The following is a 248,428-nucleotide window of genomic DNA, read 5'->3' on the forward strand; positions in this document are numbered from 1 at the left end:
TTCAGCATTCTTTCAGAAGGGACAAAAGGGGGGGGGGGAACTTCCTGTCATTTCCATTGCTTTCTGCATGTGGGACCAACATGCAGAAAGCATGGGCAATGCAGAGTTTAAACAGTTGCAAATGGAGGGAGGGAACATCGTGCCTTGTTTTACATATTTCTCCCTGACTGGGTCGAATTTAACGTGAAGCTGCTCCATTGTTCAGGGCTCCCTGCACCATATATATTGACAGAAGCTACTGTTTACATGGACTTTTCATCCCTTCATTGTTTGCTTATGGAAAATAAGGGGGAGTGACAAAAAAGAGAAGGGAAAGGGAGAGAGAAAAGAGGGAGGCACTGACCACAGTGCAGAACCACCCAATAACCTTGTCTTATGTGATCATTAACCTTGTTGGAAAATGCAACTGGCAGTTCATTCTGGAGCTTGTCATTAGGATGTGAGCAGAGACACAGATACTGCAGAGGCATTTTAAGGATTTTTTTATTTGCTGCAAGTATTATAAATATTTCACCTATTTTGTGTGACTGCAAAATGAGATTCCAACAGCTCCTTTACATCTTATTTTTTCTCATGATGAGTCTACTCCTTATCAATGGACAGAGGCCAGGTAGGAACTGTGTCCTCACATTACATGTTAATATGTATATTTTATAGGAGTACCGACTATACAGTTTAAGTTTATTGCTTTGACTTTGTTCCAAACACTTATTCTTAGTTATTGTACTTCCATTGCTATTTGTTTTGCAGAATTTTTAATGTCCTGGGTCTAGAGACATATTAATAGTAATAAAGATATACATGTATATAGTGTAACTACTAAAAGGTCTAAAGAAATTAAGATTTAAACCAGATCTAAAGATGTTGCATTTCCATGCCTGCTCCTGAGAAAACACGATCAGACGAATGTTACATCAGCTACATCAAACGTACCTTGGTTTGTAGCATCCACAGCACTTAGCTTTGATGATTGACTGGACTAGGCTGAGTTTACGCCCTGATAAAAATCACGATGAAACAAAATGAAGCTGTTAAGACACGTCAACAGCTATAATCACTTTACGGAGCAATACGTGTGTTTAAAAGGTCTGGAGTAGCATCTTTGCGAATATTGGATGCGGGGGAGGGGGAGAGGGGAAGGGAAAGAGTTCTACACTCGCTGCGAGGCAATTTTGTTTACTCCTTACCATTGACGGTAACCTATCATTCAGATCTGGGATCTACGTTGATCGCAATTTTAATGTTTCCTATGACGACTTTAAAGTACTGCTTTGATCATATTTATCATAAAAAGCGGTAGTAAAAAAGAAGCGGTGTGCTGTACAATTATTGTTAGACGGCTCTCAAACAACCAGCCATTCAAAACTTCCACACACCTATTAAAGAAAACGTAACCGAGGTTTTTGAATGAACAAGATATGGAAGCAAAATTCCAAGCAGTATAGTTATAGTCTTTAAGTTAGGCAATTGTGATAACCACACCAACATAAACTCATTTCACTCTATTTCCTGATTAAGGCTAAAGAAAGGGGTCAGCAGGAGCAGAGAAGGTAACAACGCGCCCCACTGCTGATTGCATTTCTGACTCTTCTTTTTGGTTCAGGGGAAGTTTTATCAACTGGGGAGGGAGCACATCTCAAATGTGACCCTATGGCTGTCTTCGTCGGTGCAGAAATCAACGCAAACTGACTGCTAGTCGCCCGCTGTAGAGCCAGATTGCGTCCTAACTTGAAATCAGAGCATGTAGACAAGGGGCTTGGTATACAAAGTATATAAGGAAAGGATTCATCCTGTAAGGTAGAGGGCACTGTGGCCCCGATTCAGAAAGGCATTTATTTTACGAAACTGCTCAAAATGTTTGGGGTGCTATACCTTCTGCTCCTGGAACGGTGACTGCTATTTTTGAATATGCTTTGTCAACAAGTTTATGGCACGTGGGGGAACACGCTATTTCTGAAATGGGAAGAAATCTAGAATTTTAAGGGATATTTTTTAACCAACAAAAAAAAAGGGGGGGGGGGAGGCTGTGAGGACAACTAGCATGAATCGTATGGAAGAAGCAGCATGATTCAGTGCAAAGATGTTTGTCTTTCTTTCCGTTCGCTTTGTTGCTTAATATCCAATAGCATTTGCCAGAAATGCTTAGAAATCCGGGAGGAGGGGAATGCAAAAACAAATAGGTCGGTGTAGGACATCAATGCCCGAGGTGACGCCTGGATAGCAGGTTCTTTTGCATGCTGTGTGCTCAGTATTATAGACAAGTGTAATTGTCTGATTGTTGAAGTTTTCGATTTAAACTGAGTGGTTTCAATTCCCGCTTCTGCCTTTCAGCTAACCTGGCCCTGCGCAGAAAGCTGCACAGACACAACTGCTCCCACAGGAGATGTATGCCTCTCCACTCCAGAGTGCCCTTCCCCTGAGGTATCTGAAATCCAACCTTGCTTTGCTAAAGTTAGGAGAGTTCGGTAATAAATCCAGGCGCCAAGGAGGATGTAATTATCAAAACTTCCCTATACATTTCTTTGGAAACACTGCTGAACAGGCTGTCCAGAATAAGCACATTTCCAAATTCTGCTTACATTTCAAAACCGTTTGCGCTGCATTTTACTAACCAAACCACAAACATGATTTCATTTGGTCTCGAGTCCTTGCGATTTCTTTGTTCTGAAAACAGGGCTTTGAAAAAGCAGGAGGGAAAAAAATATGCTTTATTTAAACTCCATGGCAGGATCCCAGATGTGCTAGGGTTATTGGACTTGATTACAGTGTTTTCAGTATGGCAGATTCTGCACAAGAAATCAGCTCCTTTGGATAAGGGGCTGTCCCATATTAGCGTTCCCTTATACTTCTCCCCCTAAGCAAATTCAAACTCCCTCCTCTCCTTATACAGACTGAAAATTCTTGAATCTGTTATATCTGCAACAGTTGCTGGGTTAGAAACACTTCCCACTGTACTATTGTAGTTCTGAATACATTTCTCTTTGCATGAAAAACTAACCCCAAATGTTTAAAAAGGAAGCGCTGGCCAGTGATGAGAACTTTAGGCTAGGCAGGAAGAGTACTCAGTTAATACCTGTAACTGATTTGCTGTGTGAGGTGGGGCAAGTCACTTGATCTCTCTTACTCTTTGCCCTATGTTCCATCAGTAAAATGGAGATACCACTTACCTACTTCAAAGGGCATTCTGAAGCTTAATTAATGTCAGCAAGGGGCTTTGAGATCCTTGGATGAAAGGCTATGCAGGTGCAAAACATTAATGCTCTATAGCGGATTACAGAATACGCATTCAAATATGTGCATATTCAAATACATTCCAGTGACTCCAGAAGCATACAGGTAGCATATGTAAATATAGTAGGTAGGCATTAAAAGGATACCAAGACTCCCTTTCAGGGAAGCATGCAATTTAAGAATTAATAAAACATGCCGTCAATAGTTTTGCATCTTTTAAACTCTTTGTTATAGTCCAGATAATGTGCTAGTCCCAGGCATGTCAGCATAATTAATAAATAATGACAAAATCTATACTAGGAGGATCCAAGAGCTTTCAATTTGTTAACTGGCTGCACTGATCTATAAATACAATGGTATGTGTATATGACATACCTACAAAAAGCACAGGAAGCTGGAAAACTGAACACCTAAGGAATGATTAAGATATCTTTAGCATAACCCCAGATTTACTCCAACATTGCATTGAGGCAGTAACTAGAATATTTTCAGGGTGCAGGTTTAAAAGCATGCTCATATTGAAGTGTGTAAAGATGTTTAAAGATAGATCTGCCTAACTGCTGCTTCAATATTGAGCACAGAGGCCCACCTGCCTGCTCATTTCAACAAGAGACAGTCAAGACAAGATCCCTCATCAGTATCAGCATAAACATAACCAGCTAAGCAATCAGATCAGCTCACTCAGCAGGCAGGCAGGAGCTAAGTGAGCTGAATGATAGAGAGGGATAGTGGAATTTAGTTTAGGAGCAGAGGGCTTATTGAGTCGCTCCTGAATGACTTGCTTCAGTTCTCATTAAGACAGTGGACTCAACACTCCTTCCCCACAATCCTGCATCTATAGACTAGAGATAGTCTGTGCACAGACTATCTACATTTTCTCTAATGTGCCCCTGAAATAGTGTATTTGGCTTCAAATTGCACTGTCTGGGTGATAAATATGCACTTACTCTGTTTTTTTTTCCCCCTTCTTCCCTGTACAGTATATCAATTTGCCAGACTAAAAGGTATTTTCAACGTTATCTGCTTTCATTCAGGGAGCTGATTTCTAGTAAGAAAAAAGTCAGTGACATAGCAAAAAAGGGTACTCATTAATTCATAACCAATTGTATCGACATTTAGCTAAAGACTGTTGTAATACTGTTCTGTCAAGCTGTTTAGAAGTCCACAGGGCTTGATTTTGGGGGGGGAGGAGGGGTTTAGCATCTTCAGCTCTTACTGATGTCAGCAGGAGCTGTGGGTGCTCAGTGCTTCTGAAAAAAAGCACGCCTTATATCCTAAGTGGGCCATTTCCTTTCCAGTTTTAAACTGGACATATATTTTTGTGTATTTACTAAAATTGTAATTTAGCATCTTTATTTAGTTACAGTGGCATCTAGAGACCCCAACCACAATCAGGACCACATTGTAGCAGGACACATCTATAGTAAGAGACAGTTCCAATCCCAAAGAGTTTACAGTCTAAACAGACAAGAGAGACAAAGAAAGTATTATTATTCTCATTTTACAGACAGAGAATTGAGGCCTGGATCCACAGAGAGACTTAAGTGATACAGTGTGGTGTGTTGCAAAACCTAACTTTTAGGTGTCTTGAAAATCACTGGGATATACAAAAAGAAAAGGAGTACTAGTGGCACCTTAGAGACTAACCAATTTATTTGAGCATAAGCTTTCGTGAGCTACCGCTCACTTCATCGGATGCAACAAGTTGCAGTGAGGCACCTAAGGTCCCTATACAAGGAAGGGGGAGAGATAGTTGCTTTAGAAAGGGATCCATAAAAGCCAGCATGCTGGGCAGGGGTCACCAAAGATAGCCAATGGGAGGTGCTGACAAGAGGGGTGTATCCTAAGCCCTGCCCTGATAGTGTTCAGCACCTAAGTCCCGCTGCAGGGAGGAATCCAGCTAGTGATTCACAGCTGGAAACCTCCTTCCTGGAATCAGGCAAGTTAGACCTTGAAACAGCCAGTCTTTGCAACACCCAGCTTAGGCACCTGACTGCCTCTACACAAGCCAGTGACTCAACCAGGATGTGGAAGACCCCATTTTCAATTCTCACCTGTGCCTGATGAGGAGGTGAATACTGTAACCACTGGTCTGCAGAATACTTTCACTCTCTCGCCCAGTTAATATTTAATTTCAATGGCCAGGCTTTAACAAGAGAGACCCACATCAGAATATCCCATAGTTTAGTGGTTAGGGCACTCTCCTGAGAGATCCTTGTTCAAATCCCTTTTCCTTATCAGGCAGAAGGGGGAATTGAACCATGGTCCCCCACAGCCCAGGTGAGAGCCCTAACCACTGGACTAACAGTTTTAAGGAAAGCCACTGCTGTTGCCTCCTCCCCGCACCCTTTTACACAGAGTTAGGCTATCATTAGGGCCCTACCAAATTCATGGCCCATTTTGGTCAATTTCACAGTCATAGGATTTTAAAAATCATAAATTTCATGATTTCAGTTATTGAAATCTGAAGTTTCAGTGTGTTGTAATTATAGGGCCCGAACCCAAAAAGGAGTTGTTGGGGGTCACAAGGTTATTGTAGGGGGGCTGCGGTGCTGCTATCCTTACTTCTCTGCCGCTACTGGCGGCAGCACTGCCTTCAGAGCTGGGTAGCTGGACAGCGGCGGCTGCTGGTTGGGAGCCCAGCTCTGAAGGCAAAGCCGTCGCCAGCAGCAGTGCAGAGGTAAGGATGGCATGGTATGGTATTGCCACCCTTACTTCTGCACTGTTGCCTGCAGAACTGGGCCCTCAGTCAGCAGCCATCACTCTCCAGCTGCCCAGCTCTGAAGACAGCAATGCAGAAGTAAGGGTGGCATGGTCTGGTATTGCCACCCTTACTTCTGTGCTGCTGTTGGCAGGGTGCTGCCTTCAGAGCTGGGCACCCAGCCAAAAGCTGCCACTCTCCAACCACCCAGCTCTGAAGGCAGGGCAGAAGTAAGAGTGGTAATACCGTGACCCCCTAAAATAACCTTGTAACCCAGCTACAACTCCCTTTTGGGTCAGGACCCACAAATTGAGAAATGCTGGTCTCCCCTGTGAAATCTGTATAGTACAGGGTAGAAGTACACAGAAGACCAGATTTCACGGTTCGTGACATGTTTTTCATAGCTGTGAATTTGGTAGGGCCATAGCTGTCATCTACACTTAAAATGCTGCAGTTACACCATTGGAGCACTTCAATGTAGATACTCATTACTATGACAGAAGGGGTTCTTCAATTGCTATAGCTGATTCACCTCCCCAAGAGGCAGAAATGAGGTTGACAAAATAATTCTTCTGTTGACCTAGCACGGTCTATACCAGGGGTTAGGTCAGCATAGCTACATCTCTCAGAGGTGTGGATTTTTTATACCCCTGAGACACGTAGCTATGCCAATGTAAGTTTCCAGTGTAGACCAGCCCTTAGGTGTGCTCTAAGTAAACCACCATATCAGGCCCTGCAGGTGAGCTAGAAGGATGGGCACATATCTTCCCTAATTTGAGAATTGCATTGGGGCTTAGATGGGAGATAGACAGGCACCAGGATGCCTGAGGCAGCAGCGTGCATGCCCAGAGGCAGAAACTTAGGCACCCAGGAAACTTTTTTACAGCAAAAGTTAGGCCTGTATGAGTTTAGGCTCCTACAGAGTTAGGTGGCGGCCAAGTGGGGATTTTGTGGCTCACAGTGGTGCCTAAAAGTGTAAGTTAGGTACCTGAATCTCTCTGTAGATCTGGCTCTAAGTGAGTTGTCCATTGGGGCACAAAAATCTGGGGCAGAATTCAACCCAGATCTTCCAAGTCCCACTCCAGTGCCTTAAGCACAAGACCATATTTCCTTCTATCTAATGAGCTGTTATTACAAAGCTTACCATTTGCTTTCTGGAAATTGAACTGACACAGGAGACAGTTGTAATGTATCTGGGAATTCAGTAGTTTGGATCTATTAGCCTTCCTAGCAGACCTCTTGAAACATAATTATGAGACTCACAGGCTCCTTCAAACCTACACAAACAGCAATGGCTGTTGAATGATTTACTTATTTAACAGATTTAAACAAAATGAGGCCCCCTGGGTGATATCTACTGTTTACCTGATTCAAATGAAGCAGAATAAGCAAACTATGACCACTGCATTTAAGGATATTGGCTTCCACTACAAACACCCTGTTCAACCAGTACAAATAAAAAACAAACCACCGAAGAAAACCATTGTTTGATTAACCTTGATTTTCTGTAGTAATCAGGTCCTCTAATTAAAAGGAAAACACTATTGGGAATGTGGCACCATAGTGAAAGAGAAACTTAAATAAAAAGAAAGCCATTCCTTCCTGGGCCAGAGGTCAAGAATGCATTTGATTTTTTTAAACCCACGCACTTCACAGCTCCTTGCAACGACACATCAGAAGTGAGGTGCCTAATTCATGCAATCAAATAATGAGATGAAATTCTGGTAACTAACTATTACAAATAAAAACAAAAACTATGGTGGCCTTGTAAAGTCAATACACTTTTTCCGTGTCAAAATGTAGGGAGCTACTGAACATCCATGACCCTCTTTAAAGATTAATGGAATGGACAGTGCAATGATTTTAAATCAAATGTGATTTTTGCCTTCCCAAACCATTCTTTCTAACAGAAAGAAGAATGAAAGAGGAAACCAGTCAAGAAAATGCGATGTGATAGTGCAGCATTCTAATCAGCGCAGGTGTCCATGTATAAGCCGTCACCACATTCAGAACCTTATCAGACTCCTACTGGAACAACTTCACAGGAGTTTCAGATTTCTCTAAGTTGGGAAAAACAATGGAATCACAAATGACCCCTTCAGGAACTTTGGAAAATCACCAGTGCCATAAAAAGATAGTCATTCTTTTCTACATACCAACAAATAGTCATGTGGGAAACAGCAAAGCATTGTAGCTTTGAACATTTTCAAAAATTAGACCAACATTATACCGCTGAAAGAGCTATTATTTTAATAGTTATTATTTACCATTCACATATGTCTGTGTATTTCTATTTAGATATAATACCTAGTAAAGAACATGAAAAAGAATGGTAGAAGATAAATATTTAATAGTTACACTTTATGGACAAATATGTAGGTTTTAATGTTTATGGTAGTATTGGATGTTTATATGTAGCCATAATTATGCAATTAACTTTACTATAACCTTAAGAAAAGCATAATGTATCTATCAGACAGTTGTAAGTGCATATTCATTTATGGATAGAAAAAGTGTTAACCGCTAACCTCTCTTAGGAAGCAAAAATGTTCAATCTAGACTTTAGAAAAGAATCCTGAATGTCTTAGCTCTGTTTTTAAGTCATGTTGCATACCGTAAAAACATAGATCATAATCTTTGATGGTTATTTATGTTTATAAAATACCTATGTGGCTGTACATTTTGTAAAAAAATAATTATGCTCTTCAATAACATTAATGTCTCATTTTAAATAAACTTTGTACAATTTTTGTTTTTAATTTTAATTCTTTATGTGTAAAGGGTCCTGCACCCAAAGAAAATTTAAGAATTTATCTAATTTCTTTTCTAAATTTCATAAGGGATCAATGTAAAACTTTTCCTACTCAATTTCTAACATACAGTTAAATAAAAATCAGTTGTTCACTTGACATTACATTTTCAGCAGATTTTTCCCAAAATTTTTCTTTGCATTCTGAAAGTATTAAAATAATTCTAGTAATGTTGATACACAGAAACAACTTATTATGACAGGTTTCAGAGTAAAAGCCGTGTTAGTCTGTATTTGCAAAAAGAAAAGGAGTACTTGTGGCACCTTAGAGACTAACCAATTTATTTGAGCATAAGCTTTCGTGAGCTACAGCTCACTTCATCGGATGCATCAACTTCATCAACTTATTATGAGCTTCTTGTATTTAACCTATAGGACAATATAGTCAAAGCATTACACTGCATCATGTCACTTGATAATGATAACACAATGTGATTTTAGAAATTAACCAATTTATTTGAGCATGAGCTTTCGTGAGCTACAGCTCACTTCATCGGATGCATACCGTGGAAACTGCAGAAGACATTAGATACACACAGAAACCATGAAACAATACCCCCTCCAACCCCACTGTCCTGCTGGTAATAGCTTATCTAAAGTGACCATCAAGTTGGGCCATTTCCAGCACCAAAAGTGATCATCAAGTTGATGATCACTTTAGATAAGCTATTACCAGCAGGACAGTGGGGTGGGAGGGGGTATTGTTTCATGGTCTCTGTGTGTATATAATGTCTTCTGCAGTTTCCACGGTATGCATCCGATGAAGTGAGCTGTAGCTCACGAAAGCTCATGCTCAAATAAATTGGTTAGTCTCTAAGGTGCCACAAGTACGCCTTTTCTTTTTGCAAAGACAGACTAACACGGCTGTTACTCTGAAACCTGACAATGTGATCTGCATTGGGATGCAGACATGATTCCACATCTCTAAGTCTAAAATAAATGTGAGTCTTTAACTATCCTATAAACAGCACTGGACCTTGAAAACTGAAATTTTCCTGCAAATAAAATGAAATGTCATTGCCCTATTTTAGGGCAAGCAGCAACTCCAGCAGTAAAAGAAGTGGTCCTATTTCCAGATTGAGAGCAAAAGCCAAAATCAGCATTAACTCATTCCTGGAAAGGACGAATACTACGAGTAAATAACAATATGGTGCTCAATTGAGTTTAAAATGGAAAAAAAAATTAGCAGTAGCCACTGTGACTCATGCACGAGAATTAAGGGTCCAGTGCTGCTTCCATTGAAGTCAACAGGAATTTTGCCATCAATTTTAGTGACAGCAGAATTGGGACTAACGGGCCCAATATTCAATTGAGCCTCAAATCGCCTTGATTTACATACAGTTTGGGTTTTTTGTGGTTTTGTTTGTTTTGTTTAAGGTGCACTTTCACTCAGAGTGTAGAATATACACATGCAAGCCCATTTAGACAAATGGGCTTTTGCATGTGAGAATCTGATATCACCTACAAGCATAGGAGACATTTGGGCCCCAATCCTGCCACAACAAACCCACATGAGTAATCCGACTAAACTGAACCAAATTAGTCATCTGCCTGGGTGTTAACAGGATTAGAGCCATTGTGTGTATGTGTGTGTATACCTGCAGGGTTGCACACATACAAATGGAAACTGCTGAAAAGTCAGAACTCAGTTACATAAGGAACTAACCTAACTTGATTTTTAAAAAACCTTAACTAAGAAGTATTTAGTTCTCAAGCTGCCACAGTCAAAATGTGGGTTTTTGAAACCTAAATAAATATCCCAGAATAGAGAAGGAATCTGAGATTATGTGGGACCATTTATTTAACAAATTTTATCTCCAACTCAGTTTCATCAACTCTTTAAATTACATTAGCTATTTAGAGTAAAATACAAAATGATATAAAACCAGGTCAGCAGGAAATAGCAGGGGGCTGTGGTGAGAAACAGCAGAGCAGTATGTTCAAAAATGATAAACAATTCACATCCTCCCTTTCCAGTATAGAAAAAGGAAATTACAGAAGAATAAAGTCTGGTAATACTTCTCTTTTACACACACACACACACACAATATACAATTGTCCTAAATCTATACACAGACAAATTCTGCTCTGGGTTTACCCCAATATAACCTACAGCAGAATTTGACCCACAAATGCTAGGTTTTAATAAGCAAAACTCAAATGCACAAGTGAAACACAAACTAATACAGACCAGTACTTTGTATACTGATCTGCTGTTATTGATGCTGCTAATATTTATCTTATTTCTTTCTAGTAACAGCAATCAACTAATATATTTGTCAACCATAGCACAATTCATTGTAACATATCTTTTTATTCAGGAGCAATGCCAAGTCCAGCAGTGATGGTGCTTTTTTGCCTAACTCTCAGGGTTAGGCTGTTGATAGACGTGTCAGCTGAATGACTTTATTCCTTGATTACTGTTCATTAAATTGGATTAGTCCTAAGAAGATTACTTAGTCTTGAAACAGTAGAGATTTGGTGAAAGAGATCATTTATTGCAAGAGATAGTTCAAGATATATTAACTGTATTTAGGTAGAAAAATGTATGCGCTATTCAGAAAGACATAACTGTACACCAATGTCTACTGGGGGAAAATTTGTTTTGCTTTACCTAGCATGCATACATGACAGCTCTTTTGGGCAGTGAATATCCCTTGTTGAATGTTTAGAAAGTGCTTAACGTATCTGAGCAGTACCTCAAACAAACTATAATAAAATAACAAACAATAATATTAATAGAGTATGTGCATTTTGGTGCAACTAGCGTTTGTATGTACTTTTAGCATGGTTTTTATAGCATTATTTTTTGGAGAAATATAGACATCTCAAAAAACTGTAAAAAATCGTTAAAGACACAAAGCCTTTATTGACTGAAAACCAAAATACAAACTATGTAATTTACTTCATAGCCACCACTTCAGTGTTAATGATTAATTCTTAATGTTTATGCTCATACTGCTCTGGCTGTGATCCTACAGATCACACAATCTAAGGCCACAGAACTGCAAACATTTATGCATGTGAGTAGCTAGATACACAAAACTAGTGCCAGCGAGTTCTGGAGCTACTCATGTGCATAAAGTTACTTGTGTGTAAGTGCTGGCAGGATCTTGCCAAGTTGAGTTGGGCTAAATAGTTAGGAGATTTCTGTAGCAAGTAGAGTACAACAGAAAGTGATATTTGTAATTCATTAAATGACACCCTTGCCCATGTGTAAGCATGGAAACTATGCCCCCATACTTGTTGGATTTTTTTCTGTCTCGGCTAAAATATTAAAACCAGAGCATGACCATTGCAGTCATTAATTATCCGAGTGCATGTTTCACAAAAGCACAGGTGTTCACCTGGCTGTTATGAATAAACTCTAATGACATTCTGCCTAACCAAATACTTCCTGTGTTTTCAATTGTGCACTGTTAAACAGCTGGCATGTCTGGTTCCAAAACTGCCTGCACTTCAACTGCAGATGAAATGAGCAGCGTATAGTTGAAATGAGCAGAGCATTCTAGAATGAAAAGTTCTATTTAAATGTAAAATGCATCAGAAAGAAGAAGAAATGGACCAGCTGATTCAGCATCAAAGCCAGCAGCTGTGGGGTTTATAAAGCAGTGATTCAGTATAATTAGTATTTCTCCACTACAGTATTTTAGACAGTTTTCTTTTTAGTCCCTCATTTGTGGTCATATTTGTATTTTTAGCAAGGGATAAGAGGATTTGGTGGCCAAACTAAAGATGACCAAACATCTTGTTTTATGGTTTCAGAAAATCATCTGGGTTTGTACTGGTGGATGGGGAAAGGTGGAGTTTCCCCTTTCCCTGAAGAACACCAGACAAAAGAATACTTTTACAATCATTATTCTATCATGTGGCTCATAGGGGTAGTAAATTGCACTTAAAACTAGTTCCCCTGATCAACTGACTGGGGGGGGAATCACGTTACTGGATACCCAAAATGATATTAACTATTGTAGGAAAGTACAACTGTTCTAAGTATACAAATTCTTTGGGAGAGGTAACAGAAGTATGAAGCTGATGTACCCTGAAGACTCAGAAACAAAAAGGCAAATTAAAAGAAACCAAAAATGTATTAATTTTTTTAATTTCATGACTTTCATGTGTATAACTCGTGATTTTTTCATTCTTATGGTTGCCAATTTATCTTGCGGTTTTAGATCTATATTTAATAAAAATTACAGTATAAAATTGCCTTTGAGAAGGATTTTTATACAAGACAGAGCCAAATCTTTAAAGGTATTTAGGCAACTAGAGGGATTTTCAAAAGCATCTAGATGTTTTTAACCTTTAAAAATCTGCTCATTAGTGAATATTTTTCTACACACAAATTGCAACATGTGAAAAAAACACTAAGATGCTAGACAGAGGCAAGATAACAGTTGACAAAAACAATATCCACTGGTGAATCAAAAAAAAAGTTTTGAGACTAACCCAGGAAATCAGTCAGCCTTAAAGTCACACCACCCCAAAGAATAAACTTGTGCATGCATCCGATGAAATGAGCTATAGCTCACGAAAGCTTATGCTCAAATAAATTTGTTAGTCTCTAAGGTGCCACTAGTACTCCTTTTCTTTTTGTGAATAAAGACTAACATGGCTGCTACTCTGAAACCCGTCCTTGTGCATGGTGTGACCCTATACCCCATATTCTTCACAGACATATGCTTATAATATGGCGTAACTAAGATATGTTTCATGCAATATGGGTCACGTAAGGTATCACTGGAAAGGTTATGATTTACTGAGTATGATTATCTCATTTGTATGCAAGTATCATTTCTGTATCTGAAGTTAGGAATATTGACTATGTAACAATTTACAACCATGTTTATACTTGGGGAATGCCTACCAGACAGTATGCAATCAGCCTGGATGGGCCGTTAGGAAGGACAATAGGACTCTAAAGATGCTAATCTCCCTTCCTGAGAAATTTCAGGGATGCTGCTTTAACAGTGCAGGGTCAGGTGATCATGTCGTCTGGTACTGGACACAATCTTGGACTTCTAGTGTTTTTCCATTAAGAGGGGTGGGGGTCAAACTGGGAAACAAAGGATTTCCACCATATGCAAATCCTATTTAAGGCTGGAGACTGAGTTAATCTTGGTTCTTCTCCACTGCCTCCCTCCCCAAGAAAGAAGACTGCTGAAAACACCTGAAAAAACAAGAGAACTTAGCAGGATGCAGGGGCTGAGCTCAAGTGAAAAAGGTCTAGCCTGTGAAAGGAATACCTGGAGATTTAAGCTGCATTCAAGCCGTGCAGTTTACCTTTGAGAAACTCTGCAACCTGTATAGAATAACACGTAGGGTGAGAACTTGCTACTATTAACCATTTAATTTAGTGTAATAAGCTTAGTTTGCGTGTTTTGTTTTATTGGCTCAGTAATCAACTTTATCCTGTTTGCTATCCCTTATAATAACTTAAAATCCACCTTTTGTAGTTAATAAACTTTTTTGTTTATACTGTAACTAGTTTGTGTAATTCATAACTGGAGGGGGGGCGGGAAGCTTTGCATATCTTCCTCCAAATTGAGGGAAGGAGCGAATTTCATGAGTTTATGCTGGATAGATCTCTATACAGAGCAAGACAATATAATTTGGGGTTTACACTCCAGAGGGTGTTGAGTGCTGGGCAATCCCTGAGCTGTCTTCCCACACAGACTCTATGATGCTATAGCTGGGAGTGTCCCTACCTGTGTGTGTGCGCAGCAGGACAGGGTGAGGGAGCCCAGGCTGGTGGAAAGGGTGGGCTCAGTGGAACCCCAGTACATCAGGTGGCACCCCAGAAGAGGGGACAACTCTTTTTATAATGGGGAAAAAACCCACACATTTAGAATTAAAAACAAATATAGTAATATAAACAGGAAGTGTTATACCAGATGTGATTGCTGAAGCTCCCAGTAACTTCAACGATTCTTACTAAATCTATGCACAATTATATCCATCCAATAGTAACAAATGTAAATAAATGTAAATGATGAAGTGCTAAGAGTAAGAAATACATTTTAAAAAGTAAACAAGTTAAAGGAGCGAAACCACACAGTGCATCACAAGAAAAAGGCACTCCAATTCAAGCCATCAGAACACCAGCTCAAATGCATTTGGGCAGGGGTTCTCAAATTGGGGGTCGGGACCCCCCAGGGGTTGTGAGGTTATTGGGGGTGGGGGGGAGGTTGCAAGCTGTCAACTTTGCTCCAGCATTTATAATGGTGTTAAATCTATTAAAAAGTGTTTTTAATTTATAAGGGGGGGGGGTCCCACTCCTAGGCTTGTTATGTGAAAGGGGTCACCAGTAAAAAATTTTGAGAGCCCCTGCATTTGGGACTTGCTGTGAGGTTTTATGCAGTCTTAGAAACTGATAAAGGATACTTGTAAACACCAACACCGTGTATAAATGTGATAATGTTTGGCCGGGGAGGGAGAATGTATGTAAACTATTTCACTGGTCTCCTTGAACAGCTCCGACATCACCTCCGACAGGGCAGAGCTGCCTTGCCTGGGCACGGGGGTGCTGAGCTCCACCATCCTGCGAGGGGGAGAACAGCCCCTGGTCCTCATCATCTCATGTTTGCAACCACTGCAGCTGGCTCGCCCCGCCAGCCGGGGTAACTTATCCCCCCTGCCATCCCCAGTGCCTAGTTCACAGTCCCGACTCCTGCCCCCGCCCCCGCCCCTCCTCCCGGTGCTCGCCCTTCTCCTGTGCAGTCAGCCCCCCCCCGCCCCGGCTTTGCCCCTCTGCCCGCCTTCTAGCCCCGCGCCCAGCACCCCCGAGGCCGCCCGCTCCGCCGAGGTTACTGCGCCCGCCCAATTCGCGGCCAGAACCCGCTCAGTGACGGCCAAGCAGCGACCGGCGGCGGGCAGAGAACGTAACGTTACTCCGGCAGCCCTCGCTGAGACTACAGCTCCCAGCGTGCCACAGCTCCCCACCGCCCGGAGAGCACAACTCCCGGCAGGCAATGCTCGGCCACGGGCCCGGCGGCTTGTGCCCGTTGCATGCCGGGAGCTGTAGTCTCCGGCGCACGGAAGTGTCACCGTTGTAATCTCCTCCCCGTGGAAAGGCGCGCGGCTCCGTCCCAGTCCCGAGCGGAGAGGACGTTATTCGGAGTGCCGCGAAGGCTCAGCTATGCTCGCCTGTGCCTTTGACAACTTCCGCTGCGTTCGGGAGGCATGGAGGAGGGAAGACCGTATCTCTAGTCTGATTGGCTGAAAGGAAAGCGAGGGGCGGGAAGAAAGGCCCTTAACCCCGGCCTCTCTCCATTTTGATTGGGTACAGGGCCCGATGCCGACGTGGATGCAGGGGTGGAAAGTTCTTCCCTTTTTGACAGCGGGCCACGACGTCTCCCCAGGGGAAGGGAAAGGTGTTGGGCCCAGGCAGACGTGAGCGGCGCCGCGAGCTAAAGCCTGGAGCCTCCGCGACGCGGCCCCAGGCTGTCAGCGTCACGTGGCAGGGCCTGTCGCAGGAACTGTTGCTCTGGGGGCCGTTGGTGAGCACGCGGGCGCTGGGCGGGGCCGAGCATGGCGACGGCCCAGGCCCTGGAGAGCCTGCAGGTGGAGGCCAGCTGCTCCATCTGCCTGGACTACCTGAGTGACCCCGTCACCATTGACTGTGGCCACAACTTCTGCCGGGGCTGCATTTCCCGCTGCTGGGAGGAGCTGGAAAGCCACTTCCCCTGCCCTGTCTGCCGCCGGCGCTTCCACCTCCGCTGCTTCCGTACCAACCGCCAGCTGGGCAACGTGGCCGAGATTGCCCGGCAGCTCCGTGCCAAGCGCAGCCAGCGACACCGGCGTCCCCGCCCTGATGCCGCCAGGGTTCTGTGCCACAAGCACCAACAGGTCCTCAGTCTCTTCTGCGAGAAAGACCAGGAGGCTGTGTGTCTAGCCTGCCGCATCTCCTGCCACCACCGTGACCATGCCGTGGGTCCCCTCGACAGGGCCGCCCTGGCCCATAAAAAGAAGCTGCGTGCCTACCTGGGTCCCCTGAAGAGGCAGGTAGAAGATGCTCGTAAATTCCTCTCCAGCGAGCAGAAGAAGCCAGCTGAACTGAGAGAGAAAGTTGAGAGCAGGCGGCAGAAAATTGCATCCGAGTTTGAGAGGCTGCACCAATTCCTGCAGGAGGAGCAGCAGGCCGTGCTTCGGCGGCTGGAGGATGAGGAGAAGGAGGTTCTGCAGAGGCTGAGTGAGAACGCTGCCAAGCTTGCTGACCACAGCACCAGCCTCAGTAAACTCATCACAGAGATTGAGGAGAGGTGCCAGCAGCCAGCCATTGACCTACTGAAGGGCATAAAGAGCACCCTGAACAGGTGTGAAAACATCAAGATCCCCAAGGCCATCTCCATTGAGCTGAAGAAGGACAGTTGCAGTTTTCCACTGCAGCACTTTGCCCTGAAGAAAATGATAAAGAAATTCAAAGCAGATGTGACTCTGGATCCCAAAACAGCTCATCCTAACCTTATACTATCCGAAGACCGCAAAAGTGTGAGGTTCGGAGAGACCAAGCAGGATCTGCCTGACAATCCTGAGCGATTTACTTATTACCCATTTGTTCTGGGCTCGGAGGGATTTGTCTCAGGAAGACATTACTGGGAGGTGGAGGTGGGAGACAAGACTCAATGGACTTTGGGAGTTTGTAGGGACTCTGTGACTAGGAAAGGGAAAATTACACCATCACCTGAGGATGGATATTGGAGACTCAGGCTGTGGAATAAAGATGTTTACACAGCTCTGACTTCCAGTCCCACACCCCTACTGTTGAGAGTGAAGCCTAAACGGATTGGGATTTTCCTGGATTATGAACTGGGTGAGATTTCATTTTACAATCTGAATGACCATTCTCACATCTACACTTTCACTGAAACTTTTACAGAGAAACTCCGGCCTTTTTTCTATCCCGGAGTCCATACAACTCCTCTGATAATCCGACCAGTTACAGATTGGGAATAATGAAATCAAGACATTAAAAAAATCCTGGTTTTCTAAATTTATTTATTTTATTTTAAAGTGGTCCTCTTCACTTCTAGTAATGGAGTGAAGACCTGTTGGTTTAATCCTAGAGTTTAAGGACAGAAGGGACTATCAGATCATCCAGTCTGAGTTCCTGTATATCCTAGGCCACCAACTCCACCCAGTACCCACACATTGAACTCAACAACCAAGAGTTCAAAACCATTAGAACAGTTGTGCACCTTCTCACAGTAATTTCTTTCTACAAACCGAAGGCATATTTTCTTTTACGGAATGGAAGAATTGGCTTGTTATCTGCTAGTAGATATCCCATTCTTCTCCAGAGTGGAGGAGAGAGCCCAGGTTATCAAGGAGTAAACTGATCTAAGAGGATATTGTTTGAAAGTTTTATACACAAGTTATGTATAGAAAGTTACATGAGTTTATGCTACTATATTTCTATTATGGCTTTTTTGTTAGAGGAATGGTATGTGTTAACTTTTGCTGGGAGTGCAAACTGCAGTTAAAGTTGTATTTAGACTTCCAGTATAACTTGTTTTCAAATTTTCATGATTTTCATAAAAAAATTTCCTTTGTGACTAAATGATTTTTTTGTGTAAAGTTGGGGAAAATCTGTCAACTTGTTAAGATATGATGAGAGTTTGGGGATAAAATGACTGTTTTCTACCCTAAAACATGGTTTTAGTTTCAGGTGACTGTAAAATGGTATCGTGGGTTTCATGTGTTTTACTAATTCTAGACTAAATTTGCTCAGTTTAGAAGTTAATAAAATGGCCTTTTTTTTTTTTTTTTTTTTAAATGATCAGTCCTGCAAACTCAATCTGGGCACTGACCATCAATCTGGGTTCTCTCTTCTTTAGGCATAATAAAGATTCTGCAGATTAAATTATAATCCTATTACAATCCAGTTATCTGTAGGAGGTTTGTATACATATGTAACTGAAGGCAGACTTTGTTCCTGCAACTGAAATTTTAACAAAACTGTTTCACCATAATCAGACTGACATTCACAGCATCAACTATTCCTCTTCCCTCCTCAAAAAACCCAAATCTTACAGAAGGTTCTGTGTTTAGGGTAAACTGAAAAAGGAAGAAAGCAAGAGAATCCAAGTGGTCTACTAGGGCTCGTCTACACTTGGAAGCTTATCAAAATGCCCACTCTGAAATAATTATTACAGAGTAGTAACTTTGGTATAAACTGCTATGTGGATACTCTTATTTGAGGATTTATCCCTCCTCATTCCATTATTTTTGATGCGGCTTGGAGCTACAGGAATGCTACGACATTCATGGATTCCCCCTGCCCCGCCCTTAACAAAGGAAAAAGCCCTAAATCAAAGCAACAGTAAGGTCACAATTTAAATATGCACAAAAATGAGGGGGAGATGGAGTCATGCTAAACTTTTGTAAAAAACAGTTCCCTATGTTTCCTTAACTGTTGTTCTTAGAGATGTTGCACATGTCCATTGCACTGTGGGTGTACTCATGTACAGTTGTCAGAAATTTTTTCCCTTGGCAGTACCCATGGGGGATGTGTAAGTGCCCTCTGATGCCTCACAGCACTGCATCCAGGTATAAAGGGCTATGCTACCCCCCTCCGTTCTTTCCTACCAGAAAGACTGGAATGGACATGTGCAACACATCTCAAAGAACACATAAGGAAAGGTAGATAACTATTTCTTTCTTGGAGTTATTTTACATATGCATTCCCCTGTAGGTGACTCACAAGCAGTTTGAACTGGATGTTGGCTTGGAGTCTACTTGAACAGGGATTGTAGGACGATGCATCAAAATAGTTTATTGTGTCTAGATTGATAAGAGATGGCATAAGAGGAGGCAAATGTATGGACTGATGACCAGATTGCCATCCTACAACTGTTCAGTATAGGTACAGGAAGGATGCAGAAGCTGCCTGCAACCTGATTGAGTGAGCCACATAAGCCAATCAGTAGCATAAACAAATACAGGTGGAAATCCAGGAAGAGGTCCTCTGGATGGTTTAGGGTGGTCCCTTACTCTGTCTGAAATGGCGATGAAGACCTGAATGGCTTAGTCTGATCCAAGTAAAAAGCCAAAGCTCTTCTAACAGCTAGAGTATGGAATTTTTCATCTCTTTTACTTGAATGTGGCTTTGGAAAGAGTTGGTAAATTAAGCAAGCAATTTATGTGAAAAATCAGAAACCATCTCAGATAGGAATTTAGGGTCAAAGGTAAAATCTTGTCCATGAAGAAAATTGTATAGAGAGGCTCTGATACTAAAGCTTCTGGCTGAAGTCATAGCAACCAAGAAAGCCACCTTCATAGACAGGGGGAACAGAACAAGTCACTAAAGGCACAAAAGGGACCCACCAGCTTTGCTAGACCCTAACTTTAAACTCCTCTGTGGAACCAGGCTATGAACCTGTGAGTATAATCTGAGAAAACCCTGTTAGAAATCTGATGGATATAGGTTTTGAAAAAATTGATAGGTTATCCACAGGAGGGTGGATAGCTGCCGGATGGACTCTGATGGAACTAAAAGCTAATCCTTGCTGTTCTAGAAACAAAAGGTAGTCCAAGATATGGCACATCGGAGCCTGAGCTGGAAGGGGCACTTTTTTGTATGAGACAGAGAATCTCCTCCATTTAGTAAGTTTAAGTAAACTTTGTTGAAGGTTTTCTACCATTTAGCAGTGCTTTGTGCATTCTTTAAAGCAAATATGTTGAGATTAGCCATGAAGCATCCACACTGCCAGGTGGAGGGTCTGACTGAAAGTTGGGATAAAGGAGGTGGCTGGGGTCCTGAGAGATCACATCCACATCTCTTGGGAACAACAGCAGACGTCTGAGCAATAGAGGTAGTAGAGACGAAAACCAATGCTGATAGGGCCATGCTGGGGCTATTAGAATAAGGAGAGCAGACCCTTGCTTGACTTTGGACAGAAGCAAAACTGGAGGGAAGGCACAGAGCAGGCCTTTTGACTAGGATATGAGGAAAGCATCTATCAGTGAACTTGGGCTGCGACCTCCTCAGGAACAAAAAAGACATTTTTTTTGTTTGCTCTTGTTACAAATAGATCCACTTGGGGAATTCCTCCCTGCTGGAAAATGGCCCTGGATACATCTGGGTCAAGAGACCACTCAGTAACCTGCACATGACTCAAGCAGAAGTGACACATGGCGTGGGCAGCCCCCATATTTCTGCCACGGTTTATACCTTTTTTCCCTCTTTTTCCTTTTTTAGTGGGAAGTTGGTTCAAAATATATGTTCCCACCGACCCCCATCAACAGTTATGCTTCACCTCTGTGCTCAAACAGTCTGCCAGAGTGTTTTGAATTCCCAGAATGTAAGCAGCTTTCAGGTTGATGGAACTGGAGAGGCAGAAAATCAAGAGGAGGATTGCCTCTTAGCATAACAGGTCCAAGCACTTAAGAAGTGGGAAAGGCAGTTGGAAAAATTGGGGTGGGGAAAGATGGTACTCATTGATAAGGGGTAGACTGTTCTCAACCAACAGGTCAAAATGACTGAGGACACGGTTTGCCTAGGAGAACTGGCAGCTGCACAAGAGGGGGAAGAAGGAAGATGCCTCTTGTAACTTCTGCTCCTCTTTTTGGGTATGTGACAAGAAGGGCTGAAACTGTTGGGATTGTTGTAGTTTTCTTTTTGGCGACAGTGTATATATTTCCAGAGACTTACGGGTCACCCATGAATCCTTAAAACGATAAAGCCTTCTTGGAAAACAACCAGGTGGTTTCAAATGGGAGGTCTTAAATGGTTTGTTGCACATCAGGGGAAGACTTGACTGCAGCCAAGATGAACACTGCATCTCAATGACAGAAGCAATAGCTCAATCCACAGAGTCCGTTGCATCCAGGCTTACTTGCAATGCTGTTCTGGCTAGTAATTTTCCCTCTTACACCATAGCAGGGAACTTGTGTTTTGCCTTGTCCAGAAGCTTGTCTTTGAACTTCAGGATATTATCCCACAGGCTGCAATTGTATCAATCCAGCACAGCCTCTTGGTTTGCAAATCCTGATCCTAAACTGTAAACCTGTGGAATAAAGTTACCAGCTGACTAGATCTAGCTTTTTAGCTTCTTTCCTTTTGGAAGCAGAAGGCTGTTGTTCCTGTCTCTCTCTTTCATTAGCAGCAGTGACTAGCAAAGAGCCTGGAGAAGGGTGGCTAGAGAAGTGCTCAAATCCCTGTGAAGAGACATCTCTTTTCTCCACCCTTTTAGCAGAGGGAGGCAGGGAAGATGAGGTCAGCCATAAAATCTTCTCAGGTTCCAGGGTACCCTAATAGGGAGAGCTACCCAAGAGGGTTCTGCAAAGGCTAAAATGTCCGTGAGTCTGAGAGTCTTTTCCTACACCTCTTCTGGTTGGATATCCAGAGCAGCAGCCAGCCTCCTTAATGTGTTTTGATGAGCTCTGAACTAATGAGGAGGGGAAGAAATAGACCATCACTACCACCTCATCAGGTGCCAAAGAGGCTATGGGTTGTTGAGGAGGTCTCTTCCCCCAGTTCTTCCCAGGAGTGTCCTGAGCATGCGGTTCCCCCTGCATGGCATTGGTCACGGTGTGGGGGAAGGGAAGATGGTGACCCTACTGCAGATGCTCCCAGCACCTAGCAGATGTAGAAGAGTGTACCCAATTGGGAGCCAGGAACTGTACTTTAGAAAATAATATTCTAAATTTATTCTTGTAGCTAACTCTGTACAAATATACTATCGTAGAAGGTATGGTATACACTAAAAGAAGGGAGACTTACAGGTACAAAGATCACAGCTACAACAACTTTTGCTGGTGGTAAGAGGGAACTGAAGGACATTGGGGGCAGCATGGCCCTTTCTAGCCACATGCGCTGTTGTGAGGCACCAGAAGGGCACTCACACTGTCCCAGCATGTACTCCTGAGAGAAAAATCTCCAAAATCTGTTCACGAAGTACATGCATACTTACAGGGGAATGGACATATGCAGTCACTTGAAAAAGAACATTAACTTACCAGCATTGCACAATTCTCAAATTTGAATCCCAGCTGGCTGACACTTAAAATACTGAGCACTCACAGCTTCAATTTAAGGTCCTGGTTTTATATACATGTTCTAAAATCTTTACTGTAAGGGAGTCCTAAGCAGGTGTAGTAGCCACTCTATGTGAAAATTAGGTCACTTCTATTTAAGTGCTTGCTTTCAAACACACAAAAGTTTTAAAATATACCTTACTGCATGTATTTGTCTAGTAATTGTGAATGGCATATTTGTGCTGCATGGATGAGTGAATGACTTGCGCATTTTGAATTTGTAATTTTAAAGTTACAGAAAAAAATTTCAAAAATGTATTCATGTTTCCTTGATTGGGTAATTTAGAAGTCTAAATGTGCCAAAGTAACCCACTGCCATAACTAAGGTCTGATTTTTAGAGCCTTTCTTCCCACTGAAGTACCTGTCTCTGCCTGGATGGTCTTCATCCAATTAGGGATTTAAATTTCTAGTTGGAGGCTTGGGAAGATAATTTTAGATTTTTCTCCACCAACCCCTGACCTCATTAAGAGTTGATGTTGCCTAGGATCAGGGCCTTTTTCACAGAGGTAAGGTCTGACTAACATTCTTTTTCCCTGGCAGATTAGCACTTGGATAGGAATGTGGTGGTAGGTGATTTTGAACAATATATCTGTTGGTCACCAAAGATGGCAGTTATTTCAAGTAGGAAAGAGATCTGAAAAAAACCAAAGAGAACTAACTCATCTGTTACTCGAGCTAGATTAGTTTGGGTGAACATTTCACAGCCTGAGTTGGACAGCTCTGTTCTGCAGTTATATGAGCATTTTTCTTCTGTGTTACTGTCACATGTACCCTTTTTTAGTTAGATTGCTTTCCCCTTCCTGCAGTTTTAAATGTATCCTGTCTTAAAGAAATAGACTTCTCTGTGAAAAGTAAGAGAAGTACGAAGCTGAAGAAAAAGCATCACAATACCTGCCACAAAATCAGAAATGGACAGGAATACAAAAAAATACTCAAACTTTTCTTGGACATAAATGTCTTTATTCAGTGATATTCACTACATTTGTGTATCTGGTCACTATAATAAACTGCTTGAAAGGGAAAACAGCTACTTTAACTCTTGTATTAATTTAGACAACTTGTTTCAATCCTTAGATATGTTTTGAGTAACTCTAGATTTGAGAAAAGTAATGGTTAGTGGAACAAATTTTGTAAAACAAGTCTAATAATTACGTTAGTTACTTATAGAAAGAGATGGGACCTGTTCATTCAGTGCACATTGTGTTTGAATGCGTGTGACATTGAGTGCTGGTGTAAATTGCAAAGTCCACGCTAGCCTTAGCTTTGTCCCCATAGACTGTGGTACTAGGTTATGTGGGTATTCTAACCACTTCCACTAGTGTGCTTCATATTAGCATCCATGTATATATATGCAGAGCCCTCTTCATTCTGGAAAAATAAACATCAAGCTGCTGTGATGAGCAGTTAAAAGGTTTTACAGTTAAAAGATTAAGTAATCTGTTTACACTAATCTGTAAAACAGTGTTATAAATTCATAGATTCCAAGGCTGGAAGGGACCATTGTGATCATTTAGTCTGACCTCCTTGATAATACAGGCCATAGAACTTCCCTAGAATAATTCCTAGAGCATATTTTTAAAAAGCATCCAGTCTTGTTTTAAAAATGTCAGTGATACTGAATCCACCATGACCCTTTGTAAGTTGTTCCCATGGTTTATTACTCTCCGTTAAAAATGTACACCTTATTTCCAGTCTGAATATCTAGCTTCAGCTTTTAGCCACTGAATCGTGTTTACCTTTTTCTGCTAGATTGAAGAGCCTATTGTTCAATATTTGTTCCCCAAGTAGTACTTAGATTGCAATCAAGCCACCCCTTAACCTCTTTGGCCTGGTCTACAGTATGCGGTTATTTCGGAATTAGCCGAGTTACTTCGAAATAAAATTGATTCTGTCCACACGACCAAACCAGTTTTTTCGATTTAAAGGGTTCTTTAATCTGATTTCTGTACTCCACCTCGGCAAGTGGAGTAGCACTAAAATCGAGATCGCAGTACAGGTACTGTGGACGCAATTTGACGATATTGGCCTCTGGGAGCTATCCCAGAATGCTCCCTTGTGACCGCTCTGGACAACACTCTGAACCCTGATACATTAGCCAGGTAGGCAGTAAAAGCTCCGGGAACTTTTGAATTTCCTGTTTGGTTGCAATCAGCACAGGCGACCATCAGCACAGTCCACCATCACAGGCGACCACGCAGTCCCAGATTCGGAGATGAGCTCCAGCATCGTCTGAACGGGAGGTACTGGATCTCATTGCATATTGGAGAGATGAATCTGTTACGGCAGAACTACGTTCCAAAAAAAAAAAAAAAAAAAGCAAATACGTACGCTAAAGTCTCCAGGGCCACGATGGAAAGAGGCTACTCCAGGGATGCAGAGCAGTGTCGTACAAAAAAAAGTCAAGGAGCTCAGGCAAGTGTACCAAAACGCCAGGGAGGCGAATGGGTGCTCTGGGTCACAGCCCCATACATGCTGCTTCTACCATGAGCTCCATGCAATTATGGGGGGGACACACATCACCACTACTGCACCACTGTCCTTGGACACCTGCAAGGGGGGAGTAGAATGGAGTGAGGAGGATGAGTTTTTGGAGGACGAAGAGGATGACGACAGTGCACAGGCGGCAAGTAGGGAATCTGTTTTCCCCCTAGCCAGGAACTAATCTTAATGCTGGAGCCAGTAGCCTCCCCCCACTCCCGAGGCATGCTCCTGGACCATGACCCTGGAGAAGGCACTGCTGGTGAGTGAGAGCTTGAGTGGAGCCATGCGGTGGGGAGAAACCCAGCCATGCTGGGCTTTTCGTGTTTAGTTTAAAGGGCTCATCCCTGCTCAGAGCCTCATCGGAGCCACACGGTTGGTGGGAGGGTGGAGGAGGAGGAAGGGTGTTGTGTGAAGTGATCGTCCCAGAGAGCCCGCAGGCCCTCCTTTTATATGGCAAACCCACCAGGCATTGCTTGCTATAGGAAAAGGGGCCTGGCAGCTTGAAAGCATTGAAATGAATGCGGAAGAAGCAGACAACAGGGCAATTAGAAGAGTGCAGCAGGGCCCGCTGCACATCAGAGAAGCTTTGAAAGCCAGTTTCATGACTGGCCGGGGTACGGTGTGACAGTTTTTTTTTTCTCAAAGTTACCCACTCCCTAAAAATATAAAAATTTTAAAGGAAATGAAGTCACAATTGTTTAAAAACCATTCTTTATTATTTGTTGCACAAAACACAGAGAAATCAGAAGCTGGGGGGGGGGAGGGGAAGGGGGTTGGGTTAAGGGAGTGGAGGAGGAGGGAAGGACAAGTCCAGAAACCAAATCAAAATTTAGGATGTGCCATTTTTCTGCTGCTTGTGCAATCCTCTGGGGTTGACTAGGGTTTACCATGGCTGCCTGCAAACTGAATTCTGTTGCCTGGCCACGTGTGATGGCTTACTCACACCAAAGCGGCAGGCACTTCAGTATAAGAGGCAAAATGAGACCTTGTACAGAAAGAATATGTGCTGTGTACTAGGACTTGCCTGTTTCACTTAGAAAGAGTGTCATACTTTGGAGAACAAAGGGATCTTTTAAAATACTACCCTCCCTTTTTCCTCCTCCCACAGCAGGTGCAAATGTTTCAATGCAGCCCCTTCAGGGTCTAGACCAGATTAGAAGGCGGAAAAAACGAACTCGGGCCGCCATGTTTGCTGAGCTCATGCAGTCCTCTAGCACTGATAGGGCCCAGTTGAATGTGTGGAGGCAAACAATTGCGGAGTCATAGAATAGAATACCAGGGTTGGAAGGGACCTCAGGAGGTCATCTAGTCCAAGCCCCTGCTCAAAGCAGGACCAATCCCCAGTTTTTGCTCCAGATCCCAAAGGGCCTCTCAAGGATTGAACTCACAACCCTGAGTTTAGCAGGCCAATGCTCAAACCACTAAGCTATCCCTCCCCAAATTTACAGCGTTACATGAATACAAAGAGAGAAGGGACGTGCGTGATGAGAGCAGGCAGGATGCTATGGTCAGGCTCATAGGGGAGAAAAATGACATGCTCCACTGTATGGTGGATCTAATGTGGGAAAGGCAGCAAGACCACAGACTGCCGCTGCAGCCCTTGTATCACTGCCCTCCCTCCTCCCCAAGTTCCATAGCCTCCTCACCCAGATGCTCCAGAACACGGAAGGGGGAGGCTACGGGGACTCACCCAGTCAACCCCAGAGGATTGCACAAGCAGCAGAAAAATGGCACATCCTAAATTTTGATTTGGTTTTTGGACTTGTCCTTCCCTCCTCCTCCTCCTCCTCCACTCCCTTAACCCAACCCCCTTCCCCCACCCCCCAGCTTCTGATTTCTCTGTGTTTTGTGCAACAAATAATAAAGAACGGTTTTTAAACAATTGTGACTTCATTTCCTTTAAAATTTTTATATTTTTAGGGAGTGGGTAACTTTGAGAAAAAAAAACTGTCACACCGTACCCCGGCCAGTCATGAAACTGGCTTTCAAAGCTTCTCTGATGTGCAGCGGGCCCTGCTGCACTCTTCTAATCACCCTGTTGTCTGGCTGTGTGAAAGTGGCCGCCAGGTGAGTTGCCTCCACCTCCCACCCTACCATAAATGTCTCCCCCTTACTCTCACAGATATTGTGGAGCACACAACAAGCAGCAATTACAATTGGAATATTGGTTATGCTGAGATCTAACTGAGTCAGTAAACTGCGCCAGCGTGCTTTCAAACATCCAAACGCACATTCTACCACCATTCTGCACTTACTCAGCCTATAGTTGAAATGCTCCTTACTACGGGCCAGGGTGCCTGTGTATGGCTTCATAAGCCATGACATTAACAGGTAGGCTGGGTCCCTGAGGATAACTACAGGCATTTCAACATCCTCAACAGTAATTTTCTGGTCTGGGAAGTAAGTTCCTTCCTGCAGCTGTTCAAACAGACCAGAGTTCTTGAAGATTCGAGCATCATACACCTTTACCGGCCATCTCATGTTGATGGTGGTGAAATGTCCCTTGTGATACACCAGTGCTTGCAGCACTATGGAAAAGTACCCCTAGCGGTTTATGTACTGGCCGCCCCCGTGTTCCAGGGCCAAGATAGGGATATGCGTTCCGTCTGTCGCCCTACTGCAGTTAGAGAACCCCAGCGCATTAAAGCCATCCAGTATGACCTGCACATTTCCCAAAGTCACTACCCTTGATAGCAGCTGGTCAAGGATTGCGTTGGTTACTTGCAGCATAGCAGCCCTGTTATAAATATAAAGGGAAGGGTAAACCCCTTTAAAATCCCTCCTGGCCAGAGGAAAAATCCTCTCACCTGTAAAGGGTTAAGAAGCTAAAGGTAACCTCGCTGGCACCTGACCAAAATGACCAATGAGGAGATAAGATACTTTCAAAAGCTGGGAGGAGGGAGAAAAACAAAGGGTCTGTGGCTGTCTGTGTGATGCTTTTGCCAGAGACAGAACAGGAATGGAGTCTTAGAACTTAGTAAATAATCTAGCTAGGTATGTGTTAGATTATGATTTCTTTAAATGGCTGAGAAAATAGCTGTGCTGAATAGAATGAATATTCCTGTCTGTCTTTTTTGTAACTTAAGGTTTTGCCTAGAGGGATTCTCTATGTTTTGAATCTAATTACCCTGTAAGGTATTTACCGTCCTGATTTTACAGAGGTGATTCTTTCTTCTTCTTCTTCTATTAAAAGTCTTCTTGTAAGGAAACTGAATGCTTTTTCATTGTTCTAAGATCCAAGGGTTTGGGTCTGTGGTCACCTATGCAAATTAGTGAGGATTTTTACTAAACCTTCCCCATGAAGTGGGGTGCAAGGGTTGGGGTTAATTTTTGGGGAAAGACATGTCCAAACTATGTTTTCTCAGGAACCCAGATAAAGTTTGGTGGCGGCAGTGGAAGTCCAGGGGCAAAGGGTAAAATAGTTTGTACCTTTGGGAAGTTTTAACCTAAGCTGGTAAAAGTAAGCTTAGGAGGTTTTCATGCAGGTCCCCACGTCTGTACCCTAGAGTTGAGAGTGGGGAAGGAATCTTGACAAGCCCCCACAGTAGATTTGCCTACTCCAAACTGATTCCTGACTGACCAGTAGCTGTCGGGCGTTGCAAGCTTCCAGACGGCTATGGCCACTTGCTTCTCAACTGTGAGGGCTGCTCTCATTTTGGTGTCTTTGCGCTTCAGGGCAGGGGACAGCAAGTCACAAAAGTTCCATGAAAGTGGCCCTACGCATACGAAAGTTTCTCAGCCACTGGGAATCGTCCCATACCTGCAACACTATGCGGTCCCACCAGTCTGTGCTTGTTTGCATGGTCCCGAATCAGCATTCCATGGCATGAACCTGGCCCAGCACAACCATGATCTCCCAATCGCCACATACTGTGCTTCTAGGAACGTCTGTGTCCATGTCCTCATCACTATCGTAATCGCGCTGTCATTGCTTCCTTGCCTGGTTTTGCAGGTATTGCACATACAGCTGGATAATGCGCGAGGTATTTACAATGGTCAAAACTGCAGTGGAGATCTGATCGGGCTCCATGGCTATGGCGCCTGCATGGTAATCCTGGAAAAAGGGCGTGAAACATAGGAGAGCAGAGTTGCAGTGGAAGAGGTGCTGTGTGGTTCACAGCAGCTGAAAAAAAGGCGGAAAATGGTTGTCTTCTGTTGCTTTCACGGAGGTAGGAGCCTAGGACAGACAACATGGAGAAGCTCGGAAGCGTGGCAATAGCGGGAGAGCAGAGCAGGTGGCGGAAGTTGTGCTGTTCGGTTCACGATGGCCAAGCAGAATTGACAGCGGAAGTGTTCGATGAAAAAGAGAGACTAGATAGTAGAGATTACATAGGAAGAGGAGAGGAAATGAGAGGTGGATTCATAGCAGCAGGAGAGCGGTGGTGCACAGTCTGCTGAAAGCAGTATGGCGTCTGCACGCCAAAGAGGCATGAAACAATTGTCTGCCATAGCTTTCACAAAGGGAGGAGCGACTAACAACACACCCAGAAACACCCACGAGAATGTTTTTGCCCCATCATGCACTGGGAGCTTAACCCAGAATTTCAGTGGGTGGCGGGGACTGTGGGATAGCTACCCACAGTGCACTGCTCCAACATTCGATGCTAGCCTTGGTTTTATATGAAGCTCAATTTGTTGGTGGGATTTTAGAGGTGCTCAGCATTAGCTTAATGTTCCTATTGATGTTAAAAAAATGTGACTTAGAAGTGGGCATAAATGGCTATGAAAATTAAGTTTGGGCTAGCTTCACAAAAGCCTTAAGTGCTTAACTACTGCTTTAGGCATCACATCAACTTAACAGTAGTGAGATCCAATATGTCTAAAGCGGTCATCTCTTCTGCCAGCAGCTGCACAGAGGAATCTGCATTGACTGTGATGGAACCACTGCTCACAAAGTACTTAGTCACTGTGCTGTCCTCGGCAAAGACCGTCACAACTCTGGGTTTCAGGACCTGCAGGGTGGGATCGTGAGCCGCCAAAATGCCAAAGGAGCCGCTCAGTGTGGGAATGTCCACCTGCTTCACAGTGGCTCCATTGTAAAACACCTGCGTGGGTGAGGCGAAGGTGAAGGACATCTGGGCTGGGCCGGCAGCCGCCTTGGCATAGGAGTGAGCCGGGGCCCGGAGGTGGCGAACGGGCAGCATGGTGGGGCCGGGGTGGGTGTGGAGTGGGCTTGAGTCTAGGTACCCAGCTGCTAGTCTCAGGCCTAAAACCCAGTGGGATTCTCAAACTAGATGTTCCCCCGCCTATTTTGCCTGCAGGGCCTGATTAGGTAGCATGTGTACCCACACGAAGGAGAAGGTAGCACAGCCCCCTCCCTCTTCCCCAGGGGTTAGAACACTCACAAAAGGATGTGGGAGACTCACACTGCCTGACAGAGCAGGGATTTGAACATGAGCCTCCCACCTCCCAGTAGAGAGTGCTCTAACCACTAGGCTATAGTCACTGTCTTTGGTCCCATGCATATTTAGTTTATGCCCAGCAGGCCAGCTCCAAACAGATACTGAAAAATCTGCCCAAGAATATCCCATCGCCAGAAAGCTCTTGATAGGGTGCATGCATGTGCACTACGTAAGAGTTCAGGCAGCCCATTAGCAAGATTATCCACGAACCACCAACAATACCATCCCCATGCCAGGAAACATCCACCGCCAGTCCAACATCCCAGTGAGCTTTCAAGTCAGTTTGAGACTGGATTAGGTTCTCAGATCATTATGGGGAGAACAATGATGGCCAACATGTGGTCTCAGGGTGCCAGCCCATGTAAGAGAGACATGAGCTATTCCCAGCACATGCCCCAGCTGCTGTGCCAAGACAAAAATCACATCCCAGGCAAGGCCCAGCTACAAGCTTATCACTGAATTACACACTCTTGTAAACTGACTGTACTGGTGCATTATATACACAACAGACATAGGAATGTAGTAGACCCTATTAAAGCCAGTGGCACTTACAGCCCCGCTGCCTGCATCCACCTCCCCTCAGGCAGGCACATGAAAAATTTATAGGCCTGGATTACCAGCGTCCTATAACCTGGACATCTGGCTACCCAGTTGGGTTTGGGTGCATCATAGTTGCAGACCCTATATGAAATGAGTAAGCCTGCTGGCATCCTGCACTCCTAACTGTCCTGTCCAAAATTGTACTGAATTTTTTTTTGAAGACTGCACACAAAATAGCACAGCTCATGGGCATTGCTTTGTCCACATAAACTGTCCATTGAAGGAAAGGCCCAAGAGATCAGAGTCTGCCAGGTAGACTGAGAGGAGGCAGAATGCCAATTTTGTCAGTCTTTGCAAGCAAGGCTACAGCGGTGCACAAGCTGACTACATGCACGATTGCATCAAATGATACATAAGGCACAGTGCACAGCTTGGGGTTAATCACATCTGTCAATAATTCTCCTATTGGGTACAAGAGATCATGAATAAGGAGACACTCACTGGTCACTTACGTGATAAGGCCCAAGGGGAAGATATGGAGACTAGGCTGTGGCAATAGCCAAAAGGGACCCACAACCCTGCTCAAAAAAACCCTTTCTGGATCTTATCCCTGGCAGTGCCCTCCATGACTTTAATCAGATCTGAAGTTATTTGCCATTACATGCACCCTCTCCCCTTCATACAGGATCCTGAAACCCTGAACAAAACCCCACAATATGGAATCCTCCTTCTTGGGGTAATTCCTGAAAGGGGGGCTAAAACACCCAAGTTAATTGGCTATGTTGCTCTTTTCAACTGTGTGGCCCCAGCCACCCTCTGAGTGGAGTTGAGCTGCAGTCCATATACTCAGCCTGCCGTATCTTCTCACATATTGTCTGGAGAAGATGAGCCCCCAACTGATCAGAAACAGCTGTGTAAGATGACATTGGATTCAGACCAATATTAGTAGACCCTAAACCTCCAACTGCCAAAAGCTGGGCTTGGATCACTCAATAATTGCCCTGTTCTGTTCATGCCCTTTGAAACATATGGCACTGGCCACTGTTGGAAGACAGGATGATGAGCTAGATTGACCACTGGGTCTGACCCAGTATGGCCACTCTTGTGGCCCAACAGGAGGGGGCTGGGGGGTGGGGGGAAGAGGAGAAGCGAGGGGACACCGACCCAGACACACAGAGAGGACCCAAGGCTGTAGAGTTGGGAATGAGGGAGACCGAGGCGGAGATGCTGGAAGGCCCAGGCCTTGGGTTCCCCCTCCTCCATCCCCAATACCTGAAGACAGCCAGTATGTTCTATGACCTGCTGTTCACATTCCTCTTATGGTTCCCTGCAGGCCAGACCCTGAAGGCACTTGGCGCCCCTCCCATTACTTCCACCAGAAGCACCCACCTGAGACCATAAGGCCACACTGAAGGAATATGCTGAACTGCAAAACACACCTGTCAGAGTTCCCTCCCCACTCTGAACTCTAGGGTACTGATGTGGGGACCTGCATGAAAGCCCCCTAAGCTTATTTCTACCAGCTTAGGTTAAAAACTTCCCCAAGGACAAAGGATTTGTGCCTTGGATGGTACACTGCCACCACCAAGTGATTTAGACAAAGAATCAGGGAAAGGACCCCTTGGAATTCCTATTCCTCCAAAATATCTCGCCCCCCCCCCAACCCAAGCCTTACACCCCCTTCCTGGGAAGACTTGAGAATAATATACCAACCAAATAGGTAAACCAGATTCTTAAAAAAACAGAACTTTATTATAAAGAGAAAAAAAGTAAAAGAAGCACCTCTAAAATCAGGATGGAAGGTAACTTTACAGGGCAATCGGATTCAAAACAGAGGATTCCCCTCTAGGCAAAACTTTACAGTTACAAAAAACAGAGATAAACCTCCCTCTTAGCATAGGAAAAATTCACAAGTTGAAAACGAAAGGTAATCGAACGCACCCTGCCTTATTTACTTACTCTTTTTGCAATAGTGAGACTCACTTTAGGATCGTTTATAGGAGGAGGAGTTTTCTGACCTGGTGCTTCTCTGCTTCCCAAGAGAACACAAAAATAAAGAGCACAAACAAAGCCTTCCCAGCCCCAGATTTGAAAGTATCTTCTTTCCCCATTGGTCCTTTTGGTCAGGTGCCAACCAGGTTATTTGAGCTTCTTAACCCCTTACAGATAAGGAGGGATTCTAGGCTACCCTTAGCTGTATGGTTATGACAATACCTACTGAGGAGGCTAGAACTCTGGGGCCTGCCCCCCTGCCCTCACAGTGGGCCCCAATTGTTTGCGAAATCACTCTGCTGCAAGGCAGAGGTGTCATATTGCCCTGCACATTTTTTCCAGCTGCACATCATCTCCAGGATGCTTAGGATGTAGTTCCCTTCCTGGCCTTTTGCTGTTTCCTCTTGCCTTCCTGAATTTTCCCCATTGCTTCCCCACCTGGGATAGGCAACACAGGCCCCTGCATCAAGTAGCTGCCCCAGGTCTGTTAGCCCATCCTGCTGCCCCACAGGTTCTTGGTCCCAATACTGCAGTTGGCCAGCCACATGCCCTGCATAATTGAGTTGGTTTGGTCATTGCCAAACTGCTGCCTGTAATCCATGTGATTATCTGTTACCCTGGTCTTCCTTGACTACTAGAAACCAACAAAATAGGAAGTGGCCCTAAATACAGAGCTCCTATCATGGTTCTAAGACCTCCAGCCCACTCTGGAAATCCTCTGGGGGCTGGAAATCTCGTGGTACCTGGCCCTGGCCCTTTTTTGCCCCCGCCATTGAGCCACCAGACTCACCCCTGCAAGGCTCAGAGACCTCTTATGATTTGTTTTCCGGGGAATCCTCCAAAGGAATCTTCTTGCAGATTGAGCAATTAAGTCTCAGAATGGGACAGAAAAGAAACTGAGGTCACAGAAGGCAGCTATAGCTGAACCAAATCTGAATTTAAGGTTGTGCTCTATTATTAGACAGCAATAGCAAAACCAAGGGCTCGTCTACACTTGCAGTGGTGCAGCTTCACCACTGTAGCACTTAATGAAGACGCTACCTATGCCAATGGGAGAGCTACTTTCGTTGGCGTAGAAACTCCATGTTCCCAAGAGGTGGTAGCAGCACTCCCATTGACATAGCACTCTACATCGGGAGTTAGATCGCTGTAACTACGTTGACCAGGAGTGGATTTTCCACACCCCTGAGCAATGTAGTTATACCAACATAAATTCCATGTTTAGACCAAGCCCTAGTTCCAGTGAGATTGTGAAGAAGCGCTAGATTCTAGTCTGCAGGCATTGCATTCAGATCTTAGTTTCTCCATTGGTGTGGAGCTAGAGGATTCACTGTAAGAGAAGCCATGAGATGCTCTGCTTGGGCTATCCTCTGACTTAGGCAGGTTTCCCACATGGCTTAGTACCAAGTATTACTCTTGCACACGGCCCATTAGCTTTTTCCACTGATGCAGTGGAGAAGTTTGCTTTAAGAACAGCCAAGTGAGTGAAGATGCTATTACCTACTACTTTGCTACAAGCTAGCTTCAGCGGGATGCTCCAGTAGGAACCAGCTGCATCAAGCTAACCCAAACTTACTCTTTTCTGGGCAGCAGGAATTTAGAGGAACTTATCCAGGATAGATAAGGCTGCCACCACCTTTGTAGGAACTTGCTGGAGAGAGGCGCCCTTAAGAAGTTTTTACTAGCCCTCCTCATGTTACCTTTAGAACATAGGCACCTGGAGTATTCATAAACGAATAGATCCTGTTCTTCCTCTTTGCAGGGTTTTACTGTGATCAGCAGTTTAGGAAAGTGCCTTCTCCATCTAAATGCTGCTATCTGGCAGTACAGATTAAATGCCATATCCAAAAGTCTTGCTTTTCCAGACTGGTCCAAAATCCTTAAATTAAGAGATTCCCATTTTAAATATTTGAACAGTAGATATGATCATTGTAATGAAAGGCTTTAAACTTTTCCTTAGTTGCATTTATTGTGCATGAACTTCAGTCACATTCTCAGCTTTTCAGACAGATATATGTACAAATGGTTACATGCAGTTACATCAAAACCCGAGTGTTCTAAAAACAAAGATTCATATATCCCTCAAATATCCAGTATAAAATCAGCTGTATTTTAAAAAATACAGCTAGGGAGAAAAGAATAATGTTAGATAGCAGCAAGTCTCCAATTTTCCTTTTGTCCCTCAACTACAAGAACTGTATGTTATTCATTACTCCGAGTGATTACAATAGAATTGGACACCAAGTTGTGTTCCAGAACCAAGACAAAATGGGGTAATTTTCCTTTGGTGTTCTGAGATGACCACCACTCCCAGCATTAAACTGAGATTCTTTCTACTTTGCTCAGAGGCTAGCCTGTCTCCCCATGAAATACAGAGTAGGATACACAATGGGTAGGGTAAGGTTTGGAAAACAAGGTGGCAGAAACTCAGAAGAGAATGGTTCTCTGGCTTTTAACGCAAGTTTCAGGGAGTGGTCTGGGTATGCTCCACTGTCACCTGAGCAGGCAGGTGTTCAGGCTTAAGGACCAGCTTCTCTAGAGAATCCACTCCAAGTACATAGAGGTGGATGTTTACAGACATTTTGAGTAACGAAAATTCTAATCCAATTCCCATTCATGGTATGACCCCCATTGGCTTCAGAGTCAAAATGACAACACTTTAGAGAAAGGTCGTCAAATTGTATAAGCCGCTATCATTGTAACTGCAACAGTAGCACCTTTTACAGACTCTAACTTAACAGTGCACCATCCTAAGGGGAAGAAAAAACACACCACTGTAAATTCTCATGTATTGAACTAAAGTGTCAACACAACAAGTTTAAAGAGTAGTTTACAAAAAAGCTCTCTCCGAATATAAATATTTAATGCTGATGCTTTTTGGTATGCAGAACAGTTCCTATTTATAGTTTTTGGAAAAAGTTCAGCAAAAAAGCCACAAATACTTAGGACAGCTCTAAAAATCAGATTTAGACATTTTACACTGAAATTTTGTTTAGATGCTTGATCAGCCATCAATTTGATCAAATGTCTGCAAGCCTAGTTTTTCATACTATGCTTAGAGAAGTGAAATCCTGCTTTTCCTGCATACAAAGGAGAGACTTGGATGTGTTTTAGACCAGACACCTGATTCTTCATCTTTGCTTCATTTCCCCATTTGTGTAGTTACCCCTTTTAGGTCAAAGGGAAAAAACTAAACAAAAAAACCCACCACAACAGCAAAAGACACTGATCCAGAAACGGAGTCTCTTCAATTTACTCTATAGACTCTTCCACTCCAACTGTGGACGTGTGTTTAGGGAATATTGAAACAAATAGCCTTTAAAAACTCAACATGGTAGACACGGAGCACAGTTATAGCATGTTACAATATTTGATTTCATCTTATCCTCTACAATAAGGAACCCAGAAAGTCAGAAGGGTCCATACCTTACAATGTTTCATTCTGGAAAACAAATGTTTGGGTTCTAGAAGCACAGAAGACTTTGGTAGTTTGGAGTTTGTTACAGCTGTGCAAAAAAAAATCTCAATTGAACAACGTAAACACAAAGTTTAGTCAGGGAGCTCAGGTCCAACTTCAGCCCAGCAAAAGTTAATGTCCTCAAAGAAAGTGTCTGTTCAGACTAGTCAGTATCTCCAGCTGCAGATTTTACATTTCTAATATGAATGCATACTTCCAACTTGAGAGCTGTACTACTTCCATTAGAGACAGTAATCAAGTTGTGTTGTATGTCCTCCAAATCAAATTACATTGCTTTGGATTCCTCTTGAAATGCAGCAGCAGCTTCCTGGATATTTCTAACCTCTGATTTGCTGTGATGTTAGTGCTAGTAGTTTCTTGCTGAGCAGGGCATTGTGTCGCTGGAGATAGTCTATCACATCTCCTTGCTTTTCAACTATTTCTTCCAAACCTGAGCTTTCCCTTGAAGACATAAGAAAAGGAGGAAAGTCATTCACAATTCATGTTAAAGGAGTATATTACAAACTTTTTATCACTACACATAGAAGAGATTGGCACTAACTGATGGTAGTTCTACAAACCTCTTCTCATGACTTTGGTTTAGTTCCTCTTGATTACTTTCCTACCGTGAGACAATAGTTTGGGCCATAAGAGGAATATCTGAACATTTAGCAAAACTATGTGGGTGATAGGAGATTGGAGAGGCCCCATATAGGCAGCACCCTTAGATCTTTTTGTCAAGGCACTTTTACCTTCTAGTTATGATGTTCATCCCATCGCTGTTTTACCATGTGTTTTGTTTAATGTTGTAGTACGTCTGAATTCCATATTTTTCGGTAGTGGGGAAGCCGTGGTTGGACCTGTCTGGGAAGGCTATGCATAGGACAATTACAAGGCACAAACATAACCCCACTCTATATCTCTCAAGTTAAAAGCTTCTCTGTGTGGAGAGGAGACAGACTCTGAACAGAGAGGAAGGTTCATCTGCCCAGGCCACCCAGAAGGGAGTGAAATTGATCCCAGGATGCCGTACAGAAAGTAAAGTAAGCATTCCTTTGGATTCTATTGTGGTTTTCAATAAAGTGGTTAAAAATCCACCTGGTCTCTCAAATTTAACTGAATTACCCTAAGGGGAAAGGGTCAGAGGGGAAGGGTAGGGAGTTAGCCATTAAACACAGGTCCTCTTCCAGGCAAATAAATAGTTTAACTTTAGTGTTAAACATCTTCTGCTAAAACTTAACATGGTAACGAGACAACGTCACAATCATATTCAGAAGTTATTTGAACAGAAGAGTTTTGGTAAAAGCTAGAAACTTAAAGTTATGCTAGTGCTGTACTCCTCATTCAAAGATTTGGTGCCTCAATAGTGTACATAAACAAGTTCATTTCATTTTGTTGTAGCTGGCTTACTGTTTGCTCTGGTTTGCATACAGCTTTTTAAGCTTCAAGCCATGTAGTGTACTTGCACTGAGATACTCTATTCTGGATATAAGCAATATATTTGGAGGCATTTCAAAGACTATCAAACCATAACTAAAATAGAACACGTATCTAAATACACTACATGGCTTGATGTTAAGAAAAGGTTCTATAAAAAGGCAAAAGTATCAAATGCAAAGTGCTTGGCTGTTGGCTAGAATTTAGCCAGTTTTCTTGTACTAAAGAATGCTGTAATGGCTTCTTCTTATACCCTGAATTGAGAAGTTACTTACCATAAAGAGTCAAGAAGAATAGATAGGAAGGTTTATAATTTAGTAGTCATTGCCAGAGCCCATTAGCCTCACTTAGGCCCCAGGAAAATGCATTCCAATTTACAGTTAAACTAATAACAAAGAGCACTTGTTTGTATGATGCAGCTGAAAATAGTTCACAGGAGACTTCAAGAAGCAGTATCCTCCATACTAAGTGATTACTTGGATCAGTTTTTCCTTTGCAACTCAGCACTTACACCATTATGCTAATAATTAAAAGAACTATATTTAAACTTTAAAGTTACAAAGTCAAGCACTCTAGAATTAGCCAGTGCCAGATGTAAGGTTACCTGGTTCAACTTTAACCCAGCTCCTTGTGCGTATGCATTATTATCCCCACCAACAAAACCCCAGTAAAATGCCAAGTTTTGAGTCCCTCCAGAGCATGGAGATGCTACAGCTTGTCAGCCATGCAATTCCTACAAATAAGCCATGGATAAGATGACTTTCCCACATTCTCTCTTTAAGATTACTGAACCATGTTTGCTGAAAATGTTCCAAAAGTTCAGAAGCAGGTGGCTGAATTGGAATTTCAGCCCAAACAGCAAAAGTCTGGCAGTTATACAACTGAAAACAGGGTCTTTAATGGAGAAAGTTGTACAACCTTAACTATAATTAGTTCTAGTAGTGCCACCCAATGACCTTTTTTCAGACAAGTAAACAGTCATACATGCTGGCTGAAGTTACATTCTTGTTGGCCTAGAGAGGATTTCTAAATAAAAAAATCCTTTGGATTTCCAAAGAACACATTAGGAGGAACATGTCATACTTAAATCCTAGAATTTATGCTCTAATAAATTTAAGGCTTTTATAAAGCTTGAAACAGGTGTTTGAACATGCATACAGTCTTGTCCACATAGACCCAAATACAATCTTCAGTGGACTTCCGAGTACAATACAATGTGTCCTAGAGTGCAGTTCTACTCTGAAGAATAACTTGGCACAGAAGTTGCCATGTTTAAGAAGCTTCCCTAGTCTGTATTCTTGTTAACCCTACAGAACCAGAGTTGCATTCTCTTCTTGTACATCAATAGAGTTGTTTAATAGTTACAGTTCCAGGGCCTGTCAGATACACCAGTACAAACCCACTTAAGCCAACAGGGCTGCACAAGTTATTGAGGGCAAAATATGGCCTGTAGGACTTTTACTACTGGGCAAGTATGAGAAGGAAGGAAACAGCTCTTCTCAGATCCCAGCTTGGATTATCAGCCCTGCAAAGTTATTCTTAAGGAGACATCTGATCTAGAGAACAAGCAAGCATGGAATTCTAATCTCTGTCTTCCTTTTACAGAACTTTTCACAGTAGACCTGCTCTTTAAACAATTTATTCAAGGGGTTAATAAGTCTCTTGCTCAGCACAGGTGGTCTTACTATGAAGTGGTGCAGAAATGTTCTCAGAATGTTTGAGAATGAGTCAAGAGGGGAGCTGAATCAATAAGGGTTGTGATCCCTTATACAGATTGTACTATACACCCCCCTCACACACACCCTCCAATGTGATAAGAGGACAACACAACTGAAGACCTTCCCTACATCCTGGGTTTCTGTGCTGCTCAGGTATATTTGGGGGGAGGGTCACACATCAGTTTCTCCAGAAAGTGCATGGAAGTTTGAAATTGTGAACATTAAAGGTTCAGAAGAGACTGACTAGCAGAACTGTTAGATCTTTCTGCTGTGTTCTCAGCACCACACCAACAGACTACTTCCATGCTAGTGTTTCACACACTATGGGGTATTTAGTCACAGATTTGATATACATAGAATCATAGAATATCAGGGTTGGAAGGGACCTCAGGAGGTCATCTAGTCCAACCCCCTGCTCAAAAGCAGGACCCATCCCCAACTAAATCATCCCAGCCAGGGCTTTGTCAAGCCTGACCTTAAAAACCTCTAAGGAAGGAGATTCCACCACCTCCCTAGGCAACGCATTCCAGTGTTTCACCACCCTCCTAGTGAAAAAGTTTTTCCTAATATCCAACCTAAACCTCCCCCACTGCAACTTGAGACCATTACTCCTTGTCCTGTCCTCTTCCACCACTGAGAATAGTCTAGAACCATCCTCTCTGGAACCACCTCTCAGGTAGTTGAAAGCAGCTATCAAATCCCCCCTCATTCTTCTCTTCCGCAGACTAAACAATCCCAGTACCCTCAGCCTCTCCTCATAAGTCATGTGTTCCAGACCCCTAATCATTTTTGTTGCCCTTCGCTGGACTCTCTCCAATTTATCCACATCCTTCTTGTAGTGTGGGGCCCAAAACTGGACACAGTACTCCAGATGAGGCCTCACCAATGTCGGATAGAGGGGGACGATCACGTCCCTCGATCTGCTCGCTATGCCCCTACTTATACATCCCAAAATGCCATTGGCCTTCTTGGCAACAAGGGCACACTGCTGACTCATATCCAGCTTCTCGTCCACTGTCACCCCTAGGTCCTTTTCCGCAGAACTGCTGCCTAGCCATTCGGTCCCTAGTCTGTAGCTGTGCATTGGGTTCTTCCGTCCTAAGTGCAGGACCCTGCACTTATCTTTATTGAACCTCAGATTTCTTTTGGCCCAATCCTCCAATTTGTCTAGGTCCCTCTGTATCCTATCCCTGCCCTCCAGCGTATCTACCACTCCTCCCAGTTTAGTATCATCCGCAAATTTGCTGAGAGTGCAATCCACACCATCCTCCAGATCATTTATGAAGATATTGAACAAAACCGGCCCCAGGACCGACCCTTGGGGCACTTCACTTGAGACCGGCTGCCAACTAGACATGGAGCCATTGATCACTACCCGTTGAGCCCGACAATCTAGCCAACTTTCTACCCACCTTATAGTGCATTCATCCAGCCCATACTTCTTTAACTTGCTGACAAGAATAATGTGGGAGACTGTGTCAAAAGCTTTGCTAAAGTCAAGAAACAATACATCCACTGCTTTCCCTTCATCCACAGAACCAGTAATCTCATCATAGTAGGTGATTAGATTAGTCAGGCATGACTTGCCCTTGGTGAATCCATGCTGACTGTTCCTGATCACTTTCCTCTCATGTAAGTGCTTCAGGATTGATTCTTTGAGGACCTGCTCCATGATTTTTCCAGGGACTGAGGTGAGGCTGACTGGCCTGTAGTTCCCAGGATCCTCCTTCTTCCCTTTTTTAAAGATTGGTACTACATTAGCCTTTTTCCAGTCATCCAGGACTTCCCCCGTTCGCCACAAGTTTTCAAAGATAATGGCCAATGGCTCTGCAATCACAGCCGCCAGTTCCTTTAGCACTCTTGGATACAACTTGTCCGGCCCCATGGACTTGTGCACGTCCAGCTTTTCTAAATAGTCCCTAACCACCTCTTTCTCCACAGAGGGCTGGCCATCTATTCCCCATGTTGTGATGCCCAGCGCAGCAGTCTGGGAGCTGACCTTGTTTGTGAAGACAGAGGCAAAAAAAGCATTGAGTACATTAGCTTTTTCCACATCCTCTGTCACTAGGTTGCCTCCCTCATTCATTAAGGGGCCCACACTTTCCTTGGCTTTCTTCTTGTTGCCAACATACCTAAAGAAACCCTTCTTGTTACTCTTAACATCTCTCACTAGCTGCAGCTCCAGGTGCGATTTGGCCCTCCTAATTTCATTCCTACATGCCCGAGCAATATTTTTATACTCTTCCCTGGTCATATGTCCAACCTTCCACTTCTTGTAAGCTTCGTTTTTATGCTTAAGATCCGCTAGGATTTCACCGTTAAGCCAAGCTGGTCACCTGCCATATTTACTATTCTTTCGACACATCGGGATGGTTTGTCCCTGTAACCTCAACAGGGATTCCTTGAAATACAGCCAGCTCTCCTAGACTCCTTTCCTCTTCATGTTAGTCCCCCAGGGGATCCTACCCATCCGTTCCCTGAGGGAGTCGAAGTCTGCTTTCCTGAAGTCCAGGGTCCGTATCCTGCTGCTTACCTTTCTTCCCTGTGTCAGGATCCCGAACTCAACCAACTCATGGTCACTGCCTCCCAGATTCCCATCCACTTTTGCTTCCCCTACTAATTCTTCCCGGTTTGTGAGCAGCAGGTCAAGAAAAGCTCCCCCCTAGTTGGCTCCTCTAGCACTTGCACCAGGAAATTGTCCCCTATGCTTTCCAAAAACTTCCTGGATTGTCTATGCACTGCTGTATCGCTCTCCCAGCAGATATCAGGAAAATTAAAGTCACCCATGAGAACCAGGGCATGTAATCTAGTATATCTAGTACACATGCAGTCTAGCTTAGATGCAAGGAGCAGTAGTTCCCCCCACTCCCCCAAAACAGTACCCTAATCTTTGAATAGATCAAACGTTTAAACACATTCCAGTTGCTGAAATATGTAGTAGTCAAAAAAAGTACATGGATCAGGGTGTTTGTCAGGTTAACATGAGCAGGCTGAATGATGGTCTCTCCAAATAGGCTTATTCATGGTCTCTCTACCCTCTGCCAACACAAAAAAAAATGCAATATATCTGTATATTTCCACATTTGGAGAGGAATTCTACTTCTAACCCCATACTAGCTGCTAGATACTCCTGACCCCAGCCTAAGAGAGAAATCCCTGACCTCAAGCTGCAGAAGTCCTTCTTACTGTCTAGCAAGGAGCACCCAATTTACTTCCCTCCCAGCTATCAACCCAATATTTTCTGGGCAAGAGTTCCTTGGTTTATACAAACACACATTTGAAATGACATCCAAGACATCAGTATTTCTCCACAGACTGCTTAAAACCAATTATGTTAGGAGACTAAGCACAGCTAGTTATGTTTAGAACATCATAGGAGAGATTCATATAAAATTTCACCAATAACTGCCACATGGCCCCTATGTACCTATTAAGGCAATGACATACCCTTTTCATGATTAAGTATTTTTGTATTCTACCAAGTTACCATTGCTGAGGGGGACTCTTTACAGTTTCTGATTTTTGTGAATATAATATAGCAGCCGTAATGCCACAGAAGTCCATTAAGGCATTTTTATATCACCTTTCTATTTTTCCTTATGGCTTTAAGGTCCCACATGCCATTCTGTACAGAAATTGATGCTAAGTGTTTACAGAGTTACCCAAATAAACTAACTGAAGCGGTTACCTGAATCCAATCTCTGAAGTAATGTGACTGGGGTAAGCATACATCTTTTCTTCTTCAATTATATCAGGCCTTGGCCTTACCTTGTTGAAATTGCTTATTTTCACTGAAATAAAAAGAGGTAGTTAATGGAGAGTTTTTAATAGCGTGGTCTATCTCCTCAACTCAGAGTCCTACACAGGGTTCAAACCTGCCTCAAAAGTATCAGTGGGGAGATACCCAGGGAGCCCAACAAGAGGGTCAGGTTACACATTAGGAATTGGCATTTTTTCCTTTGATCCTGCTGCTCAAAATTGCATAAGGGCATGCCTGAAAATTGTGGAGCTTGCACTAGCTTTGAGAGCCCCAAGCAGTGGGGAATGTTACATTTCCTGAAGTGATAAGAGGCTCTTTGAAAAAGAAAACTTCCTGTGTCTTTCCCCCATCCCCCACAAAAGATGACAAAACTCACTTGCTTGCTCTCTGCTGCCTGTATTGTCTTGTGCTTAATTGTGTACAAATCTGCCAAGTTTACAAAACACCTCTTTAGAGAGCAGGCTAGGAACCACATTGTCTGTATCTTTAGTGGTCATTTCCCTTTTCTATTTGCAGCATTCCAATCTCATATACAACAGTTCTTGTGTGGGAGTGCTGTATAGTTATGATCAACCAGTCCTAATAACTATATTAAAATCTCAGAAAATCCCCATGAAAGTCCTGATATTTGTGTGGCAGTTCACTCTGTATTGTTAACGCACATTATTTAAGGACTTACTACCTGCTCAGACTGTGTCAATTCCTGAAGAGTTATGATTGTGCACCCCATGTGTGCATTTATAGGACACCACTCAAATGAGTCTCCATTACCATAGTCCATGCTGAATATGCTTTAAACTAAAAGCAGGTTTTAGTCAGTTCTTGATGCACTTTATCCTATTCACACTGGCTGCAACAACTGTTAGAAGCTGCTATCACTTTTAAACACAAGGAAGGGTAGTGTAGTTGGGGTCAGTATGCCTCAATCTGACCTTAGAGGACCAGTTACAGGGATAACATGGTAGCTCAGTCTTCATGCCTAAAAATCAATACACACTCGGTTTGCTAACAAGACTGCCATTAATGGTGCCAGTTGGAAACTGAAAACATGTCCATAATCTATACTTCCTAATAGATCCAGAAATAGTTAGGTTACAAATGCCAATTTGGTTCAAGTGCAAGAATAGTCCCCCATGATGATTAAGCATGTATAACTTATACTAATTTTTCGATGACAGTTTAAAGACATTTTTAATACTATTCCACAGCAGTTCTGCAACTCAAATACTGCAGTATCATGCAAATGCATGTGAAAGTGTAATCTCTACTAAGATACAGTTTCAAGTATAGAGACATCAAAATGACTTTAAAAATTCAGTTTTAAAAACTAAGCTAATAATTGTAACAGACCTTTTTGAAAACACTACCCCTTGAAAGTGAACTGAGTCCCAGTCTCGGATCCTTTTTGGGCTATCCAGGTTAGTGTGGACCTAGACCCTGGTTAAGCTAGAGATGTATCACAGTGTATTTCTGGTTAGAGAAGGGACATTAAAATAAGAGTTTGGGTGACATCCTCTAGGATATACCTAAAACCTTACTTTATGTAATGGTCCATTCTCTTCTATTCCAGCCTCTCTAGCGAGGAAAGGATGTTTCTCTCTCACCCCTCAGAGTTTTACTAAGCCACCTGCTATGTAGAAGCAGGTTGCCTGACTGATCATAGGAGTAATTAAGGCAGAAGTGTTTCAGCAAGTTGTAAAGTCAAACCAGACTGTCCCTGGGTGGTCTGCTTCTACCTCAAACTTTATCTGAGACAGGTCATTCAAGTGTGTGAATGAAGTTTAAAACCTATTCTAAGTTCAAGGCACTGAGGAAGGAAAAATAAGTCCTTCAAATGGTCATCTTCATTATATTTAATTGGGGGATAGAATAATATGGAATTGAGAGGAAGAGTGTAAAATTTGTCATGCCTAGTAAGCTTTGTTCTGATCCCTCACATATGGCCCAATCTTGCAAGTGCCAAGCACCCTCAATCCTCTTTGAAATCAATGGGAGCTGGGGATGTGTAGATCTTAGAACGATTACACTCTGAACAGAGGTAGACCATTAGGAAAATATACTGATTACAGGCCAGACAGATACTTTAGTAGGGCTGCTTGGGGAGTAATGTTAGGGTAACTGGGACTATCTGGAGCAAGGCATTACCTAACATGAGGAAGGGTATCACAATCTGGATCTATGAAAAAGAGTCAAGCTACTTTGGCACTTAACTCTATATGGAAGAAATTGTCCTTTACCAGTCAAGAATGCAGTAGGGTTTATTAAAAGGTCACTTTGCTAGAATAAAACAAGACCCTCAAGAGATTAGCCATGTCAGGCTAGGAAATTATCACATCTATCACAGTATTACACAGGCAAAAACAGCTTAAGGAGATACCAGGAATTTCCAACATGACTTGTCTGTGAGAATATTAGTCTTTTATTTGGCAGTATTATACGTGCAGAGTTTAAAGAATTATATATCTCTGCTGACAATATACACAAATCATAAGATGCCTCCCATTGCTGCCAGGAGCAGAGAAAATAGCCAAGAAGAGTTCATTTTAGTTAAATATAGATTTGAAATTTCCTCTAACGCCCTGGCCTCCCCATGCTACAAGGCTAAACTCAGGAGCATCAGATATCAAGTCTCAGTTATGTGTCACTATGTTTTATATCAGCCCTGCATTGACAGTAAGTTGTCACCATTTCATTCAGTGACCTAATTAAGGACTGAAAATTACCATAAAACTGCAGACAAGTAAGTAGCTATTTTGGTTAGGGGGAAGTGATTTTTCTGCCAGCGTAGTTAAAGTGGTACAGCTTGTGTGTTTAGACAAGGCCTTGGTGGACAGGTTCCCCCACTGCAACTCCACAGCACAAAAAGATGTAAACTAGAGACATTTATGGACTAGCTAGTCTAGTTACTGTATGCCCCATTAGAGCTAAATTAAGTTGAGCACTTAATGAAACGTGTGAACTCTTCAGGGCAGGGAATGTTTGGAATTGGTATAGTCCCCAATATATTTTGAGGACAATTGCAAGAGAATCCATAGTCAGTGTTGTGGGACTATTTCAAGTGACAGTGCAAGTGGTTTGGTAGCAATACAAAATCTACCCACCCATTCTTTAACATGTGTGAGCCAGAACAAGACAGTTTACTTTCTGGTGCCAGAAGAGGAAATATGGCACAACCCTGTTTGAGATTGTTTATGATCTTTCAGCTGAGTTAGTGAAAACACTTTAGTTTAAAAACAAATAAGCAGAATACATCAGAACAGATTAAACTATAACACTTCTGGAGGGGAGAAGAAAAGCTTACCAAAAGTGGTTTATCATAAGAGAATTACCTAACCTGAGAGACTTCAGAGTTCCTTAGGCCAGGTCTACACTTGAAACTATAGTGACTGGTACAGTTTTGCCACCAAATCCTCCTAGTGTAGATGCAGTTTATACTAGCTTATGCTCGTTTGAGGGAAAAGCTGTACTGGCAAAACACATTTGTATGCTGGTATAAACTGCAACTCCACTAGGAGGATTTGCTGGTATACACCTGTTGTAAGAAAATTATGCCTCCAGCCTATGTTACTATACTGGCAAAAGTTTCTAATATAGACCTGTCCTCAAACTCACTTAAAAATGTTAATCAACACTGCTTTCATCTTAGAGCTACATACTTTAAACAGACATCTGTGTACTAGAAAGAATTCCAGGCAAGTGTTTGTTTTGGAGGGGGACTTCAAACATTTGAGAGAAAAATGCTCCAAGTTCTGCGATAAGAAACCAAACATCCTGCCACAGAGACTTAATGCTCGCACTCAGGTAGTGCTCTGTCAGAAATACCAAGATCTAAATGGTGGGATGGACCCTCCATTTCGGTTATGCCTTTTCAGTGCTGTAACCCATCCCAAATTCGTTTTACTTCAGGAGTTTGGCCTTTAACAGAATTTGTGCATGAAGTCACTATGTGTGGTTCTGTATCAATTTAAGTCTCTCCTGCCCCCCCCACCCAAAAAGCCCTCACTTCCTTTACCAATTTGCAGTATATCTTGAACCGACATCAATTAGATGGGATTACAGAGCCTCCTCATCTTTTAAAGGGGTGTGAAGCTCCGTTTCAATGAATATTTGTTTAAAGGCGCATGCAGGTTTAGAGAATGAAGCTCAGCTTCAAACACTAGTATGGAGACCAACATTTTCTTGGTTGTTTATCCAGTTAAAATAGGACAAGAGATCAAGGCTGAGAAAGAAATACCTAATTCTTTGCTCTTTGAATATCAGTGTGAGCAAGGGAAGCAATGGAGTACTTTGTTTAGATTGTAACATTTGCAGTAAGAAACTATTCGGTCTATCGAGCAGTTTGAAGAAGTTTGAGGAATGTGACCATTCGGAAGACAGTTAGGAAAAACAAGTGCTATTGTGGAAAGCCCAAATCAAAACAGAGTGGAGGCAACCACCACGAGAACAGAACCTGTAAGGTGTTTTCATTACCTTCCCTTCCCCCATACCCAGGATGAAAGGTGCAAGTTGGGTAATGGAGGGGGAGCAATGGCATCCCACTGGGTTATTCTGCTTATGGTAGAAATCTTATTGCTAGTGCACTATCTGTGCTTTAGTTTTCAAGGCAGTGGATGATGGCTGTTTCTGTGATGCAGGTCTTTGTAACTATGTTCCAGCCTTTTGGGGGCGGGGAGGGGGGGGTGTTTAGCTAAAAGCACACCACTAAATCAACTCTCACTATTTTTCATTAGGATATTTTATTTACTTTACTATGCTGAAAATGGAGAAAACTATTTCAACAATATCCACTTATTAAAAGTAGATATCCACAATGAAAGAGATACCGACTGCAGCAAATAAAAGTGCTATAAAAGTGATTTTTATTTGGAGTAATTACTCTACTTCCAAAGTCACATTTACTCCAGACTATAGTGTCCACCTGAGGAAATTATACCAACATAGCTATACAGGAATACTTTGCTGCAGCTATGTTGGTCAAATTCCCCATGTAGACAGTTCTAGTGTCAGAGCCTCTATTATATCCAAGGGAGGTAGACTGGTACATTTGAGGCTTCATTTCTTGAGATAGTCTCAATACTATTACAAGCACAAGTTAAAAAGAAAATAGATAAGTCAGATCTTGAAACTGTTGTATTCAAAGCTTTTATAGATTTTGGTAGAGTACCATTACACTGGGAATAAAACTACACTCTGCAACTTTATAGCAAGTCACTAACTAGGCTTTTCTCTAGTCATGAAGTTTCTCCTAGAGTTTTAAGCTGAGACACCTTATGGGTCAGTTACTGACAAACACTGGCTATCTAGAAGTTGCTTTGGCTTTCAGCATTGTCCCATGAGAATCAGCAGCATAATGTTACAACAGCTGTTTCTTCTCCCCTCCCCGAAACTACTTTGTTCCTCTTTTCAACTCAACCTCTTTTCATCCCTTCCCTTCTTTTGTCAACACTTCACTTTAAGTTTTGTAATTGGTCTCCTTTCTAACTAGAGGACCCCAGAACTTGAATTCCAGTACCGCAGTAATTTTGCTGAGCTACTAGCAGCCACCTGATACTTCAGTCAGCATTCATTTTGTGGTGTAGGAGACACCAGCAGGAACTGAGCTGCCCTGAAGTCTACTGGTCGTCTCACTTCACACTAAGCTGTCAACATCAGCTCATTAAGAAGTAAGTACAGTTGATGAAAGCTTACTATGTTTTTAAATAAAACCAATCAGTACCCCTCTGATTACACTTCATTTTCTTTAAAAAAACAAAAAAAAAACAAAAAAAAAGAAGATTCCCAGGAGTTAAAGGACAATGACATTTACATGGTGTTTAAAAGCAAGATATAAAAATAGATATCACTTTGTAGTATTAGTCTGTGTATTTCACTGTAGCAATAAAGACTCCATGTGCAACAGCTCAAGAGGGGAAGTTAAATAAGATTATCTTCTCAGCTTAAAGAGCAGGAGACCTAATTTCTGGTTTCAAAAATCAAAACACTAGTTTACCTGGGTTTGCGGTATTTAACACCTTTTGTTTTCCTTACTAGTGGCAGCCAGGAGTAGACGTTTATTTCATGTTGTCTAGGTCACTCCTATGATCTTTCAGCCTGGCATACAAGCAATCTCGTCATCTAAATTTGAGTTTTATTGTGATGGTTTAATAGAACAAACAAAACATAGTCCTGGAGGATTAGGCCAAACCCATCAGGTCAGTAATGCTATATAGTATTCTACATTAAATTAATTATTTTGTACTAGCCGTTAGTGTTCTAGTGAACGTGGGCTAGAGATACATATTGCTTCATATAACTAAGTAGGGATTCCAAAAGTCTGAGTGTCACTTTATAACCTTCAACAAATACTAGATGTGATAAGATTGGGGAAAGAGGGAGAGAAGAGGAACTGGAAGGAAATTGCAAGTTTGAAGATTGAGACATGCCATATACCAGCTGAAACATTTAAGTTCCACATGCCAAAGGAAAGTAGTTTTGACTAGGCAAGAAGAATATTAGTTCTTTGAGTCACAGTTAAAAACAAAAAACAAAAACATTGAGCATATCTGTCTGACGAAACTGTCATGAAAGCACACTAGCAATCTGTGCTAGACATTTACTTCTATTTTAATTACTGCAGTTTCACTACATCACTAACTTCATGGGACAGTGCCTTAAACTCCAACAACTAGCCTAGTTTTTATCTGGCAATATTTAGCGTTTAAGCCAAATGTTGCCAAATGACTTCCCAGTTTGTTTTAAACAAGAACATCTGATTGTCTGCAATGTGTACAGATACTGAGAAGCCAGTTTGCAGCTATGATTGTAAAACAAGTCTTCTGGTGCCAAAAATTATTGTACTATGCTGAGAAAAGAGAGTTTAGTAGCTATTGTAAGGAGGCCATGCAACAAGGCAATAATTACAATTTTTACCTGTGTAAATGACTATGCATGTCAAAGAAGAAATCAGCTCCAGACACAAGACTCCAAGGATAAGGTAGAGATACTTTTTACTGTAGTTAGGAAAGGAATGCTGAGCTGACAGTATCAGAAGCAGGGCTGCATTTCCTTAAAAGAAAAAACAGACATGACATTTACGTATTTTAGTCTAGCTAATAACCAAAAATGGCTCAAACATTCCCTCCTCCAATACCTACATCCCAGTGGACTCTTGTTTGTTAGGCTAGATGGATTATAGCTATGGAATGGAAAAACATGACTGGTGTGTGATTTAAATTGCATAAGAGTAAGAAAGAGACAAGTGTTCATAATTACAGTTATTTGTGAAACTTAAGTCCTACAGGACTAGAATGCTTCATTCTATAGTTCTTGAAGCCTTCAAGCAAATGCACAAAATTCAGTGACAGCTAAGATATACAATGAATCAGTAATGTCATCATTGATTGACAAGAATGTTATACCTATTGTCTAATATTTGACCTTTCAGTACATCAGTGTAGTAGTCCACCAAGGCACTAGCGTCATTTAATTCAGAGCAGGCAGAAGAGATATTTGAATTCCCATTCTCCTCCCATTTGTCATCATTCCCCTCCCCATGCACTTCTTGCATCAGATATAAAATAATAAATTAAGTTCTTCAGAGTAGGTACCATGTCCTTCTTTTGTGCTGTAGAGTTTTTACAATATTCTAGGGAACATAAGACATGTCAGCTGTGAGGTAGGTTTAGAACTCATATACTGCTTGAAAGCAGAGCAGGAACAGGATACTGTGTTGGATGACTGAACTGTCAAGGCCAAATTTGCCACTTTATGAAATGTGGCATCCCATTTAATTTCCACCTTCACTTCTCAGTAGTGTTTGAGGGAAGTTGACCCTCACCCCCAACAAGGAAGTTTCGCTTGGGTGTTTACACACTTGGAATTTTAACCATTACATATACTAGAAGCCCTAAGCTTGCAAAAGGGACATAGTTTAATGAACATAAGGAAATCAGTACATCAAACTGCAAGACCACACACACACACTCAAAATAATTGAGAGAAGTTTCCATTTCAGCGATCTGAAGCACACTCTGTACTCAGCTTATTGTACTCTCCACAATCACTGCCTTCCAATAAAAAGGCCCCCTATTAAAAAAGGGCCATGACCATGATATGATTTTAGACAAGAATTAAGTTCAGTTTCTGGAAAAAGCTGGACAGCTGCTGCTCGTTAAACACCTCCTATGCTTGCTGCCACTAGGAAGAAAAAGTAAAACTAAAGAATGTACAGAGTTAAAATGCTGCCAAGAATCCTCTTCTCCCCAGGAAAAGTAGGGATGAAGTAGCATTCGTAACATGAATCCTGCTGCAAATTAAGGAGTTTTATTTTGCTTGAAACTTCAGCAACATGCAGCCTAGACCTGGGCTACACTCAAAAATCAGGAACCAACCTAACTAGGGCTGTGAAAAACCATCATGCCTTGTGTGTCACAGTTAGGTCAACCTAACCCCGGTGTATACATGGCTAGACTGACGGAAGAGTTCTTCCATCAACCTAGCTACCACCTTGGTGGAAGGGGTTTCCTTCATTATCTCTAATATAGGAAGCATCTATGCTACAGCAGAGCACAAGCAGTGCTGTAGCTGTGCTGCTATAGTGTACATATGGTCTAAGTCGTATTAGAAGTTGGAGTATGTGGAAATGGTGAAGGGGATGAGACCTCTTCAGACTTTCTTTTCTTCCATTTTGCAGTTATGGAATGCACCCCTGAAACACTTTCCACAAATGCACATGATCTCTCCATACAAGCAAATGAGAAAGTCTGTGCTGTTTCATGAGGACCTAGAGTAGACCACATAACTGTTCCCCACCCCAGCCTTTTTTTAATGGGGCATGTTACATGACTGCTTTTCTCCAACCTGAACACCCTTTGCTCTTAAATTCTGGAGTTTGACTGCAGACTCAAGCTCAGAAGTGGGCACGCTGACTAAGTAGTGCAGGTTCTTATTACTATATGAAGCCTACAATGGCTTCAGAAAGTAAAGTCAGCCAAGAGCATTCCTGGGGCCCTGTGGATGCATGCAAGTCAGCATTTTATCAGCCAACAGTCAGAAACAGGGCAAAATGACTAGCAGCCAAATGCAGCACATGTTTGCTCCAAGGACATTATGACTACCGGATTTAGTTGATGGGACAAGACAAGACATCTAGTCAGTGGCTACTATTTCTGAATCTATTTCAACTCAGCTGAATTCTGGCCTGCTGCTACAGTAATAAAAGCAAGAGCAGGGAAGTTTGTATTTAACTATTAAGCATAGCACTCTCAAACAAACTAGTGTGCCACAATCTTAAAAATTATGAGTTCATAAAGCGTAGATGAAGTAGTTCAGTTCACGGTATTTTTTGATACAGAATCCGTAAAAGAGAAAAATGCAAATCGGTTTCTCTCACCTGTAGAATGTATAAGGAGTGGCAGTCTTTTAAGATGTCTTGTTGATCGGTAGATCATGAGGTATCCTCTGCATCTGACTTTACTGTGATGATGCTGAAGATATCGTTCAAAGACAACATGCAGAATCCACAGAATTACCTTTGCAATGATTATGACACTTTGCACCTTAAGCGGGTTGGTGTAGTTTCCGGGGCATTCGTCCTCATTTGGGTTTACATAAGAACAATATATACCTGCTAAAAATACTAAGACAACAAAAGCAACCTGTGAAAGAAGGGAAAGAGAGGAGACAGACCTTAAGGTTAATAGTTAAAATATAAGCAATATTACCAAAATTTAACTACTGTGTCTTATTTTCTGGATTGGTTCAAATGGAAGGGAAAAAAAAAAAAAAAAAGAAGATCATCCCTAGAATCCCTAATGCAGTTTTCTAGAACAGTGGTCTCCACAGTGTGGTGCACACACCCCAGGGGGTGTGCAGAAGGAGGAGCGCCACCAGACGGCACTCTGCCGTTGTTTTTCTTCAGCAGCGGCTCTGCATGCCTGCAGCAGGTCTTCTCTCCCCCAGCCCTGCCCCCCTCACGGCACGCCTGCGGCAGATCTTCCCTCCTTCTTTCTTTGGCAGCACCGTGGGGTTGCACATTCCAAAAATCTTTGGAGACCACTGTTCTAGAAGATACTTCATCTTTGTACAATAAGTATATCATGCATCTTCTTCCTGAATACAGAACTGAAATATTTGTTCTGCCTTTTTTGCATCATTAATAATTTTACCACCTCCATCTACTCATGGACCAACAACATTACTAGATTTTTTTGTTCCTAGCACACAGTACTAAGATTACTTATTGTCCTCAGCCTTACCAGTGATGGATTTTTCCCAGATGCCTTTAGCTTTCCTTATTTTATACATTTCATGATTTCTAGTTTATGTCAATTGCTATTTCTCTTTACATGTGCTACATTGATTTTGTCATTTATAATTGCTGCCTTCACTGCACCAGGATGCGCTTCTAGCCAAAGCTGTGGCTTTTTGGCCACCTAATAAACTCTTAAAGGACTCTCCCATTTTTCAAAATTTTTCCTCCAGATCAGTGTTGCTCATAATTTTCCTCAGCTTTGGGAAACTAGCCCTTTTGAAACACCAGGTATACATTTGGGACTGTCCTCTGGTTGCCCATATTGAATGTAATCAGGTCATGACAGTTGATCTATAGGTAACCACTAACTTCCAGTCCTGTTATTAGTCCTATTTTTAAAAAAGCAAAAAGCCACCAGAAAGCAGCTTAGCGGCCCAAGGCCTTGAGCGGCTGAAGAATCAGACAAGAGGACACGGCTTTTTAGTCAAGGGTATTAAGGAAAGTCAAACATCCTTCCTTGTACTGTCTACAAGATTTTTTTTGCAGACTAAGTTGGTGACTCAGGCATTTATTTTCACAAAGCGGAAGAGGATAGGTATAGTGGCTTTTTAAAAAAAACAGATTAGTTAAAAGAAGTCATTTAAGCCTTGTTTAAGTTATTATTCTACTGCCTTATCCTCTTATGGGATTGTCAACACAGTCAACAGTAAACTTGCTGTAGGAGAACGGACCACAATCCCGCAAGAGTCCTCAAATATAATTATCCTGTGAGATAACATGGTTAGTTTTAGTTTATACCTAGGCACTTACAAAACTAAACGCCCCTCCCCAAAAGAAAAAAAAAAAAAAAAAAAAAAAAAGACAGGTTTTGATTCTAAGCCTCCCTGATCTTCTAAAATCGTAAACAAGAGTGTTTTGAATTCTGAGGAAACCAAACACACACCATTGGACTCCAAGCTCTCCAAACATTTATCCACAAGTACTTCTAATACTAAGCTGCCATTTAATAATAGGTCCATTTCAGAGTGATCTTAAGTTTGTAGAGAAGAAAGTAAATACCTCTTACATGTTTTTTCCCCCCTCCCATGATTTATATCTTCCATATATCAAACTAACAGTAGTGTATATCCTGTTACAATAATACTCCACAGTATAAGCCCATGCATTTTATACAGAGAACTAACAGGACATACTTCTGCAAATTTTTGATATTTAAAAGCATGCAGATAGTTTCTAGTCTTCCTTCTCATCAAAAACCTCACCATTAAGGATTCCCCATTTTTTTAAGGGATGGTGCCATGAGTTAATTTAAGTTTATAATCCAACTGATTTCAGTTTAGAAATCATGGAGGTAGATATAGCAGCTAGCTATTTTTGTCTGGGATATTTAATTAAAAAAAAAAAGTGTCCAATAACTACATCTGTACTACCCTAATCCAGGTAATTAATTCTGGACAAGTACAATACTTTGTTTTATGCAACACTTGAACTGGATCCACTCATTCAAATGGAGATCAGCCAGAAATTGTTTTTATGTCTGGAGAGTGGATATCACTTCTCACCCTGCATCTGTTTGAGAAAGATATGCCCTAAACTAAACTACCTAAACATAGCTCTTCATCCTTCCATTTCCAAATTCATCCTTACACTTCAGGAGTACTAAAAAAGTTTCATTGCCATTTTACAGATTTTAAAAAAGCACATAGAAATATTAACTGATTTACTCAAGGTCACACAGCCTGTCAGTGACAAAGCTGTGAAAAAAATTCAGATTTTCCATCTCCCAACCCAAGTGTCTTGTCCACTAGTCATGTAATTTAGAATGCCACTGTCATTTTTATTCTGTCCAGTTACTTAAATTGTGTTTTTAATACCTTTGCTGTTTCTCAGGTATTCCAACATGGAACTATAGGTATGTATATTTTAAATGACCATGATTAAGATGGAAACTGAGCAAATATTATGCAGTGCGTACATCCTCAGAATTGACTGGAGAGGGAAGGATAGCCTAATGTTTAAGGTGATGAGGATCTGGGTTTGATTCCCTGCTGTGCCACAGACTTCCTGTGTGACATTTAGAAAGTCACTTTGTGGCTCAGTTCCCCATCTGTGAGAAGGGGAGAATAGCACTTCCCTATTTCACAGGAATGCTGCAAGGACAAATGCATTAAAAATTGTCAAGTGCTTGGATAATATGGTAATGGAGTAAAATAGATCAATATTCCAGAAGGTCATCCGATCAATTTGACATACCCCAAAACTGAGTAAGGGAAAGTTAAGATGAAAATGGAGCTGGAGTCTCTGGAAAACAAAAAGAAGTTTGCAAAGAGAGTAAGTCTGAGGTTTTCAGCATGCACATTTGTGAACACTGATTTCAAGAGGACTTTGACAGGAGGGAACGCATTCTGGACATCTGGTTTTGAGTAGCAGGACTCCCTCAGACCACCAGTTGATTGAGTGTTCCTTCCTTTTCCCCTCCCTACACGCCCCCGGCCTTTTCTGCACCCCAAACTGCTCTTTAGCAGCTTAAGAGCTACATGTACAAGTTACTGGGGAATGAATGTTCCCTATTCCCTCCTGCCCTGAAGATATGATCTTTAAGACACTCATTTGCTTGCCACCATTTTCCCCAAAACCCTTGCCATCCATGGTAGGCTCCTGCCATTCTCCCCACAGCTTGAGAAGACCTCTGTCCCAAGTGATGAATATCTGGGCGGTGTGAGAAAGGGATGGTGAGAAAAATTCAGATGGAGCTGTGCTTGAGAACACTAGCTAAAGCTTGACAGACAGAAGCCATATTTTAAATGTTTCTAATTACCAACATGCAGTGAGTTTAGGGTTTGTCTACATACAGAAGTTACACCAACTACATTGATTTCTAAATTGATATTACGCACTCTTACATTGGTTTAAGAGTCTCCACACAAGGGGGTTGCTCAAATCTAGTGAAGTCTATTTTAGGAAACTGGTTTAGTTGATACAGTTTGTATGTAGACTGAGCCTTTAAAACAAAAAAAGGAAGGAGCGCTACAGATGTGACATTAATGCACTGTCCACATTAGAGCTACCCAAATTCTGTTAAACACACTGATGCAGTTACATCAGTCCAAGTTTCCTTACATAGGAGGCCTAAGACTTTTTTCCTAACCTGAGCAGATGGAAGGTGGGCTAGGACAACTCAGGAATCTTTACCAGGCACCAGCTGAGTACAGACAAGGCTAAATTTACTAGAAGTAGTGAAGAAGCAAGTCAAAAATGTAGATTGGATTAGTGTTTAATATGAATTACTAAATCTTTTAAATCAACTCTACACAAGTTTAAGTACAGGAATGTTTTCTTGGTCCTGAGGCAACATCCTAATTTAAATGTCATTTTGTAGCACTGACATTATCCAATTCACTAAAACCAAGTGACTTCTTATTGGACTAGATTAAAGATTACCTGCCATATCCATGTGAGTGGAAAGTTTGCAGTGTTGGGATGGAATGTTTAAAATACAAGGCAAGAGGAGTATGCAACACAAGTTACTTCTCTCTGTCCCCACAATCCCGGCTTTAGATCCAATACATCACAGCTGGAGAACCAGAATTTCCCATTATTTGCTCATACCCAAGCTAATAAATAAAAAAAAAAAAAATGATGATTCTTCCCAAAACTTACATGTATAAGCAACAGAAAGTTGGCAATCAAGACTGTAGGAATAGCATGGAATCTCGGTCTCAGTTGGGAATGTAATGCATGAGGTGGAAGAAGTGGTGCATCAAGTAGAGGATCATCTTCTGTGCTCTGCGTTATCTCCAAGGAACCCTGAAATTTAATCATGAGTTTCAGATTAATTTTCCCACATTACTCTTACAATGGGTGTTTCCAAGGCAGGCCATCTTCTCGTACCACAAAATTTCAAGCAGCTATTACTTAATTCAGTGTTCTCCCAGAAAGTTATTTAACAAATTAATCATTAAGGTCATTAAGAACAGAGATCATACCATTTGGCCATTTCTAGAATGGCTGTACTCCTATTGATGGGCTTTAGTCTTCAAAATACTTTTCAAATATTTGAGTATCACTGAGATTTCTGACACCTCCACATTTAAAGGAAGTGGAACACCTCTTCAACCACACTGAAATCTCAACCACGAAAAAGAACTACAAACACAAGAGGTAACGCTACTGCTTTCAGCTCAGGGAATAGTGAAAAGCGAAGCAGCCTGCTGCCATATACTAAGCATGTCTACTTTGGATGAGGTTAGAATTTGTATTTTAGCATGATTATCCTATGACAAGTTAATAGAATGTCATGCCTTGTCCACGCTAGAAGTCTGTTATGTTAAATATTATCTATTCCCTCTAGATTAGAACTGTAAAACATTGTGGCCACATGTAATACTTCAGATGTGGCATGCTTGAAAAGGTCACAGATCTGGTCCCTATGACTTATCAACCAGACAGCTGTGAGGGGAATCCCACTTCTCGATCCCTGCATCTTTTAAGCTTCCCTAGATTTCAGTGGGCTGCAGCACTGCTTCCTCCCCAGCTCTCTCTGGCACATTTCCTAGACACCACTCTCAATCTGTTACCCTTGATGGAAGTGAGGCCCTAAGCACTGGGCCCCAGGTCCAGCGCTGAACTCCCTCAAGGTACCTCAGTAACTTAAATAACCATTATCCCAGACTCCTACCAAAGGTGAGAGCCTTCTAAGTTACAGTTTAAGTTTCACAGTAGATGTAGATGTAGAAGTTACACAGTAGATGTAGCATATACAGACTTGAACACAGCATTGCTCTTTAACAGCATGAGAAAGATACAGGTCTCTACAAAATAAACCCTACATACATTTCCTCTGACTAGCTCATCCTTCCCTTTGGGAGACGGTTCAGGCAGGGTCCCCCTCTCCCTGCCACTGTTTCCCTCATCTCAAACTGGTAAAAAATGGCTTTTGACTAAATAGAGTAGCTTCTGCCCCTTACAAACAAGTCCCTGGTCAGCCTCCACAGGTGATCCCAGACAGACCAGGTGACCTTACTGCTTACCAGGTGACTGTTGCTAAGCAAGTTGGCTCTGAACCAGGAGAACTGGTTTATTGGGGGAGAGAAATTTTGGTCAACAAATTATATTTCAGTTGCAATACATTTAAATCAACTCCTCTCTCGTTATCCCTTTTCCACTAGCCTTTGGAAATCTAGTTCAACAGGACAAAAGTAAAGAAACCAATAGTGATGCTGCCAGACCAGACATCAGCTCATGCCAAGGCCCCTAGGCTTCAAATGAACACTGACAAATGCCTAGCTGGAGGCCTGTCTGGCTCCCCTGTGTGTTAGTATTGGTAAAATAGATATTAGAGTTAAGAATGTGTTTAGTCTTTATCAGGGTGACCAGATGTCCCATTTTTAAAGGGGGGAGTCCTGTATTAAAGCCCTCCTGCAGGGGTTCCGACTTTCTTAAACTGGCAAATTGTCCTGTATTTTCTGTCCATCCCCCCCATCAGTACCAGCAAGTCCTACTGCAGGCCAGATCCTTGCTCACCAGCTGCCCCACCCACCAGTAGTGAGTGGGTGGCAGACGATGGGGGGGTGCAAGGTTGGTGATGGGGTTGGCTGCTCCCCCCCGCTAGTCCAATCAGTGCAGCTCCCACTGTATGCTGGCTCTCATCCAGCAGGGCCCTGCTCCCCATCCCGTTTTTGGCCAGCACTGGCTGCACACTGAGCCACGATAGCTACTGAGTGCCAGCAGGCACCAGGCAGTGGCCTGTTACATGTCACCTATACTCGACCCACTGGTTCTTTATGTGCTCCCCCTCCTGCTATCCTCTCTCTCTCTGCTTTGCCCCTTCACCCCTCCTCCCGAATGCTGCTGCTCCTCCATATCACCCCCAGCAGTGCACGTCTCATTCCCAGTGCTGTGCAGAGAACCAGCCCCTGCTCGGAGTGCTTGGCTCACCAGCAGGCTCCTTCCTTCCCCCTCTGCATCTGGCTGGGCTGGCCCCCAGGGAAAGCCCAAGACCCTCTGGCCCAGGGGACTGGCCAGGAGGAGCAGAGCCCCATGTGTGTCAAAGCCTCACACAGTGCTGGCATGGGGTAGGCTCTCTGCCCGTCAGCTAAACTCTGGAGTGTGTATGTGTCAAGGGGGGCGGGGGGGGAGGGGCGCTGTTGGGGCAAAGTAATTTCCAGCCTGTTCCTGCCCTGAACCTGCAGGCTCCACAGCAACCAGCCCCGGGGCAGGGGCTTAGCACCCTCTTCACCCACTCCCCCCTGGGAGCATGGGGCTGCTCCCCCTCTTCTGAGCTACCTCTCTGGCCTGGTTCACTGAAGCCCCTGCAATCATAGGCACCAACTTCTCCTGGCGCTGGTGGATGCTGGCACCTCCCCGCCCCAACTCCACCCCTTCCAGCCCTGTCCTGCCCCGAAGTCCCAACCCCAACTCTGCCCCCTTCCTGCCCCATTGGACTCCTTCCCCAAATCCCCGCCCCTTCCCCACCTCTCCCCTGAACCCACCGCATTTCCGCTCCTCCCCCCACCTCCCTCAGCTTGTTACGCCGCAAAACAGCTGTTTTGTGGCAGCAAACCTGGGAGGAGAAGCAGGGACATGGCGCGCTCAGGGGAGGAGGAGGAGAGCTGGGGCAGGGAGCTTGGCTATCAGTGGGTGCAGCGGCTTGTCTCTTCCTGCCCGCACAGCTGGAGGGGTGGCGGGGGAGGAGAAGAGAAGAGCTCTGCAAAGACACAGGCCAGGTCATCCCTTGCCCCTCTGCAGCTGGAAGCAGGGGTACCTTCCCTCCTGCAATGTTGAAAGGCTGCTGCTGCTGGCCATATTCTGGTGTAAACCCTGTCAGAAATTGGGGTGGGGGGAGCAGGCATACCTGCATACCCCCACACGTGTTGCCTCAGGAAGGCACGGCATCCAGGGGGCCCAGGCATGGAGGGTGGAGTGCTCGGCAGGGAGGGTCAGTCACCTCCCCCTGTGTAAGCGAGGTAGGTAGGTAGGGAGAGAGAGAGAGAGAGTCCCTGTCCGTGTCCTCCCCCTGTGAGCCTAAAGCCTTAAAGATAAGAAGGTAAATAAAAAGAAATACTGTGTAGTTGGATCCTTTTTAACTGGGGCTCAGTCACCTTGATGTTAATTTGAAAGTTTGTACTGCATAGTTCTGATTGATTGCCACTGAAGTTGCCCAAATACAAGTAATTTTACTAGGTGCCATGTATTCAGCATAGGGAAATATGGTCGCCCTAGTTTTTAGGGAATGCTTGTAGGATGCTGCATGTATTAAGCTTGCTTATAAACCTCTGTACCACATGTTAAATATTTACCTTTATAAGTGTTTGCTCTAAAACTATATATTCACAGTGAGGAAAGAATTACCAAGTGGGAAATACTAGTTTACCACAAGAGGTGTCATCTCCTGCCCAACAAAAGAAAGCCTGTAAATATCAGACAAGCCATTGTGGCACATCAATGGACAAAAGACATCATTGATTTCTCCCTCAATACCAATGAGGATGAGATAAACATTCATCCCATCATCTTGAGCTCTGCGGGAAGGGAATAAAAATCCCTGTCCTGCTTGGAATTCAGGGCATGGACAAGATTTTTAAGCATAAACAAGGGATCCCCAGTTGTTTAGCTAGGGTTAGACCTGAAGGACATACAGCAGCTTCTATTACTTTTTGAAACCTAAGACCAACTCATCTGTATGTGCATGTATGTTCACCTGCTTTAAACCTTATAAATAACTCATTTCTTTTTCCCAGTTAAAAGATCTTTAATTATAGGATTGGCTACAAGCATTGTCTTTGGTGAGAGATAAAAGGTGCACTTGACCTGGGGTAAGCGAATAGTCCTTTGGGACTAGGAGTAACCTGAATATTGTTGTGATTTAGGGACCATCTATCAAAGACAGGCTTCCCTGGGTGGCAAAATAGATCAGAATACCCAAAGGGATTGTCTGTGATTCCATGTTAAGGCTGTTATAATGCTTTCAGAAGTCACACTTGATACATGATTAGTGAAATCTCAGCTTGGTGTCTGTGCCTTGCTTCTTAGCAGTATACCATGAGGTTGGTACTCACACTCATGAGCCACTCCAGACTGCTTGAGACCCATATCCAAAATGGAGTCTAGTATGGCCAAAATCTGAGTTCAAAACAGTTCAAAATCTCATGCAGAATTCCTACATTTTACAGGTAGATTCCCCAAAAATCTCACCATCTCCAGTATACTATGCTTCAATAGGGCCAATAGTGACAGTCTGAACCATTTCAGCCACAACTATTCTAGTTCCAGTGTGGACACAGATTAGCTGGAACTATTCAGCTTGTCTCCCCCGCCCCCCCCCACTGTCCCTTCAGGGCACCAGCACCCCTTCAGAGTTCCATACTAGTTCCACCCTGTGCATTTTAGGGATGTGGAGCAAACAAGATTCAGCACAGTTAATATGGATGTGCTGAATCAGTTTTCAGATTACCATTACACAAAACAGGAAGTCAATCAGATTTGCCACTGTCAGAGACAAGATACTGGGCTAGCTGGACCCATTGGTCTGACCCAGTATGGCCATTCTTGTGTTCTACATTTTTAAAGTTTTAAAATGCTGTTTGTGCGTGTTTCATTGGATTCTGATTGCCATTTAAATGTAGCTTGACAAATTCAAAGTAAAAAAAAAAAAAAAATCTAGTAAATAAGAAATGTCATTTACCATTTAACATTAAAAAGTAAAAAAGTAGTCTAAGTGTGTTACACTATATATAAATGCACTGTAAGTTAAACAGTTATATAGTTTATCCTTCTACTTAGCAAGAAGTATCAAATTTAGAGTAAAGGCTACTCTTAGTTGCAAGTTGATGAGTTTTAATGATTATACCAAACGAGAATTAATCTGTTTAGGCTCTAATAAATTTGTTAGTCTCCAAGGTGCCACAAGTACTCCTGTTCTTTTTGCAGATACAAACTAACTCAGAGTAGCAGCTGTAACAAGATTTAAGTCACTTATTTAAATCAATGTTCCCTGCTTTACAGATTGTAAACTGATTAAAATCAGCAACTGAAATGTAACATTGAACAATTATAAATTCAGATTAGATGTATGGAGCCTCAACCAGATTGAAGATAAATTACCTGGTTTTTTAAATCTAAGTCAGTGAGATCAATCCCTCCAGCCACTTTACAACTCAAAGCGATGGCAAGCAACAGTGATACAGACAGCCACATCAGGGAAAATAAGCAGATTTCTCTCTCAAATTTAGTTCTTCTTCCACTTGAGGAAGCTGGATACACCATAATATTTCATATTCAAGAGATTCTTTGCAGCTATAAAGAACTAGCAATGTATTTTAAGGAGAAACTGTAAAGATTCTTCATAGAAACCAACATGGTTAGGAACATGCCTTTTTAGTACTTTATAAGTATCTGTGGCCTTTTTTTTTTTTTTTTTTTTGGTTAAGATGACAGTTTTCCAGCTTTTTTTTACCTTTGAAGAACCAGGAAGTCTGGTCTTCTAGGGATAAGGTCACCTGTAAAGAGACTCAAGGTCTTGTCTATATTAGTTTTACTGATTCACTTTGTTGTAAGCCATGCTAAATGCAAAAGAATAAAAGCAGAGATTCTAGGCTGCACCTGCAGGTTCACAGAAAGGAGGAGTCTTAGGGAAGGAGGGTGCAGAGATGCAAGCCCCTTTCCAATTCTAGGATGCTCCTAACACGAAGAATCTTGACTGCCCTACTGGCTGCAGTCCCAGGCTCCTGGGGGCTGCTCTACAGGCCATAGCAACAGAGAAATCCTATTACCTAGGCTTGGCAGAATTTGTTTTTGTAAATCTGATGGTTAATATCAGTTATTTTTAGCCTTCCCCCACCCCTGATTTGTATCTATTTTAATACCTTTTTGCAGCAGCGCTATGCTCTACACACAGCTGGAGACACTAGATCCCTGCAGGCATAAGAAATGCTGCAGTCTTGATGGGACAGAGCAGATCCCTAGCCAGAGCCATGAGGATGACAGACTCCTACCTGTGAGGGAGACGACCCCACTGCTGAAAAGCTCCTGCCCAGGAATGGCCCCTGCTCACCCAGCCAGCAGGTGGAGCTGTGATAACAGGCCTGCAGAGGGTTCCCTGGGTGGCTAGTAACACCAGATATCTACAGATACAAGGTGTGGGGGAGGCAGTGCTTGGTCAGCTGTTACCAAGGCATCCCCTTTCTCCCCCTCCCCTCAGTTTCAGCATGCCAGGTGAAATTAACCTGTGATGACTATTTAAAATTGAATCTGGCCAAGCCTACAGTAACAGAAAACTTCCCTCCTGACCCCTGCTCCAGGGTTGCAAGGGGAATTCTGCCCCAACGAGCAAAAGGGTTTTATGGCTCATGTATGTTGCTGTAAGAGCCTACAGCTGGGTTCCAATTCCACACAAAATTGGGTCATTAAAAGGAGGTAAAAAGTGTTGGGGCTGGTTGGGCTCCAGGTCCCCGCTATAGGCACTGCAACCTGGTGCACAGGTTTGCATCACTGCTCAAGTATGGGCCAGCTGCCTCTCCATCATGAGGATGGAGGGGCCAACCTTGCATGAGTAGCATTGTTATCCAATGCACCAAGTTGTAACACCACTCTCACAAATTTGGCCTGGCCAGCCCCCTGTTGTCATGATGGGGCAGTTGGGCCAAACATGAGTTGTGCTGCAACTCAAGAGGTCCCAGAGCCCACAGTGGGAAGCCCCAGGACAGGAGCCAAGGGGGAAGTGGTAGATCTGTTTGCATTAGATGTGGCAGCTTTGGATGGTGGGGTGTGGGTCAGGATTTTGGTGGCCCTGGCTACTCCCCCTAACCTGCCCCTTCTTTCCACAGGTATGGGGAAGAGTAGTCTCCTGCTTTCATTTGCAGGTAACATTTCTGGTAATAACTGTCCCCCGATGTACCAACACCACAACACCCCCATCTTCCATATAACTTGCCCTACCCCCCACTCCAGCTTGGTGACTCCCAGCCTCTAGATCTTCCCCCACTGCACCCCAGCCCCTTCTGTCCCAACCCTTACTTTCTCCCCCAAAATACACAGCTCCCTGCATCCCATGGGGGAGGTCTCAACTCACCACCCAGACCCATTTGTTAGTGGAGGGGGTTCCCCCACCTGTTAACATCTGGCTGGAATCTTAGCTCTGCACCCCCTCCCACCCCAGTTCTCCTGTGGGAGGGCTCTGGGTGGCCACCAAGGTTTTCAAAATGGGTCCTCAGCCCAAAAAGGCCTACTGCAGGAGAATCCTTCTCTTGGGCCTTGTCTTCAGAAGGTACCGATGCATTTAAGTATGTGCAAGTCAACATATACCAAGAGAAAAATCGTAGGCCAGGTCTATACTGGAAAACCCTATTCATGTAGAAGCAGTTTATACTGGCAAAAGTCTTTTGCCAATATACCTTATACCAGTTGCCCAAGCAAAGTTAGATGTAGCTATACTACCAACAAAAGCACTTTTCCGCTACAGCTACATTTACATTAGGGCTTGTGCAGATATGGAAGCGTCAGACCCTGCTAACCAACATTATTACACTAGGGCTTCCGCCGGTACAGACATGGCCGTAGTGTCTGTAGATGCTACGATTGATTCAGTTCTCTCCTTGCCAGGGAAAGTTTCCTACTCCACTTGCCACCCCCCAATTTCTGCTCAATACTGCTTTTAGAATTTCAAATACAAATGTTTTCAATTAAGTACTTCTATGCATGGGCTAGCTAGCAGTTAGAGGTTCTCATGTAGTGCTTTTAAGTTTAACCCCTTGAGATAGGGTAGATAAAAAGCCATTTTTAAAAATTTAAATTATAGCTTTATTTTAAATACTAAAGCTTATTTTTGAAATTATGACAACCTATAGTAAGCTGTTCACTATAAGATGTTAGAATGGTTTAAATTAAAATGTTTGCTGCCAAGTTTTCAAGAAAGCCAAAACTGAACTGGTGGAAGTTACTAGCCATGCACTTGCAGCCATGTATTTTTTCACTTTTAGAGAAAATTTAATAGCCCCTTTCCTCCTAATCTTGATTAGGAGGAGTTACCCAAGACATTAAAAAAGTTGAATTTACTCAATTAATTGTACTCCAGACTACCTGAAATTAATCTTCTTATGCTGTACACACATTTAGGAGAATTTACAGAATATTTGTTTTCAGGAACCTATACAACCCATTGAGGTTTGTCCATTAATCAGGTTTGAGATATTAGGAGTCAGATTAACTTTGAGTTTTACAACAATTTGGGGCTTGTTTACCCAGAGTTGCACTATTTCAAGTTTTATTTTTATACAAAAACTAGTACAAGAGGCAGTGTGCACGCTTATTTTGATTTATACCAGGTTTATTTTGTTTCATCTTGACCCTGTTACAAACATGTTTAATCCAACCTAAAATAAGCCATTTAAATTGAAGTTAAGAGTGCTCATGCACCAGTTTGGTTAAACCACTGGTGTTGCCTATAGAAGGGTTCCTAACACATTGGATACAAAGAATTAGATTATCAGTAAACATAGATGTTGGTAGATGTATACACAAAAGATGTTGGTAGATGTTTCATTGTACACACAAAAGCCAAGAAAGTGTTTCCATTGATAATTAAAATTTACAGATAAGCAACATTTTTATTTTTGCCTGAGGACAGTTTGATTTAAAGATATTTACTTTGTATATTTTGACATGTTAATTTAACCATTACAAAGGTTTAATTTTTCAACTCTCAACATCTGTTAAATAATTGTCTGAACCCCATAATTCCCAAGATTTCATGCAACTGAATAAATTGAGAAAAATAAAAAAAAAGTGCTTATATTTTTAAACATTAAAAACAAATAAACCCAGTTCTGCCAGGCCTACTAGTAAGTAAATTCACAGGTAGAAGATAACCGTTCCTTAAATTTGGTTATAGTTGTGAGGGGTTTGACCCCTTTCCGGGATGCCACCTGATGTACTGGGATTTCACTGAGCCTCTCCTGCACAACCAGCCTGGGTTCCCTCTCCCTGTTTTGCTGAATTAGGCTGTCCAGCCTCTTGCAGCACACACACAGGTAGGGCTACACCCCACTGCAGACACAGACTGAAGTCATCTCTGTGTAAGAGGACTCCCTCCTGCACCCCCCAGCACTCATGTGCACACCCCTTTTGGGAGATAAACCCAAAATAATACTGTCTTGTGCTGTGCAGGTTTTTCTATACAGCACAAGCTCATAAAAAAAAAATCTGTCCTCTTCCTCAATGTGGAGAGAGATGTGTACAACTTCTTGCCCTGTCAGTTAGAAATTACATAAACTGGGTTATATTATAAACAAGAAATAAGTTTATTAACTACAAAAGGTAGATTAAGTAGTTAAAAAGACTACAAACAGAACAAAGCAGATTACTAAGCAAATAAAACCAAACATGCAAACTAAGCTTGTTTCCCTAAAGAAATTGGTTACAAATAGTAATTTGTCATCCTAGATATTGTTGCAGGCAGATTAAAGAAAGTCTTGAAAAGGCAGCTGCATTGGTCTCCAGCTGGAGACCTCAGGTATTATTATTCACAAGCTAGACACCCTTCCATCTTGGGCTCAACCCTTCTCCCTCCAGTTCAGTTCTTGCTTCCAGGTGTTTTTCAGCGTCTCTTTGGGTGGGAAGACAGAGGAGATAACCTGGATGATGTCACTCCCCTGCATTATACAGCTCGTGTATGGCAGGAACCCTTTGTCTCCCAGTGGAAGAACATGGCACTCCGAGGGGTGGGTCCAGTACCAGGTGACTCAGACCCATGTCTCTGTAGGGCTGTGGCAGCCATTACTCGTAGGTTTCAGAGTGGTAGCTGTGTTAATCTGTACCAGCAAAAAGAACAAGATGCCACAAGTATTCCTTGTTCTTATTATTCGTAGACTATCTGGAGTGTCCAAAGGAAGACTAGGTAAACTCTTTTACAGTCCATTGTCTCTGCTAATGGCCTATTAGCCCTGTCTGGCTTTTCCATTGTTGTACCTGAAGGGCTGGTGGGGGGCGGGGGGGTACTCAAACTAACATTTGAAATACAGATACAATCATTAATATTCCTATCTTCAGATACAGAAATGATACAGGCATACAAATTTGATAATCACATTCAGTAAATCATAACCTTTCCAACGAAATCTCACATGAGCCATCTTGTGTACCTCAGTCATGTCACATCCATATTATAAGCATATTTTCATAAAGAATATGAAGTGAAATATCACATTAGTCCTATGATTATATACAACTCTAGCATCTAGACTATTTCAAGGGCTAATCCCACCTTGCTGGCTACCCACTCCTACTGCCACCTGGCCCCCTCAGCCTCCTTTCAACAGCAGCCCACACAGGAATGGGAATTAGAAGTGCCAGTTGATGAAGACTAAGAAGGTAAAAAGAGAAGAAATTTCTACCACAACCCTACATCAGTTGTGCTGTTTAAGAGCCATTATGCAGGTCTTCTGGACCATAAACACAACACTGCCAGAACTTCAGGATCTACAGAACTAGGACACCAGCACCATTAAAAGAATCTAGAATCCTATTACGTTACTCCTTCCAAAATTCTTCCCTCCCCACCAGTAGATTCTGATGTTATTCCCCTTAGAACACCACAGTAGGATAAATCTTAAAGCTAGGCATCTGTAGCCAATTGCTCAATCAGCAACATCCTTAAATAGATAAGAAGAAAGTGACCACCTGGGTCTTACTACTGACTGTAAGGTCAGCAGTCAACAAAACCAGCACAACCAAGGCTATGATTTTGGATGAAGCACCTGGACTCTCTCACAATACTGAGACATGTCTCCAACCCTATCCTAATACAGCTAGTCCCCCCAGCACACTTCTGAATGCATCACAAAAAAATATGGAGAAGTCCTCGTCCACTTCCTCATTTCTCCTACAGAAGACACTTGAGTGCATGCATATGCTATGCAATAATGGATAACAGGAAACTAGCCCTTTTAGGGGTGGACAGGCCTTCAGATGGAAGCCATATCACCTTCCAGGAAGGACTAGGAGCTGCAGCCCAACATGGTACCAGAATACCACAGATTTCTTGGGCCCAGTAACCTCATCCATCACATACAGTTTTAATGGTTCAATAGTTGATCTCCTGGCCTACATGGAAGCCATAAGATTCTCCCAGGCAGCCTCAGGAGCTACACATGCAGCCACACATATACTGGCTTTTATCTTCATCCTAAAAATATTGGTGAGGTCACTGACATACCACTCTCCTGATCTGATCATCTCATCCAGGCCGTGTTGAAATCCTTCCTACCAGGACAGTAAGCAACCAAAGCTGGTCTGTCCCTAAAGACTCCAGAACTCCCTAGGTTTTCAACTCATCTAAATATAAGGCCAAGGTTCGATAAGCTAATCCAGATACCTTCACCCCAAACCCTCCACATCAACCAAGAAAATCACCAAGGTTCACAGATGAACTGTGGGAGATGAAGTGCAGAGGAAGAGGTTTAGAAAGCCATTGGTGCAAAGGAAAGAAAAACCCCACACAAAACTCTGAACTCCTCTGCCAATAGTGCAGACACTTACATGACTGCATCATTGCCTTAAAGGAGGCAAAACTAGTCTCTGCAATCAACATGGCAGAATCACAAGAAGCAGAGCTATAATTGCTTGGTCAACTTGCTAAGTCAACCCATACCCATGCATCAGCCACAAAGAAAGAGGTTAACATACCTCATTGATATGGTCAGAAGAGTACATATGGAGTGAACTGGGATAGAAAATGCCATCCTAACCAGATTGTATTATCTGCCCCAGCATTCCTAACTGAGTTTGGCCCCATAACACATGCTGAAGCTAAAGAATCCGGGGCAGAGGGAGGGGGAAGGGAAGGGAAGGGAAGGGGAGAATTAGAGCCTCAACCTGTTGAACTGATTTATGCATTTCCTGGCTGGTGAAAACCAGTGAAGAACAAACAGTCATTGCTCCTTCAGAGAAGCATATCTATCAAACGCAATGAAAAATGATGACTGACCACACTATATTACAAGTTTCAGAGTAGCAGCTGTGTTAGTCTGTTTTCGCAAAAAGAAAAGGAGTACTAGTGGCACCTAGAGGTTTTAGTTGGGGGCTGAAGGTGATGGCTAGTGACGTTCTGTTATTATCTTTGTTAGGCCTGTCCTATAACAGAACGTCACTAGCCATCACCTTCAGCCCCCAACTAAAACCTCTCCAACGCATCATCAAGGATCTACAACCTATCCTGAAGGACGACCCATCACTCTCACAGATCTTGGGAGACAGGCCAGTCCTTGCTTACAGACAGCCCCCCACCCTGAAGCAAATACTCACCAGCAACCACACAACAGAAACACTAACCCAGGAACCTATCCTTGCAACAAAGCCTGTTGCCAACTGTGTCCACACATCTATTCAGGGGACACCATCATAGGGCCTAATCACATCAGCCACACTATCAGAGGCTCGTTCACCTGCACATCCACCAATGTGATATATGCCATCATGTGCCAGCAATGCCCCTCTGCCATGTACACTGGCCAAACTGGACAGTCTCTACGTAAAAGAATAAATGGACACAAATCAGACGTCAAGAATTATAACATTGAAAAACCAGTTGGAGAACACTTCAATCTCTCTGGTCACTCGATTACAGACCTGAGAGTGGCAATACTTCAACAAAAGAACTTCAAAAACGGACTCCAACGAGAGACTGCTGAATTGGAATTAATTTGCAAACTGGATACAATTAACTTAGGCTTGAATAGAGACTGGGAGTGGATGGGTCATTACACAAAGTAAAAACTATTTCCCCAGTTTATTCCCCCTCCCCCCAACTGTTCCTCAGACGTTCTTGTCAACTGCTGGAAATGGCCCACCTTGATTATCAATACAAAAAGGTCCCTCCCCAGCTGGTAATAGCTCACCTTAAGTGATCACTCTGGTTACAGTGTATATGGTAACACCCATTGTTTCATGTTCTCTATGTATATAAATCTCCCCACTGTATTTTCCGCTGAATGCATCCGATGAAGTGAGCTGTAGCTCACGAAAGCTTATGCTCAAATAAATTTGTTAGTCTCTAAGGTGCCACTAGTACTCCTTTTCTTTTTACTATATTGCAAGACACCAATACTCAACTTTGAAGATCTTTCCAGGTACGATTTTGTCTCCAAGCCTCCCATTCCTGGTCAAAATAAGAGCACTAACACAATGCTCCCATGTTACTATAATACAAATGAAATCAGAAGTGTGAATATTCACCTTCAACTGACTTGAGTACAAGATGTGGGTGTAATTTCTCAAGTTTCATGTGAACAACAAAAATACCTACAAGTATGTATCACTTCCCCATCTTATCAGCACTAACCCGTGACCAGTCTATGTTTTCAGACATTAATCTTTGCTACTGTAGTCAGCATAGTACCCTTAGTTTTTACATGAATGGCTATATCCGATAGCTTCTAAGATACCGGCTTGCATGAGAATTAATTGACTAGTGATTGGTCAGAAGAGGTATCACTACAGTGCAGTTCACTTATTGAGGCCAGGGTTACCTTTTAGGTCAAAGCAAGGGGGGCACCCACAGGAGGAGAAAGATGCAGGGAAGTCACATTTGTGGCTTGCTACTGCAGTTATGTTTTCAAGAGTACAAAAGCATCTCTTTATACTAATTCTACTTACTCGAACATCATAGATCCCCAGCTTCCAAAACCCTCCAGCCACATTTCCATGCCAGAATCAGAAGTTAACTACATTTGTAGAGACTGTGCATCTGGATAGCCAAATGCACAGATTGTAAAATATTACAGCTAATGTTAAAAAAATTATATAATACATAGGTTAGGAAAAGAGTATCTGTACATCTGGTATAGTGCAGGCTTTCTCAAACTGGGGGACAGGACCCCTCAGGGGGTCACAAGGTTATTATATGTGGGGGTCGCTAGCTGTCAGCCTGCACCCTAAACCCTGTTGTGCACCCAGCATTTATAATGGTGTTAAATATCTTTTTAAAAGTGTTTTTAATTTATAAGGGGGGTGTGTGTCACACTCAGAGGTTTGCTATGTGAAAGGGGTCACCAGTACAAAAAAGTTTGAGAACCACTGGTATAGTGCTTATATTATCCACAAATATAAAAGTTAGTTTTTAAAAGTCATATGAAATACAGAGTACATGATCAGCAATAACCCAAATTTAGGTGAATAGATTGAACAATACAGCTTAGATATTAGAATCCAAATACTCAGGTACATCACTCATGAAAAGCTGTACAGGGATTTGGTTGTGGAAAGCAATATATATCAATGAGTGGAGACTGTATTTTCTAAATAGACAACCAATCTAATCCTCAGTTACTGAGGAAAAATCCATGAGGAAAGTATGTTACCTTCCTGACTGCGCTTTTCATCGGCACTTCAGCTCATCCCTCCTGGCATTGCCTATGTGATCTATGTAGATGTCCCTCGACCACCTGATTGCGTCTAACACCATGAGTTGCCGCATCAGCTGACCTTAGTGCTAACCAATTCTGCATTCTCTCAGCACTCGCTCGTTACTGGGGTCCCATTCACCTAAGGCTCCAAGGCATGCGTGTCTCTGGACCCGATAACCCTTAGCTCTCAAGGTTTCAGCCAGAGGGGTGTATTTCTCTATCTTTCGAGCTCTGGCATCGTGGAAGGCCAGGGTCCTGTTCTCAAAGGGCATGGTACTACATCAACAGTTTATATATTTTAAGGTCAGAGTCATCTGTGTATTAAATAGAGAACTTAAGTTTCATGGCCAGGCCATTTCCTCCACATTCTTCTTAAGGAAGCAGCATAACCAAGTTTGGTACTATAGATAACATATAATTTGGGTGGATGGGGGTTGGGCTGCTAGTTAAATTGCTTCTGTGATGTATCTTTGTCTTACTCTGTGCGTGTGTGTGTGATACACACAGTATCTACAAGTGCTATTGTTTGAAAATCAATCATACATCAAAATAGCAGTCAGTGTTTTACATGCTTACAAAAAAAAGCGAATAGCGTTCCTTATCAGAGCCCAAACAAGACAACAGGAAGAGATTATGCAGGAACATAAATAAAAAGCCTCTGTCCTAAAAGCCTTTTCAGAAGGAGTTTTAAATTGATCAGTTTTGGAGTTTAACATAACTACCACTCCTTCATACAAAAAACCATCTGATCCACCTACAGTTATCTTTTAGCTGCTCCCAGTCCTGTTGGCCCACCCCACCACACGTATTTCAATTCACTATCAGACTTCCCCTCTCCCATCCATCCCCACAGGCCTCTTGAGCCCATAGCTGTTCTGAAAACTGAGGAGCTACACAAAACCACAAACAGATAACTCCCCTGTTGAATAAACTTTGGTAATATTTGTATATATAATAGAGCTGTTTTGTTTTCTAATAAGCAAACAGATTCAGGCTGCTGCCTTTTGTTCTCCATCACATCTGTTTAAAAGACAGGTATAAATTACTTGTACTCTCTTGGACCGCGTTGTAAGGGAGATTTCTCAAGTCATTTAAAAATAACTAATAAATAAAAAGGGGGGGGGGGGTGAAGCAAACAAGCAACAGTAAGGTTACCTGCTGGATGCTAGTTTGTTATTATAAGCACTTCTCGCCTGCTTTTTTAAAAAAACCTCCAGAGCACTTTTACAAGAGTAGAATCATTAGTCGGTCTGTGCAGCTGGGGAAACTGAGGGACACTCTCTAAATGTCACGTGATGAGAAGCCTGTGCAGGGCTGGCAAGAGAGGACCCCGCTCCATGACTTCCCGGGCAGAGTCCCGACCCACGGGCCCACGTCCCTAAGGGGCAGGCGCAGCCAGAAAATTAAAACGTGGGTCCGCGCTGCGAGCCTCCCTCCTGAGGGCCCAGGGAATCGTAACGAATACCCCACGCCTGCAGCTGCGGAACGGCTTTCCTAGGGCTCCACAGCACGCCGGAGCGGGCTGCCCCCCGAGCCCGGGGACCCCCCACAGCCCACCGCACAGCCACGCCCCCCCCCGCTCTGCAACGTGCCGCGAGACGCCTCCGGGACCCCCGCTGCTCACGTTATCCAGCTGCCGCTGCGACCCCGCAGCTGCGCCCGCCACCGCCATCTCCGCCTGCTGCCGGGCTGGGCTCCCCCGGCGGCAGCGCCCCCGCTGCCGTCCCCAGCCCTATTAATGGGCGACTCCCCTCCCGCAGCGGGCACGGCCTCCCCGGCGCGGCCCAGGCCTACGCCCACCCCGCCTGCCGCGACCGGCCTTAAGCCCGCCCCCACGCCAGCCTCGCCCCACCCGCCGGCGCTCGGCGCCGCCTGTCGGTGATTGCTGGGCAGCTGGGCTCGCGCTTGCTGCTCTCCCCAGCGCTGCGCCTGCCTTTTCCGAGCCGGCTCCCGCCTGCTTCAGCCGAGACAGCAGCAACTCTGCCATCGCCAGCGCACGGGGAGGTCGGGGCCAGGCCGGGTACGCACCCCTGGGCTGCAGTGTCTTGTCTGGCTGGGAAGCTGCGTCAAACACCCGGCAACTGGCTGTGAGCTTTGCCGGTGGTTTGACCCAGCTGATGATTATTATGTATTATAGCGTTAGAATCATAGAATCTCAGGGTCGGAAGGGACCTCAGGAGGTGATCCAGTCCAACCCCCTGCTCAAAGCAGGACCAATCCCCAACTAAATCATCCCAGCCGGGGCTTTGTCAAGCCTGACCTTAAAAACTTCTAAGCTTTGTATTGAAAAAGTACTGGGTCACAGCGCAGGCCTTGGTGCTACTTGCTTTATAAACGGGGGAGACGGTCCCTGACCCCCCAAAACCAAAGCAAACTCCAGAGTGCTAAGGTCCCATTAGGGGAAACTGCTCAAGGTTGCTCTGCAGGGCTAGCTTTAGTGTGGGTCCATGGAAATCATGAAAGCAAGGGTGCCAAACCCAAGTGGTGCTCTGCTCTGACCGTGTGTGCCTGGTAGCGGGAGCCAAGCTAGGGTGATCAGACAGCAAATGTGAAAAATCAGGAGAGAGGGTGGGCGGTAATAGGAGCCTATATAAGAAAAAGACCCCAAAATCAGGACTGTCCCTGTAAAATTGGGACATCTGGTCACCCTAAGCCAAGCCCAGCTCTGCCCTTGAGTAGAGAGCTTGTTGCCCAACCCCGACCCCCCTCCTCTGCATACCAGGCTGGGATTAGTGGCGCAGGGGGTACTTCTGTGTGTTTTCTCTGTCCCCCTTTACTACAAGATAGAGCACACATTAAATCAGGAGGCTACATCCACCCCAGCTCAGTCACCCACAGGAGGGATGTGCTTTCTCACTCCTGGCTAGAGGGCAAATACCACTGATCACCATCTGCTATGTGTAGCATGGCTAATGGGTCTGCGATGATGCAGATTCACTCGCCAAATATTCTCTTTTGCGGAAGGGGAAGGGGCTGGGGGAAAGAGGGCTGTCTCAGCAGACTCCTTGACAACCCCAATCATGCAGCTCTTGCATAGATGATCTGTCACTGGAGGATTCCTCCATCCTTCCTGACCATGACACAATTCCACTGCATGATGCTTGCATGGGTTGATAGGCATGGAAGTGAAAGGTATTGATAATTACAACACAGGCAACTCTAGTGCACGTTTCCCTGCCAACACGCCTGTTCTGGAGCAACCAGAACTACAGGCTTGAGATGTCATTACATTTCCACACCCATTCATTCAGATGAGGCAGCTAATAAGAAGCCCTATAAGGATTCCAACTAGTGCCAATTATTATGGTGTTCTTGGGAATGTGGATACTCCTAAATTGGTTTAAGAGTGCATTATTTCAGTTTAGCTTAAGTCAGTTCATTACTGACTTGTCAGATCAATATGGGGCACTCTGAAACCAATTTAAGAGTTTCTATACAAGGGGATTGTGTCAATTTAATGAAGAACATTTCTAAACTAATTTAGTGAAAATGGTACAACTTTTTTTTGCAGATAAGACCCAAGGCCTCCTAACATTGCTCTGGGAGCAATAAGTGTAAATGTAATTTATATCTACTTTAAGGCCTCTTTTTGCTGCCAGAGCAGTGGCCTTAGTGAAAATGAGAGTCAGATTCAAACATGTGAAGGAGGTATGAAATGTATTTACATTAGTTGGTAGCTGGAACTGTTCTTTTTAATTAATGAAGTCTGGCTTTTTAATATTTCAATCTTGTACTGATAAATTCAGAATAAGCCCAGATCCTCCTTGGTATTTAGGCACCTAAGTCCTATTGAAATCAATGGGAATTAGGCACCTACATACCTTCGAGGATCTGGGCCTGAGAGTCTGCAGATGTAGTGTGTCTAGTGGTTAGACTAGGGAACCCAGAGTCAGGACTCTTCGATAGTACTTCTAGATCTGCCCCTAATATTTTGTGCCACGTGGGCTGTCACTTAAACTCTCTCTGCCTCAGTTTATCCATCCATAAAATGGTGATAATACGTACCTCCTAAAACCATTGTGAGGTTTAATTATACTTGATCATAGCCAAAAGGTGAGAACCAAAGTTTGGCTTAATAAATATTTGTGAAGTGCTTTGCGGATTTACATGTGCAGATAGATAATACTGTATATAAGTATAAAAACTATTATTACATTAAGCAAATGATCTGTCGCCATTTCAGATTCACTTGTTCAGCAGCCAGGGGCGGCAAGTTATATACACTCGTGGTGTCCGGGCTCAGTAATATTCAGGGCCCGGGGGCCCGGCTCCATGAATGTTTGGGGCTGGGTCTCTCCCCTGGCCCCACTTGCCGCCCCCCCACGCCTCCCCCAAGTGTCCTTGGGCCCCCACTAGCTGTCTCCACTCACCTCCCCCGGCCCTGGAGCCTGCAGCTCAAGCTGACTCTGCTCTGCTGACTCCCCGCATCAACTGCTGCCGCAGGGTCCTAGTGCTCCCCATTGACAAATGGCAGGGCAGGCTGCCCTGGCCCTGACCCTGCCCCTCCGCCCTAGCCCTGAGCCTCTCCAATGCCCTTAACCCCTCAATCCCAGCCCCAGACAGAGCCCTCATCCCCCCATACCCTAATCCTCTGTCCCAGACCTGAGCCCCTCCCACACCCCAAGCCCCTCATCCCCAGCCCGAGCCCCGCCCCCTCCAACACCGCAAACCTCTCATCCTCAGTCCCACACCCCTCACCCCCTCCTATCCCCAAACTCCTTCCCAGAGCCTGCACCCCTCACCCCCTCCTGCACCCCCACCCCCTGCCCCAGCCCGGAGCCTGCACCCAAACTTCCTCCCAAGGCCCGCACCCCTCACCCCCTCCTGTACCCCCACCCCTTGCCCCAGCCAAGAGCCTACACCCAAACTCCATCCCAGAGCCTGCACCCTTCCTCCCCTCCTGCACCCCTCCCCCTGCCCCAGCCCGGAGCCTGCACCCAAACTTCCTCCCAAGGCCCGCACCCCTCACCCCCTCCTGTACCCCCACCCCTTGCCCCAGCCAAGAGCCTACACCCAAACTCCATCCCAGAGCCTGCACCCTTCCTTCCCTCCTGCACCCCCTCCCCCTGCCCCAGCCCGGAGCCTGCACCCAAACTTCCTCCCAAGGCCCGCACCCCTCACCCCCTCCTGTACCCCCACCCCTTGCCCCAGCCAAGAGCCTACACCCAAACTCCATCCCAGAGCCTGCACCCTTCCTCCCCTCCTGCACCCCCTCCCCCTGCCCCAGCCCAGAGTCTGCACCCAGCACCCAAACTCCATCCCAGAGCCTGCACCCAGACCCCTCCCCCCACCCAAACTCCCTCCCAGAGCCTGCACCCCAGACCCCTCCCCCCACCCAAACTCCCTCCCAGAGCCTGCACCCCAGACCCCTCCCCCCACCCAAACTCCCTCCCAGAGCCTTAGGCAGGTGGGGTGCGGAGTTTGGGGGGCAGGGGCAGGTTCTGGGCACCACCAAAATTTCTACAAACCTGCCACCCCTGGTAGCAGCAGCGTTTGTAGGTGCCTGTATCAAGCTTTTTTTCCCCAAAAATCCCACTATTGCTACCACTGGTTCAGGTTAAACAGAAACAGCAATAGTCATTGTGAACCACTATGGGTAGGAAACTGGTGCCACTTTAGGTGACTTTTATGTTTTCTATGCCTACAAAAAATTTTAGGACTTGTTTTGTAAAAGCACAGAGCTCACAGTTGAACAGCCTTGGATTTGGAGTCTGAATTTAGCATAGATGTCATTTGAGCTGATGCCAATGAAGAAAGATGAGAGATAATCAAAGAGATTAAATGGTTTAGCACAGTTGTTCTAAAACAGGGGTAGGCAAACTTTTTGGCCTGAGGGCCACATCGGGGTTCTAAAAGTGTATGGAGGGTTGTATTTAAGTTGCTCCCCGTTGGAATGTGCTACTTATGGTGTACTACTTATGGCTGCCAATCCTGGTACTCAGTAGTAGCACATTCCTACTTGATGCAATTTAATACACTACACCCAGCGGCTCTCACAGCCATCCTGCCTGGTAGCACGGCGAGCTGAGGCTGCAGGGGAGGGGCTGGGGGCTAGCCTCCCTGGCCGGGAGCTCAAGGGCCAGGCAGGACGGTCCCGCGGACCGGATGTGGCCCGCAGGCCGTACTTTGCCCACCTCTGTTCTAAAAGCTATGAACAAAGAGGCTGAAAACCTGGGGCCTGATTCACCACTAGGTGACACAAGCTTTATCCCTCTGTAAATCCAATTTTATTAGAATTACAATAATATTTATAGAAGCGTTTCTTTTCATCCTTGCCTCCTTCAATAAAAAATGCTTTTTACTTGGTATATTCTGATCCCAAAATGTAAGTATTTACATGTATCTTTTACAAAATGTTTTAAGATGAGAATACACCTATAATTCTTTTATGGTGATTCATGTCAGCAGCAAATCAAAATATACTAATACAGTAGCTAAGTAGCTGTCTGTTTTCCTATGTCATTTCAATGGAAATTGTGTGATACTAGCCCCAGATGGCCAAATAGTTAGAATTTGAGTCTATTCTCTAATCTACTAATGCACACTGCTGCATAATTTGAAGAATCTACGCGGGAGGTTGCACAGAGATATGCAATAGAGAATTTACATGGTGTAGCTTATTATGCAATTGTCTATCTGAGACCTGGTCTACAGTTAAAATTTAGATTGACCGAGTTATATCATTCAGGGCTGTGAAAAAATCACATTCTGGAGTACTGTAGTTAAGGTGACCTAACCCCGGTGTAGAAGTGGCCAGGTTGAGGGAAGAATTATTCTGTTCATTTAGCTACCATCGCTCAGGGAAGTGGATTACCTACATTGACAGAAATATCCTTTCCATTGTTGCAGAAAGCATCTACACTATGGATTACAGCAGAATTGCTGCAATGCCATAGTGTAGACATGCCCTTAGGTTGCATGGGTTATAAAAAAAGATGTCCTAAAGCCTAGTGAATATGCATCTATCAATATTGGCTTGAGTATGCAAAATTCCATGGTATAAGAAGTAATGTTTCCACTGAATGTAAACTGAAATAGTTCTTTCAATTAGTTATTGAAGGGTATATTTTTGGAGATAGAATTAAAAGTTTATTGTAAACATTGCACACAAAAGTAAACATTTCTTGTACATGACAGGTTATCTAGTGTTTCCAAAAACTGCAACTGTTGTTAAGAGCAGTTCAGGGTTGGTTGGTTTGTTTCAATCAGTTTATCTAAAGTATATAGCACCAATCTTTGTAGTATCTATCCTATTCTATTCTGGTTCTTATATCACACCCATCACCATTGTATCTAGGTGTCATTACTGATTTACCAGCCTTGTAGATAATTAAATTGGGACAGCCTACAGTGATAGAAATGAGGCAGATTCTCTCTTCTGCTCCATCCCTGTTGTACCACTCTAGCAAATGTTGCCTGCAAATGTTGTCACCTGAATGCTAGTAGCCTATCTTCCATAATAGGGATTGCCCCAGTGTTAGGGAGTCAACTATTAGTTGTACAATCAGTGTAACCAACTCCTATAGGCAGCTCCCTTGTAGTCTTTACTGCAGGGGGCGCATTGATAATAGTGAAGTGTCTGTTGAGGGCAAGGAAGAATAAAGAGGTGGCCTGAGTGTTATACTATGACTATCCTCACTCGGCAGACAGTTCTTTAGGGACTGCTGTTAACTGACAAAGGTTAGAAAATCCCCCAGGGTCTTTCCTGGCCAGGGCCTCTTCTAAATAACCAACAATTGCAATATTTGGGGACCAAATTTCATAATTGCCACTTGACAAAGAGTTCTTACCAGCACAGGGCTTGCTCTTACTCCCAATGAAGTTCCCTTTGATTTCAGTGGAGCAGAACTGGGCCCACAGGCTCTTTTTTATCAGGCTGTAATAGACTCATAGACTTTAAGGCCAGAAGGGACAATCATGATCATCTAGTAGTCTGACCTCCTGTACATTGCAGGCCACAGAACCTTGTCCAACCATTCCTAACCCATAACCTCTGGCTGAGTTACTAAAGTCTTCAAATCATGATTTAAAGACTTCAAGTGTGTAGTTATTACTATTACTACAGTACTAGTTATTGTTCAGAATGCAGTTGCAGTCTGGACCCAGTTGTTCTCGGCTCTGTATAATAAAGATATTCCCTGCCCCAAATTCACAATATGGGATTATGACAAAACACAACATGTGGATAAAAAGGCAAATGGGAGGTGAGGGGGTCAAGGTAGTAATAAAGACAATCATAAATATGTGGTTATAATGGTCAGAGTAGGCACAGTGCAGTAAATGATGCCTGTAATCTAGCCTCAAATTAGAGACCGTTTATAATTTTGGGGTTTAAATTTCTGTATAGTTTTAAACTTCTACTGAAATTAAGTACTGATTTACTGGTAAGTATTTATTTAAAACAAAGGAAAACTCCTATTTTTAATATAGCTCCTAATGTCTTAATAGATTCAAATTCATTTCTTGTCAGTTTCTCTCTGGTAAGCAGCAAAGGCCTGATAACCAGGAGTACTCAAATTAATGTTGAAACAAAAGATTGACCAAAATATCTAGAAACCTTACTTTCATAACATAACTTTACTAAGAATTCTGCTGCCCAAAATTTGTATCTGTTTAAACAAAAAATATTGAAAAGAAGAAAAAGCTTGTAAATATTATCATAACACACAGTGTTACCTACTTAGAAGAAGAGAATGTAATGCTGTTTAAAAAAATCTTCCCAAAGTCTTTCAAGATTTTCAGGGTAAAATTCTAATGTCAGACATTCAGCATGGTGTTTTACATATTTTTATTACTCTGCTACTTTACTAGTGCAAATAATTAGCAAAGTACATTGTGCAGGTTTAAAGGAGTTCACAGATGGGTGACAAAAATTATTACACATGAAAAGACTTCAATATCAAGAGAATTTGAAAAGATTTGGACTGTTTAATTTGGAGAGGACATAAATAAGAGTCAACATAGTGGAGGTATGTTAAATAAATAATGAATGATAAAGATAATGTGAATTAGGCATGCCTATTTACTTTTTCTCATGGTACAAAAAGAGGCCATTCAATTAAATTCAAAGTCAAAAAAACTGAAACTGAAGAAAGGAAATAATTTTCTAATGTATAATTAATTTGTGGAACTCAATGCCACAATATATCGCGGCCAAAGCTTAGTGTGATTCAAAACAAAGATCTAATATTTATATTCACAGTTATTTTAGATAGTTTAAAAAGAATTAGGGATATAAATCTTCAAGCTTCAGGCAATACGACAACCACTAACTATCTGGGGTTAACAAGAAACTTCCCCTTTTGTAGATTATTCCAAAATTGTCCATTACATAGTTTCATAGAATCATAGATATGCAGGGCTGGAGGGGTCAAAGTTGGAAATTGGGTTGGTTTGTTTTTGATAAATCCATGCTGGCTATCTCTTTTAACCCTATTATCCTCTAAGATCTTAGAAACTGATTGTTAAATAATTTATTCCAGTATCTTTCCAGGTATCAAAGTTAGGCTGACTGGTCTACAGTTCCTTTGGTTCTCTTTGTTCCCCTTTTAAAAAATAGGTACTATGTTTGCCCTTCTCCAGTCCTCTGTACTTTGTTACCTTCTTCTGAAGCATCTGGTCCTGCCACACCTAGAGAAAGAATAGATGGATGCAGTATGGCAGCTCCTACTTTCCTATTAAAATTTGCTTATAGTAGTTGAGGTGTTATTATTTGTATGACAGTAGCTCTTAAAGGCACCAACAAAGATTAGGGCCCTGACAGTTCCTGCCCAACAGACTGTCCCTGTCCCAAAGAGCTCACAGGCTAAACAGATAACTTGTTTTACTGTTTTATTTAATCCAGTGTGTTCAAATTGAAGTGACTGGGTAAATCCATTTGGGGTAACAAATTGTGTGCATATTATTCCCTTAAAGGAATAATGGATTCAGTATATTTGTACTGTCCAGGAGAGGGGCGGGCAGTACAGCACATACATTTATGAGGGGAAATCTGGAACTGGGAATGTGTTTGGGATCATCCTGTGATAGTCTTTAAGGCTGGTAAGAGCCCAGGTGTGGCTGACTGGCTGCAGCACACACAGACTAAGTGGGAGTGATTTATGTGCTGGAGACTGTTTGTGAGCATTCCAGGTTGGTGGCGACAGTAGCAAGGCATTGTAAAGGGCACCCCAGGTTACAGGGCAGGGATGACATGGCTACTTATTAGTCTGGATTGTACCCTGGTATGTCACACTCACATTGCTACCTATAGCCCAGCAGTTAACTAATTTTACAAATTCACTTGATGATACAAAGCTATTACTATTATTATACCTTGTGACATGCAAGGTTAAATACTCTATATAATTGATAGTGAGGCACAAGAGAGATAAGAAAAGGAGTACTTGTGGCACCTGCACATCCACCAATGTGATATAGGCCATCATGTGCCAGCAATGCCCCTCTGCCATGTACATTGGCCAAACTGGACAGTCTCTACGTAAAAGAATAAATGGACACAAATCAGATGTCAAGAATTATAACATTCATAAACCCAGTCGGAGAACACTTCAATCTCTCTGGTCACGCGATTACAGACATGAAAGTTGCGATATTACAACAGAAAAACTTCAAAACCAGACTCCAGCGAGAGACTGTTGAATTGGAATTCATTTGCAAATTGGATACAATTAACTTAGGCTTGAATAGAGACTGGGAGTGGCTAAGTCATTACGCAAGGTAACCTATTTCCCCTTGTTTTTTCCTACCCCCCCGCCCCCCGGCCCCTCAGACGTTCTTGTTAAACCCTGGATTTGTGCTGGAAACGGCCCAGCTTGATTATCGTACACATTGTAAGGAGAGTGATCACTTTAGATAAGCTATTACCAGCAGGAGAGTGCAGTAGGGGGAGAGAAAACCTTTTGTAGTGGTAAACACCCATTTTTTCATGGTTTGTATGTATAAGAACATCTTCTGTATTTTCCACAGTATGCATCCAATGAAGTGAGCTGTAGCTCACGAAAGCTTATGCTCAAATAAATTGGTTAGTCTCTAAGGTGCCACAAGTACTCCTTTTCTTTTTGCGAATACAAACTAACACGGCTGTTACTCTGAAAAGAGAGATAAGGTGTGTGAGGTAATATCTCATATTGGACCAACTTCACTTGTTCAGTTACCTTTATACTTTCCCTACAACTTTGTGCACTGAAGTTTACACAGGTTTAACGGTGTACAATTTAGGTTGAAAAGGAATGTAGCTTCTTAAAGAACTACCTCACTGTAATCATGTAATTACATGGAGGACCTTACCTATGACGAAAAGTATATATGCCTATACAGTTGATAAAGAGAAAGCTAGATGGAGGGGATCTTTTCTGCATTTTATAAATATTTTAAAGTGACATTCTATTAACAACTGACTAAAATTGGGGTGTTGAGGGGTCCCATATCTTTCAGTGACTACTAAATCAGCTTTACTCAATTTACAAATAAAAGGAGTTTTCTCATTGCATACCTTATAAAGGCAGCCTGAGATGTGATAATCAAGTTGAGTTCTTTTTGGCTATGGCATCATCAAAAATAAACTTTAGCAACTGGAACTCTAGTTAATAATTCTACTGATGCTGTATGAGCCAGTACAAATACAGCTCACTCACTCACATAAGTGGGGGAGATTCTCAGCTGGTATAAATTCTCTGAAAAGTGTGCAGATATGACTTGCTAACACAAAGAGAGCTGATGTGTGGAGTCGGAATGTGCCATTTTTCATAATTGGTTTTCTGTGCACAATGCATTTAAAAGAGAATCACAGTTAGCTAACAACTATATGATGTCATGAAAACACATGGGCACTCTTGGAAATAATTAAATATAATAATATTATGTACACACCAGAAGATAAGTATTTGGAATACTTTGCCTCAGAAATAACTAGCAGAAATTAGAGAATGGGGATCTAGCAGCAAATTGGATCCTGTTTCATATTTCTAAATGTTTTGTCTGAAAGCCATCAAATGAACATGGTATGGACTAATTTGCATAAACCAGTTTGAGGAATTTTACAATACACACTATACTAATATTGACTTCAATGGAGTTATGTCAGAAGAAAACTTGGCCTATAGGGTTATATATATTAGCATTCCTATATGTAGTAGACTCTGAGGATCCCAGACTTCCTCTCAACTATATCAGGTCTGATCACAATGTTCTTCTTTTGCACAAGAGAATTGGCAAGAAACTGTCTCTGTGGCTGGTGAAAGTGTTACTCCAGGAATGCTACAGAATTTTCATATTATTAGCATATGCTGTACCACTGTTGTACTGCTAATATTCTGTTCAGAATTTTATGTATCTCCTCTATTTTCCATTTTCTAATAATAACCAATCTAGTTTTTCTGGACATTCTGCATAATTAAGCTTCCTGATCCCATGAGTCACCTTGTTAACCTTCACTATGATCTCTCTATAATCCTTCAGTAAATCCTTCTTATATGATTAAAAATCTAACAGGTTATTCCAAACACGCATTTACCCAATTTTTTCTATGTATCTACTGTTCCTTTTGTGTTCAGTACCTCTGTTTATAGACTCCAAAATTATATTCACTAAGCTTAAAGCTGAATGTTCACCCTCAAGATCATTTGTCTATATTCTCTTTTTCTATTTTCGTCCCTTACTTCATTGCCTGTTGTTGCTCTTTGTACACTGAATTGTATATGCCGCATGCCAGCAATTGCTCCTGACCCACAAAAGCTTTCTAAATTTGGCTGCCTCTCTTCTCTACTGACTGATCCCCAAATATCATATCATCGGCAAATAGTGTTTCCTGAATCCAAGTTATATGTAAATAGAACAAAATTAGCCCCAGTACTGATCGTTTCAGCACTCCACATTACTTTTCATAATTTTTCTCAGTTTCCACTTATTTTTTGTTTTTAGATAAGTTCACTACACATTTCAGTCCATATTGCTGATGACTTTGTACCCCCTTTATTGTCACATGCCACATTCTGCTATCAAGAACACTATCATAATTAAACAAAATTTCCCTTCAAACATTTATTCACTGACCACTGGATGGCACTATAATGATTTGTGAAAAGTAGTAATTTTAATTGACTTCACTTATTTATTACTGAGTTTATATATATATTCTTTACCTTCAGTATAGTAGAGAAAGTTATTTTTATTTTGTGCATTGCTAACAAAGATGGTTAAAACAATGTTAACAAAATGCTATCTTAATGAAACTCCAGAGGAGCTAGAGAACAGGGCAGTTTTGCAAGGGAGTTTTAGAGAGGCAATGTGAGAGCCAGATACACGTGATTAACATTCTCTGAATTTAGGCCAATTAATTCCCCCCCAAAAAGCTGCAGTAGAAAAAAGAATGTAGGCAGTCCAGCAGCAGAGTGGGGGCTATCCAGTTTATTGCACCCAATTCAGCATGTCTGATTACTTGCCATGTGGCCAGTTGGTGTATGAGTGCATTCGGTGTAAGGAGCTCATGGCCCTCAGAGACCAAGTATGGGCTCGGGAGACCAGAGTGGATGAACTGGAGAAGCTACAGGAGGCAGAGAGGTACATATATCAGACTTTCTGAGATACAGTTGCGTGGTCCCACCCCCAGTCTGACATCCTCTGTGCTCTTGAGGAGGATGAAATTCTCAGGGACCTGGAGCAGAGGAAAACAATCTCATAGTTGGACCCCTCCTTCCAGATGATTTAATGATATCCTCTTGCACTGAGGATACCTCTCCAAGGGAGGGAATCCAAGTTATTAGGAAGAGACAGGTAATAGTGACAGGGGATTGGATCGTTAGAAATATAGATAGCTGGAGGACTTTTGTGAGCTCAAATAAATTTGTTAGTCTCTAAGGTGCCACAAGTCCTCCTTTTCTTTTTGCAAATACAGACTAACACGGCTGCTACTCTGAAACCTGTCATAGATAGCTGGGTTTGTGATGAGTGGGAGAACTGCATGGTGAACTGTCTGCAGGGTGCCAAGGTTGCGGATCTCTCAAGACATCTAGACAAGCTTATGTGCAGTGCTGGGGAAGAGCTGCTGGTTGTGGTACACACAGATAATAATGACATAGGGAAAGGTCCTATGAGAGATCCTGGAGGCTAAATTTAGGCTGCTAGGTAAGAGATTAAAGTCCAGGACCTCCATAGTAGCATTCTCTGAAATGCTTCCAGTTCCACGGGCAGGGCCAGTTAGACAGGCAGGGTTTCAATGTGTAGATGAGACAATGGTCTTGAGTGGAGAGTTTTCAGTTTATTAGGCACTGGGGGAAAGAAGGCACGTATCCAGGAAGGATGGGCTCCACCTAAACCAAAACAGAACCCAACTGCTGGCATGTAAGCATAAAAAGGTTGTAGAGGACTTTTTAAACTAAGAGCTGGGGGAAAGCTAACAGGTGACAAGGGAGCACATGGTTCGGACAGAGACATCCTGTAGGGGTGGCTCTATTAATGGAGATTCTCTATATCCTAGTAAAGAGGACAGGATAGAAGGTGATAAAGTACAGGTAGTAACTGAAGAGAAAAAGGCAAATGTAGAAGAGTCCCATTCAATTACATCACATAATGGCAGACAACTAAAAAGTGACAAATTTTGTAAGTGTACACAAATGCTAGAAGTCTAAATACTGAGATAGGTGAACTGGAGTGCCTGGTGTTAAATGAATATATTGATATAAAAGGCATCACAGAAACTTGGTGGAACAATGATAAATCAATGGGACACGGTAATACCACAAAAAGAAAAGGAGTCCTTGTGGCACCTTAGAGACTAACCAATTTATTTGAGCATGAGCTTTCGTGAGCTACAGCTCACTTCATCAGATGCATCTGATGAAGTGAGCTGTAGCTCACGAAAGCTCATGCTCAAATAAATTGGTTAGTCTCTAAAGTGCCACAAGGACTCCTTTTCTTTTTGCGAATACAGACTAACACGGCTGTTACTCTGAAACCTGTCATTATGCAAGGTAATACCACAGTACAAAATATATAGAAAAGAGACAGAGTAGATCACACTGGTGGGGGAGTGGCACTATATGTGAAAGAGAGCATAGTCAAATACAGTAAAAACTTTAAATGAATCAAACTATATCACAGAATCTCTGTCTATAGAAATTCCATGCTTGAATACATGGAGTACATGCTTGAGTACAGCAGTAGGGGTATACTATTGGCCACATGACCAAGATGGTGATAGTGATTGCAAAATGCTCCAGGAGATTAGAGAGGCTGTAAAAATAGAAAACTCAATAAAAAGAGGGGATTTCAGCTATCCTCATATTGACTGCATACATGTCACCTCAGGATGGAATGCTAAGATAAAGTTTCTTGACACTTTAAGTGACTGCTTCTTGGAGCAGCTAGTCCTGGAACTCACAAGAGGAGAGGCAATTCTTGATTTAGTCCTAAATGGAACACAGGATTTGGTCCAAGAGGTGAATGTAGCTACACTGCTCAGTAACGCTAACCATAATATAAGTAAATTTAACATCCTTGGGGGAGGGAGAAAAGGAAATACTAAAGAAGCCCACCACCATAGTATTTATCTTTAGAAAAGTGAACTACACAAAAATAAGGAAGCTAGTTCAATGAAAATTAAAAGGTACAGTCACAAGAGTGAAACAGCCTGCAAGCTGCATGGAAACTTTTTAAAAACACCATAATGGAGACTCAAAATCAATGTATAACCCAAATTAAAAAACATAGTAAGAGGACCAAAAAAGTGCCAGCATAGCTAAGCCACAAAGTAAAAGAATCAGTTAGAGGCAAAAAGGCATCCTTTAAAAATTGAAAGTCAAATCCTACTGAGGAAAATAGAAAGGAGCATAAACTCTGGCAAGTCAAAGTGTAAAAGTACAATTAGGTGGGCCAAAAAAGAGCAACTACCAAAAGATACAAAAGCTAAGAGCATTTTTTTAAAGTACATCAGAAGCAGGAAGGCTGCCAAACAATCAGTGGTGCCACTGGATGATCAAGGTGCTAAAAGGGCACTCAAGGAAGACCAGGCCATTGTGGAGAAGTTAAATGAATTCTTTGTATTGGTCTTCACTGCAGAGGATCTGAAGGAGATTCCCATACCTGAGCTATTTTGTTTAGGTGACAAATCTGAGGAATTGTCTCAGACTGAGGTGTCAATAGAGGAGGTTTTGGGAATAAACTGATATAAAGTAATAAGTCACCAGGACCAGATGGCAATCACCCAGGAGTTCTGAGGGAACTCAAGTATGAGATTGCAGAATTTCTAACTGTCGTACGTAACCTATCACTTAAATCAAATTCTGTACCAAATGACTGGAGGATAGCTAATGAGACACCAATTTATAAAAAAAGGCTCCAGAGGTGATCCTAGCAACGACAGGCCAGTAAGTGTAACTTCAGTACCAGGCAAATTGGTTGAAACTATAGTAAAGAACAGAATTACCAGACACATAGATGAACATGCTTTGCTGGGGAAGAGTCAACATGGCTTTTGTAAACAGAAATCATGCCTCAACAATCTATTAGAATTCTTCAAGGGGGTCCACAAACATGTGGACAAGGGTGATCCAATGGATATAGTGACTTGGACTTTCAGAAAGTCTTTGACAAGGTCCCTCACCAAAAGCTCTTAAGCAAAGTAAGCAATCGGGATAAGAGGGAAGGTCCTCTTATGGATCAGTAACTGGTTAAAAGACAGGAAACAAAGGGTTGGAAAAAATGGTCAGTTTTCAGAATGGAGAGAAGTAAATAGCTATGTCCCCCAGGGGTCTGTACTGAAACCACTGCTGTTCAACATATTCATAAATGGTCTGCAGAAAGAGGTAAACAGTGAGGAGGCAAAATTTGCAGATGATAAAACTTACTCAATATAGTTAAGTCCAAAGCAGACTGTGAAGAGTTACAAAGGGATCTCACAAAACTAGGTGACTGGGCAACAAAATGGCAGATGAAATTCAAAGTTGATAAATACAAAGTGATGCACGTTGGAAAACATAATCCCAGCTATATATACAAAATGATGGGGGTCTAAATTATCTGTTACCACTTGAAAGACATCTTAAGAGTCATTGTGAATAGTTCTTTGAAAATATCCACTCAATGTGCAGTAGCAATCAAAAAAACTAACAGAACGTTAGGAACCACTAGGAAAGAGATAGATAAGAAGACACTAAATATCATATTGCCACTATATAAATCCATGGAACACCCGCACCTTGAATACTGTGTGTATTTCTGGTCACTCCATCTCAAAAAAGATATATTAGAATTGGAAAAAGTACAGAGAAGGGTAACAAAAATGATTAGGGGATGGAACAACTTCCATATGAGGAGAAATTAAAAAGACAAGGACTTTTGAGCTTGGAAAAGAGACGACTAAGGTGGGATATTATAGAGGTCTACAAAATCATGACTGGCATGGAGAAAAAATGTTATTTACCCATTCACATAAAACAAGAACCAGGGGTCACCCAATGAAATTAACAGGCAGCAGGTTTAAAACAAACAAATGGAAGTACTACTTCACACAATGCACAGCCAACATGTTGCCAGGAGATATTGTGCAGGACAAGACTATAATTGGGTTAAAAAAAGAATTAGGTAACTTCATGGAAGATAGGTCCATCAATAGGTATTAGCCAAGATGATCAGGGATAAAACCCCATGCTCTAGTTGTCCTAAGCCTCTATATACCAGAAGCTGGGAGTGGATGACAGGAGTTGGATCACTCAATAATTGCCCTGTTCTGGTCATTCCCTCTGAACCATCTGGCACTGGCCACCGTCAGAAGACAGGATATTGGGCTATATGGACCATTGGTCTGATCCAATATAGTTATTCTTATGTTCCACTGCTAGAGAGTGGAGTTTAGTTATGATAGGCTAAATTTAGCCTGGGTGTAAGCAGGGCCAATTCCCCAGACTCCAGTGGAGCTGCACTCACTTTCAACAGGGTTTAATTGGGCCCTAAAACTATAGTCATTAACTTTGAAGACAATTTGATTTATTTTGCTTTCCAGTAACATTTTTTAATACAAGCAAAACAAACATAATTAGATACATGAGATGCCTCCATAAAACTGAGTTAAACCCTTTAACAGCTAAATGAACAGAAAAACCCACAGAAGTTTGAGAGTAGTTATGGGAATCAGAATGATACCATTGCAATCCTGCTAAGCTATTATATAATTCACTAAGGGCTGGAGCCTGTAAATCCTTACTTGAGTAGTCTGTAGTCTGTGAGACTCCTTCCATGAGCATATTTATGTGAATAAAGCTGTGAAGGATCGAGCCCTAAATCTGTTCAGAGGGGCCCCCGTTTTGCTCTCATTAATTTCTTGGTACACATTAAATTACAAATATGGTCCTCAACTGCCCCTGTTAACATTGTGTTTACTTGAACTGTGATATCTTTTTCTTTCACAGAGGCAATGAACTTGGGAGGGACCAATCATGAACACGATAGTGTATTTAAACAGCACGGCTCAGTATACAGTTCTTGACTATTATTACTTGTCACCTCTTGTAACATACTTTATCTTGCTTGTTGCAAGTCCACTGTATGGTCCCCACTTGCCTCATGCCATTTGCTTTTTAAAACCCCCTCACCTTACCATCACCATGATCACAGAGTGGTGAGAACCTGTTTGTCAGGTTCAGTATGTGTCATGTCAACTTTTTTGGTGATTATGCTAGCTCTGCTGGCAACCCAGCTCATGCCTATTCATCTTATGTCCTTAGTAAGGGGTCTTTGAACTTTTTCAAAGAATAAATCGCATCTTAATTGAGACATTGTTTTGTAGACTGCCTCCCCTCCTATTTTCAATCATATAGACTACACCTTTACAGTACAACATCCTTATGGTGCTACAGCAATTGCTTGTGTGGCAAAATAATAAGACAGAAATGTAATATTTAACAGTGCGTCAATGGATTTAAATTGTATTTTTACCAAAATAAGTGTTTTACTGTTTTAGGGGGGGAAATGTAGTCATACTTTCTCCCATTCCTCTTTGTTTCATAACTCTTTCTTACCTGTACTGTCCCTCTCTCCTTGCCTGCTCCTCTGCGTGAGTCTCACTAGTCCAGTGGTTTCCAAACTGCGGGTTGTGACCCAGTAAGGCACTGTCGTAGAACAGAATATCAGGGTTGGAAGGGACCTCAGGAGGTTATCTAGTCCAACCCCCTGCTCAAAGCAGGACCAATCCCCAACTAAATCATCCCAGCCAGGCCTTTGTCAAGCCTGACCTTAAACGCATCTAAGGAAGGAGATTCCACCACCTCCCTAGGTAATGCATTCCAGTGCTTCACCACCCTCCTAGTGAAAAAGTTTTTCCTAATATCCAACCTAAACCTCCTGCACTGCAACTTGAGACCATTACTCCTTGTTCTGTCATCAGCTACCACTGAGAACAGTCTAGCTCCATCGTCTTTGGAACCCCCTTTCAGGTAGTTGAAAGCAGCTATCAAATCCCCCCTCATTCTTCTCTTCTGCAGACTAAATAATCCCAGCTCCCTCAGACTCTCCTCATAAGTCATGTGTTCCAGACCCCTAATCATTTTCATTGCCCTCCTGGACTCTTTCCAATTTTTCCACATCCTTCTTGTAGCGTGGGACCCAAAACTGGACACAGTACTCCAGATGAGGCCTCACCAATGTCGAATAGAGGGGAACGATCACGTCCCTCGATCTGCTGGCAGTGCCCCTACTTATACATCCCAAAATGCCACTGGCCTTCTTAGCAAGAAGGGCACACTGTTGACTCATATCCAGCTTCTCATCCATTGTAACCCCTAGGTCCTTTTCTGCAGAACTGCTGCCGAGCCATTCGGTCCCTAGTCTGTAGCGGTGCATGGGATTCTTCTGTCCTAGGTGCAGCACCGCCGACCAGGCCATTAAAAGTTCTGTCGGTGGTGCTGCCAGGCTGAGGCAGGCTAGTCCCTACCTGTTGCACCCCGGAAGCGGCCAGCAACAGGTCCGACTCCTAGGCGGGGCGGGGGCCACGGGGCTTTGAGTGCTTCCCCTACTCTGAGCACTGGCTCTGCACTCCAATTGGCCGGGAATCAGCCAATGGGAGCTGGGGGGGGGGAGGGGCGGTGCCTGCGTGCGAGAGCCAGACCTGCTGCTGGCTGCTTCCAGGGCGCAGCACAGTCCACAGTGCCAGGACAGGCTGTGAGCAGCCTGAGGCAACCCCACACCCCACTCCCCTGCCCTGAGCCCCCACAAACCCAGAGCCCCTTCTTGCACCCCAAACCCCTTATTCTCAGCTCCACCCCAGAGCCTGCATCCCCAGCCCAGAGCCCTGACCCCCTCCTACACCCCAAACCCCTGCCCCAGCCCAGAGCCCCCTACCACATCCAAACTCCTAACTCCCGGCTCCACCCTGTAGCCCTCACCCCCACATCCCAACCCTCTGCCCCAGCCCTGAGCCCGTCCCACACCCCAAACCCCTCATCCCCAGCTCCGTTGGATCGTGGGCTTCAACAATTTTCTTCAACTGAGTCGCCAGAAAAAAAGTTTGAAAACCACTGTCCTAGTCTATTCCCCTTCTCCTTTGTCTGCTACACATTTTCCTGCTCTCCCCTTGCGCATTTTCCTACTGGAAGATCCTTCTCAGCCCTGTCCCTGTTGTTGGCTGACTGGTTCTCTGCTCTCTGGGAGATTTCCATCATCTGCAAAGAATCCATTTCAGATTTTACACTGGGTCCAGTGTATTCTGGAACAAGAGGTTGGGAGTTTAGTTAGTGCTGGACAGATATCCATAGGATGACAAAATGATAAATAAAGGAGGCAATAGTTAGAAATGTCAGTGTTGAACCTGCTATTAATTCTGTGTGCAGCTCCCTGTAGCTCAGCTTTCATGCAGGAGTTTGCCCTTGCAGAACCTATTGAAGGACTGGTTCAGGCGTGCTTTAATGACATGCAGTGAGAAAAAGTGATCTTGTCCCCTTTTTGCTAATTTTATGATGGACAAAGAAGCCTTGAAAAGTTTGTCAAAAGGCAGAAAAATTTTCATTAGGAAGAATCTTCCAAACAAAACTATAACAAATACATAGAGTTACATAAAATATCCAGAGCAAAATCCAGGAAAATTAAGCAATAATCAGGAAAGAAATCACAAATAGTTTAACAGTTAGCAAGGTATGGTGAGGCTATTTTTTTCATCATCAGCTGTGCAGCCTCTCTCACTCACAGAGTTTTCCACCAGGATGTTACTTGCAGTAGCATCTTATGTTGTTTCCTCTTGCAAGGGCCCTGCAGAATGATATAAATAGCTGGGACTTTTCATAGCTCAACTGACAACAATAAAACATTAAATATAACTTCCACGTTGGTCTCTTCTTTCCATGTGAAGATGTATCAGTAACCTATTTGTCTATATTAGATATACTGCTAAGGCTTCTAACCCTATGGTAGCTAAGTACTGTGCAACAATTAAGAGGCATTGCAAGTTCAGAGTGCCAGTATTCCTTTGGAACTACCTACCCTATTTATGGGTGGATAAAGGGGTGTTATAGGGCAGACCTAAGCAGATTACTGAGTCTCATCAATACATTCAGGTCATTTGAGCCGATTCCTTCTCTCCAAAATGAAGGCACTTTCTAGAAAGCATTCTGTTAAATATTTCTTCAGATAAGTAAATTGTTCAATTTGCTTTATAATAAACATCTTCAAGAATCAAGTTGTTCCCTAAAAGGTTTTATAAAGGGTCCAAATATGAGCCTGTATGTGAACCCTCTGATAAGACCGAATCCCCCCCAAAATTCAAACACTTTATTTAAGGGAATTATCTTGTGATGGTTAGAGACGCCTTAAAAGGAGTTGCTCTCTCATGACTATTTTACATGGTTGGGTTTATAGTACAATTATTTTTACTTTTACAGCTCTGAGCAGAGTCCTAGAAGGTGTGTGTGCGGGAACAAAATGGGCAGTTTGCCTTAAGCCTCCCGTTTGAGCAGGCCTCCTCTGAACCAGAGTGGTGCTATGACCCCCACGCATAGCGTTGCAATGCCACTCACTGAAATTAGGCCCTGTGGCCCCTCGTCATGATTGAGGGGCCACCAGGCCAAATCTGAGTGGCACTTCAACCCCGAGGAGCAGGTTGCAACACCTGGAGCAGGGAGCTAGCGCCAACCCTGTGGGACAGGATCTGCTACTGCAGAGTGAGTGCGGTGCAGACTTGCTCTCCAACCCACCCTGGCCCCTCTACAGTGGTAATATTTTTGGAAGGGTGGGGGAGGCCTCAATTTCACATTTTGCCCTGGGCCCCTGTAAACCTAGATTCATAGATACTAAGGTCAGAAGGGACCATTATGATCATCTAGTCCAACCTCCTGCACAACGCAGGCCACAGAATCTCACCCACTCACTCCTGCGAAAAACCTCTCACCTATGTCTGAGCAATTGAAGTCCTCAAATCATGGTTTAAAGACTTCAAGGAGCAGAGAATCCTCCAGCAAGTGACCCATGCTACAGAGGAAGGTGAAAAACCTCCAGGGCCTCTTCCAATCTGCCCTGGAGGAAAATTCCTTCCCAACCCCAAATATGGCGATCAGCTAAACCTCTGCAAGGCTCTGGTTCTGCATGCTGCCCTTCAAAATGTGCTCATATTCAAAGAAAACAATATAGAAAGAATCAAGGTTTTTAAAAGTTGAACTAACATTAAAAATTTAAAATGGAGCCTGAAGAGGGTCAAAAGGAAATGAACACTGCAAAAGAATGAAACATGTGGCTGCACGGGAAATGTGAAGTGGTTCATATAATGCTTCAATTCTGTCTGGTTAATAAGGGGTAGAATCAGACTACTCTGCTACACCCTAACAAAGTGGCAAAGTTTTAGTGTGTACATTTAGGAGTTATGAAAGTGAGGGGATCACCACTGTCTCAACACAACATAGAAGACAGCATCTTAAGCTTCCACACATCACTCAATGGTTAGGTAGCCTGATGTAGCCCCTTGAACTAAGGATTGACTGGATGCAATTAGGTCATGTGACCCAGTGAGAGTAAAAGAATGCTCCGCCCTGGCAGAGCTGAGTTCTATACCAGTTCACTTCTGTATGTGGAAACCTGAAGGTCTGATGTGACAAGGAATTGTACTAATCTAATGTACTGAAGCAAGAATGGCTTATGTAACACCTATATATATATTCTGTACTGAACAGAATGGAAGGAACACGTAAATCTGCACTTCAGAAAGCATTATTGCTAGCTAGTCCACTTGCTACAGATTGCCTAGCAAGCAGATTTTGCAACAGCTCTTTCAAAGCTGTAGCAAGCAGCCTGTCTTCCGCGAATATGCAAACATTTCTGGGTACCTCCTGAGCAGGGGCAGCTTCAAAACTGTGTAGTGTTCAAAATTTAGACTGTAAAAAGGAGCTTGATTAATGCAAATGTTTCAATTTTTTTTTTTAAAACTCCAGTGCAAATGTGTTAATCCCTTCCCTTCAAACGTTCCATTGCACTGTTAGCAAATTAACTATTCCAGCATGGCAACAGAGTGGAAGCAAAAATGATTCCAGTGGCTTTCATTGTTGAAGCAGAGAGGAATTTTAAAGATCAACAAACCTAGACAGTCAAAAGTAAATTGTGTTCTTAAATTGCTTTTAGTCTTAATAATCTCAGGTGTTATTAAAAACATAGATAAAGATTGTTGTATCCCTTTATTTATTCTTCACTCAAGTGACATCTAACATTTTCTTCCTAGAATGTGTTCCTCTAACACAGGCCTTTACTTATTTTACGAAAAGATTTTTTAGAATTAGTAAATCTTGGTCATTTGGTGAGAGACTGATTCATTTTGGATTAATTTTAAAGCAGGTATTACTCTTTCACTCTTTCACTTTGAAGTCTGTTTTGGAAGCTTTTTTGTTGAAGAATTGCCACTTTTAGGTCTGCATCAGCCACACCATCAGGGGCTCGTTCACCTACACATCTACCAATGTGATATATGCCATCATGTGCCAGTAATGCCCCTTTGTCATGTACATTGGCCAAACCGGACAGGCTCTACGCAAAAGAATAAATGGACACAAATCTGACATCAGGAATTATAACATTCAAAAACCAGTAGGAGAACACTTCAATCTTCCTGGTCACTCAATAACATACCTAAAAGTGGCAATTCCTCAACAAAAAAACCTTCAAAAACAGACTCCAATGTGAAACTGCAGAACTTGGTGTCCAGTTTGCAAATTAATTCACCATATTAGGCCTGAATAAAGACTGGGAGTGGTTGGGTCATTACAAAACCTATACCTAAATTTCCCCCTACTGTTACTCATACCTTCTTATCAACTGTTTGAAACTGGCCACTCTCATTACCACTTCAAAAGTTATTTTTCCTCCCTTGGTATCCTAATATTAATTGAATTGTCTCGTTAGACTGACTTCACACTTGGTAAGGCAACTCATCTTTTTATGTATTTATACATGCTCCTGTATTTTCCACTCCATGCATCTGATGAAGTGGGTTCTAGCCCGTGAAAGCTTATGCCCAAATAAACTTGTTCGTCTCTAAGGTGCCACAAGGACTCCTCGTTGTTTAAGCTAAAGAGGAAACTCTTTGTTGTTGAGAAAATCTTTTCAGACCTTATCATAAAAAAGCAAAAAGAGGCAAAAGTCCAGTATTTTGTCTTTTCAGTACACTTTTAAAACACTAAAAGCCTAAGATTCCTTTACACCACTCTGCCACATTGGTGTAAAGTGCCCTTAGTGGTCAGGCTCGGAGTTAGGCTCTAACTCAGGGGCGGGCAAACTTTTTGGCCTTAGGGCCACATCAGGTTTCGGAAATTGTATGGAGGGCCAGTTATGGGAGACTGTGCCTCCCCAAACAGCCAGGCGCGACCCGGCCCCGGCCCCTGCCTCCTATCCCCCGACATCCCCCTCCACGCCATCCAACCACCCCTTCTCCCTGTCCCCTGACTGCCCCCGTTCTCCTTCCTGACTGCCCCCCTGCCCACCCTGACCCCCTATCCACACTCTTGCCCCCTGACCACCATTCCGAACTCCCCTGCTCCCTGCCCCCTTACCGCGCTGCCTGGAGCACTGGTGACTGGCGGCATGGCTGCACTAGGACAGGCAGCTGCGTCACCCGGCTGAAGCCAGCCACACATCGAGCAGCACAGAGCACCGGGTCAGGCCGGGCTCTGCAGCTGTGCAGCCCCAGGAGCTCGCCGCCCCACCGCCCAGAGCCTTGTGCCGGCGGTGCAGTGAGCTGAGGCTGTGGGGGAGGGGGCACAGCAAAGGAGGGGCCAGGGCGAGCCTCCAGGGCCAGGAACTCGGGGGCTGGGCAGGAGGGTCCTGTGGGCCAGATGTGGCCTGTGGGCCATAGTTTGCCCACCTCTGCTCTAACTCAATACTGAATTAACTGACTGTTGCCTAATTTTCCTTAGCCACATCTCCTATTTATTTCCAACTCAAAGTATGGATGATGCTCAGCACCTTTGGAAATCAAGCCTTATGTGGTGACATATACAAATATCTATGGTATTTACATGATTCCCCATTACTGTAGTATCGGAACGCCTCCCAGTTTTTAATATATTTATCTTCACAACATCCCTAGGATATAGGAAGGTGCTATTATCCCAGATGGAGAATTGAGGCAGAGAAAGAGTAAGTCTCAAGGTCACACAGGATGTCTGTGGCAGAGCAGGAAACTGAACCGAAGTTTCCCAAGTCCCAAGCTAGTGCCCCCACCATTGGATCATCTTTAGTCTTGTCAATATCTGAACTATCTGTCTTATTCTAGACTACACTAATCCCAGTGTAAATCCTGAGATGGATTCTTTGGAGAAAGGAGAGGAAGGTTTGTCTTTTTCTTTGGTTGTTCCGAACTTTTAGTGAGGAATTGAGAAGGATTTCTCCCTAGACATTGTCGTTCTTTCACTTACACAGCACCACTTAAGTACATGACGCTTTACAGGCAAGTGAAAGCAATACACCTCTGACAATCTAAATGCACATTAAAATAATACATAATACAAATGATTTGCTTTTGGTTGTTTCTTACTGCATGATTTAATGGTATATGTGCGTAGCTCTGGGTTTTATTTCTTGATCTACCACTGACTCATGTAAGTCAGTTTCAAAGGGGGCCATTTAGGCACACAGTAGGGAATTTGAGTGCTTTGTTTTGGATGCTGTTACAGTAAGGAAAGCTTTCAAAGTTGAGAGTGAGTGTTGGAGAAGTTCTGAAAGTTCAGCTCTGGGCTCTCTGAATCTGCATGATCTGATGCTTGATGAGTACTCCGGTTCAGGGATTTTCAAAAGGCAACTGTTTTGCTAAGCTAGGATACTCAGCGTCTGGTGGACTAATCTGTTACCAAGTGCCAGAGTTCCTGAACTCCAACACTCAGCAAAAAGTCAAACAGGCTAGTAGCCTTGTTAAATTCTGTTGAACTCTTTTTAAGGATGTCATAATTTAGGAACCTCTTGTCTAGTTCATTTCAAATGTCGTAGAAAACTTCCCTCTTAACCCCAGATGTTATGCACCAATTTAGAGACAGCTGACTTTTTGGGGGAACATACATATCACACCAGGTGTCATGTAGTAAAGTTCCCAGAGCCAGCTCACTCCTGAAACCACGAATCTCTGGGACGGCCCTATGGGTGTCACCAGGCAGGTTCAGGGAAGGCACCCCTTCACATGTCAATGGAGAGTTTGAGGGTACGGTGTGCTGTAGTGTTTTAGTCCATCCTTGTGACAAGGCTAAAGAGCAAGCAATGCCACTTTTGCATATAGTGAGCAATTGAAGGAAGGCCAGATCTTTGCAAGATTGTGACATTTCGCACAAAGTCAAACCATTTTATGCATTTTATTTGGCACTGACAATGCATATGGAATGCCTCTGGCCACTGTAAGTCTGCCTGAAGAGGGTTCAGGTTTCTGACCCATATAGTAAGACAGGTAGTACACAGGTTTGATAGATCCTGAACTTTGTCTCAGTGTAAAGACATTTTTGCATTCATAAGTAAGATATGGACTTCATGCAGGAAGTGGTGAGGCCTATTTGTCAAAGCTCATCTATTTTGCTGTGACCATTTGAACTCTGCTTGCAGTCTAATTAGATAAACTCGTCAACTCTCTCCACAGCATGCAACCCCACCTGCACTGCGGGGGGGGGGGGGTCTGGTGACCCACTCCAAGGTTCTGGTCCTTTGTCTTCTGCCATGAGATGTTCGACGCCAGAGTGCAGGCAGTGTCTTGAAAACTTTGCAGTGGGGGGCTGAAGTTCTCCGACTTCTGCATGAGCAAGACACTGACCAAAACTTCGCTGATGACGCTAAACTCTTCTTGACCAAACTTGATTGTAACGTATGGAGCAGTAAGTATTAATATCCAGTTGATAGCTTGACAGAATAGTACCGGGACAAGAATGCATCCCTGCTGCACACCTGAGGTGATGCAGAAACACAGTGAAGGCCAGGAACCAGCGCCTACTCTCACAACAATACAAGTGTGAAGATTGCGCATCAGAGTTAGCAGAATATTGGAACACCAACTCCTTCCAGTGCAAACCAAAGTTCTGTCAACTGAATCAAAATGCCACATGAAGCATACTGTTAAATTCTTGATGCAGCTCAGCCAGAAGCCAGAGGGTAACACCAGCATTGTTGACTGCCCTGCAGTGAAACCTGACTGCTGTGGATGACAATGTCTGTTAAGGAACAACTGCATCCTACCAAGGGGAATGTAAGCAAAGACCTTTCCAGGGACCAATAACGAGACTGGCCTGTAGTTGGCACAATCGGTGCAAGGTTCCTTGCCCTTGTATAGGGACTCTATGATGCTGTCTTTCCAGTCTATTGGTACTTTTCCTGATGCTCACACTTCTAAAAACAGTTGATGCAGGCTGGTGCTCACTGGTTCCAAGGCACCTTTGAGCAGCTGCAATGAAATACCATCAGGTCCAGCAGCATGTCCATTGTTTAACTCTTGGTTGGCCTTTCATATTCCTTGAGTTACCAAAGATCAATGTTTGTTCCTGGATCTACAGCTGTGAGGTTTGCCAGATCATGTAGCTCTAGACAGTCATCAGCAAGTCTGTGCTTCAGCATGCTTTAATGTGTTTTCCATCTGTTTAGCACCTCCTCCATCAATGAGCAGAGACATCTGGTTTCATAATAGGGATATTAGAAGGCTGTTTATGGCTGCCAGCCAGGTGGGTGATGGCTTGGTAGGCAGGATGCAGACTGTTCTTTAGGCTGTCCTCTGCTTCGTCGGCGAGGGAATTGACATAGATCTCACGGTCACATTTTGCCATGGTCCAGAAAATGCCTTTTAGCAGTTTACATTCTTGGACATCCGTCTGCTTATGTGCTTCTACCTTTTTCGATAACATAACAAAGCCTTCTTCAGAAAGCCAAGCTGTCTTGGATAACCATCTGACGCTGATTGTTCCAGCAGTGGAATGTGACAGTGTTACATATACTATTCCAGGTGATCTCCACATCGTCCATGCGGGTACTGAGGTTACATATGTGATCCATGATGGCCTGCGTGTATTTCATGGCTTCAACAAGATCCTCAGAAAGATTCTGGACATTGTACTGGTAGCGAACATCTGGTTTGCAAGAAGTTGGAAGATGCAATGAGAGCTGAGTGACAACCAGTCTGTGTTCTGAGTTTGCTGGTGCTTCTGAATCGCCAAAGACCCACAGACAAGGTGGTATACGTCAAAAGCCAGGTAGTGGTGTCATTTGGGAAATCGAACCAAAGGGACCTATTACGGGTCTCTGGATTTCATACTTAGTTCGATTGCAGCCAGTCACAGCACTGAAATCACCAAGCACTAACAGTGTGTCATGTGGCAGTGTTACTGGAATGTTTCTACTAGCTGGTACTAGAATGGGTCCTTTTCCACAGCTGGTGCATGGGACACAACAACAGATGTATCCACAATGATGTTGGAGCCAAGCATAGAGTAAGCCTAGAGAATAGAGGTTTCATGTGGCTAAAGTCCGTGCTAGAGCGGTCTAACAACAAGTGCCACACCTTGAGTTTGGTGTGGATGGAAGGTTGCTCTTCCATAGTAATGGGTAGTGGCATAAATGGCATAAGCTGCAGTTCTTCAGGATGTGGTCTTCCATGCCTACATGAGCTTTGTGTCTGACTACCTGATAAAGGCTCCTGCTCAGAGCAATGAGCAAATGCCAACAGCTGACACTGTGGATGAGGACCAAGTTTCCCAACGGTGATGAAAGTGGATGAGCCCCAACAGTAGATGCATGGACCACATCAGATGGAAGAGCTAGCACTTCAGAATCATCATCCACACCCTCAGGAACCAAGAACATCTGGTAGAAGAGTTACTGAGAAGGGGGAATGATATCCCCCCAAATAAAACCCTTCTATGTGTCCCCAGACTCAAGGGGGCAGAGTGAAATGAAGGAAAACCAGCCATGACAGACCACAACAACAGCACCAGAAGAGGTGTGCTCTGCATGTGAGGATGGGTGTGACCCAAACTCTGTTTACAGAAAGTGCCACCTCGATGTCCCCAACTTTCTAGGAATCCAAACCAGACCTTTATGGAACATTCTAATACTGAACAGCACTGGGTGCAAGACAGCTCTTGTGAAAAAAACATACCTGTTATAAAATTATAATTGCCAGTAACACAGAGGCCCATCTGCCACAAAGCAATCAAGATTTTGGAATGGGGATATGCAAAAATCAAGATAATAATGTGAACTCAATTGCAATCATAACTAGGGGAGGCCTGCTGTTGACCAATACCACCCATAAGTTAGTCTTGTAGGTTTAAAATGTAGTTAATGATGAGTCTTGCTTAGTTTAAAATTCTCTTCTGTGAGATTTGTCTTTCTCAAAATCCTCAGTGGCCTTAATTGTCACTGGTTAGGTTGTTAGGATTATTATGTGTAATTGTTGAGATAAATTAGTTGTGCTGTTCATTTATGTTCTCTTGGAGCATGCTTATTTATTATACAACTTGAAAATGGTGACTATTTTTAAATGGGGATAATACCCACCTTTTATAGAATGCTCTGAGCCCCTCAGAAGGATTCACAGATTCCAAGGCCAGAAGGGACCATTGTCATACGTGTTGGAGTACCCATGGAAAAAAGTTAGCGGGTGCTTAGCACACACCGGCAATCAGCTTCCTCCCTTCCCCCCAGCACTTTCTGCCTGCTGGCAGCCCCTGCCCATCAGCTCCTCCCTCTCTCTCCCAGTGCCTCCTGCCTGCCACAGTCAGCTATTTCACAGCATGCAGGAGGCTCTAGGAAGGAGAAGGAGAAGCACGGATGGGGCACACTCGGGGAGGGGGGCAGAACTTGAAGGGAAGAGGCAGGGCGGGGCCAGGAAGAGGCAGGGGTGGGGGTTGGGGCTGAGGGTTTGGGGAAAGGGGGTGGGACCTGGTGCGGAGTGGGAGGTTGAGTACCCCTTACAGGTCCGGAGGAAGCTGTCACCTATGACCATTGTAATCATCTAGTCTGACCTCCTGTATACACAAGCCACAGAGCTTCCCTAAATAATTCCCAAAGTATATCTTTTAGAAAACATGTCTACTATGTCCCTCGGTAAATTGTTCCAATCATAGGTGCCAACTTCTCCTGGCACCGGTGGGTACTTGTGACTCTACCCCTGCCCCACCCCTTCCCCAAATCCCCACCCCCTCCCTTGAGCATGCTGCATTCCTGCTCCTCCTCTGTTTCGTGGCAGGAAGCAATGGGAGGAGAAGCCAGGAAGGCCCGCTCAGAGGAGGAGGTGAGCTGGGGGAGGGCGGGGAGTTGCTGGTGGGTGCAGAGCACCCACCAATTTTTCCCCTGTGGGTGCTCCAGCCCCAGAGCACCCACAGAGTCAGTGCCTATGGTTCCAATGGTTAATTAATACTAAAAATGTACACCCTATTACCAGCCTGAATCTGTTTCAACTTCAAGCCATTGACTTGTGTTCCACCTTTCTCCACTGGAGTGAAGAGCCCACTATTTAATATTTGTTCCCCAGGTAGGTACTTATAGACTATTTACTCTTCTTATTGTTAAGCTAAATAGATTGAGCTCCTCCAGTCGGTCACCGTGAGGCATGTTTTCTGATCCTTTCATCATTCTTGTGACTCCTTCCGGAACCTCTTCCAATTTAGCAACAGCCTTCTGGACCGGAGGGCTCGAGAAGGGGACGCACGATTCCAGCAGCGGTGGCATCAGACTTACGGAAAGCGGGGACCTGTTAGCGCAGTTGCAGGGTCATTTTCCTTCTTCCAACAGGCCCCGGGCCGTGCCGAGGCAGCGTTTGGTGGTGGTGGGGGGGGTCCCCCTGCAGCTCCAGCTTCCCCTGCACAACGGGCCCACCCCCGCAAAGCCCTCCTGACTCCCCACGGCGCCCGGCCGCTGCAGAGCCCAGGCCCTCGTGCCCCACGCCCCGGCTGGGAGACGCTGGCGCATGGCGCGAAGCTTGTGGGCGTCCCGCTCACTGCGAGGCTGCGTGCTGACGTTGCGCCGTCACCGCCCTCCCGGATGGAACCCGGAAGTGGGTTGGGCTAGTGGCGCCCGGCAGGGGCATCGTAGCCGGCTCTGGCGGGCAGATGGATGGGAGCCCGGCTCCCGCTGGGCGGCGGCGGTGGTAGGGGGGCCCCGGGAGGGGAGAGGCGGCGGCGGCGGCGGCGGGTGCCCGGGCGCGCGCGGCTGGAATGGTGCAGGCGGCAACGTGCCGTGCCCGCGTTCTGAGGAGGAAGCCTGCGCGGAGCCGCGATGGAGATGCTGCTGCCGCCGGTGTGAGTGCGGGCGGGCGGGAGAGGGGGGCCTCAGGGAAGCCCCGGGCGCGCCTTGCTGATGACGGTAGGGAATCCCCGGCGGTGTCTCCCCCCATGGCCTCCGGGCAGGGGAGCGGCCCCTTTCCCCCTTGTCCTGGTCTCCGGCAGCCCCTGCCCGGAGGGAGGCGGCAGCTGCGGGGTCCCCCTCCTGGTGCCCAGGTACCGCGGTGCCTTGAGTGCCCATTGCTCGGGCTCGTCCCCTTCCTTCCTCCGGCTCAGCGCGATCCCGGCAGGGGAGCCCCGGACGCCGCTGCCGGGGACCCGGCAGAATGTGCGTCTCCCACCTGCCGGCGGGCTCCGGGTCCCATCTGCCCTGGTGGCGTTAGGACACGTTAAAGCCTTGCACAGTTATAGCCCTGCTGGATTGTGTTAATGCTGCTGTCCCATTCCCCGCCTGGGTTCGCGGGATAGGTCTCAGAACAGGAGCACCCAACAGGTGAAACGTAGTAGTGGGCAAGGTGTCTGCAGGATTTTAATAATACTTCTTGTTTTGCCCTAGTACTGTAAGATCTTCAGGGGGCGGACTGTCTCGTTGTACCTTGTACAGTGCCAGGCATGGCGGTGTTCCATAAAGAACTCTTAAAGGCTGTCACAAGCAGAGGCAGGTGAATGAGGGAGATCGCAGAAAGTGAGCAAGATTGAAGATGGTCAGCAGAAAACATGATAAAATGCACTCCCAATCCATAAGACCAGGAGAGGAGATGCTAAGGAATGCCCTTAAAATCTGTTCCCCAGGAGGGGAATAGCACCCTCATTAAGGAAGTCTTCAAGGGAAATGTGTAACCACCCTGTTAAATCTCCCTCATCTTGGCCCGAGATCCTCTCATTTTTGCATTAGCTATAGACATTTTTATAGCATCTGTTTTATGAAGAATGGTTTTGAAGACAATATGAAACATTTAAAATATCACCCACACTCATTTGCTGGCATTGTATATGCATACATATGCATGCGCCGAGATGTATCACTAGATTAAGAGATTTCTAGAGTGTTCAGGCATGTGGATGTAGTGGCTTTCTTAAAAGCAGGGTTGCTAAGCAATAAGCAGTTACATGAGTGGTTTATGAAGATATGTATATTTTCTGCTTCTCAATATTTAACAACATGTTACCAATTCCATAGTCCCAAACCTCCTCAAATTTGAAGCACGAGTGTTCCAGTGATTGAGCCATAGTATTATGTATAGGTGTGTAACTCCTTCCCTGCCCATGGTACTTGCAAACCCCCTTTCCTTCCTGGTACAGTAATTTTACTTTTGTAACTGGCAGCCATGTGTTTTCTTTGTACTAAAGGTAAGCAACATATTACCTCCTTTGTGCCCAGGATTTGGAGTGTATTAACTTACCCATCTCTCTAATACCCAGGGTTTGGCAGTTGACCAAAAAATTACTAGAGGCACCTTCTCCCCACACTGTTACGCATAAATGGAAAAATATACCACCCGCTGTTCCTTTCTTTATCTCTTATGGTAAATTTGTGCTTTCCCAAGCTGTCTTCCAAAAAGAGGCCTGTCTTCAACAAATCTTGCAGCCTTTTGCTGTTTGTAGGAGCCCGGATTTTGGATGAGTTCGGAGAAGATTGAAGACAGAAGGAATTAACCATGATGGGGTGGTGTGTATGGGATAGTGGAAGTGAATATGCTTATGAAAACTCTACTCTGTGTACGTGGCATTACTTTCTGCTCTTCAAAGATCTGACAGGTCAAGACTTTGACATATGAAGTTAGAAATGACAACTGGGTCCCATCTGTTGTTTTCTGGTATTCAGTAAATGTGTTGCATGCCTATATGCAGATCTAGACTCCCATTTTTTTATACAAATTCAGGATTGGATGATGTGAGAGATCCTGCATTATATCTTTTCTCCCTACATCATCATGTGTGTTGTAATCTGACATGCAAGTGAGGTTATATATTACCCCAGAATGTTTAAACTTTCCCTACTTCTCAGGAGCTCCAAAGTGTAGCTATTGTAGTCCTGAAATTTCAGGAGGAGCAAGGATCATCAAACAGGGAGGGCTGCATGAATAGGATAGGCAGAGTAAAGGTAGTTTGAGTTTGACCATTGCTCTGGTTCAGCCAACCACGTTGTTTTCACCCTATTTAGTTAAGCATGATAATCAGGACAACTGGAAGATCTTTTATAGCATCAGTGTATTGAAGATTCAAGCCACATGCCTCCACCATGCTTAGGTTAAGGTTCATCCCGGCTGTCTACCCTGTGGTCTAATGTATGTGCATCATACCCTTCTCATTACAGTATAGTCTTAGATGCCACAGATATGGCACCACTAGAAACAACTAAAATAGAATTGCTGTCACAAACAACTGTAGCTCAGTTGGAGACACTACTAAACAAATCCAAAGTAATTTAAAGTATGTCAAGCAGCCCCCAAAATAGAATGCATATTAAGGAGGGCTTTTTAATTCATTGTGGTCTTTATAACATCACAGCCAATTTATGATATTGCTGTTTTGTAACCTAGAATCTGACAGTTTCATCATCTCCTTACGAATTTATGATTCATATGTAATCAACCCCTCCACCTTAGCCAGTGTGTCTGGAAATCCTCAAAGACAGCGTTTGGCATAGTCTTAAAGTTTTTAGAGTGTGGTGTATTGCATTGGAATGTGAGAAGTTATGGTAGAAAAGATTTTGCTGACTTGGATGTGTGTTGTAAGCAAGCAGAGAAGTAAAAGAGTAAATGTTTACTTCACCGTTAATTACCTGATGGTGCAATATGTATTGCCTAATACCTGTAGTTTCAGTATATCATTTTGAGTGCTTGCTTTTATTTCTGAATGATGATCCCTATATACAGCATATAAATTGGAAAATTAAAGTTTACTGTAAAAGAAATGCACCACAGATGCTGTATTTAGGTGTTTTGTAGTACAGTGACAGATGTAAGGAAGAAATACCTGGTAATGTTGGTTTTTTGAACATTGATGCAAAATTTTTCTACTAATTACCCGCAGAACCACTTTTTACTTGAATTGTATCTTTTTACACTTTTTACTTGAATTGTGTTTAGGACACTTCCCAGAAGTTAGCTGTAAAACAGACTTTTAAATTCTAGAATGTTGAAGTTGCGAGGGGTTTGAAGTAGAAAACCATATTTATTTTGCTGACCTCTCTCTTCTATCGATGATTCTCTCTTCCTTTGTGGATCAGTGCTTTTTGTCTTTCTTGCAGTTTGGTCCAAAATGTTATGTTACTAGACCCAATATCCTGAATGGTATATAATGACAGGTTTCAGAGTAGCAGCCGTGTTAGTCTGTATTCGCAAAAAGAAAAGGAGTACTTGTGGCACCTTAGAGACTAACCAATTTAGTCTCTAAGGTGCCACAAGTACTCCTTTTCTTTTTCTGAATGGTATAGTAAAGATTGCTTTGCTTTCCTATTTGTGGGAATACTGTGCATCTAGAATGACAGGTTTAAATCTTAAATTTAAGTAGCCATTATCTTCATGTAAATGCTGTCCTTTTTTTTTTTAAAGCTGCTTCAGACATGCTCAGAAAAATATTCTAGCAGATGCAGTGAAAAAAACAGATCAGAGTTCTAGGTCCCTAAATCTTATGTTGAATTTGACCCTCCTAATTTGGTAAAAACATTTAAACATGACAAACTATAAGCAGTGATTTAATCTTCACTATAAGATACTGTAAATTTTTTAAGTATTTGTGTCAGAGTGAACTGCCTCTAACAAGTTATTTGAATGCCAAATACTCATGCTTTATTGTTGGTCATTTTGAGGATAGGGAATAAAGTTGTGTAGTGCAGATAAACATATGAGAGCTAGTAAATATTGTAAAAAGAAAAGGAGTACTTGTGGCACCTTAGAGACTAACAAATTTATTTGAGCATAAACTTTCGTGAGCTAGAGCTCACTTCATTGGATGCATTCATTTCCAGTGAATGCATTTGATGAAGTGAGCTGTAGCTCATAAAAGCTTATGCTCAAATAAATTTGTTAGTCTCTAAGGTGCCACAAGTACTCCCTTTCTTTTTGCGGACACAGACTAACACGGCTGCTACTCTGAAACCAGTAAATATTGTATAACAAAGTGAAATGGTAATTTGTCTCCTTTGTGGGAATAGCAGCACAGCCTTTAGGCATTATAGACAATAGCATAGCTTGGAAATCTACTTGCCTACTCATTACTGGCTAGCTCAGCTGAGCAAAGGAGCTGGTATAAACAATGTTTGTAGAATTTAAACATTCTTTTAAAAAGTTTAAATTCAGACAGATTTTTTGACTCTGCTGATACTCTGAGACTTTTCAAGCAGCAGAAACTCATTAAGAAAAGTCTGGTCAGTTTCACTCCTTGTCTTCAGAAGAGTCTTGTGGATAGCTGTGAAATTGCCCATAATCGTGTCAGTTTCATGTGGCTGATGTGGAAAACTGAACAGGAGTGGGTACTGTTGGAATTTTCAAAGGGGGAGGATGACCTGGAATCTGTGGGAGATGATGTGTTGCAGCAGCCTAGGGCTGGGGGAGGGGGGGGGGACTGATTCTCTTCCAACAGACAGATAAATGGGAGATTGAAAATTTATCAGTGCTGGGATTATGTCTGAGATCTTTTCCACTCATCTTATCTAGAACACCTTGTCCAGTTCTGGGAGAACGCTTCATCTAGTTCTCAGTTTAACTCCAGATTTTGTCACTCAGATTCTTTTATTTGGCACAAAGCAAAGCTACCCTGAGTTGATCGGACTCAAGTGTAGATGAGTATAGGAAATACCACACATCCAAAGTTACACAGAAAGCCTCTTCCTTTATATATATATTTACATATTACATTGCATCAAATGTTTTTGGATTGGCTTGGTTACTTTGCAGGAACCAATCCCTGTGCAGCATGCTCTGTCCATGCATTGCCCATGCTCAACCTCATCTTTTCATTTCTAACTTATCTTACTCATTGTCAGTAAATGGTGCTCTGGGTGTTCTGCCTCTTACCTTATCTGGCTAAGACATTGTTTTTTTAGCCTACTGACCTATTTATTTATCTTATTTAGCACAAAAGTTCTGTTTTCAACCTAATCTGTTTACCTCCTTAATTCTATCCAAGCACTTAGTTAAAAATTCCAGTACCCATTTCTTTCCCAGAAGCTGAGGATTGGTAAGGGAGAGGATGGGTTCCTCACTAGTGCCTTTGCTCATGGAGCTTACTAGGCTAACATTCTTCTTTATCATCAACCTGGCTAGTAGATGCATTCCTCTGACTAGTATTATTAGGTGCCTGGTATATTTTCCAAAACACGTACAGGGTGTTGGTAATGTGGAATTTGAAATCACTCTGAGTAAAAAGTAAGTTTGGCAAAAAGAATTGGGATCATGATTTTCAAGTAGACAGAAATGTTAACTAAACTTGTTTGTCTTGTTTGTTTATAGATGTACAAAACTTTGCCATCAGAAGCCTGTGGATCTGAAAGATGATAATACTGAAAAACACTGCCCTGTTACAGTGAATCCTTGGCATATGAAGAAAGCTTTCAAAGTTATGAATGAATTAAGAAGGTACGTATTGTATTCATTTTATGCACGTGTATGGGGTCATCCATTTTCAGTTGTTCACAAATTTTTTTAATTTAAGTTTCTGCCGTAAATAGGATGTGTAATCCCACAAACGTAGTTTTCCAGGTAAACCAATAAGATGAATTATAAAACTAAAAAGTGATAACTTATTGGTAGTCATAAAGTAATTTGATGGAATCTATATTATATATTCATATCACCCTTGACAAGCTAGCCAGAGTTATTGCTTATGTGTGGGCTTGGCAGAATTCAACGTTTGATTTTTTTATATAATTTCAACAGATATAAGTGTTTATTTGTAAGCATTTTTCTGGGTATAAATTTTCAAAGTTGAACAACATTATAGATTTTAAGCATTTTTTATTTTTATATGTTTAAATTTTCACAGTTGCATGAAATTATGGAGGGTCAGACAATAATTGTTTCATGATAGTAGATATTGAGATTCAAGTTACTTCATAATAATTAAAAACACAAATTGTTAACATCACATCAAAATATACCAAGTAAATCATTGATTTAAAGATATCAAGGATTATTTTTCTTACTTTGCCTATCTGTAAATTTCAGTTATTATTGTTGGAGATATTCATTCCTGGATTTGTGTATGTACAGTGAAATCGATATTGACCAACATTTACTGATAAAAATCTAATCCTTCCAAGCCTGCTTATGGGGTATGAAAAACATCTGAAGAATTTTGTTTGTTTCAGTGGCGCTATCTGTTGCACAGTTTATTCCAAACAGGTTCAGTTAAGAGGTCACTTTTCACATAGGCCTCTTATGCATTAAGATATTTTTGTTGTCAAGTTTCCAACCATTGCAACACTGGAAGCCCTGTGTTGATACTGTTCTTAGTATCATGTCAATTAGAATATTTAGTAAGAGAACTAGGTGATGTGGTACTCAAAACTGTTTATAGCTGGTCTTACAACAGTTGCTAACATTGGTTCAGCTGAATAGGTGTTGACGATGCAAAATTTTTGCAGAATTTCCCTACTATAGACAAAGCCTGAGATTTTAAACTTCATATACCTACCTTTTTTCCCTACCTTACCTAAAAATATTAACCTCTTTTGGCATAAAACAACAATTTGTATCTGTTAGTAAAGTTTGCCTCAATATTTGATTCTCACTCGTTGCATGTGGCTATATCTTCTCGCTGCTACTGACACTGTGGCCATACTTAGTTATTTATTGAACTTTGACAGTTTGTGCCACTCCGGACAAACATGGAGATAGTCCCTGCCCCAAAGAGATTGCAATCTACATCACGCCGACCGTATAGTAAAAGACATTATACATAGCCTGAGAGTAAGCTATCCCCTTCTAAATGTTCCTGCCCATCCTTACACTGCTGACCAAACTGAATGGCTGTCATGCTACACCCTACCACATTTCTTGTTCCTCCAAGGATTATGGTAACCAGATTCACAATCTCAAGGAATGTGGCAGAGCTGCAGGGTCAAGTGAGTGGAGGGAGAGTGTAGAAATAGAGGTCACGTCTAAGAATGAATCGTAGGTTGTATCATGCCCAGAAGTAACAAACCCAATCTCAGTTTTGCTGTTTCATTGTGGGCAAAGGGAGCTGACTTCCCAGCAGAGTTCATTGTTGAAGGCCCTGGATTATTATTTTAAAAATGTACTTCAATTTTCAGGATTTATTAAAGTCAGGATTGCTGTTGAGAGAGTACAAGCAGTTTTTGTTTTGTATTTAGAAACAATTGAGAAGTTTAAATGGGAATGGTGCCAAGCAAATCTCAACTATAGTTGCATTTAGTAGTGTAGCTGCCACAAATGTTTACTGATGATACTGAAAGGTAGCTTCAGTTTGAGTAAAACTGATGTCAAAATTTTAGGACCTTGTCAGGTCACATTATATTTGTATTTGCATTCCTTTTGGATTTGAAATAATAAAGTTAATTATTTTAAGCTTGACTTCAGAACAATTGGCTTAATTAGATTTGACTGTTTCCTCTAGACTTGAATAGAAAGTATTAAAAACTCCATATTAGTGCACCTTAGTTTGACAATGTGTTGCCTAATGAATTTCCTTCAGTTTTAAATTTGTTGCCTTTTAACTTAAGATCTGTTTTCATATTATGGGAACTATTTAGTAGGCGTTTGATCCTCTTTGAAAGTATTCATTATTGTTTACTAAACCTCTAACTTTCCCTTGCTTGTCTTTCCAAATGAAATTATCCTAAACGTTTTAATCTTTCTATGGAAACCTTCTTTATGTCTTTGACTGCCGTTACACAAGACCACTGAAGGACACTATCAGCTTTGAGAATGAGTTGACTAAAAGACACGATATTGTTCAAAATAAGGCAGTATCTTCAAGTAGCCATTTTTTGTATTATTGAGTATTTTTTTAATACTGCCTCCCCGCTCACACTTTCTTTCATTTGTGCAGCAATCTAAGCAAATATCTTTTGAGATATGTGCACCTCAGTAGACATTTCCTGTAAGGTTATAACTATTTAAGAATCCCTCAGCATGAACACTTAAATTCTTTTTAATATGTATAACCTTTCACTTGCCTACATTGAATCTTGGTTGATGTCAAGTTACCCCTTTACCCGGTTTTGTTATATCTTATCAATGGTTTTCACAATCCTTACAGTTCTTAACTAATCTGAATAATTTTGTCCTTGGTAAATCTTGCCACTTCATAAGTCACAATCTCCTCTAAGTAGATGTCAAATATGCTTAACATCGATCCTAGTGTTGATCACTGGGACACCCATCTACTAACTCTTACACACCAACGTTAAGTCTTCAGTTAAAACGCTACAGCAGCACAGCTGCAGCAGTGATTCGGTGTAGACCCTACCTACACTGAAGGGAGAGGTTCTTAATTCACCTCCTTAAGAGGTGGTAGCTTGGTTGATGGAAGAATTGTTCTGTTGACCTACTGCTATTTACACTGGGGGTTAGGATGGCATAGCTACATCTCTCAGCGGTGTGGATTTTGTGGATCTGCTATGCAGATGTAAGTTCCCCACCCCAAAACTGAAAATTGTCCATTTAGCCCCTACAAATTGTCCATTTAGTCCCTATCTTTATGCCTTGCAGTAATCTGTTTTTATCGTGATGGAACTTCTCTTACTCATGCCTCCCAAACAGCTTTAATAGCTGATAAACAAGGACTTCCAAAAGCATTCTAATTGGAAAATGGTTAATATTACAAAACCTAGACTGATTTCTTATATTGCATATGTACCAAGCTATGTTACCACTAGAGCCCTTTTGTAGACTCTGATTCTGCAGCTGAGAAGCTTGTCACAGAATTGCTTCAGAGTGTACCCTTTCATTATTAAAAAAAAAAAAGTCACTTAATTTTCTAGTGTAGACAAGCCCTAAGTCTTTAGCAAAGTTATGAATGTAAGTTCCCAGGTTTGCCATTTGAAGGTGTCGTGCAGGTTTCCTTTGAGGTCAAGAACTGAGAGGTTAGATAGTTAGTGAGAGTTTTTTGAAGAGTTTGCCCATGGGTGACAAGGTGTTTTTGTTGTTTATCGTTTTTCTATGTGAGTTCTGTCGAGAATATAGTGATTGCCTGACTTCCCCCAAGTCGTCGTTGGGGCATTTGATGCACTGGATGAGGTACTCTATATGTTGTGATAGGCATTGATAGGACCTATGGACCTTGGAAGGTGTGGGGGGTATTGATCCACTTAGCAGTGGAGATATGTCTACGGGCTTTGCATCTATCATAGCAGGATCTGCTGTCATTTGGTTTGGTGTGTCCTGGTTTGTGGGGAGCTTGCTTCTGATGGTGATCTTAGAGAGGTTAGGGGATGGGAGGTTGTCTGAGACCAGAAGAGGGGATTTGGGAAAGATTTCTTTCAGGATGTGGTCCTCATAAAATATGGATTACAATTGTTTGGTGGTACCCCACACAGATTCCAGTGTGGAGTGGTAAGTGATAATTAGGGGTGTGTAGTTGGTGGGTTTTTTCCTTTATTGAAGCAGATTTTCTTGGGGTATTTGGATGACCAGTTCCATGATGCAATCTACTTCTCTGATGGAGTGTCCTTGTTTGGTGAAGGCAGTTTTAAGTGTGTATCCTGGACTTCCTTCTTGGAACATATTCTGTGAGTGGTTGGCTGTAGATAACAGATTTATTGTTGTGTTTGGGATGGCTACTAGATCTGTGAAAGTAAGTGTGTGGTGATCCATGAGTTTCTTGTATATAGTTGTCTATAGGATTTCCTTGTTGAGGCTGATTGTGGTGTCCTGCAGGTTGATGCTCGTGGGGGAGTGTTCTAGAGAGTTTGATGGATGGGTGGTGGTTCTCTAAGGAGAAATTGTGGGATACGCACTTCACCCACTTAAAACCGCCTTCACCAAACAAAGACACTCCACCGGAGAAGTAGATTTCATCGTGGAATGGTCCATCCAAATATCCTGGGAGAATCTGCTTCAATACAGGGAAAAAATGCACCGACCGCACACTCCTAGTTCTCAGCTACCACACCACACTGCAATCCATACGGGATATCATCAAACAATTACAAGCCATACTGGATGGGCACTGCATCCTGAAAGAAATCTTTCTCAACCCCCCTCTTCCACCTTGTCTTTCTCATGTCCTGGGACCAACGTCGGTAAACAACACTACCAACTAAAGAGGGCATGCTACGTTTCACCTTAGAAAAAACTAAGCTATTTTTCTTGGTTCGGAGATTTTTGGTGATGAAAATATACTTGAAAAGCAGCAATAACAAAGAAGACTTTATGGTGATTTTGAATAGTAAACAAGGCACGAACTTTGTAAGTAATACAACAAAGAAAGCCACTCTGAAGTTTGGGCTCATCACTGACTAGGAAGCTCATAGCCCTGAACTACCTGGGAGTGAATCTTAACCTTTTAGTATTTGTCCATATTGATACATGGCATGGAAAGAGGATTCCTCCAGAGTATGTAGCCTTAAACTCTTTTCGGCTGATATAAGTTGTTCTGTATTTGGCATACAAGTCTTTTCACCAACCAAGAAAGCAGAATTTATTAGTTTGCGCCTAGGAAGCTGCATGAATCCAAGCACCAGCTGTATACAGCCGTGTGTATTTTGAAACAGAGTTAAAAATTTTACTTTATCAACATTGTTTTTGTTGGGGAAAACATCATGTTTACTGTGAGGTAGATGTTATGTGCTTTTCTACTATGGATTTGCTGATGTAAAACTACTCTTCCTTTGATATTTTTTTCAAAACAGTCAGAACTTGTTGTGTGATGTGACGATAGTAGCTGAAGACATGGAAATTGCAGCTCATAGAGTCGTGCTAGCCGCTTGCAGCCCTTACTTCCATGCCATGTTTACAGGTACTAAATATTTTAACACTTGTTACCTTTAACTCAGTGCTCAGGCAAAAGAGTTTTGTTTTGCTTTGTTTTATATATTAATAAGATGTTAAAATTAAAGGAACCTTGTCTATTTTATATGTTAGCTTGTTCTAACTCTAAAGGGAACTGTCAACTTGAAATCCAGTCTCTTGTATAAAGGGAGTTAAAAGTAGGTTTGGATGATTCTCTTTCCTCTAAGTCCTCCTGACAATTCTTGGTATTTCTCTCTCTTGTTTTATTTATTTTTGTTTTTCTCTTCCTTTTTCTGTGTGAAAGATGCACACAAACAGTGGAAACAGTAGAAAATGACTATGTAAATTGCCGTCACGTTCAAAGTAAAGGAGAAAAAGATTCTCTAACCTTTTCAGCAGTAACAATCCTGTGTAACAGTAGGTTAAATCACTTTTTTCTGGACTTTAAGTAAATGATGTCCCTTTAACATCTCTTCTTTCCCCTAAGTACATTCCTCAGTCCCATAGTGTTGTAAACTGTTAGACATGAATGCTTTCAGTGGCTTTGGCAGCTGGAGTGCATATTTTGGTATTCTTTGGATAACTGAGTGACAGATATGCTGTGCATTGTTGCAATAACTTTTCTGTACAGGCTGGATTCTGTCTCTTCTCATTCCACGCTAATAATTTGCTGTTATGTTATTACAGCAGGTATGTTAGATGTTTTGTAGGGCTAAAGTAGGTTTAGATCCTTAATACCTCCCAGTGGATTCTGAATGTTGCGGATTTACTTCTTCACTGGTTGTAAATTACTTTGAAACCCTCTCATGGAAGATGCTGTCAAAATGAAAATTATTATTAAATGTGTGTTTTATAATTTTATTTTAAAATTCCTTGGCTATTTCCTCTCACTCTGTGATATACTCTGGTCCTTAATGTTTTTTTCTTGATGACATGGGACATCAGAAATAATCACTGTGATATGCATCTTACAACTTCAGCTACATTCCTGACATGGGCATGCAGGTAAAAAGAGTAAAAACAAAATTTTGACAACTAAGTTTCAAATTAGGATCAGAAGTTCTAGTTGTATATACAACTGTGTATTGGGAAACAGGGATCACTTTACTGAGATTAAACTGTAAATGTAGGATAGACTTGATTTGTTTATGATATGGAATTGACTGAAATCTGTTAATATTTTCTTTCTGCTCGGTTCTGTGCTTTCTTCTCTCCTCCCCTCTTCCCCCACATTTTTGGCTGAATACTCACTTAGTGCAGCATAGAAATGACATTTAAAGAATTCTCCAGTTATTAATCCTTAAGTATTCAGTTGTGGTTGATACACAGATTACTAGTGAGCACTGATTTTTTTTTAATCTGATAAAAATCATCCTAGTTTTCTGTTAAACTCAAATGAAAGCAACTTTTTGTATTATGCTTTTTTCCATCTGGTTGATAACGTAGAATTGCAAGCCTTTTAAGTTAGCTGTATTTTAAATGCTGAGTATTATTATCTCACACATTCAAAATATCTCTATGTAAACAGACTAACCATTTATTCAGTGAATTGGTGTGGTGGGAGTTTTAAACCCAACACCAACGTTGCTTCAAGGATTGGAAGACTGTGTGCTACAGGTGCAAATGCTTCCTTCCAATAAGAATCAACCATGCTGCCTATGCTATATGGCCATTCTCCACTGACAAAGTCCTAAATTTAATCTTTAATTCTTATTATGTTACACTTCTAATAACCCACATTCATACGTGTTGACCTGCAAGTTTCACTCACTTAACTGGTTACAACCAAAGGGAAGAAAGGAGGAATTTTCTGCATTCTTTCTCCATCCAGAGTTATAATTGTAAATGCTAACATTTTGAAAGATATTAAACCTCAGACTTTAGGGTTTACACCAATATCTAACTACTAAGGATTGGGAGGAGATATAGCATGGAGGACAGATTATCCCACTTTTCGTAACATGAGGTTGCATGCACCGTCCTCTCAAACATCTGGTACTGGCCACAATCAGAGACACAATACTGGGCTAGATGGACCACAGGTCTGATTCAGTCAGGCATTTCCTGTGTTTCCTCCAGAGCAGGGGTTCTCAACCATTTTCTTTCTGAGGCCGCCCCTCAACATCCTTTATAAACTCCATGGCCCACCTGTGCCACGACAACTGCTTTTCTGCATACAAAAGCCAGGGCCGCTGTTATGGGGTAGCACGCAGGGCAATTGCCCAGGGCCATTCACCACAGGGGGCCCTGCAAAGCTAAGTTGCTCAGGATTCAGCTTCAGCCCCGGGTGGCGGGGTTCAGAGCTCCATAGCTTCAGCACCATGCGGTGGGGCTTTGGCTTTCTGCCCTGAGCCCCAGCAAGTCTAATGCTGACCCTGCTTGGCACCCCCCCACCCCGAAACCTGCTCACGGCCCCCCAGGGGCCCCGGGTGAGAACCACTGCTCTAGAGCCTAAATTCTGACAGAGTAACTCAAGAGAAGAGGCAGGAATGGAGACGCTTCACCCTTCCTAGCCCTGGTCTGTCCTTCCCATCCAAAGATAGAACCTAATGAGCGGCAGAAGCAAGGAGCCTTGATAAAGAGACTGTCAGATTCTATGGTGATAGGGGCCACATAAGTACCTTAGATAGCCTTTTAGTAACTTCAGATAATCTGGGTTACTCTACCTTTAGGCCGTGTCTACACGGCATACCTACAATGGCTGTTGTAAGGTGCGCTGTGTGGTTGCTCTTTGTCGCCGGGAGAGAGTTCTCCCAGCGAAAAAATTAAAACCATCCCCAACAAGGGGCAGTAGCTTCGTTGACAGTAGTTCGCCTCCCGTTGACTAAATTAATCAGACTACAAAATTGTATTGCAGGTGAAATGAGTGAGAGTCGAGCAAAGAGAGTTCGAATAAAGGAAGTGGATGGCTGGACACTGAGAATGCTTATTGATTATGTTTACACTGCTGAAATTCAGGTTACAGAAGAAAATGTACAGGTAAGAGAGTAAGGACTTCTCCTAATAATTGTTTCTGTGGTTTCTGACATTTTTGCTCTTGCAAAATAAGGTGATTTTTTTTTCCTTATACTTGCAAAGATAATAGGATTTACTGCTAGAATCTTAACCATAAGAAAGAGAGAAAAATATTAGACAGAAATTGTGTGATCACAGAATTCTCCCTTTTTTTAAAGTGCAAAATCAGGCTCCCTGACACATTGATTACCTACATTCAAATCCTCAGTACTGCATGTGCTGCAAAGAAAACACCAGTCACTAGTTTGTAGTTTCTCACAAATGATAGATTGACAGTAATCTTGCTGTCTAGTAGAGAATGTATCAGCAAGTCCTTAAATAAATAGACAAACAAAGGGTTTTTGTACTAAAATCATGTAAGTTTTATAGTGAAAGTCAAGTGTGTGTGTGTGTGTGTGTGTGTTCTGAAATGTGGCTGTTCTCTGCTTGAGAAAAGTGCCATTACTGCAAAGTGAAGTCCTCTATTCACAGTATAGCTACACCAGCTATAAGATCCTCTACACTACTAATGTGCTTCTACACTGATGTGGAAAATTTCCCCACCTTTGTGATGGAAAGGTAGTTCATGCTCCTAAGGCTAGTACTCTCACATCCTGTACTCTGGGCCTAATCCAAAGATCACTGAAGTCAATGGAAAGATTTTAGTGGGCTTTGAAGCATAGCATTAGTGTAGTAAACTGGGTATCCCCCACACTTATCAGTTTGCTGCTAGTGTTCTTCCTACATAGCTACCTGGGAGTTTTCACTCTGACAGTGCTAGGTTGCACTGAGTTTTCTCTTAAAACAAACAAAAATAAACCTCCCCCTTTAAATTAAAGTTTAGTTTATTGAACATTTCCTTTACATTAGTCCACTAAGTCACCTACTCCCACTTGGTCGAAGCTCCTATGTTCTCATTTTGTCAGTGGCCTGCTAAGTCTGGCTTTTATTTTTTTTGTCAGCTCAAGGATGGACTTTTGCTAGATAGCTCTATATTTATATCAGTCGGTATTTAGCACAAGGACTTTGCCCATCCCACTCACTCAATCAGCTGATCTTACCTATGACTCATTCATGGCAGACACACTTCAAAGAGATTAGAAATGTCGCAATGAAAGAGTCCAATCAACAATGAAAAATACAAATAAAAATGTAGCTATTATCCCTCCCACTATAATATTTTCTTACCATGTATCAAGAAGATTCAGCCCTTCCCTCTTCTTCTGCTGCTTTAAGATCTGAATTAGCTATTCTGGAGAGTTAATGCTGGTTGCTTATTAAGAGGTGCTGTTTGGTAAGCTGTATTATTTAGGTCTCCAGTTGCTCTTGTTACCCTCTGCCTTTGTTTCTCCACTTCCCCGTTTTCTTACTCTGAGCATTAGATCACTAGCCATTCACACATAGTAAACCCTGAGGGAAAGAAATCGTGCATTGTTATATGCACCACATACTTGCCCTTCAGTCTTTCAGCCTGAAATAAACAGTTTTCTACTGGGCATTGGACTGAGATTATCAGCTCTTTCTTGGCCACAGAATAGCCATCAATTGGAGTCACTACTGGTTTTAGCCATGTTTTGAATCAGTGACTTTGAAGTGATAGGCTTCATACTATCATTTTACAAATCAAAATAAATGTTCCATTACCACCCTTTGCAGCAGTCTAGGCCACATGTGTTCCCATTCTGAAATGGTAACTTCAGATCTTACTAATTAGTTCTCTTTGGATATTGTTGGCTTGTGGTGGTACTGTCTGAGGGCTCTGTCAGACACGTAATAAGTCTTTGATGATGCTGTGCTGTATCCTGCCAGACTAGCAAGGGTACAGACCTCTTAATCTCATTGTGGAGAGCTCTTGCACTATCAAAAATGGCAGAGGTTTTGTTAATACTCATCTCATGTGTTCATGGCAGCTCCTTTTTGCCCATTCAGGAAAAGTTTGATTCCTCAGGGGCAAAACTTCTCCGTATATATCTTGATGACTACTTGTGCAGGGGACTGGACTTGATGACTTCTCAAGATCCCTTCCAACCCTGTGTTTCTATAAATCTATATCTTTCTAATCTTCAGTACATAACATTAGGATGGATGCCCAAATTTCAATTAAAAATGAAGTTCTTCTTGTCAGGGCTTTTGTGTAGAGATTTTCTGTCTGACTCTGCAAGCAGCTTTGTGTGTTTTGGATGCTGGTTCTGTCTGAGAGGACATATTTTAATCTGATGTTGACGGTGTTGGCTTCCTCTTGTGTTTATGGGCATGAGAAGTAAAATGTCTGTACCCTAGTAGTAGTATGAGGGATGTTAAAGGCCAGATATCCACAGGTTTAATGCTTCTGAGTCTGATGCAGCTTTCATTTTCACAGCTCCAGATTACCTGGCTGTTTGAAGATGAATCTAATGATGTTGGGGTTGGTAATTTATATAATGTGACCTGGTGAGTGATCTTACAGTTTGTAGTTACTTGTATATTGAAAAGACAGTCTAGCTTTGATTCGGACTAGATCTACTGAAATAAGAGTTGCACTTTTGAATGTCATCACTTGCATTTGTGTCCTGGGACTGGCTATAAATGCAAATCTATTCCTCTGTCACCCTCATTTTTATTTTAGCTAAAAATATATTTTATTTGTATTCTGCCAATACTCACATTAAGTGCCATCCAAATATGCCATATGTAGTCCCTGCCCCAGAGACTTTAGAAGCTAAGATAAAAAAGGCTGCCCTGAATCTTTTTGGAAGGATAGATCCCTAACCTAGGCAGTGGGAGATAGGGTGTTCAATTCCTGTTCTGCTGTAGACGTCTGTGTGACCTTGGGGCAGTCTTAGTCGTTCTGGGCCTCAGTTCCCCACCAGTAAAATAGGGCAAATAGCACAGAGGTGTTATGAGGGTAAACACCTTGATGATCGTGAGATGCTCATGTATCATGGTCATGGGGGTTGTAAAATACCTAAGATATAATATAATAGATCCTGTTATACTGTGTCTATAGACTGATTTACTGAACACCTGAGAGGCTCCCACTTACAGGTAGCTTCTTATGATATTTACATGTAATATATTTAATAGGATTGGAAGTGCTATGTTCAGTCTATTCAGATCATATGTTAGGAAACTATGTCTACTAAATGGGCCAATCTATTAAATGAACAAATATTCAAAAAGTGTGTGATTTTGCAGTTTTAATGCAGAATAGCTATATACAACTGCACTAATGTGCAAATAATTATAGATTGGTCCTTCCGCTATTAGGTATTAATCTATATATGCTATTATGCTAACTGACTGTCCTCTCAGTCCATCTGTTAACAGGAAAATGAGTTTGAGCTTCTTCCTCGATTCGCTTTGGCACATAGAAAAAAGTTGAAATAGCCATGATTTGCCATTAGCTGTTACATGAACATGATGTATTTTCCATTTGAAACAAACATACTGAGTTTTACTTGTTTTTGCAAATAGGTACATAATACTACAATGGAGTTATTGTAGTGCAGTGGTCTTTTGGGCCTGGATAAACAGTGTGAGCTGGTATTAAGTCACTATTAAATTAGTTTTAACTAGTTGTTCATATATATTGTGTTAAGCTGCCTTTGTTTACTTTGATTTAGAGATGGTCATGAGCAGGAGATCCCTTTATTAAAAATTCTGTATAGGAATTACTTGTGTTTTAGGCTTTGTTAAAGAGCATTTACCTGGTTTTTAGAAAAATCTTTTTTTTGTGAGAACATGTGCCTTTAAAGATCGGACTTGGCAATTAAGTGAACCACAAAAGGATCCGTTTATTTTCCTGTAATGTGTGGAAACTGAACGCCGGTAGGCTTGCATTGCTGCCGGTTTAAAGAAACTAGTAAAAACCTGTTTTTATTTTGTAAAACTAGTAAAACAAAATAAATTTACTTGTTCATAGACTGTTTCCTGCAAGTGAATGTGAGACTTCATTGGCCTTCCTAAATTTCCTCTGGTAAACTCAGGGCATGTCTACACTTAACCAGTAGATCGGCACTGCTGCAATTGATGCAGCGAGTGTTGATTTAGTGGGTCTGTTGAGGACATACTAAATCGATGGGAGAGCATTCTCCCATTGATTTATGTACTCCACCTCCCCGAGAAGCGTAAGGAAGTTGATGAGAGATGCTCTCCCATCGACACAGCACAGTGTAGCCACCACTGGATCTAACTACATCGACTTCAGTTACATTATTCACGTAACTAAAGTTGCGTAACTTAGATCGATTTACTGCGCTAGTGTAGACCAGTCCTCAGATAGTAAGCTAAAGGTAAAAGATGGTTCTTGCTTAGGTTTTTCTTCGTCCCTTATTGTAACATCAGCGGTCGATCTTATTTAAAATTAAAATGTTATCTGACAAATTCAAGAGTGAAACAGAAACAAGAAATTAATCATGAAATGATAGAGTTCATGATTCTAAGAAATGGTAGGAGGGAAAACAGCACAGAGAAGATAATGGATTTCAAGAAGGCAGACTTGAGCAAACTCAGGGAGTAGGTAGGTAGGTAAGATCCCAAGGGAAGCAAGTTTAAGGGGAAAAATAGTATGAGAGAGTTTGCAGTTTTTCGAAGAGACGTTATTAAGGACATGAGCAAACTATCCCACTGTGAAGGAAAGATAGGAAATGTGGCAAGAGACCACCCTGGCTTAACCACAAGATAGTCAGTGATCTGAAATTAAAAAATAGAGTCCTATAAAAAATGGAAATTAGGTCAAATTACCAAGGATAAATATAAACAAACAACGCAAGCATGTAGAGGCAAAAGTAGGAAGGTCAACGCACAAAATGCGATTAAACTATCTAGAGACATAAAGGGTAACAAGAAATCATTCTACAAATACATTAGAGGCACGAGGAAGACCAAGAACATGGTAGGCCCATTACTCAATGAGAAGAGAAAGACAATAACAGAAAATGTGGAAAAAGCAGAAGTGCTGAACGACTTTTTTGTTTCTGTTTTCACCAAAAAGTTTAGTAGCAATCGGACATCTACCATAGTGAATACAAGTGACCAGGAGGTAGGATCAGAGGCTAGAATATGAAAAGAACAAGTTAAAAATTACTTAGACAAGTTAGATGTCTTCAAGTTGCTAGGGGTTTTTGAAACATTCTAGAATATTCAAGGAGCTGACTGAGGAGATATCTGAGCCATTAGTAGGGCTGTCGATTAAATGCCGTTTTAATCACACTTAAACAATAGAATACAAATTGAAATTTATTAAATATTTTTAGTTTTTCTTCATTTTCATATAGTATTCCATGTTGTAATTGAAATCAGTGTATATTATTTTTTATTACAAATATTTGCACTGTAAACATGATAAACAAAAGAAATAATATTTTTCAGTTCACCTCATACAAGTACTATAGTGCAGTCTTTGTCGTAGAAGTGCAACTTACAAATATAGATTTTTTTTTTTGTTACATAACTGCACTCAAAAGTAAAACAATGTAAAATTTTAGAGCCTACAAATTCACTCAGTCCTACTTGTTCAGCCAACTGCTAAGACAAAGAAGTTTGTTTACATTTATAAGAGAGAATGCTGCCCTCTTCTTATTTACGTCACCAGAAAGTGAGAACAGGCATTTGCATGGTACTTTTGTAGCGGCACTGCAAGGTATTTACATACCAGATATGCTACACATTCGTATGCTCCTTCATGCTTCAGCCACCATTCCAGAGGCCGTGCTTCCATGCTGATGATGCTTGTTTAAAAAAAGAATGTGTTAATTAAATTTGTGGCTGAATTCCTTGGGAGAGAATTATATGTCCCCTGCTCTGTTTGACCCGCATTCTGCCATATAGTTCATGTTATAGCAGTGTCGGATGATGACCCAGCAAATTATGTTCATTTTAAGAACACTTTCACTGCAGATTTGACAAAATACAAAGAAGGTCCCAGTGTGAGATTTCTAAAGATAGCTACAGCACTCGACCCAAGGTTTAAGAATCTGAAGTGCCTTCCAAAATCGGAGAGGGATGGGGTGTGGAGCATGTGTTCAGAAGTCTTAGAAAAGCAACACTCTGATCCAGAAACTACAGAACCCAAACCACCAAAAAAGAAAATCAACCTTGTGCCGGTGGCATCTGACTCAGATGATGAAAATGAACATGCGTCGGTCTGCACTGCTTTGAATTGTTATCAAGCAGAACCCGTCATCAGCATGGATGCATGTCCCCTGGAATGGTAGTTGAAGCATGAAGGGACATATGAATCTTTAGCACATCTGGCACGTAAATATCTTGAGATGCCAGCTACAACAATGCCATACGAACGCCTGCTCTCACTTTCAGGTGACATTATTAACAAGAAGTGTGAAGCATTTATCTCCTGCAAATGTAAACAAACTTGTTTGTGTGAGTGATTGGCTGAACAAGAAGTAAGACTGAGTGGACTTGCAGGGTCTAACATTTTACATTGTTTTCTTTTTGTATGCAGGTTTTTTTTGTACATAATTCTACATTTGTAAGTTCAACTTTCATGATAAAGAGATTGCAGTACTTGTATTAGGTGAATTGAAAAATACTATTTCTTTTGTTTTTATAGTGCAAATACTTGTAGTCAAAAATAAATATAAAGTGAGCACTGTAGACTTGGTATTCTATGTTGTAATTGAAATCAATATATCTGAAAATGTAGAAAACATCCAAAAATATTTAAATAAATGGTATTCTATTATTGTTTAACAGTGTGATTAATCAGGATTAATTTTTTTAATCGCTTGACAGCCCTCACCATTAGCGATTATCTTCGAAAAGTCATGGAAGATGGGATTGATTCCAGAGGACTGGAAAAGGGCAAATATAGTGCCAATCTATAAAAGAGGAATAAGAATAACCCGAGGAATTACAGACCAGTCAGCTTAACTTCAGTACCCAGAAAGATAATGGAACAAATAATCAAGCAATCAATTTGCAAACACCTAGAAGATAATAAGGTGATAAGTAACAGTCAGCATGGATTTGTCAAAAACAAATCATGTCAAACCAGGGTAACAAGCCCAGTGGATAGAGTAGGAATCGTAAATGTGGTATATCCTGACTTCAGTAAGGCTTTTGATGCTGTCCCTCATAACCCTCTCATAAACAAATAAGGGAAATACAACCTAGATGGAACTACTGTAAGATGGGTGCATTCCCAGGGAGTAGTTATCAGTGGTTCACAGTCAAGCCAGAAGAACATACTGAGTCATGTCCCGCAGGTCCTGGGTCCGGTACTGTTCAATATCTTCATCAGTTGGTTGGATAATGGCATAGAGAATATACGTATAAAGCTTGTGGACGATACCAAGCTGGGAGGGGTTGCAAGTGCTTTGGAGGATAGGATTAAAATGATCTGAACAAACTGGAGAAATGGTCTGAAGTGAAGAAGATGAAATTCAACAAGGACAAATACAAAGGACTCCACTTTGGAAGGAACAATCAATTGCACACATACAAATTGGGAAATGACTGCCTAGGAAGTATTGTTGCGAAAGAGGGTATGGGGGTCATAGTGGACCACAAAGCTAAATATGAGTCAACTCTAGGGCTTATCGATTAATCACAGTTAACTCACGCGATTACCCCCAAAAAATTAATTGTGGTTAATCGCACTATTAAATAATTGGATACCAATTGAAATGTATTAAATATTTTTGGATGTTTTTCTACATTTTCAAATATATTGATTTCTGTTACAACACAGAATACAAAGTGTACAGTGCTCACTTTATATTCTTTTTTTATTACAAATATTTTCACTGTAAAAATGATAAACAAAAGAAATAGTTTGTTTTTTCAATTCACCTCATACAAGTACTGTAGTGCAATCTCTTTATTGTGAAAGTGTAACTTACAAACGTAGATTTTTTTTTTGTTACATAACTGCACTCAAAAACAAAATAACATAAAACTTTAAAGCCTACACGTCCACTCAGTCCTATTTCTTGTTCAGCCAATTGCTAAGACAAACAAGTTTGTTTACATTTACGGGAGATACTGCTGCCTGCTTCTTATTTACAAAGTTACCTGAAAGTGAGAACAGGCATTCGCAGGGCACTTTTGCTGGTGGTGCAAGGTATTTACATGCCAGATATGCTAAACATTCGTATGCCCCTTCATGCTTCAGCCACCATTCCAGAGGACATGTTTCCATGTCTGGAATGGTCTACATCAGGGGTCGGCAACCTTTCAGAAGTGGTGTGCCGAGTCTTCATTTATTCACTTTAATTTAAGGTTTCGCGTGCCAATAATACATTTAACATTTTTTAGAAGGTCTCTGAGCTCTATAAGTCTATATAACTAAACTATTCTCATATGTAAACAAGGTTTTCAAAATGTTTAAGAAGCTTCATTTAAAATTAAATTAAAATGCTGATCTTACGCCGCCGGCCTGTTCAGCCTGTTGCCGGCCTGGGGTTCTGTTCACCTAGGCCAGCAGCGGGCTGAGCGGGGCCTGTGGCCGGGACCCCGGCTTGCAAAGGGCAGGCAACCAGAACCCTGACCGGCAGTGGGCTGAGTGGGGCCGGTGGCTGGGACCCCAGACTGGCAGTGGGCTGAGTGGCTCAGCCCGCTGCTGCTCAGCCTGCTGTCGGTCTGGGGTTCCGTCTGCCAGCTCCTGCCAGCCAGGGTTCCGGCTGCGGGCCCCGCTCAGCCCGCTGCCGGTCTAGAGTCCCGGCCCTGTCCACATAGAGTAGGTACCTACCTTCTCCATGGTTCTAGCAATTCTCTTCCTCTATCTGCACTGAGATAAGGGTGGGAGTGTGCTGAGAACAGGGCTGGGGGTGAAGGAGCAGGCTGGGGGTTGGGGTGCAGGGTCTGGCGAGGAACTAGAATGAGGGAGGGGGCTCAGGATTGGGGCAGGAGGTTTGGGTGTGGAGTGCTTATCTGGGCAGCTCCCATTTGGTGCGAGGGGTGCAGGCAGGAACGTGGGGAGTGTGTGGAGGAGCTCCCGTTTGGAGCTCAGGGTGGGAGTGGGGATGTGGGAGGTGTGGGGGGGCTGGGGATGTGTGGGGGATGCAGAAGTCGGGGCAGGGGCTTGGGGGGGGCTGGGTATGTGTGGAGGTGCTGGAGTCAGGGCTGGGCGTGTGTGAGGAGGGTTCAGGGGTGAGGGCAGAGGGCTCGGGGTGTGTGAAGGGGGTGCAGGAGTCAGGGCAGAGGGGTGGCGGTTTGGGCTGGGGTTGTGGGGGTGCTCCCAGCCCCCTACCCTGGGCGGCTCACAGCAGGGGGCTGGAGGGAATATGCCCTGATTCCACCCCCTTTCCCAAGGTCCCCGGAGCAGAGAGCGTGCTGCTGCTCTGCTTTTACCTCTCCTGCTCATAGCAAGGGATCGGCCGCAGGGAGGGAGAGAAGGAGGGGCAGGAACCCAGCACACTGGGGGAAGGGGAGGGGGAAGCTTGCCTGCCCTGCAAGGAGAGAGCGGTGGGCGGAGGGGCGGAAAAGAACAGGCCTGTCCGGGCAGGATTTTTAGTGGCACGCTGTTGTCTGCCTGGGTCCGACAGACAGCAGCGTGCCATTAAAAATTGGCTCGCTTGCCGTGTTTGGCACGCATGCCATAGGTTGGCGACCACTGGTCTACATAATACTTAGTCCTGCCATGAGTGCAGGGGACCGGACTAGATGACCTCTCGAGGTTCCTTCCAGTCCTATGATTCTATGCTGATGATGCTCATTTTAAAAAAAAAAATGCATTCATTAAATTTGTTATTGAACTCCTTGGGGGAGAATTGTCCTCTGGAATGGTGGTTGAAGCATGAAGGGACATATGAATCTTTAACGGAGCTGGCATGCCATGCAGTCTTGCGATGCCAGCTACAACAGTGCCATGCAAACGCCTGTTTTCACTTTCAGGTGACATTCTAAACAAGAAGCGGACAGCATTATCTCCTGCAAATTGTAACCAAACTTGTTTGTCTGAGTGATTGGCTAAAGTAGGACTGAGTGAAATTGTCGGCTCTAAAGTTTTACATTGTTTTATTATTGAATGCCATTTTTTGATACATAATTCTACATTTGTAAGTTCAATTTTCATAATAAAGAGATTGCACTACAGTACTTGCATTAGGTGAATTGAAAAATATTATTTCTTTTGTTTTTTACAGTGCAAATTTTTGTAATAAAAATATAAAGTGAGCACTGTACACTTTATACTCTGCATTGTAATTGAAATGAATATATTTTTGAAAATGTAGAAAACATCAAAACATATTTAAATAAATGGTATTCTGTTATTGTTTAACAGCATGATTAATCGCTATTAATTCTTTTAATCACTTGACAGCCCTCGTCAACACTAACAAAAAAAGCAAACATCTTTCTGGGATGTATTAGTGGGAGTGTTGTAAGCAAGACACAAGAAGTAATTCTTCTGTTCTACTCCATGCTGATAAGGCCTCAGCTGGAGTATATGTTGGCCAGAGAGTACAAGAGCTGGTAGTCACAGGACAAAGGTTGTGAGGAAGACTTAGACAAAGGTTGTTCAAGATGCTGAAGGATGATATGAAGAAAATTGGTGTCAGTTTAGAATATGCGCTTGACAAGAATGGTTAGAGAAAAACAGAAAGAGCCACTAGTACCCATTGATGGGGCAAAGCAAAGAAGACAATTGTGTAAGTGGGAGATACAGAGAAAGAAATCAAGAACAGAACTTTCACGGTGCTTAGAATGTGTTGCTCTTTTGTTGTGCATCTCCTAGTAGCCGTCACTATGTATCAGGTTATTCTAGCATGTCTATCATCACCAGCCTTTTTCCTCACATGTTCAACTTTCTGAATGTTCTTTTTCTAATACCAAACTATTAATGAAGTATTAAGGTTACATGTTTTAAGACAGGGAATACAACAGTTAAATGTTCTCAAATAAATTAACTTTCTCACATCCAACTTTTCAATTCCCAGTTAGGTTATTAAATATGTACCTAAATACTTAGTGTGATGTGGGAGAGTTAGTTACTATAAGAAGCTTATGAGTAACTAACTCACCCACACTGTAGCATATGCATTTAGGTACATATTTAGTCAGGCCTGTACCTAATGGACTCTTGAGCACGGATGAATTGGGAAAGGAGCTCAGAGAGGTGGTCTTGGACACAGGCAGGGACTACTTCTAGGGTTTGTTTTCTTTCCCCAAAGCCTTATCTGCCACTTTGTAGGATGGGGCTGTAGAATAAGGGGTATATGGACATACATACTCAGACCAATTAGCAAACATGCTGTACTGCTTTATGAACAATTTGCAAGCGCAGACACAATGCTAGAAGAAAGAATCGCAAATAGTTGAGTAATTACAAAGATGTATTCCTGTTTTGTGATCATTGGAAAATACTGTAGGGTACAGCATGCACAAATCACACAACTGAGACTTTGTAGCTTTGTCCATATATGAACAATAATTTAAATCATGTGAACAAGCACATGTATACATAACAAGTATGTCTTCACCTTTTTGCTTTGTAACCCTAGCCCCTCATTCTTCCATCCGCCTCAGAGTAGGATCCCGTCCACTCTTGATTGCCTCACGTACCAGGTTTGCTGTGTAACCATGACACCAAAACCCACCACATGGACACTACACAGCACTCCATCATCATCAACTTCATCAAGGTGACCCCTAAGTGGAGCTGAATTATCTGTACTCTCCAAGGGACTGAACTTCTCCGCCACCAGAGAACCTGATCCTATATTAATGTGGAGAACTAAAAGAACTCTTTCGCCAACTCTGCCTCAAAGAATTCTTTCACAACAGAGACGACAACACCCCACTTCCCCACTGACAGTCAAAAGAATCATGTAACTGGATACCCTACAGGAGATGAAATCACGTACTTGATCTTATACTAATTGCTTAAGGGAAAAAAAATTGATTGTAAAATCTTTAACAAACATCACATCCATCACAATCTCTCCACTGCTGAGAGAACAGCTATATAGTTCCTGAAATCCAGCCACCAGATAGTGATCAAACCAGCAGACGAAGCGGGCACCATCAATCCTCAACCATGATAACTACATCCGTGAAGCTAACCGACAACTGTCCGACACAACCTACTATAGAGAATTCAAAGAAGATCCCACACCACAATTCACCCAATGATTTCAGGATATCAGATCCTTCCCCAGACAACTCCAAAAGAATCTCTACTACATTACCCCTCACGAACCCACCCCCATTTCATCCCCACCCATAAGAATTTTATATTCAACAAACACTTTGCCCAAGCCATAGGAACAACCATGGATGCTAGAATGGCTCCCCAATACCTCAGCCTCTTCATGGGCCATGTTGAAGAAGAATTTCTGGAAAAATGTATATCAGGTAATATGGTTCTGTGATGCATCAATGATATTTTTATCCTCTGGACAGAGGACCTAAACTGCCTTATAGATGTCCACTAGAATGTCAACCACCACCACTCGTCCATCAAACTCTGTTGAGAATACTCCCGTACATCAGAATCAGCTTCAACAATGCAACCCTACAGACAGCTATATACAAAAAACCCACAGATCATCACACTTACCTCCACAGATCCCAAACACACCAAGAAATCTGTTCGTTACAGCCAGGCACTCAGGTACCACAGAATATGCTCTGAGGAGGAAGTCCAGGATACACACCTTAACATGCTTAAAACCAGCCTTCACAACAAGGATATTCCACCCAGAGAAGTAAATCTTATCATGGAACGGGCCACCCAAATGCCCTGAGAGAATCTGCTTCAGTAAAGGAAAACCTGGACACTATATTGGAACCCATACGGGATATCATCAAACAATTGGAAGCCATACTTGATGGGGACCACATTCTGAAGGAAATCTTTCCCGAACCTCCTCTTCTGACCTTCAAACAACCCACCAACCTATCCAAGCTCATCATCAGAATCAGTCTCCCCACAGACCAGGACACACCAACTCAAATGACAACACACCCTGCTATAATAACAGATGCAAAACCTGTAGGCACATCTCCACTGCTAAGATAATCAATGCCCCCCCGCCCTCCCCCGCACATATGCCTTTCAAGATCCATGGGTCCTGTCAGTGCCTCATCCAGTGCATCAAAAGCCCCAACAACAGCTACTTGGGTGAAACCAGGCAATCACTATGTTTTTGAATGAACTCTCACGGAAAAATGATAAATGACAAAAACACCCTATCACTCGTGGGCAAACACTTTTTTTTCACAAAACGAAGAGGGAGACTCTCCTGTGCTTTCAGTGCTCCCGCTGCTGATGCCCAAGCAGCATAGATGAGAAAGAAGAAGCTGCCTAAGACGCCGGGCTTGTCTGCACTACTACTGATGTCGATATAACGTACATCGTTTGGGGTGTGAAAAAGCCACCCCCCGAGTGACGCAAGTTGCAGTGACCTAAGCGCTGTCTACACTGGTGCTATGTTGGCAGGAGATGCTCATGGAGGTGGAGTAATTATGCCGACTGGAGAGCTCTCACCTGTCAGCATAGAAGCGTCTTCACTAGACGCACTACAGTGCAGCTGCGCCGATGTAGTGTTTGTAGTGTAAACTTGTCCTATGCCTGTGCTGCAGCTGTGCCACTGTAGCTTAGATGCTTCCTACATATATGGACAGGGTTTTCCTGTTGGTGAAGGTAATCCACCTCTCTGAGCCAGTAGCTAGGTTGATGGAAGAATTCTTCCATCAATTTAGCTGTGTTGACAGTGGGCGTTAGGTTGGCCTAAGTTTTAGGTATAGTCCAGGTCTAAGGGAGTAAGGAACAGAAGGGCTGGGGGATGCAGGCTTAGGGGGAATAGAAGGGAGAACAAGGATACACTGGGAGGCAAAAGGAGCAGAGAGGAATAGAAGCAGGGTTGGCAAGGTCAGTAAGGGGTTAGGACTGCGGGGGGGGGGGGGGGGAAGGGGCCACATGGGTCTGTAATTGGTCACTGTAACATGTTCCATTCAGCACCTGACCTGGAAGTCAGGATTCCTGAGTCTCAACATTCCTTTACTATCAGCAAATAACTATGACACTTATTGGCTAAATGTGTGCTTCATCTCCCTCTAGCAGCTTGTCCACATAGAGGATGACTGACTACTGCTGCTGTCAGTTACTTTGTTAGCTTGAGGGACAGAGGTCTAAGCTGTGAATCTGAAAGTTGTAAACCTTCTGATGAACCATGTCATGTGGGAGTCAGTGTGATGTCTGTCACGTGATAGTTTTTTTTAGTTTGCTATTGAAAAAAAATTAATATGCAAACAACTGTATTAAAAGAACACTAAAGTTCAAACATTAAAAATTTAGACGCCTGAATTAATGGTTGCCTGTGTAACCTTAATTTGGCCCTTTTGTATGTATGCATTAAATACACAATCATAAACTGCATTTCCCACAGGATCCTTATCTCACTGAGTTCATAGGATGGATGAAGCTCACTGGAAGGGTAGCAGTTCAGTATAACTTTTCAGCCTCATCATTCATTGTGTAGCCCCAGGCCTTCCTTATCAGATACTATCCAAATCCCGCACTGACTACAGGTAACTTCCTTGTGTGTGTGCTCGAAGAGTATTGTTGAAGTGCTTTACAAACTTTAATAAATGTATCTTCACAACACATCTGTGAGGTGCTAAGCACATTTTATACACTAGGATCAGAGGCACAGATTAAGACAGAAGTATTGTCAAGTATCCATGAATATTAGGCATGCGCCTTGAGATACCATCACAGTGCTTAACATTTGTATAGCATTTCATGTGTTCAGAGCACAGTAGTTCTTTTGAGACCTGGTCAAAACTTGGAATTTCTGTTCTGCAGGAAATTCTAACATTTTGAAAATTTTTTATTCTGAACCACAAGAAGTCAAAATTCACAATTTTCTGTGAAACTGAATTTCCCGAAAATTAATTTGAGGTCAACTGAAATATTTCACTTTGATTTTGACTTTGATTTTACATTTTTAATTTTAATTGGTAACTGGTTTTGAAATTGGTATTCTAATTGCTTTAATAATAATAGGTATTGATTTGGTAATTAGTTTTGTTTGCTTGGTTGGTATGCTAACTGGTCATTTGTAATTGTCCTTATTGGTATCATATAAAAAATAAAATGAAAAAATTACAATCTGGTGCACGATTTTTCCCAGTTTAAGTTTGTGCATTTACGAAAGTGAGAGATTAGATGTGTGTGTATATCTCATAGTACTTGGTCAGAATGTTTTGTCATCTGCTTATTGATAACTAGTAAAGATTGTTTCTTTAAATAGGTGGTGCAGTGTCGAGAGGATGCTTACTAGGGAGGAGAGTAATTAACACAAAGGGTTAATTTTCCTCAAGATTTAGTGGGTGACGGATTAGGCAGGTGAATAGCTGCAGAGGTCATGAATGTAAGCATTAAAAAATCCTTCTAAAACCACTGAATCTAATCCAGGAATCAGAGTAATGGCTCAAGTGAAGGAAAGCATGGCAGCAAAATAAAGCAAAATAAGCAATGAGGTGGACACACTGGGGCTAAACTCTGAAGGGTTCTTATGGTACAGAGATTTAGTATGATTCTGCAATGGCATGGAATAATGGATAATGGCCTGGGTATTAAAAAATTAAATCCAAAAGTACCATATGGCAACATTAAGAGCAAGCATGCAGAAAGAAATTCTTCTACAGCCCTGCAAAAAAAAAAAAAAAAAAGACTTGTTTGATGTGAATTGATATTTTTAAAATGTTGTTTTACGTTCACAGGAGATCTGTCTTATTAGACACGAATGTTTATGCAGCTTATATTCAGTCTTTGTTAAGATGAAAATGTAGTCTCTATATTTTAGTTTGCCCAAGTCACATGCTGTTGTACTTCTGGTTTTTTCATTGATTAACCTTCCTGTGCACCAAACAGAACGGGCAGGAGAGTCTATTTCAGGCTGAAGCTCAGTTGTATATTGGAGAATGTACTAATGCAAGAAGCTCTGGTGTAATTGGTTGCCATCAGACAAACAATACAATTCCTTTAAACACTAGGAACAAGTATTTTCTATTTTAGTTTATCACATTATTTTGTAACTTTTTGTTTTGTTACAATGTAGGCACATGAATTTAAATAACAAAATTAAAATTTTGAAACAAAAAATATTCATTCTGGTAAGTTAGAAATGTTGATCAAAGATCTTACCAAAATACTTAATTTCAGATTTTTTTTTAAAATGAAATGTTGTTGAAATAGACATATTCCTATAGAATGTGTCCATTTTGAAGGATTAATATTTCCTAATGGAAGAATGTTCTTTTGGAATTTTTTCATGCAGCTGTAGTTCCCATTTACTTCACTTGCACTTGTGTATGCGAAAAACTTCTGTTTTATATTTCCTTTAAGGGCCAATTGCCTAGCTTCCCTAACTCTGGCATTTCCTAACTTTTGAGTACCTGACTTTAAGTAATCTTTGTTCTTTTAACATGCTTTAACATATATAGGCTTAAGGGCCACTTACCTAGCTTGCAGTTCGTGTGTTAAATGCTAATAGCTACCCATGAAAGGAGGAGAAGACTTCTGCCACTCCAATTTCCTTACCCTCAGCCACCACCTTCTACTTGTCGTTATCGGTAGCGGAAAGCATAAATCATGACACAGGAGTCGTACAAAACTAGAACCAGGGAGGAAGATTTCCACCCCTCCCTCCCAAATTAAGCTTCTGTACTGGGGGGGGTTTAGTTTCTGCTCTGACTCAGTGGGCTTAATTGGTGCAGGAAGATGTGCAGTATTTTGAAATTTACTCTCATATAAGTGCTCATGGAGGGGTTGTGAGGATTTGAGCTCTCGGAAAAGGAGTTATGATAAAATGTTTAGAACTCTTCGAGTGCCCCTTCAAGTCTACACAATTTCCATTCTCTCTGGAGGGAAGACTATGGAAACTTTTACCTCTGAAAAAGTGTAAGGAGTGAGTTGGATTCTAATCCAGTTTATGCATAATTAAAAGAATTATTTACTGAAGACTTGTCTACATGAACAATTAGTTTATGGCAAGCTGTGGTGTGAATTTGCACAGCACTAATTTTCTGCAGACTAACTGTCCACATGGACCCCGCTGACATGAGTTAAGAGTTTGTTAATATGCTTTGATCTAGTCCTCTTTGAAACTGGACCAAGTCCCCATTATAGGACCAAGCAATTATAGTTATGTAGCTCATTGAAGACAATGGATATTCAGGTATAAGGGAGGGCATAATTTGGCCTTGACAAAATCTCTGGTAGTGATGCAGAAGGAAACATCCTTGATTCACTTTCATATCCCAGGTTGAGTTTGCAGAAGTGGTGGTTTTTTTTAAAAAAAAAAAAAGAGAAATCTTTCATTTGTCTGTAAACTTCGACCACAGTTGCTCAGTGAGAAGCAATAAACTTGGAAATCAACAATGCCAGTTCTAGTTACTTTTCAAAGTAGCATGTTCACCATGTTTTTTCTTATTCTCTGGAATTGGGCTTGTGCTGTACACTTGGTATGTCTTTAAATCAGTGATTACCTTTTTTCTTTGGGAAATGTTGATTTATACCCCAGGGAATCATGTGTATATACTACCACAGTGTTTTGTATAATGGGATATCTATCAGAGAACTACTCTCACAGCATTTTTGGTCACAGATTGGAATCCAAAGGGTTTTTAATATGACTGCAGCAGTTCCTACAGTTGTTCACTTTTCCTGGTGAGTTTCTCTAACTCATGAAGGATTTCAAAGATGACTTTGCTTGCCATTAGGTAAAGTGATTACTGCAGGTGCAGAATTTCTCAATTCACATTTTTTCAGAAAGCATTGCTTGGAGTTCAAGAACTTAGTTGCTCTATTTACTGTCTATTTAAAAAAGGTTGGCAAATAACAATGAAGCAATTTTAATGTTTTATGTGTACATTGATTTATGTGTACAAATTCTTTCATAAATAGCAGCGATGAAGATATAAGGATCTTTTATGCTAAAATTTGTTAATTTTTACTTCCTGTGCTTTAGGTTTGACTTGCCAAAAAACTCTCAGCTAAATATCTGGTACAACATGTAATATTTTTAATGAACTGTTTAGCCAAATGTTCCCTAAACCATACAGAATGTTTCAAGCTGTTACACTCTTATTTATCTGCATTGGTAGGGAGTTCTAACACACAAATAACATTCTGCTTTAAGCTTAACAGTATGGATAGTTTTGACGGTGGACATTGGTGAATTAATCAGCTTTACATTTTAAGTTTACATAACTTCAGATATTTTAATTACCAAAATCGGCCAGTTTCTTAGCACCTACGAAAGTGATCTTGCACTAATTTCCCTGTGCATATCACCATGATCTAGCATAAACAGAATCTGTTAGTGGTGTTTTGGCAGATGTTAAGACTTGCTAAGTGTTATGCATGTTGCATGACACTCACATCTGCCTTGTCATACCTGCCCACGTATCAGGTAAAATATCCCGCATAGTGACTCTCCTCCCCCCCGCCCCCCCATCACTAAAATTAAAAATATTTAGCCTATGTGTAAAGGGCTGGGAGCTAGGAGACATGAGTTTTGATCTCCCGTATTCCATTGACAGCTGTTAATTTTTATGAGCAATTCCCAATGCTTATATACTGGCCAAGCCCTCATTGCTATCTTGGGAGGCAGGCATTCACTTATTTGACAAATAAGGTAGCCGAGGCTACACCAGACAGTGCTGGGAATAAAACATGGGTTTCTAATGTGACAGACCCAAGTTTTAACACTTAGCCACGCTTCCTCTCAGAATAAATGCACCACATCTGTGTTCTTGGTATTCCATTGGTAACCACTGCTCTGATGATTAGACCTCTCTGGTCCCAGACCCAAGAATAGAACCCAGGAATTCTGCTGTGATGCAAAACATTCCATTGCTATCTCACAAATGGTTATCCATTGGCAAAGTGTGTATAGTATATCCATTAGGGGCTGAGCCACATAAAAGATAAAACAGCCTACTTCTCTTATTTTTTGTTCCTTTAACTCAAGTGGAAGAGGTCTGTGATGTCTATTTGAAGGTCCTGTTGAAAATCCATGTGAGGGGAAGAAAAGGTTTGTGATCATGTAACTAAAAACGATCCACATGCAAATGCAGAAGGGGGTCTGTCAAGCTTCCTTCCCCACTCTGAACTCTAGGGTACAGATGTGGGGACCTGCATGAAAATGCCCCTAAGCTTATTTTTACCAGCTTAGGTTAAAACTTCCCCAAGGAACAAACTATTTTACCTTTTGTCCCTGGACCTTATTGCTGCCACCACCAAGCATCTAACAAAAATAATAGGGAAAGAGCCCACTTGGAAACGTCTTTCCCGCCAAAATCCCCCCAAGCCCTACACCCCCTTTCCTGGGGAAGGCTTGATAAAAATCCTCACCAATCTGCATAGGTGAACACAGACCCAAACTCTTGGATCTTAAGAACAATGAAAAACCAATAAGGTTCTTAAAAGAATTTTAATTAAAGAAAAAGTAAAAGAATCACCTCTGTAAAACAGGGTAATCAGATTCAAAACATAGGGAATCCCTCTAGGCGAAACCTTAAGTTACAAAAAGACACAAAAACAGGAATATACATTCCATTCAGCACAACTTAATTAAACAAACAGCCATTTAAACAAAACAGAATCTAACGCATATCTAACTAGATTGCTTACTGACTCTTTACAGGAGTTCTGACCTGCATTCCTGCCCTGGTCCTAGCAAATGCAAACACAGACAGAGAGAACCCTTTGTGCCCCGCGCCCCCCTCCCCTAGCTTTGAAAGTATCTTGTCTCCTCATTGGTCATTTTGGTCAGGTGCCAACAAGGTTGTCTTAGCTTCTTAACCCTTTACAGGTGAAAGGGTTTTCCTCTGGCCAGGAGGGATTTAAAGGTGTTTACCCTTCCCTTTATATTTATGACAGGGTCAAATTAAGGTTGTATAGGTAACCTCAGTTTTGACATTTTCTAACTTAAGTGCTTAATCTTAAACATTATTTGTATATAAAATATATGTCTACAACCCCTTAAGTTGGGGCTGAATGCTTCATGGCCTTACCAGTGAGCTACGAAGTCTTTAACATTGAGGCCACCAATTCTGAATGCAGCCGAGCTGTGAAGGGATTAAAAGATGTTCCCATTTAATGGATATTTGATGACCCCTGTATGAGATAAGTTTGGGGTTCAGTTCCAGCATTCTTAGACCAAACTAATCATCATGCTTTGGACTATTTGGTAGAGGTCAAGCACTGAATAGGCCACGAGGACTGAACTATCCCTCTTGCCTGCAGATGAAGTCTGTCCTCCCTGTTATCAGGGTTGAAGCATGCTGACAGAACAAAGTTCCCTGCTGCCACCCTGTGATAAACAGGGGATTTCATTCATCACAGATGTCAGTCAAATGCCTTTTACCAGTATAAAATCCAAACAACTTTTAAAGATGAAATTTGTTAGATGCAAAGAGCTCAAATTTCTATGCAGTGTCATACATAGAGCTGCACAAAACTTGCCAGCTATGGATGCTTATAGAGAATTAGACTGAGACCATTTAACTTTTTCACCTGTGAAACTGAACTTGGGGCCTACAGAGCTGAAAGGCTAATGTGTGATCCCAGTATGGCCATTTTTTTCTTCATCTAATTTGAAAGAAAATATCACTAACATGTCTTAGCACATTAGGTTATTTTAAATTAAGCCTAATAGTATTCTACTTATGAAGCCTCTAAGCGTCAAACCCTATTGGTGGTTGGTGTTCTTTCCCCACCCCTTCCCCAGTTATCTTCAGAATGTCATTTACGTTGAAATATTTTTAAATATCCTTATCTGTCGCTAATGACAGTTTAGATGATTGAACTGAATTTAAAAAAATCTCACTTATCTCAGATTGTGCTCTTTACTCTTTGCATCTCACTCAGTGACAGCGAGCAGTGATCGTTGTTCAAGCTATCTCATTCTTTTACTCTAGTACTATTACAGTGCTGTAATATTTGGGTTCTTAACCCTGCAGAGAACTATTTACATTCCAACTGTCTTCTCTGACCCTTAAATTTTATTAAAATGTTTTAATTTAAGAGGGCTTGTAAAGCCCTTTTTTCCCCTTCCAAAATCTAAATGTTGGTTCTGAACTGCCTGATATGGTCTCTTTTTAAACAGCTTGATTGTGTGCTAGGAGAGAGTAAGAGTTACACTATATTTTGCTATTATACATATTTTATATGTTATACTTCCAGCAATTATCTGGGTATTTGTGAGGACAGCTTTGAGAATTTAAATGGTGTGAGGGCATAACTTAATATGTCACATAGCTGGAGGAGAAACAGTGGCACACAATTCTAGACTTTATATGCATTTTAAGAAATGTCAGGCAACCGTAACTGATCTAAGTTTCCAGTGAACGAATCCTAGGGTGTTGTGCATGTATTCTACCCCTCATCTGTTATATATGGTTGCTTGTCATTTGAGGGCAATGGTCTTCCTATAGGCATATTTCCTTACAAATACAAGCACAGTGAGTATCTTCTTTAAATGATCAAGGTTTATATCTTAATGTAACTACAGTTTTGAAGGTTTGCAGCAAAATAAAATTTTGTGGAGGGTAATTGTTCTTACGGGTTCGCTAACATCAGTCAAGGAGCAGTTGGGAATAGTTGATGTATTTTTTTAAATGTATATGGAGTTGTACATATTCTGACTGTATCCTTCTGCATGTTGTTCTTGTCTAAAGTTTTAAGTAGTGTGGGGGCAGGAACTCTTACTTTTGTGCCTGTTGACAGCATCTGATACATTGGGCTCCCATATTTCAGTAATATAACCATGCCTACAGAGAGACAAAGGTGTTAATGTAACCCAGTCACTGTCCAATATTAGACAGCGTTTGGTATATAGAGACCTCAGCCTGCTTAGTACCTTGGCAAAAATCATTGAAAACCCTTTTAACCTTTTATAGAAGATACAGAAAAAGAAGGAAAAGCAGTTAAAAGTGTTTGATGTGTAAAATATTAAATAAAGCTTTTGTTTTAACAACATCTCTTGTTCCCTTTTCCTTTAGCTGCAGAGAGGTTTTAGAAGGGGAAAAACCCTTGTTTGACTGTCTTAGATTATATCAAGATTGGTAATAACCATCCTTTATGGGGAAAAGAGAAGAAGTTAGTTGAGGTGGGCTGGAGCTGTCAATGTGTTGCTATTAAAGTCCAGTCCCATTTCCTAGAAGGCATAACAATACGAACCCACACATGGGGAAAGAAGAGAACAGAAAAGATAGAAAATGCAGTTTCTGTCTCTGGTGCTGACTCTCACTTGCATTCTCGCTGATAGAAAAACACAGGCACAGCACCTGGTCTTAACAGCCGTTCTGAGACATGGTAAACTTGTGCCGGCATTGGGCTGGTTCGGGCTTTACTTTTAGTTGCCTCTTTGCTCCTAGGCTTCCAGAATGTCATAAAATATGCAATCTTGGCTGGCTAAACTAGACTTTTGTTAAACAGAAGGCAAAAGGAGAGCGAGAAGGAAAAAAAAAAAGAAAGAAGGTGTGGGGAGAAAAGGACATAAGGGAGTGGGATTTACAAAGACTGACATGCCAGGTGATGGGTGGGATTCAACTGGAGCCAGTGGAGGAGGTGGTGTCATCTGGGTCTCTCTTTTGGTCCAGTCTGGTTAGGACATCTCTTAGGGTCACAAAGAGGAAAGCACAGTGGTGTCGCACTGGATCACAGGGTTCCGTGGGATAGCTGGGTTAGCAGCCATGAAGGAGAAGCTCACTCCTTCCCCTTCATTCAGTCATGCAGCATTTGCGGTAACCCAACCCCCTCACCCCCCACCTATTTTTTTTGAAAGGACCCCCAAAAGGGAATGATAGCGGTATAGCCCATCCTCTCATTACTTTGTCCACCAATTAGGCCTAATTTCCAACACAGCAGTTTTGTTTCATTAATTTCCAGTCCCACACTTCTCCTGTTTACCAGGCATGGTCTTAATAGTTCTTGAGTTATAGCAATAGGACTTTTGGTTTGGACTAACTCAGTCTTTCTGACTCCCTTGTGCACCTTTTCACATCAACATTTGTTACAGGTTATTGTGACACTTTATGAACTTTTATTCAGTTTGTCACAGTTAGGTTCAGAATTATGGTAAATATATAGGCCCAGTTATTAGAGCAGCACAAGTAGACTACAAATAATTAATACTGTCACTCTCCTGTCTATTACTGTTTGTGTAAGAGTTTGGGTAACATCTTACTAAAGGAGTTCGGGATTTTTGGCGTGGTGATGAATGCCAGTGCTGAAAATAAACCCCAGCTCACTCACAGCTGACGATGGGAAGAGATTTGCTTGCGGGAGTAAAAGTATTACTCTCTTTACTTTTGCTTCGCCAGTGACCTGTAACAAGATGAAATAATCTTAAAAGTATGCATTTCACATGAGGAAAGCTAACATGCCCTTGGGTATTGCTGGAACTTTTTCCACATTGTTTTGGGCTACTCTCCTAACAATGGAAATGTTGATCTGCTTTATCCTTTAGAGTAAATAATCAAGGCTTCTTGCACAGTGTGGCACCAAACCTGTATTATGCAATGAGCCCTTCGTATTTCATGCAACAATCTGTAGAGAATTTATTGATTTATTGAGGAAACTCCTAAGAATGAAGTGTCTGAGATACTAACAGAAATATGTAATCTGTTAATAGTGCTATAAAGGACTAACAATAACCTTTTTGTATCTAACTTTAAGAAAGGCATTGCAGGTGATCCTAGGAATTAAAGACAAGTGAGCATTCTTTCAGTGTGAAGTAGACTAGTAGAGAAGAGAATTTAAAATAGAACTGTAAAACACCTAGATGAACAGGCTATTGTTAGTATATAGGTCTGTTTGTTAGCCTGGGATAGAATTTTGGGTTTTACTTTTTAATATTTTATACTAAAATTAAAATATTAATATTTTATATTAATATGTGTAAACAAAGAACAAAAGACTGTGTGTGTTGCTTTTGCCTAGTTAGATGGGTTTGTTAGTGCAATGGGAACAAATAAGAGCAGTCAGTGTTACAAGGTGTGGTGGGAGTGTTATATATGAGCACACTTTAAGATTGCCTCAAATCTCAAGGCAAGGTCAAGCTACCAGTCGGGAAAGGCAAAGGGGGATTGGAGGGAAGGAATAAAACACTAAAAGACCAACGAAATGCCTGTCCCTGACCGTAGCACAACCTCACTTCGTAGCCCTCCCATGGGGTACAAAAGGGGTGGACTATGGGCATGCATTGCAGGTATATTTGGGCCTGCTAAGAAGGAGGAGGTGGGAAATGGGAATGTGGAGGGGGGAATACAGAACCGGGACACAGGGCAAGGCTCTGCAGTATCAGAGCTGGAAAGGTAGACAAGGGGGTAAAATGCTCTGTTGTGTCAGAGCTTAAAATGAAATACTAGAAAACAGACTTGCCGGCAAGTAGAGCTATGGATATGTTTGCTTGGAACTAATCCCAATAAACATTGCATTGCCTGCACTTTGGACTTCTGGTTTTCTGCTTTCTGTCTGCGTGACAAGAACCAAGGGTGTGTGTGTGTGTGTGTGTGTGAAGGGAAAGCCCTCTAACAGCTACGATGGAGCAAATTCGAACAACTTCTGTACAGAAAATGGTGTCTTTGAAATCTACTAGAATTCTATGAGCATATTGTTGAAATAGTGGATAAAAGAGAACCATCGGAAGGAGAATATTTCAATGAAGCTTTTGACACAATCTCATCAGTTGTCATGGTCAGAAGTAAAGTATTTTCAGAGATCAAAAATTGATTAAAACAGAAGAGATCATAGGAATAAATGGTCATTTTCACCATAGCAAAAGGCGGTGGTGCCAGGAGGTTTCAAAATAGGGCTAATTTTTAATATATTACATTTGAAAAAGGGTGTACACATGGGGTGGTAACATTTGCAAATGACAAAATTATGTAGGTTAGTCAAAAGAGAAAATAAAGGAACTTCAGAGGCACCTCCTAAAGCAAGGTGTACGGGCAACAGGATGGCAGACAAAATTCAATACTGAGAAATCCAAGATAATGTTACTGTTGGAAGCAATAATTTGAATTATTTGGAGGTATATTGTTAGGTTCTGCAATAACTGTCACCACGAAGGAATAAAGCCTGGGTGTCACTGCAGATACCTTAGTGAAAACCTCTGCTCAATGTGGTGGTTAAAAAAACAAAGTTAAAAAAAAAAAGTGGGATAGAAAACACTTAATTTTATTAAGTCAGTCAGTGTTATGCCCTCACTTGGAATATTGTGTTCAATAGTGATAAACTGATCTCAAATAAAGTATAGCAGGTTTATAGATTGGTGATTAAAATGATTAGAGGCATGGAACGACTTCAAAATAAAGAGAGATTTAAGATGAGTATCTTTTTAAGTTAGAGAGTAGATGAGTAAGAACGGACTTGATTGATGCAAAATATCTAGTATATGTCTAGTATTGAAAAGGTGAACTGTGGGTTTCTATTTACCCTCTCACGATATGAGAATATTTCATTCAATGAAAGAGAGAGGCAACCAATTAAAAGCTTGACTTTTTTTTAAACAATGTGTGATTAACCTGTGAAACATATTGCTACAAGATATTCAGGTCAAGAGCTGCCTAGAATTCAGAACTGTAGTAAACATATGGATAATAACCTCATTTATTACATTAGGTAGAATGAAAATGCTTTTAGAAGTATTATGAGCCGTCATGCTTCAAGGCGACACTCTAGCAGATGGTTTAGGAAAAAACTTCTCCAATGGGCAGGCTTTGGAGTTGCATGCATCTTCCTTTTAAGCATGTAGTACAGGATACTGGATTAAGTAGACCATTGATCTGATCTGGTGTAGTTATTTGTATGTTGTTGTCCAGTAACATCTTGATTTAATGGCTTTACTGAGACTAATTAAGAAGCATTGAATTCCTACAGTCAGATGTCAGCCACCTAGCAATGATTTAAAAGGTGGGTGTAAGTGGAATAGTGGGTAAAAAGAAGCTCCAGATCACATGAAATGGTACTTTCCCAAAAAATGCATCAGCAAAAAGCTTTCCTCTCAGCAGAATAATGCTCCACCAGGCAATTTACCAGGTTGGAACAGCTTTGATTATCAGACGAAAGGCAAATTTTAGCCATTTTTTGAGAATGTTTTACTAAACTAAAATTATAGAATAGCTTGCAGAATCTTTTTGTAACTGTCCTGTTATTTGTATTACAGTAATGCCTAAAGGCCCCAAACAAGATTGGGACTCTACTGGGCTATGTGCTGTACCAGCACTGGTGAGAGACAGTCCCTGCCCCAAAGAATCTTCAGTCTAATTAGACCACTCAGACAGAAGGCGAGACAGAGACAAGGAGGTCAAGTGACTTGCCCACTCAGCAACTCCTGTAGTAGTCAGGAATACGAACACAAGTCTGACTCCCAGTCCAGTGCCCTCTCCACTAGACATGCGTGTGATGGGCTGGATCACAGAACCCCCCTGGGAGCTGCCACCTGATGTGCCAAGACTACTTCTGCCCCTGCTTTCCCTGCCAGCTTAGGACTCCAGCAGCCTGTCCTGCTGACCCAGACATGCCAGTCTGCTCCAACACAGACCCAGGGTCTGAACCATGTGCACCAAAGTTGCAGACTTAACTGAAAGCAAGTTAAGAAGTGTTCCTGCCTTTAACACTTAGATGCCCAACTCTCAATGGGGTCCAAACCCTGAATAAATCAGTTTTACCCTGTATAAAGTTTATACAGGGTAAACTAATAAATTGTTCGCCCTCTATAACACTGATAGAGAGATACGCACAGCAGTTCGGCCCCCCCTGCAAGTATTAATACATGCTCTGGGTTAATTAATAAGTAAAAAGTGATTTTATTAAAGTAGGATTTAAGTGGTTCCAAGTAGTAGCAGACAGAACAAAGTCAATTATCAAGAAAAATAAAATAAAACACGCAAGTCTAAGTCTAGTACAGTAATAAAACTGAATACAGATAAAATCTCACCCTCAGAGATGTTTAAATAAGTTTCTTTCACAGACTGGACACCTTCCTAGTCTTGGCACAATCCTTTCCCCTGGTACAGCCCTTGTTCCAGCTCAGGTGGTAGCTAGGGGATTTCTCATGATGGCTACCCCCTTTTTCTGTTCCACCCACTTATATATCTTTTGCATAAGGTGGGAATCGTTTGTCCCTCTGGGTTCCCACCCCTCCTTCTCAGTGAAAAAGCACCAGGTTAAAGGTGGATTCCAGTTCAGGACATGATCACATATCACTGTAAGGCTTCATTACTTACTTGCCAGCACACAGGTATACAGGAAGACTTACAAGTTAAACAACCATCTACAGTCAATTGTCCTGGTTAATGAGAGCCATTAAGATTCCAAACCACCATTAATGGCCCACACTTTGCATAACTACAATAGGACCTCAGAGTTATATTTCATATTTCTAGTTTCAGATACAAGAGTGATACATTTATACAAATAGGATGACCACACTCAGTAGATTATAAGCTTTGTAATGATACCTTACAAGAGACCTTTTGCATGAAAAGAATATTTTAGTTGTTATATTCACACTCATCAGCATACTTTCATAAAATCATACAGAGTGCAACATCACAATGCCACTTTCCTGTTACCCAGTTGCTGTTTAACTGGATACTGTTGAAGAAGACCTCTTGTATGAGTAATTGGCTTCCTCAGCTAAGTTCACCCATTGTCCAGGTGGTCTTCAGTCTTAAGATATTACTAGAGTCGTCATCATTTCCAAGTTGCATCGTTGGCAGAAATGCCCCATCCGTGTGACTGTCTGAAAGATTGTCCTTTCATTTCATCTATGACCCTTGCCCTGGGCATCCATACCTTTTTATCTAATTCTTGGCAATAATTCTACTTGGAGCCATTCTTGAAGGGCCACCTTTAGAAGATTTCAAATACATAATGCATTTTCCTGTCTTCTGTGTCCATACCAGCGAGTGCATATTAAAAATGTGTTTCTCACTCTGCACTGACTGTCCAATTCCAGGTTAAATTCAAGGTGCTTTGTTAGAATGGTAAACTTACATTTACAGAAGAGAACATGTATTCTTCCCTGACCCACCTTACCACATGTATTAATCAACAATGCTTATCTGTGCCAAGGATGGAGCTCACAGGAATCAGAGGAAATACCTTCTCCATAGTGGTAGCTACCTTCTGAAAATGTATTATAATAATCGTACACTACTTTAATTTTCATTTACTTATGAGAATTTTCAAAGGCAAAAATCCTTTGAAAATCCCAGCCTTGGTTGTCAGATTGTTGTAACAATACCTTGATTTTTAAACAACCCTTTACTGTCAGTGAAGTGTCATTAAAAATAATCCTTTTTCTAGAAATTTTGCAAGGAAATGTCTCCTAGAAGAATTTAGACACGATCCACTGCAGATTATATGAATGATAGCTGAAAGCTTTTCTGGATGAAATGTAAAGTATTGGTCTTAGCTTTGTGTGCTGTGGTTATCAACATGTATTTTTAGCCTGCTCAGATGTCACCCACCCACTATTACAGATGTTGATCTTGACTCATTCTTTCTGCATTGAAATACAAGCAGCATACATGCAAAGTATTTTAGCTTTAAGCACTTCTATTACCCTGCTATTTGGAATCTGTATTACTATAAAAATGGGAGATTTAGCTGATTCATCCACCTATGGTGTGGTGGGGGAGAAATGTACATCAGCTAGAGTTGGTGCTGTACTCCACTGTCTGAATTAATGATGCCTTGGGGTTTCAGTCCAGACTTTGGGGTTTGCTGGCTATAGTGGATGCTTTTTTACTTAAAGGCTTATAACAAATACTCAATTATAATTATGAAACACGTTTGTTAATTACAACCAACTCTGCCTACACTATAAAAATAACCATGTTTGAAACATGCTTTATTTAAGATATGGTTGTGGACTTGCAGTGTTGTGTTGGCTTTTTGCCCAAATGGAAAAAATAGAGCTATTTTTTTCCTGTGATGAGTTGCAAATCATTTGGCCTCTCAAATTTTAAATCCTTAAAAAACAAATTTCCATCGTGCTATCAGTAGTGAAATGTGTTGATTTGTATTTGAAACTAACCCTTAATCTTTGTCTCCTTAGACTGTGAGGTCCTTGGGGCAAGGACTACTGTTCTTGACCATCTGAGTAGCACCTAACACAGTGCAGGTGCTACCATAAACAGATGATAAACATTTTAACTGCTTTTTCAGATTTTCTAGCCCTTAGAAAGGGTTATAATTAGTGATGCATAAAAATATGATGTTAGCAATAAGTGTTATATAAACAAACCCAGTTGGGCAATTAGAAGGGTTTGAAACTAGGACCTACCTCACTGAAAGCCTGAGCTTCTAAATGACTAAACCCATTAGACGGAAGCCTCAACTGATTCAGAGACCTCTAATGTGGACTAGCTTCTAGAGACGGACAGAGATACATACTGTTAGTGTGGCTTACGCTAGCACCCTTTTGGTCTGAACTATATTTTTTAGCCCTTAGGGGAAGGTGAGTTTCCCACAGCACTGAAATTTTTTAGCATTTTAGGTCCTGTATTTGTAGGATTGATTTAATTGAACCATTACAATCTCTGGTTGGAGAAACCCTGGTAGCTCCATTCAGACTGTGAATTTAGTCTTAAAATCAGCCTGTTGTTCCTAAGGAATTGCAGGGGCTTTTTACAACGTTTTGTAATCTTTCAAGTATTGCAGTACAGTATGAGCAAGAACTCTAAACTCTTGCTTTGGGTGACCTACAATGGACTGTTAATGTTACACAAATGTATTTTAGGAAATAACTAAAAGGCAAGTATCTACACTCACTGCTTTCCTTAATACCACGATGGCTTCTAGTTTCCAGGTTAGTGAGATACATTTATGTCCAAGTCCTCGCCATGTTAATATTTATTATAGCATTTTGTATGGTTGTAATTATCTTTTATTTTGGTATTTTGCTGAATGCTTATGTACATCTGAAACAATAATATGTTGTAAATACTGTGGCTGCTGTATAGCAAAACTGTTGGGAAATAAGGGGTTGTACATCACTGTAGTGTGAATTAGAGGGGTGTGAAATGTAGAGCAATAGAACATGTGCTCTAACTGCCCCATGTAGATCCTGCTGATGCGTACTGAAAGGTATTGCACGTTACCGACAGACAAGCCCTAGAACTGTATTTTGTTCAGTTATCTGAGACTTTCACGGATTTCAAGGCTGTTGTCCATTTTGAATTTCATAAGGCTCATTACGCTTAAGGATACATTTGTAGTGTTAAGGGCTACTGTCCAATTGCCATTAAATCAGTGAGAGCAGTATGACTTAGAATACCATGCAACCCTATAAAACATGTCCTTTAGCGCTCTCATTCTAATCTTTGTGCTCCTTGCACAGCTTTAAATCCAATGCTGCATTTTCATACATGTATTTTTAAAACCACACCAGTGCATCCGGCACATGGGTTGTACCCTGAAAATGTTCAGTAAAGATGCCAGGATAAACTATCAGACATAAATGCTGAAAGAGATGAACTGCAAAGTTTGTAACACTTGTATTATTCCCATAGATGCAGCTCTTAAATACTTCAAGTGCTTTGTAATTTTTTCATAAATATATTTGGCAGCAGTGAAATATAACTGCAATTTCAAAATGTGAATGTGTATTTACCACCCATTTCACTAAAAGTTAAGTTTCACTACAGGTTTCTCCAGGTGTGGATTAAAAACTCAGGTTAAATTGGAGCTGGTTTAAGTGTATTTGCTAACCCTGGCCTAACCTTAACTTCTTTTCGTAATCTGGACAAACCCTTCCTGGTCTTAATGCAGCTCTTTTTTTCTCTTCATATGTCAGAAATATGAACCTATATTTCAGGTTTAGCTTAAAAAAAAAAAGCAGTTCTCTGAGCTTGTGATTATTTAACCATTGGAAGTACAGAGTTTGAATACTTTAAGAATTAGATTTTGTAGGCTTTTTTGTCCACTGTTCTCTGTAGTGGGTCTCATTTTAACAGTACATGAATGCGGTGGTACTTCGAACTCAGAAGGTTTTTCTTTGAAATTCAAGATCAGACCAAACAGTTATTTTTACATAGGAAGAGAATTTCTTGACAACAAACTTCTGTTTTGTTACTCACTATGCTATTAACCCTATCATTTCTAACTCTTTGCTACCAGCTGTGAAACACATACGGCTCTTGGAGTTTGAGGTTAAACACCTATCTAGAGCTTGAGAATATTTAGCCAGCCTCATGAGGTCACAAGATCAAAATTCCTCCTAAATAGCTTTTCAGGTGAAGACTGGAGTCAGGGGGGAAAATCCTGTATTGATTCATTGTTCAGATGTGGTGCAATCAACTATTCATACAAACACTAATCAGTTAATCTGAATTCTGTCTGGAGACCTGCCTTTCTTAAGCGTGAATGATATCTCACTAGTCACAGTATTGTCATGAGTATCTCTTCATCTGAGACTACTAGGCATGTGACCCTATACGTAGGGCACTCATGTTTTGGACTGTGGAGCGTTGGGACTCATATAAGATAACTCGTCTTATTTAATTTTTCACCAGTATTGCTGATTCAGACTTGTCTCCTGCACATGGTGATAAAAGGAAGGATGTCATGTTTGTATTTTTTAGGCACCTATCATGCTATTCATTTGTGAGCATTTTTAAAGTAAATAAGAAGCCCAGCTTTGACTATTATTTTAAGGTCTCTGTTTTGTATGTAAGGCACTTTTAAACGTATCTTAAGCAAAAGAACTGGGCAGGTAAAATGTGCCAAGAAATGGGAGGAATTTAAGTTTTGAAAACAATAGAATCTTGTTCCCAATCCCTGTTGCCATTTCCCTTTGTCATCTTCCATGTGAGAGGCTGTCCAAATGGCCCCAAAAAATCATTACTGATTTTAAGTTTCTATGTCTGCTTCCCAAGTATATTTGAGAATGTTTGTTTTCCTGTGATACGAAAGTTAAAATCCATTTTTATTGGCTTCATTGATTCTAAGCCTAAGAATGGTCACAGTGAACTGACCACCTGAATACCACGGGCCATAGAACTTCCCTGAAATAATTTCTGTTTGAACTAGAGCTTGGGAATATTAAATACAGTAACTTTAGAATGAGAGTATGCGTGGGGTGGGACTAGAATCCACAGAAAAAAAAAAAATCTTAAAGCAAGTAAAGGGTAATTAAGAACAATGGAAATTAGAGTACTTAGATGTAGATTAGTATATGGCTGCTCTCTGGGGAAGGGACTGTCTCCTTGTTCTGAGTTTGTACAGCATCTGGCACAGTCTGGGTTCTGGTAATTAATGAGACTTCTAGGTGCTATCTTCTTTTTCATCTTGTACTCATCTCAAAGCATCTCTACAGACACGGGGAGAAATACTGCATCACTGTTCTTTCCTGTTCATGGCTTGTTCTTCCATTAAACCCAGCCTGGTTGTGTCCAGGCATACAATGGCCTGCCACGTAGGTGGTGGTCAGCTTCTTGATCTGACTGACTTTGGTTGTATTTGCATTGTTTTCTTTGACATCCTATCATCTGTTTGTCTTCTACAGTGTCCCCACCATCATAATCTTTTTACTGCAGCCAATCGCATACCTGGATTTTTCATTTGTTTTAAAATCATTCCACTTTCTACCTGCCACCTTCCAGAGAACTCTTCCCTCTGCTGCCTCCAGCATTCTGATATCTGTATTTAAAGCAATTGCTTTCAGACCACAGAATAATATTGTTAGTACACTGGTCTGATAAATTTTCACTTTATTACCAAACACAATGTTTTTCGGTCTATAATTTCATCAACTTCTGTGCAATGCTTGTAAAAGCAGGTCGCCTTTTAACTTCATTCTTGAGGGAAAGATCGGCACTGATCAAGATACACATAAGATTGTATTTGTTCTATGGTTTCACTGCCTCATTTCAACATTTTATCTATTATCCCTTTTCCAAGATGCAACTGCTGTTGTCTTGGCATTTATTTTAACTCCAAGTTGACTACACAATTTTCCAAGGTAGTGAAGAGTATCATTAATTCAAATAGGTCTCCAGTTGTATGATATCATTGGATAAGCTAAAGAGCTTAACTGTAGATCATCCAGTATCATGCCCTCCCACTCATCTACCATTCTTATCTTTAATATATGAACATGATGAAAAGTAACAGTAATTTCATGCCCCCTTGTCCTACACCAAACTTTGACTTGAACCAGTCGCTTAATTTTCCACCAATTCTTACAGCACTACAGGGATCTTGGTACATAACTTTCATAATTGCAGCTATGCCTTCTGGAACTCCATATGATTTTATTGCTTTCCGTAATGCTTCCCTCCAAACCAAATCAAATGCTAGGCGCTAGAGTAAGACAAACAATACAGTGGTGACAGAGTGCTCTAGCTGAATTCTTAGATGCCAGTATTGTATACAGGAGGGTGGAAAGCACAATGTAAGACAGAACTCAAACCATACAGTGCTCTTTTTAAAGTTAAAGCTTTCTTTATATCTGAAAACTAATTTGTAGCCAATGCAATCTATGGAGCATAGTTACATTTTTTTGGCCCCGTATGATATGGCAGTTCAGGAGAAAGTCTTGTAGTGCACAGAAATTTCCCAAATCTTTCAGTCTGCAAAAGCAGATCCATTTTTAAAGTCTTCTCTCGCCCCCTACCCATACATGAATGGTGTTCGGGCTGTGGCAGAGCAACATCTCTGGTGGTAGTCCTTCGGGACTCAAATGGAGAGTCAATACTGAAGTATTATATGTGGGGCTGGTTGCAGCACCTAGCATTAAGACACTTTCCATTGTAAGACACTGCTTTCAATTGCTTATAATTTTGCCAAACTTCAACTGTTTCAGCTTAATTTTTCCATGGCAAGTAAATGACTCAGGCTGCATTTTTCTGGAAAGTTTGAGCCAAAACTGTTCAGCCACTTCTAAGAATAAGGCTAGGAAAAAACAATGTTTTTAAAAAAAGTCACCAGAATTACTTTTAAAGCTCTATCTCGCCCAAGTTTTGTAGTCAGGACTTAAAACTTGGCAGGGAGGCAGTGGCCTTCTGTCAGGGCTAAGCCTCTTGCTGTCCCTGTGAAGATCCGTCCAAGCTTGGCAAAGTTATAAGCCTTAGGAAAAAAATCAATTTTCACATGCTCAGTATAGACTTGCTAGATTGTAACAGCTAAAATCTCCAAATGTTGTGTCCTTGCTGAGTGTGCTCAAGCCTGTCTCAGCTCTTAGTGCTGGCCAGACTGTACATGCACCATCCCTGTAGAGCATCTGAGCATATTTCATCCCCTCACACCTCTTGCATGTAAGAGGATGTCACATGTGCCATTCCTGCAAAGTGACTAAGCATGCTCCCTTCAGCCAAGGGCTATGGGGCAAAGCCAGACTCTCCCTGTAACGGCTGCTCTGAGCCAGGGTGGGGCCAGCACTGAAATTGAGAGCAGGGAGCCTCTCTTCTGTGCTTTCGATAACCTCCTGTGACGGTGCCCCTCATAAGCCTTTATGGAAATATGCTTATGAATATATATGACATAACTGGAATATGTTCTATGCTACATATGCCATGTAACATATCTATGTAAAGGTTATGATCTACTGAATCTATTAATCCTATTTGTATGCATGTATCATTTTTGTATTTGAAGTTATGAATATTGGCTGTGTACTGGCTTGATTTCTAAATAATCTTAGTCGAGCATTTGGTCAGTTCCTGGAGAAAGGAATTCGCAAAGTTAAGTGCCCAGTCAAGAAGCACTTAAGGAACAATGCATCTTGGAATGCTCCAATCCACATAAGAAGTATTTCTGGAGACATTCAAGATACCATGTGGGCAATGGCTTCTGCCTGTAAAAACTGTGAGTCATGTGTGGACATGTGACTTGCCCAGGTGACTCCAGAACTCCATCTTGGAGCTGGACTTTGCATAGGAGAGAAGAGGGGGTCTCCACCTACAATAGAAAGTCTATTTAAGCCTGTGGGAGACCCCTCCATTTGGTCTTCCACTGGCTAAAGAGGGCGTCTCTCCACCCCCAAGAAAGAAACTGGAACAAAGGACAACTACAGGGTGTGTGAGTGATTGCTGGACCCGGACTAGAAGGAGATTAGTCTGTAAAAGGAAGCTTACTGGAACTGGTGAGGTTTTATCTGTAATCAGTTTGGTTAGACATAGACTTGCAGGTTTTATTTTATTTTGCTTGGTAATTCACTTTGTTCTGTCTGTTACTACTTGGAACCACTTAAATCCTACTTTCTGTATTTTATAAAATCACTTCTTACTTATTAATTAGCCCAGAGTATGTATTAATACTTGGGGGGACAAATAGCTATGTACATCTCTCTATCAGTGTTATAGAGGGCGAACAATTTGAGTTTACCCTGTATAAGCTTTATACAGGGTAAAATGGATTTATTCAGGGTTTGGGTCCCATTGGGAGTTGGGCATCTGAGTGGCAAGGACAGGAACACTTTTGTAAGCTGCTTTCAGTTAAGCCTACAGCTGTTAGGGGATGTGGTTCAGACCTGGGTCTGGGTTTGCAGCAGGCTAGTGGGTCTGGCTCAAACCAGGCAGGGCACTGAAGTCCTAAGATGACTGGGCAGGAAATCAGGGGCAGAAGTAGTCTGGGCACATCAGGTGGCAGCTCCCAGGGGGTTTCTGTGATCCAGCCCATCACACCTCCCTACTGGTATCCATGGTAGTGTGGGAGGAAGTCCTCCGATTCAAATGCAGAGAGAACAAGTTATACCTAGCGCACTGGAGGAGTATATTGGCACAAGGAGACAGGGATTGTCTGGGAGTCAGGGAGTGGAGAGGATAGCGATAGGGAGCCATTGGTTTGGGTGGCAGGTGGGAAACTGAAATCATAGGAAGAGCTGGGTGTGAAGACGGAGGTAGGTAGGCAAGGAGATTGGGACTGGGTGCCTGTGGGATGGGGAGGCAGAAGTGAGGGTGAGGGGACACAGGTCTGATAAGGAGCCATAGTGTGTGTGGAGAGAACAGAGACTGGCTGGTCAAAGACTGGGACTAAGACAGAGGAGCCAAGAGCACTGAGGAGATTGGATGAGAATCTCAGGGAGGGAAACTGGGACTGGAGCGAGTGAGGTTGGGGCAAATGGGCAGGGAGGAGAGTTAGTGGAGGCTTGGCATGGTGGAGAGAGAGATTGGGGAGTTGGGAAGGGGATTTGGAAGTGGGGGAGACTGGGATTCTGGAGGGTGGGAAACTAGGATTAATTGGACAAGGAGGCTGGGAGTGGAGAGTGGGACTGACTAGTTGAGGAGAATGGGCCTCGGATGAGGAGTCGGTGGTGGGGAAGAGATAGGGCTGGGGTATGAACAGGTTGGAGGGAATGGGGGAGAAGGTGTCAAGCTTGGAGAATGGCAGAAAGAGGAGTCAATGCCCATTTGAGTACACTCCCCTCCAGAGCCTGGAATGGAACCCAAGATCTGAGTCCCACCATTGTTCTGCTGTCAGCAAATATCTGTGAAACCCACTGGGAAAGTGTCCTTTCCCCCTCTAAGTGCTGGTCCAAATAGCACTAACTTACTACTGCTAACCATTAGTCCATTAGCTTAAGTGGCAGAGGACTGTGTCATGGTTTTAAAGATTCTAATCCTGCTGACGATTTAGGTAGGTGTCAATGTGATGCCACATGATGGAATTTTCTATTTACTAAGTTAGCTTTTTAAAAACCTAGGAAATTGCACACACAAAATACATTAAAAGAACAGTATTAAGGTAGCAAAGTTAAGCACTCTAAAGGAAATGCTAAAATTAAGGTAGTCCAATCTGGATTCAGCCCCCTGGTGCATATGTATTATGATACAGCTTTAAAGACATGATCACATACTATTTTTTTCTTCAGAACTCCTGCCTCATGCAATGTTTTGTTTTGTCCTCATTGTTCAATGTGTGGTCCCAGGTCTTAATTACTGTATGCTGTTGAAACCCTGCTTTGAAGATAGAATTATTCATTTCCTCATGGGCATTTTTATAATGTTCATCACTATAGTATCCGAGTACTTCACAAACACTAATGAAATTATTTTCACAACACCTCTGGGATTAGAAGGCACTATTATTCCCCAGATGGGGAACTGAGTCATGGAGACGTTAAGGTCAAAAGTATCAACTAATTTTAGGTGCCCAATTTGAGATGCCTAGAAACTGATTTTTCAGAATACTTAGTATTATATAGCACTTCAGACATTTAAAGCACAGCTCCCATTGACTTCAGTTGCAGCTGTGAGTGCACAGCACTTCAGCATGTCAGATTTCAGAATATCAAGTTTGGTACCCAGAAAATGAGGAACATGTAATTAGTGACCACCTATGAAAAGTAGGGTTTAAGAGATTTGCCCAGTATCACACAGCAACTCCATGGCACGGGCTCGAATTCTCCAAGGCAGCATTCAACTGCCTTAACCACAAGACCGTTATTTCTCTCCTGCCTCTCTCATCCATCTCCTGCCTTGTTCACGACACATCTTCTAGCTTCTGCAAAAATGGAACAAGGGGCCTTACAGACCAACAGCCTCATTCATTGCATAACCCTGATTCATCCCCAGAGCGGGTACATCCAGTGCACTGAACGAGGCAGGGGAAAATAGTATGTGGAAAAATGTAATTAAAGGCTGCATCAATATGTATGCACAAAGGGATTGAATAAAGGTTCCAGAGGCAACCTTTATTTTGGTGTTTTTCCTCACCAACAACTACACACCACACAACAAAAACAACAACCCAGGGACCAAACCCTGCTACAAACCCTGGTGCCAACTCTGTCCACATATCTATTCAAGGGACACCATCATTGGCACTATTCCCTTTAAGCTGTGCGCCTGTGGACACGTGCACAGATCCTAAACCCCAGCGCACACAGCAAAACACCGGCACACAAAAATTTGCACAGAAGCACAATAATTTGCACAGAAGAAATTTTTTGTGCACACGGTCTGTCAAAAATTAGAGGGAACATTGATCATAGGACCTAATCATATCAGCCACACTATCCAGGGTTCGTTCACCTGCACATTTACCAATGTGAGATATGCCACCATGTGCCAGCAATGCCGCTCTGCCATGTACATTGGCCAAACCGGACAGTCTCTACACAAAAGAATAAATGGACACAGATCTGACATCAGGAATCATAACATTCAAAAACCAGTAGGAGAACACTTCAATCTCTCTGGTCACTCAATAACAGACCTCAAAGTGGCAATTCTTCAACAAAAAAACTTCAGAAACAGACTCCAACATGAAGCTGCAGAACTGGAATTAATTTGCAAACTAGATACCATCAGATTAGGCCTGAATAAAGACTGGAAGTGGTTGGGTCATTACAAAACCTAAACTTAATTTCCCCAATACTAATTTCTCCCTACTGTTACTCGCACCTTCTTGTCAACTGTCAGTAATGGGCCACTCTCTTACCACTTCAAAAGTTATTTCTCCTCCCTTGGTATCCTGCTGTTAACTGATTTATCTCATCAGACTGACCTAACACTTCGTAAAGCAATCCACATCCTTTCATGTATTTATACCTGCTCCTGTATCTTTTACTTCATACATCTGATGAAGTGGGTTCTAGCCCACGAAGGCTTATGCCCAAATAAAGTTGTTAGTCTCTAAAGTGCTCCAAGGACTCCTCTTTTTTTCCCTAACTTTTGGGTGTCTGACTTTGCAATCTTAATACTGTTCTTTTAATGTAGTTTTGTGTGTGTATAAATTCTTTAAACAGAGAATAAAACAGGATATATTACAGGGCCAGTGAAGGGTGCCATGGGGTCCCTAGTGGTAATGTAACACAGAATTTAGATTCTTAACTTGATCCCTGTCCTGGTGGATAGAAACACTCTGCCCCTAACTGGAAATGGAAAGCAGTGTCCTATTTGCAAATACTTTTAGCTGTCTGAAGGACTCTGGAAGGAGTGTAACGGCAAAATGAGGCATTTAGAAGGGAGAATTAAAAGGAGGGAACCAAGTAGTTTTCTTCAGTGCACTATGGCTAAATGTTTTTTCATTCAAATGTCCCAGGACACCTTAGAGCAATTTCAGGTTTCAGCACCACAAGATAAAAAGATGCATATGCATTTTCTACTTAACCATCTGCAGTGGTGTTCAGATACTGGGATGACAGGGGTTATTAAAAATACCTCTGAAGTAGATGTTTCCTTATTATAATCTTCTCAAAATTTTCAAGCAAATTTCAGAGAAGTTCGCCTATTAAAAGACATATGTCATCTGTAGAGAAAGTTAGAGTGTCCTCTACTGCTTATCCCTTGGAATGGCATCCTGAGCAGTAAACTGCAAAGGAGTGAGATGGTAGCAGTTTGGGCAAGAACCAACTACTCTGAATGTCATCCTGACTGCAGTTTATCATAGTTAGGGCTGTAAAACTTTTTACCCCTCAATTGTATCCTTTATTCATGGATTTACCAGAGCGTAGCTTAATTTTTCCTCTGATGAATCTATGTCTATATCTTTCAGAGTGGCAGCCATGTTAGTCTGTATCTGCAAAAAGAAAAGGAGTACTTGTGGCACCTTAGAGACTAACCAATTTATTTGAGCATAAGCTTTCGTGAGCTACAGTCTATATCTTGAACATTTTAAACATTTAGGACTTTGTTGCTTTAGGGCCAGTAATTCTACAAAATTGCAAATAGCTACATATAATCATTGTTCATGTTGCCTAGTAACTAGAGCTGAGCATGTAATTCTAATTAGATAAATTTGATGGAATATAGCCTCTTCTTTCCCCCTACCGGTGGAATATACACGAGCACATTGAGACTTCCATGCATTTATTTCCTATAGAACTAAAATGTCTTTGAATCTTTTACTGTGCAAACTCATTACAGATATGCAAAATCTGGTAGGTATTGCTTAATTGTGATTGGTCTTCTAACTTTCATAGCATTTCTGTTCTCTGTTTTAATGAATGGGCAAACATTTAAATATTAATATTTATGCAAATTGAAAATTCTGTTTTAGTATAAAACTCTTAATATTCACTGTCTTTTAACAGTCATTCAAATATTAGTGGAAAGAAAACAAAGGGAGAGCAAACATGATCAAAAGCAAGTTATTTAAAAATCCCGAGAAGTATTCACAGAATTATTTGCTCAGCTGTACTGATAAACTTGCACAGAACTTCCTATGAATATTGCAAAATTAAACACATGTGAAGTGCTTGCAGTATCAGGGCATACCTCACACAAAATTAAATATCTGTATAAAGGCTTGCAGGAGCAGGGCCTTAATCCTAAATACCAGAGAATTCCAGTGTCATATTTTATCCTAAAATTCATCATCACACCATCCCTTGCCACTAAATGATAGAGAACGATAATATGGTTTTGCTATTAATAGAAACTGTTACGAACCTTATTCTAATTACTATAATTTTCATGTACATATATTGTATGTTCACTTAAATGAGCTCTTAATTTAGTGATTAGTGAACCTTTCTACGGAAGCTGAGGGGTGTGACTTTAAATGAGGTTATTTTTATACCTGACTGACTACATCTTCTTGTCATTTTACTTAGATTCAATAGTTGTTTTTTGGTGGGGGGTTTTAGGCATTATCTGAGATTTATAGTTTTGATTTAAAGATATGGTGATTTCTCAAGTATTTTTGAAAAATGTTTAGCAAAAGTGTAAGTAAGTCCCTCCCTCCTCACCCCCCCCCCCTTGAATTGTTAATTCTGCTTGAAGACAGACTTCTCTGTTCAAGATCTGGCCTTTGGTTTATTTCACACTCATAGTGATACTCCTCAGATTAAACACTTGGTTGCTGAGGTGATTACTTTGATTACAGTGGATTATTAAAACTTCAGGTGAGAAATAAATCTTTTGTGGAACAATAACGTGGTCTTTGACAGACCAAGGAAGAGAAGAAATAATAAGTTCAAGCAGGACTAAACAACAAATCTTCAGTTGTCTGAGGCATCAGTAACTCCGAAGGAATGAAAGAGAATGATGTTCCAAAATTGCCTTTAAATGGCCATGGTAACGGAAGTCTTTATTTTTTTAAGATTATTTTGTGTCTTCAAACAAAACAACCGAAAAAACCTCCCAATAATAGACAGTACACTAGTAATAGCTCTGTAAAATTCAGGTTGGGGAATGTTTGTGATTCTTAGTATTTGTCTCAAGAAACAGGCATTTTAATCTTTGTAATAATGTTTAAAAAATTTAAAATGGAAACTCCACAACATGAAGAAGAAGGAAGCCAAACTAAACAGTGACATCTACTTCCTGAGCAAATGCAAGATACAAAACATCATCCCCAGAGAACTCACCACCTATAACACTCTGAACACTATGTAGAGCTCCATGTATGCTGAACAGCTCTTCAGAAGGATGTCTGAACAACTGAAGAACCATCTCCTGCACTTCACATACTCCAGAAGGGACCACCTTTAATAAGAAATCGCCTGCAGCTTCCACACACTGGGGAAAAAAAATATCAGGAAACCTACTTGGGGATTGTGCAGGAAATCCAAAACTATCAACAAATCTTGATGACAGCCATCCAGCACAAAACCAAAAAGTGGAACCAGCTACAACACCACAACCAAAAGAACACTGCCTCTGGGAGAAACCAGAACCCACTGCATTGATACTACACAACACCTCAACAACTTATCAAGACTACTCCTGACTGGAACTGCATTACCTGTGCTGTCCAAGTGACTGAACTTCTGCCCTACTACAGAACCTGATACCATACTAACATGTGGAGAGCTAGGATAATTATTTTGCCAACTCTGCCTCAAAGAATTATTTCACAAATACACCACCACGCACAACCACCATGTCTCCACCAAAAGACATAAGAATAAAGAATCATCTGACCAGATACCCCTCGGCGGATGAAACCACACATTTGATCATTTAAATACTGGAACAGGGAAAAAACCAACAACTGTGAAATCCTTAATAAACATTACATTCACCACAATATCTCCGTCACTGAGAGGGAAGCTAAGCAGTCTCTGAAATCCAACCTCCACACAAAGGAGGTGCCATTGTAGCCCTCATTTGTGATGACTGTACCAACAAAGCCAACTGCAACTCTGACACCACCTACTATAAAGAACTCAATAAAACACCCCCACTCCACAGTCCACAGAGGAGTTTAAGGATATCATCAAATCCTTCCCCAAACAACCCCAAGAAAAACTCTACAACTTCATCCCTCACAAACCCACCACAGGGGCCTTTTACATACTTCCCAAGATACACAAACAAGGAAACCAAGGCAGAACCATCATCTTTGTCCACAGCACTCTTTCTGAAGGAGTATCACGACTCATAGAAACCATCTTCAAATCACACACACAGCCAGTTTCCTCCAGAAACTCCAACTTTAACAACCTCCTTTAGAACAATACCGTTGCCACCATGGACATCATCTCTCTATACATCAACATCCCTCATTATGAGGCATTGCTGCCTGCCTCAGATATCTACAAGACAATGGACAACACACAGAAATCCACCCCAAACACATCACCAAATGCATCCATTTCATCCTCTGCCATAGTAAAGAACTAAATTATCAGACACATAGATGAACAAGATTTGTTGGGGAAGAATCAATGCATCTGTTGTAAAAGGAAATCATGCCTCCCAGTCTATTAGAATTCTGTGATGGGGTCAACAAACATGTGGACAAGGGTGATCCAGTAGATATAGTATGCTTGGACTTTCAGAAAGCCTTTGACAAGGTTCCTAACTAAAGACTCTTAAGCAAAGTAAGCATCCATGGGATAAGAAGTATGGTCCCTCATGGATCAGTAACTGGTTGAAACACAGGAAACAAAGGGTAGGAATATATGGTCAGTTTTCAGAATGAAGAGAGGTAAATAGAGTTGTCCCCAAAGGATCTGCACTGGGACCAGTGCTGTTCAAAATATTCATAAATGATCTTGAAAAAGGAGTGAAAAATGAGGTGGCAAAGTTTGCAGATGATACAAAATTACTCCAGATAATTAAATCCAAAGTAGACTGTGAAGAGTTACAAAGGGATCTCACAAAACTAGGTGACTGGGCCACAAAGTGGCAGATGAAATTCAGTGTTGATAATGTAAACTCTAATGCATATTGGAAAACTGTACACCCAAAATGATGGCGTCTAAATTAGCTGTTCCCACTCAAAAAAGAGATCTTGGGGTCATTGTGGATAGTTCTCTGAAAACATTGCTCAATGTGTAGCAGCAATCAAAAAAGCTGACAATGTTAGGAACCATTAGGACAGACAAGACAGTAAATATCATTATGCTACTATATAAATTAATGATACACCCACACCTTGAATACTGTGTGCAATTCTGGTCACCCCATCTCAAAAAGATATATTAGAATTGGAAAAGTTGCAGAGAAGGGCAAGAAAAATGATTAAAGGTGTGGAACAGCTTCTATACAAGGAGAGATTAAAAAAATTGGGACTTTTCAGCTTGGAAAAGAGATGACTAAGTGTGTGACGGGGAATCAGATAAAGGTCTATAAAATCATGAATGGTGTGGAGAAAGTGAATAAAGAAATGTTATTTACCTCTTCACATGACCCAAGAACCAGGAGTCATTCAATTAAGTTAATAGGCAGCAGGTTTTAAACAAAAGGAAGTACTTCACATAACACACAGCCAACCTGTGGAACTCATTGCCAGGATACGTTGTGAAGTCCAAAACTATAACTGGATTAAAAAAAGAATTAGGTAAATCATGGAGAATAGCCAAAAGGGCTATTAGCCAAGATGATCAGGGATGCAACCCCATGCTCTGTGTGTCTCTAAGCCTCTGACTGCCAGATACTGAGACTGGATGACAGGATGGATTACTTAATAATTGCCCTGTTCTGTTCATTACCTCTGAAGCATCTGGCATTGGCCACTGTTGGAAGACAGGATTCTGGACCAGATGGACCATTGGTCTGACCCAGTATGGCTGGTCTTAAACAACTTTACGTTGAACAACAAACATTTTGTCCAAACCACGGGAAGAGCCATATGCCAGTCTCTTCATGGGCCACCTCAAGGAAGAATTCCTGGAAACAATGCACTGCAAAACCAATGATATACCTGGTATACATAAGTGATATTTTTATCCTCTGGACAGGTGACTTAAACTCTTTCATAGGTTTCCACCATAACTTCAGCCACCACCCTGAACCCCATGATCAGGTTCAGCAATGGAACTCTACAGACGTTTACATACAAGAGACCCATGGATCACCACACTTACCTCCGCAGATCGAGTAACCACACCTGGCACACCAAGAAATCTGTTATTTGTTACCACAGAATATGTTCCAATGAGAAAGTCCTGGATACACACTTAAAACTGCCTTCTCTAAACAAGGACACTCCACCAGGGAAGCAGATCACATCATGGAATGGGCCACCCAAATGCTCCAAGAGAACTTTTTTCTCCACGGGGGGGGGGGGGGGGGGAAGCTCCACACTAAAACCCATACGGCATATCAAAGAATGGCAGGGACCACATCCTGAAAGAAATAGCTCAATCCCTCTCTTCTGTCCTTCAAACACCCCTCCCCCTGCTCATCATCAGAAGCAAGCTCCCACAGTCAAGGACACACCAACTCAAGTGGGAGCAGACCTTGCCATAACAGATGTAAAATCTGTAGACAAATCTCCACTGCTAAGATGAATAAGACCCGTTCCCCAACAACTAACCTTTTAAGATACACGGGTGCTACCCATGCTTGTCACAACATGTGGTTTACCTCATCCAATGCACTAAATGCCCCAGTGACAACTTTTTGGATGAAACCAGACAATCCCTATGCTCTCGAATGATCTCACACAGAGAAATGATGAGATAAAAACATCCTATCACCCATGGGCACTTTTCACAAAACAATCACTCCATATGTAACCTCTCAGCCTTTATTCTCAAAAGAAACTTGCATAACACCTTCAAAAGAGGAGGCTGGGAACTTAAATTCGTTACACTGCTGGACACTAAAATGCATCGGCTTAACAGACACACTGATTTTATGGCTCATTAGAACAATTTATAATACACCTTGCTGCCCTCTAAACCTCCTTTGTCCTTCAGACAGGTTAATTGCCCACTTCACTTTAAGTGATCTCCTAGAACATGTGTGAACTCTTTATGCTCACTTGCAAACTCTGGCTACCTTCTCCAGACTTGAGGAAGAGCTCTGAGAAGCTCAACAGCTTGTCCCTGTCGCTAACCGAAGTGGTCCAATAAAAGATGTTATCTCACTCCCCTTGTCTCAGTGATTAAAACATTTTTTCTCCTGAGAGAGGAAGAGGACAGGCTCAAGCACATCATTTTTTTATTTTTATCATAACACCGTAATTGGACCAAAATTGCAGTGGTCATTAATACAGCTGGTAGGAAATCTTCCATCCCAATATATTTTGATGGAAAATGGAGTTTCTACAAAATTAAAATGTTGTGTGGGAAAATTTCAATTTGCCAATACAAACCAAAATAAAATACTTCATTTCAGGACCTGAACTAGAATATTTAGGTTTGTTGTTGTTATTTTAAAAGTTTCATTTCAAGTCAATTGAACATTTAACTCTGTTTCCCTATTGTGGTGCATTGTCTCATGGTATTGTAGTTTAGCTCCTGATGCCCCCACTCCTCTTCATGGGCTGGGCTTTCTGGCTGGCCTATATTGAGCTCGAAGCAACACAATCTGTGACCAGAAGGGAGAGCATATTGCATCTTGCCAGTTGTAGGCAGACCCTCAAAGAAGAACAGGAGCATCAGGAATCCAAACAACAACTCCTTTGACACAATATTGATGTTGAACTGACTCAAAATGAAACGTTTTGGGTCAAATCAACAAACCAAACTGAAACACTTTAATTCAGGAATGTCAACGTTTTGTTTCAGTAAAAACAAGCAAAACATTGACAAAACAAAACATTTTGCCATTTCTGAAATATCTTGGAACGTCTAATTTCACAAACATTTTCAAGTTTTCATTTAGATTAGAGATGAAAACAGATGTTGAAATTTGGAATTTCCTATGGGATGGAAATTCCATTTTTTTCTGAGTTCACCTGCTACATCTTCAGTTCCTGTAGGTGAGAACTGAACTTTGGGCAAAGGTAAACATGTCTCAGTTCCTTTTCCAACATATTTTAAAATAGTTTGAACATAACATAAGAACATAAGAATGGCCATTCTGGATCAGACCAAAGGTCCATCTAGCCTAGTATCGTGTCTTCTGACAGTGGCCAATGCCAGGTGCTCCAGAGGGAATAAACAGAACAGGTTTATAAAGTGATCCATCTCCTGTTGCCCAATCCCAGCTTCTGGCAGACAAACATCGCTGCCCATCCTGGCTAATAGCCATTGATGGATCTATCCTCTATGAATTTAGTTAGTTCTTTTATGAACCCTGTTATAGTCTTGGCCTTCATAACATCCTCTGGCAAAGAGTTCCTCAGGTTGACTGTGCGTTGTGTGAAGAAATACTTCCTTTTGTTTGTTTTAAACCTGCTGCCTATTGATTTCATTTGGTGACCCCTAGTTCTTGTATTGTGAGGAGTAAATAATACTTCCTTATTTAATTTCTCCACTCCTGTCATGATTTTATAGACCTCAATCATATCCCTCCTTAGTCTCTTTTCCAAGCTGAAAATCTGAATCTTATTAATCTCTCCTCATATGGAAGCTGTTCCATACCTCTAATAATTTTTTCCCCCTTTTCTGAACCTTTTCCAATTCCAAAATATCTTTTTTTTGAGATGGGTCGACCACATGCACACATAGTATTCAAGATGCGGACATACTATGTATTTATATAGCAGCAATATGGTATTTTCTGTTGTCTTATCTATCACTTTCGTAATGATTCCCAACGTTCTGTTCGCCTTTTTGAGTGCCGCTGCACATTGAGTGGATGTTTTCAGAGAACTATCCACAATGACTCCAAGATCTTTCTCTTGAGTGGTAACAGCTAATTTAGACCTCACCATTTTATCTGTATAGTTGGGATTATGTTTTCCAATGTGCATTGCATCAACATTGAGTTTCATGTGCCATTTTGTTGCCCAGTCACCCACTTTTGTGAGATCCCTTTGTAGCTCTTCGCAGTCTGCTTTGGACTTGAATGTCTTGAGTAGTTTTTTATCATCTGCAAATTTGCCACCTCGCTGTCTGCCCCCTTTTCCAAGATTGGTCCAATAAAAGTCACCCACCTTATCTCTCTAATATCTATTAAATAACAGCTACAACAAAACTGCATGCATTCTCCAGAATCTGTTAAGATAATGAGGAAACAAGATGAGCAGTGTGACTAGCACCTTCTTTACCTACAGGCTGAACAAGAATTCCACAAACTTATTCTCCCTCCACATGACTTACAATTGCAAGTCCACTCTAGATTTTAAAATCTTTCCAATTGTTGTTGCTGCTGTTGTCGCCTATAGACATGGTTTAGTAATCATTTTACACTTACTTATTTTAATGAGATTTCTATTTTAGAATATACATAAAAATAAAAATATAAATGCTTCCTGAAGAAATGGTAGATGGCAGAAGAAAACTTCACTCAAAGGCACGATTCTAGAACAGAATAGTCTCATGTTCAGTTTTAAGGTTGAAGAACAATGTGTGTGTAATGGCATTAAGTTATTTCTTCTCTGCTGTGCCTCTGAAAAGCAAAACATTTCTCCTGTTGTCTTCAAGTAGTTCATTTTTTTTATTGCTAAATATTTTTTTAAAAAGGATAGTGTTTTCAAGGCCCAAACTTAGAATTACCTGGCCCTGTATGGTTTCACTCAACAAACTTACACAAGCTCTGCTGAAAGATTGTCACTGAGTTTGATCTAGAAAGTTGTAATATGGTATATGTAAACTAACAATGTGCTTTTATTTATTCCTGGAGTCTTCAGTTATGATCTGGTGTGATGCAACTTGTAATTGGAACAGTTTAGAGGGTAACAGCCTATGTTGGCAAAAAAAAAGACATATAAATAAGGCACTAGATAGTGATTCATAATTATTTACAATGCTAGCTATTGCAATTCAGCAGTGAACGATGGGTATGAAATTCTTTAGATTAACATAGAAACAATAACAGTGGTCATCTGATAACTGGGACTTGGGAGAGTGAGAAATCTAAAGTACTAAGATGTTTCAAGATGCTCAAAACCTCAGTATACAGAATTTGTGGGGTAATTTGTAATACTGCGATAGCTGAGTAACAAATGAAGTAAAACACGCATCATAAAAGAAATTCCTAAATTAAATAGAAGACAGTTTTGTGATCCAAAACTTAAACTCAGATCAGCGGAAAAGCCACCCAGGATCAGCTACTTGTTGTTGGGGAGCAACTGATCAAGAATATGAGGAGAGAAATAGGGAGATTTGGGACTAATGGCCATGTCTTATATGACTTGAGTATAGTAAAGAGGTTTTTTTCACATCATACATGTGCAGTGGTGTTAGATTTTTAGGAAAACAAAGATGGAGAAATTCTTGAGTGATATTCAGTGAGAGAATTAATATTCACCACTGTAGAAGGAAACTTGGCAATCCTAAAATACCATACATAAGGCACATTTGACTTTAATTCCTCTGAAGGAGAACAATAACAATTACTTGGGAGTGGGGAGAACTTTCTGATGAAGAAAGACTAGAGTTTAATTTCTTTAATGTGGCTATACGATGACTAAGAAGAGGCGTAAGTCTACAAATATTTCAATGGGTATAATACCCAGTGGGAAAAGTAGTGTCTGGGTTGGTGAAAAGGGTTAGGAGTATAACTAGGAGTAATAAGATGAGTAAGAGGGAAAAAAGCCCATAAACTGAATGTTATGAAGAGTTTACTGACACCGTGATTAGTATGTGGAATGATTTCCAAAGGGAAGTGGCAAAAGCTCCACTGCTTGTGACCCTTAAAACTAAACTTCACACTAATAAATGTATGTTTGCAGAGAGGTGAATCGGAATGACCTAGTAGGTTTTTCTAGCTCTAACTCTCATAGTCCTGATACTTTTCCATTCTCCATTGTTGTGTCAAATTTTTATATTTTTCTGCTTTGTCTTACAGATGTGATAGTACTGCAGCATAAAATTAGATGGAATTTTAACTAGTTTTTGCTTCTTACAGGTACTTCTCCCAGCAGCTGGTCTGTTACAGTTGCAGGATGTGAAGAGGACTTGCTGTGAGTTTTTGGAATCCCAGCTTCATCCGATCAACTGCTTAGGGATTCGTGCTTTTGCTGACATGCATGCATGCACAGATCTATTGAACAAGGCCAACAAGTATGCAGGCAAGTCTAACATGGTACAGACAATAACCTGCTCTATTATTGTGGGGGAGGGGGGGAACTTGGGTGTTTTTTTTGTTTTTTTTTAAGAAGATGCTTTTTCTAGTACGCCCTAACAAAAGGGAATTTATCCAAGATGCTGGAGATAGGTACTTTTTCTGAAAAAGCGTAGTGGGATCTATAACATCTATCACAGGAGGAAAAAGTCTTCTGGCCAAAACATTGGTTATATGGGCACAAGGGGAAGTGCATCTTCATTTTCTGTAATATCAGGGCCAGAACCATGAAACTTGTGACCGAGCAAGCAATTCGCTCAGCTTGTAACCCTTGTAGTTCAAAGTTATCTTGTGCACTGGATTGACAAGTTAGAGGGGACATTTTGGGGCTAATCCAAGTCCTTAGTTAACTGAGTCAGTTTTGGGGCACTATGAAGAAGAATATCATCTTTCATTTTTTAAAAAAGTAAGCTTTTAGCTCTCTTCCTTGTGGAGACAATCTTGACAGCATAATCAGTGTAAGCCAATGTAAACCAATTGCTAAAGCTAAAAGGAAAAAGCATGTGGGCACTATTTCTGCAGGACGAGGCTTGGAGGGACCTAAAGGGTCCCCTTACCCAAACATACGCTGTATATGTAAAATGAGTCATAAGTCAAAATAAGTTTGGGGTGTTTCCCAAAGAATAATCTTATTGACTCTCCCCAGAATTATTGGCCAGGTGTGGTTCAGAGTGGTGTGGGGAAAAAAGGGACAAGAATCCATTATGTTCAGGGATGGGCACAGCAAAACTTTCTGCTGGCCTTCTCTGAAATGAACATTAAGGAGAATGCTGCTCACTTGAGCAGCTGCCTCATTGCAGGCGTGCTTGCTGCTGCTGTGATCGCATCAGCTGTAAAAGTGGAACTCTCTTTTTACAGCTGCCACTAGCACTGCTATAAGCACACTGGGGACATGCTGTATAGTCCCTGTATCCTGCTGGCTGCTCCGATGGCATGTAAGTATGTTGAGGTGAGGCAGAGAATGCACCGAATGGGTGTCCTACTATCTGCTTCTCTTCCCAAAATCTTGCCTGTCCATCCCAAAGTTTGAAATGCTACTAGAAGAGTGCCTGGAATGCCACTCTCCCACCTCAACACAAGATGGAAAGGGGACTAATTGATCATATAACTTACTACTACAGGAGGCTAGCTATCTGCCCAAGCAAACACCTCAAGAACTACTATCAGGAGGAACATCTGCCGGGTAGGGGTGCTTCCCTGAGATGATGGGATGGTTAGAACCCTCAGCTTTCCCTATTTTTTCCTCTTACTAAATTTTGTGTTGATCCTAATATAATATGATAAATAGTTTTGATATTCTAAAATGAGGTTCTCATGCTTCTGAAATTTGAAACCATTGTCCCCTATTTATAATGTACTCCATAATTTTTCTGCTGTAGATTAAGACTACCACGGTTAATAAAGCTGAGATACAGGTAGTTCCAGAATCTATCACCAGATCAGCAATTGGCAGTCTAATGAGTTTGTCTAATTAATGTACTTGTTGTTCTAAGGAGGGTACTTTTTTTTTACTTCATTACTTGTTTTCCCTGACACTATGGAATTGAGAATTGAGGGATAGGATACAGAGGGACCTAGACAAATTGGAGGATTGGGCCAAAAGAAATCTGATGAGGTTCAGTAAGGATAAGTGCAGGGTCCTGCACTTAGGACGGAAGAACCCAATGCACAGCTACAGACTAGGAACCGAATGGCTAGGCAGCAGTTCTGCGGAAAAGGACCTAGGGGTGACAGTGGACGAGAAGCTGGATATGAGTCAGCAGTGTGCCCTTGTTGCCAAGAAGGCCAATGGCATTTTGGGATGTATAAGTAGGGGCATAGCGAGCAGATCGAGGGACGTGATTGTCCCCCTCTATTCGACATTGGTGAGGCCTCATCTGGAGTACTGTGTCCAGTTTTGGGCCCCACACTACAAAAAGGATGTGGATAAATTGGAAAGAGTCCAGCGAAGGGCAACAAAAATGATTAGGGGTCCGGAACACATGACTTATGAGGAGAGGCTGAGGGAACTGGGATTGTTTAGTCTGCGGAAGAGAAGAATGAGGGGGGATTTGATAGCTGCTTTCAACTACCTGAGAGGTGATTCCAGAGAGGATGGTTCTAGACTATTCTCAGTGGTGGAAGAGGACAGGAAAAGGAGTAATGGTCTCAAGTTGCAGTGGGGGAGGTTTAGGTTCGATATTAGGAAAAACTTTTTCACTAGGAGGGTGGTGAAACACTGGAATGCGTTGCCTAGGGAGGTGGTGGAATCTCCTTCCTTAGAGGTTTTTAAGGTCAGGCTTGACAAAGCCGTGGCTGGGATGATTTAATTGGGGATGGGTCCTGCTTTTGAACAGGGGGTTGGACTAGATGACCTCCTGAGGTCCCTTCCAACCCTGATATTCTATGATTTCTCAGAATTGCAAACTGTAGAAATAATAATAAGATGCCTAAAAGCACTCTGACGTTATCATAGAATCATAGAAATGTGGGACTGGAAGGGACATCAATAAGGCATCAAGTCCAGCCCTGTGTGCTGAGGCATAAACCTAGACCATCCCTGGCAGGTGTTTTTCTAATCTGTTCTTAAAAACCTCAGTTGATGGTGTCATTGGGTGCTCTACTCACCACCTTTGGCTGATTCTGGGGATTAGTTCCACCTGGTTCAGCACTCCCTTTCTTCTCTTTCACCATTGCAGCTCTCCACCTGTTCATGGAGTTACGGTACAGTTGCTTTGTGACTCAACCCTCTGGCCAGGTCACACTGTGATTTCCCCTTCCAGAGGAGTCTTTAAAATCTCTCTGCTCAAGCAGCATTAGGCAGTCCTCACGCCTGTTGCCCTGGATATGTCACTCCTACAGTGACTCACCAGTTTTCTCATTCACTGCCCCAAGCAATACCACTTTGATTTGGTTGGTGGGGCACCCTCTGCTCTGGGTTCTAGGCCATGACCCTAGAGAAAGCAGTTAAGTTCTGGGTCTTCACTGATCCTATTACTCTCTGCCCTGGACTACTTCCTACCTTGCTTCTTTAAGCTTCTCATTCACCAGCCTTCCTAGTCAGATCCCTCTCTTAGCCCTACTAGGTAAACCCTTCCTTGTGGATTCCTGTCCCTTTTCTCAGGGGTTCCTATCCCCCTTCCTTCTCATTTACCTCAAGAAGAGAGACTGCAGTTTTATCCCTGCCATCTCACTGCACTGTTGGCAGCCGTCTGGCTTTATTGAAGCCCTTCCTGTTCCTTCACAGGGAAGGTTCTTCCACACAGCCTAAATCTACCCTTTTTGCAGCTTAATTGGTTGATTGGGCATGCCTGGTCTAATTCAGTTCTTTCAGGGCCAGAGTGGGGAGAACGGATTCTACAGCCTCCCTTGGAAGCCTGTTCCAGAGCTTAACTACCCTTATAGTTAGAACATTTTCCCTAATGTTTAACCTGAATCTTCCTTACTGCAGAGTAAGCCCATTGCTACTTGTCCTGTTTCAGTGGACACGCAGAACAATTGATCAGTCTTCTTTATAATGGCCCTTAGCATATTTGAAGACTGTTATCAAGTCCCCCCTCAATATAGTTTTCTCAAGACTATATATGGCCAGTTCTTTATAACTTTCTTCATAGATGAGGTTTTCTAAACCTCTTATCATTCTTGTTGCTCTCCTCTGGACTCTCTCCAGTTTGTCTTCATCTTTCTAAAGTGTGATGCCTGGAGTTTGACACAGTAATAGAGCTGAGGCCTCACCAGTGCCAAATAGAGCGGGATAATTATTCCCCATGTCTTACATACAGTGCTCCTGTTAATATACTCCAGACTATTTGCCTTTTTGCAACTGCATCACATTGTTGACTCATATTCAATTTGTGATCCACAGTAATCCCTAGATCCCTTCAGCAGTTGTGAAAAGTAGGGTACAATTTGGACTGATGGACAGCTGTGTCCCCTCAGTTCTCCAGCATGGGGTGCCTTTTACATTGCTTTTGTATGAGAACAACCACTCCTAATCTGCCCACACACAGCCTCCAGCATGTAAATCACGCCCAGCTATACTGTGTGTGTGCTATAGCTAGACATCCATGAATTACACTGCAGGGCAATACCAGCCAACACCCAGTCCCAGACTTTCCCCAGAAATGAGTGCCTTGTACTACCCAGCCACTCCTGGACAATACAAGCTCATATAAAGTCTGTCATTTTATTAATGGAAAATTAAATGCACAAATCCTGTGATCCCAAATGAAGTTTTCCAAACGTACACTGGTTTAGATAAAACAAGTTTTTTAACTACAGAAAGATAGATTTTAAGTGATTTCAGGTAATGAGGCATAAGAGTCAGAATTGTTTACAAGACAATAAAAGGTAAAATGTAATTAATCTATAACTTAACAAGCTAAATGAATTCAAAACAAAAGGCCTCTCACCACAGATTCTCACAGTCTTACTTTCATTGACGTACCGCAACCATTGATGTACCACAACTACTTAAAGACAGCAGCCAAAATTAGCACTTGGAACAGCTAGCTGAGAAAACTGGCCAGCTCAAGCTGGGGTGCAAGTGCCCAGACACTTAGAACATTAGCCCGTGCCCTCTGCTTTTCAACAGCAGAGTACAGTGCTCCTGTCTGATGTCTCTCATCTCACATGAGGCTGGTTGATGTAGAGTTTAACAAAGCTATACACATTGTTACTGGGACTTTACATGCAACTCCATAGCTGCCAATACCTAGTAATATAGCATCACCCCATATTCGCTGTGAGGGGGCTTCTATCATGTTCCTGGACAAGATCCATCAGAACAGCGACTTGCCTCTGTACTCAGACCTCTTCAACCACCCGCCAGTTCACCTGTCTTCTAGACGCCCTTTATGGTAACTTATGCTATTACTGACATGACGGTGGAATCTTCTTGGTGTAACAAGTGGTCAGCGACAACAGTCCTTAATCTCTTGTCACTGATTCAACCATCTGTCCATCAGGTTTTGACCTGCCAAGGCACCTGAGGTCATCCCTGAGCCATTTTGAACAGGACAGAGCAATTGTGCAACCAATCTCTTCAAATGGGGTTTCTCTAACAACCCGCAATGTAGATGCGGTTAACTTCAGACTATACCTCATATCCTCAACAAGTGCCCTCTGACTTACTTTGATGGCGGGCCACTGGCTCTTCACTTGGTTGATGATGATGCTATCAAATGGCTGGGCACACTGCATATACACTGAGAGATTGGGAGTGTCAGAAGCCTTACTAAAATGAAGATATATCATGTCTACTGCTTGCCCCCCATCCACTAGGCCAGTAACCCAGTCAAAAAAGGAAATTAGTTTGGTTTGACATATTTTGTTCTTGACATATTCATGCTGGATATTGCTTATAACCCTATTATCTTTTAGGTGCTTACTAATTGTTTAATAATTTGTTCCAGTGTCTTTCCAGATACCAAAATTAGGCTGACTGGGCTATAGTTCTCTGAGTCCTATTTGTTTCCCTTTTTAAAAAATAGCTACTATGTTTGCCCTTCTCCAGTCCTCTGGGATCTCACCTGTCCTCCATGAGTTCTTAAAGATAATTGCTAACAGTTCCAAGATTGTTTCAGCTAGATCCTTAAGTACCCTAGGATGAATTTCATCAGGCCCTGCTGATTTGAATACATCTATCTAAATCTTCTTTAACCTGTTATTTCCCTATTCTAGCTTGCATTCCTTCCCCCTTGTTGTTAATATTTATTGCTGAGTATCTGGTCATCATGAACACTTTTAGTTCTTTTAGTGAAGACTGAAGCAAAATGGGCATTAAGCAGCCTTCTAGTTGTAATCAGTTATTAGCTCTTCATCCCTGCTAAGCAGGGGACCTACACTTTCCTTCATCTTTCTTTTGCTCCTAATATATATAAAGAACCTGTTCTTATTGCCTTTTGTGTCCCTTGCTAGGTGTAACTAATTTTGTGTCTTAGATTTTCTGATTTTGTCCCTAGTGCTCTTGCTAGTCTTCTGTACTCTTCTTTAGCAATTTGACCATGTTTCCACTTTTTGTAGGATTCCTTTTTGATTTTCAGGTCATTAAAGAGCTCCTGTGGAGCCATTTTTGCCTTTTATTCTTCTTGTCTTGTCTTTGCATCAAGAATGTACAGTTATGCCTTTAATATTGTGTCCTTGAGAAACTGCCACTCTCCTGAACCTCCTTTATCCCTTAGATTTTCTTCCTTGGGATCCTTACCTACCAGTTCTCTGAGTCCGTTAAAGTCTGCTTTTTTGAGGTTCATTGTCTTTATTCTGCTGCTCTCACTTGCCTTGAAACAATACATTTATGGAACAGACTGATTTTTAATAAAACTAACATTTCTGTCTAGCTGGGGGAGAGACAGTCATATCATTTGTTTATAATATGTATTGCACAACATGGCACTTAGACTTGTTCTGTAGGTTGAAGACACTGCTGAAATCAATGAAAAATTGCTATAATGAGCAAAAGATCTCTGGCTAGGTTCCAGTCCATCCATCAGTAGACTATTGTGATGTTGTTATATCAGTATGCTTCTATAAATACTATATCCAAAGAATAAGACAAATCTGCTAATATACGTTACCGTTTTAGGTATTTATATATATTACAGTTGTCATGAATTGCAAGGATGTCCCAAATGTACCTCTTTACTGGAACTCTCACCTTCTTTCCAGTGACAAATCTTTTCCTGTCTTTTCAGTGTCTCTTGTATGTATCACTTCCATTTCAGGCTCAATGTGTCCAAAGCTGCATTGCTTTCCACTCGAAAAATAATAAATACCCTCCCCCCCCAAATTTCCCTCTACACATCTTCTGTCACTGCTGGTGATTTCAGTATCCTCCTTGTCGTTCAAGTAAATAAACTTACCATCTTTAATTCCCTTCTCCCTTCCTCACATGTACAAGCCCTTGCTGAGTTTTGTTGCTTCTTTCCGTAAATTGACTTTCTTTCTCTACTGTAACCATCTTCTCTGCTCTTCTTCTGTCACTTCTCCCCATGGGCACTGGCTTCCTCCAGGGCCGGGCGGGGGGTGCTCAACCCCCCCCATTCTACCCCAGGCTCTTCCCTCGCCCACCCCTTTCCCTTATGTCCGCCCCCTCCCCCGTCCCGCCTCTTCCCACCCCTGCTCTGCCCCAGGCTCTGCCCCCACCCTACTCCTTCCCCCCCCCGCAACCTCCATCCCACACTAACTCTTCCCTCCCAGTTCTGCCCCCTCCCATGAGCGCGCCCCGTCCCCACGGAGTTGGTGCCTATGCTTCTCCCCTCTGAGTTGTATTGAAAACTCTACTTACTGCTCAGACCACATCACTACTTTCACTATCTCCTTTTCCTTCTGGATCGAGTTTAAGCATCTCATCCTTACTTTTAAGATTCAGCACAGCTCTGGCCCAATCTCTTCTTCATATCCTCTCTAATTGCTCTCATTAATTTTCCTCTTCGTTTTGTGCTTGGAACATCCTCCCTCTCTCCCTAATCCAAGCACTGCCATTTCCTTTAAATTTCACTTTAAAATCCACTTTTTTCATAAATGTGGATTCCTTTTTGGCATCTAGTTCTTAGAATCTCAGTGGGCTCTTCCACTAGCTCCTAGGTCCACTCCAGCTGGTTGTGATATGTCTGTGCGGTGGATTTTAAATAAATACCTTTATTTTACTCTTCAGCTAAGCTAGAAATGTACCCAAGGGCATAGGACTGACAACCCAGCTACTTCATTTTGTTTTTGGCCAATGTGCACTACCCCATCTGCCAGGCAGACTCAGCCCAACATGAGACAAAACATCTTGCCTTAGTTACAGCAAAATTTGATATAAAATAGGATTTTATCACTTGTCATGACTTTGTTAAAATGTACAGTGACATATACATCCTTAATTAGTGCAGTGTGTAAACTGGAGAGTTTACTGAAATAGTTAGAGCTGTAAGTGTCCAATCCAGATGTTCATGTACCTGTATTTTCCACCTCTAGTAAACGATAGTAAACGTCCTGTTTTCTGTAGTGAGACATCCTCAAGAGAAGCTATTGATACATTTTGTTTTAATTCACTAAGTTGAAATGAAGCTGATCCTGTTTCTTAGATAAATGTCATATTATTCCTCCAGTATGAAAGAAGTAGAATGCCCTTATCAATTATTGTGAATCATGCAAAGAAAACATCAAGCTAGTACCACTCGGTTGTTATGCTTAGCAAGATCCTAGCTAGTGTCTGTAATATAAAAATTAAAAATTAATTTTATTCTATGAAAGAAGTATTTTTGTTTTTATCTAATAAAGTGTTCTTTTAATTGAAATTGCTTATATGTGGCCTTTTAAAAAATGGACTCTGGCTCCACTCCAAAATATTTGGATTTGTGTTGCAGAAAGTTCTGGGATTTAATCATGTGTATTTCAGTAAAGAAACCAGATTAGTTTGCAGATCTGATTGCCTAAAGATGTTACTTTGAGAAGAGCATTACACTGAGAATGCCCTTTTACAAAAAATTTAGTGCAAATTAACTTGGATTGTTTTTGTTTTTGTCTCATATCAACATTCTAACTTTTAATTTTTTTTCAAAAACTCTTTTGTGCCCTATTTTTCACCTCTTGTGCACTACAACAGGAAGAAATACCAACTGTTGAAAAATACAGTTAAAATATGTAGGTACTTTATATTTTAAGCAATCCATTTCTTTGCTCCAAATGGTCCAAATTTTAGTGAGCATTTTAATTCCATTATATTGAATTATAAAAGAGTATCTTCAGACTAGAAATATTTTGAGTTTTCATGACATTGTTTTGACATGTATGGTACGTTAATTAAAATTTATTATCTCATTTCGCCAATGCTCATGTTTTCACCATAACTCAGTGATTCGGAGCCACATCAGTTTCTTTTAGGCCATTTTCATCTATCCTCTTATCCCTGGGTAATGGGCATATTTCTCCATGTTTGTTGTCCTGCACTGAAATGAGATTTCACGTTAGCCACATTGGAAGCTATTGTATTAGTCTTTCTATGACCTTCAGAACATTGAGAAAACTGGTTATGCATAGCTTTTAGAGTACGTACAGAAGTGAGGCTTTGGAATTAATAAAATAGCGTTTGTCCGTGAATACTCCAGGATACCAAACACCTTTTTATAGGTAAGGCCACTTCAAATAATTTGAGCCTGCATTGAAGTTACTGTACTATTACAGACTAGTAAAGCTGATGTTAGTTATTTATATATCTTGCCTTCCCAGGACAGAGAGAAAGTAATATATTTATTGACTATCCAATATATATATATATAACCTATCCAAGTTCCTAATATGCTACATTTAGATTACTTTATACCATGAATCCTTGGTCATAATTGTTGGGTTGTACATTCTAATACCCCAACAAAACAATAAGCAACAGACTAATCTGCTAAAGGACTAATCTGTTAAAATGACAAGTGGTTCAAAAATTAGTCTTCTATAATCAAGTTCTGTAAGAATTTCTTGGGTGTTCCAACACTAATTTTATTCCTTACATGGATACTATAGTGTTTTGGCATAGGGAGACACAAGCTTAGCAGTATCCTTGGGTCCATCCTCAGTTCTCTTTTTATGATGGGCTAACTGTGGAAGTCAAAGTCTTAGAATTTAGAATAAAATGAAGAACAAGTGCACTGATCTTGTTTTTGTGTTTCACAAAAACAATTTACAGAGCTATTATGCCATCCTGAAAGATGCTGTCTTGTTATACCAATAAAATAAGAACCAGCAGGATCTTATTAAAGGGAAAAAGGCAAAATACCACATTTACAGTGATACAGAAAGAATCATAGTAAGCAGTTAGTTATAGCTATAACATTCCATTCATTCTCATATTTATTCACACATTCATTCATATATACACACACACACACACACACAGTTTGTGCAAGGTTATTATCATAGTTACCAGCCTTAGAGTTGCTCATGCCAAGCCACTGACCAGGTGGCCTGGACATGAGGAGGGAGCAGGGCCTTGTCAGATGCACATCTGATGCTCCTGGAAGTTGGTTTGCAGAATCAGACCCCAAAGTTCTCACTTTCTAGAGTCCATTTTTATAGGAATTTCTTCCTATGCCAGTCTATGGGAATTGCTTCATCATGCTGTTGCTGAATCAATCAGTAGATAGCACATTCCTGATGGCTCCGTGCTGCCAGATGTTATCTTGTTCTTTGGTTCTCCCATCCTTGAGGCTGTTGGGTGGATTCCAGTCTGCCCTCCGGGGGGTCCTCTGGTTATTTCCACTTGATGCCTTCTTCAGCCGATGGACCCTGGATTCTTAGGCTGACACCTCCCTGATCATTCAGTTATTATCCACACCAAGCATCCAACCACATACATCCTCTATCTCTATTTTAATCACAATTGTTAACAAAGCGAGATGAATACAACAAAAGGGCGGGGAGTCTGTGGATGCTGTTTCTGTTGTTACAGAGTATTGCTTTGAGTCTCCCTCTGTGTGAGGAGTAGTTGTTACAAAGAATTGCTTTGAGAACAGACTCTGCCTTAGAATGTACTAACACAATTAGCAGCGTGCAAGTTTCACACATAGAGGGAGAGAAACAGTACCAAAAACCAAGAGACCTCTTAATTAGTAGTACCCTGGAATTTAAACTATGGAGAATCAAACTCATTTGTGATTTTAATACAGAACTTCTTTAATATGATCCAACAGCCTATTCTTCCACCCTTACAGAAATCACAGTCTTTGTGGTTGCTTTTCTAAGGGAGCAGGGAATGGCATTAGTTAGGGAGGCAGAGTGAAGTGATGATCTATTTCATATACAATCTGGTCAGTGTCAATGAGTTCAAGTAGTCCAGGCCTTTGCCGTTTCAAAAAAACTTGCTAATTGTTTAACTGCCAGAAAAATGTTTAACCATACACAGAAATGCCCACGATGTTAACTATTGAGCATTTGTGGCTGAACTGTGCATTGTAGTAGTTTAATTCTTACTCTCATTGCTCATTAGAATAAACACTGATAAAAATTCAAATGTTTGGTATCAACAAATGAAAGTTCACTTAAATTTTATACTATTATTTTTATGAGCCTGAAAATACTCTGCATTGATAGCAGTGAAATGGCTAATGCACTTCTTCATCTTATGCCCTTTGATTATTCTGCATTTCTAATATTCCTTTCTTTAAACCACCTAAGAGGAAATGGAGCCATTATCCAGATTAAAAATAAAATAGTTCAATGACACTGCTATCACACAGCAGCTTTACTGTCGTGGGAAATATCAAGCTCCTTATCCCATTTCTTGCTTAACAGTTATCATGGTTTATAACATAATACAACTATAAACATTAAGGTTAAGTGTTTTTTTCACTGCCTGATCTAATGCAGAGGAGATATGAGGTTGAAAAGACTAAAATTGAGTGGCACCCCCAGGAAATTGCTTTATTCGCACAATGACTTGTATGGTGAGGCATCTTTTAAAATAGCTGACCTAGGTATAAACCACTTGGAGTTAACATCTGTTGCACCAAAATTTTCTGTCCAGTAGAGAATCTGACCGTTAGTTGGTCACAGCCATGCTGGAGATCCAGAATATATTCCTACTCAGACTCTCATAACCATCACTGGGCTAGGGAGTAAATACTGTGGAAACAACTCATCACTCTTTTATAAAGAAAATACTTCAACAGCCCTATTGGCTAATCAAAGAATGTATCTGATGGGAGCTTTCAATAGATGTTCTCCTGAAGCTAGCTAGCACTTTCAGTGTTGATCAAGGAGTGAATGGCTATTCAGACTGAATGATTTTCTCACCAAGAGAGTGGTCATTCCAGGTTAGGGATGAAGTGGATTGGAAGGGCAATGTGAGAAGCTTGTACTGTCACAGAATGTGCTATACTATCTTGTACCAATTCTCTAGGTCAAAACACTTCAGATTCCTGTGCTCTCAATCTGCCACTTTTCGTGATTACTGAATGGAATTGAAAACATATATTTCTCAATAGAGTATTCTTGTGTAAAATCTGGTACACTTCACTTAAAGGACACCTTTTAGGAAAAACATTTTTCTAATTCTATTTTGAGCAGTAATTTCTGTTGCTATGCTTCTTTTATCCTTGTTGCTATGATTTTGTAGTGTATTCCAGAATACAGTTATTTATACATAAAAAAGTCAAGTAAATTACATTATTGCTTAAGTAGTGTGTGGCCATCAGCTAGGCTATCACCTAAACTTTTTTGTACCTTTATGGTAATAGCCTAACAGCCAGATAATTATTTTAAAGACTAACTTTCACCAATGTTTTGGCTCTTCATCTGCTGTGACTGATACTAAGAACTGAAGATACTGCTTAATCTTCAAATCTAGGATTTTTTAAAAAGGGTCTTCTATTAAAATGAAAAAAGGATCAAAGCTGTGGTGTTACCCATGATATTGGCAACGTCTTCATTTTAGAAGAGATGAGTCCAATGCGTACAAGGAGTCCATTGATACTCCAAATGATTGCTAAAGAGCAGTGTGATTCATTTGATTTAATTCATGATCTATATCAGGGATCAGCAACCTTTGGCACGCAGCCTGTCACAGAAATCCGCTGGCGGGCCAGGACAGTTTGTTTACCTGCAACGTCCACAGGTTCAGCCGATCGCAGCTCCCACTGGCCGAGATTTGCCGTTCCAGGCCAATGGGGGCTGCAGGAAGCGGCGCAGGCGAGGGATGTATGAAATATATGAAAGGATAATATATCCTTTTTTTGAATTTTCTGTGCAGCACGCTTCTCACCCACATATGCACGCTCTGTCAGCAACACTTGTGTAGATCTTTTTTCCGATGTGCTTTGAGTAGTTAAATATTTTAAACTTTGATATCAGCTGTAATCATTGACATCTGAGTTAGCACCTATTGAAATTAATAATTCAGCCCTCTCAGCAATTGTTTCATGTTCTCTGCAAATACAGTGAGACACCGTAATAGCAGCTATATTTCATTTCACATTTTGAAGGTTTTCTTTATTCATATAACAGCTAGAGACTTCTTTTTAAATGACAGTTGAGGCTCTGGGGAATAATTGAGGTTGGCCCTTGCTCACCTGATCAATTCTTTGGATCCCAAGCATGGAGTACACCCCGTAGTTTGAGAAGCATTAACATAGCATTCTCTTAAACTCTTAATGCAAATATATATAAAGCAAACTGTTATTAGTGATTTAAGAGGTTGTGCTTCTGGAAGAACTGAAGTATGTCCTAGCATGTGAGGAGTCCTCTTCTGACAAGTTTGCTGGATCGTGAGGTGAGGGGAAGAGCCTTTGTGTGACATCTCCTGAAGATCTACAAAATCTTAAATAAGCTTGATGCCTTCAGTTTCTGAGATATATTTTTAAGACGCAACTACAGAATCATATAAAATAGCCATAAATGGTTGAAATCTATTAATGGTAGAACATGTATCTATGCTGTCCTGAACAGCAGATCTCACACGGAGACAAATTTTGGGGACAGACAGTAATTTTCATAAACTAAGCAGCAGATGGGCTATGTTAACCTCCAAACCGCTCTTCCCACAGAAATTCTGCAAATCAGTTTTCATCCAAGAGAACTTCAGTAAAACTTTACTAATTTAAATACACATACAGAGAAGTAGTTAGTCAAATCATAAGCAAAAAAATTCAAGTACCACAAAATCAAGAAGGTCTGCCCTTATGTTTACAATGAATGTATTTATTAATACTTGATTGATCCATGAATACAAATATTTGTTGCATAATCTGTTTCTTGTGTAGATTTCATATGCAGTTTCTCATGGGAAGTGAGATTGCTGATGTCCATATTCCTAAGGACAGGAGGTCAGACATTATTCCCTGTGGCTTCTGGCTGGTACAGTAACAGGACAACTGTTTGCTGCCTTGGATATAGAATATGCAGGGCAAATGGCAATATCTGCAGCAGATGATGTGAGGAAGAGGCGGGAGTCTCATAGCAGCTTCAGTTCCTCTGTCTTTTCTTTTCTCATCCTTGTTCCCTGCTCCACTCCCTCCAGCTTTGGCTTCTATACTCCCAATCATTCAGCTGCTACCCCTCTCCATTCTGTTAGAAGTTTCTTGTTCTTCCTCTTCCTCTTGGTTCCTCTCTGGATCTGATCAGCTTCCAATCTTCCCTGGTTCTTAGGCAGCTCTTGAAGAAACCCAGTTCAATGGAATACTTCAGAGGAAGCTATCCTCTTGAATATCAGCAGAGTACTTGCCACTAGACCTGGGTGGAGAACAGCAATTCCATTTTGCAGAGTATTTCAGATTTTGTTTTTGTTCTGATTTGGAATAAAAACCCTAAATTTCAAAATTCTCAGAAAAAGAAATTTGAAGAAAATTCATTAAAAAAATTAAACATTTAATTTTAATAATTTCAGAACAAAATTCTGCCTGATAGCTGACAGGGAGCTGGAGCCCAGGCTCTGTGGCAGTCCACCAAGCAGGTTGCTGAGGAGCTGGGAACTTGGGAGCCGAGGTTCCTGCAGCTCCTGGGCCAGCTGGCTTCTAGGCAGCTCAGAGAGCTGGGGAAGCTGGCAGGAAACTAGAGCAGTTTTTGAATGGAAATTCATTGAAATCAACACATCTCTATGGAGCATTTCAGTGTCAGCAAATCAGCATTTTCAGATGAAACAACATTCCATTGGAAAATTTCTGGCCATTTCTATCTGCCACTCTATCTAGAACCAGGAATTTCTGGGAAACCTGGAAGAGTAGAAGATTGAGGTAAACCTTACCGTGAAAGAGGTAAAACCAAAACACAGCCAAGTTGTGGTTTCATGCAGCAATGGTACAAGAAGTGTAGAATATCACTTTGAAGTAAGATTAGGGCCATTAGTGTTGCCAACTCTTGCAGCTGCATTGCCTGTTTTGTGATATTTGGTGTTTAAAAAGCCCCAGATCCTGAAGTTATGTGCTCACATGAGAACTTCAGCTTTTATGTTGGGGAGGGGAGGGAGGGATGCTTTTCTAGCCCTCATGGTTGTGGAGAGAAGCTTGAAAATGTGAACCCTAAAGGCTCGAAAGCCAGAAGGCAAATCAAAAGACCCCAACCTTTAATATTTTTTTAAATCACAAATTTTAATCCAATCACATTTTTGGGGTACGGATCATTACTTTTTACTGGATGGGGTTGGAAATACTTGTTTGCTTCATTTCAAATTAAGATTCTGCTGTCCCTCTTGTTGTTCCGTTAGTTAATGTGAAGCATACAGACTATTTGGTTGTAGCAGTACACAAGAGGTTTCTTAAGCATTACATACTGTATGAAGGCAGTTATGTATTCCACCTTCAACACTGTACCATCTTTAAATAAATTATTGTTGATGAGCTATTAAAGGTGATCCCGTTCAGTTACTGTGTTCTTCCCTATTTTGGTTTCTCATTACAGTAATTCATTTAGCTGCAATTTCACTTGGCTTCTGCTAACAGGATATGTATCAAACAGTTAACAAGATCTCCTTGGTAACCATCTAACTCTAAAGAGGCAGTAGATAATAGCTTAGCCTTTTTTGGTAACTCGAATTTACTCAGACATCCACCTTCTGTGCTGAAGTTCTCCTTTCTCGCTAGTGCATCAGGCTGCAGGTTCATACATTTTCTCTGCTACCAGTAGCACTCAAGATCCCGAATCTGTGTAGCTATTGACTATCTTGTGGGTTGTTTGTTCTCCTTTCTCCTTTCTTTGCTGTGCCTTTCATCTGCTCATTTTTAGTTTTATGCTTTATTTTGTGCCTAACCGCATGCCAACCCCTTTGCTTAAAGAGTCTTCCACTTCTTCAAACACCTGCTTTCTTTTTGCTTTCTAAAATCTGTTTCTTTCCTTGAGGTTCCTTCCTACATTGATTTTTCTCATAGATAACATTTCCTGAGTTCTCATCCTGTGTATCTTATCTTTTGTTCTGATTGCAATCTCTTTTGAGCAAGGAACATGTCTCTTCCTATTCTGTAAAATAGTCAGTAAATCTGTGGTATGGCATAACTGCAAATAACTTGTTAAAAAGTTGTTTACATCATTGATTGTTTACTATTGATTATAGAATAAATTGGGTACTTGAATTGCATGGATGCTTAAATATCTTGATTGGTTTTATTAGGGAAGGATAAACCAGGTTTTCTGTACCTAAACTTTCTTTAAGGATTGGATTAGATCAGTGGTTCTCAACCTAGTTACCATTGTGGGCCGCATATGCGGCCCATGATGTGTTATGTGGGCCACATCCAATGATACCTATATGGGCCTGAGAATGTCAGTGGGCCTCAGCTGTATGCTGATTGAGCTGTGGCTTGAGAACCACTGGATTAGATTAATTTAAGGGTAGTCACTTCCCCTGTTCTGCTTCCTTCCTCTCCCTTGAAATGCCAGTGCTTCTTGCCTACCACTTTTATGTACATCTCCACGACTGGCTTATGCCTCAGTTCATTCCATTTTGCCAACCCTTTTCATTCTCTAGGAAGTCTTAAGGTTCTGTAAACTTTGTGCATGTCCCTACATGGCTTAAAAAAGAGAACAGAAGAGGTGGGTAATTCTTCCATGCCCTTATTTTACTTAGAGGGTAAAGCTATCCGTTCGTTTTTGACCCTACTCATGGATTTGCAGGTTAGATTTTCTTGGGAGCAGAAACTTTCACTGAAATATCTACTTAAATCCAGACAAGATATTTTGCAAGCAAAGGATCTGTTTCAAATAGCCTTGTCATGCTTACTGCTTTAAATGACAGATATTGTTCATACAGGGTAACTCATGCAATTATTTTGGTTCTTCATATTTACTGGTTGTGTGTGTGTGTAGCACATTTCAATACTCATACACCTTACAGAACTCTAAATTAACTGTATCAACTCAGGAAAGGGACCTGGGCATCGTTTTGGGCACCTCAACTAAGACCTCTGCTCAAAGTACAGGTGTAGTCAAGAAAGCAAACCGTGTTAGGCTACATATAGAAAAGGATGGAGAATAACAGAGATAACATTTTAATGTTGTTATATAAATTAATTTTACTGCTCTGTCTGGAGTAATGTGTAACTGATCATCCCATCTCAGAAATCTATTGCAGAATTAGAGGAGGTTCAGAGAAGGGTGATGAGAATGATAAGGGGAATGGAAAGACTGGTACAATGAGACACTGAGAATACTAGGATTGATTACCTTAGGGGAAGAATAAAAGGAGACATGAAAAAAGTATATAAAATAATGAATGGTATAGAGAAGGTAGATCAGGAATCTCTATTCTCCTTGTCTCATATCACAAGAACTAGGGGACATTCAATGAAATGGAGAGATGGCAAATTCAGAAATGATGAAAGATAGTACTTTTTACTCAACTTGTAATTAGATTGCAGAACTCATTGCCTCAGTATGTCATTGAGGTGAAGAATTTAGGAAGATTCCAAGAGGGATTGGATGCTGTTATTGATGATAACTCTAACTGTAACAAGACTATCCAATGCTAAAGAGCATAGAAGGGAAGTAAAATCGCATGCTGCTGGATTTAAACAAGTCTCTAACCATTGGGATTAGGTGAGACCATAAAATGTGGGGAGTGGTGGGGTGGGAGAGAAGAGATTATCTCACGTCTTCTTACTGTGTGGTTTCTTGCACCTTCTTCTGAAGCATCTGGTGCTCCCACAGTCAGAGAGACACGATAGTGGGCTAGATGTCTTGATCCAGTATGGCATTTCCTATGTCTTATGCTCACTTGTTTTTGTTAAAATCTGTTTAAATATTCGTCAAAAGGTTTTAGCATAGGGAGTTACTGAAGACCTATATATGTGCTTTACTGAAAAATCAGGCTTCTCAACCTAGAAATCTTCAGTATTCTTTATAACTCTTGGTCTTACACTACCACAGATAAAGATGTTTGTCATGCTTGAAGTAGTATATCGTATAATACTGGAAAAGGCTTTAAAAAATACAACTTTGGTTTTAATCTGTTTTGTCTACTCCTGGCTGGTGTTTTTACTTTCTGTCACTTCAAAACGAATTTTTAAATTCCTAACATCAAACTGTCTCTTGTCTGTTAGGCATAGGTAATGAGAAAAAAATCCCAGTTAATAACCACGAAGCTACCTTTTATGCCTATTTATAAGCAACGATGTTGCTTCTGCTAGTCTCTTCAGAGACTCTAAACCAGTTCTTTCAACCCATTTGGTGAAGAATTCCATCTTCACACTTCTTTGCTCTAAAGGATATTTTAAAAAAATCTGAGCCCCCAACCCATACAGAGGGACAGGCACTTAGTACCAACTGCCACACCTCATGGCAGAGGTCAAACCCTCAGGGTGTAAATCCTGCAGGAGGGACACAGCTGTTGCCTCTTCTGCTTAGGAAAGTGCTACATCCTGGATGAGTGCTCTGTGTACTAAACTTTCTCTCCCAGGATTTACAGCTCCAGGGAAACACAGCTTAGGCTGCATCTGCTTAAGCAGTCCATGCATGTCATTTCAGACCCAGAGGTGACGGTTATGACCAGAGTGAGGCTGAATAAACCAGCATCAGTCAAGTACTCCCTTAAACTGAAGGCTTTTAGATGTAACATGCTGTAATTGTTAAAGTGAGAGGCAGGCTTCTATTACAAATAATAAAATGTCTGGCTCTGCCACTGATTTACTGTAGACCTTGCTCAAGTCACTTACCTTCTTTGTGCCTCAGTTCACAATCTGTAAAATGGTTATAAGATTTGCTCCTGGGGTTGCTGTGATGCTTAATTTAATGTTTTTAAGAGTCTAGAGATGCTCTGAAAGGTAATAGAGAAGTGTAAAGTATTTCAATTATTTATGCTTGCTGAAGTGCACTTCAAATGCAGATCACTGGGATCAACTTCTAGAATGCTGACTGGGTAAAATAACTGTTTATGTTGAGGATTGTACTACAGGCTCTAAGTCTATATCCAAACAATATATAAAGGCATATTCATTTTGTATTTGAAGCACTGGTGTACACCTTCCAAAATAAAACTAGTAAAATATGAACAAGGGATCTTAAAATAAGGCATTCCCTATAGGCAAGTGGTGTGCTAACTGGACTTTCAAAGAATATCTTAAAGTGAAAAAAATCTGTTTAATCACTATGAAAATTACTTCTAATGCAAGTTTTTAGTATCATTACTGCAAAACGTGAGAAGTTATTTTTATGAAACTTTTAAATTTAACTTTAAAAATAACTTCTGCCTCTTTGAAAATGTATATAACAGTTGCCTGCTCTGCTTGTGTGAAGGCAATGATCAAAACTTGAGGTGCTAGAGAATATTGTAAAATAAGGTATTGTTTATAGACGTAACCATGTATGCTATGCTAAATCAATCTTGCTTTTCATGTTATTGTTTTATTGCTGCTTATAAACTACGCTCAGTAGTGTATGTTAAAGAGAACTTTTTTCTAAACAGAACAGCATTTTTCTGATGTCATACTTAGTGAAGAATTCCTCAACCTTGGCGTAGAACAGGTGTGCAGTTTAATATCCAGTGACAAACTTACAATTGCGTCAGAGGAGAAGGTAAGATACATCTATCCTTTCTTCCTTTTGGATAGAAAAAAAAAGTGTCCATTCTTCCCAGATTTTACATAATTTTTTGGATTGATTTTTTTGTTAATCCCTCAGTAAAATGGTTCAACTGTGTAGACACACATAGTGTTCTCTGCACTTAAGGAAGTTTTACAGAAATGCTGTCAAGGTGTTAAACCTTTAAATTAATCCCTTGACAGATTTGAACTCTTAAGGATTCTAAGAATGCATTTAACCAGTGACTCACGGTTAAAAACTAAAAGCTTTTACCCTAAAAGTTTGGGGTAAACCAATTAATACACGTGTGCTATTAATGCAGGAATGTGTACATAGTAATTGGCTAACATGGGGACATACAATAAATTGGGATTTGCTTTAATTTAGCTGTGCAGAATGGCATTTTTGAAGCGTCTTTATATACCTGATTCCTTTAATGTAAGAGGTACCAAAGTGGACAGCTGTCGCACTAGATTGGTCTTCAGATTTAAGAGATAAGTGTCCCAAATTAAAAAAAAAAAAAAAAAGTGAGGAAGGACTGCAAAAGAGATTGCTAGATAGCTGTGTATGACCAAAACAGCTTTAAGGTATCTTTAGATTTCCCCCTGCAACTAGGTCTGGTTCCATTGGAGTCAAAGGCAGAACTCCCACTAATTTCAATGGGACCAATACTTGGCCCTTAACAAATACCTAACTAATTTAATTTACAAATATTTTCATTTTGAACATATACATACAATGTTTTTTTCCCATTAAAAATGTGCTTATCTCTGTCAGGAGAGCTGTGGCCATCCCATAAAATCTGTTCCAAGAGGAGTCTGAATCTCCCTGTTCAGGCGCACTTAACACATATAAGCATATTTGAACACAAGATGTATGGCCACACATGCTTTATATAAACTAAAAAGCATTTTAAAGCCCTTGTGAGCATAGGAGGCACAGTTCATCTTAGAACTGATGCCATGTTGCTATTCCCATGGTATCGTGAAAGTCTAGTTCTCTCCCACACAGAAGTGCTTGACTTTACTATATAAATGTCTGTCTCTAGAAAGACACAAAGTTTTAATTCGCTGATTTTATAGCAACAGTGAAGTATTGTGCAGTGGGAGAGAAATCACACTTGCCTTGCCCTAGTTGGTTGGTTATAGACTTTAGTGAGAGTCTAGTGTGGTGACACCAGCAAAGATGCAGGGGAATTAGTTATGGATGATAGTTCTGGACTTCAGGACCTTAAGAAAAAGCAGGGTGGGGAAAGACGTTTACTTAGATGCAGGCTTTTATTGAGTTTACAGCACTAATTAAATTAGTTCCTATGGGAAAAGTTCAGATTAGATTTGTTGACAGTTTTCATAATAGTGAGAGTAATTTGACGATGTCCTAATCCACTGGGAGTTCTCACTGAGGAACCAGTAGCGTATGTATTCAAAAAGAGATTGGCTCACACATACCCAAGGGGGATATTATATATGTTGAAAGGATTGGAGTGGCCAATTTATGTGGCCTCCTATTTTTATGCTTCAGAAACTTTAGTCCAAGTGAAAATTGGCTTTGGGGGCACACTTGTACTTTCATACTGATGAATTTGTAAAACAGGAGGGACTCATGGCATGTATTTGTTTTCTGCAAGGTTTTTGAAGCAGTGATAGCATGGGTAAACCATGACAAAGATGTGAGGCAGGAGCTAATGGCACGTTTGATGGAACATGTTCGGCTGCCTTTGCTTTCCCGAGAATATTTAGTTCAGGTAAGCAAAAACAAGAAGAATTCTAGCAAGAATTTACACACACTGTGTATGATCCTGTCTGTCAGCAGCCTAATTTACATCAGAGTAATTTAATTGTGTTTTAGTCTAATTGTAATGCTATACAAATAGTTTCAAATGAATGGTTTCAGAGTAACAGCCGTGTTAGTCTGTCTTTGCAAAAAGAAAAGGAGTACTTGTGGCACCTTAGAGACTAACCAATTTATTTGAGCATGAGCTTTCGTGAGCTACAGCTCACTTCATCGGATGCATACCGTGGAAACTGCAGTAGACGTTATATACACACAGAGACCATGAAACAATACCCCCTCCCACCCCACTGTCCTGCTGGTAATAGCTTATCTAAAGTGATCATCAAGTTGGGCCATTTCCAGCACAAATCCAGGTTTTCTCACCCTCCACCCCCCCACACACAAACTCACTCTCCTGCTGGTAATAGCCCATCCAAAGTGACCACTCTCTTCACAATGTGTATGATAATCAAGGTGGGTCATTTCCAGCACAAATCCAGGTTCTCTCACTCCCTCACCCCCCTCCAAAAACCACACACACAAACTCACTCTCCTGCTGGTAATAGCTTATCAAAAGTGACCACTCTCCCTACAATGTGCATGATAATCAAGGTGAGCCATTTCCAGCACAAATCCAGGTTTTCTCACCCACCCACCGCCATACACACACAAACTCACTCTCCTGCTGGTAATAGCTTATCTAAAGTGATCATTAAGTTGGGCCATTTCCAGCACAAATCCAGGTTTTCTCACCCTCCGCCCCCCCCCCCCCCCCCCCACAAACACACTCTCCTGCTGGTAATAGCCCATCCAAAGTGAATGAATGTTTCCTTAATACATATTGTAAATCAGTGATTATTAATCCGACTTTAGATTTGGGCTTCCTTTTGTAATATAATCCCTTATATAGCACATTTTTTGTTAGTGATTCTTTTCATGATTTGAATGGTTAAAAGTTAATGTTTATGTTTTAGTACATGGTAGCTAATGTTCTATCATTTTTAAATATGTAGAATTCAGTGTCAAAGGAAGTCTATTTTATGTAGTTTAGATATACCACAGTTTTGTCAATTTTGTACGGTTATCACTTTGAACATAAGGTCTGATTAGTGTCAGAATGCTTATCGCAGGTAATTGGCATCTTGGTCAACTAAAAGTTGTTTATGTTGGAAATATAACCTTTGGTGGTCTACATTTCTTCACTCTGTTTCTTGCTATATTTCTGTGTTGAGTTTCTGTTTAATGGGATCCTCTTGTTCAAATAGTTCATTTTAACTGAGCCTCTTATATTGTGATTTAGAAAAGCTAGAAATCTGCTTGACCATCAGGAAAATGACTAAAAACACTTGCCATTGCCTAAAATTATATCTTCCATTTAATAATTAGAAGGGTCTGTATTCTCCAATTTTTTCCCTAGGAACTTGGCATATCAACATCATGGTGTTTCTAGCGTTTCACTGACTGGGGTATGATCTACTAATTCAGTGCTTTATTTTTTTGCCTGTAATGTAGGTTTATTTCAGTTCGAATTATGATTTGTGTTTCACTTTAAAATTCTGTGACCATGTCAAACTTTCATTAATGCACAGAGGGTTGAAGAGGAGACGCTGGTAAAGAACAGCAGTGCGTGTAAAGATTACCTCATTGAAGCTATGAAGTATCACTTACTGCCAACTGAGCAACGAGCATTGATGAAAAGTACTCGAACCAGACTGAGAACACCTGTAAGCCTTCCAAAGGTAAGATCTCTAACTTCTAACTAGCTGCCTTCTTCATATTCAGTTTTGTCTAAAGTCTGGGATGAAAGTGTAACGCTGGATAGGGCTTTAATTGGGGTTCTCCATTAGACAGTCTTCCTACTAGAATTGTTCACCATTGAGAAGGGTGCAACATGGTAAGAGCTTAGATCCTAAACTGACTGACAGAAACGTTTTATGGAGTATAAAACTCATAAATGTCTGTGTTTTAGCTCTTTAAGGAAAATATGTTATAGAACTGTACCATTTTGAGCCCACAGAAGTTATGGTGCTGCCGTAGCATCATAGGAACCAAAGTTATGGGTCTGCAGTGGGGACGGGGAATGTAAGCCTGGATAAAATTATGTGGTCGTGTCTAATTCTGGAGTATTTTAAATAATCTAATTTGTTTTCAACTAACAATATTTGTTAAATACCTAAGCTCCTCTTCTCTTTCACCAAAATACAGAAGAAGTTTTATCACAGTACTGTTATTCCAACTCAGCAGTGGCAGAATAGGAGCTGGATGTCAATGCCATTCCTCTGACTTTTGCATATTCAGTGAAGCTTTACAACTAGTCTTCCCGCAAGAGGACCAAATCAAAGGCTAGATTCTGCTCTCAGGTGCACATTCACAATCCTCACTGACTTCATCTAGATTCTAGGAGCTGGGCTCTCATACTTGAGGGCAGAATCAGCCCCCAAAAGTTCCCAGAGTATCTTTATCCTGAGCTTCCTGCAGCTTTCTTCAGTTTCAATTTTTTTGACTTTGAATTTAATTGAATGGCCTCTTTTTGTACTACAAGAAAAAGTAAATAGGCATGCCTAATTCACATTCTTTATCATTCATTATTTATTTAACATACTTCCACTATGTTGACTCTTATTTATGTCTTCTCCAAATTAAACAGTCCAAATGTTTTCAAATTCTCTTGATTATTGAAGTCTTGTCATGTGTAATAATTTTTGTCACCCATCTCTGAACTCCTTTAAACCTGCACAATGCACTTTACTAATTAGTTGCACTAGTAAAGTAGCAGAGTAATAAAAATATGTAAAACACCATGCTGAATGTCTGACATTAGAATATTATCCTGAAAATCTTGAAAGACTTTGGGATGATTTTTTTAAACAGCATTACATTCTCTTCTTCTAAGTAGGTAACACTGAGTGTTATGATAATCTATATTTACATGCTCTTTCTTCTTTTCAATATTATTTGTTTAAACAGATACAAATTTTGGGCAGCAGAATTCTTAGTAAAGTTATGCTATGAAGTAAAGTTTCTAGATATTTTGGTCAATCTTTTGTTTCAACATTAATCTGAGTACTCCTGGTTATCAGTCCTGTGCTGCTCACGAGAGAGAAACCGACAAGAAATTTGAGTCTATGTAGACATTAGGAGCTATATTCAAAATAGGAGTTTTCCTTTATTTTAAATAAATACTTACCAGTAAACTGGTACTTAATTTCAGTAGAAATTTAAAACTATATAGAAATTTAAACCCCAAAATTATAAACAGTCTCTAATTTGAGGCTAGATTACAGGCATCATTTACTGCACTGTGTCTACTCTGACCATTATAACCACGTATTTATGATTGTCTTTATTACTACCTTGACCCCCTCACCTTCCATTTGCCTGTTTAGCACTGACCCACCATGTGCAGTGGACGGAGGGGAGATATTTATACCCCGTGCACTCTGGAAGGAACTCTCCCATCAGTCACCAATCCACATCATTCACCCTCCCACCCCTGGAATCAGAGTCTAACCAGATTTTTATGATCTGCTGTTGGCATTGCACTAGTAACCTTTTTTCTTTTGGGATTGGTAAGGAATTTTGCCCTCACTGCCAGATTGGCCAACGCGGGGTGGATTTTTGTCACCTTCCCTGCAGCATGTCAGGGACCTGGTGGGGTGGTAGGTAAGGTGAGGTCAGGATGTTGCAACGTAGTAGATAGCAGTGTGGCAGGTGTCCTGTGCAGGATTTGTAACAGAGGGGCTCTGAACAGGGTTCAAAAAAGAACTAGATACATTCATGGAGGATAGATCCATCAATGGCTATTAGCCAGGATTGGCAGGGATGGTATCCCTAGCCTCCGTTTATCAGAAGCTGAGAATGGGCAACAGGGGGTGGATCACTTGATGTACCTGTTCTGTTCATTCCCTCTGGGGCACCTGGCATTGCCACTGTTGGAAGACAGGATACTGGGCTAGATGGACATTTGGTCTGACCCACTGTGGCCGTTCTTATGTTCTTATTCACTGATAATCAGGAGTTGGAAGTGGATTTAGAGGAAGGCATCACCTAAGGAAACTGGGAAAAGGGAGATTGTGGCTCCTAATGCCTGGTATAGTGGGGAAACAACTCCACCTTTTTCCACCCCCCACCCTCTCTTAACCTTCATATGAGGGGAGCATGGCAAGGTCCCAGCAATAAGTTTGGAACCAGCTTGGAAAGCTGACGGCAGACCTCCAAAATAGGTGGAAACTATTAAGGAAAGAATGACGACCTGCACTGTATGATTTATTTCCAGATATATTAAGTGACTAAATTTGTGGCCTAATTAAACTACATCCATTACATCAAATCTTTATTCCTGTGTGGCCAGGGCAATCTGAATCTTTCCCATACAGCATGTATAACAAGGCCAGAATTCCTTTCTGTCTTCTTGCCTCAAATACTGCCTTTGCTGGAAAGATCACAAATTCCATGTTTCAGAAGTCTTTTTATTTTTTCTTAACTTGTAAGATATTAGGCATATATTTGGCTGAAATATCTTTTGATTATGGGCTGTACATAGAAATGTTTTTCTTTAGCACTTTAAAGCCTTTCAAATATTCCCATATGTGCAAATAAGCAGTAAATATTGTTGATTCCCTTGCAGTTGATGATGGTGGTTGGAGGACAAGCACCAAAGGCCATCCGTAGCGTGGAATGCTATGACTTTAAAGAAGAGCGCTGGCATCAGGTGGCTGAATTGCCTTCCAGAAGATGTAGAGCAGGTATGTGATGTATAGCCTAACTGCTCTGTCTACAGCAATATTCAAAACCATGCTTATTCTTTCTTTACCACTTATTCTACATGCCCTGAGAAGTGCTGAGTATAGATTTCAATGGGAGCTGCAAGTGCTCATCGCCTCTAAAATTCAGGCCACTTACTTTAAATTACTTTTTAAATATGGATTTAAATGCCTAACTTTAGATCATCCAAGTTTGAAAATTTGGTCTTTGTCTCTTTGTGCTTTAGTTCCCAATCTGTAAAATAGAACTTGCAATGATACTGAGGGTAAATCCGTTAATGTATATGAGATGTTCAGATACTACAGTTTTATGTTTAAAGAATATGGAGAGAACCATTATGTAAAAATATTGTTGTTTAAAATGGCATTTAATGTAATACACCTGAGGAGCTGTAAGCAGAGATAAATCCAGCCTGCAGAACATTTTTGCATTAATGTCATGTAAAATTTAACGCTTAAACTGAATAAAGTGTCACTAAAAACCTGGTAATGTAATGCAATCTATATTATAAATTGTTACTTATTAAACACTGATGTGCTGAGAACAGTACAAAAGAAAGTCAGTGGTAAGGGAAAGTAAACTCTTGTTTTTTCAAGGCATGGTGTATATGGGTGGACTAGTTTTTGCTGTCGGTGGTTTCAACGGCTCTTTAAGAGTTCGCACAGTAGATTCCTATGATCCAGTGAAGGACCAATGGACCAGTGTTGCTAATATGCAAGATAGGAGAAGCACCTTGGGAGCTGCTGTATTAAATGGACTCTTGTATGCTGTAGGAGGATTTGATGGGAGTACAGGTATTTTATCTTTAAATACTACTGTGTTGGTTATTACAGTTTTAGCTACTATTGAAATAATCCTGTCAGATCTACTTATGCATCTTGATATTGTTCCTGGCATTTGAAATGAAAAAGACCAAGAAAGCCAAGTAGCCTTTGGGTAGTTGAACATTCCCTGGGAGGTGCTGGTCCTAGCACAAACTGTGTACTGAGTGGGAGCAATGATCTGTACTCCCACTTGCTAGAGTGCAGGTCCAAAGGACTAAACAGCATCTGAGCCACTGCAGAGCCAAATTCCTTCTCACTGTCCTATTACAGTACTCTGACAACTCCCTCATGAAAGATATGAGCCTAGGAGCCCCCTTCCTGTGTGCGTGTAGAACAGATTTTCTGTGTGTTTTCTGTAATGCAAATATGCACACTTATTCCCAACTCTTAGTGGTGTCTGAAGTGTGTGTGTGTGTACGCGCGCACACATGCAATGTGCACGTGTGTGTATGTACATGAACGTGTTGGTGAGCAGAAGGCTGTACCAAATAGCTCATCATTTAAAAAAAGAAAGGGAGAAATTTTTCTGACTCCCTGCAAAGACTTTATTCACCATCCCTTATCCAAACATCACAGTATGTTGTGGGCTATCCAAATGATACTTCCCAGGCCACATGTATAGCCATTAATTGTTCTTGGAAAAAAATCTGACTGCAAATCTTAGCACGGAGAATTTCTAAAGACTGGATACTGTGAAGATGTCAATCACAGATTTTGTTCTGTTTTAACAGGTTTATCATCCGTAGAAGCTTATAATATGAAGACTAATGAATGGTTTCATGTAGCTCCCATGAACACAAGAAGGAGTAGTGTTGGTGTAGGTGTTGTTGGAGGTAAGTTTTTATGTCATCCGATAATGTTAGTTGTCTGTCTATGTCGCTGTCTGTACATTTGTAAGATTTTTTTTTTCTCAGTCAAATACTACATGTACAATAAATATATAGACTGGAAGGTTTTTGCAAAGCAGTCTAGTACTGATTGCAAACATCCAAATGTCCTTGTTGTTAACTGAGAATAAGACAAGTACAGTTCTGAAAGTTTCTGCCTTTTCTCTCTGCTAGTGTTCAAAAATCAAGGTAGGGAATGGGACATTCTCAACTAAAAGGATAGATTAGTGGCACATTCAGTCAGTGACAAAGTAGAGGAAAACTTGATGTCTGCAAGTAGGGAAAAGGTTACCACAACTATTTATGCTATTTTCTGCCACATTGCGGAGCAGACTTTAAACTTTGTTTATATTTTTTCAAAACTCCTCTGTGAACATTGTTATTCAGCTCGTGTGGACAGTGCAAAACTGTTATAATTGCTTTTTAAAAGCCACCTGAGAATAGGAACTATTTCGGTCATTAGACTAGGAGATTAGTTTATTACCCCATCTTAAATGGCCTTTAAGAAACATGTAGATGATTATAGCCATCCACTATCACTGGCACAACTTTTAGTAGAAACTGCTTTTGTTATGGTTTATTTTATTTAAAACAAAATATATGTATTCTGCTATATTAGAATATGAATTAGAATATCATATCTGCTTAAAATAACAGGGACCAGAGACGAATACTTCAGGCTAATTGTGTTTATGTAGGACCTCCCCCATAACCACTCTAAATTGGACTGCGAAAAACAACAGTAGAAGGTGTCACTGAATTGATGTTTTGCCTGCTTTCCTATATATAGCACATCAGAGTCTACGTACCTGTGTGTGTGTTAAAATACTTAAATTAATCTGTGTATACTGTGGGGCGGGGGGCTTGGTGATTGCCTTTCTAGGTATTCTGTATGCTGTAGGTGGCTATGATGGGGCGTCACGTCAGTGCCTTAGTACGGTGGAATGCTATAATTCTAGTACAAATGAGTGGACCTATGTGGCAGAAATGAGCACTAGACGGAGTGGAGCAGGTGAGTGAACAAGAATTAACAAAATGAAAGCAAATTATTATATTGCAACCACAGAAACACGTTATTCCTTAAAATATAAAATACAGGCTGACTCTAATAGGACACTTCAGAATATTTACTTTTATCGTATGGTGGAGTTGACAAAAGCACTGCAGGTTACAAATGCAAAACTGTCCCATACAGTAAGGTTAGGCAAATGTTAAATATGCAGGGGTTTTCTACCCCCTTGTTTTGGTACTTTTTCGCATTTACCTACTAGACTTTTTAGGCTTCTTGGTATTATCATACAGAGTAATATACGTGGAACGTCACATCCAGTGCTTTTACATTTCCAACTAAACTCCATTAAGCAGCTCATCAAATCACAGAAATCAGATAAGAGAGGCCTATGTCATCTAGGTCATCCCTTTGTTAGTGTAGGATTGCTTTCTCTAATAGGGATTTCAGTCTAACTTAAACTGTGCAAAGTGATTGGGCTTCCACCACCTCCTTTGGAAAACTTGTTCTGCAGTCTAAGTGATCTCGCTGTTAGGAAGTGTTCTCCTTATATTTGTCCTCAAGTTTCCATTCCTTAGTTTAATCCCATTACTTCTACTTATACAACCTTTGTTTCATCTTGAATAACCCCCTCATTACCTGTTGTTTATACTCTTCAAATATGTCTGGCTGTCATGTGCTGCCATCCCCTATCATTTAGTCAGGCTGTACACATTTCTCTCTTTTAATCTTTCTTCAGAAGTAAATCTCTTGTATCCTTCTTTGAACTCCCTTCAGTTTTTTCTTTCTAGTATTGAAGTGCCCAGAATCTAAAACAATAATCTAAGTGTAATCTCGCCAAGACGTATGTGTGTGTTTTTGTTTTTTAAATATAACTCAAAATGCCAGAGTGACATCTACTTCTTGTTTGTTGAGATGATACTAATGCCATTTTGGGGCTGTTATATTGTGAACTCAAGACAAGTTTGCTGATCATTGTCATCTCTTTCTTTTGGTATTCTAGGTTTTTCCAACTCATTGAATAGTAGTTTATTGCTCCAGATGTTTTCACGTGGTCTTTTCCAAATCAAATTTAATTTGGGTATTTTTCTGCCAATGTTTCTAGCCTCTTCAGGCCCCTTTATACTCTGGATGTCTTCCATAGTGTTTCTAGGCATATCCAATTTAGTATCCAGCAGGAGTTGCATTAATGTGCTTCTTTCTCCTTTTCCTTATGATCAAAAGAAACATTGCTGTAAATAAGACCTAATGGAACTTGGATTCCTAGGTGCACCCCAATAAATTTTCTACCACTTCTCCAATATTATACTTTGCCTTCTATAATTTATTCTATCTTTATTTATTGAACTCTATCAAGTTTCTAATCAATGTAGCAGTACTTAAATCCAATCCAAATGAATTATTTTTGAGTAGTAATTCATGACACTGTATTAAAACATTTACTAAAATCCAAATATTTCATCTACAGAGTTCCCTTCGGAGACCTATTTTGTAATTCTAGCTAAAAAAACCAAGAATTTGATTTGTTTATATCATAAAACTTGCTTAAAGTATTTGATTACATTTTTACCTAAAATTACAAAATTAGTGCATCAAGGAATATTCATATGTGGATTTTTAGTAAAACATTTTAGTATCTCATAAAATACTACTAATTAAACTACTTCTTCGAGTGATTGCTCATGTCGATTCCAAGTGTGGGTGCGCCATGTGCACAGTCATCGGAAGGTTTTTCCCCTAGCGGTACCCGTCGGATCAGCTGTGGAACCCCTGGAGTGGCGCCCTCATGGCAGTGTATATGGGTCCCTGCCGACCCGCCACCTCTTCAGTTCCTTCTTATCGCCAGTGACAGTCGTTGGAGCAGCTTTCTCTCTCTCTTGCATTGAGCAAGCAATTTCATAGTGGACTGTTATCCGTTTTTCGGTAAATAGCTTTAAAAGTTTTAGTTAGTATTAGTGTTAGTAGTTAGGTTTTTGTTGGGGGTTTCCCCCCACACTACCCTTTGCTCCCGCTGGAGACTGGGGCTTGTCTTGGCCTTTGGGTTTCAAGCCATGAGGATCCTGCCTGAAGCCCATACAAAGTGGAGACCCCCATGACTACTGTCTGAAGTGTCTGGGAGAGGCACACCAGTCCAACAGGTGCAAGATCTGCAGGGGCTTCAAGCCCAGAACTATAAAGGAGTGGGACTTTTGGCTGAAGCTCCTCTTGATGGAGTTGGCCCTTCATCCCCAGAGAGCCCAGGCGACATCTGAGTACCCATGCTCGGTACTTCGGTGCACAGTGCACCAGCCTTGGTGCGGGAGGCTTCAGCACAGAGAAAAGGCTCGGTTAAGGAATCTCGGTGGCACCACCATTCCCCAGCACCGAAGACCGGCTCCAGTGCCAGTGCAAGGCACCACTCCCATTGGTCGGTGCCGCACAAAAAGAAAAGAGCAGACAGGGCGCTTCCCCACTAAAATAGTGGAGCAAGCAGGCACCAGTGGGGTGAGTCCCACGTTGGGACACTCAGCCTCGGCCCCATCTATACTGGCACTGTCGACTTCAGCCTTGCAGGGAGGTCCGTCGAGTCTGGTCCTGGTGGACTCCCCACTGCAGGAGGACCTGGAGGAGGACATAGGCCTTCTGTCCACACCGGACACATGTTAAGCTGCCAGGGACTTGATCGCCATGACAGCACAGTCTCCCGCTCTGGCACTGGCACCGGCTCTAGAGGGGAACCGTGCCATCCAGGGGCAAGCCAACATCGATGCGCCACTGATCACCCTCTCCATGGCACCATTCCCCAGCACTGCCTCAATCCGCACCACCAATCCGTCACAGAGATTCAACTATTCTTCGGAGTCAGAGGTGGACTCCTATGTCTCTAGGCTAGCTGGCACGGTCTGAGGCAGGACGAAGGGCAAACGGTGCCTGTGATGTCCTGGCTCCCACAGTGGCAGGGGCCAGCCCAGTGTCCCTTTTGAACACCATGGGCCTACCACCAAGCCCAGGGGTTGGGCTCCAGATCCCTGTCCGTGGCCTCGGAGGTTTGGATCCCTCCTTCAGCCACCTTGGCAACCCAGGAGTCTCCCCATGGGCAGGACACGGACGTCCAGGTTGGCGCTGGGCACCACCGTTATCCCCTGTGCTGCTCAAGGTGTCACCACTCAGGGCGACTCCCATGAGCCAGAGGGTCAAGACGACCCAGTGCCCCCGAGGGCGTCGTCCTCATCCACCCCAGATGAGGTGGTGATGGGTACCTCTACTATGCTGCCTTCCATAGACTCCAGGGTGCATCAGGACTTGCTGAAGAGCATGGCCCAGAACCTAAATATGCAGGCAGAGGAGGTCTCTGAGGAGACCGATCTGATGGTAGACATTCTGATCCCTGAAGAACCTTTGAAGGAAGTGTTGCCCCATATCAAGACTATCCAAAACACCACTAAGGTGTTGTGGCACACACCTGCCTCTATCCTCCTGCATGGTCAAGGGTGTGGAATGCAAATTCTTTGTGCCGTCCAAAGGGCACGAGCGGCTCTTTACCCACCCGCAGGTGGGTATGCTGGTGGTGGAGGCAGCTAACCACAAGGAGCAGCAGGGACAGCTGGGGTCTTCCCCCAAATCCAAGGACACTAAGAAGCTGGACCTCTTCAGTTGGAAAGTGTACTCCACTGTGGGGCTCCAGCTTCGCATAGCAAACCAGCAGGTGGTATTCAGCCGTTACTGCTACAACTCCTGGAATACCTTGGCCAAGTTCCAGGAATTGCTCCCCGCGGACTCCCGCTCGAAGTTTGGCACAGTCTTGGAGGAAGGCAAGGTGGTCGCAAGGATCTCGCCACAGGCCACCTTGGACTCGGCAGATTTGACTACATGCATGATGGCTACTGCCATAGCCATGAGGAGCAGCTCATGGCTTCAGGTCTCATGAATACTATGCCCACATGAGATCAGAATACTATCCAGGACCTACCCTTTCACTGCTCTGGGCTCTCTTCGGAGCAGACCGACTCTTGGCTTCTTGGCTCGGGGACTTGCCCTTAAATCCCTGGGGCTACACAGGCTGGCCCCCGCAGCGGAAGCCATTCAAACCTCAGCCCACCCACATGCTTCTACTCTGCTCCTCCCAGACAAGATTATAATAGGAAGCGGGGCAGGAGTAGCAGGAGGCGCCTCTCTCAATCCTCCTTTGGCCACGGCCAAGCGATGGTGAAACAGCCCTCGGCCTCAAAACCAAACTTTTGAAGATGCACGTGAGGATGGAGCTCCAGCCCAACTCCCGGATCCTTCCCCTCTCTTTGTGAATCATCTATCCCATTTCTACTGTGGTCTCAAATAACCTCAGACCGATGGGTCTTGAGCACGGTAGAATTGGGATATTCTATCCAATTTTGTTCCCTTCCCCCTTTGCATCCCTCCTCCCCCCCTCAACAGATTCATGAAGAGATTGAAGTTCCGCATGGTCTACCTGGCTTCCATCATTCCCTTTCTGGATCTGGGGAACTGGTACGCTGCCCTCTTCTTGAAGGACATGTACTTTCACATGTCCATAATCCTGTCCCACAAACGACTCGTGTGCATGACTTTCCTCAGGTGTGGCCTCATTCTTAACATGGCAAAGTCAACCATAACCCCTACTCAGAGGATAGAGTTCCTTGGGGCCCTTCTCAACTCCACCCTGGCCAGAGCATCTCTTCCGGGAGCTTGTTTCCTCGCCATGAATGCCATCATAAGATATCAGCAGATTTCCCAACATGACTGTATGGAATTGCTTAAAGTTGCTTGGGCACATGGCAGCTTGCACGTCTGTGGTACAGCATGCCAGAATGCGGCTACGTCCCCTTCAGGCTTGGCTAGCTCTAGTTTACAGGCCGAACCAGAACCACCTAGACAGACTGGTCACTCTTACTACTCAGGTTCTTTAGTCCCTACGATGGTGGCTCGACCTGCAAACAGTGTGTGTGGGAATACCCTTCTCCAAACCTCAGCCGACGCTGTCACTAGTCACAGATGCGTCAGCAATGGGATGGGGAGCGCACCTAAGCGATCTCAGGTCTCAGAGTCAATGATCCCAGTCAGAACTTCCACTGCACATCAACGTCAAGGAGCTGCATGCGGTGCACCTCGTTTGCCAGACGTTTCAAACCCATCTACAGGGCAGATCTGTATCGGTACTGACAGTCAATATTCTATATAATGTTCTATATAAACAGACAGGGTGGTGTTCACCTCAGCAGGTCTTTTGACGGCCATGAGTGGTCTCTTTGCCCAGACATCACCATAAACATTTTCCAGAGGTGGGGACCTCCCCAGATAGACCTGTTCATGACATGGCACAACAGGAAGTGTCAGCGGTTCTGCTCCTTCCTGAATCACAGCCAGAGCTTGCTCGCAGACGCCTTTCTCCTGTCCTGGAAAGGGCACCTGCTGTACGCATTCCCGCCGTTCCCACTCATCCACAAGGTCCGACGAGACAAGGCATTGTTAATATTGATAGCACCAGCATGGCCACATCAGCACTGGTTCACCACGCTGCTGGACCTGTCAGTGGATACGCCTATAACTCTGCCCCTGATTCCGGAGTTGATCACACAGGATCATAGCTGCCTCCTGCACCCCATCCTAGAGTGTCTCCACCTCACAGCATGGAAGATCCATGACTGATCCTGTTAGAACTCATGTGATCAGATTCCGTTAGGCAGGTGCTCCTTGGCAGCAGAAAACCTTCTACACATGCCACTTACCTAGCTAAGTGGAAGAGATTTTCAATTTGGTCCATTGCAGGCCTTGACTCCCTTCATCTTGGACTATTTACTTCATTTAAAGTAGCAGGGGCTGACAGTATCATCAATAAAAGTGCACCTGGCCGCGATTTCAGCTTTCCATCCCAGCTCAATGGACCGTTCAGTATTTGCTAACCCTATGGTTGGATGCTTCCTCAAGGGGCTAGACAGATTGTACCCTCAAGTAAGACAGCCGATTCCCCCATGGCATCTTAATCTGGTGCTCTCGAGATTGATGGGCGCTCCCTTTGAGCCCTGGCGACTTGCTGTCTCCTTTACCTCTCTTGGAAGGTGGCATTCCTCGGGGCTATGACTAGGAGGGTATCTGAGCTCAAGTCCCTGATGTACGAGCCCCCTTATACTGTGTTTTACAAGGATAAGGTGCAGTTGCAGCCTCACCCAGCTTTCCTCCCAAAGATGGTTTTGCAATTTCATATGAATCAGGACATTTTTCTGCCAGTGTTCTTCCCTTAGCTACGTGCCACTAACCGAGAACGTATGCTCCATTCCTTGGATGTCAGATGGGCGTTAGCCTTTTACGTCGAGCGGACGAAGCCATTTAGGAAATCAACCCAGGTCTTCGTAGCAGTTGTGGAGCCGATGGGAGGGTTACCGGTGTCATCCCAAAGGATCTCTTCTTGGATCATGGCTTGTATCAGGGTGTGCTATGACTTAGCAAAGATGCCGGCCCCAGCGTGGACAGCTCACTCCATGAGAGTGCAAGCTTCATCTGCAGCTTTCCTGGTGCAGATCCCTATTCAGGACAGTGATATGGTCATCTGTTCACATCTTTACGTCACGCTACACCATCACACAGCAGGCTAGAGACGATGCCTCATTTGGTAGAGCTGTGCTACAGTCTGCCACTCAGTGAACAACAATCCCTCCTCTGGGGGACTGCTTGGGAGTCACCTACTTGGAATTGACATGAGCAATCTCTCGAAGGAAAAAAAAACAAACAGTTACCTACCTTTTGTAACTGTTGTTCTTTGAGATGCGTTGCTCATGTCCATTCCAAGACCCACCCGCCTCCCCTCTGTCAGAGTATCTGGCAAGAAGGAACTGAAGAGGCGGCAGGTTGGCAGGGACCTCTATACCCTGCCATGAAGGCACCACTTCAGGGAGCTCCACAGTCGACCCAATGGGTACTGCTAGGGGAAAAACTTTCCGACGACTGGGCACGCAGCGCGCACACACACCTACTTGGAATGGACATGAGCTTGGAGATGAGAAGCAGATTAAAAACTGGCCAAAGGATTATAAAAAGGGCACTAATAAATATTAGTGATATCTAACACTGTACTAAAAATTATGAGGGAGTTCCTTCTCCTCTCCCTGACTGTTTTGTGGAAGCTCATTTATAGGGGCCTGATCTGGCAGACAAGCTTAGAGTTACCAGCTTGGGCCTTGCAGGTGAGTTAGGTAGAGAAACACCTCTCTTCCCATGGTTACAGCATCGCTCTGGGACTTGGGCATCCAGCTATCTAGAGTGGGCTGCAGTGTGCAGGAGCAGAGGCAGATACATAGGCAACTAGGAAACTTTGTAGGCAAAAAATTAGGTGCTGAGCTAGTTTAGGCACCTGCACAGATCAGCAGCAGTTGAGTTGGGGTTTTGTGAATCTCAATGGGACCTGGTTCTAAGATTTAGACACCTAAAGTTGTAGTTAGGCACCAAAGTCCTTTTGTGAATCTAGCTCTAAAAATGTTCAGATTTTTTTTCCTCTTACATTCCATTATTTTACTAAGAACTGAAATTCTTAGCTGGTAATTGCCAGGACCACTTTTTTCTAAGTTTTGACTTTCAGCTGCCTGATCCCTTTAGAGCCACCTACCTCTCAGCTGATCAGCATAGGGATGGAAGTCATATCTGCTCCTGGCTACAGCTGAGAGGAGTGTGCTGCACCACACAGGGATGAGGATCTTAAATCCCATGTCCTCCGGGCCTTTTGGGAGGGGTAAAGGGTAAGACAAGGACCAGGAAAATGGGTAGGAGAAGAAAACAAAAGAACTGAAAATGCAAGAGGACGACAACAAGAAGATACAGATGGAAGGAGTAAGAAATGAGGTATGACTTGTAAATCCGGGTTGGTGGAGGCGTAATAAAGGATTGACCAAAGGGGAGTGGGAGACAGTATTAAAAAGTAATATGTTAAATGGTTGGGTTTTGAGAAGTAAATATAGTAAACAATAAGGCCAGCGGCTACAGTAGGGTGGAGTTAGGGAAGAGAGATGGGACAAAACAGCAACGAAACCCAATCTTTTTATATATTTGGTTTGTCTATATGACTGCATCTCAAATTTGTGATAAAAATCTCATCCTTCCTCAGGCCCTCTCATATTGAAAGCCATACAACATATATGCTGTGTGATACTCTACACTAAAGTGAGATCACAGACCAAGCAGGAGAAAGAAAAGTGATACAATGTTGCATTCTGATCGATGTTATAGCCATAAACAATAGCAACCAAAATACCCATTAGCTGAACTGAATGATAGTCCATACTGAGTATCACTGATAAAGCAATGGATAACATGATTTTATAATGTTGGTATAGTGATGTTTTATGGTAGCTATTTTTTTAGACTTTTATTACTTCCTAATTATTCCAGTCTCCCTCCTTTTTGGTTTTCTTATTGAAGACAGATATGAAAATTTAAATATTAAGTATTTCAGCAGAGGTCATGTCCCTCTTTATGTATTAATGGCCTTACTATATAATATATTTTCCCCAAAGTATATTGTTGAAAATCCTTGATAGTCACCTCACACTTTGGCTGGACAAACTGGAGAAATGTCTGAAGTAAACAGGATGAAATTCAGTAAGGACAAATGCAAAGTACTCCACTTAGGAAGGAACAATCAGTTTCACACATACAAAATGGGAAATGACTGCCTAGGAAGGAGTACTGCAGAAAGGGATCTGGGGGTCATAGTGGACCACAAGCTAAATATGAGTCAACAGTATAACACTGTTGCAAAAAAAGCTAACATAATTCTGGGATGTATTAGCAGGAGGATTGTAAGCAAAACACAAGAAGTAATTCTTCTGCTCCACTCTGCTCAGATTAGGCCTCAACTGGAGTATTGTGTCCAGTTCTGGGAACCACATTTCAGGAAAGATGTGAACAAATTGGAGAAAGTCCAGAGAAGATCAACAAAATGATTAAATGTCTAGAAAACATGACTTATGAGGGAAGATTGAAAAAATTGGGTTTGTTTAGTCTGGAAAAGAGAAGACTGAGAGGGGACATGATAACAGTTTTCAAGCACATAAAAGGCTGTTACAAGGAGGAGGGAGAAAAATTATTGTTCTTAACCTCCGAGGATAGAAAAAGAAGCAATGGGTTTAAATTGCAGCAAGGGAGGTATAGGTTGGACATTAGGAAAAACTTCTTGTCGGGATGGTTAAGCACTAGAATAAATTGCCTGGGCAGGTTGTGGAATCTCCATCATTGGAGATTTTTAAGAGCAGTTTTCCATACACTTGTCAGGGATGGTCTAGATAATATTTAGTCCTGCCACGAGTGCAGGGGACTGAACTAGATGACTTCTCGAGGTCCCTTGCAGTCCTATGATTAACTTTTTCTAACCATATCTTTTCTCTGAGCGCCATAACTGATCCTGTGTATTCCTATTTGGTTCCCTCTCCCTTTTCATTTGCAATATAGGTTTTATTTTAAACTCTTAATCTTTTGTGAAGCCCTTTATGAAACCACATTTGGCCAACTCTTATAGCTTACACTTTTTTGTTGAGCAGTCAGTGCTATCATTGTCTCCTGGGATTCCTCAGCCAACTTCCATACTGGTGAATTTTAATATTTCTGTTTGTCATACATTACTTACTAGTGTCTTAACTCCAAAAACTTTCCTTTCTGAAATCTTCTATGCTAATACTGTTCTGTTCTATTATCCCATTTCTTATTATAGTGGTGAATAAGCAGCTGTTATCACTGGTTCCAGGTTTTCCTAGGATTCTCATATTTTCAGTTGGTTCATACTTATCAGTAAGAAGTAGATCCAGTCTGACTTCACCTGTTCCTTGAGTCACTCCTTATAGATTGATAAAGTTGTTCTTAACATAAAGATAAATATACACTAAGATGTTTATTTGACACAGATCTGGGTTCTGTACCCCATGAGTATGGAATCCTTTGGGTTTTTGAGCACCTTTAGTGTTGGTTCAAGGAATGTTTAGTGTTATCCACCAGTTTGTAGCAGATGCCCACTGTAGTTTCCTGGTTGTTTGTTCATTCATTGTATGTTGATGCCCAGTGAAGTATTCCATAACTTCATTATCAGCTTGTTTCAACATACTTTTGATAGATATGTAGTGCCACTCTTGCACCTCTTCTTTTCTTTCTGCTGTGTAGATTGTACCCAGCTCTATTTAGATTCATTTATATGGCTCATCTTGCCTGGTTTCCATTATACCACTGGATCATAGCCCATAATTTAGTATAATTTCTAACTGGTGCTTACTTCCAGTACTCTGTATTTGCATAGATATTCAGTACATTTATTCTTTGCTTATTCCTAATCTTCTGTTGCAGAACAGCTCTAATCTTTGTATGCTATGATAAGCCCAGTCACACAAGGCCTCTAATCAATGTCTTGCCTTTACCAATTTGTAATCATTTCTTTAGTTTAACATGTTCTGACCCACATTTCTTTTGAGAGGGTTTCTAACTCTGATTGTGAAATAGGGTTTACATTTATAAATACACTCTGTACTGGCTTTCCCTGATACTCAGTCATAGCCATTCTTCTATTGATTTTGAGTGTTTTTGTATTTTTACAGGTGTTGGTGTGTTAAACAACTTATTGTATGCAGTAGGTGGTCATGATGGTCCTTTGGTTAGAAAAAGTGTTGAAGTATATGATCCTGCCACCAGTACATGGAGGCAGGTTGCAGATATGAACATGTGCAGAAGGAATGCAGGTATATACTGTAGTTTAGAAATATTGTTCTTTAAAATGCTATTAATGTGGCTATGTATCTATTCTGTACATGCTTCTACCTCTCTTTAATATTTTCTGCTTCTTTACTAAAGCCTCAAAATGGAAGGCATGATTTCACTATGTAAGCAAGCAAATAGGTGTGCGCTTTCTGTAAACTTCTGTCTTATTGCAGCTATTTTCCTTTTTAATAGGGGTTTGTGCTGTATATGGCCTGTTATATGTAGTTGGAGGAGATGATGGTTCCTGTAACTTGTCAACAGTGGAATATTATAACCCAACAACTGATAAATGGACAGTTGTGTCCTCTTGTATGAGTACTGGAAGGAGCTATGCAGGTAATGGGTATATAGTTTTTTAAACTGCTCACAATTACTTTGAAAGTAGTACCTCAAGTGAGTTGTGTGACAAAACATCCGAAGAATAAAATGTCCCAGGTAAAAATCTATTGCACGGAAAGACCTGTTTTTTAAAGTATATTTTGTACAGTGCCTGGTCCTGGTCCAGAATTAGGGCTCCTAATTATCATAATATCTATCACCACACTATCATAATATAAATAAAAATATTATTTCTTAAATTCATTTAAAAGCAAAATATTGTACTAAAATTGTATGAAAAATCTGGTTGTTTTGGATAGCACACTTTATTTTCTTCTCGGTATTCACTAAGAAGTACAATTTATGTTAAAGCGGCTGGAAACTTACTTTAGGATCTGACTTTGCGGGGAGCAGGACATTCTTTAAATGAGCCTGATCGTTAGATGTGCTGGGAATCCACCCACTGAAAATCAGATCCCTTTGAGGATCTTAGCTCACATTTTTGGGAAAACAGAAAATGTGTAATATAAACAAGTGCATGATAGAGATGTTATGCTACTGATAATCAAACTGAATTAATGGTGAAAGGTTAATCTTTGTGTTGAGTAACATGGGTTGAACATTTTTGGATATTTGCCTTAAATTAATGCACATATAGATATATATTTTTGATGGGTATAAATCATTGTATGAAATCTTGTATTTCTTGTAATACTTTTGGAAGTTGTCTTTTTTGAAAAAACGCGGTCAAATAACTTACACTTTAATCTTGTGATTCTCTTATTCTATAGGTGTTACAGTTATTGACAAACCATTATGAACAGCGAAAAGATTTTCAACTTAATTATGTACTAAGGGCCGGCTTCAACAAGTGTTTTTGAAGTGACTGAGAATCAAAGCACTTCTCTACTTGTAGCTGCACATTGAGTCACAGTGGAAGGTGTGACGGTCTGCAATTACGTATGACAGATAATGAAGATTACTCTAGGTAGAAGCAACGTGTAGGATTATTCTGCATTGAGCAGCAGCTGACTGAATTTTTATAAATGCTAGTGGACCACAGTTTTTATTTGCAAGGCCTTCGAACAAAAAATCACTTTCAAAAGGACCAATTCATGTCAGTTGTGACTGACAAATGGATTATTCAGTGAAGAATGGTAAAGTGATGTGTATTCTGGTGAAAGTAAATTTTTGTCTTATTTTTTCCCAGAGACTGTAGATCCATGAACTGTAAGTCTTCAGGATGGGTATTGAATCCCACTTCAGTAGTACAAGCTGGCATGGGAATAAACATGTTTTGTTTTTAATAACAATTTTCATTACATGAATATAGTGTGTGTGTGTGTGTGTATGTGAGAGTATAGGTTGCTTTCCATTAACACTCTTCAGAACTTGATTATATTATTTATAATTGGCAAAGTACTTTGAACTATGTCAGTACTCTATGTTGTAAAACAGGGTTGTATTTTTTTTATAACAATGCTTAACACTACTAAATGCCATTTAAAGAGAATGGAGAAGACACAGCATTTCTTGAATGGTATAATGCCAAAATCTTTTATGAAAAAGTTTAGTTGCCTGTACTTATTTAAGATTTTTCTTTGTTTAATCTTGGTCATGTTTAGGTGAATTCCTTTATTACCTTTTTATGAAAAGGTGGTTATTTGGCATGAACATAACTGCAAGTTTATAATGAATGTATGGAATTCAACTGAGCTTGCATGGTATTAAGAACTATCTATGTGTAACTTAGCTGCTATTAACAAATATGAAAAAACTTACTCTATGTGCCCATGTTTGTGGAGCAACTATCGTTTTTATTCATGGATGACCTTTTAAATATGACCAAAACTATTGTACGCTTTGAGCTATTTTCTTTAAATAATAAAAGTTTGTATATTTGTTTCATAATGCTAAGGAGTTGGTTAAAACTTGTTTTGAGAAACACAAGCTTCACAACAAATACATTTGAGATCAACAGTCAAAAGTTGTTTGGAAAAACTTGTGTTAACCTAAATACAAGAATAAAATGTAAGTGATTTGAAGAGGGGACTGCCAGGCTGTAACCGTGCCTTTGTGGGTTACAACAGGGAATACCAAATTCAGGACAAACTGCTGAGAAATAGGGCAGACAAACCCCAAAACTGGTGGTTATTCTCCCATAAGATATACCAAACCAGCAACGAAAGCAAACTTCTGTTTCATCACACTGCCTAACAAGAAGTCAGAAAAGCAGTTTCCTTAGGCATTCCAGTCCTGGATTCAATATCCAGGCACAAGAGTTAAAGATGAGTGGTTATTTAAAATCAGTTTTATCAAACAAAAGGTTCTTCTGATCCCAAAGGACCAGCCACATACCCAGGTTAATATACAACTCGGATCTTACCAAATAATCACACTGTGGCCAATCCTTTAGTATCTAAAATCTAAAGGTTTATTTATAGAAAGAAAGAAAGGTGAGAGTTATAAAATTGGTTAAAGGAATCAAATACATACAATAAATGCAAAGTTCTTGGTTCAGGCTTGTAGCAGTGATGGAATAAACTGCTGGCTTAAGTCAGGTCCCTGGTTGCTTCCAAATGATTAGAAGGTCCTCAGTCCTGTGGTTAGAATGCTCCCATTAGCATAAGTCCATAGTCCAGAGGCTTGAGCAGGAAATAGGGAAAATGAAGATGTTTCCAGCACCTTTTATAGCTTCTCTCAAGTGAAGGGAATCTCGTTATCATCACTGTGGAAAATTACAAGTAAAAAATGGTGTTTGGGGTCACATGGGCAAGTCATATGTCCATGCATGATTTTGCTTAGTCATACCAGGAAAGTCCATTAAGTGTAGATAGGCATTTCCCATGGTCCATTGTGAGTTAAATGTTCCTTGATGAGCCACTTAATTTGAATAGTCCCTTCAAGATGTGCAGGCTAAATACCTTGTGGGCGTTACCCCAGGAGCAAACGTTTGAAATCGAGGTATAGAGCCAATACTCATAACTTCAAATACAAAAATGAAACATGCATACTAATAGCATAATCATATTCAGCAAATCATAACCGTTCATAGACACCTTACTTGACATAATTTATACAAGATTTGCTGTAATTATGTAACAGTGGTAGCAACAATGATCTATATGGTCATAGTTTAATATGATAACATTACACAGGCTGAGGAAATAGGTACTGGAATATAGAACCTTTCATTTCTAGGTTACCAATTCAAATCCACCCCAGGTAAGTAACAGAAAATTACCACCATCGGATGGCAGGTTTTTTGGCCCATGATAGCTCTAAGGGCATGTCTACACAATTAGTTGCGGCAAGCTGGGGTGCAAATCTACCCCACACTAGCCTGCTATGGGCTCTCTGTGTGGTCTCTGCAGACATGTATTAACAGTTGGGTAATGCGCATTGATCTCAACCCATTTCAAAGAGGACCAAAATGAACCAATGAACTGTTATTACGCATCAGCAGAGTCCAAGGCAGGCTAGCGTGGGGTAGACTCACACACCAGCTTGCTGTGAACTGAATGATCATGTAGACAAGCCCTTAGTAGGTGGTCTCTGTCCAGTTCCTAGTGAACGAGTATCCATGTCACAAAACCACCACCACAGTTGCAAATAATTAGCCTGCTTTTTGGCAGTGTCAGGAAAGATGCCAAGGATTTAATGGACCATGGATAGAGAATTTTAGCCTCTCACTCTTAGAAATGATTCCTTGTGAACTTAGCCTATAAACTCTGTGGGGGCAGATACATCCTCTTTGTTTCTGCACAGTGCTTACTCGTGGTCAATAACTAGGGCTCTTCGGTGCTACAACAATACAAATGATTAACGTGGTTGAGACACACAGGTGATATCATGGAAGAAAGCTTATACTTCTGCTGGCTGTACTGTATATATTATATGAAGTTGAGGATTGCAATTTCCACATTCTAGTTTTCACCAACACTAAAATTTCCTTTATTTTAAAAGAAAAGATAGAATAGAACACAAACTCCTCACAGTACAATAGAACCAATTTGATAAAGGTCAACCTGATAAAATGGGACACTATTATTTTACCTGAAGAATGATTTCTTCTTTAAAGCTAACATAAAATTCTCACTCTTGAACTCTGATGGACTTGAATTCACCTAGATTTTTTTTTACTTCAGTAAGGTGGTAGTGGCAGTTACAGTGTATGGCAAGAAGAAAGTCAAGGAAAGTGTGGGCCCCTTACTGAATGAGGGAGGCAACCTAGTGACAGAAAATGTGGAAAAAGCTAATGTACTCAATGCTTTTTTTGCCTCTGTCTTCACAAACAAGGCCAGCTCCCAAACTACTGCACTGGGCAGCACAGCATGGGTAGGAAGTGACCAGCCCTCTGTGGAGAAAGAAGTGGTTCAGGACTATTTAGAAAAACTGGACGAGCACAAGTCCATGGGGCCGGATGCACTGCATCCAAGAGTGCTAAAGGAGTTGGCGGATGTGATTGCAGAGCCATTGGCCGTTATCTTTGAAAACTCATGGCGATCAGGGGAAGTCCCGGACGACTGGAAAAAGGCTAATGAAGTGCCCATCTTTAAAAACGGGAAGGAGGAGGATCCTGGGAACTACAGGCCAGTCAGCCTCACCTCAGTCCCTGGAAAAATCATGGAGCAGGTCCTCAAGGAATCAATTCTGAAGCACTTAAGAGGAAAAGAAAGTGATCAGGAACAGTCCGCATGGATTCACCAAGGGCAAGTCATGCCTGACTAATCTAATTGCCTTTTATGACGAGATAACTGGCTCTGTGGATGAGGGAAAAGCAGTAGACATGTTGTTCCTTGACCTTAGCGAAGCTTTTGACACGGTCTCCCACAGTATTCTTGCCAGCAAGTTAAAGAAGTATGGGCTGGATGAATGGACTATAAGGTGGATAGAAAGCTGGCTAGATTGTCGGACTCAACGGGTAGTGATCAATGGCTCCATGTCTAGTTGGCAGCCGGTATCAAGTGGAGTGCCCCAAGGGTCAGTCCTCGAGCCAGTTTTATTCAATATCTTCATAAATGATCTGGAGGATGGTGGGGATTGCACCCTCAGCAAGTCTGCAGATGACACTAAACTGAGAGGAGAGATAGATACGCTGGAGAGTAGGGATAGGATACAGAGGGCCCTAGACAAATTAGAGGATTGGGCCAAAAGAAATCTGATGAGGTTCAACAAGGACAAGTGCAGAGTCCTGCACTTAGGACGGAAGAATCCCATGCACTGCTACAGACTAGCGACCGAATGGCTCGGCAGCAGTTCTGCAGAAAAGGACCTAGAGGTTACAGTGGACGAGAAGCTGGATGTGAGTCAACAGAGTGCCCTTGTTGCCAAGAAGGCCAATGGCATTTTGGGATGGATAAGTAGGGGCATTGCCAGCAGATCGAGGGACGTGATCGTTCTCCTCTATTCGACATTGGTGAGGCCTCACCTGGAGTACTGTGTCCAGTTTTGGGCCCCACACTACAAGAAGGATGTGGAAAAATTGGAAAACGTCCAGAGGAGGGCAACAAAAATGATTAGGGGACTGGAACACATGACTTGAGAGGCTGAGGGAACTGGGATTGTTTAGTCTGCGGAAGAGAAGAACGAGGGGGGATTTGATAGCTGCTTTCAACTACCTGAAAGGGAGTTCCAAAGAGGATGGATCTAGACTGTTCTCAGTGGTAGCAGATGACAGAACAAGGAGTAATGGTCTCAAGTTGCAGTGGGGGAGGTTTAGGTTGGATATTATGAAAAACTTTTTCACTAGGAGGGTGGTGAAACAGTGGAATGCGTTACCTAGGGAGGTGGTGGAATCTCCTTCCTTAGAAGTTTTTAAGGTCAGGCTTGACAAAGGCCTGGCTGGGATGATTTAGTTGGAGATTGGTCCTGCTTTGAGCATGGGGTTGGACTAGATGACCTCCTGAGGTCCCTTCCAACCCTGATATTCTATGGCCTACCTTTCCACTCAGCATGTGCTACCAACTGCCACCATCTCAGTACCTAGAATCTTCCAGGTAGTTCCTCCTTGACTTCAGTCAACAAGGAGTCTTCCAACAGGTAGTACATCCAACTTTTGCATCAGTTGTTGCTGCTTTTATTCTCATCAAACCTCCATTCCCCCCATTTGTCTCTCTGGGTCTTCTCTTTTGTTGACCAGCCTGCCAGTCAGTTAAGTCAGCTCATAATAAATATTTTGGTCACTACTGTGTTTCAGTGCTCTGAGTTGTTGATTTAAAGAACTAATAGATGTGACCTTTCTAATTTCAACTGCATTATTCAACTCAGAGAACATCGTGCTTCAAGTGCTTGTGTGTCTCTCTTCATATTCCACTCTTGCACCTTATATGTGTAACCCTTCTGCCCGTCAGAGTTGGCAGCAACAAGGGCCGGGTTCAATATCTAGGGGATCCATTCCAATAACACAATGCAAACCGGCTCGAGCCCCCACCCAGTGACCTGGGACAAATATATACCACCCCCGCTGGGCGCCTCCAAGAGGCAATACTTCCCCTCTCGCAAGCACATAGTCTGAGTGTAGCAAAAGCCTTTTAATAACAGAGAGAAACAATGTGGCATTATGTTAGGGAAACACCACCAACAGGATTCATAACACAACCCATGAGCAAAAAAAAACCCACCCCAAGCAAATTGGGGCATGCCCTTTTCCCCTTGGTTCTTGAGTCCAGCAACCCCAAATCACCCAAAGTCCCAAAAGTCCAATGCCCCAAAAAGTCTCTGTCCCTGGTCAGGGCAGCCCCAGAGTTCGAAAGTTTATCTGTGGAGCTTTACCTCCCAACCTGGGTGGAAATGGGACGGGGGTAAGAGGCACCTTACATGATCTGAAGCTGACCGCCCCATAGCTCCATAGCGGAGCTCCGCTCCGCCAGCCGCCCCACGAACTCCTTCGCTCAGCCGCGCTCCGCTCCGCCAGCCGCCCCACGAACTCCTTCGCTCAGCCGCGCTCCGCTCCGCCAGCCGCCCCGCGAACTCCTTCGCTCAGCCGCGCTCCGCTTTGCCAGCCGCCCCGCGAACTCTTTCGCTCAGCTGCGCTCCGTTCCGCCAGCCGCCCCACGAACTCCTTCACTCAGCTCCACGGCCACAAGCAGCTCCTGCCATCCACAAACTGCTCCGCGTCGAACTGCTTCACCAGCCGGTCCGCAAGGCACTCCAGCCGTCCCGCAAACTGCTCCACAATATATCTTCGGGCTCCCCCACTACTTAACACAACACTCAGTGATTTCAGCTCTTAGGTGAATTCAGCTTGTAGTAGGGGAGCCCTAGTGCTGGTGCACTGTCAGCCCAAAGTGAGCTCAGCAGCCTATAACTAGACTTCTAATGAAATCAAAATTAGCTCTGATATTCCACAGTGGAGAGAGGAGGAAGTGCAATTAGCATGTAAGGCCCTCACCAAGGGGCCCATGCCACCAAGTATTAATACTTGTCCCCAGCCTCTCTCCCTTCACACAGTTTTGGAACCCATGACCCTTGCCTAATGACCCTTGCCTAGCGAGCGCTACTTAGTTGATGGTGAATCCCTCCATCATAACAAAAGGCCACGTACAGTTCCAAGCACAGTTCCCATAATCAGGGTAATAACAATTTATTCTTCCTGCCCCAATAACAGAGACACTGGGGATCCCACAGCAGCCAAAGTGACCATTTGGGCAGCTATGGTCTCATTCTAGGCGTGGTGGGTGTGCCTATGCAAACGAGATCGGCCCCTGAAGTTCTTTTCCACAACTTGCCACACCTCACCACCAGATGTCAGGGTGGAGCTCATCCTGACACTGCTTACATATGCTTGAACAGAGACATTTAGGTAGCAGTGTCATTTGGGGCCTGGCATGCTCCCTCAGTGTCCTCATGCCCCATATTGAAGGCACGAAGGTCAGAGTGGCCCAAACACCCCTCAGTTCTTTCTCACCAGCTGAGGCTGCAAGCCAGAGCTATTCAGTGTTTGTGTCTTGATATTGTCTCTGAAATTATTTACCTTAGACAATGTAGATAGTCGTGTTGGTTTAGGTGTTAGTTGCCAATCCCCAGCACTGGAAGAGGAAAGCTCATTTGAAATATTGCGCTTATTTGTAGTTTTGTAACTGGTAAATAGATGCCCAGTTAAATAACACCTAATATTACTTCCTATATGGTGACAATTTGAAATTAATCAGCAGAGGTAGCTGACCTGTTTTACAGATAAGTACCTCTTGACTCTCAAAGGAGTACGATTTAAGGCATGACAAGCAACCACAAAGACAGAAAATCTAAGTGGCCACACCCTGTGAATAGTGTTAACTCCCTTGTCAGAAGTATGAAACAGGCCAGGCGTACATCAAGCTACTAGCTAAGGCAGAGACAGAAAATATCAAGCTCCCTCCAGTGGGGCCTCAGCTGCACTAGTAAAAGGCAGGGACAGCTCTCCCCCCTTCGGCTAGTGGACCCAGGTGTTTGCCTGGATAGCCCGGAGTAGAACCACGCTGTGCTTGCTTCATGGGGGGCCTGAACCCCATGGAAGCTGGCCCTGACATCACCCTGTTGGAATTATTTGAAAGTAATATTATTAGGGGAGACGGGACACTAATTTTAAGCAGAAATTCCTTTATTAAGCCCACAGCCCAAATAGTATTTTATACAATGGCTCTGACCTTAACAGCAATTCTCAAACTGTGGGTCGGGACTGTGTTTTAATGGGGTCACCAGAGCTGGTTTAGACTTGCTAGGGCCAAAGCCTAAGCCCCACCATGCAGGGCAGAAGCTGAAGCTGGAGGGCTTCAGCCCTGGACAGCAGGGCTCAGGTTACCAGACCCCTGTCTGGGGCTGAAGCTCTTGGGCTTTGCCCACTCCCATGGCACTGGGGTCGACTCAGGGTGAGGCAGCAAGCCCGGTGCCTGTAGCGCTTTCCTGGGCCCGTTACTTTATCCCCCCCTCCCCCCGAAACACGGCTCCCACGGTGTCCTGCCGTTGCGGGCTGGCCGGGCCCCTGCCCCAGCCCCAGCCCCAAGGAGCGCACCAAGCTCGCTGTCTTCTTCTCAACCACATTTACGCCCGCGTTAATCACCCCCACAGCCCCCTCCTCGGGCGGGGAGCGGCCGCCAAGGGCTGCTGCGGCCTGCGCACGGGGCCCGGGTCCGAGCCGGGCGCTGCCCCCAGGCTGGGCGAGGGCAGCAGCAATTTCCGTGGGTAGAAAGCGGAGTCCTAGCGCTACGAAGCCCCCGAGGCGCTTAGGAAAGTGATTAACTGCAGGAGTAACCACGGTAACGGCCCCGCCTCTTCTTCCCACCTGGGGCTGCCCTCTCAGCCCGTCTCCTTCTAATGGCGTTTTCGCCGTCACCTGGGCTCCCTCGCTCCTCATTGGCTGCGCTCCGAGATCTCACTATGCTCACTCCATCCCTTCTACCAATCATCATCGGGTGGGACCGCTGTGTCCCCCCCACCCGCCCCACGCCTGACGGGCACCGGCTCCCGCCCGAGAGCCAATCAAAGCGGCTGAGGGGTTTTGTGCGGCCAATGGGAGAGCGCGGAGCGGCTGCTGCTGTTGTTGATGGGTGAGAAGCGGGTGAGGTGAGTGCGTGAGGGGCAGCGGCTGGTGCTGTGGCTGTGGCTGTGCAGGTGAGTGAGGGGCTGGGCGGCCCGGGCTGGGGTCTCAAGGTTGGGGTGCGGGGCTTTGCCACTCCGGTCTCCTGGCAGCGGGAGGAGCTCACTGTGCCCGGCACCCCTCGCCCAGGGCTGGGCGCTGTTCGGAGGCCGGCTGCCTTGCCCTGTTGCTGGCAAGCTTTTAATTTTGTCCAAGAGTCAGAACAGATTTGATTGTGAAGATTGCTCGTGTCAGAACCACCTACCGAGCCAGTCACCAGACGTGTAGCCATGCTGCAATAAAAGGGGGGGGGGGCATCCTTACAATTAACCCCTAAGCCAGCGATACTCTGTCCCCATTGCAAGGCTCTTCCTAGCGCATGATGTTAAAACACTGTGATTTTTTAGTTGTTTTTAACCATTCAGGGTGTTTTTACCATGTAGTTAACCAGTTGTAGCTGATAAAAATAATACTTGGTTAGTCATTTTACTGTGAAAATAACGTGTGTGTGTGTGTTAGTTAAACTCCCCTGTCATTGGAATATATAGTACTACAGTAAATCAAACCATGAATTCACATTACTGTGTCTCTTCTGGGTGATGTTGATTGTTAATTTGGCTCTTGAACCACTCAGACCTGAGTATCTGCCCTAAACTGTTTCATCCTTTGACTATACAAGAAAAGATATCATGCCTTGGGGTCTAGTGAGTACAGTACATCCTAACTTAACATATGGCTTGTTTTGCCATTGGATTCTAAATTGTATATATTGTTTGGCCTCTGATCAGTAAGTAATCTTGCAGTTTGAATAATTTTGTTCTGCAGTGGGGAAATACACACTGTGTTTGCAGTAACATGTACGATCCTTGTGTTTAGGAGTCAAACTATTTAATAGCCTTAAGCAAGTAATTTTTCCATTACGTGCCGTGCTTAAACTTCTTACCCAAAACATTACCCATGGAGATTTTCATTTTTTTAATAGCTTAAAATATCAAGTTTTTACTGACAAAATTTGGCCAAATATCAGGGGGGAGAGGGAAGGTTTTTCAACAAAATCAAAAGTTATTGAGGAAGCCAGGTACTTTCCATGAAAATTCTTATTTAATCAAACCCCTAGTATTTTTCCCAAGATAATTTGATAGAAAGTTGTTGACCAACACTACTGAATAGTCTGAAGAAATTCACCTGTACGTAACTACAGAAAGTTCTACTTTTAGTATACTGAACATTTTTTATCAATCTCCCTAACTGCCATTTTACTTACCAGGCTGTTTTCTTAGAGGAATGGTTTAAGGTTGAAATAATAATCAGTTGCTTTACTCAACATTTGAAAAGAAGCCTCCTTGCTTAGTGAATGAATAGAATTTTATAATGGTGATTGATATCAGTGTTACACTTCTAAAATAATTAAGAGTTTATGATGATAGACGTTTAGGTACAGATTCTCTGAAGGGGCTTGCCACCAAACCAGTTATTAGAAACATTTGGATTCAGGGGCATACATAGCAATTTACATTTGAAAAAAGGGTAAACAGTGAAGTGGCAAAATTTGTAGATGATCCAAAACTACTAAAAATAGTTAAATCCCCGGCAGACTGCAAAGAGCTACAAAAGTATCTCTCAAAACTGGGCGACTAGGCAACAAAATGGCAGATGAAATTCAATGTTGATAAATGCAAAGTAATTCACATTAGAAAACATAATCCTAATTATACATATAAAATGATGGGGTCTAAATTAGCTGTTACCACTCAAGAAAGGGATCTTGGAATCATTGTGGATATTTCTCTGAAAACATCCACTCAATCTTCAGCAGCAGTCAAAAAAACAAACAGAATCATTTAAGAAAGGGATAGATAATAAGATGGAAAATATCATATTGCCTCTATATAAATCCTATGGTATGCCTGCATCTTGAATACTGCGTGCAGATGTGGTCACCCTATCTCAAAAAAGATATATTAGAATTGGAAAAGGTTCAGAAAAGGGCACCAAAAATGATTAGGGGTATGGAATGGCTTCCATATGAGGAGAGATTAATAAGACTGGGATTTTCATCTTGGAAAAGAGATGACTAAATGGGAATATGCTAGAGGTCTATAAAATCATGACAAGTGTGGAGAAAGTAAATAAGGAAGTGTTATTTACTCATAACACCTGAACTAGGGGTCAATAATATAAATTAATAGGCAGCAGGTTTTAAACAAACGGAAGTATTTCTTCACACAATGCGCAGTCAGCCTATGCAACTCCTTGCCAGAGGATCTTGTGGAGGCCAAGACTAGAACAGGGTCCAAAAAAGAACGAGATAAATTCATGGAGGATAGGTCCATCAATGGCTATTAGCCAGGATGGGCAGGGACGGTATCCCTAGCGTCTGTTTGCCGGAAGCTGGGAATGGGCAACAGGGAATGGATTGTTTGATGTTTACCTATTCTGTTCATTCCCTCTGGGGAATCTGGCATTGGCCACTGTTGGAAGACAGGATATTGGGCTAGATGGACCTTTGTTCTGAGCCAGTATGGCCGTTCTTATGTTGACCACTTTTGGAGGGGCTGGAGGAGCTCTGTGACCCTGCCGATTATTGGGGAGAGCCCATGCCTCTGCTTGCCCTCCCTTGTGCACTCCCCTGTTTGAGTTTATCCTTTAGCCCTCTACTCACTTGATCTGATTTCAGTTTAACTCTAGGATTAAACCTGTTGATTCTGTTTACATCATAGTTTTGTGCTTTTTTTAAAGTACAATGTATTTTTACAGTGTACTTCTTAACCCTTTAATGTAACCTTTTTTTTTAATTGAAGTAGATGGCTGTTTGAACGGCATCAATTTGTCAGTAACAAATTCAATTTTACCTTTTAAAATTTATAGGCTGTTTCTAGAATTCTGCAGAGCAACTGCAAGTGTGAAGTTTTTTATATTTGAACAATGGCAGTGAATGAGAGTGTTGACATCCTGAACTCCGCTTACCTGGCTGTGGAATACATCGACTCTTTCTTGCCTGACAATCCACTGCAGCAACCATTTAAAAATGCTTGGAACTATATGCTGGACAATTACACCAAGTTCCAGATTGCAACATGGGGATCACTCATAGTTCATGAACTTTCCTACTTTTTGCTCTGTCTACCTGGATTTATATTTCAGTTTATACCTTATATGCAAAAGTATAAAATTCAGCAGGTAAGACAAAGAATTTTGAATTGCACAGGTTTCTGGTTGCTTTGTTTTTTGTACAAATTATGTGATATTCTAACTTCGTATTTTACAAATGGTCAGGAATCTTAGAATGTAGAAACATCTGTTCTTGATATGCTAGTCTATATATTTTATGGGAGGCTCACACACCTCACTTCCACCTATATAAAGCCACAGGTTATTGGGATTGGTGATGGAACTCCTTCAGCTTTGTGGGAGGGGAAGGGATCCATTGTTCTCAAAGTGAATGCAAAGGACAACTTTGCAGCACAGCCTCTTCAATCACTGTTCCGTTACACAAAGTGGAATAGAGGCTACATACCTGTGTGTGGAAGATTTGGGCTCTTGGCTAAGTATAAATCTGGATCCCGTAGCCCAGTGATACTCAGACTTCAAGGGTTCAGGAACCAAAATAGTGATCAAAGTGATCAACATTACCCAAAAGAGCCACAGTAGTATGAATTGATTGTTTCATTTACTATAGTACTGTAGTGTACTAGATTTAAACAGTATGACAGAGGAAATATTTAGTTTTTATATGTAAAGTGTGTGTATATATCGTCTCAGCAAATAAGTTAATAACTTAGTGCAAGTTGATAACATTGGTTAATAATCAGGATGCTTTTACTGTTGGCTAATAACTTTAATATGTCTCCTGCAGTTCTTTGCAGCAGGATATTAAAGAGCCATTTGCACAGTCAATATCACTGCTATAAACCTCTCCCCTGCCCTAGTACTCCCATATGTTGGCTTCTTAAGTTCCAAGATGGGGGGCCACACCTCGGGCCTTCCCTGCAGGACATCTCCACCCAAATCCCCTTGAAGGGGCAATGCAAAGTTTCTGTAATACAGAAAACACTGAGCAAGCTGTCCACACTGAGTGAATTTCATTCCATAATACAGGTAATCTGCCCATCCAGTGCAACCTGGTGATTGTTTTCCCCACTTGCCTGACTTACATGTTCATATTAAGGACTGGATTTAAAATCAAACTTGTCTATGACAGTGAGTGTTGAAAAATTCTTGTGAAACTTAAGTATATAAATGCTTACATAATTTGATTGGAAAATATTAAGTAAATATAGATGTCATAGCTATGATCTATCCCACACATCCTTGCAACAGACTTTAATTCCCAGCATCTCTTTGTATCCTTGCATTCGTCCAAGTGTGTGTGTGTGTGTGTGTGTGTGTAATGAAAATGTAGTGGAGAAGTGCATATGTTGGCATGGTATAGTTTTATCTGAATGAGTCTTGGATAATAACTCTCTTGCAAGTGTGAAGTCATCCATGAGTTTTGTATGACTGCAATGCGAACAAGTGCTAATGAATACTTATTTTATTGTCACTTTATAGAAAAGCTGTTTAGGAGAACTTGGAAGTTACATTTAAAAATATAAAATAATGAATTGGAATGATTTGTGGCCAAACCTCTGTAAAATCAGGTTGCTTTAGTTAATTTTAGTTTTGGTCACTAATGTGACCTACCTTTAAAGGTTCTAGGATAGAAAAAACAATACAACACAAAGGAATTTGTATTAAAAAGAAAATAATTACAACTTGAGATATGAGATATACCCAAATTCCACCCTCAGAAATACACTGACTTGTCATCACTCTGAACTGTACTGCCCTGCCTCTGCTCTTTCCCAATGTGCCTGTATCCTTTGACACCCCCCCACCCCCAAACAGTTCTCTCTTCAGTCCCTTTTGGTGTCTTCCTCTCACATCTATTTTTTTATCTACCAGCCAATAGAAACTGCTTAGGAACCTACTTTCCAGGTGATTGAAAACTGAGACTGTAGAATTTGCGTTGGGCTGACCATACTTTCTTTGGAGGCACAAAAGGGTTATTTAACAATCATTTCAGTCTAACACGAGATTAAAATAATCTCATGTTTAGTCATTGAGACTTTATTAAGTTAATTGAAAGCTGAGTTGCAAGTGGGAGAAAAATAACTTGCCAGTTTACTGACATATGTAAGAAGCAGAGAATGGTTTCACATTTTTTTAAAGAATATGAAAATTATTGGGTTTGCCTTCACCTGCACACCTAGGGTGACCAGACAGCAAGTGTGAAAAATTGGGACAGAGGGTGGGGGGTTGCAGGGGGGTAATAGGAGCCTATAAAAGAAAAAAAAACCCAAACATCAGGACTGTCCCTATAAAATTGGGACATCTGGTCACCCTATCCACACCCATTCTCCAGCAAAACCAGCAATCTCTTTTTATGTGGTTTAGGAATTTTCGCAGTCCTTAAATTGGTGGGATGCTAAATTTTAGGTGATTTTTCTCCCCCTCTGTCCCCAAGTTAATGTAGTGATAGAGTTAAATAGATGTCAACAAAAACAAATAGTTTCACTTAAGTCGTTCATCTCGGTCAGTTCTCACTTGACAGATGCTGTGATGTCATCCTGCTAGCTCTCCAGTGGCCCATAATCTTCCAGGGTAGACAAGACCTGATTTGTTTTTCTTTCTTTTATGAAGGTAAAAAGAATTCTTGGAAACTCCACTTTCTTTCAGGCTTTTGCTTCTTGTTTATACTTTTTTCAGGTCACCTAATTAATCCATCAGTCTGTTCATTTGCACCTCTTTCTTTATAATGTGACGAGTTGACTTAAACTCACTAAAAGAGTGAAAATCACCTAGGATGTAGTGGATCCTTAACTTACTGCATATGTACTTCTAACACCTAAAAATATGATTGTATGTTATGTAACAAATGTGACCACCTAAGATTTTACAATTCTCACTTGTTATGCACACACAGACTACTTAGAACTACTTGGTGGTCAGAACTTTCACCAAAAGCACAGGCCCCTACTACTGAGTAAAGAAAAATATTTATCAGCTTTTAGCAATACAGTACATATCAAACACAGTTGAACAGGTCTATCCAGTAGAGACCAGTGGTAGACCTAAAGACTAGCTAGTTTATTACAGCACTAAGTGTCTGTAATACTAAAGCATAGCTTGGCAAAGTAGGAAATTCAGTGAATGCTTTTCTTTTTTCTATTGTAGCTTGAAGCCAAATCTTCAGAATTACTTTCTGTACTTCTGCAATGATATTGCATACTAGGACTGATGATTGGAAATTTCTTTTTCCTAGGATAAACCAGAAACGTGGGAGAAGCAGTGGAAGTGTTTAAAAACGCTTCTCTTCAATCACTTCTGTATTCAGCTTCCTCTGATATGTGGTACCTACTATTTCACAGAGTACTTCAATATCCCTTATGACTGGGAAAGGATGCCAAGATGGTAGGTAGAAACCATTGAAATGTTATTTGTACTTCTGTTTTAACTCTCTGTTGGAAGAACCGATGACAGTACCTGTGAAATGTTCCCAGCTGCTAGGGAGCTTAGTGTGCTGCACAGTCATGTGATTGTTTTGAACGAATGTGTAATTCATAGACCCAATCTTGTTCTCACTGAAGTTTATCCAGTTGCAATAATGGGACCAGGCTAGGGTCCTATATTTGATATTGTGCCTAATGCCTGCAATGTTGTTCAAATCCCGAAGGGGGAGGATTTGAAAAACTAAATCCAAAAAGGGATACAGTGTGGCTGGAAGTTAAGACACCATCTGTGGGCTCGTGAGCACCCTTGTATATGCAAGCGTCTAATGTTTTTTGAGCCATCTGGTTCATTTCCAGAAATAACATGATGAAGCGTTACCCACATACTGTATTATGTACTTCAGGAAAGAGACTGTACCATGTGCACACTCTTCTGTCTGCAAACTAATACATTTTTAAATCACAAACCTTATGTTTTTTAAGTGCCTCTTTTACTAGTTTTAGTGTCAGGAGAAAAATTACATACAGTAATTTTCTATATTTTTTCACAATTTCTTGCAGGGTACTAAGTTATCTCCTTTCTAGTGCTAATGCTGCTTATATAACTGCAGTGTGTTAATATGCAGGTGTGTGTTAGTGTGAGAGCGCACACACGTGTGTCATGGCCAAACTAAGAAGCTTGCAGTATTGCATGTTAACTCATTTAACAGCTCTTTCATTGATCTGCTGACACTTACTACTGAGTATAGTACTTAAAATGGTACATATATTATGTTTTGTTAGCAAATAAATATATGTACAATTTTAGGTACTATATTCAGTGGTATTTGTTAGTAGTAGATCAATAAAAGAGCTGTTAACAGCATATACATGTGCTCATAGTGCATATTATCTGATTATTAACTGTACTTTAAAGTTAAATGTACATCCCAAGTTTCCACTGCCTTTCCCTGCGCATACATCCTGGATTTGGCCTGTTAGCAAAGAAAAATACTATTTCTTTCATATATTTTAATCTTGCTATCGCTAACAGTATATATATTTTTTTTTAAAGGTACATGCTACTTGCCCAGTGTTTTGGATGTGCAGTGATTGAGGATGCCTGGCACTATTTCTTGCATAGACTCTTGCATCACAAGAGAATATACAAGTACATCCATAAAGTTCATCATGAGTTCATAGTATGTACTACTTTAATGATTTCAACCTTATGTGTTTAATATAACCAGGATGCTGACAATAAACACTGTATTAATCAAGCACATTTTAAATAGATCTTGCGTCCATTTGGAAATAGGGAGAACAGCCAATCTTACAAAATATTTTACACCTAGCTAGTTTTTTCTTATATCCATTACCCTAGTATTTGTAACTGTGTTTAAATGACTTCTGGGTGGTTCCATAACTATTAAATTAACCCAGATATCATAGATCTAACAGAACATGTCTTGTAACAACTCTTTGTCTCTTCTCTCCCTTTCACTCAAATGGCAGCCATGTTCTGATACCTACCTTTTATCGTCTGACTGTCAGGATGGTGACTGTCTACTTGATTATTCATTTGTTGTATTTAATGATATACTGTCAATTTGACAATCACATTTGTTAGAAGATTTGTAGCCTGTTATAAGTTTCACTAAGATTATAGTTATCTTTATAATTACTATGCCATAATCTTTATTGTACAGTAAGATTACTATAACTGCAAGGTTGGTTTGGGCAATTAACATTCTAAATATAGTCACTTTAATTGTTTGTCTTGTACAGTCCTAAAAAGATCCTTATAATAAACAGCAGTAGGGCCACAAAACCCTATGCACTCTTAAGGATTTAAAAAAAAAAAAAAAAGTGTTCAGGACATACTAATTAAAAAGAGCTTCATTCCAAAAGTAGTCTTAAAAAAGTCAAGTTGACAGTGTTCTTCTTCAAAACTGTTTTTAGTGTTGTATTTCCTGAACTTGGATGTGGTGAATTAGTATATTTTTATATAGCATCCTTATTTTGTAAGGATGTTTCAGGACCACCAACTAGGTCCACAGGTTACCTTATGAACTTAGCAAACAGACAACCGCTGTTTGGTGTAGCAGACAATAGCCACTTGCGAACTCCAGGTTCGAATCCAAGGAACAGGTTTATAGATTCATAGATATTAAGGTCAGAAGGGACCATTATGATCATCTAAGCTGACCTCCTGCACAATGCAGGCCACAGAATCTCACCCGCCCACTCCTGCAATAAACTTCTCACCTATGTCTGAGCTATTGAAGTCCTCAAATCATGGTTTAAAGAGCAGAGAATCCTCCAGCAAGTCACCTATGACCCATGCTACAGAGGAAGGCGAAAAACCTCCAGGGCCTCTTCCAATCTGCCCTGGAGGAAAATTCCTTCCCTACCCCAAATATGGCGATCAGCTGAACCCTAAGCATATGGGCAAGATTAACCAGCAAGATACCCAGGAAAGAATTCTCTGTAGTAACTCAGATCCCACCCCATCTAACATCCCATCACAGGCCATTGGGCCTATTTACCATGAATATTTAAAGATCAATTTATTTATTTCAGCATCAGTACAGAATGCCACACCCAGTGATCAGTTAGGGGTGATAGGACAATGAATTGGCTACATGTACACAAACACAAGGCTGTACATAAACAAACACTTAAGTCTCGGTGCTTTTTTTTTTTTTTGTACCCAGGATGGCATTCTACTTTTATCAACACCCTATTCTGATTTGTTATATAATAATTTATGACCAAATATGAAATTCTGCATTACACAACAGGTTATATAACATTTATCTACTTATTAGCAATAACAAAGCTATTAATTTTATTATTTGACAGGGAGTTTGGGAACTCTGCTTTTTTATACTTATTATATCTGGCAGGTCTACTGTACCCAAACCTGGGACAGTCCAAAAACTGAACAGGATATCTAGTAAGCCAAAAAGGCTGTGTCTGCACTTTTTACTTCCAAAAAGGTTATTCAAAGGTCTTATTAACTGCACTAGGCCAACAATTATATTGCTTATATGATACTGTCTAATATGTGATGTATATGATCCTTTAAATACTCTTAGGCCCTTACCATCTTACCTATGGTAAGATCACCTATTCACTGTTTCACTTCCTTACTTTAGACCTCGTTGGTCCCTAAGGGACAAAAAGGGGTCCACATTCTTCCTTTGAGAACTGCTTTGATTTCACGTTACTGATTCTGGTTGGCAGTTGTCAAATCACAGTTTTGATCCAGCAATACATTATGAATAATGTTATTAATATTACAAGCTGAAGCACTATTAATAGATACAAATTTATATAAACTCATGTATTCCTGTGTTGTGGAAGGTATTTAAAATTTTAAGGCTTTCACAAAAACTTGCTGTAATTGCCATAATGAGATCATTTGATTTTACTACTAATTTCTGGTTCAGGGAAGTTGATAATGGCCAGGGAAACATGTTTCCTACCATTCTTAACTAATATATAGAAATGGCAAGCTTTCTTTTATTTATTTGCAAGGTTGTCATCACTGTAGTACTGGAGTGACTCAAAATCATCAATGGTTTTTGTCCTTCCCACTGAGGTTAGGGAACACTCCTGGGGGACTGAAGCACTTGATCATGTGCCCCTATATAGCCAGTGGATGAACCAGGGATTGAACCCCAGTCTCTTGAGTGCCCTGTCTGCAAGACCATCCTATTTACCGTTATCTCTGTTCTAAACTGGTCTGACTCTTGAGTGTGTTGACATACTACAGAAAAGTGCTTACTGTGTGTGTTTTTCTTTTCCTCCCAGTCTCCATTTGGGATGCAAGCAGAGTATGCACATCCACTGGAAACGCTTATCCTTGGAACTGGTTTTTTCATTGGCATTATTGTTTTCTGTAACCATATGATTCTTCTGTGGGCCTGGGTAATATGTCGCTTAATGGAAACCATTGATGTACACAGGTAAAATCCTCTCATTCCGTGTTAGTGATTTTTCCATATTCTGCTCTTCCACCTATCTTTGTGCTAGTATATATGAGATACTAGGAGGCTCTTTACCACACTACAAATAGAAGTCCACAGTGTACAACAGCCAGAGAAGGATTGTAGTGCTTCTTTCATTTCAGTATTGTAGTTGGCCATTTGTCCTTTTCAAAATAATAATTGTTGTTCTGTTTTGGCAATGTTAATAACAAAACTCCTTGGGTGGGAAAATAGGGCTCTCACTAAAACAACTTCAGAAAGCATCTACTAGAAACACAGTTTGTGAGATTAGTGGCAGGATTATACATTTTGTGATCTCAGTTTTTAGGAAAGGTAAATCTCGGACACCAGTGAAGCTCTCAAGATTGAACTTAGAGCCTGAGAGAGAAAATTGGATATTTAGTACACAAATTACCTAATGTTTGCTAACATATGAAATAAGTGAGGTTTTATTTTACTAAAATGGAGGGGGACCTCAAGGTAGTATATCTTAAACTTCTCTGTCAATAGGCTTGCCTGTGCAGAAAGGCTTGTCTTGGAGAACCAATGCTTGCTTAGCCTAAGGGGCCCCAGTTCAGCTCCCAGGAAAAATTGCCTGTAGGTGGTGGTCCATAATGACAGTCTACATTTTCCTAAATCTTCTGTGGGGCTTGGAGAGCAATCTTTACTTGTTTTTAATTAACCTAATCTCAATGTAGTAATATACTTACAGGCAAGAACTAAAAGATCAAGAATGGTATAAAATATTATAGGTTAGAACAGTGACCCATTCTTCAGGTGGCCAAATAGCTTCATTGTATCAATTTTAACATTTTCTGTGATTTTTACTTCACTTCCATTTGAGGGAAGCTGTTATATGCCTTATGAACTGAAGAATGCAACGCTACAGCAGCATAAATAAAATAAAAATGGATGAAACTAAATCGAAGTAGTGCATTTCAATGTGAACAGCAGATAGAAGCCACAACTGTCAGTGGACATTTTTCCCAAAGTGGTCACACTAACAGGCATGGGATGACAGGAATATTATAGCAAAATCAAATCTAGACACTATCTTGCCACTAGGTGGAGTAATATGCTTTCTAGTCCAACAAAATGTGAACATGTTGAAATCCTTTAATGTCATTTCCCTTTCCTTTCTGCAGTACTACTTAAATGTTGAGATTTTTAGCTACATTTAATGTGTTTCTCAACCTGGTCCTGTACATTCTGGCTCAGATGCCACACAAAAGACTTTCTTCTATATTCATCATTGTAGTGATGTTTTGGGTGTTTTGGCTTTCATTTTTCAGTCTGAGAAGTAATCAGTGGTGCCTGGCTTTGTTTGTTTGTGTTTATAAACAAAATGTTAAAAACATTATGGTTCAGTATTTTAATTCTGTTTTTGTTTTTTCTCTCTAGTGGCTACGATATTCCTCTAAACCCCCTGCATCTAGTTCCCTTCTATGCTGGGGCTCGTTTTCATGATTTCCATCACATGAACTTTATTGGCAACTATGCTTCAACCTTCACATGGTGGGATAGAATCTTTGGTACAGATTATCAGTATGTTTCATATCAAGAGAAAGAGAAGAATCAAGAATTGTTGACAGAAAAAAAGTCCAACTAAATTTCCCATTTAACCTCCCACAGACAAACTGTTTCCATCTTTCTTTTGGGCTCAAACTTGTAATTAACACCTGATCACAAATTAAAGCAATATTTTGCTTTTCTTAAAAGCAAAAGTTAAGCATATACCTTGTCCCTTGGCTACTAAGTGGTAGGGGAAATCATTAGTTACATTGCAATATCTTCCTAATGGGAATGCTTTCTATTTTATACACAACTCTAAAGTATATATGCAGTACTTTAAAGATAAATTTAAAAATTACATAGGTGACTTGAAAGTTTTTTGTCATCTGTTGCAAGAATTTTATTAAACTTTTTAAAGTATCTATAATGCTCTATTTGGATTCATGTAGAATTATGTACATTATAATATACTGAAATTGGACTTCATTTTTAAAAAAAATTATATATATATTCTTAAATTTGTAATACAAATACAACAACCCTATTAAAACTGTGGTACTGGCACTATATTTAAACCTGGAGCAAATGGGCAGAATTTGCTTTAGGAACCAAAATACTATCAGTTGATAAGGAGCTTAGACCAGCCATTTGCACACTGAATAATGCAAACTATTAATTCCAGAAGAGCTGGCTATATGTTTAGAAACATTCCTGACATGGGTGTAGTACATTTTAGATAAGATTAGAAAAGGGTGGTTTTGTTTTTACTTGAGAAGCCTTTTTTGCTGCTCTTTAAGTTACTTTGTCAGTGTTCTTAGCATTTACATTACATTTCCTTCTGTGTGTTGTAATTTGCTAAACTGACTTGTTGCTAGATTTGCACTTGTGGATTACAAAATACAATAAATGTGTTGATTTGGCATCGTGTGTATGTCATTGTGTATCTTCCATATTTTTAATGTAAAGCAAATGAGGAATAGCCCTAGATTGCCATTCACTTTCAAAATATATGAGCAGAGTTAATTCTAAAATTAATTGACTCAGGCAGTGTAAGGTAACGACTGTAGAATGCATCTGAGGAACTATCTACACTATAATAACTGGGGGACTTGGGACTTGTACAAAATTATTGTCCCCTAACATAGTTAACACTTATCTTGTAGTGTATATGGACCTAACTTTTTCCCAAGCAAGGCTACAGCTTTGGAAAACTAAGGCTGCAGCTTAGTTCAGGGACAGAATATGGTTAGGTCTACCATAGAACCTAGAGTTCAGAACACCAGAGTTACGAACTGACCAGTCAGCCACACATCTCATTTGGAACTGGAAGTACGCAATCGGGCAGCAGCAAAGACGGGGGGGGGGGGGGGGGAGCAAATACAGAACAGTACTGTGTTAAACGTAAACTACTAAATACAGCTCTGAAACTTTTTTCTTTTTTTCTTAAAGTCAGTTTTCAGTTGTAAACTTCTAAGTGAACAACCATAAAGTTTTGTTCAGTTACAAACATTTCAGAGTTATTAACAACCTCCATTCCCAACCTGTTTGTAACACAAGTTCTACTGTACCTTACACAGCACACAGAACCAATATTTTTTCAGTGGTGGTGGTGGTTATATCCATCTAAATATTTAGATATGCCACCCCAATGCTCTCCCACAAGTGAAGAGAACCATGGAACTAGTCTCTTAAGAATTAAATGCAAAAGTCTTTGACTTAGATTTTCCTCTTTTTATTTTTTCCCACACAGACAAAACAGTCAAAACCCTTATAACCTAATTAAGCTAATCTACAGGCCAGGCAGGGAGAGACAGAAACAGATTGATTTCTATTTTTAAATATTTGGAAGATTTTCTGATGCTATAAGTGGCAAAGGCATATAAATACATAGCGTAACTATTGTTGTATTCCAGAAGAAATGCTTCCAATTCCTTTGTCCTCCCACCCAGCCCCCCCCCCTTCTTTTTTAAGGGGAAAAAATGCTAACTGTCTATAAATTTAGCTGACCGCACACAAGGTTCTCAGTAAAGAGACATGTCTTGGAAATAGCTCTCAAAAGACTTGTTTCCAGGCTCTTAAGATACTTGCTGTATACTTTTTCTCTCTGGCCAACACCCAACTGTGCTTAGGGATTGAAGGCATATCTACACACGCACTTTCTGTGCAGCAAGCTGCGGTGTAAATCTATAATACTGCAGCTTGCTGCATGCCAACTGTCCAGATCCTGCTGATGCACACTAAAAGTTCTTGTGTGCATTGAGCTACTGCTGTTTCATCCTTCATTGTGGGGTCTGTGCCCTTGTGGAGTTGAGGCTGTGTAATGTAGTCATCTGTTGTACACCCTGAGAAACCATTATGAAAGCAGAGTGCTATAGTGGTGATTTTGGGAACCACCTCTCTCTCTCTCTCTCTCAAAAAAAAAAAAAAACAAACACCAAAACAACAACCCACCACCACACCCTGTCTCTAGAACCATCTCTGAGCTCCTGAGCACACAAGCAGACCTAACACAGTGGCCACTTGTTATCTGAGAGCTGGTTAAAAGAAAAGGAGCAAGGCTTGCATAACAAACAAAAACCTAGACCTTGGGACAGGCATTTTAAATTAGAAGTACAAATAAGTAGATTCAGAGATCTAAAAATGGCAGGGTAGGGTGCCTAGAAGAGCTCTTTCTCTAGCCAACTCCTCTGCCTCATGAAACTCAGCTACAGCTGGTGAATGAGGGTAAGGTCACCTGAAAATTCTTTTACCCAGCTACCCCCTGGTTCTGAAAACCCACTGCTATATTTACAGTGCACCTTTCTGCAGGTTTTTCAGATTTTAAAATGGACATTGAGGATTTGCATATCTTTATTTTTCTTGAAAAAGGAAAGTGCTGTGTTTTTCCTCAAAGGTGAATGTTCTTATATATTCTGGATGTTCAGTTAAGTCTCTAGTTGCACTAACACTATTCTTTATAGCACAAAAGGAAATGTTATTTTCACAAATCATTAAGAGGAAATTTTTCCTTCACATGTAAAATAATTCATCCCACTGCTGCTCTAGTGAGCAAATCATTTGAAAACAGAAATCTGAAAGTGATATTTTTAGTCCCTTCACACTCCCCTATTCAATATCAGTAGTATAATCATCTCTTTTAAATTCAACTTGGAATACACCATCACTTTCAGACGGTCTCCCACTGCACTGAGTTGGCACATCAGAAAGATGAGCCTCCTCGTAGCATGTGATTACTGATTTCCAATACAAAATGTAGAGTGATGCTTTCTAAAGGGCTGGTGCAGTATAGCAGAGAACAGGCAACCTACAACCAAAATACTATGGAATCCAAATGTTTGTTGCTCTATTGATTTCTCCATTGGTTTCTCTAGCATATCTCCGTGAATAACTATACAGAATTAAGAATAAACTGGGTTGAATTAAGTTAAACCTTACTGAGGTTACTTACTAAGTTAAACCATGCTTGTCTCCTCTCTGCCAGGAAACCATCAACATCTTGACATAGTGCCACCCACATAAGACAACTATGGCTCTCTGCCTCCCAGGTGTCAGCAACAACTTGGCAGATTTCCTGAGCAGAGAGCCAATTGCCATAGGTGAGTGATCCTTGTGGAAGTCTACCACAGAGATAGTATTCCCGTGTATGGGAACCCCAGTGATAGACATGTTCACCACCAATGTCAATGCCAGAATTTTAGTTCCAGAGATAGTTATGTGTCCAGGGTCATTTCTGGACACATTCCTTCTGCAGTGTTCTGGTGCCCTCTTGTATGCCTTTCCACGGATCCAGTGGGATTTCCAACATCAAGAGGCAAAGTCACAATGATTCTTATAGTGCTGTATTCATGGAGGTGGTTTTAGCTGACAGATCAACCACAAATGTCCATCCACACCCCAATCTAGTTCTCTCTGCCTAGACCTGACCCCCAACACCATGGGCAGATATTCCATCTAGATTTCAGAGTTAACAAGTCTCTCCTCTAAAAAAAACCCACCACACTTCGGCTCCAGCTGATGAAGAATAGGAAGGAATTCTAGTCTTAATGAGCTTCTATGAAAAAACGCTCTGCAACCCATCCCTATGAGTGCACATACCCTTGAGGGTCACCTTCTAAAAAGGTACAAGAAATGATTCCAGATTGTCCTCAGGGAGCATTGTGATCAGAGATGGTGTCATCAGCGATAGTCTGGGGACTACACCAGTGTGTCTTGAAGGCAGGGATGTTGCCTGACCAGGAAGTTCCAGCACTGCCATTATCTGCTGTTACAGGATGGCACCCTCTATCAATTACTGCTGGTGAATTGTCAGTTGTTGCAGGAGTTTCTATTGCTGCTGAGTTTGGTTTTCAACTAACCATAGTAGTAGCTATTCGAGCTCTATGGCTGCCAATGTCAAATACTTTCACCTTCACCTATAGGATTTTTTTTTTTTTAAATGCCACTCTGGTGAGCAGACAGCAAGTGTGAAACATTGGGACAGAGAGTGGGGGGTAATAGGCACCTATATAAGACAAAGCCCAAAATATCAGGACTGTCCCTATAAAATTGGGACATCTGGTCACCCTATGTCATGTGTAGTAGGCCCAGTTATTTCACTGGGGTTCAGACATTAAGGCACAGAACCACTGTGTGATGGGTTAAGTCACAGAGACCCCTTTGGGACTGCCACCTGATGTGCTGAGACTACCTCTGAGCCCATTTTCCTGGCAGCTTAGGACTCCAGCAGCCTGTCTTGCTGAGCCAGACATGCCAGTCTGCTCCAACACAGACTCAGGTCTGAACCATGTCCCCCACAAGCTGCAGACTTAACTGAAAACAGCTTAAGAAGTGCTGCTGTCTCTAGCACCCAGACACCCAGTTCCCAATGGGATCGAAACCCCAAATAAATCTGTTTTACTTGTATAAAGCTTATACAGGGTGAACTCATAAATTGTTCACCCTCTATAACACTGATAGAGAGATATGCACAGCTGTTTGCCCCCCCAAGTGTTAATTGTTTGCTCTGGGTTTATTAATAAGCAAAAAGTGATTTTATTAAATATAAAAAGTAGGATTTAAGTGGTTCCAAGTAATAACAGACAGAAGAAAGTAAATTACCAAGCAAAATAAAACAAAAACATGCAAGTCTAAGCCTAATACAGTAAGAAACTGATTACAGATGAAACCTCACCCTCAGAAATGTTCCAATAAGCGTCTTTCACAGACTAGACTCCTTTCTAGTCTGGGCCCAATCCTTTCCCCTAGTACAGTCCTTGTTCCAGCTCAGGTGGTAGCTAGCAGATTTCTCATGATTGCAGCCCTCTTTATTCTGTTCAACCGCCTTATATATCTTTTGCACAAGGCGGGAATCCTTTGCCCCTCCTTCTCAGTGGAAAAGCACCAGGTTAAAGATGGATTCTAATTCAGGTGACATGATCACATGTCACTGTAAGACTTCATTATCCACTTGCCAGCATACACATATACAGGAAGACTTACAAGTAAACAGAGCCATTTACAACTAATTGTCCTGGTTAATAGGAGCCATCAAGATTCCAAGCTATCATTAATGGCCCAAACAATAGGACTTCAGAGTTATATTTCATATGTCTAGTTTCAGATACAAGAATGATACATTTATACAAATTGGATGACCACACTCAATAGATTATAAGCTTTGTAATGATACCTTACAAGAGACCTTTTGCATGAAGCATACTCCAGTTACATTATATTCACACTCATTAGCATATTTTCATAAAATCATATAGAGTGTAATCTCATACATTGCAGCATGTAAGAGTTTTGAAAATTTCAACCCCAAGCAAAAACCATCCCTGACTCTCTACATAAAACTACAGAAAACAGTCAATTTACATTCAGGTCTCTTCCACACCATGCTATTCAGCACCCAGTCCCACTGGTAAGATCATCTCAGGGTATGTCTACACTACGAAATTAGGTCGATTTGATAGAAGTAAATTTTTAGAAATTGATTTTATACAGTTGATTGTGTATGTCCCCACTAAGTGCATTAAGTCAGGGGAGTGTGTCCTCAATACCGTGGCTAGCATCGCCTTACGGAGCAGTGCACTGTGGGTATATACCCCACAGTTCGCACAGTCTCTGCTGCCCATTGGAATTCTGGGTTAAGCTCCCAATGCCTGATGGGGCAAAAACATTGTCAAGGGTGGTTTTGGGCACATGTCGTCAGTCGCCCCTCCCTCCCTTCCTCCTTGAAAGCAATGGCAAACAATAGTTTTGTGCCTTTTTTCCTGGGTTACCCGTCATACCACAGCAAGCATGGAGCCCGCTCAGCTCACCACTGCTGTTGTGAGCATTGTAAACACCTTGCACATTATCCTGGAGTATGTGCAGAACTGGGCTAAGAGACGCCAGCACGAGGATGATTGTGATGAGGACATGGACACAAACATTCCTGAAAGCACGGGCTGTGGCAATTGGGACATCATGGCGGCAGTGGGGCTGGTTGATACAGTGGAACGCCAATTTTGGGCCCGGCGAACAAGCACAGACTGGTGGGACCGCATAGTGTTGCAGGTATGGGATGATTCACAGAGGCTGCAAAACTTTTGCATGCATAAGGCCACTTTCCTTGAACTTTGTGAGTTGCTTTCTCCTGCCCTGAAGCACAGGAATACCAAGGTGAGAGCTGCCCTGACAGTTAAGAGGTGAGTGGCAATAGCCCTGTGGAAGCTTGCGATGCCTGACTGCTACCGATCAGTCAGGAGTGGGCAAGGCTACTGTGGGGACTGCTGTGATCCAAGTAGCCAATGCAATCACTGACATTCTGCTGTCAAGGGTAGTGACTCTGGGAAATGTGCAGGTCATACTGGATGGCTTTGCTGCAATGGGGTTCCCTAACTGTGGTGGGGTGATAGACAGAATGCATATCCCTATCTTGGCACTGGACCACCTTGCCAACCAGTACATAAAGTGCAAGAGGTACTTCTCAATGGTGCTGCAAGCACTGGTGGATCACAAAGGACGTTTCACCGACATCAACGTGGGATGGCCGGGAAAGGTGCATGACACTCGCATCTTTAGGAACTCTGGGCTGTTCAAGCAGTTGCAAGAAGGGACTTACTTCCCAGACCAGAAAATTACCATTGCGGATGTTGAAATGCCAATAGTTATCCTTGGGGACCCAGCCTACCCCTTGCTCCCAAGGCTCATGAAGCCATACACAGGCAGCCTGGACAGTAGTAAGGAGCAGTTCAACCATAGGCTGAGCAAGTGCAGAATGGGGGTAGAATGTGCCTTTGGATGTTTAAAAGCTCGCTGGTACTGTTTGCTGACTATGTTAGACCTCAGTGCAACCAACATTCCCATTGTTATTGCTGCTTGCTGTGTGCTCCATAATATCTGTGAGAGTAAGGGGGAGATGTTTATGGTGGGGTGGGAGGTTGAGGCAAATCGCCTGGTGGCCGATTTTGAGCAACCAGACACCAGGACAATTAGAAGAGCACAGCTAGGCACTCTGCGCATCAGAGAGGCTTTGAAAACCAGTTTCATGACTCGCCAAGCTACAGTGTGACAGTTGTGTGTGTTTCTCCTTGCTGCAAACCTGCCCCCTGTGTGAATTTTAATTTCCTGTAAGCCAACCACCCTCCCCCCTTTGATCACAGCTGGCAAAGGAAATAAAGTCACTGTTGTTTTGAAACCATCCATTCTTTCTTTATTAATTAAAGAAAAAGTGAGACAACTGACAAGGTAGCCCGGGTGGGGTGGGATTGGGAGGAGGGAAGGACAAGGCCACATTGCTTATTGTAGCCAAACTACAAATCAAAACTTATTGAACGCCAGCCTTCCCGTTGCTTGGGCCATCCTCTGGAGTGGAGTGGCTGGGTGCCTGGAGCCTCCCCCTGGGTGTTCTTGGGTGTCTGGGTGAGAAGGAAATGGAACTTGGGGAGGAGGGCAGTCAGTTATACAATGGATGCAGTGGGGGTCTATGCTCTAGTTGGCTTTCCTGCAGCTCCAGTAGATGCTTCATCATGTCCATTTGCTCCCCCATCAGCCTCAGCATCTCCCCTTGCCTCTGCTCTTTGCGCTCACTTAATGCTTTCTTGGCCTCTGCCACTGAACGCCTCCATGCATTAAGCTGTGCCCTATCAGTGCATGAGGACTGCATAAGTTCAGAAAACATGTCATTGCGAGTGCGTTTTTTTCGCCTTCTAATCTGCGATAACCTCAGGGACGAAGATGATAGGGGAAGCATAGAAACATTTGCACCTGGGGGGATATAAAAAGGGAGAGTAAAATTTAAGGTTATACATTTCTGAGAACAAAAGGGAGAGACTCTTTTACAGTGAATCAAGCAATTCACAGCAGACAGCACATGTGCTTTAGATACAAGGTCGCATTTTGCCTTTTCTATTGAGCACCTGCCGGTATGGTGACACATCACACACGGCTGGGCAACAGAATTCAGTTTCCAGACAGCCATGGTAAGCCTTTTGGTATGCAGGGTTGGCTTCTTACGCCTTCAAAACATGTGGGAATGGTTTCAAACTGCAGCACCATCCTTTCCCATAGCAAGCAATGCCGGCTGGGTTTCACATTTAAAAGGAGGGGCTGCGGTTTTCAGGTGGATGTGCAGCACACACCTCCCCGCACCCCACCGCATGGCTATTCTCCAGGATGATCCCTTTTAGCCAAGCACAAACAACCCAGCAAGAACGGTGTCCTTTTACTGTTCCCTTACAAAAATTCCCCTATTTCAGCCAGGTGACCATGAATGATATCACTCTACTGAGGCTAACACAGAAAGATAAAGACCGAATGTTGCTTGAATGTGACTAAAACCCAGGACCATTCGCTGCCATGCTTTGTGCTGCAATGATTCCAGACTACTTGCTACTGGCTTGGCATGGTAAAGTGTCCTACCATGGAGGACGAAATAAGGCAGCCCTCCCCAGAAACCTTCTGCAAAGACTTTCAGAGTACCTCCAGGAGAGCTTCATGGAGATGTCCCTGGACGATTCCCGCTCCATCCCCAGACACATTAACAGACTTTTCCAGTAGCTGTACTGGCCGCGAATGCATCCCAGTTCTTCAGGGCAAATCAAACATTAAACATTATTGCTTTTAAACCCTGTACTGTAGTTACAAATGTGCACTCACCAGAGCTGCCTTCTCTGGCTTCAGGGTCAGGAATCCTGCCTTGGGAGGGTATTGGCTCCAGGGTGATGAAAAGGTACTGGCTGCTGAGGAGAACGGATTCACCACTTGCCTGCTGCTCATTGTCCTCCTCCTCCTCCTCTTCCTCATCCGCAAAATCCTCCTCCCTGTTGCGTGAGACTCCCCGCCTTGCAGGTGTCCACGGACAGTGGTGGGGTAGTTGTAGGGTCCCCCCTAGAATGCCAGGCAACTGATCATAGAAGAGGCATGTATGGGGCTCTGACCCAGAGCAACCGTTTGTCTTTTGGTAGGCTTGCCTGAGCTCCTTGACTTTCATGTGACACTGCTGTGTGTCCCTGTTGTAGCCTCTCTCCACCATGCCCTGTGCGATTTTGGCATATATATTAGCATTTCTTCTTTTTGATCAGAGTTCGACCTGCACAGATTCTTCTCCCCATACAGCAGTGTCTCCCTTTCGGTCCATGCTGGAGCTTGTTTGCAATTCTGGGGGGACTGCATGGTCACCTGTGCTGCTGAGCTCACCATGCTGACCAAACAGGAAATGAAATTCAAAATTTCCCGGGGCTTTTCCTGTGTACCTGGCTAGTGCATCGGGGTTGAAAGTGCTGTCTAGAGCGGTCACATTGGAGCACTCTGGGATAGCTCCCGGAGGCTAATACCGTCGAATTGCCTCTGCCCTACCCCAAATTCGACCCAGCAAGGTCGATTTAGCGCTAGTCCCCTCGCAAGGGAGGAGTACAGAAGTCGATTTTAAGAGCCCTCTAGGTCGCCGGAACAGGGTTGGTTGTGTAGGCGCATTCATTTTAGAATCGACCTAACGCAGCTAAATTCAACCCAACCCCGTAGTGTAGAACAGGGCTGAGCTGGGATCTAGGCGGAGTGTGGCCCCACCTCTTCCCTCAACATTTACAATTCTTCGAGAGGTGTCCCTGTGGGTGCTCTACTGTAGGTGTTGCTGCGCCCCTGCGCCGTTGTTTGGAGATTTTTACAGCAGTACCCGTATCGGCCACGCATGCACGGAGCCTGCCTCACATACCGGTTTTGTCTTAATAATGCGCATGCGCGGCCAAACTCCTCAGTTCCTTCTCTACCATCCCCGGCCAGAGTCAGACCTACAGCAGACTCGTTAAAACTTTTTCTCTTACCCATTCTACATCCTTTTTTTCACTTAGTTTAGCACTCTAGTTACTAGATAAGTTCATCCCTTAAAAAAAAATTAAAATTAATTCCCGCTTGTTCCTCTCAGCCTCCAGCCGATGTTAATATGCCTGGCTCCCCAGGATTTAAGTGGTGCACTACGTGCAGGGATGCCATCTCTATCTCGGATGGCCACTCCCAGTGTATAAAATGCCTGGGGGAGTCCCTCATTCCTCAAAAATGTGCCCATTGTTCCAAATTAAAATCCAGGGCACATAAAGACAGAGAACTCCACCTGAAAATGATTCTTGGGTAGAAGTCACTCAGACCTGCTTCTGACCCAGGTACAGGCTCCTCAGTGAACCGCAGCCCTCCCGCCTCCAAAAAAGACAAAAAGGAAAAAAAAGGACAAAAGAGAAAACACCCGCCTCCCTCACCCAGAAGGGAAACATTGCAAGCAAAAAGGTCACCGAGCAGGTCTATTTCTTCTATACAGACCTTCTCTCGGCTCAGCATCTTTGATGTGCTGGTTTCCCCGGCATCGCGCTAATCCTGCCTGTGGCTGAAGCAACAGTGCAAGCTCCCGGTGCTGAGGCTTCAGGCTTCCAGTTACCTACCTCTCTCATGGCACCGTTCGGCACCGCAATGGACACGGTGACAGCAGAGAGGACCTTGCTGGAACAGACCCACGCTGCGCTTACCTTCCCGGCACCACCGATATAAGAACATAAGAATGGCCATACTGGGTCAGACCAAAGATCCATCCCAGCCCAGTATCCTGTCCACTGACAGTGGCCAATGCCAGGTGCCTCAGAGGGAGTGAACCTAACAGGTAATGATCAAGTGATCTCTCTCCTGCCATCCATCTCCACCCTCTGACAAACAGAGGCTAGGGACACCATTCCTTGCCCATCCTGGCTAATAGCCATTAATGGATTTATACACCATGAATTTATCTAGTTCTCTTGCATGCATTGAGCGCTACGGTGCAGAGAACATCGGTGCTGAACGACCCTTCAGCACCACAGGCACTCCTAACGGAGGGTTTCTCTCATGCAGGCTCTCCGGCACTGCAGTTGATTCATTCCCCGGACCTACAGGTGTCACCTAACCTACAGTTACCTCTACTTGACACTTATTTTTCTCTGGACGTTTGCATGCGGTCCGGACACCTGTCTCCAGCTGTATCTCACTTTTGTAGTGATGAGGAAGCCATAGTGCAGCGAGACTTTTCACCATACCAGTTCTCCCAGTCACAGAGCCAAATCATCACTGGTCACAGAAAATCTAGGTCTTCGTTCATCAAAGACCTCCCTCCCTGGTATACAAACCCATGGATGGCCCCACCTATACCCTTCCACAGTCAGTGGCAGTACGGGGTCCATCGGCACCACATAAACGATTCCGCTATGATCCCCAAGATGCCAAAAATAGGAGCAATGCCACCTCGCCACCACCAGTGCATACGGCTACGAATGAGACACAACAACAAGCTGTTACTCCTCACTTTGAAGAACACGCTACACATGCTTCCCCAATGCTTGTGGAGCACGTGTCCACACAGGATGAGGCTATACTGCCTCCCCCACCAACACTGTCGATGACTTTTTAAAATGTCAAGACCTCTTCAAAAGAGTCACCAATGAGTTGAGGATTAATCTGGAGGAAGTTTTCTGAAAACCAACATGAGTTGACTGACATCCTGCAACCTTCCTCCACATCCAAGATTGCCTTACCTATAAATCCAGCCATTATGAACCCTGCCAAAACCATATGGCAGACACTGGCTACTAGCACACCTACCTGTAAGCAAGCTAACTGGAAATATTTTATTCCTTCCAAAGGGTCTGCGTTCCTTTTTACTCACGCAGAGCCAAACTCATTGGTAGTAGAGGTAGCTAACCAAAAGATCAAACACCAGTTCCCAAATCTACCCCAACTGATAAAGACAGTAAAAGGCTGGACCTGCTTGGTCATAAAGTGTATGCTTCGTTCACATTACAATTCCGGATCTCTAATTATGTGGCTGTTCTGGCAAAATATGACCACAGAAATTATGAGAAACTCATGGCCTATATTGATGACATTCCAGGGGGCAAAAAACCGTAAGTTTAAAGCCATAGTCTCTGACGGAGAAATCATCTCCCGTACCGCACTACAAGCTGCGCTTGATGTTGCTAACAAAGCTGTGAGGTCCACTGCTACAGCAGTCATGATGTGTCGAGCTTCATGGTTTTCATCGTCTTCTTTTCCTTGCGAGGTTCAGAATACCATAGAAGATCTCCCTTTTGATGGTGAAAAACTATTTGCCAGTAACACCAACCATGTGCTTCACTCCATGAAGGACTCAAGAGCGACATTACAGTCTCTCGGTATCCAAACCCTTGCAAATAGGAGGAGACAATATAGAAACCAACCTTATCAACATCCATGCTACCAATGTATACGCAACAAAGTCATAGACCATATGAACAACAACATCAGTGACCAAGATATCAACGTCGCCATACCAGTTCATTGGCTCCATGTCAACCCCCTCCCACTAATAAGCAAATCTGAAGATGTGACCGACGGTACAGAAAACATCATCCCTACTTCAGTGCCCATTTTCCCCTCCCCCCATCCCTTTTCAGGGACCCCTCTCACGAACAACTGCTCCACCAAGAGGTGCATCACCTCCTCCAATTAGGAGCAGTACAACCAGCGCTTGACCAACACAGAGGAAAAGGGTTCTACTCCCATTACTTTTTAACACAAAAGAAAACTGGGGGATGGTGATCTATTCTCGACCTCAGATGCCTCAATAAATTGATTAAATAAAATAAAATAAAATTAAAATAAAATAAAAAAGGTGACTCTTCCAACCATAATTCCAGCACTGGAGCAGGGAGATCGGGTTTTCAGCCCTCGACCTGCAGGATGCTTATGTTCCTGTGACCACATATCCTGCCCATAGATGTTTTATTCTCTTTGTTTTGGGCTCAGAACAGTACCAGTACGGGGTCCTACCTTTTGGCCTCTCGACTGCGCCTTGTGTCTTTTCCAAACTCCTCACAGTCATAACAGCTCATCTCAGAAGGCAGAGAATCATAATTTTTACTTACCTCAACAACTGCCTTTTCAAAGGCAGGACCCTCCAAGAAGCCATTCAATCCACACAATGGACAGTCCAATTTTTCCATGCTCTTAGCCTGCAAATGAACAAAGAAAATCTTCACTCACTCCCACCCAAAAGCTAGAGTTCACAGGAGCACATTTTGACTCACTCAAAAGAATATTATCTCTCCCACTCCATCCTTTTAACACTATCAACCTTTTTGTTCCCAAGCTGTGCAACAGTCCACAAGTGGCTGCAAAAGCTTGCCTACAACTCCGAGGCCACATGGCCTCTTGCACTTTTGTAGTCAGGAACACTTGCCTCTTCATGAGGTGTTTCCAAAGCTGGATTCCACTGTCTACAGACCGAATGTCCATGGTCTGAACAAACTTTTATACATACCTCCCAGAGTATAGGACTCCTTCCACTAGTGGATATTGCCTCACAAACTTTGCTCCAGGGTCCCCTTTCTACAGGATGTCCCATCGGTTGTCTTAACTACAGACACATCCCTTATGGCATAGGGAGTACACATGCCCCAAAACACTGCCTAGGGGCTTTCGTCTCCTGCTTAGACGTCCCTTCACATCAACGTCTAGACCTCTGAGCAATATGCAGTGCCTGCCTAGAATTTCTCCCCTTCATACATAACCAACATGTCAGGATAATGACCAACAACACTGCCTGCATGTTCTATGTGAACAGGAAAGGGGTGGGGGCGTGATCCCACTCCCTTTGTACAGAAGCGATGAAACGATGGAACTGGTGTCTCAGGCACAGTGTCTAAATATCAGCTGCATACTTACCTGGCTCTCTCAATACCACTGCAACGACTTCAGCAGAAGATTTCCCATAGACCACGAATGGGAACTAAACGAGGATATAGTACTAGACATATTCCACACAAGGGGATATCCAACCACAGACCTTTTTGCAACTGCAACAAACAAGAAATGCCCAAGATTTTGTTCCAGAGCAGGACTAGGCAAACACTCCTCGAGGGATGCGTTCATGTTCCCATGAAACACCTACCTAAAATATGCATTTCCCCGATACCACTCATACACAAATTATTGATCAAAATATGAACACACCAAGCCAGGGTCATAATGATAGCCCCACATGGCCCAGACAGGCATGATACCCTTTCCTTACCAGGATGTCGCTTTCCACACCCATCCCACTACCCTCCACCCGAATCTCTTGTCCCAACAACAGGGTCTACTACTCCACTCCAATTTAACCATGTCACACCTCAAGGTTTGGCTCCTTCATGGTTCTCTCATGCCAAGCAAACTTGCTTGGAGCAGGTTCAAAATGTACTCCTTCATAGCACAACAAATTCTACATGCACCACCTGCCTTTATAACTGGACAAGATTTACACACTGGTGGGCTGTCACAAACACCATTCCTTTTTTCCGTGCCTCTCCCGCTAATCCTCGACTATCTGTTAGGGATTAAATTCTCTGGACTCTCCCTGAGTCCCATCAAACTCCACTTGGCCGCAATTACAATGTTCTATGATGCCATCGATGATAGGACTATCTTTGCTTATCCCATTACTAAGCGATTCCTTAAGGGACCCCAAACCCAATACCCAGACATCAAACTGCCTAATCCATATTGGGACCTCCCCTTAGTCTTAACATGCCTAACGCAAAACCATTTGAACCATTAGCCACATGTTCCCTCCTACATCTTTCTATGAAAACTGCATTTCTGGTAGCGATTGCCTCTGCGAGACGCACAGAAGAAATTGCAGCACTCATGGCAGATCCGCCATACACCATATTTTTAAGGACAAAGTCCCCCTACGCTTACTCCCCGAAATTTGCTGAAGGTGCACTCTTCTTTCCATGTCAGTGAGCCTATCCATCTCCCTACCTTTTCCAAAACCACATGTAAATTCCTTTGAATCTATGATGCACACTTTGGACATGCGCAGGGCTTTGTCCTTCTACTTCGACAGGACTAAAACCTTTAGGCTTTCCGACAAGGTATTTGTCCCCATTGCAGAATGCTTTAAGGGCTCATTTATCTCTAACCACTGACTTTCCAACTGGATCTCGAGTTGCATTTGTCTCTGTTATCAACTACAGAAGATGATGACTCCTGTCTTTATCAGGACTCACTGCACCAGATCCATGGCAGCCTCAGTGGCCTTTCTACATAACATCCCTCTTTAAGAACATTTCCAGAGCTGCCATTTGGGCTTTTGAAAATACGTTTGCAAAACATGCTCTTACACAGAACTCATCACTGATACGCGTGTGGGCAGAGCTGTTCTATCTACTGCATTCCTTCCAGATCCAAAGTCCCTACCTCCTTGAGAGATATTGCTTTTCAGTCACCTACATTGAAGCACCCATAGGGACATCTCTCTCGAAGAAGAGAAGGTTATTCACCTGTGCAGAAACTGACATTCCTCAAGATGAGTGTCCCTGTGGGTGCTCCACTCCCCATCCTCCTCCCCTCTACTTCGGAGCTGGGGTGGCCTCCGTTGTAGAGAAGGAACTGAGGAGTTCGGCCACGCATGCGCACTATTAAGACAAGACCGGTATGTGAGGCAGGCTCCGCGCATGCGTGGCCGATACGGGTACTGCTGTAAAAATCTCCGAACAACGGCGCAGGGGCGCAGCAACACCTACAGTGGAGCACCCACAGGGACACCTCTCGAAGAACGTCAGTTACGGCACAGGTGAGTGACCTCCTCTTCTTCCTGTGGCCCAAGCCTTTTGGTTCAAGCTTACTTTTTTAATAAGGGTGTGAGAGCTAACATCTTGTGCAATTCCTTTGGTGTGTGGCAAACAGTAAATCTCCTTGAAAGGGAGGAAAAGTAATCACTTCATCCCCTTGGCCAGGTAGGGTGCCCCTGCTGTCACTAGCACTCAGAAACCTTGTAGTGGATACTTTATAAATTAGAAAATAAAGGAAAAAATAAACTCTATTTTAAACAGTGTAACGTACTATGCTGTTAGGATCATGAGTGTGCAGTGACCTACTCTGTGCTTTGGGTAAGGCAAAGCAGATGTCCTCTGAGTTACAAAAGTATATATTATAGTGATAATAATATCTGTTAAATGGGAACAATTTCATTTACTTACATCCCTGGATCACCTGAAGTTTAATGAGTGTAAAGTGCTCTGAGATCATTTAAATGTAATTTCCCATCTAACTACAAAACAATATTGCTGTCATCACGTAACATTGACATATTACACGTTCTTGGGATGTTGCCTTAATAATATGTTCTCAGGAGGGCAGCACAGGGAGGGGAAGCTGATTGTTTTTGCTATCCTCATGATGTAAGAGCTTTACACTTTAGGTGTGATATGAGAAGCTGAAATGCATCATTGACATAAGTAAACTTTATACATTCAAATCAATTAAGATGAACCTTTTCTTAAATTCTTAAATGCTTTTAAGTACACAGCTGGAAGTTAATGAGAACTGATACGAAACACAGACCTCTCACTGGCTGACTACAGGTTAACTCAGGGGAGGACATAGCCATACACATTTTTAAAAGAGATTAATTACTTAGGGCCTGGTTTGAGGAATAACTAGGAATGATGAGGATGAAATTAAGAAAAGAATAACTCAGGCAGAATATTAAGAAAATGTTCTGAGAATGTGTTTGGTAAGACTGGGCTGAGGAGGTCCATCTCTTAGGGCCTTAGTAAATAAGTCTGGAAAAAAATACATATTATACCCAAGGGGACAATCCTGTATTGACAAAGAGATGAATTACATGAAATTAAGAGGTCCTCTAATTTCCATATCATGACCCCTTCCTCACACTGGTGAGCAGTTACTCACATGAGGAGTCCTACTGAACATGAATAAATGCTCCTCCATGTGAGTAAGAAAATCACACTCTGTTCCTTGCATGATATGAGCCGTCAAATATTTATTTTTATAGGTCATTAACTATTTGGATGTTAATATTATTTGCCAGACCTGTCTATTGCTGGAACAACTTAAACAAATACATTTAAATTTTGCAATATTTTTTAAAAGTTTGGTACTTCATGTCCAAAATCTATTTGGGGTCCAATAGAGAACAGTATATACCACTGTCTTCTCTGAGATCCCCTCATTCCTCAGCATTCTGCACTCATTTATACCCTTGCCACTGGATTGACTTAAATGGGTTGCATGAGTATAAAGGAGGGCACAATATAGTCCAATATCTTTTTAAAGTGTTGTTTGTATAAGTTCCTTGCTGGACTATTCTGATATTACCCATGATATGAATATTGAAAGCAGTTAATGAAAACAGTTTACTGGATTATGCATGCACAGCACCGTAGGTGGTTTTACAACCATCAATAACATAGCTGCTCTGGTGACCAAATAGCTTAGTCCACACTCTTCAGGACATTGTGGTCAGCAAAAAAGAGATCTTTCTGGGATGTTGTTCAAGTGTGCACAAAATGCATGGAAAATCAGAAATATTCTATGGCTCCTGTCTTGCACTTACCGTTACTTGTGCAAACAGTCCCCAATGTTGTGTTGTGAGTCAATGTGACTACTCCCCTGAGTAAAGTGTTTGCAAGATCAGAGCCAATACCACTTTGATTTAATGGGGTGGTAGGATTGCATTAAACTATTTTAAAAACCTAAATAAATGTACCTCTGAGGCTGAGTCACTGTATGGAAAAGTTTGATTTCAGTCTTAACTGTGGAACAGTCAGGGCCGGCTCCAGGCACCAGCGAAGGAAGCAGGTGCCTGGGGCAGCCAGTAGAAAGGGGCGGCACGCCGTCAGTTATTGGGACAGCATGTCCGGGTCTTCGGTGGTAATTTGGCGGTGGGTCTTTCATTCCCTCCCTTCCACTTCGGCGGCACTTTGGCGGTAGCTCAATCATTTTGTTTTTTTTTCCGCCGCTTGGGGCGGCAAAAAAGCTGGAGCTGGCCCTGGGAACAGTATAATGGTGCCAGGATGCTCCCAGGGCTGGCCCTAGTCCAAATGGCAGCCCAGGTGAGGAGCGTCTTCAGCACCCCTCCCATTTAATTAAACTTTTGAATACGTTTTTTATTGCATTTGTAGCCCATTTCATGACTTTGATGCATGATTTGCATGTGTGATTCATCTCTGTCATAGAAGATGATAAATTTGCACACTAGGATCTGTAAATCTGTATTTATTCATGCCATATATAAGCAAATAAAAAATTCATTTCCTCTAAGAGTCTAAGCTTACGGAAACTTTTTAATTTTAAGAATAACTGAAATGTACTAACATCGATAAATTGAACTGTTCACCAACATTGGGTGGACCAGTATTAAATAGTGTTACAGTAGGTGACAGCCTTAGAATGTTAACCCTAGTCCTTTAGTTCAAAGGGTCACTTTTTGCACATTTGCCCTCACAAAGCATAGAGTCAGAGAGATCTAAAGACTGGTCAATGGCATTTTCAAGCAATAAAATAGCAAGCAATGTCAGTGTCTTGTTGGCCATCATTGCTCAAAGATATGTTTTAATGAGCCTGAACTTTGAAAAGCTGTGCTCACCACTCATGACTGTGACCAGCAGCATGAGCAGAATCCTCAAAGCTATCCACACATTAGGAAAATTGTCCTTCAATACTGCATCATGAATGAACTGGAGAACTTTGAGTGGAGAGTGCTTCCCATTTGGCAAAATGTGACGGATGTTGTCCAATTTGATATCTTTATCATTGATGTCCGAACTATTCCCCAGGTGTCAGCATCCAGTGAAGGCCTGTAAAATTGTTTAAGAGTGTATTCCTGTCTGCTGGCATACAAAAAAGCCCCCAGGTTTTTTCCTGGTGCTTCATTTGTCTGAACCTTTGTTCGATGGACACTTGAGCAGTGTCAATGAGCGAGCAAAAAACCTACTTCTTGAATTTTTCTTCAGAGCTTCCCATCATCTCATCTCTGCCCCCTGTAACCAAACCGTCTCTTCTGCTGATGAATATGAGTTTCCTTGAAGACAGGCTCAACTCCTAAGTTTTCTACCATTTCTTTGGCAGCAGTGATGGCCTGTTCAAATCCATTGTCACTGTAGGCCACAACGAAATCAAGGCAGCTTCTCATCAAAATAGTAGCGGTCGCGATGTCCATCGACTGAGTTTGTAATACCTTGTTTACAACAATTACTTGGAACAAGATATCGTTCCAAACCACAACTGAGACCAGAAATTTGAGGTCAGTTATCTGGTGTGCCAGGCTTTGTGCTTTGGGTCTGATTCTGGCTTTATTCGACTGCGCCAGTTCCATCAGGGCGTTGTAAACCTCAGTCACTTGGTACCTCACTGGCCTTACACTGTCAACTCAGCTCTTCCAGCGAGTGTCACGTAGGGGCTTCATGGTCAGATTTGTAACATTGTCCATGAGGATCTTTTACTTGATATCTGATGCTGAAAGCAGGATTTCTATCCTTTGCAGCACTCCATCATCGTTTTAGGAGGTCTGAGGAAAATGTTGTTCTCAGAAAGTCTGGAAGGTTCCAGGAGATTCTACAAAGGTCCAGAACATTCTAGGAGGTCAGTGAAAAATGAATCCACAGAGGGAATACCTGAAAGGTGTTACTTCAAACATGCTATTTTCCCTTTTGTCGCTTACAACAAAAACAGCACCCCAAGCCCGTCGCCTGGGTCACCTGCCCCTAAGTCTGGCCCTAGATGCCCCCATAATAAGAACACATCAGTCTTGTCAGAGGTCTCGCTGT

General features: G+C 41.9%; 5 protein-coding genes and 1 pseudogene across 10 annotated transcripts; 4 read left to right on the plus strand and 2 right to left on the minus strand.

Annotated features, from left to right (window-relative positions):
- The first annotated feature begins 338 nt into the window (after positions 1–338).
- APELA (apelin receptor early endogenous ligand) lies at positions 339–8,368 on the plus strand. Its single transcript, XM_077814500.1, has 3 exons — positions 339–610; positions 2,332–2,421; positions 7,843–8,368. Exons 1-2 carry the CDS (start codon positions 535–537, stop codon positions 2,418–2,420), a joined length of 165 nt encoding a protein of 54 aa, XP_077670626.1. The 5' UTR covers positions 339–534; the 3' UTR covers position 2,421; positions 7,843–8,368.
- Positions 8,369–16,017: 7,649 nt separating this feature from the next.
- Positions 16,018–18,585, plus strand: LOC144264094 (E3 ubiquitin-protein ligase TRIM39 pseudogene; annotated as a pseudogene).
- Positions 18,586–30,044: 11,459 nt separating this feature from the next.
- LOC144263578 (ATP synthase F(1) complex subunit delta, mitochondrial-like) lies at positions 30,045–30,404 on the minus strand. The gene has a single exon (XM_077814501.1). It carries the CDS (start codon positions 30,402–30,404, stop codon positions 30,045–30,047), a length of 360 nt encoding a protein of 119 aa, XP_077670627.1.
- Positions 30,405–35,144: 4,740 nt separating this feature from the next.
- On the minus strand, positions 35,145–73,962 carry TMEM192 (transmembrane protein 192). Of its 2 annotated transcripts, XM_077815430.1 has the most exons (7): positions 73,817–73,962; positions 57,458–57,604; positions 52,937–53,201; positions 50,476–50,610; positions 43,495–43,597; positions 37,404–37,511; positions 37,001–37,113 (listed from the first exon to the last, which is right to left on the minus strand). In XM_077815430.1, the coding sequence occupies exons 1-6, from the start codon at positions 73,862–73,864 to the stop codon at positions 37,436–37,438; spliced, it is 774 nt and encodes a 257-aa protein (XP_077671556.1). In that variant the 5' UTR covers positions 73,865–73,962; the 3' UTR covers positions 37,001–37,113; positions 37,404–37,435. The 2 variants fall into 2 exon arrangements, with proteins under 2 accessions (XP_077671555.1, XP_077671556.1); XM_077815429.1 differs by lacking the exon at positions 37,404–37,511 and having other exon boundaries at positions 35,145–37,113.
- Positions 73,963–103,789: 29,827 nt separating this feature from the next.
- Positions 103,790–208,736, plus strand: KLHL2 (kelch like family member 2). Of its 4 annotated transcripts, XM_077815431.1 has the most exons (15): positions 103,790–103,910; positions 109,349–109,474; positions 114,712–114,818; positions 117,669–117,790; positions 166,859–167,021; positions 186,414–186,523; positions 188,157–188,273; positions 189,892–190,041; positions 192,930–193,047; positions 193,663–193,860; positions 194,622–194,723; positions 195,661–195,789; positions 206,346–206,486; positions 206,698–206,841; positions 207,615–208,736. In XM_077815431.1, exons 1-15 carry the CDS (start codon positions 103,888–103,890, stop codon positions 207,641–207,643), a joined length of 1,779 nt encoding a protein of 592 aa, XP_077671557.1. In that variant the 5' UTR covers positions 103,790–103,887; the 3' UTR covers positions 207,644–208,736. The 4 variants fall into 4 exon arrangements, with proteins under 4 accessions (XP_077671557.1, XP_077671558.1, XP_077671559.1 ...); XM_077815432.1 differs by lacking the exons at positions 103,790–103,910; positions 109,349–109,474 and adding an exon at positions 112,819–113,098; XM_077815433.1 differs by lacking the exons at positions 103,790–103,910; positions 109,349–109,474; positions 114,712–114,818; positions 117,669–117,790 and adding an exon at positions 120,172–120,235.
- A 7,622-nt stretch (positions 208,737–216,358) lies between these two features.
- Positions 216,359–229,271, plus strand: MSMO1 (methylsterol monooxygenase 1). 2 transcript variants are annotated; one of them, XM_077814502.1, is made up of 6 exons: positions 216,359–216,414; positions 219,248–219,559; positions 222,684–222,832; positions 223,925–224,051; positions 226,669–226,823; positions 228,246–229,271. In XM_077814502.1, the coding sequence occupies exons 2-6, from the start codon at positions 219,305–219,307 to the stop codon at positions 228,451–228,453; spliced, it is 894 nt and encodes a 297-aa protein (XP_077670628.1). In that variant the 5' UTR covers positions 216,359–216,414; positions 219,248–219,304; the 3' UTR covers positions 228,454–229,271. The 2 variants fall into 2 exon arrangements, with proteins under 2 accessions (XP_077670628.1, XP_077670629.1); XM_077814503.1 differs by lacking the exon at positions 219,248–219,559 and having other exon boundaries at positions 216,380–216,414.
- Positions 229,272–248,428: the final 19,157 nt, after the last annotated feature.

Source organism: Eretmochelys imbricata, chromosome 4 (genome assembly GCF_965152235.1).
Source record: "Eretmochelys imbricata isolate rEreImb1 chromosome 4, rEreImb1.hap1, whole genome shotgun sequence".
Classification (NCBI taxonomy): Eukaryota; Metazoa; Chordata; order Testudines; family Cheloniidae; genus Eretmochelys; species Eretmochelys imbricata.

Coding starts and splice junctions, on each gene's coding strand:
- LOC144263578 (XM_077814501.1), bottom strand. CDS start 30,404: ATGCTGCCCGTTCGCCACCTCCGGGCCCCGGCTCACTCCTATGCCAAG.
- MSMO1 (XM_077814502.1), top strand. CDS start 219,305: ATGGCAGTGAATGAGAGTGTTGACATCCTGAACTCCGCTTACCTGGCT. Junction 219,560..222,683: donor AAAAGTATAAAATTCAGCAG/GTAAGACAAAGA, acceptor TCTTTTTCCTAG/GATAAACCAGAAACGTGGGA. Junction 226,824..228,245: donor GAAACCATTGATGTACACAG/GTAAAATCCTCT, acceptor TTTTCTCTCTAG/TGGCTACGATATTCCTCTAA.
- TMEM192 (XM_077815429.1), bottom strand. CDS start 73,864: ATGGCGGTGGCGGGCGCAGCTGCGGGGTCGCAGCGGCAGCTGGATAAC. Junction 53,202..57,457: donor ACTTTCTGTTGCTTATACAT/GTAAGTTTTGGG, acceptor CTTCTTTCACAG/GTTGCTTTTGTTGTCTTAGT. Junction 37,114..43,494: donor ACTTCAGAGATTGGATTCAG/GTAACCGCTTCA, acceptor TATGTCTTCAAG/GGAAAGCTCAGGTTTGGAAG.
- APELA (XM_077814500.1), top strand. CDS start 535: ATGAGATTCCAACAGCTCCTTTACATCTTATTTTTTCTCATGATGAGT. Junction 611..2,331: donor TATCAATGGACAGAGGCCAG/GTAGGAACTGTG, acceptor TCTGCCTTTCAG/CTAACCTGGCCCTGCGCAGA.
- KLHL2 (XM_077815431.1), top strand. CDS start 103,888: ATGGAGATGCTGCTGCCGCCGGT. Junction 117,791..166,858: donor TTACAGAAGAAAATGTACAG/GTAAGAGAGTAA, acceptor TGCTTCTTACAG/GTACTTCTCCCAGCAGCTGG. Junction 193,048..193,662: donor TTCCAGAAGATGTAGAGCAG/GTATGTGATGTA, acceptor TGTTTTTTCAAG/GCATGGTGTATATGGGTGGA.